Consider the following 287,763-nt stretch of genomic DNA (forward strand, 5'->3'; position numbering starts at 1 on the left):
CTTGAACACTGTAATGTGATGTGAGATGTGGTTGTCCGTGCAATTTGAGTTATTTGATTGACCCTGAAAAAGCAGCTTGAGAAGGCTTCGTATTGTGACATATTTTCCAAATTGATTAGTATGCCCAATTTATACATCTAATTTGATGCTTTTTTCTTTTTTAGGTGTGGTCATTGCAAGAGCCTTGCTCCTATAAGTGCAGTAATGCCTAGTTAATTGCACTATCATGACTCTAGAAGAGTTTATTAAGATATTGATACCTATATCTATTGGACGTGTAGATCTATGAAAAGGTTGCAACAGCATTTTATCTGGAGGAAGATGTGGTCATCGCTATTCTTGATGCTGATGCACACAAAGATCTTGCTGAAAAGTAAGAGCAGAAAGCACAGTAGTTTACTTCATTAAAAACCTAGTTGTTTCTTATAAATTCTGGCCTGGAGCCATCAGTGGTATCTAGAAGTCCGCATTAGATTTCTGAGAATCCTGCACTTCCCTTTGGATGGTAATGTGGCATCGGTTTTCTTATGAAGTATCTTCTGCCTAGCAGGTATGGTATTAGCAGTTTTCCTACATTGAAGTTCTTCCCTAAGAACAACAAGGCTGATGAAGATTATGATGATGGGAGAGATTTAGAAGATTTTGTTACTTTCATTAATGAGAAGTGCGGAACTGATGTGAATACAGGAAGCGCCAAACCAATAGAAGGAACGAAGGCATCCAATGAACCACACCGGAGCTGGGGTCCGTTTCAAACATCAATATACCTATCAATATCGTGTCCAAATGGTCTTCTAAGACCACCATTGTCTTCATCGTCAAAAGAGCTTCGTGTGAGTACCTTACACGCCTCAATCGGAGCCCGGATGAGGAAGTGTTGATCGTTTTACAAAAGCCGCGCAGTCCATCAAGAAAAACGCACGACCACAGACAATTTGCCCGACTTAGGCCAGGAAAACGCCTGACCCGGGCGTTTTGTGCGAGTTGCATTTTTTAACTCTTTTTTTTCTCTCTCTTTTAGCACTTTTATCCTCTTGTATAAATACCCATGTCTAGGGTTTTTTCCATTTAGCTTTGAACTCATTTGTAAACAAACAAAGTCTCCAAATTGAGCATCCTTCTTCATCTTTGAAGATTTACCTTGTTGTTGCACTTAATCTATTGCCGGACTTAGATTAAATGTTACAGTATGCAACTAGTTCTTGTGTTGCTAGTTTTGTGGAGCCATTAGATTTTTGCTTTGGTGAAAGTTGTCTTGGGTTGTCTTCATTGTTTTGTAGAAGGTCCATAGGTTCCAAGCATCTATCTAAATCATAACACCTTCATAACACCTGACCCGGGCCTTAATCCGCAAACCCGGTCGAGCAGGATTAGTCGGATTCCGCCGAAGGTGGGTTCGGTATACCTGTGGTCAAACCAAAAAAAAATAAAAAAATCATAACACCTTCATCCTCTTCCTTTTCTACCATTTTTATTGTTTCATTTTTTGTTGGGTTTGTTTGGATTGTTGAAATATTTACAAGAGCAAGTTCGGGGCAAACATATGTATCTTGAATCATTAAGATTCACATTATTTGGTATCAAGAGCCATTGGTTCTTGTTCTTATAAGCAAAAGAAAATAAAAAGAAAAAAAAAGAGTTCAAAAATGCAACTAGCACCGGGTCGGGCGTTTTCCTTGACCAAGTCGGGCAAACTTTATGTGGTCGGGCGTTTTTTTTGTTGGACTGCGCGGCTTTTGTAAAACGACCATAACTTCCTCATCTGCGCTCCGATTGAGGCGTTTAAGGTACTCACGCGAAGCTCTTTTGACGATAAAGACAATGGTGGTCTTAGAATAGCATTTGGACACGATATTGATAGGTATATTGATGTTTGAAATGGACCCCAGCTCCGGTGTGGTTCATTGGATGCCTTCGTTCCTTCTATTGGTTTGGCGCTTCCCGGATTCACATCAGGAACAAGCCGAGATGCTAAAGGAAAACTGAGCTCCAAAGTCTGTAACTAAGTTTCTGATTTTGATCACGTGTACTTCTGTTTGTGTTACTGATCTACTTTATCTCCTCTATACGCTGGTATCATTGAGGAGCTTGGAAGCTTAGTGAACGAATTTTTGAGTGCAAAAGATGAGGAAAAAAAAAATTGTATTCATACGGTTAGAGGAAGAAGCTGGGAAGCTTAAGGGTTCAACTGCAAGGTTATCAGAGTGTAGTGATGTTAAAACATGCTTTTGTTCTAGATTGTTCATATTAAAACTTGGATGATTACTTTCTTCCCTCTTATTATCATTGTGTAGATATGGGAAGATCTATGTGAAAGCCGCTAAGAGCGAAATCCTACGATTGGAGCGCATAGTTTCCAAGGTACATCTCTGCTACATGCTTTTTTGCGACTGATTTTTCTTCTAATTCTCCATGATATACAGTTGGATGCTACTAGCACAGTTTATACTTCAATAGAACGAGTCACATAAATTTTGCCCATGCAGCACAAGCGTAGATTACTAACACTATGATTGTCTATCCTAGATCCATAGCTCCTAAAAGCTCTTAAACCCTCGAAAAGTCCCCACTCTCAATTAACAGTGTTGTTTTAAGGGAAGCTAATTGTAGTGTCTACTAAGTGGATCTAACTTGTCAACCTCCTCTCACGATTATGTACCAAGTTATATTAAATCATCATCGAATGTGTCACTCAAACATGAAGTATTATAGAACAACGTAGGGAATAAACGAAGTAAAAACAAAACGGATATTAAATAGAAAACCAATTGTATTGTAACATCCCAAAAATTACCCTAGACGGAATGTACTGTTTCATGTAAGAAATCGACGATCAGGACTTTTGGTGAATAGAATCGATATTAAAAAGTGTAACGACCCGCCATTCTAGGGTACAATAATAATGGCGATCGCTAACTAGGAGACTTAAATGCAACGAAGATCATAGGCTAGGGTCTCATTTAAAGGCAATTTACCAGAGCATTTAATGAACAATTAAGTAGAAGAAGAATAATGCCTTAGCAAAGGAATCCAACAAAAAGGCTATTGCAATAAATGCTTATCAAAGTTTCCAAAATAATTCCAATTGTTCCATATCCAAAATATTCCCACGAAATAAAAGAATTTAAACCCGACCAATAGATCACAAGTTTTCATAATATAGCGGAAGCAACCAAGAGAGAAGTGAAGCTATGTATGGAGACACAACGACACTTAAAGTTCCAACAGATCATGTTATTATTTCCTACTCAACACCGCCGCCCGCTCGTCACCCTCAACCTGCACATAAGGAAAACACATGCAGGGCTGAGTACTATAAGCATACTCAGTGGTCTCGTTGCCGAAAACAGTTTTATCACAAATATAGTTATCATGCCATTTTCAAGTGTCCATCGGGGTTTTTATCTTTAGAAAGACCCGAGGCACCACAATATATTCTTTATCAAATATCACGGTCGCGCAACCATTTTTCACATCGACATTTACCATATCCTCATTCTACATGACAAGGAATGCGGCCGCAATACAGGTCACTAGACCGGCCAACCCGTACGCTGACACTCGGTCTAACATTGGTGTACACTAACCCAAGTAGAGTTTGCGGCTCTACAAGGATCCGAATTCGATTAAATCAATAGTAGCATAGCCACGAGGGATAGGCACGACAAAACAAATCAAGGCATGATAACACATATCTCATTCTCATCAATATCAGTTTAGGACAATATCCTTATTTTAAAAGAAAGCCCACCTCATCGGCTTAGCTCGAAAGTATTCTCTTCTCCTCGTTTATCACGCTGAGAGCGCGAAGTATCACCTTTAAATTAGGCGTATCATAAATCAGTTTCGAACATTGATTTCAAATCATGCATGTTCCCACGTTTCCCTTTTTCCCATCGATAAATCTTTAATATCATCATTCAAAAATCGAAGTACAATTATCATATCATTTTTATTCAAATAACAACTCCAAATTTATCCTCAAAATATGTCACGCATGAGTGTTTCACCACGCACATCACACGCACACACCGCACACATGCACGCACGCCGAGGCGTGCGCACACACACACACACGATCACGCGCACACACGTTTTCACACACACACTTATATGCATCCCATTCATCCATTAATTTCCCCTTTTCGCTCGATCTATATGCATGAAATCTCAAGAACACCGATTGATCGGTAGGAGAAGAAAAGATTAATAATAGAAGTACCTTTTCTTGCAAAAACAAACGGTAGAAACAAGTAGGATCTTGATTCTTCAACAAAATCTTGAATAACAGCTTCAATTCTTCTCCAAAAGATGAAGAATTAATGGAGAAAGTAGAAGAAAAAATTGAGAGAATGGGGAGATGGAGAGAGCGACGTGAAGTAGAGGGGGGGGGTTCTGATGCTAGGGTTTTGGGTTCTCACTCTTATTTATAGAGTGCAAGATATAATCCAATAATTAAATAAATAAAGATTTGGAAAGATATGGAGAGATTTGAATATATTAGTTGGCGTTAATTTGGTGGAGGAAAACAAGGAATTCGAAATTTAGGCTATTTAATTAGCCTATGATTTAAATTCAAATATTTCACGGAGTAGAATAATATATCATGGAGCAAAAAAATAATAAAATCCTCCCCAAATAATAGTAGTAGGCGATTTTTATGCCTCTCTCCCAAGGGATTTAATTTCACATCCTAATTTAATTAGGATATGGCAAGATCTTCTTAGATTTGGCAAGATATGGTAAGATATTCTAGCATATTTATATTTATTCATGGAAGAGAATAAATAAGGGATCAAATAATATAGTAAATAATTCCTTCTTCTCCAATATATGAGATTTTCGAAAATCTCAAGGGAATGGGGGTGGGTTTCGAAAATTCCCAAAGTGGAATTAAAGAATAATCGGACTTTGGATTTAATTTGGATAATTATCCCAAACAAATAATTAAATCCAAGAAAAATATGATTCCTTCTCCAAATAATAATAGGAGGGATCGAAAATTCCACATGATTAAATAATGCTCCTATTTAATTCTCACTCATCCCTTAGGAAAATAATTCACCACAATTATATTACTCCGCATCAATTATTCACCAAATCAATCATTTCTTCACTTTTACTTCATTTTCTCAACGCATTGACCCTTTCAACGGCCATGTCATATTTTCCACATCTTTGACTTTTCAATAGCCACGTCATATTTTCAACAAGTTGACTATTCAACTCAATCTCAACTCTCATACACAATTAGGTCACAAAGACATCATGTAATTAATCACTCGTCAATTAATCCACATGTCATAGCATTTAAGGCATTTAACGCAAAAATTTTATAACCCGAAAATTAGGGTTTGAAAAAGTGGGGCGTTACAAAAAGAGTAATAATTGAAAAATGTATTTGAAATAATTTTTATGAATCTAAAATATGATGTATTGTATGAATTTACGTTAGTATGTGAAATGGAGTAAATAGAAATTAGAATATCAATTATAGCTAATTAAAGAACTAAATATAGAAATAAACTAGTAGTAATTAGTTTAAACAAAACTAATCCTAGTTGCCTAAACCAAAAGTCCTGTTTATTTTCTATCAATTAGGCATGAGTTGGCTTCAATATTTAATTTAGTCTAGAAACTAAAGAAAATTCTAGAGAATGAGCTCTCAAGTGTATTACTCCCTCCGTCCCATAAAAGATGTCACACTTGTGGGATGACATGGGATTTTAGGAGGTTTTGTTTTGTGTGTTAAATGGAGAGAGAAAATATAATTTTTATATTCATGTGAGAGAGAACTTTTTTCAAAAAAGGAAATGTGACATCTTTTGTGGGACAAACTAAAAAGGAAAGTGTGACATCTTTTGTGGGACGGACGGACAAGTAAAAATTTAGTGGTCAATCCTCACCAAGGTGTCAATCCTATTTGGTATGCCCTACTAATAGAGATTTGACAAGTGGAAAATACATATAGTCATGTTTCCAACTAGATATATAAACAATGGAAACATTAAATTATATGGAAAGTTTATTCAGATTCCATGTATAATAAATACACTACATATTAAAAAAATATTCATTATTCTATTTATTTAAATAATTAATCATCATCACAATTATTTTAAAGTCATTTTATACGTAAATATACAAAAATGGTAGCTTTATATTATAACATTATTTGTTTTATTTTATTATGAAACCATGGTGAGATTTCATGAATTAACTATTATCAATTAACTTTGATAAGATTAAATTTTTTAATTGGGGATCACTATCACTTTTATTATAGTAGTTTTAGTTTTTTATAATTTTAAATGTAAGTGTTATTTATGGAATTTTTTGATTGCATATTGAAAAGGATAAAATGTAATAGTATTAATTTTTAGATCATCTTATTATTATTTAACTATTTTTATAATTTAACATCGCACTCGTATATAATATTCATACAATCAATGTGCAATGAAAATATTAAACAAAAATTACATTATATAATTAGTCATATAATTAATTTAATTTATACACTTCATAATTCTTTATATTTTAATTTAATTTATAAATATTTAACGCTAATAAACTTGCAGTTATAATTACATGTTTTATTTATCTAAACTTTTGTACGTATAAATAAAGAGAAAAAAAAGTAATCACCTAAAATCTAAAATGATAACGTTATCGTTTTATGTATTTATGTTAACACTACTATATATTTCAATATTTAATCAATTTTCATTAGTATTGTCTAGGTCATCTTAAACATAATAGTTAATACATAAAATATCTCCATGGTTTCATAATAAAATAAAATAAATAATGTTTTAATATAAAACTACCATTTTTGTATGTTTACGTATAAAATGACTTTACAATAATTGTGATGATGATTAATTATTTAAATAAATAAAATAATGAATATCTCTTTCATATATAGTGTATTTATTTTATATGAATCTAAAGAAACTTTCCATATAATTTAATATTTTCATTGTTTATATATCTAGTTGGAAGTATGACTATATGTATTTTCCACTTGTCAAATATCTATTAGTAGGGTATACCAAATAGGATTAACACCTTAGGGAGGATTGACCACTATCAGGACGGAGGGAGTACTAAAATATTGCCAAGTGTTTAATTAAGTACCACATATATATCGTGGAAGCTAGTTTACATATATAAAAGGAAAAGAAAATATCTTTGAGGTAGCTTGGCATTTTGGGAGAAGAAAGGAACCGACCACTTCAAGAAGAAGAGGAATAAGCTGTTATTTATTTTAAATTGCAAATTCTTGCCGAATAATCGAAGAAAAATGTGAAATCGGGGGTTTTGAGGTAACTCTCCCCATCTATGTTATTTTTGAAGCATATATATATTGGCATATCATAGAGTTTGGTTGAGCTTGGATTCGGTCCTCATGATTGGGTGTCTAAAGAGTGATGTAATCTTTGATTTATTGATTAATAGGTGATCATGAGATGTTAATAAGCATGACTTGAAGTTAAATATCCCAACTCTGTAAATTAGAGATGGCCGAATGATGAAGGGTGTGTTGGTTTTAGGGAGTTACAAGAGATAATCGGGCGTAATACAACCCAAGAAGGAATACAGAAAAGAACTGAACGAAAATTACAAATGGAAATTGAAACTACAAACTGTAGAACATGAAATAACCGAGTCGAGGAGGCCTCTTTCCGCAAGACGAGATACGCCCCGGTAGTGCTCTTCGGATTGACGTTTCATCCCCAAAGATAAAACGGCTGCGTCTCTGGTGAAGCAGCACCGCTATCAGCAAAGCTCCGGCGAACTGGATGGAGGAGAGGGCAGAGCTTCGACAGAAGAACAATGCAGAGAGAGAGAGCTTATGATGCAGAATGTTTTCTAGTGTTTGATGTGTGTAGAATGCATGGAATGGCTAGCCAATTTATAGGCTCGGTCCACTGCAGGGGGTCAACGGCCATAATGGCCGTCATTAATGCTAGACCGTAACGGTCGTCAGTTACGAGCTGTAACGTTCGGGCGTTACGAGCCATTACACGCTCTGAGCTAGAGAGGCTGAGTCTAGAAGCTTCTAGATTCATTCACGACGTGGACTATCACGTGTCAGCCACGTTGGCTTACTGCGTCATACTGACGAGGTGGCATCCCGCTTGGCTCGCTGACGTGGAAACGGTGGTGGTCTAAAAAGAACTAGACCCACTAGACTTGGGCCAAGCCCGCAACTAGGCCCAAGCACCAAGCCCAAAGACCAATTGCCAAGATCCAAGGACAAGGACACGGGCACGAGCACGGGCTCGGGGCGGGGCGGGCGGCGCGCGCGTGTGGGCTCTTACCGCCCATCTTAGTCCACTATAATTATTACATGTAATAATCCTTCTTATTAAATACTAGTTTAATAAGGTTGTAACTTCTAATGTGGGATAATTAACTCTCTTAATTATTCCCTAAGCTTCTCTCATAGCTCATTAAGTTTGCAATTTTGCACAACTTTAATCCATTATTTCTCACTCACCGGGAATCGGATTTGAGAAAATAAATATACCACGGTCATCTACTCCGAACGTAGATCGACACTATATTATTTAATTTCACAAAATTAAATATCTCGTTGAAATTATAATTGGTCAAAGTCCGTTGACCGGGCATAGATTCCAACAGGGTGGTGGTTACTGCTATGGGTTTTATTTGATGAATTCAAAGTTGGAAATTGATACTAGATTGGAAAATAAGTCAAAGTAATTTTAGTAGAATATACAACAGTTATTTGGTTTGGTTTGTAATATTAGGAGTAAATGCCAAAATTGGTCCTAAATATATGGTTATTTTATGTTTTTAGTCTTAAACATTATCTTTTGGATTTTTTGGTCCTGAACAAATGGAAATTTGATCATTTTTGTCCTGTACTAACTATTCCGTTAAAAACTAACGGTCAACGCCGATTTTGACCAAATTAAATTTTTAATTCTTTTTTTAATTCTGTTGCATAAAATTTCTCTCCCCTTCTTCCATCGGAAGCTCCATTTTCGTTCGTTAAAGATGATCCTGGACATTGCTGTAGCTTGGCCTTTTTTTATGTCACAAAACAAAATTCCGTTTTTTGTTCAAATATGGAGAGCTGTAGCTTTATATATGGCGTATCCAATTTCTACTCATCACTCTCCCCTTCCTCTCCAATGCCTTTTCTCTCCATCGCCCACAACAATGCCGCACCAGAAAACTGGGGCTTCACCTCCTATGATCATCTCATCGATCTCAGCGCCGCTGTTGAATCCGACGATCAGGACTCCTCCGACATGCATTCCCACGGCAGCGGCAAGGCCAAGCTCTGCGCCAGAGGCCATTGGCGCCCCGCGGAAGACACCAAACCGAAGGAGCTCGTCGCCCTCTACGGCCCCCAAAATTGGAATCTCATCGCCGAGAAATTGGACGGAAGATCCGGTAAATTAATCAATTCTTTTATAACAAGTATAGCATTAAAATTAAATTCAAAATTAATTGAATTTTTGTATTGTGATTTGGAAAAGGGAAAAGCTGCAGGCTGCGGTGGTTCAACCAGCTGGACCCGAGGATAAACCGGCGGGCGTTCACGGAGGAGGAGGAGGAGGGGCTGATGGCGGCGCACAGAATGTACGGAAACAAATGGTGATGATTGCACGCTTGTTTCCTCTAGAGAGAAACAATTTGGGGCTATTTTTTAATTCTTTTGGGGTTAGTTTCATTATTTGGAATTGGATCTGTTTTGAAATAAGACTAAAGGTCCTTTTTGGTCCTTAACATATGGAGATTTTTTTATTTTGGTCCAAAATCTTATCTTTTGAATTATTTGGTCCCTCACAAATAAAAACGGGTCACATTTAGTCCGAACTGGATGAAAATGGTTAAATTTAACGGTCAATGAATTTTAATTGAATTTTGACCGGATTAAGTTAATAATTAAGTTAATATTAAGTTAAGAATTACACCGGCCGGTCCCCTCTCCTCTGCCGTCGGAGCCGGTCCTCTCCTCTCCGCCGCCGGAGCCGGTCCCCTCACCTCCGCCACCATCTCCGCTGCCGCCATACAGTGTCAACCACCAGCTCAATCTCCCTCCTCTTCCAGCAAAATTAACAGAGTAACAAACAATAATTAGTAGTAGGAAATGGAGAGAGAAAGAGAGAGAGAGAGAGAGCCCATTTCCGCAAAAACACCAGCGAGCTCTTCATCTGCCTCTCCTCTTCCTCCTCCATGAAACTCTCCGAATCAATTCTCAGCCCCGGCCACCGCCTCCGCCCTAACAAGGCCTCCCCTTTCCTCCCCAAGAAACGCCTCGACAACCCCGAGCCCTCTCCCCCAAAGTAACCTACATCGGCCAAGTCAGAGTCAAATCCAAGAATAAGAAGAAGAAGAAGACCAACCGCAGCCTCTCCAGCCGAAGGGCCGAGGTCGTTTTCAGGAAAATCGAGGTGGCGCAGGGATGGGTCATTTGCCGGTGTCGATCTACGACGCGCTGCGGACGTGCTTCGCGGTGGAAGGGAAGAAGAGAGAGATGAGCTGGTGGTTGATACCGTATGGAGACGGCGGAGATGGTGGCGGAGGAGAGGGGACTGGCTCCGACGGTAGAGGGGAGAGGACCGGCTCCGGCGGCGGAGGAGAGGGGACCGTCCGGTGTAATACTTAACTTAATATAAATTTAATATTAACTTAATTCTTAACTTAATTATTAACTTAATCTGGTCAAAATTAAATTAATATTCGTTGAACGTTAAATTTAACCATTTCCATCCAGTTCGGACTAAACGTGGCCCGTTTTTATTTGTGAGGGACCAAATAATTCAAAAGATAAGGTTTTGGACCAAAATCAAAAAATCTCCATATGTTAAGGACCAAAAAGGACCTTTAGTCTTGAAATAATCCTCCTTTTCGCTTTCTAGAGAGAGTAGGTTTTTGGCGGCAATCGGTTTTATGAGAAAGAGTCGATCGCTCCATAGGGTTCGAGAGGAAGAGGAAGGAAGAAGATGAAAGATGAATCCTAAACATATTATTTAATTCTAATTTTAAAAGAATATTTATAAAAAAATTAGGAAATTAATATGGAGTAAAAAATTAGAATTAAAAGTTTAATTTCGTCAAAATCGGGATTAAATCCGTTGACCGTTAGTTTTTAACGGAAATGTTGACGGAGGACAAAAATGATCAAATTTCCATATGTTCAGGACCAAAAAATCCAAAAGTTAATTTTTAGGACTAAAAACGTAAAATGACCATATGTTCAGGACCAATTTTAGTCTTTACACTAATATTAATTAGAACAATGAAGTCTAAGGATTCTTGGTTGATGATTGAATATAATAGTGACTGATGAATAAACCTAGTGATTATATGGATGGATTAAGCATGGAAATGAGACTAAAATTGATGATTGAAGCATAATCTAGTATTTGATAAAATGATCGAGATTAAGGGGAAACTGAGTTGTGAGGTTAGTGAGTTTATTTAGATGACTTGATCATGAAAATATGATTTAGAATGAATATTGATGTTAATGTAAATTATTGAGAATTTACTAAATAAGATTGGTTTTGATAAAATGTTAATTAAATGATATGAAAAGGTATGGATTGATATATGTTATGGTATACAGAATATGTATAATTAATCTTAGAATTTATTATAGTCAAGTGGTATTAGACTGAATTTAAAATATACGTGGAAATAAGTTGTGAATGGTACTATGTGAATAGTACTAGTTTCTTCAAAGAGGGGAAAAAGATTGGATAAATAGGGTTAAAGTGTTAATGCATACTTAAGGATGGATGATAATGGGGTATAAAGAGAGTTATCTATTATTGATAATTAGAAAGGTAGAATCTGAAGTTGAAGATTATGAAAAAAATGAGACAAAGTAGAGAAATAAAGTTATAATAGAGTTTATAGAATTAATGAATGGTCATGAGATTAATATGAGTTGCATGTGATTAGTAAATAAAGGGAGAGGCTTCTCAGCGGTGGTCGGAAGGGAAGAAAAGGATCGAAAGAGAAAAAGGGTGTGAAATGACTGGAACGTAAATATGATAAAAGAGCTTATACTCGTAAGCATGCCAGGTAGCATGCTCAGCACTTAAGGCGTTATTCTCTTATGTGTTTTTATGTGATAATTAAATGTCCTTATGAGATTATATATGTGACTTGTGAACTCGATGAATTATGATTAATTATAGAATAAGAGACGTATGAGGTAAACTATGAGAATGAGATGAATTATAGAATGATTTGGAAATGAAATATGGAAAGGGAAGAATATGAGTTTATGTCATGTCCCTACTTGGTTGACTACTTTGGGTCATAAGGTGTCATATTCTCTAATAGGTCTTACTTCCTTAATTGAGTCTAAGTGATTGCATGCATAATGTTGTGTGCTAATCAATGATACGATCTCTTATCTGTATACGTCTTTTATGATGTGAATTTTGGATATATGAGGATATGGAGAGAGTTGGAATTTAATCTGTTCATTCGATACGATATGGCCTGACAAAGTTGCTGATGTGTTATGTTGAAATTATTGGGAATAAGTATAGGAAATGAGAAGAGTATATTTGACTGTGTTTATGCCCCGTGCTTGTGTATTCTGTGGGTACAATTGGCATGCCATAGGACAACATTGCTGCATTATCTGTGATCACTCGTCTTGTGGATAACCGAAGCGAGGATCGTCTGTTATCTGTCATCTGATCTGTCTGATCTCTGTCATCTCTGAAATACACCCTCATGGATGATCTGATTATCTGTGTATGCGGAGTCCTCTCGAGGACAAAATCCGCTTAGCATCTGATTCTGATTCTGATCTGGTTCGCGTACCCTAGTCTATCACTAAGCACTAAATGGGGCTATATATGTCTGGATATGTGAAAATATGATTGAACTGTATATGTGCTATATGTGCTAGTATGTGATGTGTGTTGGTATATGCTTATCATGTGGAATACTGGATACTATGTAAATGTAGATACCTATTGATATGTTCTGCGATTGATATCGTCTATTGCTGGATTTTGGGAACATGTTGGTTATAAGGGAGATGTTGCCTGCTAAAAAATGAATAAGACATTAATAATATGATAGTTGTGGTAATAATTGGTAAAAAAAAACAATAATAAGAATTTTTAGAATTTTAAGTTGTATGATTTTGCTTTAAGAGAATTCTTGGCTAAAGTGTTGAGTATTCTACAGGATAGTCGGCACTGGAGAGTACCAGTTGATGTTTCTTCATGTCTGTCTCGGCGTTGTATCCTTGGCGGGTCACTTAGCTATATAGTGATAGATCTTTCGAATTGTTAGTTGCGGCATGTTAATACTAAATTTTGTACTCCCTCCGTCCCATAAAAGTTGAGTCGTATTCCTTTTTAGTCCGTCTCATAAAAGTTGAGTCATTTCCTTTTTTAACAAAAGACAAAACATCCAATCATTCTTACTTTATTCCATCATTTACTTTACTCTCTCTTATCTTTCCTACTTTTTTCATCTCTCCTATTTATTTAATATAAATTCTTAATCTCCGTGCCCAAAAGTTTTGTCTCAACTTTTATGGGACGGAGGGAGTACTAAGTTATTTCCGCTATAATTGTAAATATTAAATAATGATCTAAATATTTGGTTTTGAATGGTTCAGAAAATGAAAATATTAAATTTTTCATACTTGACGGGTGGCATTACATATTCGGCCTGCAGACGCCTGGTAGGGGGTGTTACAAGTATAACCAAAGTCGTTACTAACACATCCCTAGCATCCTATGAATTTAGTTACACATAATTGAATAATCTAAAAACATAGAATGAAGAGAAAACAAAGTCAATATAAGAACTAAAGCTATAAAACTCAAAGGTAGAATCCTTGTAGCCTTGATCTTCTCTTGATTCTTTCTTCAACCTCTTGCACAATGAAGAACTCTCAAATTGTTGCTCTAGAATTATATGGCAAAAAGAAGATCCTTAATGAAGAGGTTTGAGGGGTATTTATAGAGGAAATTTCGAGTAGTAGAAAATAAGGTAAAAGATGACTAAGTTTGGTAAATCTTGGAGAGAAAGTAGGTCAATTCTGTGCGCCGCGTTTTCGCAGCGGGCCGCTGCACCTTGGCCAGTGGTCACTGCGCGTTGATACGTAGCCTCTGCCTTTTGGATAGCGGTTGCTACACTGTGTTGCAGCGGTCGCTGCGAATAATCCCGTAGTTTCGGAAACTCTTGGAGTGGTCGATGCGCACTCCCCAGTGGTCGTTGGGTGTCTTCTTTATTTCAACACAACTTTCCCTCGAGCGGACCACTACTTGTGCAGCGGTCATTGGGTTCCATCGGTCGTTGTATGTCTTGCAGCGGACCGTTGGGCGTCTCGAATGCTCTAGATTTTCAACTTCGATTTTTTGCTGGTTTTTTAGATTCAAATATGCACATTTCTCACAAAACACGTAAAAATACCAAATGGATAAAAAAAATGCAAAAAATGGACATGAATTGTGATTTTGACTTTAAAAATGGACCAAATAAAGGCCTTAAAATAGTGCAAAATCCGACAGTATCAGCGCACACACGACACACACGCAGCCCCCACACATAACACAATACCGTCACAGACACACACACAAACGCACACTTAGGGCTGGCAATTTTTGACACGACACGAACCAGCACAAAATTAATGAGTTTGGGTTAGAGCTTATTGGATTCGTATCCTTATTGGGTCGACCCGTTAAGGACACGAAAATATCGTGTCGTGTTCGTGTCGGATTCGTGTTATCCGTTAACAATGTTCGTGTCGGGTTCGTGTTATCCATTAATAAATAATATTTCAATATTATTAATTCTTATTATTTTTATTTTTTAATACTTATTAAATTGGTTCTCATAGTCTCATACGGTCATATCTCATTTAAATCATTTAAATATTTAATCACTTTCCAATATGTGTTGTTATCGTGTCGTGTTGACCCAAAGTGGTTCGTGTCGTTAATGGATTTGTGTTGTGTTCGTGTTTAAGGGTAGCGGGTCGTGTTCGTATTCGTGTTTGGGGTTTTCTTAACGGGCCGTGTTCGTGTTTGTTGTTATCGTGTTCGTGTCGTTATCGTGTCGACACGATAACGACCTGACACGCACGATTTGCCACCCTACGCACACTACATAATTTTTTTGAATCAATTTCTTATCAATTACTCCCTCTATCCCGCTTTAGGAGTCCCGGTTGGGATAAACTAATAAAAAATGTCTACAAAGTAAGTAAACAAGTGTTAAAAGTGGGTTCCAACATCCACTACAACATTTATTTTTTACACACTCAATTAAAAGTGGGTTCCAACATCCACTACCATATTTATTTGTTACACGCTCAAGCACTTTCTTAAAACATGTGCTCGACTCAACCGTGACTCCTAAAGCGGGACAGAGGGAGTATCATTTTACCGAACAAAGGATTTGTAAATTGAATTATAATTCAATTCTTTTCAAATTCAATTTCGTGGAATTCTAGTTCCAATTCAATTCCAATTCCGTGTACCGAATGGACCCTAAGATTGAAATATCCCAAAAAGAATAAGTCTCGGTGAAACAAGGACACATAAATAATAGTAATCGGATATTTTTTTCAATATATATTTTTAATTAATGAAAAAGGCTCGAGCCGGTAAAAAGCGAGCAAAGGTTCAAGACAATCGGTCAAAAGCTACACCACAAATGATCAAAACAGAAAAAATAGCAACCTAACACCATCCCAACCTAACGAAAGATAAAGAAGAGTCAACACCAGCCAACAACAAAGCCTAAGAAACATGTGCAACAACAAACACACAGACAAAATTCAAAATGCAAGGTTGAGAATCGGCGGCACAAACCAACTGTTACACATCTTCACCTCAAAAGTTGTTCACTTGATCGCTCAACAGTCCCATTGCAAAGGAAGTTTGGACACCCACTTCTATTTCACTTTGTAAATGCCAAGTATTCTCTTTTCGGTCTCCCAATTCGACTAAAATCTTTGAAAGTTATTTTATTTCATATATGTGGTGGTAAATAAGTTTGCATTTACTATAGAAAAACTAATGTCTTTTCCTTCGCCCCAAGTATTTCGTCTTGTGATTTTAATCAACTTTCTTAACCTTAATTTATTATATTATTCATATTTGTCCCATAAAAATAGATATTCTTTCTATAGTAACTTATTTTTTAGAATGAGACAACAATATTACAATCACTTTTTCTTTCTATATTTCTTATACTTTAACAAGTGTGCATGAAAATGTTATACCAAAAATGTTTATTTTTATGATATTGTAAAAATATCACTCCAGTAGACTACTACTTTTTTTAATGTATTTCCTTCGTCTACCAATAAACGTCATATTTTACCGTTTTTGTCCGTCCATCAATAAACTTCTCATTTGATGTTTACTACTCCCTCCGTCTCATAATAGATATCACATTTTCCTTTTTAGTTTGTCATGTAAAAGATGTCACATTTCCGTTTTTGGAAAAGTTTTTTCTCATATTAATATAAATATACTATTTTGTCTCTCCACTCAACACACAAAATAACATCTCCTAAAATCTCGTGTCATTACCCAAGTGTGCCATCTAATTATGGGACGAAGAGAGTCCTACTTTTGGTAATAGACCTTGCATTTCACTAACTTTAAATTACCTACATATAATTATAAAAACTAATATACTCCATAAAAGTAGGATCGATATTCCACTAACCGTTTCAACCAACTATGTAGTACTACATTTCTTAAAAATCGTGTCAGGTCAAAATCCTCATGTATTGGTGGACTAAGAAAGTACTTTTGCCCGCAGTGGCAGCGCAGTTCCGGAGGGATCGGTTCCCACTACTGTCGTGCAGTTGCAACATCTCTCAAGCAAAGTATAAGGCCTTAAGAGGTGGACTTCTAGCAGTGGATTAACAACCCGCCCTTTTAACAGGCCACTGCGTACCTGATTGAACACTCTTCATGGCCCTTCGGATTGGGTTTCAACCCTTTTTATGCAATGAGGTATAGAGTACTTCTTTTACATGTTTATAAACAGTACTCCCTCCATTCCAAAATGAAAAATATTTTTTTTTTATTGGAGGGAGGAAGTATTTGGGATGGAGGGAGTATTTCATTTTAAGACACGACGTAATAGTAGTTATAGTTGCTAGTACTTGTCATGACATAATAAAACTGTACCATTTAAATCAAAAAAATGTGGAAGGCGATATTATCGATCAAAATCCACAATAGTCTAGATTTTCTGTACTATTGGTCTTGGATCACGATTTAGAGATGGCAATGTATCACCTGTTCATTTTTATGAACATAATACCTCTTTAAAAGAAAAAAAACCAACATAACGAAAGATAGCAAAGTAGAATAAGTAGTATCCAAAGTTAAAAGGAGAGAATTAAGTTTATTACGCATCAGCCAAAAAGCTTTAGTCTTGAAAGTTGAGCAGCAGTTACCAAACTAACATGCAATCAATCTACCCTCCAAATAAAATCCTAACTCCCTCCCCCCCCCCCCCCACCTAACTTTACATAATGGCATGAATAGTATTACAACCAGAGGAAAAGGGAGGATGGTGGCACAACACCTTTGCTGAAACCACCTAGTCTTACGCACGGGCGGTGCGCTTGGCTACTCCTTTGTGTTGCTCCCGGTGCCGCAACCCATCTTGCTCACCGCCAGGATAGCTGCTCTCGTTTATCATATCCACCAGATCATCACCGAACAAGTCCACAAATGTCTTCTGCAAATCCTCTAAGCTCTCCTCCTTCTTCACACCATAATATAATTACCCATTCAAAATGTGTTCTTTTCAATGTTTGAATGACTGGTGTTTCAATGTTTTAGTGAATATACTAATACTCTAATGAAATGAAATGTTAATCTCATACCTCAGCCCCAACATTCTGCTCCATCATGTTCACCAGATCATGGAGGAAATCACCCATCCCCTGTTTTCAACAAAAGTTCAGATTGGCACCACATTATTCCCCAACTGCAATTATAATGTTTACAAAAAGAATAGTTTTACATTTGCATTAAAGACTAAGAATTTGATATCTGAAAAGATGATTCTGTAATCTAATTTAAGACCAAGTTTGAATTCTATAAATGAAAATAAAACAAAATTAATCATACAACTCTGGCATTCTTTTAGTAGTAATTTGTTTGAACTCAAATTCATCTACGCAAATTCAAAATAGAGCCAGGTATACCTTTACTTATGATTTCTTTTAATGATAACAAATCAAACAAACAGAAAAAAAAAATACCATGAGGCAAGCTTATGGAGTATGAGACATCATTCATATTCCTCGCAAAATTTCCTAGTCCACTTCTGCTAAGCTAACCATGTCATCAAACATTTGTGAAGAAGATACACAGGTACCCCACACATACAATTCACAACATGAAACCAGACAAAAAGAGAAATTTATACGAAAATCAATGATCAAATTAAAATCAACCACTCATTCAGTCATGATTCATCCACCAAAAATGAACAAAGGGAACAAATCTCTATCAAATCTCAAATAATATTAATTTTTTTTTAAGTGGAGGTGGTGTGTAAGGCATAGCGGAAAATGCGGACGCACCTCGTCTTCCTCGAGCAGATCGAGAAATCCCGCATCGTACATTGACCTCTTCCCCTTATCAGACAATACTGGACCCCCATATTCAATCATTTATTTCACACAAACAGAAAAATTCTTAGACAAATTCGGAAATACTGTGTGTGTAAACATAGCGCGATTCTAAAATTTACCAGCATAGGCTTCTTGTATTTTCTGGAAGCGGCGCTTTGCTTCTCCCGCGGCGGATGGATTCTTCGCCCACCGGTCCGGATGCCATTTCTGGATAGAGAAGAGAGAGAATCTGAATTATAAGAATTCCAAAATTGAAATAGAGAAAATTGGTAGAAGAAATTACGAGTGCGAGCTTGCGGTAGGCGGAGCGGATATCGGAGAAGGAGGCATCATTGCGAACGCCGAGAACGGTGTAGAAGCAATAAGCGCCGGCTGCGGATCCTCCTTCCCGATCCATACCAGAAATTGATTAGCTTCAACTTTCCGATTAATTTGATCTTCGTCAGAAGATTAGTGGGAGAGCATTTAGTGACGGCGGCGAACTCTAGAGCATCGACCGGAATAGGGGGAAACGACGCAGCGAATATTTCATTATAAAGAGGGGTGCAAGTACAACCGGAGATGAAAAATATCTTCTTCTGCGGAGATTAAAAAAAAAGGGTGAGAAGTCAAGCAAGTGCGAAGGTTCGAGAAGAGAAGATATTTTCTGGGAAGCGCTTGGATTTGGGTCTGGGATTTGGTGGAATTACTAGCGTTGCCACTGGATTATTAATGCTCCCTCCGTTCCGTGTAATTTGTCACTATTTAATCAGATTCAATTTTAAAAAATATAATAGAAAATGGATTTAAAAAGTTAGTGATACGAAAGTCTTATTTATATATATTAATTTTATAATAAAATATAAGTAAAATAAGTTAGTGAAATGTAGGAATTGAAGAAAATGAAAATAAGTGACAAATTTTCAAGTACATAAGGAGTACTACAATAAGGTTAATACTTACTCTCTCCGTCCCATAAAAGTTGAGACAAAACTTTTGGATATGGAGGTTAAGAATTTATATTAAATAAATAGAAAGATGAAAAAGGTAAGAAAGATAAGAGAGAGTAAAGTAAATGATGGAATAAAAAAAAATGATTAGATATTTTGTCTTTTGTTAAAAAAAGGAAATGACTCAACTTTGTTGGGACGGACTAAAAAAAAATACAACTCAATTTTTATGGGACGGAGGGAGTATAATTCTAAGGGGTGTTCGGTTGTCAAAATTAAATCTCATGATTAAAGATGTATCGTACATAAGATTAAACCATACAACTTAATCCTAGATAATTAGTCATGGCTAGAGATGTCAAGCGGGCTGGGCCGGGCCGGGCCCGGTATGGCCCTCCAGTGTTTGAGCCCAGCCCGGCCCAGGTCCATGTTTGTGTCGGTCCAGGCCGGGCCTGGGTTTTGAAATACAGAATGAGCCCAGCCCAAGCCCGGGCCCAGTTAGTAAGTGGGCCGGGCTGGGCTGGGCTGGGCCAAGCTCAAATTTTAATTGTACTAATTAAAAATTAATTGATCAGAAGGTGTCAAACCCAAGTGCTAATGGTTCCCAATCAGCTACACTAACCAACTGAGTAAAGATTGAAATGTATCATTGTGCATGCATATATTTAATATAGTAACACCTCAAAATGATGGGGGTTAGTGTAGTACTAATGATGTAAAAAATACATATTACCACAAAATAAGGAATCAAGATTTTGAGCATGAAGTTTTATATATTCCCACAAAATTTGGGTATTATATTTATAGATTATACACGCATAAATGTTATATATAATCCCCAAATTTAGGAATCATAATAGTATAATTATGAAACTATTTTTAATGGAGATAAATCTATAAAAAAACCTACTCCCTATGATTATGCAAAATAAATGTAATTATGAAAATAAATTTGTTATAAATTTTGATTTAGGTTGAGTGATTGAATTAATTGATTATTTTTGTATAATTTTATTAATAAAATCTATGATTATCATAAAAACATACAAATACATATATACATCCAATCAATCTTCATACTCATATACATATTATATATATATAAATAACTAATCAATCACTATATTTATGGAACTATATTTGATAGAGATAAATGATTGACAACTAATCTCTATAATTAAGCAAATCAAAATTATTATAACACAAACAATTATAGGATCCACTATTTTTTTTAAAAGTCAATAACTAATCTATGTAATTATAGAAAACAAATATGCAAATATAATACTCCATAATCATGCATCTAATAAATTAACTAGGAGATATGATTATTCAATATATTATTATATATGAATAATATTCCAACTTCACCCATATGCATAATACATATGTACAAGTAAGAAATATGCACAAATAACTTGAAAGAATTAATGTACCTAATAGTATAAAACTAAGTCCATAATTACATTCTGCCGGGCCTGGACTGGGCTTGGGCCGGGCCTGGGCTGGTCCTGGGCTGGGTCGGGCTTTGAGTGGGCCTGGGCCTGGGTTTGTAAAAAGGCCCAATTGGAGCCCGATTAATCTACTAAGCCCAGCCCAAGCCCGCACCATTTCATTGGTGGGTCGGGCCTGGGCCGGCCCATACCGGGCCGGGCTGGGTCGGCCCGGCCCACTTGACATCTCTAGTCATGGCCTTTCCCCTCCAACTAAAATAATCTCACAACTTAATCCTAGATAGATAGTCTCATAATACTTAGTCATGACAACCGAACACCACCTAAACTCTAACTTATTTTAACGTTGACTGTTGGACTGTCGGTTGTCACTTTGTAATTATTTTGCTACTTGCTAATACTTCCTCCGCCCATAATAAATGTCACTCTTATTATGGGTGCGGATTTTAAAAAATGTAAAAAACAGTGGATTAGAAAAGTTAGTGGAATAAGTGATCCAATTTTTTATATTGATTTTATAATAAAATGTGAGTAAAGTGAGTAAGTGGAATGTGAGACCTACTTACCACTTATGGTAAAAATTAAGTATGACTTTTATTGTGGAACGAACTAAAATAGCAAAGTGTGACTCTTATTACAGGATGGGGGAGTTCTTCATTTGTTCTATAGTAGTAGAAGTATTTCTTTTCTGCACGAAAACTAAGCAAAATGTGTGTAATGTATATTAAAGGATATTAATAAAGTAGGAGAGAAGAATATAAAGATAATAAAATAAGAGAGAAAAAAAGTAAAGATAATAAAATAAGAGAGGAGAAAATGTAAAAACAAAAAATATGTTACTTTTAATATAAAAAAAAAAAAAAAAAGAAAAAAAAGAAAGAGAGAGTTCAATGTAACGCCCAAAATCAAAAAATGACTATTACTTAGTATGGATTGGAAAATTACATGGCGGAAATGACATCTTTCCAAGTCAGTAAATTTCATCTCCGTCGCAGTGCATTCGTGATGAAGATGTTGAATGATGGTCGCTTCCAAATTGTTGGAGAATGAGGTACTCCCTCTGTGCGCGAATAAGAGACTCATTTTTAAGAAATATTAAGAAGAATTGATGGAATAAAGTTAGTGGAATAGAGGTCCCACTTATATATATTAATTTTAAATAATATGTGAGGGGAATGAGTTAGTGGAACGTAGGACCTCTTCACCATTTATGGTAATTATGAACAGGGACTCTTATTTGCGGACGGACCAAAATAGAAAAATGGAACTCTTATCCGCGGACAGAGGTAGTGATGTAGAGATCAACTTCCTTTTAATTTTGTGCCATCTTAATAAATACTACTACTCCGTTCGTTCCATAATAACAAAGTCATTTCATTTTCTGTAGTACTTATTTTAGAAAAATTAATAGCAATAAATAGTTTAAGTGAACGAAGATTAAAGTAAGAGAAAATAATTTAAATAAGCCTACTTCTACTATTACTAAAATTTAATTGAAAATAAAAATATTCCCAAGGGGAGAAAATAGATTTCAGATGAAACGAACATTTCATTCACTTGCACTATATACAAACAATCTGGAAAATGAGGAGAAATGAAAGAAGAGAAGATGACGGCACGACATAAGAAATAAAAGAAAAAAGAAATAAAAGAACGCAGGCAGCTCCCAGGAAGCTTTACAAAGGGCAGCTGCTATCAATCTTGAGCAGCTGAATCTTCACCGGGCGCTGCACATAATTATCACCTTAACTTACTCTAACCTTATAACTTACAACACCAACTATGCCTATACATACTTATAAGCTAAGCTCTTGCGCTCGCTTTACTAAATCTCACCTACATTACATATAGCTGTAGAACATCTTGCACTTCCTCGCCGCCACATTGCGCCTCACCAGTATCCGCCACTTCACCACTGCCAGCACCTTGCACCACCGCGTTTTTGGGCTCCCACTCCCACTCCTGGGGATGAGGAGGCTGGAGTCCGAGGATATCACCCCAATCCCATGATTCATGGGATCAAAATACTGCCCATTCCCCTGCCATGGTGACGACTCCACTTGAAACACTGGCAGGTCATCAGTTGGCAGGCCCATCCCCACGAAATCACCTTCCGAGCCCCACCTCTCATTCCCCTCAATGCAGAACCCATGAGTTAGAGGATCACTCATGGCAAAGCTGTTTCTGAATGTCGCATTGAACCCTTGTGCACACTGTGAACTCTCCCCGAACTCATACATTCCACCACTCATATCAATTCCATGGAGATCCAAGTTAGGATTTGTAAAACTCTCAGGTGCTGTGTTTCCCAGAAGCATCGGGAAGCCAGCAACAGACTCTGGGATCCACTTGTCTAAATTGTTATATGCTTGCTGTTTGAGATCTTCCACCAGCCTCTGCCAACACAAGCAAGCTACATAGTTTTCAGCCATGCATATCAAAATGTAGTAGGAAAATATATTTTTTCGTAAGATACCAACCATTTGGAAAGCATTGAGAGTATTGACAGGACGGTAGTTATCTCCATCAAGAATCACGCCAACAAATCTATCTATGGAGTCGAAAAACAGCACCCCCTGTGCAGTCCTGTACGTTCTCCTCTCTTCACCTAGGTTACACGTGTTGGCATGCCTCATGATCGTTTCCCATGTCTTGTTCGAGACCTTAAGTATCTACATGGAGAATATGTTTAGCAAAGAAACAGTATATGGTTTATATATCTCACGAATTGAGAGATCAAGAGACGTCACTTACCGAGCGTACTCTGGACTGGTCTCTGGCACAATGCTTCAAAAAATCTCGGACAGTTAATATCTGAGATTCCTCCAGCTTCCTATGTGACTTACCATCCTTAGCAATTTTCTCGAGACGCCATACTTCATCGCACAAAGCCGGGGGGTAAAGCTTCTGGTAAGCTGATAAAACAGATAATCTGTCAGTACAAAACTCTTTCTTTGTGTTATAAGATCTGCAAATAAAACAGCTTAATGCTAATATAATTCACAAGAACACTTACACTCTCCACGATGATCTTTAACTCTGAAGGCGTTGCTCACCGCTTCTCTGATGCTTGTATCATCACAGGTTGTCAGCACTTTTGCCCCCAACCGGAATTTCCCGGTTCTACTCCATTTTGAGTTATCCGTAAAGCTCAACTCGCCAATATACCCGACACCATCATTGAGAGTAACTGTCGCCTCCCCAGCCACCAATGGCCTTTTCCCTTCTCGGTTTTTAACTTGTTTGCTGTCAAACTCCTGCTTCATCCAATCCTCTCGGTCATCAGGCGTGAAGTCACCATCAAGAACGATGATTTTGACTTTTGCAGATGAGAGGGGGCTCCACGAAATTATCTGCCTTGAAGCAGAATCACACAGGACAACTTTGATGGGACTTCTATCCACAGACAGAAGCCTGTTGCCTGTAAAAAGGGTTTCAGGCAAGTTGCTATGAAATTGGAGCTGCAAACTCCTTGTTACGACCGGGCATTCTACTTGATTGTATGAGGGCCTATAGGAAATACTGTTGTAGAAAAGATTTAAAAATCAAAATAAGTCATAAAAATATATATATAGCATAGAGACAAGTCATTCATAATGTAATTACCAACAAAAAATAACAAAATCAAGCTCACCTCATAAACCGGTTGAGTGCTTGATCCACTGCTTCTTGAACCTATCAAGAGGAAAACATAGTAACATAAATATCAGGTCATGTTACAGATCTCTATGATGATACAAATCTATATTAAGAATCAAACAGGGCCATTATCACTTGGAAAATCAATCACAATATACCCACTGCTTGGAAAAGTTATACTCCTACTCCATATATCTATCATCCACAGTTGGGTAAACATGATTTAGACATCAAGTCAAATCAGATCCATGTTCACCCAAACAAATATAAAGAGGAATTTGCAACAAACTAGTAGAGCACAAAACAAGCCTTCACCAAATGCAAACCACATTTAACTGATAAACAGAGGAAAGGATAATTCATGAATACATTACATAAGCAGTAGCAAAATATACTAGTAATAAAATAGACAAATAGAAAGTTGAAAATCTGAAAACAGGCAAAATCGAAGTAAACATACCATTTTTCTGATAATAGGCTCCAAGCAGGACACATGTTCTTGAGCAGTCCGGCCATGATTCAGCCCTTTCAACAAACTGCACAAAACAAATCCAAGGACAAAAAAATGAAGAATCAGCTACCAAAAATGAAAAGCACGAAATAACATAGCAAAAGAATGAATGAATTACGCGGATGTGAAATGATGGCGTTTATTCGGAAGTCGAGAACCTTCCTCGTCGCCCTGCCTGTGCTGCCGTTTCTGAACCATCAAAAGGCTAGGATTCGATTCTAACTGGTCAGCTCACCAACTACAGTATACTGGGCGATAGAGAATGAAAATTGTTCGAGGCAGGTAGCAGCTCAAACCGTCAGCCTTGAGTTGGTTTAAATAGAAGTGCAAACCGCGATTGAATTCAGTGGAAACTCACACGAAGCTTCATCAACGCAAAAGTCAAGCACATTTACACCAAATTCAATAATTTAAAAAGGATTAGCCCACAATTCCGATGTAGAGGAGTGGCGTTGGTGATGCGATTTATATAGAATGCCAAATGTAGCGTGTAGAGAGTGATCACAACTATTCAAAACGAACTGAAATAACCGCGTGGAGTGAGAAAGTACAAATCAAAATCATTTATTATTGCGAAACGCGACGATAGGCTTACTTTAAAAGGGGCATACATTGGTAGAGAGAGAGAGGGAATGGAAAAATAAACACGGATGTGCTGACTAGGTGGGAGATTTTGATGTTGATGTTGATGTTGTTGATGTTGAGGTTGATGAGAGGAGCATGAGGAAGAAGGTGGGTGGAAGCTGCATTCAGTCCGCGGTAAAAAACTAAAGAGGAAATACGCGAATTAAATCGGCATCGCGGAGACTTTGAAGTCGTCGCCGACCGGTTTCCGGTTTTTCAAATCCGGTCTGGCTAGGTTGTTAGGCATTTTGCATTCAACTCGATTAAATTAAAGCTTCAATCCATGCTTCAAAAAATTCAAGCTTCAGTCATTACGTTATTTTGAACGAATCAAATTCCGAGACCAACTTTTTAATTTTGGACTGGTTTAGTAAGTTTGAACTCAGCTCCTTTTTAAGTCATTACAAAAGAATCAAATTCCATCACCAAATTGCCTATGTTGTAAACAAATTTATAGGCGAAATATAGGTGTAGAATTAAATTCGAGGCCAATATTTACCATTGAATTTTGTCTAATTTATAGTATAAAATAGTAAATAGTTTCACAAATCACAATAAAGACTATGTATATATAGATCAGTGCGTAAATAGAGCTAGGCTTTAATGGTAAAAATACTATGAGTATTATTTTTAATATATACACCTTTTAATTTCTAATGCTTTTCATTTCCTTACTAGGTTTTTATTTCTGTAGCTTAAAAATTTCTTTTTTTAGTTTCAACTCAACTATTCAAACACTTTCACGACTTATAAATGCTTCTAACATTATATTTATATATTCTTAGAACATATTATAAGCTTTAAGAACTTATAAGTTCGCTAAAATAAAGTTAAAGACAAATACTCCAATAACTTTTTTGTTTTGAAAAACACATTAAGAACTAAAGAAAGTGAATGCCATATTATTTGTGATTTATTGATAATTATACGTGTAGAAAGTAAATAGTAACATTTTAAAGCATCTGCAATAGATGCCCCAGTGGGCGGCGCCCTAGTGGTTGTCACATCAGCACTTCTTAGCCCGCCCCTTCTTTTTGTAATGGTTTCGCTCTAGTGTTCGCCCTATCTATTTAAACTCAATTTGCATTTAATTTTTAATATTATTATTTATTAATTTTGTTTTTAATTATAAAAATACTAAAATATATTATATTAAATGCCACAAATTTTAAAAAGCAACTACATTACTTAATTAAGAAAAACTACATCATACTTAACTAAAAAGACTAAATTACTTAAATTATTAGGGTTTTGGAATTAACTCGGATCCATTCTTGAAAGTGTGAAAGTGAGAAAAGAGAAGAGAAAGAGAGTAGAGTATAAGAGAGTATTGTGTGTAAAGTGAATGAGGGTTTAGGGTATTTATATTGGTTTAATAAAAGAATAAAATAAATAAATACTAAAAATAAAAAATTACAAATTCGTCGAGATCGGGCACGTCTCTGCAATGGATGCCCGAGTGGAACGACCGCGGTAGACTCACTCGGGGTCCCGATCCATCGGGCGCCTGCAATGGAAGCCCGAGCCCAATCTCGTGCGATCGGGCATTCATTGTGGATGCTCTTAGAGTTAATGGTGATAATGATAAATAGTCTGTTTAAGCAGGAAAAAAGTTTAAAACAAACTGATACCAAGTCATTTTCATGGTGAAAACAGTAATTATTTCCTTTAATTGGATTTTAAAGAATCTATTTAATTTATGAAATTTACTTTGATGTTAAGTCGTGAACTCCAATGGCAGGCACGCAGACTAAATGCACACACACGCAAATAGTAAGTTCGCATCTTAGAGTCCTCTTGAAATCTTTACGATTTAATTTTGTTAGAGTCATTTCATTTTTTCTAAGTAAAATAAAAGCTCAAATCTAAAGAAGCCGACCAAACATCAATAGTCAATACCTATGAAATAACATTCAAACGTATATTCCTAGACATTTCGATGTGCAATAACTTTGAAATCCATTTTAAACCATCGAATGACAATTTTGTTCAGTTACCGACAATAATGGGGGGCATGGGGCCTCGATGTTTTCCAGCTTCGACTCTGATTTTCTTCTACTATTTGTGGACACTAATTTCTTAATTTTATATTCCACATAGAGATGAATTTGTGTTTGCATTACACTCCGTATTACATCCATTATACGTAATTTATCTTTATTTCCAATTTGTATGGTACAATATTAAAATACTAAAAGTTCACAATTATAAGATTTAAAATGAAGGCGTGTTTAGAGCTAGACTTTTTCGGTCAATGAGAACATTGCATTTACTATATTTTTCTTTAACGCATACCCCTATCTTGTAGTAAACACAATTAACAACGCTCAAGTGCATTACAATTTTGGGTACGGATTAATGATTCAAGTTCCACGTTTTAGTATCAATATTTATGATTCAATTTAAGGTGAGATTGAGAATTTAATAAAATTAAAGAATTAGTGTGTCAAAACGATTTGTGTACACTTCAGACTAAGCCATCCATGACAAAAGTTTACTGGAAAAAATTTATTCGCGCGGGTTGAGTGGAAAATTAACACAGAGTATAAAGTTTGTCATTTTTAAGACCCCTTTTAAATTCATGAAAAATAGGAGAATATGATTGTTTAGACCAATAACCTTTATGGACTATTTGTTTCTAACTTTTATTTGCAAGTAACTTGTAGCTTGGATGAGGAGAGTACACAGTTCATTCATGTGAGTCCTACCTTCAGATTGGATTGATGGCATATTTTGTGTTTGTTGTTTTTCTATAGTTTCTGTTGTGGTTTTGTTTTGGTTCTTGCTTTAGTGTCTTTATGTAGATAATTTTTAGGCTTTATAGGAGGTGCCCATTAACTTTGTTAAAACTTTTAAGGAATTTTTGTCTTTGTTGTGGTCATTTTTGTGGCAGATCCTTGTTAGCTAACTTGTTAGACTCCTGCTTACCATCTTTGGTAGAATAAACCTTTTATTTATAGTTTCAGTTAATTCATGAATTGTAAAAAAAAATGGTTCGGCAATGTATAAAAATTTGTTGTGATTTTCTTAAGAAACTTAAATTCCTAAATTTGAGGAGGCTGTCCATTCAGGTATCCAGGGTACCGGACCCAAAATTTTTGGCTACCTATTCTCGAAAACCCAAAAAACCAAAGACACACACCCGATCTGGAAAAGCCGGTACCCGAAATACCCTAATTTACCTGTTTTCATCATTTTGTTTTCTGTTTAAACAATGAAATAATTTAGTTTGAATGTATGAATTATAATTGATAAATACTACTACTAGTATATATAAACAAAAAATGCAAAACCACGGAGATTGACATTATTAAAATTTATCCACATAAATTTAATTTTGATTAAAATTACAATCGAGTATAATCGATACCTGATAATTCCGATAAATGCCTACCCAATTCCAAACCCGACACCCAATAAATCGAACGTAGGGTACTCGATACTCGTAATTTTATGAATCAAGTCAAACAAGTAATGCGCGATATCTGGTTAGACACTCTTGTGAACGATAGGACACCGATCTAAGTGGTACTGTTTCTCAAACTATGAGACTATAGACTAATCTCAGCCTTCACGTTCACTTTAAATTTGAGAATTTTATTTTCGTGCTAAAATCAAATTATTGGAGTCAATAGCTACATTTATGAATCGACAAAAAAAATTTGGCCAATTTAAAAACGATTTTCACGCATAATTACACTACCAGGTTTTAAATTCTATAGTAGGACCATTTCACATTTGCTAAGGTATTCTGTGCTACAAAGCTTTGTATACGCTTCGTGCAAATTATTAGAGTCAATAGCTACATTTATGTGCGTAGTGTTGTATAATTATTAGCAGGTTATATAGTATAGGTAATTAGCAGGTTATATATTAGAGCAAACAGTGGTTGACATTAGAGTGTTTTGGATTACATATTAGAGCAAAATTCCAAGTAGTTGACAAAAGAGTGATGCCAAATAATCACGCGCTATGATTGTCCACAAGGTATTTAGATTAGTCTTTTTAGATTTTATATTATTCATGAATAATTAAATACATATTTCAGAATAAAATATAAATATTAATTTATACGTATATGGAGTATCTATTAGTCAAATAATCTTGTGTACCAGTGGTTGTATAATTTTATTGTGTAAATAAATAAGGAGTCAAGATGCTATTAAAATGGAATAATTTCAAAGTCCTTCTAGTGCAATATTTGTATTCAAGATTTGGTAGGTGCCATATAATTGCAACTGACGAAATAAGAAAACCTTTTGATTATATCGATTCGAACAAATTTAAAAATTGTCACAACTAAAAAAAAACAATTTAACAATTTGTCATGTATAAATATTGATAGTTCTATATAACTATAACAGTTGACCGAGATCATTTTTTGGCACTAAAAGAATAGGCGTGATGATTTAAAAGCAAGTAACTAAAAATGTTTCAATGCATCTTTTGTGATCATATATTAAACCAAAACCTTACTAGGATCTGACTGTGTCGGCATTACTATTCAAATTAGATCGTAACAGTCTAATATAAAAGAATATTGAGTTGGTGATTATTTTAGTAAAAAAAAATATTTTTGTCAACCTAGAACTAAAATACTTGAAGCGGGGTGAATTGCTAATGAAGTTCCTAACTTTTTTTTAAAGGGAGTTCTCTAGGAAATTTGAAATAGTCCTGTCTTGATATTCCTGGAAGTTTAATTTAAATTGACTAGTTGCACTCACTTGAAACCCAATTTAAATGCACAAATACGAAACAACGATCCGAATAGAATGAAATAAACATATGATTTCTATGACTAGTAACTGGCAGTATTATCTCTTATGCCATGCTTATATGAGAGATTGAAATAAGGAAATGGAATTATTCTACTATTTTCGTTTCATTCCTTTATTTAGTTCACGCTTATTTAAGAAAACTGATAATAAATAGTTAAAGTGGTGAGAAATTAAAATGAGAAAGCGAATAATGTAAAAGAGACTCTTATGTGTATTATTCTCTTACTTATTTTTCTCTGTCTCCATCTCATTTGTCACGCTTATATATTTTTCCTTATTATCTTTCTTTATGGAATTATATTCCCCATAAAAATATCAATACCCCCTAACAGTATCAATTAGGGGTGACGAAACGGGTTACCCGCGGGTACCCGCACCCGACATGTCGGGTACCCGTATCCGATTTTGCCAAATTTGTTGTCCCAATACCTGCCCCGCGACATACCGGGATTACCCGATACCCGTGTTGGGTATCCCGCACCCGATATTGCGGGTACCCGTACCCGACCGAAATCCTAATAAAATATTTGAAAACCATAATAACCGTCAATGTTCCCTAATTTATTTTATTAATATCGATGGTAAACTTTGAATAGATTGAGAAAAAAAGTGAATGAACACTCTGTAGCTAGTTCGAGTGAGTTTTCTATTGTATGTTCTTGGAATATAAAAATGTTTCAAAAGAACTCTTAGATTATAAAGTACTCCTACTGTTCCGTCTTAGTAGAGGCATTTCATTTTCTTCACTAATTTTAGAAAAATAATAATATAAATACCCTTCTCTACATTATTATCTGTCTTATTTTATTTTTTCTTCATTCTAACTATTTATTTTTAATTTTTCAAAATGAGTGCGTATATGACTATTATTATTTAACTATTTACTTTTTTTTCTCCACTTTAACTATTTGAAACGTCTCTATTAATATGGAATGGGGGGAGTATTAAAAAATGGTATATGACTAATACTAATAATAGCGGGTATTATTGGGACTAACGGGTATACCCGCTATCCGCAAAACTCTAAACACACTACCCGATCTCGCCCCGTTTCCCGTTATCGTCGGGTAGTGGGTACCCGATACCCGGCGGGTAGCGGGTCGAGATGGGAATTACCCATTACCCGCTACCCATTTTGCCACCCCTAGTATCAATTCATTCCATTTAGCCAAAAATATCATTCAATTTCTCTCTTATTCCTTCGTGCTCCATCCGTCTACGGAAAATAGATAAGTTTGGTCATTTTGGTCCGTCCACAAAAAATAGACTTAGTTCAAAAATGAAAGTTTTCAACCAATACTAACCCTACCCATCATTCTAAATGTGAACCAAACAATCCACTAATACTCATTTCACTACCTTTTCCTTCTCTCTCTCTTACTTTTCCTACTACCTTTTCCCTTCATCTCTCTTACTTTTCTTATCTCTCTTACTTTACTAATTATACATTAATACTCGTGTCATTCACAATTTTGTCTATTTTTCGTGGATGGATGGAGTATTTCTTATTCCACACACACTGCAATCAACACATAGTCACATACCAACAAACACTCCCACACACACTGCTGCACACACCCACACCCACACACACTGACACTGGAACACACATACCCACACCGACACTCACACACCAGCACACACATACATACACCAACAGACACACAGAGTATGCGCACAACATACCATAATATTATGATTCAAAATATTGAGCAAAAATATTTTTGAATGTCAGTTTTTTCAGTGGTATCAACATATAAATTATTCATAATTCAATTTCATTTCTATGTTATTTATAGTCACCGAGCATAAGAACGAAATCAACAAATAAATAACAATTTGATTTCTTTTTTACACTTATACTCCCTCCGTCCCGCCTAAAATGACACGTTTTCCTTTTTAGTTTGTCCCAACTAAGATGACACATTTCCTTTTTTTGGTAACTTTCTCTCTCCAATTAATACACTCAACCACTTTTTCTCACTCCTATTAAAATATTCATCTTTCTTTATCTCTCTACTTTAATACTTATACCCTTTTTAATACTTACACCTATTTTCTCTCTCTCCAATTAAACACTTTAACCAATAACTCCTAAAATCCCGTGCCGGCTAAGCAACGTGTCATCTTAGCCAGGACGGAAGGAGTAGCTATCAAGTAAGATAATTGAATGGAATTATTATGTTATTTCAATCCCCATTCCATTCACATCTCTGTTTCATTCCCTCTTTAATAATAATGGATTTACTATTTTTTCGCACAAATTTATTGGAGAATGTTAAATTGTGTGAAATAAATAAACATAAGATTAAGAATGAACTTATGAATCAACATTCCATTTTCTGATACGCTTTTCATTGAAGTTGAGTGATTATTGTATCGTTTTTCGTGGGAATTCTATCATTTATTTATGCAGTGGTAAATCAAGAAACAATGAAATTTACTATTGGAGACTAATTTTATATATTTGAATTGACCGATTCGAAGATTTTTTTTTTCCAGCAGAATTATCATATGCATCATCGATCAAGACTGGTCTAGATTAATTAATGCACGCCGAACACCTCTCACAATCTGATTTAATTCGTTTCAATCTTTTAACAAATAAAGAAACAACACATAGCAAAATGGGAAAGTGACGCAAGTTGTTACAAATTAATTGCACTGACAAAAAAAATTACAATACATGTATTATCAATAATAACACACAAAAAAAATGATAAATGTTGAACTTTTAGATGATCCGACTTTGGGTAGTTTTTAATCAATGGAGTGGTTACGACGAGACTAATTAATCCAGTGCTATTAGTTTCATGCACCGCCGCTCGAGCTTATTTAAGTAAGCTCGTCATAATAGCCCAGTCGATTTAAAACTACTCCTAATTAATAGTGACGACGGCTTTTACAAATAATTATACTCCGTAGTAGTTTAAAAAATCTATATATACATTAAAAATAGGTAAATAAAAAGGTTTTATTTATTTATGTAATAAGTGTGGAAATAAAAGATTTTACTATATTATTAGTCTCTTTAATTTCTATTTATTGAAATATTTCGGCCTGTAATTAATTGGGTTGAATGAAAAAAGTATCAAGTGTCCCTTGAGCTTTGGAGAAGGTGTAAGCATGTATGTTAGAAGGATCTTATTAGGCTTAGGAATTAGAGCATCTACTTTGGAGGAGGTGTAAAGCATGTAACTTAGAAGGATCTTAGCCTTAGGAATTAGAGCATCAACAACCTGCCAGGGTTGGTAATTTTTGATATGACAGGATAATCTGACATGAATCTGTACAAAATTATTCGGTTTGAGTCAAGCCTTAATAAGCTCATGTCCTTATCGGATTGACCCGTTAAGAACCCAATAATTTTGGAATGGGTTCAGATTGGATACGAATAATCCATTAAGAAAAAATGTGAAGTATTGTTTTTATTATTATTTCAAAAATATGTTTTATTTTAATTTATTGCAAATCAGGTTTAAATAGTATAAAACGGATTTTAATTGTTTAAATTAGGTTGAAAAATAAGGTTTAATCGTGTAATATCAGGTTCGGTCGATATCGTGTCGTTAACGGGTTTGTATCGGGTGTGGGTCGTGTTCATGTTTAGGTTAACAGTTTTCTTAACAGGTCGGATTCGGATTAGGTCTTATTAGATTAGATCGTTCTCAGATCAATCTGATAATGACTCATCCGCACAATTTACTGTGCTTAAAGGAGAATTTGGTCTGCCATTGTTCATGCATTCTCTATCTCGCATACTAGTAATGCAGGGATTCAGACTAAAATCATAGATTATTGAATCAAATTCAATCACTTCATTAGCGGCTCATTTTAGTGACAATCACTTTATATCAAGAAATATTTTATTTCATGTTCATTACTCTATTTTCCCATGCTGCCCTAATATTAGGAACCTGACTTCTATAGGACCCCAAATTCAGTTTTTCCTATATTCGAGTATCTATTTTGACTACAAATTCTTTCTAATACCTACCATTCAGCCTAATTCATTTACATATTTTAACCAATAGAAGTATATATGCTAAAAGATCTACTCCTTCTGTTCCGTAGTAGTGGAGTCATTTTTCTATTTGGTACGTTACATAATAGTGGAGTCATTTCCTATTTTAGCAAAAGTCAACACATTTCTTCTTTCTTATTTGACTATCTCTTACTGTATTATCTTTTCGTCTCTCTACCTTTTTTATTTCTTATTTTGTTCATCATTTACTTAACTCATTTCACATAATTTTTCTTAAATCACGTGCAAAAAAGAAACGCCTCCACTATTATGGAACAAGGGGAGCTGCAAAGAGGTATTGAAACAGTGATTAAGGTATTGTATCCGACAGAGGTCTTTTTTTTCTGTTCTTTTCTTGCTCCTCGGCCTTGATTTTGTTTTGCTGAAATGAGAAGAGTATTACCTGACGCTCATTTGCTTTTTTAGGCTTGACTTGGTGGCATGTTCCATTTTTTTTAGCCTGGGTGTGTGTTTTATAGGGATCTCTTTATTTTGGTAGCGTTTTTCCTTATGTGGTTTTTAGCTTCTGTTTTTGCTTGTCTTTGTTAGTTTGGTTTGCTGAGTGACTTTTCTAATGTACTCTTGGCTTGCGGGTTTCAATTGCATGAAGGACCTAAATTTTATTTTATTATTAGGTGTTGTTGAATTCATTATAAACACAGTGACTTTATATGCCCAATGTAGTGTTTTTAGTTTCGATAAAAGCAGTATTAAGGATAATCAAACCATGTAGGGTGTGAATGTGATAGAAATATTTTTTTAAATTGTTAGTATACTACTATACTGTATCGAATGTATAAGATTAATGAACTGGTGCATACAATGTAGATGTTAATATGTTATAAGAGTGCTAACAATAAGAAGGGTATTAATTTGACTCCTATTATAATAACAAAGTATAAAAGAATGTTCCATGCAATCAGCATCATTACTCCATCACTTCAGCATCTGATGTTTTTTAATTCTAAATTGATAATCTGTTGTATATTTGACGATTGATATGAACAATAACATTGTTATTATTGAATTTATGTTAAATTAAAGCCGAGAAATTAGGCAATAATATATAGACAAAATTAGTCAGGCTAATCAGCATTGGATGAACAGGATATGTAAATTCATTCTGCAGCCCACATATAAGCAATGTGTAGAAGTTATGCAAATTATTGCTGAGAATATTTCACAATTTGAGGTGCAGAATATATTACTCATTTTGTCCCATAAAAATATGTGCATTTTCTATTTTCACCCGTTCCACAAAAATATGTACTGTATATTCTATTTTTGGAAAGTTATATCAATTTAATAATGTCGGTCTCACTATCCACTAACACTATTTTAACAATTATTTTACCATACCATTCTTCTCTCTCTCTCTTATTTTACCAATTTTGTCTTAATTCTCGTATCATACTCATTGCTCATATTTTTATGGGACGGAAGGAGTACGTGATAATCTGAGGCCGGAGATGAGGAGAGTTTCCTCTCAATTTTATTATAATAATTGGGTTCAAATTGAGATTAAATCTCCCCACCAAAAGTTAAATTAAATTAATGTGTGGATATTATAAATTTAGGCGCCACAATATACAATGTTCCCGGAAAAGGGGCATGTGGAAAGGAAACTAGGGAATCATAATTATAGCATCCAGTTAATCAAGCCTCAAGGTAATTATAATAATTAATAAAATAAAATATAATGGTATATTTTATTTTTGTTTGGTTTGAAAAGGATTTGAGTATACAAGAAATCATAAAAAGAGTTTGCAAAAAATTAATGGAGTCCTCCTGCCTAATGATACTCGCATGTTGAGAGCCGAATTAACAGGCATTAATTTTTAATTCTTAATTATGACGCTAAATGCCGGATTCAACCTTTTTCGCTTGACCGTTTTGCCCCTTGCTAGTTATTTCACACCAGTAGGAGTATTTTAATAGTTTGATCATATTAAGTGTCATAAGCTCCATATTAAGTGTCATAAGCTTTAATACTTACTATATATGCATATAACACATAACATAAACTGTGCGGTGTGTACCAGTAAAATATAATCACCCTAAGTTATCATACAATCATAATAATTCTCCTAACATATAACAGTAACGTACATTTTAAAAGGAACGTGATCAAATGAAAACTCTAAATATTGTACGAACTCAAAATTATGATCTGGACCATTGAAAAATGTCAACAGATCACAAAAAAACATCAACAGAAAAATGTCAACAAAATTTCAACGGTAGTCAATGATTGATGTTGTGTTGATATTGTGTTGACACTAAAATCTTGAAATTTTACACCGTGTGATATTGTATTGAAACTATGTTAAAGAGTTATGAGTTTGTACAATATATAAGTTTGCATTTTATCACTGCCCAATTTTAAAATTCCCCCAAATATAATACTCCACTTACTAATTATTTAAGCTAAGTACTATTATGTAATTGTACTAATATATTCAAATTCACATAAGCTTATTTTTTTCTTTTTCCGTTAAATAACAATAATTTTGAAATTTATGGATTCATATTTCGTTTGCTCATTTATACAGTATTTTTTTTTGTCTTAAAACATGTACAACTATTTACATAACTTATATTCACCTGCGGCCTGCCTAACACGAGAATCCCATTAACAACGGACTAAAGCTCTAAACTTTTCATTACTCCTCCGTTCCTGCCTAAGTGAGAACGTATTCCTTTTTGGTACGGTCATAATCTAGGTGAGATGTTTTCTTTTCTTTAACAATAATTAACTCACTCATTCTCTTATACTTAATCTTCTTATCTCTCCTACTTTATTCTCTTTCGCTCTTACTTTATTCTCTCTTTTTCTCTTACATTACTATTAATAATTTAATTCACTAAATACCACTACCTAAATTATTGTGTTAAAATAAAAATGTCTCGCTTGGACCGGAGGGAATAGTACTTAATATTTTTATTAATAATGTAAAATATACTCATGTTGTTGTGTTGAAGAGCTTAACACGATCTATACGCCAAAATACTACTACTACTTTATGATACAAAAATATATTAATACTTTTCTCATTAATTAAAATAATGAGTTAAAAAATGCAATTGTAATGATAATATATAGAAAAGAATAAGAAGCTGAGGAAGGCGAGGCTTTCGGCAACGTGTAATAACTGAAGGAGAAAAAGGAGAGGAGTAGAAGAAGAATCCATGGATGGCCACTAATATTAATATTCTGCACTCATCATCATTTTCACTTCCATTTCTCATTTTTTTTCTTTAGGTTTTCTCCTTCAACTTTCTTCATATTCCAATACTATATAACTCACCCTGCATTCCCTATCTTTCTCTCCCTTTCTTCTTCTTAATTCCAAGAGAAAGAGAGAGAGAGAGAGAGATATACACACCAGACCAGACATTCATATCTCTCTCACCCATTCACCTAATATGTGCTCCACACTTTCCAAATCTTAACTACAGATTCAGATTGAGATACACTTAATTCAACAACGGTATATATCTACATTTATTTCCAATTTCCAAATGCTAAATGCATGCACACTAATAAAAAACCATGCAAATTTTGATTCTGATAATTTGCAGCAAATGGAATTCAATGTGGCGTCATTGGTGGAAGATGTCCTCCAGCAGCAAGGGAAGCGACTCTGCGAAGCCGATAATTTCACCTCAAGAAGAGCTCAGGAAGCTTGTATAATCCATCTTTCTTAACCTTGCTTGACTAAACTTGATCATTTATTGTTGAAAAATGCACTTTTCTTTCTTCTTTCAAAATTTCTTGAACCCTGCTTAAGCCATGTGTGATCTGGAAATATTGGTGGTCTTGTTTTGTATGTTAATGCAGCATTGAAAAGATACGAGGCCGCGGGATGGCTGAGGAAGATGGTAGGGATAGTTTTAGGGAAAGATTTGCCTGCAGAGCCTTCTGAGGAAGACTTTAGAATTGGATTGAGAAGTGGCATTATTCTTTGCACTGTTCTTAACAAGATCCAGCCAGCTTCTGTCCCTAAAGTATGCCTAATTTTTCTTTATACTATTACTTTAATTAAAAGAATTTTGCTTCTTATTTTAAAATTGTATGTTGATGTTGGTAATGGTTTAGGTAGTTGAAGCACCTGTTGATAGTGTCATGATTCCTGATGGTGCTGCCCTCACTGCTTTCCAATACTTTGAAAATGTGAGGAACTTCCTTTTAGCCATACAGGAGATGGGGATTCCCACTTTTGAAGTCTCGGATTTGGAACAAGTATGTACGTTCCAACGAATAAAATTACGACTGAATATATGATGCAACATAGTAGTTAACAAGTAGTGATGGATTGCTAGGGAGGGAAGTCATTCCGGATTGTGAACTGCATTATTGCCCTCAAATCATACCATGAGTGGAAGCAGTGCGGTGGCCATGGGGTCTGGAAGTTCAGTGGAAACGCGACGCCTTGCAATTCTGTATCCAAGCCTCATCAAGGCAGAAAAAATTCTGATATGTTCCTCAGCTTTCTGTCAAGGAACTCTTCTTCAGCTGGTGATAGTAGTAGTATCACAGATGACAATGTATCTCCTTCGTTGCAAAAGCTTGTGTGCGAGCTTCTCTCTGATAAGAGTGCAGAGGAAATCCCTATTGTGAGTGATGATGTGATAACATATCCAACCTCTGTCCTTTTTGCAGCTTGCTAATTCTCTTTTTGGTGTCTTGTTTCGTTGCGACGAACAGATTGTGGAGAGTATTATAAGTAGAGTTAAGAAAGAGTTCGAGCGCAGGCTGGAAAGACAAACTAAAGTGGTAAGCCTAATATCTGCTGAGTTTGGATTAATTGGATGTTTAGTCACAATACTTGTTGAAACAGGAGAGAGGAAACATACCTTTGTAATAATCAAAGACTAAAATGAGACATTTGGCAGGTTGGAGCAGCTCCACATGACGAGAGCGACTCAACCTCGTGCATGAGTTCGGAGATTGAGGTCTGATAGCTTTAGGTTTAAAGCTAATAATACTATATGTATCTCAACCCACATTTCAAATTGAGTTTTTAGATCTTCATTACATTGCAATGATTTGTGTTGTTTCTTGATGCAAGGCGACGTCAAATGTAAGAAAAGCAGACAGTGGAGCTGGGAAAGATTTCTGCAATGAGGCTTCTGAAAACCTTCCTTTGAAGCAACAAGATTTCATTGATCTCCAGCACAGGACTGTAGAGGTAGGTCATCTGTCAAAAACTAGTGTTCTTCATCTTTGGATTGACAGCTTATACGAAGCCGATCTCACAACCTTGTAGGAACTAAGGAAGATCCTCAACTCGACAAAACAAGGCATGAACGTGCTGCAGCTCAAGTATCAAGAAGATGTTGATAGTCTAGGTACAGACGCAGATCCCTCGTTATACAACAAAGATTGAGACATAACAAGACTCTCTATGACTTCAAGTTTGGTTTTCGGTTTTTGGTTTAGGTGAACAAGTCGTACGCCTAGCTAACCTAGCTTCTGGATACCAGAAGGTTCTTGAAGAGAATCGGAAGCTGTACAATCAAGTGCAAGACCTCAAAGGTGAAGGAGAGCTCTTTATGTACATCTGTATTTCTTCATTGAATTAAAGGTTTTGTTGAATGTTACTTGAATGCAACAGGAAACATCAGAGTGTACTGCCGCGTGCGCCCTTTCATACCAGGGCAGAGCAATGGCTTGAACATACTCGACAATGTAGTTGACAACTCACTCACTATCCAAACAAGCGGAAAGCATGGGAAAGGGAAGAAAACATTCAGTTTTAGCAAGGCCTTTGGTCCAAACTCAACTCAAGGTATGTAACGTCGATCCTATTCTGACATACGAGTCTAGTTCTTGAGAAGTGAACAAGTTTATGTTTCTGTTTGTGCAGAAGAAGTATTTGCAGATACTCAGCCACTTATCCGGTCAGTCCTTGACGGATACAATGTCTGCATATTTGCTTATGGCCAAACTGGATCGGGAAAGACCTACACAATGGTGAGAAACCCAAACGCGAGGGGCTAATGAAGGCGTGTGTGTTGTTGCTATATTTCACACACACTTTTTTTGTTATCTGCAGACGGGGCCGAAGGAGCTGACAAAAGAAAGCCTTGGTGTAAACTACAGAGCATTGAGCGATTTATTTGAAATCTCAGAGGAGAGGAAAGACGCGATTGCTTACAGCATCTCGGTTCAAATGATGGAAATCTACAACGAGCAGGTCCGAGATCTCCTTGTGACAGATGGTAGCAACAAGAGATTGGAGATCCGCAACAATTCCTCCAATGGCATCAACGTGCCCAATGCGAATCTGGTGAATGTCGCCTCAACATCCGACGTCATAGACCTCATGAACCTTGGCCACAAGAACCGCGCAGTGGGATCTACCTCCATGAACGAGCGCTCCAGCCGCTCCCACAGGTACATCCCATGCTATGTGTTATATATTTTTTGTTAATCCGGAACTGAAAGTGGAGGTAACGTTGTTGTTGTTGTCAGTTGCCTGACGGTTCACGTGCAAGGCAAGGACTTAACCTCGGGTGCAACCCTGCGCGGGTGCATGCATCTGGTGGACCTGGCTGGGAGCGAGAGATGCGACAAAACAGACGCAGTTGGAGATAGGTTGAAGGAGGCTCAGCACATAAACCGATCGCTATCTGCTCTAGGAGACGTGATTGCTGCTCTAGCTCAGAAGAACGGTCATGTTCCCTACCGCAACAGCAAGCTCACGCAGCTGCTACAGGATTCTCTCGGAGGGCAGGCCAAGACTCTCATGTTCGTCCACATCAGCCCCGAGTACGAAGCCCTCGGGGAGACACTCAGCACTCTCAAATTCGCAGAGCGCGTCTCCACTGTGGAGCTTGGCGCGGCTAAGTCCAACAAGGACACCTCCGCTCCTGATGTCAAGGAGCTCAAGGAACAGATAGCGATGCTGAGAGCCGCCCTGGCTCGAAAGGAAGGAGCTGCTGTCTACATGGGAAGCCCTACATCCAGTGTATCTGTATCTTCTCCCTCCCACTCTTACAAGACAGAGGTAACAAAACATCAATTCTACACCAACTTTGTTTGTTTTTTGAATAAAAAGTGGAAATGGTGTGCATGAACAGAGCAACTCTTCTTCAAGGAGGCAGAGTTTTGAGAGTCAGGACTCGTGGCCGACGATTCAGGAGGCGGTGAAGACCGTGTCGCGTAGCAGCAGCCAAAGGATGTCTCCGGAGGTGCTCTTCGACAACAAGCGAAGCCCCGTGGCATCCACCAAGATAGCAGCACAAAGCCTAGACGATTCTGATTTGGAAGCTGAGCAAGATTACCAGGTGAAAACCACTAGCCTTGCAGCATCAAAGCTGAAACGGCCGACAACGAAGGTGGTGAAGACGCAAGAGACAAGGAGCCAGATTCCTCAGCCAAGTGGAAGAGTTGGAGGGATGAACAAAGCTGCGAGGCCAGTGTCAACATCTTCTTCGTCTCTGGTGAGGCGAAAGACGGCTGGTGGGAAGTGAAGGCAACAGCAACATCAACATCAACATCAACATCAACATTCAACAATCAACAATGAAGCTGAGCTTATGAGTTAACTATATTCTTGCTGGCTGTTTTCAGATATATTATTCATACATAATGAGAGAAGCGAAGAAGATCAAGTTTTTTATTCCTTTTCACATTTTTGGAAAAGGGCATCATCAACAAAGTATTATACTTCTTCCATGTCCATTTTCAACTTGTAGAAGTTGCTTGGGAGATTTGCATAGTGAGAAATAGCTCTTCATTTCTATCACTCTTGTTGCACACAACTGAAGCATTCGCTTGTAACTACTCCTTTACTATAGACTCTGTATGTAATTATACACAAGAATTTTGAATGTTTCATTATTGTTAATGTGCGGACGATCATACCATGTGAATAGTCATTCCTTCAATCTACGTCATGTCACTGACCCAGATATTTCATCTTTATTCTATCTTATTTTATATTTTGATAAACTTGCATAGTGCGGCTATGATCAGTTAATAACTATCTTAAATTGACTTGACAGCTGTATTAACAACCTACATTATAAATGTCAACAGAAGACAACATATATCAACTTCATTCATAACATTTCAGTTTCTTTATGTCGCAGGTCCAAACCCACCAGATTTTCCAACATTTGAAAATTCATGGGCGATGCATTTGTTTAATCACTCCATATAAAGTGGAGTACATGACAAATTAACCTATATTACTTTGATATTTTTATCCATCCCACCAACGTAAGATCCAGGTAAACAATGGTAGTATTTTCCAACAAAACTCATGGAACTTAAAAGAGGATGTAATAAATATTGGTATACTTACAAGGCTGAAATTGTTAGCTTCTAAACTAAATGGATGCTTGTCATAAAATATGAAACGAACCTAGCTCTATCGTTCCTCGAGTCCAAAATGTAAATATCATAACTCACCTGAGCTTTCCTTTGCTTTGCTGGAAGAGTAATCTGGCAGCAAACTTAGGGAATTGATATGTGCTTCATCTCTCCCATCTTCAGCACAACAGAAACAATGCGGCTCTTTTACATGACAATTTTCACAAATATTAAATGATTAAATAGTTTAATTTCAGACTGCTCTGATCACACAGATATTGCACACAATATGATCATATCTAACCATGTCAATTCTGGAATTAATGAGGATACTAACAAGGGTGACTGAATACCTACAAACTACACTAATAAGATACACATGATGAATGTAGAATCAAAGGAAAAAGAAGAAAAATCATCTTTGGATCTGATCGGCTGCATGGTTGCTAGCTGTGGACGATGAACCAGTCCTGCCGTTTAGTACTCCATTGTCTGCAGGAGGTGATACACCCCACTTTCCATCGGATTCTGTCGGTTCTATCACTTTAACAGACCCATCTGTCAATCCAACAGCGAATTGGTTTGCTTCCTGAGGATGAGCTGCCACCACCACCGGAGATACAGCTTGGCTTCTGGAACATGAAATAAACACGGTCGGAGAGAGAGAGAGTTCAGTGCAACATATGAAATGTAATCCAGGAAATCCAACCCCAAAGTGTGCATCTTTATGTGAAAATACAAAACATGAGAAAAGACAAATGCAAAGAACAAAATGATGAGGACATAAGCATTTAAGGATATAGGCCATGTTCTTACCCATTTATTGCTGATTGGGACAAATATGCAGTGGGAGCAACTCGGCATCTTAATCTCAATGTATCGGCGTCAAATACTCCAACGTTCCCATCAATAAAGGAAGCAAAAACAAGCTGACTGTTACATGAGTATGCTGCACAGGATATAGGAGCAGAAAGGGCATCTTGTGGGACCCACTACAGCAGAAAGAAGCAATCAGCTACACACAAGAAGTGGTTGAAAAGACAAACGAGTTGACATGGTACTTACCTGGCGTACGCGTTCCATCTTGGAAGCATCATATATTGCTAACTGAGTTTCGTGGGCTACAAGCAAGCGAACTTGGTCCGAGTGGAACTGCACTCGGGTGTCACCAGTAGGTGCTTTACCCGCAGGAAGTTGTATTGGAACCGCCTTTCTCTTCTCCCACGTGTCAATGCTCCATGTGCAAAGCTGCACGCAATAGGCAATTTGTCAGGGAAGGAAGAAACCCAAACTTAATACCCTCAAATCCAGCAAAAGATGTTTTTATTTCTCTCCTGCAATAACAACAGAAATATCAAGCACTATAAATAAACAAAGAACATGACTTACTTGAGCATCAGCACCAGAAGACACCAATATGTTTAGGGTAGTAGAAAAAGCTAATCCAGTAATGCGCTTCTGATGGCCTTTCAGTTTTGATTTCACCTGTTATGTTTCCGGTCAATGTAATTAGTAGTAGCAGCTTAGGAGTGCAGATCCAAATATTTCACTGAAGAGGGTCAAATAATTACCTCATCAACTCTCACATTGTAGATGTGGATGGTTGAGTCCTCCATTCCAATTGCTATTATGTTGTTATCTTGTGGGTGGAACGCCAAGAAAGTGGAAGCAGGTGGTGGTGGCATAAATGTTGTCATCACCTGTGGAGAAATATTTATTGCTTACAAAAACTAGAGACCTACTCTAAGTAAACAGGTCCTGATGAACATTACTTACTTTGAATGTCATCATATTGAACAACGAAACTTTTCCACCAGCAGCTGACATTACATAGGAGTCATTCTTTGAGAGAGCAATGCATGGAACAGCTTCCTCAAGGTTAACGCCTGTGATGTCATTAGTCATAAGAAGACCACTGTTTGGTTGCCAATGTTGAGGAACAACACTGGCAGTGGCCTTACAAAAATAAAATAAAAATTCAGATATCATTCCATGAAACAATCCAAGAGGCATAAGTATAAGTACACAAAAATGACACTAAGCTAATATAATATCAATTCTGTTACCTTTCCACTTGGGTTTTGCTCATTGCGGACCCACTTCCAAAGCTTTTGGATGCCATTTGATCCAAGGGCCAATATACCAACACCAGAATTTGTATAAAGGAGCCGAGCAACCTACAACAAAATTACAGTTAATGCATCATGTGCTGGACAAATAAACAAGAAGTCCGGGTGTACTAGGTACCTTGTTGGTAGCATCGGCGCTATCCGGCATGGTGACCATGCGGCAATGAGCAGGATCCATGATTTCAGTTAACTGCACAGGTTTCATCTTATCATTAACATCATCCAAAGCTCTAGGCTTTTCCACACTTCTAGCCATGGAATCTACACCGTTCTGAAACAAAAGCCCATAAGTTGCAATATTAACCATAGAGTATGAACCATGTGGAGTAATGGATACATAATAATGTCGTTTAGAGTAAAGGGGTTGAAATTATTCTGCATTGACCTTAAGCAATCAATGGAATGGATGACTCTGACAAATAATAATGAATACATGGATTGACAGTATATGTTTGCTTAATCAAAAGGAAGAAATATATTTGAATTAGTGAATATATAGTTATGCCAAGTAAAATCTTAAACAACCCAAAAAAGAATTAAACAATGACATACAAGGATGAGAGATGGCCTAACAGGAGAGCTTCTTTCCACTTTAGGAGCGACACTTGGAACAGCAGATCCTGAAGCCTGCTCAATACAATAGAAGACTGTCACACAAAACTGTCAACAAGCTAAAGATCAGGAAGAATATGGACTCACGAAAGACACCTTAATAGCTGCAGCTTCCAGAGGAGATCTTAATGCCTCAAAAGGTGGGGCTTCAACTGTTCTCAAGGATCTCATACCAGTAGCATTCGCTAGTATCTTGATTCCATTGTCAGTAGTAGTAACAGCAAGCAGATTGCCTTCCTTATTAAATCTCAAGCGTGGAAGACTCTGCATGAACCAGCAATATTTCGACATTATATTACCGGGCTTATCAAATAAAATTACACAATTTCAGCATTCAGGTGGCCTGACAACACATAAAGACTCACCGGAATACCACCATCTGCATCCGTAGTTGTAAGTACGTTGATGTTATCCATGTCCCAGAACTTTATCTGGCTATCTTCACCTACAGCAAGAAAATGATTCTGTGTAGTATCAAATTGCAGAACACCACCACACTTCTTTCTAAATCCAGTATAAGTTCTTTTTATTGCCCCTTCACTTTCATTCCACTCGACCAGATGAGCGTCCCCATCTTTCCCGGCTCCACAGGAGAACAACCTGAAAAGGAGTAATGTTCCATTAAATTTACTGCAAAATATGAGAAACAAAAGAAGCAACAAGGGAATCTATAAACCCTCTCCTGGCATAACTTAACAGAGCATAGCTAAGCAGCAAGAGGTAAACATATCACCTGCCCCCATCTGCACTATATAGCATAGTGGTACACCAATGCCCAGGAGCATCATAGTCAACTCTGGATCCCATGTTATCATAAAGCCAAGCTTTGATTTTTCCATCAACAGCAGTTGAGAAAATAAACTGCGAGCATAGAGCAGAAATAGATGATAACTTTACACTGAAGAATGTTATCTCATAAGAATTGGTAAAATCAGAGAAGTCATGCTGTGATTCACAACTCGGAATTATAACAAAAATGGAGTAACTTTTAACTGACATAATTATGCTGCTCCACTAAAATATCTTGTTAGTTATACAAAAGAATGTCGTAATGGTTGAAAAGTGAACCAAACCCAGAAGGGTTCAAAACAATAGCAAGACTTTTTTTAATCCTTCTGATCCTCTAATAAGAGGGGAGCAAATCAGCAGGGACTGCTGCAAGGATCAACCTGATATAGAGTGAAAGACAACACAACTAAATGCACTTGCTAATATGTCCACATAAGAAGCATGCCACACAACAGCAATTAAAAGGGAAACACACAAATAGAAATATGACCAGAAATAAATATAGGAACTGAAAAGATGAAAAAAAAATGGGGTGAAGTGTGAACTTGGAAAAGAGATTCCTTAAAGGGAACCTCTTTTGTGGCATTTAATAATAGGGAAAAACGCCAATCTCATTGGGGCGTTTAAACACGCCAATCAGATTGGTGCCTACATTTTAAATAATAGTAGCTCGGTGGCTTCAAGCCAATGTGCAAAACTGTTGACCTGTGTTCGATTATTTTAAATGTTAGTAGTATTTTTTTTAAAACTTCTTTGTGTTTTTTATTATATCTCATTACTTTATTGATTTAATTTTTATATATGGACTATAATAAAATAAGTAATTATGTGTGAAAAATCGATAAATTTATCAATGTATTTAATATAAAATAATATTAGCTAATAAATAATGAATACACTCCACTATTTTCAAAAGTGGAAAAAATGAAAAAAACGCAAGAAATTGGCAAATGTTAATAGTAGGATTCGAACGTTGGTCTCAAGCTTTACACAAAGGCTCCTTACCACTGAGTTACACATTTCATTTGTTATAACTAAGACATTATAAATGTAATCAGAAAAACGCCAATGTGTGTTTAAACACGTCGTCGTGATTGGCGTTTTCAAACACGCCATTGGCATTTTTACCATTCTTAGAAAGCGAAAAAAAAAGTTCCACTTGGCATTTTTACCATTTTTAGAAAGCAAAAAAAAAAAAGTTCTAATTCACGGAACCGATATTCCAAACTCATCCCATATTCGAATTTTGCCGTGTAAAGACAATGGCAATCCTCTTACGAGGCCCTACAGTAAATAATTGTCCTTAAACTAAACTCAAGACTTCACAACCCTCTCAAACTCAAGGTACCTACACGTGAGGATTCGAAGATGCACATCCGAATTCAACATTAGTACTCCCTCTGTCCCATTCAAGATGCCCACATTCTTGAATGGCACGGGATTTTCGGTGGAGTAGTTAAGTATGATAAAGTTGAGTGAAAAAGGTAATTGAATATTTTAATGAGAGATGAGATGAATTTGTTTTCAAATATGGAAAGTGGACATCTTGAGTGGGACAAACTAAAAAGGAAATATGGACATCTTGAATGGGACGGAGGGAGTATGATATTGTCTACTTTTGATCAAACCCTCACGGGTTTATTCTTAGGTCATTCCCCAAAGGGCCCTATACTGTTGAAGTTGGGGTAGAACTTAAATATTGTTTGCAACTTTATTTATTCCATGATGTGGGATGATTTGCATGCCCCAACAATATATACCAACAAGGAAATAAATGCAAGAATTGCAATAACTAGAATAATAACTACTACCTGATATAATCACCAATTAACTCCCCATTAACTTCAAATAACTACCCAATAATTCAATCATCAAGCAATGATATCACAACCATTCTGGAACAGTAAGGGAAAAATTAGTGTAGTAAAGTACAAAGTTCCTACCAGCATCAGTCCTCAAGAAGTGTTTCTTTGGATGCTAACTTAAGAGCTTTAAGAACCACAGTAAATCTAAAATCTCTGCACGTATATTCCACCAAATAAAGCATCATCATGCACAATTTGCAACTGTACCTGAATATTCTCTTTCTGATGAGGGCAAATTGAATAAACAGGTGCTTCATGGCCCTCAAAGTTGAAAAGCTTTCTTCCTGTCAAATCCCACACCTGCAACATCACTCTCCGTCAGTTGTTCTGCAGCAAGAATCTAAAAATATATTTCAGAAGCAAAAAAAAAGTTACTTACCTTTATAAGCTTGTCATCCCCACAAGTCACCACACACAGTTGCTTATTTGGATGAGCAAAAGCAATGTCATTGACTCCTCCTGAGTGAGCATCGATCTACATAACAAATTAACTGTGAGAACCTTGTTTCTCGACTTTCACCACTAATTAACAAGTACAAAAGCAGATCATACCTCCAAATGCTGGCGTAAATCATTTGGCCCCGTATATGCATATAAATGGATTAAGTGCTTGGAAAATGCAGCTCCTGAAACATGAGATATATTACTTGATTTGGTAACAAAATCACAGACACCAACTCAAAGAGAGTAATACACAATTATACCACAGAAACTCCCATCTGGACTCCAAGTAACGCGGCTCACAGAAAATGGTGCATCCTTGGCAGCAGAAGCCTATTCAGAAGTTCGGTTTGTAAAGGAATGGTAACGGTTTCACAAAGCATACAGTGAATACCGACAAATTCTAGCAGAGTAGAACCTACTTTCAATTTTTGTATTTTTTTCTGTTTAGGGGTGATAAACAAATATAGATTCTTGAATGGGTAATATATATTTTTTGGACTTAGTATATGGCAAATACGCGTCTCCACAATGTGTTTTTCAATTTTGGAGTAACACATTCGTGACATGCGTGATTCAAAACACATGTAATGAATGCGTAACTAGCGCATAACAAATTCAGAACTTAATACCCAATATGCATCGTTCTGGATTTCTTAACCAACCATTTCTCAATTGGATAAAGTGATGTGCCTTATGTGTAATCTGATACATAGGTTCTAGGTGTCATCATGATTCTTAGATGTCATCATCCCCTTCATGTCATATACTTTATTTGTATTACATTTAATTTAATTTAATGAAATAGTGTGATATGATGTACCATCTCACTTATCCATTGTTATTCCAAAAATGTTTATTCTAACAAAATTTGACTCCTTATCCATCTTATTAGAATATAAAAGATAATTTAGAGATTTAATAATGTAGGGTCATGTTAAAGTGCAAATAACATTTTAGTGCATAACCAAGACCAATCAATGACTATTATATCTTAAAGTGAGTGGACAGGATTAAAACTCCTACTTGGATTCTGGGTTATTCGAATGTGGGATATTCAGGCTGAAATTTTATCAGGTTAGAAATTCGCAACCCTATCTCTAAACCTTCGGGGTTTCGGGCTAGCCCAACAGGCTGATCGAGTTTGAATAAAATAATTGAAATTGTATGCATATATTTTTTAATCTTAAAATTCTTATATACTATAATAAATCAATATATACAAAAAATTAAATCATAAAAGGACTGTACAGCTCTTAATCGCAGCGGACTAAAATGGCAAACCGGTACTCCTAATGCCGGAGGGAGGGAGTATATATATATGTGTCAAGAAATCCATTGTATCCAGTTTATTGAAATTTATGATACTTCATATAATTTGTTACAATTACACGTAGTTTATCTAATTTGCTTGCTAGAGACTGCATCTGCCAAAGGCCCGAAACCTATGTGGGGCAGGTCACTTTCTTCAAGAAAAGAAATGATTGCTTAAAAATTGAGATAACTACATGTATTCATTCATTTCGCAATTTGATGGCTTACTGTCTCTGTCTGTAAGAAATCTGGAATACAACATATATTTTCACTAGTACGCATTCATTGCATGCGTTTTTGAATCACGCATTTCACGAAGGCGTTACTCCAAAATTGAAAACGCATTGAGGAGATGTGTGTTTGCCATATATATATATAAGTCCCAAAAAATATTATCCATTGGGGAATCTATATTTTATTTTCACCCCAAAACAGAAAAAAACCTTCAATTTTTACCAAATAAACTGCTTGTATGATAAATATGGAGATTAACTACAAACAAGGTAAAAAACTAATACATGGACATGCTAAATGCAACTCTGGAAGAAAAAATATAAACCTGGAAAGTTAATGTGCAAGCTTGCATCTCCCAAATCTTGAATGGCTTTGAACATAACTTCTCTCTTATTCCGGCTTCCCAAAGAGTTATTTCACCACTATTGCAGCCCACTGTTAAGGGACATCCCACATTCAAGATTAAATTAAGAAAATGAACATGTGATAGTAAATAGGAAACTGATTATATCTAAAAGAAGATAATTATACCAAGAAGTAATGTTTGGTGTGATGGATGAAAGTCCATGCTTGTTACGGCAGATCCCTGATGCAGTGTAAAGGCCACAGTTCTTGGCAAATCATCCAGAGACCAAGATGCCTGCTGACGAATTGTAGGATATGTGACCTATAATAAAAGAACAGTCAGCATTGACAGAAAGAAAATGGCTTATTCTTGTCAAACATAATAGCAACATTAACATACAAGAATAATTAGCATGTGATGAAAACATGACTTAATTTTATGAAATCAGTTCCATTCAACAATGAGCAAAATTACCTCTTCAACTGACTGTGCAGGACGCAAACGCTTCATAAGTTGCTCGTGATCAGCATTTGGGTATTCAACCATCATACCAAGAGTTGCTGGGGGAGTAATTGGGCGCTTTAAAATTGAAACTACATAAAATTGCAAAAGACATCAACACTATTGCAGGAAAACCTACTCATAGTTAAGAAATAAAATCATATGAACAAAAATATATATTCTACCAGCATCTCAGAGAAAATGAGCTTCTTAACCATTACCTTGATTGGGTGGGACAGGCAAGGAAGAAGCTGTAACAACAGCTGCTTGAACAGATGAAGATGCAGCGGCATTTACCATCCAACCAGCTAAGGCATTAGCATTGGCTGCAGCTGCAGTAGGTGGGAATGGCTGCCAACATAAAACAGAGATGTTACAATTTACGTAACCCAATAGCAGACATACTCTAATACCAGACAAGGTCAGATAATGAATGTATAAAGAGGTAAGCACTTATACCCCATGAGCTCCAAGAGATGTGTATGCAGCAGGCTTTGCAACTGCAGGTGTGGGGAGATTAACAGGAGTAGGTGCAAGAGCCCCATTTGGGGGACTGCATGTATGGTCATTGAATAAAGTCTTAATATCTGGATTTGGCCTAGGATTCTTACAGAGTTGGTGCTGCCAATTCAAACTGCATGAATGACAATCAGAGTGCAAATTTGAGGCGATCAATAAAATGTCAACAGAACCAGTGGATTATACTAAGACCGATTTATGAATCAATATATTACGTTCTAAAGTAGCAAGCAATGAGAATTATACCTTTGGTTAATAAGTGTTCTCAATCTAGATGACTTCAAAGTAGGAAAACCAAGCTTTTCACGGAAAAGAGGATTAGCTTCAATTAGCTTTTTGAGTTCTATTAACATTATGCTGCGAGCAGTCTTAGTGTCACCGTATTTGGAAAGCTGCTCATTCTCCCTGTCAATAGTTCACATTAATATGATTTACCGAATACAATAAATCTACACTATAAATGCCAGGATAAAGTATGCAGTGAAGAAAACAGTCCTTTGTGATATGACCTTGGCTTGGAAGTATCCAAGAGATAAATCAAACCTTTTTGTGCACAACACAAGAAACACATCCTAACAATTTGACTTCCTAAAAAAGCAAAAATATAAAGGAAAAAAAAAACTCAAAAGGGTAGCCATTGTTCTTGAGACGAGATAGTAGTACAAAACTCGATGTCTTCTATAACAGAAATTCACCACATCATAGAAACTTTTCAATTTATAATATAGCATTGCATCATGGATTTTTCACAATTCACATCAATCAGAATGTAAGCAGATTTTAAAAGTTACTGAGTGACTGCTGATATAAGGCCACAAGCGAATCAAAAGCCCCAATTAATCTGATAAAATTTGAAACTAGACCTTCGTTCATAATTGCATAATAATATTAGTCGGTTAAGCAGTCTTATTTATCATCAAATAAAAACAGCTGTGCAATGACCAGATAAAATTAATGGAATACATAGTACCTGAAATTGCCAAGTGTCAATAACTGAGTAATTTCCTTGTATAGATCTTCATTAAATGTTGAGAAGACCTTCAAGTCATTCACCAGGATCTCAACAGCCTTCGCTTTGTCTTGCCTGATGATACCAGTCAAGACTAAGTAAGAAGCAGAAGTATGGGCAAAAGGAGCAAACACATGACGATGCAATTAAAGCATATGTAGAAATGAATTAATAATTTTCCGGAAAATGGTAAGTCAAAAGAATATACCGATCAAGAGCTTCAAGATATTTCTGCTTTCGGATTTCAAAAAATATCTTCATTGAGTATCTGTTGTCATCTACTTTAGTAAATCCAGACAAGTACTTCTCGACTTCATCCCATTCACCAGCGTGGACCTTCTCCTCAAAGTATTTCATGTTAAAGAAAAAGCCCGATTCTTGTTCAAGCCTAAAAAGGACAAGTTAATACGATGATCAAGGCCGAACTTCTCAACAAAAAGCAGTAAAAACTAATAATGTGGCCCCACTTCATTCAACCATAAGATAGCGTTCCTCCATACCATCTGAGATTGGACAGTGAGAGCCCTTAAAAGATGCCAATACGATAGTATTATGTAGTGATTAATTTTTTCTTTACCAAAGTCTGCAGCTGTTCATTTAATTTTCCAGTGAGAGATAAAGTAGCAGACCTTCTCAGATCCAGTAAAAACAGAGAATTTTGCAAAAATCTCAGTTTCCAATCCAAAACAGCAAATTCATCACTAAAATAAAACCTCGATTACTAAATTGTACTATCAACTAACCAATTGCAACCTTTATCTCCTCTACTTTCTCTAATTCAAGGCATAACCAAGACAAAGGTCAAAACTTTCATATCCATTTCACCATTAAAAAAGTTCTTAATCACGTTCAACCCAAATATACGACCAAACGCACATAACGACGGAAAACAATCCAACGAAATGCCAGAAATAACTCAAAACAGGAAACGAATACTAAATTAGAAAAGGGGAAAATATCAATAGAAACAAAAAGAAAAAGCTGCAGAAATATACTTGTGAACGGACTCCTTGAATTTCTCCTCCTCGAGGAACTGAAGAATTAAGAAAACCAACTCTCTGCTGAGCGACGACATTTCCGACCTCAGATTTCGCAGAATCTAAAGCTAAAATCCACAGATCGAACCCCTCAAAAACAAATTCTGATGGCTCCACACAACAACTCCTCCCAATGTTTTCTCCTCTCTAGGGTTTCTCTAAAAACACAGGCTGCGACGAGAAGGAAAGGCACAGAGAGAGAGATAGAACTTGTTATATACACAAACAAAGAGAGATGAGACTTGTATATATGGAAGGAGAGAGAGAAAGTAGAATTAGAGGTGGTGGGGAAAAAAAGACTTAGCCTCGCTATCTTCGATGCGTTTGGCAGGAGTCTATCTTCTTCCACTGACTTATCACTGATAAGCTAGTTCACTTATAATTACATCACTTACTTCTATATGATATGTTAGATTTCTTATCTATAAGCTTATCATTCGTGAGGTGGAGGGGAAAGTTGTAGGGGTTGGCGGATTTGAAACGGGGGTTAAACCTAGTTGAATATTCGGGCTGGGTTACAGAATTTACTGACGTCGCTATCCTACGTTATTAAATCGCCGCGGTTCTCGTGATACTTTCGGAACGATTTTCTCGTTTGATCTCTTTAGAACATGGACAATCTAGGGCAGAGATTATACGACCTAATTCAGAATTATTGCCTAAATTACATTTTTCTCTTGTCCACATTTTGGGAATTATTGCAGCACTATTTATTACTGTACTCCATACGTTTCTCTTTTATAATCCTATTTATTTTAATGAGATCTTAGATAGTCAACTAACAAACATATATACTCCTTCCTCCATCCCAATTTAATTTAGTAGTACTCCCTCCGTTCTAGAGAAGTTGGCATACTTTGAAAATGGCACGAGATTTTAGGAGGTTTTGTTTTGTGTGTTAAATGGAGAGAGCAAATATAATTTTTATATTCATGTGAGAGAACTTTTTCCAAAAAGGAAAATGTGACATCTTTTGTGGGACAAACTAAAAATGAAAGTGTGTCAACTTCTCTAGGACGGAGGGAGTACTTATTTAGAATATCCCAACTTAGTAACACTTTTTCTTTATTAAAAAAATAATAAAAAATCACTTTTACTTCATTCACTCTCCTAGCTTTCTCTATTCTATTTTAGGTTATCTTCGTTTATTTCATTTATTAATCTTTTTGTGCCCAAATAAAAAAAAGCCTAAACTAAATTGGCATAGAAGGAATAATATAACATGCGTCACATATAACGTATTGGTAAAACTCAAATTCAAGAATTGTTACCTCTAATATTTTCGTTCAATGCACATCATATTTAATAATCGATGGCACTTTAAAAATGGTTCTTTGACTTTTCCTTTTTTACGTTTGCAATCCATAATTTTGAACATATTATCTGTGGTCTTTAAAAACGTTTGCACGTTGTTTTTATCTTTTTGCACGTTTTTTTACCAAAATGCCCCAAGGAGCCTTAGATGACATTTTTATACTTCATCTGTCCCATAATAGATGGCATACTTCAGAAATGGTACGAGATTTTAGAAGATGTTTTGCGTGTTAGGTGAAAATAGAAATAGGTAGTATATTTATATTAATGTGAAAGAGAGTTTTTTTTAAAAAGTGAAATGTGACATCTTATGTAGGACAAACTAAAAAGAAAAGTGTGACATCAATTATGAGATTGATGGAGTACTACTTTTCTTTGCAGCAAAAAAAGGCGTTTCTGTCGCCTTGGCGGCCCCCACACTCCGACCCGACATCATGTGAGGAGGTTAAATCAAGGTACGCAATACCCTGTTAAGGGGGAGGCCTTAACCCACTAACTGCCAAAATCCATCTCCCAAGGCCTCACACTTATGTCTGAGAGATAGAAGCAATTACACAATAACAGTGCTTATGCCTGAGAGATGGAAGCAATTACACAATAACAATGCTATCAACTATTATGTTGGCACAATTTATTTTGTTTTCCTCACTCTCTATTTTACATTTAAATAGTTTTATTTGTATACCCTTGCATTAGTATATACACTGTACTGTAATGGACGCACTCGCAATTTATAACTCTTTATCAATCTTGACAGAATGGAATTGAAGTAGCAATACGAGCACTGAACTAATGCTTCCATAACTTTTTTTTTTCATCCATCATTACGGATGACATTCAAACAAAGATAAAGTCTATTTGGTGGGAGAAACCTTTTATTACCTTAAATATTCTCTTCGTCCCAAGATAAGCGAATCATATTTCTTTTTGGCATGTCTCATTATAAAAATATCTCCAAGGAAGAAAGACATATCATATTACCTTCTTAAAAAATTAAATATACCCTTCTAAAATATACTCATATTTCAAAGAAAAAAGATATATATAAAGATAAAATATTTATTTTAAATAAAATAATTAGAGTAAAGGTTAAAATTGGTCCTGAACATATGGTCATTTTACGTTTTTGGTCCTAAACATTATCTTTTGGATTATGTGGTCCTGAACATATGGAAATTAGATCATTTTAATCCTCTGTTAACATTTTCGTTAAAAACTAACTGTCAACTGCAACTGATTTAAATCTGATTTTGACCAAATTTAAGTTTTAATTCTGTTTTTTTATTTCTTAATTAAAAGCCCGAACTATTATTAAAAATATTCTTTTAAATATAATTAGAAATTACTATTAGGTTTCTTATTTTTCACATCGCGATACGATTGCTTAGAATTTTTATCTCGAATTCGGCAGCGGCGGAGCCTATTTATACAGACATGATCACGTGTGAAGAAGCCAAGATTGAAGATCATGATTGGATGGCAGCGTGGAAGAAGTCGGTGAAGATGCTTCATTTCGGGGGCGGAAAGAGAAGGAGGCGGCGGCGAGGGAGATGAAGAGGCTCACGGCGGAAGATGTGAGTCGGCGGAGGACCATGGTGGAGTTTGGTGTAATTCCGCCGCTGGTTGCTATGGTTGGATCGGAGGTGGCGGCAGCGCAGCAAAGATTGGCTGTGCAAATGCTTATTGAACTCTCCAATGCCTCTTTCACGTGAGTTTTTAATTTTAATTCATTTGTTTCAGTTTAATTTGAAATTGGAGTTTTAAGGTCTTGGTTGATTTGATTATAAAGATTATTCATTTTTAGTTGCATCACTTTGAAAATTATTGTTGTTTTTTTAGTTTGCCAAACTGGAGTAGACGAATTAAATGGGATTAAGCAAATAGTCCTCTAATCAATTAGTCCTCTTATTTCTAATTATATTTAAAAGAATATTTTTAATAATAGTTATGATTTTTAATTAAGAAATAAAAAAACAAATTAAAACTTATATTTGGTCAAAATTGGATTTAAATCCGTTGACCGTTCGTTTTTAACGGAAATGTTAACAGAGGACCAAAATGATCAAATTTCCATATGTTCAGGACCACAAAATCCAAAAGATAATATTTATGACAAAAAACGTAAAATGGTCATATGTTTAGGACCAATTTTGACCTTAACTCAAATAATTATACAAAATGCATTAAAAAACATAAAGTGTAATACCTTCTCAAATACCTTGGGAGCATGATTTTTCATGAAAAGAAAGTAAATAATGAGAGGTAAGATACTTCTTTAAAATGGGAAAAGGTACATACTCAAATACCTCTCCCATTGAAGAATGATTTTTCATGAGAAAAAGGTAAAATGTGATAGTTATATTAGTGTACCTCTCCATTTACCTCTCCCTTTAGAGATGATCTAAGTGAGCAATTTTTCTTTTTGGCAAAAAAGTCATCTTTTACTTCATTCACCACCTACTTTATTCTCTCTTGTCTCTTCATTTTTCTCATTTTCTCTCTCTTATACAGTACCTTATTTTCTCCATTTTAACTATTTAAATAACAATTCACCAAAATTCGTAAACTGAAAAATGGTATCTAGAAAATGTGCTTCGCACTTTTTGAGACCTAACATAGGAAAAATCACATTTAGGCATCTGGTCTGGATGACGGGGAATCATATTTTAGATGTCATTTTTTACCATTTTGCCCATGAGACCATTAAGAGCATATCAATATTTTTTTCCAGTTCAGATTTAAAATGTGTTTTTTCCTATTTCAAATACCAAAAAGGTGCAAATCTCATTTTTTATTTATCAATTTTGTAGTTTAAATAATACTTCTAGTTTTTTACAATAATTTAATCATTTGGATAGTTAATTGGGTCGAATTTTGGATTCATACCTTCCAATCTTCGAACCTATTAGAACTATTAAAACATGAATTATTAAAAAAAACTTTTGAATAAAATTTTGTCTCGATGAGGATTTTAGATTAAAATACACATATGCCCTATTAATATTATAATGTTACTTTTATTTTATAAATATTAGTCAATTATAAATATGTAAAGCAATGAAATTTTCTTAAGAAATGAATTTTGACTCAACTATAAGGGAATGGAAGTACTTTCACTCAGTGGCGGATTAGGGGGCAAGAGGGGGCGGTCGCTCCTTCCGTGCGACTATTTTCCCATTATCGGGAGGTAAAATTACCATATCCACCCCTTCTGTTTGCCTCCAGCGTCGCCCCAAACAACGAAAAAAATAGTCATGTCCGCACTAAATCAAGCTACTATTATATATTCCGTCCCCTCCATTTTCGGATCCTGGATCCGCCACTGCTTTCACTGATGCCATTTGCGATACTTATACATTCAAAATATCATTTTGTAAACTATACTTAATGCATGTTTCAAGGTTCTATTAACTTTTTTTCATTTTCTTTAGACGAAATCATTCTTAAATAGAGAGCAAATTTATACATTCAATCATTTAAAGCCTTTAGACAATATTTGATGCAAGGTGAATTTATTATACTTTTAACTTAGAGGAGTATGAAATTACAATTCGTATTTTAATTCATCAATATGGAGGCACAAGATATGTGAAACGCAAATATTTAGAAAATCTCAAATCCATAATTTAGAAATAATTTTATTAATTTACTATGTGTACTTAAGTAAATAATATTATTATAATATAAGGAGAGATAAATGTGTTTAATTTATTGACAATTAATCGTGAATTCTCAAACTAATAAAGTGTATGTCAGAATATGAGAAAGTCACTTCAATTATTCTTCAACTTTTCTCAACATAAATGGCTATTGAATTTGCTACAATACAGCTGTTAATATCTAGTTGGTAGTAATAGTAATTAGTACTCCTATCATCTAAGTGTTAAGAACTTAAGATTGACGTTAAATGGATTTAACGATATAGTGACATAAGACAACTAGGTAGTAGTAGTAATTCTTAGGGATTGGTGGGAAAAAGAAAATAAGTTATTTGTTATGTTTTTTTTTCAGAAACATTCAACGAATTTTACATATTCAGGAATCTAAGAAGTGTAGAATGTAGTTTTCAGAGATTAAATTTGAAATTCATTCTAAATATATAGTTAAATATTATAATACATATGCGATATAAAAATGGAGTATAAATCTTTCAAAATTTTCGCTAATCATTTTCTGTGTCTCAACTTTTTTTTTAGGAAATATTATCAAACCTATCACTAGATTAAATTTCGGCGGTCAAATGGTTGATTTGGCGTACCAATTCTGTGTGTATAAATTTTATTTTAAAAACTAAAGATTACGTGTCAAGTATAGTAAAAAGAAAATTAAAACAATTAGTTTGCTATTTAATTTATTTTATAAATACACATTAAAAATATGTAAGTTTTAATTTTTGAAGAATAAATTTTACACATTTGAAGAATAAATTTTACACATTTTTCTCCCTTCCGAGTCAACAATTTGCGGTGGCAAATTCAATTCGATGATATATTTGATAATATTATTATAGTCACGTATAAATGAATATTTTTAAATTATTGTGATAGATATGATATAATTTTTTTAAAAAAAAATCAGTTTAAAGCTCAAACACATGTCTAAATTAATTAGTATATTATTCATGATATATCCATTATTTAAAATACCTATCAAATACCCGGAAATATGATCTTTTTATTCTGTTTTTATCATATTGTGAGTACTCTATCTCAAAGCTCTGGTCAAATGCCAGATTTTAAATTGATTTGCAATTCAGCGTGATAGATTACAAGAATTATAGCAGAATAGCCTCACGCTCAGAAAAATTGGGCCAAAACAAATACTACTATGTGTCTTAGATAATTGGGCTTTCAAATAAATAAATGGATCTGGGCTATCCTTTTTTTACTATGCATAAAATTAATAGTGCCATGCATGGAAATTAAAAAAGCTGAAAGTTTAATTAACAATAATATTTTCAATTCTGAATAACATTTTTCATTGAAAATAATCTGATGCAGCCCGAGAATCAATGTTTTAAGATATAGTATTAGAACTTTTAGTTTTCTGAATTAATGGGTTCTAGCTAAAAGATGCAATATATATAGTGGCGTTGTCAAAAATTGAAGATAATGCAGGGTGATTCGGGAACACCATGTGGCGTAAAATTGTGGTTGAATAGTGCTAAAATTTGAGTGTATATTATGGTTTTGGTTGCAAGTGTCGTTTTATACAGTACTCCTTTTCTTTCCGTACTATTATAAGTGGTTAATTTTTTTTTCTAAATTTAAGAAAATGATATTTATTAAATTAATTAGAAAGAATAAAATATGAGGAGATAAAGAGAACATAAAATTTGAGAACAAATGTGATATTTTTTGCTTATTGTGTTTGATGGTTGTGCTGTTGTGAGGTTAGACCAAGGGCGATTGTTTGCTGTCACGCTATTCTTGGTGTGTGTAGCTTGTTCTTGGTGTTTTATTCTGCTTTCTTTAGCTTATTTTGTAACTCTCTGCTCACTTCTTGCTGATGGTACAGACAATTTTCTACATTTACCACAATTATCGAAAAAATGTGATGTATTTTACTAAAAATGTAAATCAATCATATGCAATGGGACCATCAAAAAGGAAAAATCAAGAGCTACTCCCTCCGTTCCATAGTAATAGAGTCATTTTACCATTTTGGTACGTTCCATAGTAATAGAGTCATTTCTCTTTTTAATAAAAGTCAACACATTTTTCCACACCTACTTTACTCTCTCTCACTTTTTTCTCTCTTCATCTCTCTACCTTTTTCATTTTTCACTTTATTCTCTTTTTACTTAACTTACCTAACACAATTTTTCTTAGAGGGAACATCTTTTTTAGTCCACGAACTTTGCCAAAGTATCATTTTAGGTCCGTGAACTTTGAAAATATCATTTCAGGTCCATCAACTATGGGTTAATATCATTTGAAGTACTTTTTTACTATTTCTAAGTTTTTCTGGACGAAAATACCCTCGATACCTTAAAGGGTATATATTTTTAATAAACTTATCATATACTCATATTTTTTATAAATATCTTTACACTATATTTTTGACGAATTTTCTAAATATAATTTGACCTTCAATATTATCACTTAATTATGTGACATGCAAGTAAAATTGCTTCTTCAATTTTTATATTAAAGAATTTTAAAATTGAATAAAGAACTTTTCTTTAATAATAAAAAATTTAATAAGGATCTTTTCTTGCATGTCACTTAATTACAAAATTAAGTGATAATATTGAAGGTCAAATTATATTTTGAAAATTCATCAAAAATATATAGTAAAGATATTTATAAAAAATATGAGTATAGGATAAGTTTATTAAAAATATATACCCTTTAAGGTATCAAGGGTATTTTTGTCCAAAAAAACTTGGAAATAGTTAAAAAGTACTCCAAATGATATTAACCCATAGTTGATGGACCTGAAATGATATTTTCACAATTCACAGACCTAAAATGATACTTTGGCAAAGTTCGTAGACCAAAAAAGATGTTCCCTCTTTTTCTTAATCCACGTGCCGAAAAGTTTCGCCTCCATTACTATGGAACGGAGGGAGTACTTGGTATGGTGGAATGGAATAGGGGAATGGAATGACATTCCTACCTCCATTCCATTCATTTGCTTGGTATTTTATTTCATTAGGAATGGTCATTCCTTTTGGAATCACCATTCCATTCCCCATGGGAATAGCCATTCCTTCAATTTAGCTAAGGAATGTCCATTCCATTCCAACTTCTATTCTCATTCTCTCTTTTTTCTTAATTTAAATTTTAACAAAATTCTACTACATATTATATTATATTTGATTTCAATATCATCTTAATTTATAATTTTAAATTTTATAATAATTTTGGGATTTTAAATGATTGAAAAAAAATTCCAAATATTACACACACTCACTACACACAATATTAAATATTTATTGATACGAGACATTTTTTAATTTGGATAAAGTAATTCAAAACATATCAATATTTATACAGTACATCAGAAAAATTAATCTGACTCATTAGAAATTTTGATTTGAAATTTAGGCAAAATATATTATTAAAGCTTAAAATATTACTCCTGCTAATACAAAAAAAAGAAGATATTGTCCAGTTACATTATTGAGCCAGACAGCCAGTCACTTCACATACAAACCCAATTCACAAACCTAAATCTATCAATCTGAACTCATTATTCTGGTTTGAGGGGCGTCGATTGAAGAGTGAACTTGAAATCCACAATCTCTACCGTTGTCTCTTTCCCTCCTCAGGTGAGTTCACATTATTGATTTCTTTTTAGTTGCAAACTCAGGATTGATGTAAGTTTTATTAAGGGTTATTAACCTATAAATACACAAACTTTCAATATTTTCTGGTTTTTTCCTTGAACTTTATTTTTTGAATGTAAATATACAAACTTTTTACTTTTCTGATTTTTCCTCAAAATTAAAAATCAAAACCTATGTGGCAAATTGAAACCTACGTGGCATTCAAATCTACATCGTTTTGATTTTAGTAATTTTAAAAAAAAAATCCACCTTGCTTCTCAATCCCTGTCTCTTTCTCTCTACTACTCTCTCTCTCTCTCTCTACTACTCTCTCTCTCTCTCTTTCTCTCTTTCTCTTTCTCTTTCTCTTTCTCTTTCTCTTTCTCTCTCTCTCTTTCTCTCTACCATTTTTATCTTCTTCAACTACTACTCCACTCGCAGCAGCAATTTGTCCCTTCCACTCAAACACCATCTGCAAATTTGTTCTACTCAAATAAAATCAAAATAACGTCGTTTTAAATGCCACGTAGGCTTCAATTTGCCACATAAGTTTTGATTTTTAATTTTGGGGAAAAATAAAAAAAAGTACAAAGTGCGTGTATATACATTCAAAAAATAAAGTTAGGGGAAAAAATTAAAAAATATTGAAAGTTTATGCATTTATAGGCTAATAACCCTTTTATTAAATATATAGCGTTTATTTTTATGTAATGGATACTAGTTTTCAATCCTATAATTATGAAATTCATTGATTTTGTAGTTTTTACTATATTATAATAAATTGTAATAAAATGATTAATGAATTGTAATAAATATTTTATAATAAATTCACTATTTACAACATCAATTCGTCTGAGATAATTAATTCCACTAATAATGATTAATTAAAAATTGAAATTAAATTTTAAAATAATTAATTGTTTGTATTTCATTCCTTTCCTATATTATTTGTGTTACCAAGCAAATGAATGTGACTAAGTAAGGAATAGCAATTTTATTCCATTTGTATTCCTTGCATTCACCAAGCACAAGAATGGAATGATCTCATCCTCATTCCATTCTCATCTTCATTGCATTCCTTCCTTATTCCATTCCATCATACCAAAAAGGGCCTTATAGTAGAAAAAATAAGAAAATACTAATTATGTTTACTAGTAGAATATGGGCTATGGTGTGGAAGATTAAACAAGCTGGAAGCAAGAGGAAGCAAGAGGTGAAGTGGTGCAGCTGCATATATAGAATCAAGAAGTGGCTTAAGTTAGCTCAACTCGACCGTTGGGAGAAAGTAGCCGTTAGAGAAGTTAGTTTGTAACTGTAGTTAAGTAGCTTGTAGTTTAGGTAGAGGTGCCTGATAAGTCGTATTCTAAACCTTGATTACTGGTCAGTATGTTGTGATTTGCATGTATTATCCGCAAAATAGTTGCTTAAGTGTGCAGGATAAAGGGGTCCAAGTCAGTAGGAGACGGTTCGGACGACGGAGGTGAAAAGAGCGCTAGAAGGGTGCAATACTGACCAGAATGCATGCCAGAGAAAAGGCTCGAGATGGAGAAGAAGGGTAGCTGGGATGTCAACCATAAACAAGGGCAGAAAAGTCAATTCGCGAAGGAAGTCTACCCTAAAAGTAAGGGCAAGCCTTCCTATAAAAGAAGCCACTTGGAGAGAGAAAAAGTTCTTAGTTCGCAACTCTCGGTTCTCAATCGCCACTACACTTAGTTAGAGTTCTCTCGAAGATCAGTTCCTTCAGCATTATCCACATTTCTTCTCGTTCCTCGCCACAGCCATGGTCACCTGAAGTCCAGACGTCCACCGGAGAATCATCATCCACCGTTCCAACCAGTTTGTTTCGTAGCAGTAGCAATTTCATCGCCCGGAGTGGCATAAACAATCTTTAATCTTTCCTAGTTTAATTTCTACTAGCTTTCTTGTTGGATGTGTTGCAAACTTAAATCTTGTTGCCTTTTGAAGTATTTCGTTAAGATCCAAACGTTTTAATTATGAAGTTTGTTTTTCGCATCTCTCTTTGGTTTGAATCTGCTTCATTCTGCCTAGGAAAGTTAGATCTAGTTATCGCTTTTATTTTCTAAGTGTTTACGCATGTTTTCGCTTGAGTAGGCTAAATCTGGAGTTGTTGATCGAAATTTCAAAGTTCATGTTTCAGTTTAAGTTTTCGTGCATGAGTTTCCTATTTTGCGTTGTCATCACCACCTCGCATGTTAGCCAGTAGAAGTAATCTGCAGTTATTAGTCGTTAATCTTCAAGTTTAAGCTTTTTAATTGATGGATCTTGTGTTTGAAGTTGAGAATCTGAGTTTATCCATGGAGTTTGTGTTCATATAATTTCTGTTGATACTTGTTGAGGAAGAAAACATCACAATCCACTTTTGCTTTGGACCACTTTTGCATTTTAGTTACTTTTTACTTTTATCTTTTACTTTAAGTTTGTACCCTCCAGACCTGTCAGAGTTGCCACCCAGCCACCAAATATACCATGTTGTCCTATATTTCCTCATTTAGTAACTGTCTACTTTCCACATGTCTCTGAGACACCTTTTCCCCTATTTTCACGCACACAACCACATGTCCGTCACTTTCACGCCCACTAGTCAGTAGAGTACCATCTTTAATTTTCGTCTAGGTAGAATCTCAACCCAAAGCGTGGTAGCTAACCAAAACCTCCCAGATTATCACCGCAATTATCCGAACGTGTCCATCTCTGTGGGATTTGACCCTTACCTCCACTATACTAGCCAGTAGAAGTGGGTTGAGGAATTTGTTTGATACCAGGTTCCGGTCGTTGTGCCAACGACTTGACTAGGTCGGGAAATTTCATCCTGATCAGTTGGGCGCATCTTTAAAGTAACAAAGCACCGAAAATCTGGGACTGTCAGTGCCCACGGTTCCGGAACCGCCGGTTCCGGTTTTGGAAATTGCCAAACCGGAACTGAACTGCGAGGGAGTTTCGCGGTTACGGTTACGGTTCCAAAACCGCTGGTTCAGTTTCGGTTTCGAACAGGTGGTTTTTTACGATTTTTTCACTGTTTTGAACCGCCAGTTTTTCGCAGTTCCGGCTTGGTTTCACGATTTTTCAGTGGTTTTTAGCGGTTTCGGTTTGAACCACCCGGAACCGGCTGTTACGGCACGGTTTTGTGGAAAATTTTAAACCTGAACCGAACCACGGTTCAAAAATCGACGGTTTCAGTTTTAACCGCCGGTTCGGTAAACCTGGGCAGGTCTAAGTTTAGGTAGTATCAAGTTTGTTCAAGTATATAACATTGACAATTGCGTTTCTTCTAATTAGTTTTTTTGGATCAAATTCAGTTTAATCATTTAATTCAAGTTCTTTACATTCTGCAAGAACTCTCTCAATCTCTCGTACTCTTTCTTGATTATTGTTCAATTAATTACTTCTATTCTCCAATAAAATGATAAGTACAAAATTCACACAATTTATTTTCTTATAGCTTTAGGATTTCCTTTTATCTAGAATTAGACTTTACGACTGAAAGGTGGAATTTATCAACCAGTCTACTAAGGAACCAAGAATGTGCTATTTTTCTTGATTGGCGGCTCAATATTGACGGTTTGATAAGAAACTGTGGATGTCAATGTTCTATGTTGTCTCGTGGTCTATTCGGAATATAAGAAACAAGGTGGTGTTTCATGATTTCAAGCCTAATTGGGAATTCGGAAAAAGAGGCTCTTATGGCAGCTTGGTCTGTGGATACGTGGATGGTGTTGACACTTTCCATTCTCTCCAGAACAAGTGATGGATAACCTACAAAACATCAGAGGATGGTCAGAACCAAAGAGTGCACGGAAAAGGAATCCTTTTTTTCTCAAAGAAAGTGGCATGGAGTGGAACGCGCACAGAGAGGTACGCGGCCACATGGGGTTAGCTTTCTTCCTTTACCATATTTACAGGAGGTACGCGGCCAGTGGCGGATCCAGAACTTTTGATTTGGGGGTGCGATAAATTTTTACATGAAGTAATATCGTTACTCAAAAATCATCTTTTACATTATTTTGGGAAAGTTTTGGTGAAAACGTAAACAATATTGGTCATCATTTAGATTACCTTAACATTCTATTTTACTCCCTCTGTCCCATTAGAAATGCAACGTTTTCCTTTTTGGTCTGTCCCATTAAAAATGAAACGTTTCTAAAAATGGAAATAATACTCTCTCTACTTTTTCTTCTCTCTTACTTTACTCTCTCTTCATCAACTCACAAAACAACACTGCATAAAATCCCGTGCCGAAAAGCAAATGTTGCATATTTAATGGGACGGAGGGAGTATTTTTCTAAACCTTACTAATATTTAATAAAAAAATCTCATTTTCATATAATAATTATTAAATATAATAAACAGTAGAAGTATATAATTATAAAATATTATTGAAAATATTTCTGATGGTTCTAATCAATGAGAAAGGAGTGCAATACCACTGGAACATTGTGACAACTTTGATATTGGTTACTCTCAAATAGTACTAATAATTACAGAATTTTGGGGTAACCACCGTACCCCTCTTGTCCTTAATTGGCTTTGCCAGCGTACGCGGGTGATGAGAGTATTCTGGCTATTTTAGCTTCTTGTGGTTGTGGTGTTTGTGCTCCAAGTGATTTTGGTCTGTTGTTTTATTTTTTTTGTTTTTGTTTTGTAACTCTTTGCTCACCTCTTGACGGGAGTTTGAGCATTTGGGTGCATCTAATGCACATATTGAAAAAAAATCTAGAATTAGATTTTACTCCTGTATAAAAGTTATCTAATTATGAACGAAATTGGAGATTAATTATCAATAAAAATATGAGTTTTAACATGCTTTGTCTTGTCTCCTTGAAGCATGACGTTTAGAGTTCGATTTACCGACTTATCAAACGCTTCATTATCTCCTTTGTGACATCATTCAACCCATCAACGACTTATCAAACAATTCACCATCCCGTATGTGGCATAGTTCAACCCATCCATGACTTATCAAATAATTCATCATTGTGGCATCATTCAACCCTTGATCCATGAACTATCAAACGGTTCACCATCTCCTTGCAGCGACATTCATCCATCCTATCAAGTTCTATAGGTGTCTTTTCGCTCATTTCTGCCGGGGGTGAAGCCAGAAATTCAATTCAAGAGGAACACATATATTTATATAAAGAAAGTTTAAGAGTTTGGAGTTTGAGATGAGCATGTATGAAGGAAATTGAAAAAATATTTAAATTGAAAAACAAAATGGGGTAAATAAAATATGTTGAGCGGGACAGTGGCCCCTTATACGCCTCAAGTGGCTCCCTCCGCCCTTGATTTATGCGGCATTATTGGATCGTGCATCTTCGTCGTCATATGTAACCGGCGAGGATCACATGACAATCCGTCTCTCTGTTAATCTCACCCTAGCCCTGTCTATTTATGTACTCCATGAGCAAATTATTAATCGGCCCTATTCTCATCCCTAGCTAGCTATCTATAAAAGTGAAGAGTAGCCTACACAACAATAGTTATACCGTTATTCTTTAGCTATTATGGTTATCGACAACTACACTTCCCATTTACCAATACTAAACATTGTTTTAGGTCTTTTATTTTTGAGCTATTATGGACTTACGGTTATGCACAACGACACTTACCAATACTAAACTTGTTTTAGGCCTTTTATTTTGGGAAATAGAAATCTCTGCAATATGATAGTTGTTGAACTTTCATGTTTGCCTAAATAGATGGACAGTTGCTTTTTTTTTTGGTTTGATTTCCCCTCTAAGCAAAGTGAAAATTTCCGTACATTTATAAGGACTTGCGGAGTATTCATAATTCAATTAATTTAGGCAACATACACATAGAAGTGAGAAGTCCATGTATTAATATATTTTATTTTATTAAATATTTCTATAAATATACTTGTATGTTTCTTTAGATCCTTGTATTAATGCATTTTGTAATTAATGCATTTCTATTTAATGGTTGGATTTTTATATAAAGAACTTTAGAATTAATTAAATTTTTTTGTGTTACTTAAATTTATTTTTATTTATTTTCTGATGACATATAATTTATGCATCTAAAACTACATAATTTAATAGTAGTATGATTTTTAATTATTTAAATAATCAAACTATATACTATTATTATTAATACGGACCATATCACCAATTATAAGACAGTCGATTTTGTAAGAAAATTATTTTTTTTTTTAAAAGAAAAGAAGTGAGTGCCTCATATCCAAAGTACATATATAGTGCTCGTGTTGAAAATGAATCAAATATTCCACTCTGATCCACCTTGAGCACGGCCCAGTAGATAGGAATATATTTTAGGTAACAAGATCTGATATAGCACAAATTCTCTGTATTATTTATATTTGAATACTTAGAGACAACTCATGTTTTCTAGCACATTTATCATATTCCCTGAGATGTTGACCTAGGTTCAAAAGTTATAGCAGAGTATAAACATTTGGTTTATTACATGTTTTAATGCATAATTAATAAAGTAAAGGAGATATAAAAGAATAAATAATTAGTGTATTTATTGCTAGTGGAAAACGGATCTCGTTTTATTAGAAGCAAAAGAGTTTCTATAATTAAAATATTCATACTTTTAAGGGATGAATTAAAAATAAAATAGTTTATATTTTTTTTTACAGAGAGAATACCGAAATTTACTCAAAGTTAATACAGTAACTTTGATATCAAAAAATCCCTACAATCTACATCACTGAAATTTTAGTTGAATGAATGTTGACTTGTAGAGAATGTTTGCAATAATTACTAGTCCATTCACTCCTCCTTGATTTCTTTATTTATTTGGAATTCAATAAACAAGAACAGAAGTTATAGAGACTATTCATAAGTTCAAATATTACATGAAAGTCATAAAATGGTTTTTATTTTATTTTGTTTCTTTCATTTCTAATGATCATGATTATGAACGTAAGTGAATACTAATAAAAATGAGTTGTAATCATAGAATTTGAAAAACAATGATTGAAAAGTTGAAAAAGCAAAGGAAAAATGTAGATTTAGTGGGATGGAGGAGAGTATCTAAGTAAGTATGATGAAAGAAAAAAAATGTGGTTTTATATTTGTAAATGGTAGGGTTGATTACCGCATTAGAAAAGCCAATAATTATATGTCGACGTAACCAAAGTGGCGTGCCGGTGCGTGCGTCGTTTTCTAACGCACCGCCCCACATGTGATTGCTGCTCTGTGCTACGTGTCCCATTATTATTGGGTGTTGCATACAATCTTGTTGATCGAAGATTCTAGTCTAATTAATCACACAACCTCACCACAATCTACTCAATTTTAGGCAAGGCAGTCCTCTGATTAATAGTAGTAACAGAGAGTTTCAAATACAGTGCATAATGTAAACACATAGTAGTACTACTATAAAACAATTGATGCTAATACAATATATCTACAATCGTACGTTTCAAAGCATAGGCTATTGAATAAATAAAATAAATACTGTAATGGAATTCATTATACATTTAGCTATATTATTTCTTCCACCTCAACTAGATAGGACATTCGTAGAATTAATTGGTGAGGTTAGTGTAAAATAGGTTGTTAGCAAGATATGAGCAACCTGTGGTGAAGTGACGCCTGTGGCTGTGGACGACAGAAGAAACTGGACAATTAGAATAATGGTTGTAATTCTTTGAATCCATTTCAAACCTAATCATGTATTACTTTATTTATGTAAATTGTGGACCCTAATTTATTTCGTCCATTACTTTCCATTTTTATGCTATTCAGCTTTTCCATTAATTTTCAGGTTGTTATTGGGTCGTTGGGCGTGATGCATATAATATGATTACCCGACTATCATCCAAATTTAATTCGGCTTAATTTTGAATTCCACCTTTTTCTACGTTAGTTGAGTCGTTTATTTACTACTATCTCCGTCCCCCAAAATTTACTACACTTTGACCCGACACGGGTTCTAAGAAATATAATGGAAAGTGAGTTGAAAAAGTTGGTGGGATGTGGGTCCTACTTTTAAAGTATTAGTTTTATAAATTAAATGTGAGTAGGAATGAGTTAGTGGAATATGGGGTCCACTACCAAAAATGGTAAAAGTGAAGTGTATCAAATTTTCAGGGACAGACCGAAATGGTAATATGTATCAAATTTTCAGGGACAGAGATAGTAGGTACTAACATAATAATTCTCTTTCTCAATAAAACCAAAGAAAACAAATAGTACTAAGAAAAAAAAGATTATATAACTTTCAATTAGCGTTTTCACTTTGGACATGAACTACTATTTTCAGCTTCCAATTTGTGTTCCATTGAACATAAGAGCATCCACAATGGATGCCCTAGTAGTTGTCACATCAGCATTTCTTAGTCCACCCCTTTTTCTGCAATGGTTTCACCTTAGTGTTCGTTCTATCAATTAAAATTAATTTGCATTTAATTTCTAATATTATTATTTTTAATTACAAAAATATCAAAATGTATTATATCAAACACCACAATATTTTAAAAAATAACTACATTACTTAAAAAACTACAATTTAAAAAAAAAATCGACTCACATCCACCTTTTTCTATGTTATTTGAACTACAATTTAAAAAAATTTTTGACTCACATCCACCTTTTTCTATGTTATTTGAACTACAATTTACTACGTACTAACACATAGTTTAAATTGAAAAATTGAAAAATCTCTAGTTTAAAATATAATAATAGGTGGGGCGGGTATATTAGATTAGAGTGCCAATGAAAAGGTAAAGATCACGGGAATCGGTGTAGATCTTAATTTCTAAGGTTGATCATTAAGCAAAATATACTAAACCAACTACTCAAATCAATGATTATAAAACAACTGTAGATATTTTTGCATGCTCGCTCGCGCCCACGGCCCACCACAATAATATGTTGTGTTGCACTTGTCTACAAACACCACTTTCGAAAATATAATTTCAGAATGGAATATTTTATGCTATATTTATACATCTATGTCATTCGAAGAGTCTAAATATCCCTTAAGGATCAAGTTGGATATAGCAAAATCACCCCTCCATACTTAGAAAATATGGATTTTCAATAAATGTTATTAATATTAAAGATAGTAGCCTGGCGTTGGATTATTGGTCTTTTAACTAAGAAGTCTATGGATTAAGCCTCGTTGAGAGTTAGTATAACTAATTGGTATTAGTAATGTTATTTTTTAGGTTATATGCCTTTTCTTTTGCTATTTGGTGTATATTTATTTGTTATATACTCATAAACAAATTAAATTATTCGATATCATATCAAGATCATATAATCTTTTTTGAATAAAAATTCTTAGAATTTCACTTAAATCACAATATTTTTTATACATTAATTATTTAATAAGTTTGACCCATGTTCCTTAGAAAAGTATTGTGATGAGTATGACTTCAAGATCTTATTGGTGAAACTAATGCTTGAATACAAAGTATGCCATTTGTGCTCATCGTCACCGTTTATTTTGTTTCCAAACTCGAAATAATCCATGTTTGCTAACATCATCTAATCTGATCTAATCTAATTAAATAAACTGAGAGTACCTATTAAATTGGACCTCGATTATTTTAATCATTGGTAGGTTTATTAGTAATTGCAAGAAATCTCTGATATTTCATCGTTTTTCACCATAACAATATCCTAACCTAATCTTCTTTGTGCCCGTTCGGTTGCCGCTACTCCACCGGACTCAATCTCAGTCACTGGATTATCCAGCGTTCGGTTACCATGACAGAGCCTATCACTCGGCCCGCCGGCCCGCGTCTCTTTTATCACGGCCCGCATTGACCGACTAATCTCGTGACTATCCATCTGGGCCTAACCCCTGCGACTAAAATTGTCGCATCTCTCTTCTCTCCCACCTCTGCTTCACCCCGCTGTGCACCGCCAACTATACAACAAATTATTTTGATCGATTTATTCTGTGGTCGGGTGTGAATTGTTATCGGCAGCCGATGTGCACTATTTCCTAATATGAAAAGAAGGGCTCTGCAAAATTTGGGAAAATGGGTAGTCATGTTAATTAAATTAAATTAAATATTTAAGTTTGGGGAATGGTGATGGAGGAGGTGGTGAAAATTAAATAATTAAATAAATACTAATGCTTGTGCTATAATTATGCTTTTATATTTTATATAGGCAGTAATCCTTTTTCACTATATGCAAATCTTATTCAATTGTCTTAAATTTATCAAATCAACCGAACAGTAATCTAAAATCTAATATTAAAATAATCCTAGATAAAGCCCGTCCTCCTCTTATCCTATATTGCATCCACTATTATTTTATACAATAAACCGAACAGGCACAAATGTTTACTTTTGATTGTAACCAATTCTTTTCGATTGAGAAACTATATATATTAAAATATAGTCGTTCAATTTTCCTATTAAAACACGCCAATTACTTATAGTGTCTCAAAGATTCCCATAATACTTAATTTTAAATACTATGACGTATTATAATTAGGTAGTCTTAAGACTACCCCAGAGTCAAATATTAAACAATAATTACAAAGTATTTTTCTCAATCAAGCACTCAAATAATGACGATTCTCACGCATAATATCCCTTTTTCTAAGGTATTAGTAATACACTGCATTATTATTGGTACTACTACTACTACTATTATTATTAGTACTATTATTTATGGATATTATTACAAGAAGGAATATGTACATGCGATTTGAAATAAATTGTGAGAATGTATTTTTGTACTGGGCTAAGATAACAATATTTAAAAACAGCTTCTTTTTGTATAGGATTTATAATTATGCAATTAATCCCAGATAAATTCAGAAGGCCATGTCACATCAATTTCAGATAAACCATAGTAATAAATCAAAAGCATAGCAATTCCGAGATAAAATTCTTTAATTCAGGTTATGTAGTAATTTTACACGATGTTGCATTAAATTATAAGTTGGTATAGATCAAAATTATAGTGAGAAATGGAGTTGGCAATGGCAGGGCATAATCGTGATTGACAATTACAAATACAAAAAAACACATGATCTAATCCATATTTTAAACGCGTACATATACATATACTTGGCTCTTCTCTTCTTCTACATATGTGTGCGTCCTTGTTTTCTTCTCACATTCAAATATACCATGGATTTCCACCCTTCTTCACTCTCTCCATTTCTCACTATTCTCCTTCTTTTCCGGCCACCCACCTCATCTTTCCGTCCACTTATCCTTATCTGAAGATTCAAGGTCTTTAATTTTTGTGGTTTGGATTTTTTTTAAGACTTTTTTTTTTTGGTCAGTTGAAGATTTGCTGTAAAGCTTAAGAATTTTGGAGAGACTTCCTTAAATTTGATGTCACATGTTTATGCTTGTCAAGATTGTTTCTTTTTTATTTTGTTATCTAAATCAGATTTGAGTTAATATAATCTGGCAATCTTGTTACAAAAGAGTAGAGAGGGTCCTTTGGTTTCACTTTCTTAAATTCATGTTGATTGTCTTTGTGTGTTAAGAATCTTTGGGATCTTCTGACATGTCATGATGTTGGAATTCCATTTATGATTTCAAATTATCTGTTTTTTCTCAGTATCCAATTCTAGCTAGTTTCCTACTACATCTTAGTGTTATTGCAACATGTGATTTGTATGCTCAAAGGCTTGTTCTTGTTTAGGTTGAGAGCAAAATCATCTGTGGAGAGGATATGGGGCATTTTTCTTCGATGTTCAATGGGCTGGCAAGGTCAATTTCTTCAATGAAGAAAACAAAAAATTTGAAGAACAATGGTGATGGGAAAGAGGCTGTTAAAGCTATGGCAAAGGAGGCCAAGAAAAATGAGTTGATATTGAGGTCATCAGGAACTGTTAATGTTGATGGCTCCAACAACTTGGCCTCAGTTTATTCTAAGAGGGGAGAGAAAGGTGTGAATCAAGATTGCTGCATTGTTTGGGAGGTATGCTTTCATTTTGAGTCATTTTATTGTGATGAGATTAGCATATTATGTGAATTTCAGTTACATAATTAACTTTGTGGTGTTCAGGAATTTGGGTGTCAAGAAGATATGATCTTCTGTGGGATATTTGATGGGCATGGTCAGTGGGGGCATTTTGTGGCAAAGAATGTTAGAGACTCGATGCCTTCGTCTCTTCTCTGCAACTGGCAAGAAACACTTGTTGAGGCTGCACTTGATCCTGATTTCGATTTGGGATCCCAGAAGAAGCTCCAGAGCTTCAACATATGGAAGCATTCCTATTTGAAGACGTGTGAGGCCGTTGATCAGGCGCTGGAGCACCACCGCAAGATTGATGCATTCAACAGCGGCACCACAGCCTTGACCATTGTTAGGCAGGTAAAAAGACAATCATCATCTTAACCAAGCATATGCATCTTTAATGATACATATTCAGTTTTGAAATTTCAACTTGGATAGCTAATGCATTTTTATGTGTCACAATCATCTGGAGACATCTTCAAAGTTATGGAAAAGTCTCTATTTGTGTAAGTGTGGTCCATTCAAAAGTAGTTGGCTAGGTTCATAAGGATTCTTAGCATGCAAGGGACCATTATATGAGGATGTTGAAAATCCTAGTGGTTAAAATTAATCGAACTTTGAATTCAGCTTATTCTTAATATTTTCAAGCATTTACATTCTAGCTTAGTATACTATTAACATGACTTAATTTGAGCATTGTTGTGTTTTTACCAGGGAGAAAATATGTTCTTAGCAAATGTAGGAGATTCGCGTGCTGTTCTGGGTACGCCTTCTGATAACGGGGATATGGTGGCAGTGCAACTCACCATGGATTTCAAGCCTAATCTACCTCGTGAGTCTCTCACACACTCTCTCTATTGCTTTGGCAGTTTGTGAAGGCTAATAATAAAGGTGTGTGTGTACAGAGGAGGCGGAGCGGATAACACAGTGCAATGGCAGAGTATACAGCCTGGACGATGAGCCAGGGGTTCACAGAGTGTGGCTGCCACATGAAGACTCCCCGGGGCTAGCAATGTCACGAGCTTTCGGGGACTACTGTGTGAAGGACTTCGGCCTCATTTCTGTGCCTCAAGTCATCCACAGACATATAACAAGTAAAGATCAGTTCGTGGTGCTGGCCACGGATGGGGTATGCATGAAACCTATAAGTCTTGTTTTCAAGATTTTGTTGCATTTGTTGATATACAAATATATATTGTTTTGTCTACAGGTTTGGGATGTTGTGTCAAATGAAGAAGCAGTGCAGATTGTGTGGGAGTGTCCGGAGCGGGGCAAAGCTGCAAAGCGGCTGGTGGAGCGGGCGGCTGATGGGTGGAGGAAGAAGAGAAGGGGAATAGCTATGGATGATATATCAGCAATTGTACTCTTTTTTCATTCATCTTCTTCCTCTTCTCACCAATTTGAACTTGTACCTACGCTTAAGTGAGACTGTGAGACTCCTCTTCAGTTATAACTGGATTCTTAATTTCAAGAATTCAATCCCAATTTAGATAGCAAATTTTGAATATATTCATGTATCTTTGAAATTGTTTTATAACTGGATGAATGAGATTGATTTTCTGAAGAAATATAACTAAATATAGCATAGTTAGTTACGAAGGAGTATGATATTGCCAACTGAAAGCTCACAAGATAGACTATAATTGAGTGAGTTCATATTTACAATGTTGAAAATACAATATATTGACATGATGTTTATACCTATAATGGACCAAATATGACCCTTGCTTCAGCAGTGAACACTTGATGTCCACTTTGAATTTGTACATAAATTGTGAAGTCTTCAACAAATTACAGAATATATTCATCTATACACTCAGTGGAATACCTGTGAAGAAGTGTAGAACTCACCCTCGTTAAACATTGGTCTCAGATCATCTTCTTGCTTCATGAACCCCAGTGGGAAGGAAACAAGTTGCCCTCTCACCGATTTTAGCTTTGTCTCTGGATCAATCGTGATGACTTCCCCATTCTCATGAAATTCAAGTTTCTCCGGTGCCACTCCCAAGTCGATCGTTGTGTGCCTAAGCTTCTGTTTCCAATGGTTCATACTTTGTCTAAGAGCGGATCTGAAATCAACAATCGATTACATTTGTGATTTTACAAGAACCAGGATGAACGATACATATAACTTTATAGTTTGGCACCTGGAGTGGATGGTGTCGTTGGGGATGCAGGAGAATACATCATGATAGATCTTTGTATTCGACTGTAAAATGAAACTCAATTAGAAAGAGAGATCTGAATACTTCTACTCCAAAAGATATGCAGCATGGTTTAGTAAATCTATGTCCTAAGTTTAAAACTAGCATTTCTATGATTTGGCAGCTATATAAGCATATATGCCTTGACACCTATATGCTTGTGCACACCTATACACATTATTGTATAACATTTTTGCTCACCTCGGCAATTTCTAGCCAGAAGTCTTTGTATGTTGAGTCAGCTATTGGGTCTTTTATTTTATCAACCTGCCTGGGACAAAAAAATTAGCACTGAAAAAGAATTATAACACTAAAAGTGATTAAAGCAAGACAACTGGTAAGATGTCAAAAGATATAGGGTTCGGAATATATGCAATTAAAATCAATAACAAGCCACGTAATCATACAAGTAAGCCCTTTGACTGTTTTAAATAAACAAAATTCCAAGTAAATGCTCTTAAAAACATTATCTTTAATAATATATATGAATATTACCTCTTCAGTGCTTAGACCAAGATGCTCAGTCCACAAGGAAAGTCTAAGGCTGAAAGAAAACTTTCCAGCCTTCCATGGGCTCCCATCCATGGATGAATCAACAAACTCTTTATCTTCTAACAGGATGGCTATCTGTATAACACACCATCACCACATTTTTAATACTATATAGAAAAAATCTAAGATAAGATATATTAACACTTTATAATTAACCAATCTGCGTTATTCTAACCATGATTTTGTAACACATACATGAATCTATGCATGTCAAACTCACATTACAATGAATATGTCATTGTCTAGTCAGTCATTCAAGATGAAGTAGGGCAGTGCATTTGAGAACCGTGTGTGAACCAAAAGATAAGCCCTACTAAAATCGCTACATGTTTACAGTATTAGGCTCCAGACAACATTATACTCCTAATCTTACAATATTGCTATCGCAGTTTAATTATCGAACCAACGGGGAACAAACTCACCTCTGAGTCCCTTGAACCCAGCAAACTCCGATCATTAATATTGCATGACCCAATCAAAGCACGACGGTCATCTACTATCATAACTTTGCTGTGGACATAAATCTGCAAATGCAAGATAGGTCTCAGAATATTTTGATCAAGAAGCATGGATGGCTAAAACTTCCCATGTCAAAACTGACTGAGCATGAGGGAATGGGATTACTAGGTTCATATATTGGCTTGGAAAGTCATATTGTACTGATGAAGGAAAAGTGCTAACTGTATTTGGAAGAATACGATTTAAAAAAAATTATCCAAAACGATATATACCTGACTCGTAACCAGAGGACCACCTTTGAAAAGTCTGCCATAATTTCTTAAACCAAAGAAAGATACAAAATTATGCATCATGGGACCAAGTTCTGAACTGAGTTTTTGCAATATTGAACTTTCTGTTCTGCAAATAGTGCGATACTGCCAATGCATTATTGCTCGAACAGTAGCTGCTCCTCCATCATCTACACCACCCTGTTTACTGAATAGTTACTCAGAGATATAGTAACAAGATTCAGATGGAATCTTTCTATTCAGCAGGAAAGTACCTGAAACCCAGGCAACAGAGGGATGATGATTATAACTCTGAAGCACTTTTTTTCTTTGTGAGCCCGCATTATGCGCTTATACAGAGATTCAAGCACACGGTTTTGTATAACTTCATCTTCTGCAAGGCCTGATATAAAAAACTGATTCTGGAAGACAAGGAAACAAATTTGGCATATCAATTTGGAAACAAATTAACACTAAAGAATAGGAACGTAAGATGAAAACATTTACAGAAGTACAAAGATGAGTCCTCATTCCATAACTTTAAGCCATGTACGACTAAAAACAGGAACACATTAGTCCAGAAGGGACAGGCTGGCCTATTTTAGTAGCATTTATTTTAACTTCAATTTAACTTATATTGTGATTTTTGCTGAAGGCTTAATTTATCCATCTTTACTCTCACCTTGTCATGCAGGACACTGGGGTAATTGTTACTCTCACCCCATGTGACAGGACGATGATCATACTTTGTATGTTAAAAAAATTGAGATAATTTCTTTCTAGTTAGATGTCTATTCAACCTAAGCTTCTAATATGCATTTTCCTGTTGATACTATTTAAAACTTTATAATGTTTGGATGGCATAGATTGATTGGTCCTGGGAAATGAAGAAATACCTCAACATATATGAAGTGTTCTGCCTCCTCAATGAGGGCACAGTAAGCTCTATGAATGCTGTCTTCAGATTGATTTGTCCCAGCAGACCACTGGCTCACACTTCTGACAACCTATACCAATGAAATATGCATCTCAGGTGAAACTTTTGAGGCTAATCAGTCCAACTTAGTTGGCTCATGGTCCAATTTATTTTGACGTGCCTGTTTAAAATATGCTTAGCTTCTATAGTTACTTTCATTTGCTTTTTATTTCCCACTCAAAGTAGAGTTTGTTCTAGGTGCTCAAAATAAGGTGATTGTGTTTGAGTTAAGCTACGATAAGCTGCTCATGCCTCAGTAGTCGCTACTTTTTCTTCTAGTGACAAGATATGTGATTCTAAATTATCTTCTTCATCTTACCTCCTATATTATTTTAATGCTTCCAGAATCATGGGGCAAAACATAACTTTTTTGTCTAAACTACTAATGAAAGCTTCATCTCTGAGGTCTACAAGTATTCAAAGCCCAATATTTAGAAATGCCACTGAGACCCTATTTATTTGCTTGAAAATTAATTAACTAACTTGGGAATCGGATCACCAAAATTTAAGTTTTTCTAATGATTTGAATGAATTTAAGGAAAGTAGAATTATTTTCCCAAACTGGGAGTCTCATCTCCTATAGTTGAAAAACAGATACCAATTTCAATAACACTAACCTGGCAGCGGCATAAACTACGTGGACCAACTTGTGTTACGTCATTGGCTGATTTGACCTGGCTTCGTAGCGGATCAGATTCTGAAGTTGTCTCCACTGATGTTGCATTTTTTATATTTGCAGTATCATGGTTATCGATGAAACTAAATCTCATGTCTTGGTGAGAAAGTGACCTGCTTCTACTATGACCAATCTTCTCATTTGGAGTGTATTTACTTGAGTTAAAGTCATTCCATCTATTGTCCATGACAGAGGACTCTGGACCATTCGCTTCATGCGGCAAAAGTAGTGGGATGTCGTCGGGTGGTACTTCTGAGGAAAAAGAATTTTTCCTACTTAATTCCTCTGGTTCAACTTGAGAGATTTTCCTGTTTATGCCGGTTTCACTGCCTTTTCCCATGTAGTGCGGTAAAACCATCTGATTTTGCGGTATAAGTAGCGGTATTTTCTCTTCATTTGGTGCTTTACTCCTCTGGTTTGATGGTCGAAATATATTAGCAGTTGAATATTTATTGGAATACACCAGAAGCCGGGAGGCTCACCTTTGCATGGTTCCAGCGCTGAACAAAATGTCTAGCAATATCCCTACAAGGGGGGCCCCATACAGCACAATGAACATCATGCCATGGCATCCGAGGGTACTTTTCTCTATCCAGTTCATCTTTTAGGGTATCCTCCCATGAATTGGGTTCTGATTCTCTGAATATTAATGGAGCAGTGAACATTGATAAGATCAAATTACTTTAACTAATCAACTATACCAAAGAATCTTCTGGTATTCAACCAAATTCCTTTAACCAATCTATGTCTTGTAACAATCAAATTCATGGACAGATATGAATATTTTCAAGAACTTGAATACTTAGCCAGTACTTACTTTCTAAATACATACATTATCTATGTTTCATACAAAAAGATCATTTACCTTGGATTATAGTAGTCTTTTCCAGGCCATAAGAAAGGAGGCAAATCACTTATTTTGTGTTCAGTTGTGTCATATCGCCCGAAGCATAAATCTAGCCCTCCAATATAACATATCTTGTTATCCACAATAACAAGCTTTTCATGGTGAGACCTGCACGAACCATTGCTAAGTTTTTGAAACGAGATCGCAAAGTTTCTTGAATGAATCTGAACAAACTTCTCAAAAACCACAAATAAATAAATAAAAAAAGTTCTTTTATTTCTCTAGTGTAGGATTTCTGAAGCAATAACCTACCATAAGTAGACGCCAGTTGACAAATGATCAGGATACCGTAGAACTTTGACATTTTCATGAATGCTAAGAAGCTTTCTCTTACTAAATAAGCTATTAATTTTTAAAGCAAGAGAAACTTCCTTGTAGAGAAGAATGTGTATCTGCACGGTGTTATATATAAAGAATTCAGAGAACAACTACAGTCAATGAAATAGAAATAAACAAACTCCAGTATAGCTTTGCTTCCATGGCTATGGACAAGAAAATGGAGAACCAGAACCTTGAGATGACATTCAGGAAGATAAAAGCTATTGCTTTCCAGGTATAATAGAACAATGTTTTTATACATTGCAGTCAGTCAAGATATTCAATTCGACACTGCAAGCAATCTTATAGGCTGTCAGCCAAGAGAAGTTGCATGCATCTTCATCATATCTTAGTAATAAAAAAAAAGCTGAATTCTGGTCTACATTTAAATGATAATTAAAAGTTCCACAGCACATATTTGTACAAAAAGCATTTAATCTTTACCACCATTGGACATTTGAGACAAAGATCAACAACAAAAGAAAAGATTGATAGCTAAGTAGTTGGCATGCTTAATGTGTACCTGGACCCCTTCCTTAGCTTTAGCCTCGAGTAAAATATCAAGCCTGGAGGAGCTGTTATTGTGATATGGCCTTCTTAAGTACAATTCTGGGCAAAGCCACCATCCGGTTATGTATATCTGCGAACATACTTTGGCTAGTTTAGATATTTGAACTGCCAAAAATGGCGAGACAATAAAATGACATGTCTGGAAACTTAACCTCGGATCTAGCTCGCTCTATGGACGAAGCAATTGATTCAAATGCTGCTTTTCCATCTATGAACCATTGGGCTAGGCTTCCATCTTCTTCTAGTCCTCTAGTAGGAGCAAATGAATTAAAACGATGAGGATGACACCAACTTTCAGAACGCTTTGCCTCGACCTCATTAATTGCAGATATCCACTCTAGAACTTTAGAGTTGCTTGTAGTCCTTATCTTTATGCTTCTATTCCCACTACAAACCTGTTCAGCATTTAATCCAAGGAGATCGACTTAGTCGCTTTCTAAATAGTAATATATTTCAAGTTTTATAAGACATATGACAACTGAATGCTGCAAGTTACAACTATGTTGACTCTGACTCGCAAAGTAATCAACCATATAGGCAGCTCAAGCTTTAAACATATCATTGGACATTGAAGAAAGAACACTGCATATGCCACCCATATAGGTAACTCAAGCTTTAAGGCATGTTAAACTTTGACCACAAAGAACCTCCAAATTATGCAGGCCATTTGATAACTATATGCTACATCCTTCCCACTTGATATGCTTAATATCACGTGTTCATTTCTCATTCCAGTTTCAAGCTGTTTTTTTAATAAAATCAAATTAGTAAACATTGTATAAACCGTAGACAAACTGAATACCCCAAAGCCTGGAAAATATTAACAAAACATGGGGTATCTACAGAGATACCAAGGTAAGTTGGGGAAGCATTATTTAGTGTTGATGCTTAGCCAAACAGGATGTGAGAATGAAGCTTACCTTAAATGCATGAAGCAAAGGATTCTGTTCCTTCGACAGTTCTGCCAAATGAACTTCATCATCTCCTTTCTTATTTGAGGTTGGTAGGACATCAAAGACAACTATGTCTAAGACTTTGGTACCAAAATGATTTCCAAGGAAAGCCAGGCATCCCGGTTTGAGCACAAGCCAAACCTAAATTCAGGTCATTTGGGATCAAACTATTCAGAATTGAGAGATCTCTTAGTAAGGTTGGCTATGAGCAAAGGGAAATTAATTTGGAGAAATCAAGTGTATTTTTCATTATTGAATGTGGTACTGTTTATGACAGCACATGAAACACTAGTTCAAGATCACTTACTTTTTGCCAATTTCTGCCACAACAACAAAAACATAGCCAAGATCCTGGGCATGTATCTTTCTCTGAAGACCTGTCTAAATGCTTAACCAACACATAACCTTCCTTTAGCTTTGGACCATACTCTTCTGAAAATGATAACCTAGACACCTCCAGGAACTTGCATACCTGGAACATAAAAGAAAAATCAGTCTAAGGTTATTCTTTTTCATTGCATGCAGGATAACATATCACATGGAAGTATCCAAAGATGTACTCAAAAAGGCAAGCAGAAAACCAAAGCAACGTCTTGACTGGCATTAGTTCAGAAACATGATCATGTGACATGCAAGATAACTACTCCCTCCATCCCCGAAAAGTATGAACTATTTCCTTTTTAGTTCGTCCCGGAAAAGTATGAACTTTCTAATTTTGGAAACTCCTTTCTCTCTAATGAGGTGGGACCCATTCTCCACTAACAATACTTTAAAAACATTTTCTTTCTATCTCTCTCTTACTTTTCCAATTATGCATTAAAACCCGTGCCGAACCAAATGTTCACTCTCTTCGGGGAGTACAAATGTACAATATAGTTCAAAAAAAAGATCTGCTCATGACCTTTACAATACAACTGATGATTTGGACACTGGTTAGCTATGTTTGTTAGAATGGCTTCTTAAGTATTAAATCTCAACCCCTCCCACAGTGTTTTAAATGATTGAGATTATTTTCATGTAGATACAGAAAAAAATCAGTAGGCACATGGCTATCCAAGCATCTAAAATTAGTGGGCCAAACATTACTAAAATTAAAAGTTACTTTCTGTATAAAACTTTAGGAAGTAAAATATGAAGGTAGCTTATGAAAAACACCACAGTCTTAGAGTGAACATATGTAGTAGAGGAAATTAACTTAGTTTTCACTTTTCACCTCTTGTGAATTAACAATGTCCAAGTTTCCCAGAAAATGGTTCAGGTAATCTTGCATTGCAACTTTTCCCTTGTCTGAGATCTGTTGCTTATCAATGACCGGCCGAATAACTGACAAAGCGGCTCTTGATGGAACATTTCTGCCCAATAAAATATCTTGAAGATGAATAAAGGAAGGTAGAATATTTCTAAGTCAAAAAGTTCAAAAATAACTTTTCACACCTGTTCCTAAGACTTTCATCGTGATATATTGGCAAAGATCCATTATCAGGGTCATCCTCATCATGCAAAACTGTTGCATGATCTCCTACTCCTATGTTATGTAGAAGTTCCTTAACCTTTTTCAGGAAACATAAGTGTTGACAAGGATCAGAAAGAACCATGGGAGTCGATATAACGGATGGTACTCAGAGAACATGAAATGGAAATGCAAAATTGTAAAACGGGACATGTCACCCATGAAGAGATATGGGAAAGAAAGAAAACCTGCTCCTGCTTCTCATGAAACTCTTCAAGTATTGCGCGTTTCTTTAGTGAAAGGTGTAAGTAAATAACTTGAGAAGCCTTTTTCCGCAGCTGCCACTTGAACTGTCACAAGGAAGTTTGAATTGAAATTAAGATCATATAGTCATATTATGCACATCCTATTATCCTAAGAAGAAAATTAAAACACAAGCATAAAGTTTTACATAATATTACGAGGGAATAAAGTAAAACGGATGAAAAGTACAAAGGATGATAATGCACAAACAAACCAATACTCGACGGATATATAGACGGAGAAATGAGTCAATGACCCAAAGAATCCAACCCAAAACAGTGTATATTTTGTTCTTGATTGTGCATAAGTTACCTTGGTAACAGAAAAACTAGCAAGAAGAAGAATCAAACTTAACCTGACTTTCTACTGTGTGCTTGGCATATTATGGAGTAGTTTTTTAATCCAATGCATGTAACGCTCAATTCTGATTTCTGACCTTTTTCTTTCAATCAGAGCTGAATCGCAAGTGGTATTTCACTAAAACATAGGAAACAATGAAGATGTCATTTTGTGCACATGTTGCACAGAATCAAATGCAATACATAATTGCAACTGAAGATCTACATTATTAACCCCTTAAAATCCCAACTCTCGTACGTTGAATAAACATATTACAACGCTAATCATCTCATGCATGTGAATATTCAACAATATTCACCCTATAGAAAGAGTAAAGTTGATCTTTCAAATAATCTTTCAACTGCTGGACCAAAATTTCATGAGAAAAGCTGTGATATGATCAGAATTCTCATTGTGCTAGTGAAATCATGTAACACAATGTGCCTAGTTCTACTGTATGGTAGGATTTGCAGAGATAATTAGTGATTTGTTCTGCATAAAGATGTGAACGTGGTTGGATGCAATGAAACAAAGCATGCCATGAGAAAATGCATGGTGTAATCAGATCAAATAGTGCAAATGTTAAAGAAAGCTCCAACAAATACATTACGCATAGCAAAATAGAATAATGCTTCTATTCATGGGCACGCCTCGAAATAGCCTGAATCAGCATACTAAGCCAAATCAGGCAAAGCATTTCTTGGCAGAATAACATTACTCATTTAAACACTGTTACAGAGTTACACAACCATCCGAGTTAGTGTCTGGAAAAATCAACTAGTCTTGTGCTCTACTAACATTTGAAGGAGAGCAACTTAAGTACTCACAGTATTTTCTATCAAATGTCCACCAGTCCATAGAAAATCCACGCAGATGAAAATTTCCGAAAAAAGGAAAATCCAATTGAAGTGGCTAACCAATTAATTCTTCCATATATTCAACTACGACATTAGAACAGCTATCTTCAGCTAAACAAACACTAGATATGAAATTAAAATCCGATCACATCCAAATCACCATACAATAAAGTCTGAAATTCAAATTGGGGATTAATACACCGACGCACTTACCGTGCATAAGCAAGTATACATCTATATCCGTCTAATTGGATCCGTATACATAGAGCGCCGATGCGCATGACGAGGATGAATTGAGGATACCTGTTTGTACTGGAGCTGAATGTTGTAGGACAAGAGCAATGGCGTGATGTCGCTGGCTTCCGGACGTGAGACCGATACTATAGTCGCCGTGGGCAACTCATCGAAAATCCTGGTGGATGCCGCGGCGTCCTCGCTAAATCGAAGCGAGCGAGACGACGATAACGCGGACCGATCGTGGCTGGAAATGAGCCTCTCCCTCGACATTGCGCTAGTCAATCAGGAACCACCAAACATTCCTCGGCGCATGCTCTTTTTTCACAAAATTATGTGAAAAACTTAACTGAAAATACCGTATTTTTGGCGACGAATGAGAGAGGTAGCAATTTTTCCTCCTTATTTTAGTTGCAGTGCTTTGGTGTAAGCTCTTGTACTATAATGCCACGTGGACGATTTCAGTGACGTGCCATGCTTGTGTAGAGATTTTTAGGGAATTAAATGGAGTTATATATTAGGAATTTAATATTTTTAGAACGCAATTACTACAATAGCCAATGTTTTAAAAATCGGATCGGCTGGCGAACCGGTGTCGTTACTGGTTTACTGGTTCAATCGGTTCACTAGTGGAACCATTGGTTGAACCGGAATACTATTTATATATATATATATATTTATTTATTTAGTAGTAAATAATAAAATTTAATTAAATAAATATTATAGCATTATACATTTAATAGTATTATTATATAAAACAAGTCTTGTGTATTAGTAGAATATTTATAGACATTAAGTTTAAATACAATAAAAATCCTATAAAATCCTACATCTACCTTAAATAAGAGAAAAAAAATGTTAACAACAAATAAAAGTGACGCTAAGTAACTTTCAAGTAATAAACTATTTTTTGCTATATAAACATATGGAAAGTAATAAACAAATACTTTGAAAATAGCTCCCCTACCTAATACCTACACCTAAAGTCTGAATCCCTATTGCTGCAAGCCTGCAATGAATCCCTATTTTGAAATGACCGAAATTTCTGGAAATGAAATACACCTCCCACTCCTTGCACATGTTCTCAAATCACAATCACCATTTTCCTTTTGACTCTCCATCTCTCTCTCTTTCTATATCTCATTCTTCTTAAAATTCTTCTCCATGTGTGCCAATCTCTCACACTCTTTCTTCTTCTAGTATGGCAACCACCACAAATCCGAAGATCTATGTTGCCATGACGCAGTGATGGACGGGAATGAGAAGGCTGCGGCACCGTGAAGCTGAAAGAGGGCGGCACTGAGGTCTGAAAATGGAGGGAGCGGCCAGATCTGGAGGGTGGGCATAAAAGATTTTTGAAAAAGTTTTTTTTAACTCTAAAACCGGTTTCCGGTTTAACCGACCGAACTTATTGGTTCATTGCGGCTCAACCTATAAACGATTTTTAGAGGTAAACCGGACCGGATAACCTGCCGGTTCACGGTTAAACCGGTCGAACCGGCCGGTCCGATCCGATTTTTAAAACACTGACAATAGCCAAAGAAACAATGCTATAGATTGAACAAGTTGAAATAGTTAATATTCCTACCTAATAAGTGAAGATTTACGACATTAGTCGTGCAGGTGTATTTACGAGAAATATTGAAGCATGGATATACGTGTAAGATGAATTTCTGTAGTTTACTTGCAAGTTATATTAATAATATTGAAACTATTAAATACTGTAATAGGTGTGAATATTTCTTAATAATATTCACGGTTCTTCCTTTTTCATTAGTACTTTTAATATAGGGCATAATACAATTTTTTTGGTAGAGAATAAATTATTGTTAGACTATATATAATCGTGTATCAATTACGTATCTTTACCATTTAAATTATTTACTACCATCTCCGGCGACTCAAGATGTTAACCTTTCTTTCTTAATTTGTCATTATTAAAATGTCCACTTTCTATATTTAAAATTAAATCTCTCTCTCTCTCTCTCTCCTTTCTCCTTATTAAAACATTCAACATCTTTTTATCTCTACTTACTACACCTAAAATCACGTGTCACTCAAGAATATGGACATCTTGAGTAGGACGGAGGGAGTACTTTATTTGGTATGATTTTCTATTTGGTATGTTTGACACTCTCCCTCAAGTTGAGCAACGACATTTCCGATACTCAATTTGCCCAAGGCTTCATTGAAGACCTTCAGTCTCGAGAGTATGTTTGCAAACTGATTTTCTGGCTGAAAAAATATAAGTTCTATAATCCCTCCTTCAATCTTCCCTTTGATGAAATGACGGTCGACTTCCACATGTTTAGTCCAATCATGTTGGACTGGATTTTCTGAAATGTTGTGGACTGAATCTTCTCCTTATGTTTTTATACCTCTTGAGAATTGTGCTTGTGTCTGCAAGCATAATGCATATGACTATTTCAGTCATGTGGGGGATTGTTAGAATCGTGACCGGTCAAAGGTTTTGACCGAATGTGGCGGAATATTTAATTTTGCAAAATTAAATGATATAGTGTCGATCTACATTCGGAGTAGATGATTGTGGCATATTCATTTTTCTCTAAATCGGTACACGGTGATTGAGAAATATCAGATTAAAGTTGGTCACAATAACAAGCTGTAAAAGAGCAATGAGATGAAACGAAGGGATTAATTAAGAGTGTTAATATTCTGACACTGGTTGTTAAAGACTTACTAAACATGTATATTTAATAAGCAAAGTTATTACTTGTAATAATTAAGTGGACTAAGATGGGTCGCAGAGCCCACACGCACGCACCGCTAGCATCTCGTCCACCATGCCTCGCGCCTCGTGTGTCGTGGCCATGGGCGGGTGGGGTGCGTGCGTTGACGTGGAAGTGGACGGGGACTGGGGCGAGGCCGTGTACGAGCCAACATGACGCGGCGAAGCAAATGTGGTTGGCACGTAACCTTGACACACGTCGTGACCTGATACATCCATCCAAGTTTGGCTTTAATTAGCTCTTGCACCCGTAACGGCTTGTAACCCCTGGTGGTTACGGTCAAGCCATGATGGCAAAATTAATTTACTCTTACCTCCCATATGCATAGGACTGCACCTATAAATAGGGTAATTATCTATGCATTCTAACACCATTTTCCAATTCGTGTCAAAGCTCTATTCATCGCTATTTTCTAATTTGTCAGAGCTATGCTGCTAAGGTGCTGTTACTTCAGTGATGAAACCATTTTATCTTTGGGGACAACACATCAATCCGAGAGCACTATCGGAACGTATGTTAAGACTCTTAAATCTTGTTTCACATCAACTTGGTGATGATTCTAGCTCGTTTATATAAATATGGATAACCCTCCCACTTATAAGGTCTTTTAAGGGGTGAGTGGCTCATTTCTAATATGGTATTAGAGCAGGCCCAAATCGATGATGAATTTTATCTCTTTATCTCTTCTCTCATCGCCGCTCTCGTTGCCATGTGCGGCAGCGTGTGGTTTGATTCCGTCCCGTTTCCGAATATTCTGGCGTTCAATATGTGTTGGTTATTTGATTAGATTGAATATGATTGTTAATCAAATGTTTAGTTCCAATGATATAAATCAGGAATTCCTTTTTAACGTGGAATTCTAAGTTTTTTCTTGTTTTATCTCTTTATAATGATATTTTCCACCTAAGATATTAGGTGGAATATATTTAAACAATTAATATATGATGTGTTATTTATAAGGAAAAATTAACAATTTCGTTAAATACGGATTAGAATATATCGAATAAAAATGTATAAGGACTTACTAAAATAGAAAAATTATATAAGAATCTATTGAAATAAACAATCAAAGTAGAAGGACTTAAAGATGTGTTTTGCCAAATATTAATTGTGTTGGTTGCAACTTAATAATTTCATCTTAGGGTATCTTTGGTATCTAGGTAGAATTTAATATGCATAGTTCAAAATTTATTAAACTATTTTTAGATAGGTTATGCTAATATGGACTCCTCCTTGGTATGTTAGATAAATGATCATACTATTAAACTATTTAGTTTTTAGATGGTTAAGCTAATGTACTAGTAGTAGTATTAAATTATTTGGTTTTAGATGGTTAAGCTAATATTGACTATTATTTGGTAGTATGTTAGATAAATAATGTGGATAACTTAATTTAACAATTAATATTATACTGTTTGTGTTAAAAATGTAAATAGACCAATTATCCTAATAAAACAATCACCATGATTTCAACCGGAGGACAATTAAGTAAGAAGTAAGCTACATGAATTAACTTGATTGTAGTTTTATAATAGGCGCCAAAAACTTGACTTAACTTATTTTTAACACAAGTATACCCGCAAGTATACGGGGCTAATGTAGCAAATAATAAGCAAAGAGTATCGTATCCAGAGACAATCAGTGTCAACCTAATTACCACGAATCAACCTCAACTACTATCTAGATGAATTGGAAAGTTTGAGTTTTCTAAATCTACTTAAAAGCAAGGTAAAAACAATTAAAAACAACTAGAGAACTAAAAGCAAATAAGAAAACGGATGTAGATCAAGGATGAGAAGGGTAGAATCCTACGGGATCGATAACAACTATCCTATGCTCAACTAATTTCCAAACTATGCCAACAAGGGTCTCAAGGGTTATTAAGCTATCACTAAGGTAAAACTATATCTTCTCCCGAAGCATACAATTTGTAGATTGCTACCTAGAACCGAAGTGTCCTTCCTAAAACTAAGGTAACTAACTCCTAAAAGCTCCTAAGATACTTAGCTTCATTCAAAGGCTCAAATCTGTCGATTATATTGGCAAAGACGTCAACTTCTCTTCTTTCAAATTAAACTACTCATCTCCCGAGTATTGTAGTAAAATCCACATGCATTTATAAGGTGATCAATCAAATAAATGTATAAGCACAAGAGAAGTCAAAATAACCACATGAGTCAAGGCATAGAGAAAGTAAATCAATTAAACATAAGAATCATTGTATCTCCCCCGTAGAACTCTACGAAGGATTTAGCTACTCATGTTCAACACAAAAGTCAAAGAAATATTCAAAGAAATATTCAAAAACATTGTTTGAACAAGAATAAAACTAAAAGTAGAAAATCTTAGAATTGGATTGGGCGGATTGGAGGCCTTGTCTTCAATCTTGCGATGAATACTCATCCTCTGCCCGTTCTTCTCTTCTTTCTAGGTGAAAAAGTGGTATTTTTGGGGTAGAAGGCGTGTAAGTTGTGTTTGAAGGCGTTTCCTATGCATATACATACCTAGGGTTGACTTTGGGCCCGAAATAAACTGTCGGACGAAGCTAGCGGGTCGCCAGGTTGGGTGTGCGTCGAAGCTGGCGAGTCGCCAGCCGCTTACGACATTTTTCTAGTCTTTTGCTGGCAGGTCGTCAGGTTCGTTTGCATGCGAACCTGGTGGGTCGCCAGCTATGTCACTGCTCTGCGCAGTCTTGATAAAACGGCCATAACTTCTTCTACCGAACTCCGATTGAGACGTTTAAGATATCCTCGCGAATTTCTTTTGAAGACAAAGAGAATGGTATGAATTACATGCGAATCGGACTTCAAAATCTCCAGAAAAGCTGTCTCGAACATTGAGCAGCTGCACATCCACATATTTTGTACATTTTTCTACACATTCTTCACAAAATGGTCAAAATAACAATATAATAGAGAATCAACTATAATCATGTCTCAAAGTACACAATATATGATCAAAACCAAGTAAAACTACCCTCTAAAATCATGTAAAATCTAAGTGAATCATAGGTCGAGTGTACCTAATTAGGTGGAGTCAATTTATGTTAGTCTTTAGTGACAGTAGTTATGCCTTATTGGAACTTCCTCATGTGTTTGAGGAAGATCTAATCTAATGGTTCCGACGGATAATTCTAATTCATGGAACTCTTCATCATTTCTTTTCTGTTCACGTTTTGCGTCTCTATCTTTTGAGTAATTAAATCTAGATCTTCAAAGTAAATCTTGTGAAATATAATTCACACAAAGGCTTGGAGATTAGCATTAATATTAGTACGAGTGAAAAAAGTGTTAATATTTTAAAACTATATAATATAGAATCGATCTACTCAGTAGAGTAGATGATCACGATATATTCATTTTTTTCCAAATTGATTAATAAGAAATAATATATTAAAATTTGTCTTTATAGAATGGAGTTGAGATTGTTAACGTATGTTACTTAATCCCATATTGAAAAAAAGTCTTCATTAATCTTTTATTTAAGAGGCTAAATTATTATTTGTAATAATTATGTGCACAATGTAAAACTCATACGCGCATGCACGCTACCGCTGGTCCACCTAGCCGTGTGCCAGTAGCCTTGGATTTTGTTAATTTTTTTTGGATAAATGAATTTAAATTTAAAGCCTACGCTACGAAGGATTCGAACCTAAGACTTTTGTCATCAGACATTAACCCTCTACTGCTTGGCCAAACCTCACACACTGCCTTGGTTAATTAGTCTTTGGATGGTCTTTGAACTGTTCTTTGGGCCGAGGCTTGGAATTTTTGGGCCCAACTTATGGGGTGTTTGGTTGCCAAGATTAAATCCCATGATTAAATATGTATCATGTTTTGGTTCATAAGATTAAATCCTACAACTTAATCCTAGATGGATAGTTTCATGATAATTAGCCATAGCCTCTCCCCTCCAACTAGAGATGTCAAGTGGGCCGGGCCGACCCAGCCCAGCCCAGCCCAGGCCCGATGTGGGCCAACCCAGGCCCGACCCGTTACTGAAATAGAGAGGGCCTGGGCTGGGCTTAGTACTTCAAACGGGCTCCAATTGGGCTGTTTTACAAACCCATGACCGGCCCGGGCCCAGGACCACTTGAAGCCCGGCCCAGGACCAGCCCAGGCCCGGCCCAATATATATCTCTTATAAAATTAGTAATATAGTAGTATATTTTATGAATAATTTATGCATAGTTTTTTCATATTAATTTAAATATTTCAAATTGCTGCATGTATCAAAATAATTAATTCATCCTCACCCAGTAGACTATTCGAAATTAATTCCTATATTAATGTAGTAATATTTTCTTCTCATTATTCTCTATATAAGTATATAACTATAATGTGATGTGATAGCTATAATAAAGGGGATTTTGAACTAATTGACTAATGTGATAGTTATAATAAAGGAGATAATTCCTAGAAATTGTGATTGTGTCATTAGTTTTTAATTAATGTTTCTTTATAAGATAATATTTCCATAATTTTAGTGATTGCCTAGTTGTTAATTAATTTTTCTTTATAAAATAATTTTTTCTTAATTTTAGTGATTGGTTGTTAACTAATTTTTTCTCAATAAAAATAGTAGATCGATCCATACTCCTAGAATTAATCAACATCTACATAATTATAGTGATTGATTGTTAATTAATTTATCTATTTACAAAATAGTGGATTCCAGAACTAAAAATATTTGCATTAATATAGAGATTCATTGTTCCATGATTATAGTGATAGTTAAAATATTTACATTAAACTAGAAATGCATATGTTTATGCGTATAAATTCTTCTCATATTCTGGTTCCATGATTATAGCGATAATTAAGTTAAATGTTCTATATATGTAATATATGAATAGTATATATACATATGTATATTATTAACATCATCTCTAATTATGGTCTTAGTTTCAATTAATCATTTAGTCGTTTCATATTTCCTTCTATCCTACCAATATTCCATTTTCAATTCAAATTTTCATGATTTTAATGCATTTTTAAAAAGTTCAAAATCTAGCCCATCCCAGCCCGGCCCGGCCCACTTGCTAACTGGGCTCGGCCTGGCTGGGTGAAGCAAGGGGAATAAGTGTGTGTGTAGTGAGTTCAAATAGGAAAATAGCAGGTTCCCTAGATCCAGCAAGTCCACTAGATCACTTGGTCTAGGAACTCGTGGGTCGTGCAGAATCCCGGTCGTCGGACACACAAGCACTTTCCCTTTTCAAAAACCCTCAACCACTTTACTAAACCTAGTATAGGGAAGTAGGGATCGATCCCACAGAGAAGGATGCGTAAGACTCATAATCAAGGATTTGGGAGTACATTTTTGGTGTTGGCTGCTGCCACGCATTTTCTTAGGTTGAGGAAAATTAAAATTAACTTGACTTGGGAACCTTAGAAAGAAACTTAACCTAACAGCTAGACCTAGGAAATAAATCTACGGTGGGGACCATGTCTAAAAAAAGCAAGGTACGACTGAAAAGTTGGCAGAATAACTAACTCTCGTACTAACTGACAGTGACATCGTCTTCTACAACCAAATTTGCGTAAAAAAAAACTTCTTAAGAGAAACAGCATGAGTAAAACAAAAAAAACAGAGCTACTGACTTGAAATCAAATTAATGCATAATAAACGAAGAACTTAGCAGATCTGTATACCCTAGACGAAGTGAAATAGAAACCAAGAAGAAATAAAACAAATCTATCGAACTACTGTCTTTCCACACGCCAAATCCAACCTCAGACGCTAAATCCACTCCGGATCCAAGCGTCCGACATGAACTCCAAACAGAAGAAACTCTCCATCACGTCAGATTTTACAAATAAGAACTCCGAATACTCAAACAACCACAGATCTGTCACCAAATTCCACATCAAACACCTTAACAACGAAATAAATAGAGATCGACATAGCAATTGAAGAATTAAGCTAACAGCAGAGAGATCTATGCAAAATGACTTGAAATTAAACAGCTAAACGTAGATCCATGAACGGTAAAACACTTAAACATCATCAACATCAAGGTCGACTCCCAAAAGTGAAGTTCGACGGCGGAAATTAGCAAAAAAAACAACTGAAATTGAAAGTAATTGTATCTTCGCCCTCACTAGGACGGTGTTGCCAAGCACGAAATCTTTAGAAAATACCCCCCATGTCACGATTACCCCAAAACCATTCCCAAGTGTGTGTAAAAATGTATGAGCTAAGAAGAGTGGAAGACTATCCTCTGTTGCGCTGCATGCTCTTCTCTATTTATAGGCGTTTTAGTGGGCCCAGCGAGGTATAGATAATGACTTTGTTGCCCTCAGCTGTAAACTTCCTTTATCACGCCAATTTCCTCGTAATTCCTGCTCATTTCGTTCCATTCTCCTGCTAGACCATCTCCTTCATAACTTCCTTGATCTAGCAATTTTCTTCACACACCTGGCTTAGGAAACGTGTTAGACCCAGCAAATTATAACATTTTTTTCACACATACCGATGCATGAAATTAGCCTTATCACTGGGCCCGCTCAGGTTAACTAAAACCCAGCTCCGGCCCAGCCCGTTTCAGACGTGGGCCTGGGCCAGGCCGGGCCCAAATGTCACCGGTCCTCGCTGGGGCCCACTTGACACCTCTACCTCCAACTAAAATAATTTCACAACTTAATCCTACATGCATAGTCTCATGATTTTAGTCATGGTAACCGACGCCACCTTAATCTTTTTGAACCACTGAAATGGACCAAATTAAATCTAATAGTCCAATTCTGCATTGAGAACACAACGGAACATAACGTGGCAAATATGTATATGTGTCCCGTCATGTGTAGTTGTCTAGATTCATATGTGCGCAAAAAGTCATCTAGGTACATGTTGCCTGTTGGGGTTATGTTGAACCATACACAACAGAATACTTGTATGGACAAATAAATCATGCACAAATCTATTTAATCGATTATAAGACAAATTAACTCACATGTTAAATAGCTAATTTCGTATTAGTAGAATGCAAATAATTCATGCATAAGGAATTTAACCATAACTCATGAATTCTACGTTTAAAAGTTACCAAACTGGTTCTCCAAAGAATTGAAGATTGCTTGAGACTTCTCCACGTGAAGTTCTTCGTACTCAACCACGAATTTTTGAATTTGTTTTCCGAAGGCAAGTTATGTTCTTTAGGTGGACAAAACTTATTAAAACCAAAAGAACTCTATTAGAACCAAATTAGAATCTCTCTTTTAGAATAAGAAGAGAGAATTTCAAAATTCCAAGATAGAATTTTCAAGAGTTATGAATAAATTATGTCTTCTGTCTAGTCTCCTTAATATAAAGTTATAATACATCAAATTAGGGATTCAGGGAGGTTCCGACTTGAATCAAACTTGATGGTCTATTACTAATTAAACTGAGCCAAAATTTAATTCAAGCTCAAATAGAGTTATAGTAAAAAATATTGATTGTCCGTCTAATTTCTTAATAATAAGATATTTTTCCAAACACTTCTTGAGAATATTATTAAACTAGACTTTTTCAGCACACGATTAATTGCAATAACAATGCTAGGATGGCTAGACATTAATTATCACCCCCCAATATATTATGATTATTAGATTACGGGCGGTTTAATTATATTATTTTATAACTCAATTTTGGAGTTCTATTTTCATATAGTACCTTTTCTTCGATTTCTTTTTGGATTGTATGATGTTGGATGTGTATATCTCTGTGTTCAGTTATTAGCAGATATACCGTACCTTTGAGCCCTAATTAGATATTGTTTCGTGAGGGAGTGATATACTAGTTTTAAATCAAGCTACTTCATTTTCTCCACGGTTGGATAAATTTGCACGTACTGTTTATTTTGTTACAAATTGAGAAAATTATTCAAAATACTAGTCTAATAAAACGGCAAATGCACGTTGCTTTAGACATATTTTTGGCTGGCGAACAATCATCTTAAATTCTTAATGTAGAGCAATCCTGAACCACATATACAAAATATTAGGTTGTGCCCAATATTTATCATCTAAGACTACTGCCCAGCCAAAAAGATATTTTCGATAATTAGATATTAGACTGGATAACCTATAGTGGTAGGGGGATTTTGATTGTGATCTAACACACGTTAACTCTAGTTTCTACTCCAAATATAGGAACTTAGGAAGACATTTGTAAATGACAAATGCTAAATAATATACTAACAATGGTTCTATTTCCTAAAATCTAGCGGAAGGTTGTCTGATGTATCAAATTCATCACAGGATAGTTATATATTTCATACTATATCAAAGATGATGAATGAAGAGATCAATATCATATTATGTATGTATAATGTTATGCAATATGCAGTCTTTGAGCTCATCTCAACCATATATACGTAGTAGTTTCTTAGTTTATTGATTGTACTAGTTTAGCATCAATTAGAGGGATTCTGGGGTCATTATTATTTTTCTTTAGCAATTGTCGATGGTGTCATGTCTATATGTTAAAACTAATACCCTACTTAGAAATTAGGATGCCCATTAATAGTGTAAATAATGTTGAAAGAACTAGTATAACAATTTTTAGACTTTTAGATCAACGGGACACAATTTTAAATACTCCATCCGTCTCACGAGAATATGCATTATTTCCTTTTTAATTCGTCTTACAAGAATATGCACTTTCCAATTTTGGAAACTCTTTTCTTTCTAATGAGGTGAGACCTATTCCTCACTAACATTACTTTAAATACTTTTTATCTCTACTTCTCTCTTACTTTACCAATGTTATATTAAAATCCGTGCCAAAGTGTATATTCTTTGGAGACTGAGGGAGTAATTATTAATCCTTTGGTAGTATCATTTATTAATCGTTCCATTCCATTTTTATTATTTTCGTAGTATATTTCACATTCCATTAATTCATTTTATACACAGTTTATTATAATATTAATGTATAAAATAAAACTCATGTTTCATTAACTTTTGTAACAACTTTTTTTACATTTTATTAAACTCGTGACGAGTCAAAATGAGACAAATGTTGACGTCGGAGGGAGTACTAGTGTAATTTAATAAACAAAAAAAGGGTAAAACGGGAATTTATCAAAGATGTATAGATGTCGTCATTTTGTTAAAGGAATATGAGAGATGACAACACTATGAAAATAAAATGACGATTTACAATCACATGTTATCGGTCACCGTCACCAACCCAACCTCTATAATTTATACTATGATTTCCAAACAAACAGGCAACTGCTTAATTCTGCTGCTGAATCTTCGTTTTTCCTGTTTGATGGAGGCGCTGCCGGAAGACTGCTTGTCCCTCGTAATCGCGCTAACTTCGCCATGCGACGCTTGCTCCGCGGCGGCCGTCTCCACCGCATTCCGCACCGCCGCCGCCTCTGACGCCGTCTGGGAGAGTTTTCTGCCGCCTGATTATCGCGACATCGTATCCAGATCGGTTTCGCCGGTGGATCTCTCCTCCAAGAAAGATGCGTTTCGCCGCCTCTCGTCCGCGCCGCTTCTCATCGACGCTGGCAAAAAGGTCATTATATGCTTGATGACGATTTATGCGTGTGGATATATATTTCATTACTTATTAATGATTTCTTTTAGCATAGGTAATATCTAAAACTATTTTATATACTCCATGTGATATAGTATGTGCCAATTTTCTCCCCTGTTTACGACGAAATTATCTACAATTTGATATACTCAGATGGGGCCATAGGAGAAGTATTAATTTTATTAAATTTATATTCTTATAGATAACTCGAATTTATATAGTACTATTACTATATCATAAAAAATCATAACGATATTATATTTAATAAGCATATTTCAAAACTATGGAGTAATATGTAAAGAGAGCATTATATTATGTTCGTGTTATACAGTTTTTAACTATTTTTTAGCTTCTACTACCTCTGTCCCTGAAAATTTGATACATATTACCATTTCGGTCCGTCCCTGAAAATTTGATACACTTCACTCTTATCATTTTTAGTAGTGGACCTCATATTCCACTAACTCATTCCTACTCACATTTTATTATAAAACTAATACTTTAAAAGTAGGACCCATATCTCACCAACTTTTTCAACTCACTTTCCATTACATTTCTTAAAACCCGTGTCGGGTCAAATTGTAGCAAATTTTGGGGGACGGAGGTAGTAATTCTTATTTTAACATTTTCTTCTTGAGCTTAAGCACCTACTCTATGGATATCATAAACTTTTATAGTTCAAGTTCGTAAATTTGTATAAGTAATAATGATATCATTCTCTCGAGTTAAGGAAGGACACACCTTATGATATCATAAGGGGACTTAAGCCTATAAAACTGTATTTTTTTTTTAATATAATATCATTAAATTTTTAGCATGTTATACTACATCCGTTTCTTCATAGTTGAGTCATTTTTTTATTTCAGGAAGTTCCCTAATAGTTGTGTCATTTTTCCATATTTAGTAACTTTTTTCTCTTTCTTACTTTAATTTCTCTCACACTACTTTATTCACTTTTTACTTTATTATCTCTACTTTTTTCTTTTTCTTACTTTTTTATTTATTTATATAACACACTCAACATTTCTATCTTAAACTATGTGCCGAAAAGTTTTGCCTCAACTATGAGGGAACCGAAGGAGTATTAATTAAATGTTGTGCAAAAAAATTCTATTATTACAAAAAACATGTACTAGTAAGTTATTTCAAAAGTTTAAATTCGAGATTTTGAATATATAGCATCTACAGAAATACATTTTTATATCTACTCCTGATTAAACGTAGACTTCAATATTTATAATATATGATATGATGCGATCATTAAATATAATGTTTCTAATTGTAACATTATTGATGAGACGAAGCAGAGGAATCGTGACCTAATAAGAGTTATTAATGTGTGACAAATGCAGACATTTTCAATAGATAAAAATACGACCAAGAAAATCTATATGTTGAGTGCAAGGGAACTCTCAATTGCTTGGTCGAAAAATTCTTTATATTGGTCGTGGAAACCGGTGGACAACTCGAGGTTAATTTCTTCAACTTACATCTAATTAACTAATTCATTTTATTTTCATTTTTGTAATAATTTAATCATTCAATTATATAATTTTTCTTTGATTGCACAAAATCAGATTCTCTGAGACTGCGGAGCTAGTAATGGTCTCTTGGCTAGAATTGCATGGAAAAGTAAATATCGGAATGTTGTCCCCAAACACGACTTATAGAGCATATCTCATTCTTCAATTGGTGAATCGCGCTTTTGGATTGGATGTTGTGCCATCTGAGGCTTCGATTGAAATCGGAAACTACAAAACGAATAGAACAATTCATCTCGACAAAAATCATAGGCATGGACCAAAGGGTTTATATGGAGAGGAAGATAACATGATTCATCCTCGTGGCGACAAATGGTTGGAGGTGGAACTAGGAGAGTTTCATAGTAATGGGAGGAAGGAAGAAGAAGTGGTGAACATTTGGTTTAGAGAAACAAATGGTGTGCATCTCAAGGGGGGCATAGTTGTTGAAGGGATTGAGCTTAGACCTAAAACTTGAGAATTCTTGGAAGCACTATAATTTTAAGCACCAAATAATTAAGTTTTCTACTTATGTCATAATTATTTTTATAGTTTGGATGTAGCTACCAGCCTACCACTCATTTGCGTTTATGATTCTTATAAAAGATTTTATTTAATCATCAACTTTTTTTTTGAGATACACTTATAACCATTGCACTGGGTGCATATACAGTTAGACATATAAGGGCAGGTAATTCGGTCGGTTCGGTTCTAACCGAACCGACAATACGGTTAACCGAGATGAACAGTAACCGAAATCGGAGCACCGGAACCGAAACCGAATTGGCATCGGTTCGGTTCGGTTCCTAACCGAATAGGGTCGGTTCGGTTCCGATTAACCGAACTGAAACCGAATTAAAAAAAATATTATGTAAAGTAACAAAATCAATGAAAACTAAATATGTTACTGCCAAATAATACATCGGCACCCCTGTTCTTCCTCATTTCATGATTTTTGCTGTGAGGAATGGTGCTGGAAAATCTAAATTCTGATAAACACTCTCTTTCAAAAGCAAGTAACATAAACACTTGACATTAACATAAACACTTGACATTAACAACAAACTGCTCTGTTCATTCATACATTTCTGGAATGTAAGAGCAAATAAGAATAATTTGAGAATTAATATTTGATTACTCAAATTTGAGACACTCACGAGAAAGAATAATTGCTTACTCAAAATGTGCTTATGTATTTGAGACAACTTGTGTATGAATGTGCTGTGTCACTGGTGGCTGCGTCGCTGGGAAGGAGGAGTCGGCGCAGTGGGCGGGCAGCTGGGAGTAGCCAAGCGGTGGAAATGAGGAGTCGGTTCTCATCGGTTCTAACCGATCGGTTCCGGAACCGAACCGATAATCGATAGACGCCTTGCTTTTGGAACCGAAACGAACTGATAACCGAAATTTTCGGTTATCGATTAACCGAGAAACACTGTAATCGGTTCGGTCATCGGTTAACCGACTAACCGATGACCGAATTACCTGCCCTAGACATATTATTCGCCTTAATTTGAGCTTTATCATAATATTAATTTCATATCGAAAATTCATTTATATATTCATATTTTCTAATTAAATTCTTAAAAAAATGTTATAAATATCCATACATGAATCTATAACGTAACAATAGTAGACATTTTGTATATTGATTGACACTTCTCAACATGACAACATTCCATATCCGAGTTACTAAAAGTGTCACTTATTGACATATCAAAGTATACTACATAACCAATATCCCAATATCGTATGTGCAATGTTATTTTTATATGAAGTAAATAATTATTGAGACATCATACTTAGTTTAACTAACATAGAAATGTTTATCTCATTGTGATCCAATCTGGTGTTATACCATCCCTAGCGTAATTAGTTAATAAGAGTACAAAAGTGACTTTAGAATCGACACTACAACTATTCTACTATTCATGGCAGATTGTCTGCAGTTACGTAGGTTGTGAATCATAACTTTTTTCTATAAGAAACTGATTAAAATATCTTATATAATTATGATCTACCATTTAGTGCACAACATATAAGAAGAACTTGTTTGTTCAATTTATATACTCATTCCTTTCTCTTCCCCTAAAAATATAGACTTTAGGAACGACACAAATTTTAATGTAAAATTCGTAAAATAGGTGAGTGAAACAAAGAAGTTCACATATTAACTAGTGATAGAGAATAATAAGACTCAGCATCATTAGAAGTGGAAGTATCATTAGAAGTGGAAGTGTATGTGTGGTGAGTCAATTTAAAAAAATCAAAGTGAGCTAATTTTGGTAAATTTAGACAAAAATGACAAATTTTATTTATGGAAGACCAATGAAGTATTCGTTTATTTGAATTTAAACAATATAATAATAAAAGATAAATCACATGATCAAATAATTGTTCTCATCTATACAATCTATAATGTAGAAGAAAAAATTGTTTGATCAATTTATATTACTCCATGAATTTAATCAATAAAATAATTTGTTAGTTATATTATATATTTGGAAAATAATTATTTCAAATAGAAAGCTGGTGAAGCTTTCTCATTTTCTTACCTACAGTTGGTGCCCTATAAAATGTAATGTAAATTGAGGTCTGACAATTTTTGATCCGACACGATAATTGGATATGAATCCGCACGAAGTTAACCCGATACGAACACGCACGTTTATGATTTGAGTCCTTATAGGGTCGACCCAATAAGAACCCGGAAATTTTAGGTTGGGTCAGGTCGGATTTGGGTCGGGTTGGGTTATCCGTTAAGAAAAAAAAAAAAATTATTTTTATTAATTAAAATAATATATTAAATTTTAATTTTAATTATTTTATTAATTAAAAAATATTATAATTTTAATTTTATTAGTAAGAATATGATTAATACTATTATTAATTATTTTTTATGATAAAAAAGTATTACTACATACTTAAATTTTATATAAAAATAATTATTTTAATTATTTTAACTTTATTAGTTAGATTTAATTTTAACATACTTTAATTTTATTATTTGGATTTAAAAAATATTTAAATTAATTATTTTAATTTTGTAATATCTTATTTTATCGTATAATATTAAATTTTAATTATATAATATCATATGTCGGTCGTTATCGTATAGCGTTTATATTGTTTAGTAACTTGTTATCATTAAAAGACGACCAATAATTTTTTGGATAACACGAAATACGCACGAATCCGACACGAATCTGTTTGGGTTGAACTCGATAAGAACACGAGATTTCGGGTTGGGTTGGGTTGAGACCCGATAAAGTTGGGTCGATATTGAGTTGACCCGATAGCGACTCAATCCTCAACCCGATAGCGACCCAATCCACGTAATTTATCAGCCTACTAATTTCGATACAGGAGAAGGTGATCGACGTGACAGCTTACAGCTATATAGTAGTACATCCTCACACACAATCATGGGCGGAGCCACGCTGGGGCATGGGGGGCCCTTGGGCCCCCAGCCATTCGAGTTTTTACTATATTATATATATTCAGAATCATTACTCATATAACTTATTAGCGTAGTTGGCAATTGATGCTGGCTATATATCATAGTTGAGGTGGAGGTGCTGAGTTTGATTCTCAGCCACGCGCCTTCACTTTTTTTGAATATTTGCCCAATGTGTTTAGTAAGCCATTTCTTGTCAAATAAATCGCAATATTCACCTAATCACTATGAAAGACTATTTTTATCTAATGATATATTCTCTCTTTTTTTGTCAAATTATAATTTAGAGATAGTGCTATATATATTCAATTACTATCAATTCATTTATTAGAGATTTGTTTGAAAGGATATTATTTGTTCAATAACTTGTCAATATTGTAATATACATTTTTAAACTACTTTTTTATTAGTATTGTAATATAATTAATAGTTTTATCAAAAAAAATTTATATATACACTTAAACAATTGCTTTACTTATGAAAATCTTAATTTTCTTAGTAGGTAATTTTTTTTTAAGATCCTCACTAAGTTATTATATCAATTATTCTCGATTAGGTTAAATTTTCTTGATATCCATTTATTTCTTGTGTACTAAATATCTGAAAACATTCATTTATTTTTAAGATATTCTAATTCTAAACGATGAAAAAAGACAAAACATAAAAGGGTCTTCCTACGACTAATTTCGATAACAAAATCATCGAGATACCTATATTTATTAACAGTGAGCGCTAAAATTTTTCTTCTTCTTAGACCCCCCACCGCAAAATTCCTGGCTCCGCCACTGCACACAATACTTTTTTTATTCACATTGCGCAATAATTTTTTCCCTACCAGTGTTTGAATAGTATTTTACTATTTATGTAGCATTATATTATAACTTATAAAAATCGATTAGAGCATGTCCAAGAGGAGAGGTAAATGAAGAGGTAAACTCATATAACTAACATATTTACCTTTTTTCTTGAAAAATCTTTCTCCAAAGGAAGAGGTATTTGAGAAGGTATTATACTTTTTTCTATTTTGAAGAGGTATCTTTACATCTTCATCAATGGAGAGGTAAAATCTCATAATTACCATATTTACCTTCTTTTCATGAAAAATCATTCTCCAAGAGGGAAGATATTTGAGAAGGTATTACACTTTATATTTTTTAATGCATTTGAACTATTATTTTATTTTTAAAAAAATGATATACATTCCTATATACCTTTTTCCTTTAGAGTGTATTATTTTTTGGAAGGATATATTTTACTTTATGAGAAGGTAAATGGATAATATACCTCTTTCATTTACCTCTCCTTGTTGGAGATGGTATTATAAAAGTTACTATCTCTGTCCCTGAAAATTTGGTACATATTACCATTTCGGTCCGTCCCTGAAAATTTAATACACTTCACTTTTACCATTTTTGGTAGTGAAGCCCATATTTCACTAACTCATTCCTACTCACATTTTATTATAAAACTAATACTTTAAAAATAGGACCCACATCCCACCAATTTATTCAACTCATTTTCCATTACATTTCTTAAAACCGGGGTAGTGTAGCAAATTTTGGGGGAATGAGGTAGTAGTAATTAAACTAATTCCCCGCTTGGACTTGAGGAGACATATTCCAGCTGTGTATAAATCGGGCCAGCCCATTCCAGCCCAAATCCCATTTCACATAACCTAGGGTTTATTCTCAGTTCAATTTTGTTGAAAGGGTTTCTATAAAACCCTCGCTCTCAATTCCCTTCATTCACCCCACAGAGCGCAGCCTTCCTCTTCTCCACCTTCCGCATGTTTGGAATCGGTATTCTCATACACTGAAATAGATTATTTTTATGTCATTAGCATCTTGTTTTTTGTTTTATATTCAAAGGAAATGGTGTTTGGCAGTGATGATTAGATTACTAATCCCAGCTCTATGAGATCTTTATTTTGTATGAAGGTCAGGGACAATACTTTTTTCACGTCTCGTCTGAGCCACTCCATTTTTCTTTCTCATTTCTTTCATAAATTATTTGTGAACTTTTTACCTAATCGCGAGTTTAGGTTTGAATCTGATCTAATCAGTTGGTTGTTTCATCGTTAAAAACTTTCCCTTTTTCCAAATGCGTTAATTGATGGAATATGGATTAATTTATTCAATCGAATTGTACGCACTATCGATCCCTTCAATTTAGAAACAGAGGTTCTACATAACTCAATTTTTACGACACATTGGGGAAAAGGGTTAAAAACAACTATCACGGTCTTAATTATACGTGTGATAGAGTACCCCTCATTCCCAGACATTAAGAAAGCAGATATTTAATGCTTGTTTGCCATGTTGAATGACACGCGAGTTTGGCTATTCTGTTACATGTATATCAGTTTTCACCATTGCTTGGGTGTAATTATAAGGGAAGTGAAAAAGGTTAGTATTAAATATTTAGAGTAAAGGTCAATTGATCCTGAACATATTAGTACCATTTTATCATTTTATGATTTTTTGGACTTAAATTTTATCTTTTGAAGTTTTTGGTCATGCATATTTTAAATTAGATTACAATTGGTCTTCCGGCAATAATTTTGTTAAGTGTATAACAGTCAACGAATTTTACTCAATTTTGACCAAATTATACTGTCTGATTTTTAATTAGTTACTTAAAAGAATCAAGGTTTTAATTAAGGTTTCAATTTCTGCCAAATAATTAAGGTTTTAAACTTTTAATTAAGGTTTTCAATTTCCGCCAAATCTTCTCCCTACCACCGCCGCCCTCTGCCTCTTCTTCCACGACTGCTCTCGTGCAAGTTCTTCTATGCTATGCTGAAATCTGAAACAGCAATGCAAAAAGCAAACATATACATATCAGTATCAAATAAGTATATGAAGTTGCATCACAAAACAAAATAAGAGAATCCCTGTATATCAGTATCAAATTAGTATATGAAGTTGCATCACAAAACAAAATAAGAGAATTCGTGAGAGCATCTCTAACCATTCTACTAAACTCAAACCTATTTTAGTGTAAATCTAATACTAAATATTGATTTTTACTCAAATTATTTACACTAAACATAAACTTAAAAGAATATTCTCTATATTATACTCCCTATCTTCCAAGGAAGATGGTCCTTTCCTTGGGCGGCGCGGGATTTTATGTAACTTTATTTTGTGTGTAGAGAAGAGAGAATAAAGTTGAGATAAAAGTGTTTCTATTTTTTAAGTAATGGGTTTTAGTTGGAACAAACTAAAAAGGAAAGTGAGTCAACTTCAATGAGACGGAGGGAATACTTTTTTTACTCATAAAATTTGAGAATTTTTTAGGTTTTATTTTTTAGGTTTTGGTTTAGTGTAAACCTAAAGATAGATATTTTTTTTCTCAAAAATCAGAAATAAGATTGGTTTTTGAGTACTATTATTGGAGCTAAATACCTATTTCATTTTAAATTTTAGTGTACCTTGGAGATGGTTTAAGAGGAAAAGTTTTTGTGCATTTGTAGATTTTTTTTGCAAGGAGCTTGAAGTTTTGATGGATGTTGGAGCAATATTTTTTTGGATACAGATTCATTTTCATTTCTATGAATTTTTCACACACACTAATCATTTTAGAATTTGCAGATATCACAGTTGAAGGAACTACTGGAGCTATTTTCTAAACACAGTTGAGAAATTGAATGTGAAAGAAGATTAAAACAGAGGGGTGGAGAATAGATGAAGAGTAAGAACTGTTAGAACTTCAATGCTGCCGACGAAGCAGTCGTGGAAGAAGAGGCGGAGGGCGGCAGCGGTGGTAGGGGAGGAGATTTGGCAGAAATTGAAAACCTTCATTATTTGGCAGAAATTGAAAACCTTAATAAAACCTTAATTTTTAAGTCACTGATTAAAAATCAGAATTAACAGTATAGTTTGGTCAAAATTGAGTTAAATCCGTTGACTTTTATAAAATTAACGGAATTATTGACGGAGGACCAATTGTGATCCAATTTAAAATGTGCAGGATCAAAAAATTCAAAAGACAAAGTTTAGGACTTAAATCGTAAAATGACCATATATTTAGGATCAGTTTTGACCTTTACTCAAATATTTACTACGGAGAGAATTTATTTTCAAATATAAAAAAATGGATGTTTTTTTGAGTGGGATTAAAAGTGAGAATGTCTCAAATTATTTGATTGTCATGTTAGTTCAATTTTTCTTCTATATAATTTGAATAATGCAGTTCTAAAAGAACAAATAAAACCAGATTAATAAAACTATAAATATGGGATTTAAGTAAAAAGTAACAAGGATTTAGCAACAATTGGGCCAAATATCGGATTTGTGGGCCGAAATATCTTCACTTTTATTAATTTGCGGAGATAATTTAAGTTTTGCTTTTAAAACATTTGTCTTCCTTTTATTCATCAAAATGAGAACTTTTATTCGAATTTTTATTTGTCTTCCTTTTATTCATAAAATGAATCATATTTATTACAAGTTCTAGTTTTCACTTGCTTGAAACCAAAAGACTATTAGAGTGCATTTAATTAACCATTTTGTGTTTGATTTGTTGGTTAAATTTTTCTATGTGGCTAGTACAATAGGCAAGGTCCCGTAATTCAGTGATAATAATTTATGCAAATACTATTTCAATCTTAAATTATTGGTACTACTAAAATAGCCTTTTCAGTCTTGGCAATATAGAGAAAATCAGAGGTTAGTTTTGAAATTTTTTACTATAACGTGGCTTTAAATTACAAACCAAACATGTGTTATTAAGGACTAAAGATAACACACCATCAATTCAAACACCACAAATAGTAATGGAAAATCAAGAAAATATTGTTGCAAAATGGTTGTGTTTTATTCTAAATGAAAGATAAATTCCAATAGTAAATAGTACTCCCTTTGTCTTAGCTAAGATGACCCACTTTTTTTTAGTTTGTGCCAAATAGAAGTGGATCGATATGGTATACCGTACCGATAATGTCATACCGCTTACCGTACCGAAAACTGCGGTATGACAAAATATCATACCGATACCATACTGAATTTCTGGTATACCGAAAATTCGGTATGGTTAATTTTTAATACCATTATCTTATCGTTATTGTGGTATATCGAAGTACGGGACGGTATACCTTAATATTGTTATGCAAAAAAAATCTATTTTGCACACAAAATATTTAAAAATATGATTTTTCGAAGATTTTGTCTTTTGGTTCTATTTCAATATAAATATATTAAATATAATATAAAAATTATGTAATATTTCAACATATATCAATTTTTCGGTATGTACCAAGGATTCGGTATATCACGGTATACCGAATCTACGGTACATACCGAACATTCGATATACCGCGGTATAAGAAAACTGATACTGTTACCGTACCGAAAGATTTCGATATGGTATGATACCGTACCGAAAACTGCGGCATACCCAAAAACCGGTATTTTCTGTATGGTAAGTGCGGTATTTCAGTATTTTTCCCCAGCCCTAGTCCCAAATAAGATGACACATTTCTATTTTTGGTAATTTTTTTATTCAATTAATATACTCAACCACTTTTCTCATTCCAATTAAAATATTCAATTGTCTTTCTTTTTCCATTTAATACTTACGTTGACATTTTTCTCTCCAATTAAATACATTAACCAACAACTACTAAAATCTCATGTTGACTAAGAAATGTGACATCTTAGCCAGGATATGCCACATTTGATCAACAGATCACAAAATAACATTAAACAAAAATTTTAACATGGTGTCAACGGTTGACGCTGTGTTGACGTAAATTTTTTTGAAATTTTACAATGTGTTGACACTGTGTTGAGGAGTTCAGAGTTTGAAGTTTGCATTTTATCACTATCCTTAGATCTAATAAAAAAAATTGAACAGGTGGCCTAAGTTGAACACCAAAACTAGTCTCATTTTTGGACGACGCAAGTTTCAGTTAGAAATTTGGTAAAGTAAGAGAGTAGGAGAAAAAGTAGGTAAAGTAATAGAAATGTAGAAAAAAAGTAGGTAAAGTAAGAGAGATATGAAGAAAAAGTAGGTAAAGTATAAGATAAGAGAAAACGTGGGTAAAGTATGAGTGAAAGAGTTTCCATTTATAGAAATGAGACTATTTTTTGTGGATATCCCAAAATGATAAAATGAGACTATTTTTCTTGAAGGGAAGGAGTAGTAAATAATGATGTGATTTTTTCCACATGAGGTTATGATGGAGATTGTCTGTCATTGGAATTATTTTAGAGAAAGAGGTGTGAGGAATTGGTTGTTCGGTAAGGATATTAACTTGAATTTGTAGAGAGAGAAGAGAACAACCCTAGTTAAAATACTAGGGAGCTTTTAATGGCCAAGGAGGGAATGAGACTAAAATATTTTAATTTTTCATTCTTCTTTATGATAATAAGAAACTACACACATATTCATAATATGCGTGGTAAAAAAATATTCTATAGACTAGAAAATAAATCAAATTCTAACCATAACAAATAAAATCCTAACCATTATCGAAAATAAATCAAATCGTAACAACTAAACAATTAATAATAAATAAACCAAATAATTATATGGAGATATTTCCAACTAACTTCAGGAATAAAAGTGAGTCTATGTCTACATCAGGTTAAGAAGAAAAGCACAAGAAAAGTGTCGTTTTGCTTCCATGCAAGGCAGATGGAGAATGCAAGAGAAGAAAACACAAGGGGAATACATAGGAATGAAGAAAACTTGGAGAATAGTGAATGAGCTAGATATTGGCACAACAGTCGAAAACGTGAAGGGCAACTCGTCCTTGTCCCATGCAGCCTATGCAGGTCTCCTAACCTAGAGAATATTAAAGGCTAGATATGCCACATCAATCGAACTGGAGAGCCCAAGTCGACTCTATAAGAAAGAAGAAATCACATTCCAACACGCTGAGAGGGTTCCGCAGTTTGTTCGTTCCTCTATTTAGTTTCAGTCCCACTTTGTTCCATGAGACAATTCCTAGGTTCTTCCCCTCCACTTTTGCTTCCAGATCCTTGAGTCCTTGGTTACCTTTCCTTCTCATAGTTTTGAATGTTTGTTACAAAAGTTATCGACCATCATTCCATTATATCACGTGTTGGAACATGTTCTAGATGGTAGTCACCAGCCCAATTCAAAGATCCACTGTTGCAAGCTTCATCATGCACACCAACTCTATGCGCACATGATCTTGACATTGCGTGCGCAGGCATGGTACGCATGGTATGTCTTTCAAGTTATTATATCATGCATACCATACTTGCACACGCAGTGTCGAGGCAGCGCGCACACATGTTTGATATGCCTAATACTCCTTCCGTCCCATAAAAATATGTGCATTTTTCATTTTCGTCTGTCCCACAAAAATACGTGCATTTCACTTTTGGAAAGTTATACTCTCTCCTTGTCAAGTTACTTGAGTCGTGTTCCATTTTTGGGTTGTCCCAGTTTACTTGAGCCATTTCTTTTTTTGGCTAAAAACAAAGCATCTAATCTCACCTGCTATATTCTTTCTTCTACTTTAATCTCAATTCTTTCTCTTATTTTATTCTCTCATCTACTTTATTTAACTTACTAAGCACAACTTTCTTAAATCTTGTGCCGAAAAGAAATGCCTCAAGTACCGTAGGATAGAGGGAGTATCAATTTAATAATGTAGGTCTCACTATCCATTAACACTAATTTAACTAACATTCTTCTTCTCTTTGATTGTATTAACTCTCTCTATTTTATATTATGTTTTGTTTACATCGTAGTATTCAGTTTCTCATCTATTATTAATTTTATTTTCGTTAGCAAAACAGTTTTCATATTAAAAATTTACCAAAATATACGACATTATCATGCCAATAAAAAACAAAGCTTTTGAATTTGTAGTGTGCGACGGAGGAATTAGAAAAGAAGGATTTTCCCACTTTGCAGCAATGGCTGGATGAGGAACAACCGGATTTTTCGTGTCATATCTCTTGGTTGGCAAAGACCTATCTGTGGCGACAACTCGAAAATGCTGAGATGAATAAGGGTTGTTGTAAGTAGATTTCTAGATACAGCAGAAAATGATAAATTGGCTAAGTTAGATCATGCTTATTGTGTTGATTCAGATTAACAGCAATGACATAAAGACAATTCAAGAACTAGGATTTTTACGTGGTTCGTCACGGGAAAGCATACACTCAAATCTTTTATTCACCAATGTCAGAGATCTCGATTACAATACAGAGCTCAAAAAATAAAACTGGAAAGAGGAAAACAATTGTGATTCAGAACCGCAAGTTGAACTCACACACTGATTCTTGGAACTCTCGAGGATCACACAATCAGCTGAAGAAAAACCCTTTCTCTTTTTTCCCCAAATTCTCCTCTTGAACTGAACTCTGCTCTCAACGGCCCAGATTGCATGATGCACTCCATTAAATCTCAGCCGTTCAATCAATTAGTCAAATAAATCTGACTGTTGTGAGATTGTTCTATGAGCTGAAGCTTCGCTTGTGCAGCCACCGTTTACAGCTCGAGTCATTTCACTTGGCCACATTCCCAACATATTGGATCTCCGCAAATGCAAAATGTGATAACACATGGTATGAATTGATCAAAATTTATGACATGCCTATGAAACCTGGCCATGTTGTATGAATTCTCAAAATTTATGCTATGCATAATCGTCGATTCAAATTTATACCCTTTCTATAAGTTGCTATATCACAATTTCTTATTTTAAATAACCTGTTATATAAGTATGAAAATTTACCATTTCTTATTATGTAAATTATATTTGGTAGGAGTTGGGACAAAAAGCATAATGGAAAAAGATAAGTGCAAAACTTTGCAATATCATAATATACGTATTGTCATGTCATAATAATGGGTTCACCTAATTTGGCGTTTGGCTTATAGTATGTATCTGGCCGCATAGTTGTTGTCCACATGGAATCATTACACATCATTAGTCGCAACGATACCTTAAATTATTCCTAATTCAAAAAGAGATTATTTCTTATTTAAAAGAGAAAGGACCCTCATCATATAATACTCTAACGACATACAATTAGTGCACAGTGCACAAATTTTTTTGATTGAATGATTAACTTTATTACTCTTAGAGTTGCAATAAGACCATGATAAAATGATAAGCGGTGTTGAACAAACTACAAATTTTAACGAATGAATATATCTAAAATAAATGCATGAAAATGAAACCAGATTTATATTTGAAATTTTAATAATGTCGTAATGCATATGTGCTCGCCCCATAGAAAGTGTGAAAATTAAAACCTAGTAAGTTGTTTCTATATAACACCTAATTTTATTTTATTTTTACCACAGATGTACAAACCTGGCTTTGGTGGATTCCTACTAATTATGTTCCTGTATAACCTTATTACAAAGTTCATGTCCCAATTAGGCAATTACTACTTCAATTCTTATTTTCAACAAATATTTATTAATCACCCTAAATTAATAAATTATACGTGTAATTTAATTTATAAACCATATTATAAGTTCGCACATATTAATCTGAAGATAAAGGAAAAATTTAAACGTACATCAAACTCAGGAAGTAAAATCCTCATTTATATCTATACAAATATAAATTAAGGAGAGTTTTGAGAAAAATAATAAGATTGCCCTTATAAATTTTATAATAAAATTAGGAAATTGAAAAGATATGAATTATCTGTGTACTATGTTTCTGCTCGGCATGAAATATTAATGTAGTTTTATTTTGTAAATTGAGTGAAGAGATCAAACTTTAAAATGATGATATCAATTTTAAATTTTGCCAATAAAAATGAGAGATCCTAAAAAGAAAACATACATATATATCACTTTGAATGAATGGATAAGAATTTTCATCATAGAGACAATAAATAAAACGAAGTCAGGTTTTGGGGGCTATATGTTCTTCTATCAAATCTATAACATGTGTTTGCAAGCAATTGCTGAAAAAATATTGCAATTATAGTACTCCTTGTTTTTATCATTATAAATAGGAGGAATAAAATAGTAGTACTATTTTTACAATTCATAATGTTTATAATTAGTTATGATTACAATACATTACTATTAGTTGATAACATAATACTACTAATAATAAATATTATTACTACTACAATTATAGTTATTTCTTAGTTATTATTAATGAATATGATTCGTTAATTTAAAACTATATTAATATTTTTAGTTATTGAGTTAGTACTAATTTGTTAATATAAATATAATTATATTTCTAACAACTACGGAGTACATGAAATACATAGATAAGAATTTTAGGAATGGTGAAGAAGAATACTCCCTCCGTCCCATTCTAAGTGGAACATTTTTATTTAGTATACAATTTTATCTGTGTTAAATAAAAAGAATAAAGTAAGAGAGTAAAAAAATATTCCCTCTGTCCCACTAAAAATGAAACGTTTTCCTTTTAGGTTGTCCCATTAAAAATGAAACGTTTTCTAAAATGGAAATAACTACTACCTCCGTCTCCCAAATTTTGACACAGTTTACTATTTCGGTCCCGTCCCTGAAAATTTGACACACTTCACTTTTTACCATTTTTGGTAGTGGACTTCATGTTCCACTAACTCATTCTTACTCACATTTTATTATAAAACTAATACTTTAAAAGTAGGACCCACATCCCACCAACTTTTTCAACTAACTTTCCATTACATTTCTTAAAACCCGTGCCGGGTCGAAGTGTGTCAAAATTTGGGAACGGAGGTAGTATATCTCAACTTTTTCATCTCTCTTACTTTACTCTCTCTTCATTAATTCATAAAACAACACTATATAAAATCTTATACCAATTTCTAAATATTTTATTTTAAATAGAACAAAAAAAATATTATTTTTTAAAATATCATTTGCAAAATTGAAAATGATACACTGATAATAAAGGGAGTATATATAAGGAAAGTTGGGGTGTAGAAATCTTAAAAAATTAGGAGGACTAACTTTTTTGTTTTATTACTTTCCTCATTAATAGTATATTGAATTTACTTTCCCAACATAATTCTGACAAATAAATATCGTAATTTTTTAAAATCCATTACACAAATTTTGATGATATAGAAATCCATTGGATTATTAGAGGAAACCATTGGATTTAAAGAAAAGCATTATAATTCTCCACGTATCAACTACTTTAATCCTGGCGTCGACATCACCCACTCCGACGGCTACCCATGCCACTATTAATAGCATTATAAAAAATGTTCCTTCACGAATCACAACTTAAATAATAACCTCGGACTCCATTAATTCAACTCCTGTCTCAAGCTCGTGACTAAAGAAATGTCAGCTGCTTCGATGAGAACTCTTAGTGAGATATCAGAGGGGGAAACTGTTCACTTCAGCGTCGATCTTGTCGCTGCTGCTAGAAGAAATATCCGCCTTTTTAGATCGGTCTCCGATTCTCATTTCCATAATCACAAACCCACCATTTTGGAAGCTCTTAGAAGGCCAGTTTTCCAATAGGATTATTCATCATTTTTCTTGATGTTTCTCTGCATTTTTCCTGGATTTTAGGTGTTAATTATGTTACTTTAATATAAAAAATCTGAGTAATATTTTTGGAAGCTATTGGAAGGCCAGTTTTGTGAAAAAGATTGAGTTTTTATCATTCTTGATATTCTCTTCATTTATTGTGGACTTTTAGAAGTTGAAGTTAATGCGATTCTCTTGTTTAATTTTGCAGGTACAATGAGATATGGATGCCATTAATTGCTGATCTCACAACGGGCTCTAAGCCTCCAATGATTCTTCCACCTCTTGATGTTGAATGGGTTTGGTTCTGCCACACTCTTAATTGGGTAATTAATGTTGATTCACTTGCTACAATTTTTTTCCCTTTTGCGAAAGAGATTATTTTTTTAATGGGTACTTGATGTAAAACTGTGTTAGGCCAACTACAGAGATTACTGCCAGTCGAGATTCTCAAAACTCATAGGAAAACCAAATATTTTTGATGAGGAAAATGAAGATTATGCACTGGAGAGATGCAGGAAAGTCTGGGAGCACAAGTTCCTATCCGAGCCCTTCGAAAACGAGGCCGATGGCGATGTCGAAAATTACCGCTCTTCTATCAGTGAGGATTTGTTGGATCAAGTGTCAAGATGTAGTAGTCTTTGTAGAATGTATGCCGAGCCCTACTATTGTGAGATGGTGTATTTAGTGGCAGCCAGGCAGAGATACAGAGGTTTTATCTACATGGTTAATAGGTTCGGTGATGAATGTTCTTGCATTGTGCCCACCTCAGATGTCTACCTAATGTGGCTTACTCATCAGGTGACTTTCTTCACCTTGAATATTTCATCATTTTGGAGCGAAGTAGAAAAGAAAGCCATTATTTTGTGTAGTTGCTATGGATATAGAAATGCTTTTTTGAATGTGACATCGATGGCATGGATTCACTGCTGCAAAGTTGTGTCTTTTTATTGTTAATAAGGGAGAAGCACATGGAGCTTATTCAGGGAGTAGCTTTTTGCCCATGTTGCCTCTCTGTTTTGTTGTCTTTCCACATATGCGTGATTCACGCTGTGTTTTAGGTATAATAGTGGAACTTTGTAGACTACATGGCTTTTATTTTGTTGTTATTTGTTACAATCAGTTAAGTAAATTATGCATTTGCCTTGTGACTAGAAAGTGAAATTGCATCCAAACTCTCATCTTGTGTTTATGAGAAGTAATTGTTTTTCGTTCCCTAATTGTCCTGTTTTCCTTTCTATACATTGCGCAATGTATATGGATATATATGAGTTATGGTTATTCTTGAGAAATATAATGATGGAAGATATATTTTACTTGGATTTACTAGAGCTATCCAACGGTATATGCAGTAGACTTCAAGGAGTTGGAGGGAGATGTGTGGAAGATAGTCGGGGTAGGGGGCGCTATGAAAGAAGAAGACATGGAAGAAACAAAGATGTTGTGGGAAAAAACATTTGATCAGCCATATGAAAAAGCAGGTGGTGCAGCCATCACAAGGCCTATTGTTCAACCCCCTTTTTACTGGGATGTAACAAATACTGATGTCAACACAAAATACAAGTCTTTGGTGCCGAGGTTCTTGTTTGAGGTTTGTTCATTATTAGTTCTATCCATTTCAATTTGCCAACGTTGCTTATTAGGAAGCGAAAGTTGCTTTAAACTAATCATCTTTGCCAAAGCTAGCTTGAATATAGCAGATTTTAAACTAATTTATGAGATTAGTGAATGAATAAAGATGCTTAAACAAATCATCTGTGATTGCAGGTATGTATAGCAGTAAAACTAATCTCAAACACCAAGCAAGTGAAAAGAAACCCTTCTCGGGATTTCCTTCGTCTGCGAACTGCAAAGTGTCACAGGGAGCTGAAAATGGACAAACCAATATCACATTTCATGCCAGAAACCTGGCAGAAGGCGTGGCATATCTACTGTGAATTTGGGACCAAAGGACTAATACTTGATCTGCGTCACCATGGAGGCTTCTGTTCTAGAGGCAGCACTCTGCTAGATAGCAAATTGTTTTCTTGGAATGATTTGCTACGTGCACCCTCTCTCGCATCAGAGAAAGGAATCGATGACAGAGCAAGGGTCGTTACTTCAATAACTCCACCTGTGCAAGCACCTTACTTCCTGAAATGCGTGCCAGACCGGGTGACAGATGATTCAGGCGCGATGATATCGGATGTTATTCTGAAGATGAATCAGTACCGACCCCAGGAGGGGAGATGGTTGTCTCGTACTGTTCTGGATCATGGAGGTAGAGAGTGTTTTGTTATTCGAATGAGGTAGGATATGCATGCATATTCGTTGAAAAACTTGTACGTTACAATGAATTGGATATTGATATCGCACATTATCTCACAACAGAGTCGGAGGGGGGTTTTATCGAAGAGGTGGAGAAGCTCCTAAGGCTGTGAAATGGGAAGATCGCATTATACAAATATTCGAGGGCTCGTGGTCTTATGTTATCGGCTCTGGTTCAATCGGTAGATCTCCTGGTATGCACTCGTTCTTCAAGGCTTCAATAACAGTTCAAACATTCTTTGAGAAAATGACCGTTGCCTATCTGGATTGCTCGTGTTTATCAATTTTTATGTGTCTGTTTTCGTGTTGCCTGTTGTGTGGTACCATCTAGAGCAGAGAAATTGGTTGGTACGGCTACACCAAAAGCTCCGAGAGAAGAGCTCCAAGCTTCATGGAAACTCTCATCCGGAATTGATTTCGTGATACAATGGGATTCATCAAAATCTATCTCGGGATTGAGATTTGATCTGCAAAGCGAGACGTCTTCTGAACCAATGGTAAGATCAGAACCCCACACTACTAGAAAAACGCATAGCTACAACGTAATCGAACGATAAAAATTGCAGGTAAAGCTGTTGCAAGGTAGACATATGCAATACAAGGTCAAGAAGTCCAGCCTAGAAACACAAGAGGCGAAGGCAGCCATGAAGAACGAACAAATGGAACAAGATGTTAGGTCAGAGGAAGATGAGTACGTGACCATGGTTAGGTACTCGGAGGAGATCCCATCCGGGAAAGCCACTGCTCTTCTCAACTGGAAACTTCTCGTGGTGGAGGTGCTGCCTGAGGAAGATGTGGTCCTCGTGCTTCTCTTAGGCATGGCTATACTCCGGAGCGTATCAGAGATGAAGAGGGAAGATGTCGGGAGGCTGCTGGTGCGGAGAAGGATAGGCGAAGCTAAGGTTGGAGAGAGGGATTGGGGGTCGGTGATGCTACATCCGTCTTCGTATGCACCGTTGGTTTCGTGTTCGAAACTTCATCCTTGGTATTGGAATGCTAAGGTGGTTATGGCATCTCAAGCAAGGGATCATCAAGGGGTTGCTCCATCATCTTCAAACTATTCACAGGCAGAAGGTGGAGATAATTTGTATAGGAGTGGAATAGTTCCTTGAGATGTTGAAATAACTCTCTTGTAGAGAAGTTGATCTGCCAAATGATGAACATTATCAGATTTATGGCCAAACTGATAGCAGGTCATTCATCATGGCTTCCAATCATACCGAAGTAGAAGTTGTATTTTTATTTGTTGGGATATTTGGATTATTTATACTAGCTTGATTAACTAATTAAGAGTGTTGGGCTAATAGGCTTCAATATTACTTGTTGGAATCAGCCTAGTCAACACAGTTTGAACAAAACAAAAGATACTTCTTTTGTTCCACTCTAAATGAAGTATTTTTAATTCCGCACAAAATTTTGTAGTGTTACTTTATGACTAAAATAGAGAGAATAAAGTAAAAGACAGGAAAAAAAGTAGAGAATGATGTTTTTATATTTTAAAATATGTCATTTAGGGTGGAACAATCCAAAATAGAACATATGTCACTTAAAATGGAATGGACAAGGTTAAAAGGGGCAACATTATCTTGATGCCAAATAACTGATGAAACACAACATCATCTCCTCAAACAACAAATCTTGCAATCATAGAGATTATTAATTACCAGTAAACCTACTCATAAAGGTGATGATGCGATAATCTTGGCAAAGGAACAACAACAAGAGGAACCTTCTTTTTCAACACTATCCCAAACTTTTCTGAAAGATCCAGAGTCTCCCCCTCACACACTTCCCACCTAAAACTATGCACAAGTGAAGCTAGAGCATACATAACAACCCTCTCCGCCATTGCCACTCCAGCACAACTTCTCCGACCTGACCCGAAAGGCAAGTAACTGAAGTCATTACTAAAACGATCACCCTCGCCATTCATGAACCTCTCGGGGATGAATTCATTTGGATTAGTCCAATTCTCGGGGTCCCTATGTATCGCCCACACGTTCACAAAAGTGCGGGTCCCTTTTGGGACATTGTACCCTGCAACGATGCAGGGCTTACTCGGGCAATGTGGCACCATGAGTGGAAGCACCGGATGCAACCGTAGAACCTCCTTCATCACCGCGTTTAGGTATGGCAATTTGTTGGTGTCGGACTCCTCCACCGCCCGATTCTTGCCTACCACGGCATCCACCTCCTGTTGAGCCTTGTGCATCACTTCAGGCTTCTTCATCATCTCTGCCATCGCAAACTCCACCGTGCTGGAGGTCGTGTCTGTGCCTCCCACAACCATATCCTATTATATATATAGGGATCTGATCAGTAGATAACTTTTTTAAAAATTGATAACTAGGAACTATGTCAACAACCATGTCTTTTGTTAACATCTATATTTACATATATATCAATACAAGACATACATATGTCAACTACATTTATAGTTGACATACAAATGTCTTTGTGTTAAAATCCATAACATAGGTTGTTGACATAGTTATCAGTTATCAAATTTAAGATAGTTGTCCACCTAACAGGACCATATATATATACATATATAGTCATTCAAAATATAGCTTTAGAAAAGAAATTAATCAAACTTACAATAAGCAATGCTCTGATATGCATCATGGTGAGAGGAATTCCAGTATGACCATCTTCTTTGAGGCGCAGCAGCACTTGCAAAAAGTTGGTTGCTTTACCAAGATCACCTCCATTGATTGTCATAATTTGGTCTTGAATAATCTTGTCAAACAAAACCTCAAGCTTCATACTTACCTTCTTATATTGCTTACTCAAACCCTGCAAATCCATCCAAGCAAGGCTAGGGAAGAAATCAGACACATTAGGCTTCCCAAGAAGCTCCGTGATCTCCCCAACAACCTCCCTGAACTCCCCCTTTACCTTCACCTCTACCGTCCCTCCCCACAGCATACTCGTGATCACATTAAGCACCCCGGAAAACATCATCTCGCCAACGTTCACAGGAGCACCCTTGAGACCGTACAAGTGGGCGACGATGCTCCTGACCTCGTGCCTCCGGTAGCCGTAGAACGCATCCAGCGTGGCGTGGCCGAGCATGTCGCGCACGCAGGCCTTCCTCAGCATCCTCCACTCGGGGCCGTGCGGCGTGAACACGATGTCGCGGCCGCCGTACTCGGCCGACATCACCACAGCGGGGACGGGGCGGTTGGCGAAAGCGACGTCGTGCTGCTTCAGCACCTCGCGGGCCGCGGCCGGGGAGGTGATCACCACGCTCAGAGTTCTGCCGAGTTTCAGGGAGAAGATGGGGCCGTAGGATGCGGCCAGATGGGCGAAGTGAGAGTGCAGCTCGGGGTCGAGGAAGGGGAGGCTTCCGACGAGGGGCAGCCCCCGTGGGCCCGGGGGTAGAGGGTGTTTTCGTTTTCGTGAGAGGAGCCATGAATACCAGATCAGTGTCACGATGATGGGGATTGCATACAATGCAACTTTGCCGTTGAAGATTTGATCGGAAAAGGTGAGATTAGTTACTATCTGCATAGCAATAGTGGTGTTTGTTTTGGATAATGTTGGATGGATCCAAACTCGTTAGTTGACTTGTGGTGGAGCTGTCGATGGTCATGGGCTCTATTTAATTTGTCTTCGGTGATTACTATATTGTGTGAGATGATACCATAATTGGATGGGAATCTTGATTTTGAGTATGGACAAAGTATCCATTGGTTTTATTCATGGAGTTTTCCGTTACAACATCGGGAGCAGCATTTCCTTGTTGCTTTATTCATTTTAAGCTTAATAAATAATAATTCATCAATTTCAACAAAAATTTCATTTATAGCCAACAATAATAATTCTGTAAGTTTGCGCCCAATTTTCAATACAAATGATTGATGCATGGCTTTGTCGAGAAAGAGTGAAAATTTTTACTGTAATTGAATAGTGAGGTAAAATTTTAACGAGAAAGAGTGAAAAATAATCATTGTTCGGCTCAATCTTGACATTGTTATCGTAATTGATGCGGAATATAAATAAACAATTTATTAAAATTCAAAATATATTAACTTTATTTTTATCAAAATTTGATCTATATAAAAAAAACTAAATAAGAAATAAATTAACTCTAGTTTTTCTTGTGAGATACTTGGTCATCACAAGGAACAAGGTATACCTATACCCCAAGGAGATTTTGTCCAAATCAAATAAACCAGTTCTTTAGTTCAGTCACTGCCATAAAAAATTAAATAAAGACACTTTTTAACGCTATTAAGGATGCTAATTTGTGTGTCTAATTATATCACCAATGCTTCAAAGTGTTCTTATTGTTAATGTTCCAACTAAAATTATCGGATACAAATAGAAGCGTTCTAATAAGCAAAAGATCAAGATAATTTGCCATCAACTTAGGGACGTTTTCTTTTATGTGTTAAATTATGGATAATTTTAAAAATTTCCAAACGCTAGTAATTGCGTCTCAATTTTTATGCCCCTAAAAGATACTCTCTCCGTTCACAAAAATTTAGTCTTATTTGTCGACAGACACAAATTTTAATTAGAAATTGGTGAAGTAAGAGAGAATATAAGAAAAAGTATGTAAAGTAAGAGAGAAGACGATAAAAAGTAAGTAAAATTTGTTATGCTACTAATTTGCACTCTTGCATTAAATAAGCAGCAAATATCTTAACTGTCTAATAAGCGTTTGATGTGTATTTTAGTGTTTAGAATATCCAATTAAATTCACGTAATATATCAAGTTTATTAATAAGCTCTAATAATATCACGATACTGCAAGATTACAGTGTTGTGAGAAGAATTTCAAGTGTCGATCCACATGAAAGGTGAAAGATTGTTTAAACTTTCTAGCAAATAAAAGTATATAGCATAAAGGTTTGATTTTTAGTTTTCAAAGATAATGACAAATTAAACAATCATTTAACAACTAAAAGATTTTACAAATGTATAGACATGTCACTTCAAGTTGCTCATTAGACTTGAATCATTCTACACCAACATCAAAAGTAAATATATTGGGATTAATTCAACAACCTAATCACTTACACTGAATGTGCATATAATGTGTAGTTCATAATTAGCTGAACACTTAATCTATGAATCAATCTTCAATGCATACGAATTCCTATAGAAGCGGGATTAAGATTCACCTACTATAACTTCTTGCAGAATCCACTATCATATTATCTTCTAATAAAGTCAAATTAAACAACACACGGACAATTGAACACTCACCGCCTATGTTAAAGAGACAACAGAAAGGGAATTAAAACACTACATTAATGGCAAAAAACATAGTGTATAAACAATAAGCACATTGAAGATGAGATAACATATGGACCATGTGTCCATGGCGGACGACATGTGTTTGTGCTCGCCGCCGACTGGAGTAGCCGAGACGACGACCCAGTTCGTGATGGCGATGGCGATCCTTGGTCAGCCTCTGTTGGGTCCGTATCAACTACCTTGGGTTAATAACAGCCTTATCCTTAAGGCAGACATTTAGAAATGACTTCGTATGCTCTTAGTTGTCTTCCATGTGCCTTCTTCCTCGGCTCTATCGGACCTGGATACCATCCAGTGCTCCTGGGGTCTCTGGTTGACTTGGACTGTGTGGACTAACGTCAACCGAACTGGCTTATTTACCACATCCAACAATCACCTCTTGCGGCAGACCCCTCAACCACGCTGTTATTGAGTGCCAACTCCGCCCACGACAGAAACTTCGCCCATTGATCCGGACGTTCAAATGTAAAGGCACGCAAATATTGTTCCAACGTACAGTTTGTGACCTCAGTCTAAGGGAGCCAGAAAATTATAACACGAGGGCAAAAATATTAACATGTAAATAAATAAATATTAAAATAAAACAAAATATATTATATTATTAAATGTAAAGGTATAAGGTGGTGTGTTTTTAGGGGAAGGGCAACTAAATTATTATTTTCTTAAATGTAAGGGGCCAAATAGTGTGAATTTACATATATTAAGGTAATATAATATAAATGCCTACATACTTATGAAAAATTGAGGTAGAGTATTTCCCCCTTTTCATTCTATTCTAGATCCGCCCCTGCCTCGGTCTACCCGTCTGTTGGTGGGTGGTATGATGTGCATTAATTCTAGACGGAGAAATTTCAGAAAAGGGACTTAATTTGCAGACCGAAATGCGAATTTGTCGGAATAAGAGATTTTTGAATTTTTATCTATTTTCTCTTCTTTTTTCTTATTATTTCTCTCATAATATTTATGAATTGACCAAATTATCCCTTAATATTTTCAACACAAATTTCGATAATTTTTACTCGAATTATATTTTCAATCAATTGTACTCCCTCCGTCCCGCTTAAGATGACACGTTTTCCTTTTTAGTTTGTCCCAACTAAGATGACACATTTCCTTTTCTGGTAATTTTCTCTTTTCAATTAATACACTCAACCACTTTTTCTCACTCCTATTAAAATATCCATCTTTCTTTATCTCTCTACTTTAATACTTACACTCACCTTCTCGCTCTCCAATTAAACACTTTAACCAATAACTCATAAAATCCCGTGCCGACTAAGCAATGTGTCATATTAGCCGGGACGGAGGGAGTACAAATCACTGCAATTTAGGAGTGCAGTCGTGCAGATCCAAATTAAGGAGTCATGTGACCGTCGTTTCTACCTCAGTAATTTCCACATTAAGCACTCGTCTTTAGAGCATCCGCAATGGTACATAGGCCAGCAATAGGCTAGCCATAGGCTAGCCATTCTCTCCCCTGCCACGTCAGCAATACTAAAAAATCCACCTGCCACATCAGATTTAGGCCAGCCATAGGCCAGCCGTAATAAAAATAATTCAAAATATACTACATTTACGGAATTAAAATCACGATTAAATTACCGAATTAAATTTACGAGACATATACGGGAAAATTCATTAATTTTATTTTTAAAAAAAAGTACATTAACTAAAAATAAAAAAAATTGCAAGATAAAAAAAAATCCGGGCTTCCACACACGAGCCACCGCCCCACTCTACTCCTCACTAATTTATTAAAAAATACATAAAAAAATGTTAGTATGCCTTGAATCCGTTATAGTTTGCCGCTAGCCGAACGGGGGCCACCGCCCCACTCTACTCCTCACTATATGTTGCTATTGTACAGAAATTTAGACATAGAGAAAATCGCATTTATATAGTTTTTCAAAAATAAAAAAAAGAATAAAAAAAAATTAAAAAAAAAGAATTAAAAAAAAATTAAAAAAAGAATTAAAAAAAGAATTAAAAAAAAATTAAAAAATAGCGCTGGCCGATCGGGCCGCCACAATGGCGGCTAGCCGATCGGCCAGCGACGAGCGATCGGCCAGCCCACGCCGATCCGCTCGCCGATTTCGTCCTCGCCGATTGCAATGATTCGGCTAGCCGATCGGCTAGCGCGACGAATCGGCTAGCCGGTCGCTAGCCGACCATTGCGGATGCTCTTAGCCTGATCTTCTCTCACTTTTACCTTTGGGTGGGAAAAGAAACTATGTTAGCAGCAGCCAGCAGACTACAACCACTATTTCAACCGTTAATACATTTTTTAGTACTAGAAAAAACAATATGGTAGTACATTTTGTTAGGATTGATTTTCCATTTAGTGGCAACTATTTTTCTTAATGAATTGATCGGAAAAAACAAATGGAGAATAACAAGTGGCAACTACTATTTGTTAGGAGATAATTTGGTCAATTAGTAAATACTCCCTCTGTCCGAGAAATGTTATTCAATTTTTTTCATTTCGGTTCGTCAAGGAAATATTGTTCACTTCACTTTACTTTACTTTTTTTTTTTTTTTTTTTTTCATTTTTAGTAAATGAACCTCACTTTCCAAACCTACCTTACACTAATATCCCACTCATTTTTTTCTTTACATTTTTTAAAATTCATATTGAGTGAACCATGAACAACATTTTGTGAACGCATGGAGTATAATATAGCAATCTCAAGGAGTAAAAAGTAAAGTCAAAGGAGTTAAATTAGGAGATAATTTGGTAAAATAGTGAATATTGTGAGAGACATAATAAAAATTGAAAAAAGAAACATAAATAAAAATTCAAAAAAATTATAAAAATTCATATGTCATGATCCTATTATTTCAGAAAATTCATTCTCTATTCTAAAAAATTCGCCTCGAGTTTAATTTCAAATTGAGTCCGTTTTCTGAAAATCTCTCCCATATCATATACAAGATCAATGGCGCCATCTTCTTTCTCAACGACATCGTCTTCCTCCTCCGACGGGTCTCGTCGCCGACAAAAATCAGACGAAGACCAACTCAAAGCAAGCAAAAGGAGCCGCTCTCGTACGGAACGTCGCCGTAGGCGTCAGTCGTTCTCTTCTTCTGAAAGCTACACCTCTTCCTCTGAAGACTACAGGTTATACATAAATAAAAAGTTTGTTACAAAATTCCGTGCTGAATCTGTTTTTCTATGAATCTTAATTTAGGTTTTTCCGTATTCCTTCATTTTCCCGATGTAAAGCTAAATTCCTGCTTCATAGGATTGGCTTCTATTTGCAGAGTATGTTGATGATACGATTTTTCAACTCCAGTCTTATTTGAAATTCAGTTGATTAATTTGTTGGATATTTTAGTGTAATTGGATTAACTTGATCGATCGGTATTGTCATAACGATACATCATATAAGTATGAAGGGTGTGGAGTGCACACTTATTTGAATTCGTTATAATGTTAGGGGCGAAGCCCCTGAACAGATGAACGGGGGTTCGGGGGCAGCGCCCCCGGATAGCGGGGTCCAAGGGGCGGCAGCCCCTTGCTGGGGTCGAGAAAATGTAATTTCGGAAATTCATCCGAAAATGTAATTTCGGAAAAGTAAAAGGACCAATTTGCAATTTCAAAAACCTTTAAAATTCTGTTATTTTCGGTTAGAAAATGAACAGACGCGTCTGTTCATGTTTATAAACCGATCCGATCATTACTTATGGTTTTGATTATGTTCAACAATGAGCATTCGAAAAAGTTCAAACAATCTTCTGAATTTTATCCGATCGAATAGTTTGGTAGAACCGCCAAATTGATTTGATCTGAAAGTGTTTATCACGACTTTCAGATATCCGTTTTCTGTTCTATATATTGAATCTCCCCAACATAATTTCTCTCGGAATTAACTTAAATTTGTAGTCATGTTATATGTTGATTCCAAATTTTATAGGTTGAACATTGGAGCAATTTATTGAATAAGATAACTTTGGGCTGAAACCAATTTACTGTTTGTTTGTTGTGAAAAAAGAAAAATAAAAATCTGACCGTCCGTGAAACTACAATTTGTTCTTGGGAACCAAATGTATGAAATTTTGATTCCTGCATTGAATGCTGATATTTAGTTGGGGTGTTTCAGAAGAAGCTTATTGTGTTTCTTAAAAATATTCCTGAAGTTGATTTATTTGAAGGAAACGTAGGGGGAAAAAGATGTAAAAGAACAGATGAGATTACAAATATGTATGGAATATGAAATTATGAATTCCAAGTTACTTACTTATTTACCTTAGAAAATCAAAGATGTATACTAGCTATTTTAGAGCTTAGAAAGAAAATGGGAATTTAAAATATATAGTTTTTTTGTGGAAGTATTAATTAGTTTGCGTGAGTTCTATGAAATTTATATAATTTCAAGTAAAGATATATCCCATGTTTTTAAAATTTAATCATACAGTATATTACCAATCCAGTGGAGATTCCATATTTCCATGATTGGGAAATTAACTTAAGCGTAGAATAATGTAATGTTGCTTGTTGTGCTGCTGGTCATGGTGAGTCCGTATTAATCGCACCATTTTCTTTCTATTGATTTTCAGTCCTTCAATTTGTTATAAATGTCCACCATTCCTTTTATTTTCATGCTTGGTCAATATAAGTAATTGTAGCCTAATGACAGAGAGCATGGAGTGTCTTGCAAGTTGCAAGATAAAGTTATTGGACGCATGAGATAGGTGTGTATATCGATTGCAATGCACTCATATATTTTAAGATGAAAATGTGGCAGTGTTTTTTATGTGTTTATAAAATGTGGCAGTGTTGTTTATAGTATGTTTTCAATATATAGCCCCCACTTTGATTTATTTTCTATCTAGCTTGAACTTTGAGAAATTGTCTGATTATAGCCACAATCACGTTGAAACTGTGGCAGACGAGACGATATTCTTTGTCAAAATTACGTCTGAAACCATAGTCAATTACCATGGGGCTAGTGCCTAATGTGATCTACATGGTCGAAATCACACTTTAAAGTTAGCCCTCAATGGTGCCAATTTTCAAGTGCAATTCTGATCACACCACAGATCTGATGATGATCGGCTACGAGCTACCTACCATTAGCAATACCTTTTACTGTAGAATACATTAGGTTCTGGTTTCATGGTGATTGGTCGTTTGTTTTAGGTCTAATTTTGGAAAAGAATAGATACTATCATAGTTTTGGCATAATTGTAATGTGACGTTTTCTCAAAGTTAAGGGCTTAGGGATCGCGACCATTTGTCCCGGCCATTGTAGCACGTGTGTCGCCCAGGGCATGATGACTTGACGTCATCCTCACCTTCCTCCGGCTTATCACCGGCAGTCTGATCAGGGTTCAAAATTCAACGATGTCAACTACACATGAGGGTTGTGCTCGTTGCGGGTTAAGGGTTGCGCTCGTTGCGGGACTTAACCCCACACCTTACGGCACGAGCTGACGACAGCCATGCACCACCTCTGTCCGCGTTCCCGAAGGCACCCCTCTCTTTCAAGAGGATTCGAAGTCTATATAAAAACTAAATCAAAGTTGAGGCTATATAAACCTTTGCCGAAAGTTCAGGCTATAAACTATAATACCTTACAAAGTAAAAGTTTTAATCTTTTCATACTATCTTTTTCGCTTTTATTACTGAAAAATGCTTTGCTGTTGTGGATTCCAGTTCTTCCGACAGTGAACAACATGCATCCCATAATTCAAAGCGGCATAAAAAGATTGAAAAATCAAAGAAGGTGTCTCGTTGAGTAACTCTTTTCTTGTCACACATTATTGCTCGTTTACTGGTTGGTTGCATTACAGAAAAAAGATAGAGAAAAAGAAAGGTCATAGCCATGGACGCCATAAACTAAAAGATAAAGTGGTAGAAAATGATTTCTTTTGCTCAATAGATCTTCATTTTATTACTCCACTTTATTTCGAAAATCAAAAAGTTTTTGTTGAAGTGGCCCTTGATATGTTCTTAAGGCGGAATCATGGTTGTGTTTTTTTCCATTGGCTATGAGATTCTTATGTTACTTTCTGCCTTTCATTTATGGCTCTTTGAAATTGGAGCTGGTTTCTGTGACATGGTGATCCTGGATGTTTCTGGCTTGGTTTCGTCATGCCAATGTGAGCTATATACAGAAGAAGCAGGAGACTAGTGGTCCCGTGCAGCTTTCCAAGGTTTTTATTTCAATTGTCTAAAATCTGTTATGCGCTGCTTGCATCCTCGCCTTTATAGATATGTCATGGCAATAGACTTCTATGTTTTCTGATGTGTTTATTCAGTTCTTGGGAAAGGACAAAGATGACAGTGCTCGTCGTAGTGTGGTGGTCTCTGGGAAAAAGGTATGACTCATTCCTTCATCTGCATATGCAGCATACGTGCAATGCACGCAAACGCTCATGTGTTACAATGGTGATGAACCTCTATCAGTTTAATACCCCTTCTCAGCATTACTACATTATTATGCTGCTATTAAACTAATGAATATGAGCATAAATTTATGTCACACTTCCTTTATATAGATATTACTGAAGCTGGATAAAACAAAGGAAGACAAGTTGGCCGAGAACAATAGGAATGAGCTATTGAAGTTCTTGAATGCTAGTTATGATTGATGATGATTTTTCTTGGATGAATCTCATTTGTTTCTTTTATTGACAGCTTTGGAAAAGCGTGCTTATTGAAATGTTTTGTGGCCTTCCTGTTAGATATTTTAGTGTAATTGGATTAACTTGAATGATCGGTTATTGTTATAATGATACATCATTTAAGTATGGAGGTGCGGAGTGCACGTTTATTTGAATTCGTTATAATATTAGGAGCGAAGCTCCAAGATAGATGAACGGGGGTCCGGGGGCAGCGCCCCCGGGTAGCGGGGTCCAAGGGGCGGCAGCCCCTGGCTGGGGTCGAGCTGTTTCCCGACAGTATCGGAAAGTTACTGTATCGGAAATTCATCCGAAAATATAATTTCCGAAATTCGAAGGACTAAATTGCAATTTAGGAAACATTTGAAATTCGGTTATTTTCGGTTTCATTTCCCAACAGTTGCAATGTTTCATTGCACTGTTTCATCTTCTTCTTCTACTGATCATCTTTTCTGGTTCATGATCATCAAAAATACAGACATATGATCTTCGACTACTCTGAATTTTATCCGATCAAATATTTGGTTGAACCCCGAAATTGATTTGATCTGAAAGTGATAAACACGACTTTCAGATATCCGGTTTTTTGTTTCTCTGTTTTATATCTCCCTAACAAAGATCAAATCAATATGTCGAACAAAGAAACGATGAAGGAAGGAGCGAAAGGTTTCGCAAAGTTAGATAAGTTTGCTGGCCAGGACTTTAGACGATGGCAAAAGAAGATGCATTTCATGCTGACAAATCTCAAGGTGGTGTACGTTCTGAGTACTCCCATGCCCGAGGCTGTTGATAATGAAACTCTGGAACAGACGAGGAGGCGGATGAAGTGGGAGAACGATGACTACATATGTCGTGGCCACATCTTAAACGTTATGTCTGATTCCCTCTTTGATGTGTATCAAAATGTAGAGTCTGCTAAGGAATTGTGGGATTCTCTCGAAGCCAAGTATATGGCAGAAGATGCCTCTAGCAAGAAATTTCTTGTTGGTAACTTTATCAACTATAAAATGGTTGATTCGAGGCCTGTCATGGAACAATACAATGAATTGTTGAGGATATTGGGACAGTTTTCCCAATATGATATGAAAATGGATGAATCTATTTCTGTTTCTAGTAATAAATTGCCACCTTCTTGGAAGGATTTTAAAAATAATCTGAAACACAAGAAGGAGGAACTGAACTTGGTCGAACTTGGAAGTGATTTCCAAATTGAACAGTCCATACGTGATATGGAAAAGAGTTCTGGTGGTAATACTAAAAACGTGGTCGGTTCTTCTGTGAACATGGTGGAAGAGGGTGAATCCTCAAAGGCTGGTAAAGAGAAACGTAAGTTTCAAGGGAAACGGAAGTTTCAAGCTTATAACAGTAAGGATGGGAATAAGAAGCCCAAACTGACTTGCTGGAAGTGTGGCAAATCCGAGCACTTCAAGAAGGATTGTAAGTCTGGAAAGGGTGGAGGAAAAAGGAAAAACGAGGCTGGTCAAAATGGATCCAAGGATCCGGAAAAGCAATCAGGTTCGTCTTTTGTACCTAATGATCATTCGGTTGAGAATTATTATGCATCAATAATCTCTGAAGCATTTTATGTGCAGGATGATGATATCTCATGGTGGATTGATTCGGGTGCAACATGTCATGTATGCAAGGATCGTCAATGGTTCAAGGACTTTAAATCAATTGAAGATGGATCTTCCTTGAAGATGGGCAATGTTGCAACTGAACCAATCAAAGGAATAGGATCTGTTAGCCTAGTATTTACCTCTGGAAATTCGTTGTTGTTAGAAAATGTTATGTATGTACCTGGAATTCGTAAAAACTTAGTTTCTGGTATTGTATTGAATAGTTGTGGCTATAAACAAGTATTAGAAAGTGATAAATACATTCTGTCAACGCATGGTAATTTTATTGGCTTTGGTTATCTTTGTGGCATGTTTAGGTTGAATCTAGATGTCTCTTTTATGAATAATTCTGTTTGCATGACTTCTTCAAGTATTGGTAATCATGTTAGTAAATCAGAATTGTGGCATGCTAGACTTGGTCATGTTCATTATAAGAGATTAAAAGATATGTCGAAAATGAGTTTGATACCTGCTTTCGAGTTGAATAATGAAAGGTGTAAAACTTGCATGTTAACTAAAATAACTAGACAACCTTTCAATAAGAATGTAAATAAAGAAACTAAGGTATTAGAACTTATACATAGTGACTTGTGTGATTTTCATTAGACTCCATCACTTGGTAATAAAAAGTATGTAGTTACTTTTATTGATGATGCGACTAGATTTTGCCATGTCTATCTATGTTATTCAAAAGATGAAGCTCTTGATAAATTTAAAATCTTTAAGGAAAGTGTAAAGCTTTATCATGGTGTGAAGATTAAAACTCTTCGCACTGATAGGGGAGGTGAGTATTATGATCCAGCGTATTTTGAATCGACTGGTATAGTACATCAAACGACTGCTCCATATACACCACAACAAAATGGTGTAGCTGAAAGAAAGAATAGAACGTTGAAAGAAATGATTAATTCAATGTTGTGTTATTCTGGCCTAAGTGAAGGATTTTGGGGTGAGGCTATGTTAACAGCCTGTTATTTGTTGAATAGAGTTCCTAACAAAAGGAACAAGATTACCCCTTATGAACTTTGGCATAAGAAACCTCCAAAATTGAGTTATCTTAGAGTTTGGGGTTGTCGAGCAGTGGTAAGACTAACTGACCCTAAAATGAAAACCATAGGTTAAAGAGGCATAGATTGTGTGTTTCTGGGGTATTCAGAAAATTCTGTTTGTTATAGGTTCTATGTCTTAGAACCTAATGACTATGTATCTGTGCACTTTATTATTGAGTCAAGGGATGCTGATTTTGGCAATGAGGATAGATTCACGTCTATACCTAAACCTGGAGGCATGATTGCAAGATCTAGTAACTCTGATGATGTTACTGGAAAGGTGATAGATACACCTCCTGAGGCTAGGAGAAGTAGTAGAGCAAGAAAAGCTAAGTCATTTGGAAATGATTTCCAATTGTACTTACTTGAAGGATCAAGAAATGAAATTAATTTTCAATATCAGTATTGCTTTACTATTGGTGATGATCCAAGGACTTACAAAGAAGTTATGGCTTCAAGAGATTCCGCTTTTTGGAAAGAGGCAATCCAAGAGGAGATGGATTCTATAATCCAAAATGGTACTTGGATACTGACTGATTTACCACCTGGTTGTGAAGCTTTAAATAGCAAATGGATCTTCAAAACGAAGATGAAGGTGGATGGAAGCATAGACAAATATAAAGCCAGATTGGTTATCCAAGGCTTTAGGCAAAGAGAAGGAATTGATTATTTTGACACCTATGCTCCTGTTGCTAGGATTTCCACAATTAGATTATTATTAGCACTTGATGCTATACATAATCTTGTAATTCACCAAATGGATGTCAAAACTGCCTTTTTGAATGGTGAATTAAATGAAGAGATTTATATCAAACAACCAGAAGGCTTTGTCATGCCTGGTAATGAACATAAGGTTTGTAAATTGGTAAAATCTCTTTATGGACTAAAGCAAGCCCCCAAACAATGGCATCAGAAGTTTGATGACGTAGTATTGTCTAATGGTTTTGTATTAAACCAAGCAGACAAGTGTGTATATAGCAAATTTGATGCTACCGGTAAAGGGGTTATCATTTGCCTATATGTGGATGACATGTTGATCTTCGGTACTGACCAAGATCAAGTTGATAAAACAAAGGCATTTTTGTCATCTAAGTTTGAGATGAAAGACATGGGGAAGGCTGATGTGATTCTTGGAATTAAGATCACACATGGAGAACAAGGAATTTCCATTTCTCAATCACATTATATTGAGAAGATTTTGGAAAAATTTAACTTCAAAGATTGTTCTCCAGTTAAGACTCCTTTTGATCCTAGTGCAAAACTCGTACCTAATAAAGGAGTTGCTGTGAATCAGCTTGAATATTCAAAGGCTATTGGATCACTAATGTATGCTATGATTAGTACCTGACCCGATATAGCCTTTGCAGTTGGAAAGTTGAGTCGATATACTCATAATCCAAGTTTAATCCATTGGCAAGCCATGAATCGAGTATTTAAGTACTTAAAAGGAACAATGGATTATAGGTTGTCTTATTCTGGATTTCCTTCTGTTCTTGAAGGTTATTCGGATGCAAGTTGGATCACCAATATGGAAGATCATTCTTCCACAAGTGGTTGGGTATTCCGTCTTGGAGGTGGTGCTATATGTTGGGCATCAAAAAAACAAACTTGTATAACAAATTCAACAATGGAATCGGAGTTTGTGGCATTAGCAGTAGCTGGTAAAGAGGCTGAATGGCTAAGAATGATCTTCAGATGTGATTCCATTGTGGCCTAAACCGATATCACCTATATCTATCAGATGTGATAGTGCTGCTACCTTGACTAAGGCATATAGTCAAGTGTATAATGGAAAGTCAAGACACTTAGGTGTTAGACATAGCATGATTCGTGAACTTATTTTGGATGGTGTGATATCTGTGGAGTTTGTAAGAACTCATGACAACTTAGCCGATCATTTAACCAAAGGGTTAAGTAGAGATCTTGTGTATAAATCGGCTATAGGGATGGGATTAAAGTCCACTACAAATCTCTGATATTAAGATACCCAATTCCCATTTAGTATGACACTAGATGCAGAATTCAATGTGGAAAACTTAATGTTGGAGATTGTAACACATTTGAAAATCGTCCCAAGGTATGTGTTCGGACCTACAAGTTAAGGAGGTTGAATATATAGATTCTTAATAGTTCTTTTGAAAAATTGCAAATGTAGGTGCAAGAATAAATGAGCTACCTATATAAGCATGAAGTTTAGCCGCTTCAAGAAGCTGGGACTTGGTTTCGATATGTTTATGAAGGATAAGGACACAGGCTAGTAAAATATAGTGTCAAGATAGAACTATTCATATGTAAACTTTTGTGTACATTATCTTTATGTATTCAATGTGAGTTCCCAGGGTTCAATCCTTAGAGACACCCGGGGTATTCGAATATTTGGAATGTGTAATGTACTAATATGTAATTCAATCGTTACGATATTTCATTTATGCAAAAGTTTGAATGTTTGAGATGACTTGTTTTAGTTAATCAAGGATTGCACTAAAATAGGGGAGGATTGTTAGATATTTTAGTGTAATTGGATTAACTTGAATGATCGGTTATTGTTATAATGATACATCATTTAACTATGGAGGTGCGGAGTGCACGCTTATTTGAATTCGTTATAATATTAGGAGCGAAGCTCCAAGATAGATGAACGGGGGTCCGGGGGCAGCGTCCCCGGGTAGCGGGGTGCAAGGGGCGGCAGCCCCTGGCGGGTCCAAGGGGCAGAGCCCCTGGCTGGGGTCGAGCTGTTTCCCGACAGTATCGGAAAGTTACTGTATTGGAAATTCATCCGAAAATATAATTTCCGAAATTCGAAGGACTAAATTGCAATTTAGGAAACATTTGAAATTCGGTTATTTTCGGTTTCATTTCCCAACAGTTGCAATGTTTCATTGCACTGTTTCATCTTCTTCTTCTACTGATCATTTTTTCTGGTTCATGATCATAAAAAATACAGACATATGATCTTCGACTATTCTGAATTTTATCCGATCAAACATTTTGGTTGAACCCCGAAATTGATTTGATCTGAAAGTGATAAACACGACTTTTAGATATCCGATTTTTTGTTTCTCTGTTTTATATCTCCCTAACATTTCCATGGTGAAAATTTTTCAGTATCTGCTTGATTTTATGTTTTCAACCTCTCTTCATGTTTTGCCAGAGCTAATCTATGATGGAATTAGATATGCATTATGACAAAAAGAGAAAAACTGCTTACGTTTTCCTTCAAAATTTGAAAAAGAGAACTACAAGAGCAGAGCGTAAAAATCATTTTTTCTTATGAACTTTGGTGCCATAGCCTAGCCACAGCCTAGCCTCACCCTTCCAACACCCTTTTCAAAAGCCCTCCAATTTAATTCATTTTAATTGTTGGTGTTTATCAAATATTTTTTAAAAAATTAGTGCAATAAGTTGTATATATAGAGCAGAAATAAAAAATTTAAAAAATAATGAAAAGATATAAATTGGCTCGGCTAGGTGGTCGGCGCACAATAGCACCCTAGCTAGCCCGGCACGCCCTAGCCGAGCGCCTAGCCGCATGCTGGCTAGGACGGTATCATGTATGCTCTTACAATAATAAAAAGAAAAAGTTACACGAGAACTCTATAGCTCATGTATTGCTTTAAATAAATTTACTTACACTTTTAAAAAAAAAAAATTTATTTACTCAAAAAGGGATGCATTGTTGCAACTGCACAGCACACTAATTAATTATGGGTGCTGTTGTAGATTAGGGTTTGAGGGAAAGGGCCCAGCCCACAACCCACACTGTCTGTCCCTATAAAGAAGCGAAAATGGTTTGGAGTTAGCCATAACTATCGGCGCCTGCCTCCCTTTTATTTCAACTGTTTCCAAACTTTAGTTAATGCTTTTTTTTTTCCACAATTTCTTTTTGATTGCAAAGCTGCACTGCACATAGTTCTTCTCTGGAGTGTTTATTACTCTCATTCCCGAGATTTTATTTGTGCGCATAGAAAATGTTTGGTCCAATCTGCTTGAGCTCTCTCCATTCTATATCCATGGAGTTTAGCTTCAATGATATTGGACCACATTCCTTTTTTTATTTCTTCAATTCCATTATTTTTATTCAGCTTTTGTTACATCCAGTTTTGCCGATTTTGCTGACCCTGATACAAATATATTTTGCCTTTTTACGTTTTTAATAGTACTAATAATCAACGCTTGATATAAATGCACCTTGAATTTATTATTTAAATCTAACATCCGTTTATTTACGATATACTGTAGGAGTCAATTCCATATCATTTCTTTTGACTGGAAACAGTGAGAAGTTAAACCGCTCACACGTTTTTATTTTTAAGGAGAATATTAATGTAGTCATTCGCTCTTATTTGTTGGTGGTTGTCACCTGCCAAATTTAAAATAATCGCCCCTAATTTATTCGCTCTAGTTCACGGATAAAGATTCTTTAAATTTACTTATTTTAGGGGTATTGATTCCGAAAGTTAAACATTGGCCCATATTTGGTTATTTTCAATGAAGTTGTAAAAACAAGAATTTAATTTTCGTGTTAAATTGATTAAAAGATCGTGTGTGTTTAATGAAAAAGTAAAATTGTTAAGGAAAATAATTTTTTAGATAAATGAACCTTGGTAATTTTAATTAAAGTTAATTTGTGTGGGTATATTTTATTTTTATGAATACTCTGTTTATGAATAATAGTCTTATTTTACCATTTTGTGACATACATAAAAAAAAAGTCTCATTTTCAATGGCTGGAGATGCACATAGTACACTTATACAAATGTATTTAGCCTTTTTACATTTTTAATAGTACTACTAATAATCAACGTTTTCACTAAAGATATAGTATCATACTATGGCTATATATCATTAATATAAATCCACCACTAATTTATTAATCAAATTTAACATCCGTTTATGTTTGTCACCAATTTAGTAAGCTTCAAATCCATATCGGTTCTGTTGACCGGAAACAGTGAGAAGTTACACCGCAGCACACGTTTGTTATTTTAAAGAATATTAATAGAGTCGTTCACTATTATTTGTTGGTAGTTGTCACCTGATCACAAATTTAATTCACGGATAAAGATTCTTTAAATTTATTTATTTTAGGGGTATTGATACTAATATTAAACATTGGTCGACATTTGGTTACTTTCCATGAAATTGGAAAAAACAAATTCATTATAGATTATGTTTGTTTAATGAAAATAGAAAATTGGTAAAGAAAATAATTTAATACTGATACTTTCCGTGTTTCAAATCAGTGAGACGCTTCAAATCAGACGTTGTTTTGCAAAAATGATACTCTCTCCGTCTGCCATTAAGAGTCACATTTTTTCATTTCGGTCCATCCCTAATTAAGAGTCACACTTCATTTTTACCATAAATGGTAAGTAGGTCCCACATTCCACTAACTCACTTTATACATTTTATTATAAAACTAATATAAAAAAGTGGATCCCACGTTCCACTAACTTTTTCAACAAACTTTTCTTTACATTTCTTAAAACCCGTGTCCGGTCAAACTGTGACTCCTAATCGGGGATGGAGGGAGTAATAAATAGTTAGAGTAGAGATAAAGTAAAGTAAGTAAGATAAAAATGTGTATAATCTTTACTCTCTTTGTCTGTCATTTGAATAGCTATTTTGTTTGATACAAATTGTTTGATTTTGTGAAATATTTAAATTTGTAAAGTTAAATTATGTTCCGTGTTTTTTCTACTATTCTTTCCGTCTCACTTAAGATGATACACTGTCCTTTTTAGTTTGTATAACCAATATGACACATTTCTATTTTTAGTAATTTTTTTCTCTCCAATTAATTCAGCCAACTACTTTTTTCTCATTTCAATTAAATATTCATTTCTCTTTCTCTCTCCATTTAATACTTCCACACACTCTTCTCGAATTAACTATATTAACTAACAACTCCTAAAATCCCGTGGACTAAGAAATGTGTCATCTTAGCTGGGTCGGAGGGAGTACAATATTTTTAATTTTTTTTCGAAAATCGTCTTCAAGCCTTCACCAAAATATTACTCCTTCCGTCCTACAAAGATGGTCCTATTTTTTCATTTTCGTCCGTCCCATAAAATTTATCTCATTTTACTTTTTACAATTTTTGATAGTGGACCCCTAACTCATCCTGCTCACATTTTATTATAAAATTAATATATAAAAGTAGGATCCAGATTCCACTAATTTTTTCTAACTCACTTTTCATTACATTTCTTAAAACCTGTGCTCAATCATAGTGAGACAATCTTTGTGGCGGAGGGAGTACTACTAAAGAGAAAATCATTAGAATTACAATGGTAAAATGGGTTGCATTGGATTTAGGAATAAAAATTACAAAGGTGATTGTCTACAATTTTTTTTAATTTTTTTCAAAAATTGTCTTCAACCCTTCACCAAAATATTACTACTAAGAGAAAATCATTAGAATTACAATGGTAAAATGGGTTGTATTGAATTTAGGAATAAAAATTGCAAAGGTGATTGCAGTCTTCAGAGGTAAAAATGGTGTTCTCGTTGTTAAAGGAAGAAGAAGACTGTGTCCATGTTTTAAAAATTGATAATTTAACTTTCATTGATTAACCTTAATAACCCTATGTTCGTGCACGGGGGAAGAGACTTCACTTGGAGGAAAAATGGGTGAAGCTGCAAAATGGTGTTCTTTTGTAACATAGATGCTGCTGCTGTGTTTGAGAGCCAAAGAAAAGTTGGTTGTGGGGTAGTTGTTCGAGATTTTGAAGGGACGGTGGTAGCGGTGATGGGTGAACAAGTGGGAAGGATGGCCGACGCATCTATGGCCGAGCTCCTTAGCTTGAGAGAGGTGCTGAGTTGGATCAAAAGAGAGGGATAGAAGGAGATAGAGTTTGACATGTAAAATGTTATTCTTAAAGCAATGTGTTGATATTCTAAAAGCATTGTATTAATAATTTTAAAATAATATATTGACATTTTTATCCAAAACCCTAATTTTGTAGTTTTTTTTTTTATCTTTTTCAATTTAATTAATAAAAACAAAAATTACACCTGTTAGACTACTTAAATTTCAAAAATCTTATGATTTTAAATTAATTATAGCTAATAATTAAAAAGTGAATTAGCAATTGATCACACCCCTATTTATACATTATTCAAACTTTTTATACCAATATTTTAAATGAGTAATAAACCCACCCCTATTTATACATTATTCAAACTTTTTATACCAATATTTTAAATGAGTAATAAAGCCGATATCGTGTCATTCACTTTAAATAAACCCATCCTCGCCTACAGGGGGTACACTTAAATCGCATTTCCAAGAAAACGGGGCAGATAGATAAATGGAAGGCATTGAGCACAGAAGCGTTCAAGTAAACGGCATAAACATGCACGTCGCCGAGAAAGGCAAAGGCCCCGTCGTGCTCCTCCTCCACGGCTTCCCCGAGCTCTGGTACACGTGGCGCCACCAGATCGTGGCGCTCGCCGCTCTCGGATACCGCGCCGTGGCTCCCGACCTCCGCGGCTTCGGCGACTCCGACGCCCCGGCCGACGCCGCCAGCTACTCGTGCCTCCACGTGGCCGGCGACATTGTGGCGCTCATAGAGTCCCTCGCCGCCGGCCAGCCGGTTTTCCTTGTGGCTCACGACTGGGGCGCCATGGTCGGCTGGTACCTCTGCCTCTTCCGCCCCGATTTGATCAAGGCCTTCGTCTCCCTCACCGTGCCGTTTCGCCCCCGCCATCCCACCGTCAAGCCCATCGCCGGCATGCGTGCTTTCTTTGGAGACGATTACTACATGTGCAGATTGCAGGTTTTTTCAAATTTATCTTATATCATTTCTTATATATACTCCGTCACTCCTACAATAACAATCCTATTTAGTTTGGGGCGAATTTTAAAATATATATATAAACAACATTGAGTTGAATAAGTTAGTGTATGTGTGTATCACTTACATATATAATAAGTTGGTGGAATTTAAAACCTACTTATCATTTATGGTATTAGTAAAATTGAACTCTTATTGTGGAATACACGAAAATGGTAAAAATATGATTCTTATTGTGAGACCGAGGGAGTATTAGTTGTATTTATGTGTCCAGTTTTATTAATACGAGGTTTTATTTTGTGTGTTGGTGAAAAAAAAATTTAACATTTATATTATTGTGAAAGAGATTTTTTTCTAAGAATAAAAATGTGTCACTTATAGTGGAGAACTTTGAAAACATCCATAGAAGTCTTTTAATTTCAATTGCATATGAAGTAGCTCATTTTTTTAAATATTTAGCCATTTCATGATATTTTTCAACTTTTACATGTTTTTGCAAGTGCTTTTAACATTTGAAACTAGATGGTTCGGGACCATTTATTTCATTTTTGTGAGAAAGAAATCAAATGAAATAGATGGTTGGGTGCCGCTGACATTAATGCATGCGTGACTATTGGAGATTGAGAAATTTAATTTCAAAAGGTTTAATTAATGAATTAGGAGGGAGGGGTTGAACTTCCACCATTAAAGCTACAGCTGTCAATGCATTGCTCTCCTGCATGTTGTCTGTCTCTGTCGCTCTGTTTTGGAATCGCCAAATAAATGACTTTCTCATAACTCCAATCTATAATTAGTTGGTTTTTATTTTATTGCTATTATAATTTCCCATATCTCACTAATAAAACATTTAGTAATAACCATCCTGATCATAATTGTCACTCTCACCTCTATTCGGAAAAAAAAATTAGTCTTAACTTTCTAAAATTAGAATGTTCATACTTTTTAGAAACGGACTAAAAAAAATTGAATTAGAATATTCATATTTTTTATGGACCGTACTAAAAAAGAAATTGTTCATATTTTTTTAGAGACATAAGGAGTAGTTTTTTGAATTTTTTTTGTTGTGTTTCAATCTTAAATGTAGTTGCACTCATCGTAGTTGATATGTAAAATTAAAACTTAAATGCCTACTTCTAGTTATCATAATGTGTTTGGATTCAAATATTGATCAATACTAGTATAACAAATTTTGAGCCTAAAAATGATCTTAATGATAAAGTTAAAAATAATGAAAATGTTACTCCTATAAAACAGGAAGTCGGAAAAATAGAATCAGAAATAGCAGAATACGGAGCGGAAGCAGTGATAAAGAAGATCCTAACGGAGCGAAGGCCGGGGCCGCCCCTTCTCCCGAAAGAAAAGCCATTCGGAGAGGACCCGAAGAGCATCAAGCTGCCGCATTGGTTCACTGAACAAGACCTCAAATACTACGCTCGTAAATACGAGCAGAAGGGCTTCACTGGCGGCCTCAATTACTATCGCGCCCTCGATTTGTACGTGTCTAAGCCAATAAATCAATTACTACTACTCCGTCCCCATTAACTGTCTACTTTTACCTCACTCATTAATTGTTCAATTTCACTTTTTTAACGTAAATGGTAAGTAAGTCTCACTTTCTGTTAATTCATTCTTTTCACATTTTATACCATAATGGATAATTATTAGGGAACAGAACGAGTTTTTTATAAGAAATGGTAAATGAAAAAAAGGAGTAATGGGATTGTTTGTACACGTAGGAACTGGGAGCTGACGGCGGCGTGGACGGGGGCAAAGGTGAGAGTTCCGGTGAAGTACATAGTAGGGGATCTGGACATGGTGTATACAACGCCGGGGGTGAAGGAGTACGTGTCGGAAGGAGTGTTCAAACAGGACGTGCCGTTGCTGGAGGAATGCGTGGTGGTGGAAGATACCGGCCACTTCATCAATCAAGAGAGGCCTAATGAGGTTAATGCTGCTCTTCATCAATTTTTCACCAAGTTTTATTAGCAGTATGCCAGTATCTTTCATTTTCGAATTTGGATTTCCTCGCCATATATATCCAAATCATTAAATTATGTAGTATGAGCTACTACAATCTAGATTCAAAACTAAATTGAGTTGAAAATTGAGTTAGCATAGGCCCTTTTTATGTAATTTTGTTTAAGAGACCATAATGAGTTGTTCATGCCTCTTGGTGGCCAAATAAATGTATAAATGTTTGTCACTATGAATCTACCGTATTGTTATATGCTAGTATCTTTGATACGTCTACAAGATATCAATAGACAAATCTTTTGTAACTATGAGCTTATCGATCAGTTTATAATATCATATTAGCAATTTAAATAGTTAGCAATATAACATACATCTATTGATATATAATGTAAAAGTAGGATTTATTTGTTCGATTATTTACTTCTATTATTTCTGTAAATAATATCTTCTCATTAAAATAAGACAAATAAGGATTACAAAAACAAGCATCATCAAACATATATGGGTAGTGTTATATTGTCAACTCAATACTTAATTGCTAACTACTAAATATAGTCATTATATTGTCAACTCAATACTCGTATGTTGATCGTCGAAGCCCAAGATGACATGATATTGGGTTGCAAAAAATTCTCATATCGACAAGTCAAAGTAGCGTATGACCAACGTCGTAGACTCAATGTGAAACCCTAAAAAATAAATAATCACCGAGACCTAGTACCTGTTTTAATCAAACAATAAATTTTTATCTCTTCGTAATCATCAATAAAAGATAGGAAATGACTTAAGATCAACACCAAGAACCATTAGGCCATCCGCAACGCTGTCTCTTATCCGTCTCTTAACCGTCTCATCTCTTCACTATTCACGGGCCCCACTGTACTTTTCAGTTCATCTTTTAACTAAGAGACTTCACCTGCATCCCTCCATCTCTTAACCATCTCTTAACTATTCATTCAATTTCATTTTTTATTTTTAATTCCAACAAATTCAATTAATAAAAAACACACTTCATTATAAATAAAATAAAATTACAATTTAAATACCTAAAAAAATAAAAAATACATAATTAAAAAACTAGAAATTACAAATTGCACACTTAAACTCAAATAAAAAAAAATGGAGGCAAAGAAGCAGAAGAAGGAGTTCTCTAGTGACGATCATCTAACGGTTGCCAAATTTTGCCCAAATGTGCTCCATTAGATCCTCCTGGAGTTGGGCGTGGGCGGTAGAATCACGTGTCCTTGCCCGAATAGACAACCGTCTTGCAAAGACGGATGCATTCCCGTTCGAGGCGGACTACTTGCGGTTGAGCTTCCTGGGGTTTCATGGTCGAACCAATTTCCCGCCTCAGGTCCTTCGTCGGCGACAATCATGTTGTGCAAGATTATGCACGTATACATGATGTCGACCATATTCTCCATAAACCACTGTCGAGCCGGGGCTTTGATAATGTTCCATCGAGCTTGGAAAACCCCGAACGCTCTTTCCACATCCTTGCGAGCAGACTCTTGCTTCTGCGCAAAAAGAGACTGCTTTTCGTCCGCAGGCCTGTTGAACGTCTTCACGAAGGTTGGCCACTTCGGATAGATGTCGTCGGCTAGATAGTACCCCATTTTATACTGGCGATTGTTAGCGACGAAGTTGATGGCCAGCGCTTTACCATTCAGAACTTCAACGAAGAGGTCGGAGTTGTTGAGCCCGTTGACGTCGTTGTTCGAGCTGGGGACCCCGAAATACGCATGCCAAATCCATAGCCAGTAGTCGGCGACGGCCTCGAATATAACGGTGGGGTGGGTGCCTTTGTGGCCGCTCGTGTATGACCCCCTCAACGCCACAGGGCAATTCTTCCATTGCCAATGCATGCAATCGACACTCCCGAGCATCCCGGGGAATCCGTGCACTTGTTCGTGAAGACGGAGCAGAAACTGACAATCTGCGGTGGTTGGCTTCTTCAGAAATTAGGCGGTGAAGGCTGCCCGGACGCCTTTGCAGAAGTTCAACAAACAAAGTCTCCCAGTGGATTCTCCGACGTGCTGGTATTCGTCGAATGCATCCTCCGTCTGTCCAGTAGCAAGCTGACGGATCGCCGCAGTACATTTCTGGAGCGTCGTGTGGCTAGGACGGCCAACAGCGTCGAACCATTCTCTGAAGAGCTCTTCCCGTGCCGCCAATGTACTCGCGATATGCAAAAATAGCGCGCGTGACATACGGAAACGGCGACGGAAGTAGATATCTCCCCACACCGGGTTCGGACTGAAGTAATCACGTTCCAACCTTGCGGCGGCTTCCTCCCGGTTACGATGGATGTATGTCCGGCTTCGCCTAGGAGGCGCGGCGGCTTCCTCCTCCCTACGTCGATCTTCTTCTAGCGATTCTTCCATTATTCGACGCATTTGCTCAAATGGATCCATAATTGATTAAATTTGGGAGAAGAAAAAAATAAAGGAATGATTTTATAGAAGTGATTGGAGAGGAAAGAAAGAGAGATAAGAGAATAGATGTGTGTTTGTGTGTAAAATGGAGAATGGAGAAGAGTATATATAGAATATAAAAATAAAAAAAATAAAAAAAAATATGACCGTTGAACGGTCATATTACCATTTTTTTTCTGAATTTTTTTTTTTCGAATAATCTGATTTTTTTTAAAAAAAAGTTTGAATTATGACGTCATAAATCCGACGCCCACTCGCGGGTCGGCGAGTGAGCGTCACGCCAGCCGCCCGCGCGCGCCACGTTGCGCCGGGCGCGTGTCTCGCCAGCTCGAGGCCGGCCTCGCCGGGACGCGTCGGGCGTCGAGACATCTCGTCTCGTCGAGACGAGACGGGAGCCGCAACGCTGTCTCGATGCCGTCTCGTCTCGTCGAGACGAGACCGAGACCGCATCGCGCAGCGTTGCAGATGCTCTTAGTGATGGTTTTCCACGTCTACCTAGGCTGCCAATCTCAATTAGTTCCTATATTTCCTAAAAGTATAAACAACACAAGTTTTAGTACAAAATTTGATAAAGGAAAGGAGAGAAAAAAAAAGTGTGTTAGTAAAAAACATATAGGTCTCACTTCAAAGAGTGAAAAAAGTTTCCTAAAATAGAAAGTTTTTCATTTTAGGAAACAAAGTGAGTATTTACTTATACAAGGTACCAACGAATTATTCTTTGTAACGATGAGTCCACCGATCAGTCTGCAATATAAAACAAATCATTTTTTTGTTCCATTATCTATTATTTTCTATGAATTTAATCAGCAATTAATAATAAATGGCAAACCATGTAGTAATAAATAATATTTTTTCTAGTAAATTGGAAAAATTAAGAAATTAAAATTGCAAGGAGCTAGAAGCATGCTTTTAAATTTTATATATGCACCTTACATGTATCTTAGAAAATATAACTTGTCGTTAAATTTAATTTCTATAATAATGACATATAAATATTTGCGTGTACGTTCTTGAGTAGCATTAACATCAGTTTGGAGCTTAACAAAATTCATAGTATGTTTTTTTATGAAATATAATAAGTCAACAGATATAGCGCCTAAACCGGCAAAAACACTTGACTTTTACTTTTAATCAACCGTAAACGTTACGATTGTCACTCAATATCTAGAAGAGTAGTGATTTAGAGACATAATGTCTCCATGACATAATACTCTTATGTCACTTTGACATAGCTATATTTTATATCATGACTAATTTACCCTAATGTTATATTAAGTAAATTTAAACCACTAGATTATGATTCTTTCAGATAATATAAAATTCTTAATACACATTAATACACTTCTTTGGATATATACATGCGACAAGATATATAATTATAGTGTATTTGCACCGTAATATTGTTTGCAACGGAGGAGATATAATTTTAGTGTACCATACCTACACATAACATAGGGAATAAAATATTTAATATTCAAACCATTAGATTCTGATTGCAAAAAATATTTAGTTATCTAATATTAATAATTTTAACTTGTATATAAAATAAATGCATTATCAATTTTTGAAAGCAAAACGTTTTCTTTCAATAAAAAGTTTTCTATCAAAAAATTTAATATTAAATTTAAATTTTATTTATCAATACCAAATTTATAACATAAGTTTTAATAAACAAATATGAAATAGTTTTAATACTCCATAGAGTTTCTTTTTATAATTTTCTTATTAATCATAATCTATAATATATTATTACAACTTTTCTTCCTATTAAATTCGAACAAACTTAATAATTCTATCTTTTTGGCATTTTCAAACTTTTTATATTCATTTTAATTCAACGATGATAAAACTTGTAAATTTTTTACAATTCTTTATATTTTAGTTATTATTATGAGAAATTGAAATTATGAATGTGAAAAAACACATTATGCATTGGAGTTATAGTCTGATTTATATAGAGTTTTTTGATTTATTCTAAAATGATTGTAGTTTTTCTTTTAAATTTGAGTTTAAGATATTGGAGTTAGATTTAAGAATGTAAAAAACCACGGTATGCATTGGAAATTGATTGTAACTTTAAAATTAAAAATTGTTAAAAATTTTAAAAAGTGAAATTATTCTTGTGATATTCTTAAAATAAAACAGTAAACTCAATTAGTATTAATATGTCATATATCAAATATAGTATATTCCATGAAATAGTGAATCAAGCATTAGAATTCTAATATTTTAGAAAAAAGGAGAAAATATTAATTATATGACTTTAAAATGCTAAATAGATTAGTTAAGAATATGTAACTGAAATAGATTAGTTAAGAATATGTAACTTTTTGTCAGAGGTTTGATGCAACGTTCCAATACCAAAGGATTTAGTTATATCACAATTTTGAAAAGTAATGAATTAAAATCAAAATCAAAATCATAAACTTAATTAGTATAAATTTTTAATTTTGCAAAGTTTATCTAATATCATAAAAAGAAAAACATAAAATATTAAATAACTGAGTTAAAAACACGAGATAAATTTTAAATAACTGATTTAAAAAATTTAAATAACTGTTATTGGAGTAATTTTTATTGAGATTCAACATAACATTCCAAAAATTAATGAAAAAATTAGTGAGATAAGGAGAGAATAAATTGTGAATAAATTTCTTAAAGAATACGTTAATTTAGTTGACGGATATGGTGAACATAGTTTTAAATTTAATACTACTAGTTTATAAAATTACATAACCCTTCAAAAATTTAATAAATTTTAAATTTCAGTTTTATTAGTTTTTCATTATAATTAACGAAAAAAAAGATGGTCAAAGTGATAAATTTTTCCTTATCCTTCTTTTATTTCATTTTTCATATTTTCAAGTGTACAAGTGAATTTTTTAAAAAAGGGTTAATACTCAAGAGTGGTAAAATTGAAAGTGGGTCCCAACTACTTCCATTTATATCTTGTGTAATTAAGCATTGAGATCTTAATGAATACTCCTATATATAGATAATCATAAATGTAGGGCATTTCTTAATTTATGAAATTATGAATTTATAGTTCATTAAAGCAAAAAGAAGGCTCATTTCTTCCTAGATCATTTATTTCTATTGATTCTCTCTTTTTAAACTTATGTCCTTGATCTATCAAGGAATACATTTCAACTCACTGGAAGTTTTACGTTTCTTTTTCAGTTTATTATTAGTTTATAAATTAATAAAACGACTAACTAACCAAAAATGGGTCGAATATATATTTTTCGGAAGTATTATCCAAAAGAATTGAAAGATAATGATGTATCCATTAGGAAAACATCAAATGTTTGGCGAAAGATGCTCCACTCCGAATCCACAGTGACTACTGCACCACTCCCCACCGCAAATCTTCCATATTTCTAATTATAGAAAAAATTCAATTCCCTTAAAAGCTAAGACTATAACCACCACTACTCCATTTTATAATTTTTCCTTAAAGACGGTGATGTGTCCCAAACGTATCAATAAAAGATGTCGGTCATTGGCTTATCTCTCTCTCTCTCGTGTAGTTTGTGTAGTTCAATAATTTTACGATCTCACAATGTACATTGGTCGAATGAATATTGGTCTTCCTTTAGTAAGGTAGATAATACATAAAGAGATTCATCGTCCACTTGGATCCATTCTGTATTCACCTAAGATAAAATATAATGTTTTCATTAACTTAAATATAAATTTTTCATTAAGTTATACTGTCCCTGAAAATTTGATACAGTTTACTATTTCGGTCCGTCCCTAAAAATTTGATACACTTCACTTTTACCATTTTTGGTAGTGGACCTCATATTCCACTAACTCATTCCTACTCACATTTTATTATAAAACTAATACATTAAAAGTAGGACCCACATCCCACCAACTTTTTCAACTCACTTTCCATTACATTTCTCAAAACCCGTGTCGGGTCAAAGTGTAGCAAATTTTGGGGGACGGAGGTAGTATTAAATAAACACATACAATCACGAATATAAAGAAGAACAAATACAAGAAATTGTTTATCCAGTTCGATCCAATGTGTATCTACATCTGGGGGCGATGTCAAGCCAGAGATTTCACTATATAATTTTTGGATGATTTTACAATGAGGGAACACCTCTATTTATAAGCACAATAGAGAGCCCTAATTCTAGTCAAACTAGGAAACATATTCTATAAGAAAATATCTTCAATGGAATAAATCTATAACAAGGAAATATACTTCAAGGAAAAAGATCCTAAATATGGTAGAAGATATTTTAGGCTCCATAATTAACAATCTCCACTTGGAGACTAACAACTCCTAAACAACCATATCCTCGTGATCTCAATCCCTGCATCCGCTTAGCATCGCTTAACCTTCTCTTCAAGTTCCAAGGCCAATTGAAGCTATGTATAACTTCAATTTCTCTAAGGTCACCACCTTAGTAAACATGTCTGCTGGATTCTCACTTCCAAGTATCTTCTCAAGTTGCAGGATTTTCATCTCCAATAAGTGTGGAATGTAATGATACTTCAACTCAACATGCTTTGTCCTAGAATGAAACGCTGGATTCTTTGACAAGAAAATAACACTCTGACTGTCACTGTAGAGTATGCTACTCTTGTTCTCCTTCCCAAGTTCATCTAAGAAACTCTGCAACCACACCATCTCCTTGCTTGCCTCCGTCGTAGCTACATATTCAGCCTTCGTAGTAGACAAAGCAACGGTCTTCTACAACTTAGAATTCCATGAAATAGCGGTACCACCATAAGTAAATACATATCCGGTTGTGCTTCTCCAATCAAGATCATTGGACGCCAAGTCTGCATCCACATAACCTGCCAGCTCGACATTCTTACCATTGAAACATAAGACTCTTTCTGTAGTACCTCTCAAGTATTGAAGGATCCATTTAACTGCTTCCCAATGTTGCTTGCCCGGATCACCCATGAACCGACTCACTACTCCCACTGCTTGTGCAATATCAGGCCTCGTACACACCATTGCATACATAATACTGCCAATTGCTGAAGCATAAGGAACTTTCTTCATTTCAACACGTTCTTCTTTTGTACTCGGCAACTCCTTCTTCGACAGCTTGAAGTGACTGCCCAAAGGCACACTTACTGACTTCGAATTATCCATGTTGAATCTTTTCAAAACCTTATCAATGTAAGCAGCTTGCGAAAGATACAATTTTCCTACCGTCTTGTCACACTCGATTCTCATGCCCAAAATTTGATTAGCCTCTCCAAGATCTTTCATGGAAAATCGTTTAGACAATTGTCTTTTCAACTTATCCATTTCCTTTGGATCACCTCCTGCGATCAACATATCATCAACATATAATAACAGAATAAAATAGCTCTTGTCAAACCTCTTGTAGTAACAACAATGGTCAGCGTAGCATCTTTTATATCCAATCTCCATCATGAATCCATCAAACTTCTTGTACCACTGCTTTGGAGCTTGCTTTAAACCATACAAGCTCTTCTTCAACTTGCACACAACATTTTCTTTTCCTTTTACTATGAATCCATCAGGTTGTGTCATGTACAACTCATCCTCCAAATCACCATGAAGGAATGTCGTCTTTACAGGAGTGAAAACATCTGTATAATCAATATCGTATCGTTGCTCAAATCCCTTGACAACCAGCCTAGCCTTGTAGCGCTTGCTACCATCATCTTCACCTTTGATTCGATATACCCACTTGCAATGCAATGCCTTTTTCCCTTTTGGAAGTTCCACAAGCTCCTATGTGCCATTCAGGAGAAGAGAGGCAAACTCGTCATGCATGACAATTTTCCACCTTCGTTTATTAAGGCCATCTCCTGCCTCTGCATAACACTCAAGTTCACCATCATCGGTAAGTAACAAATAGAAATTAGAGGGCGAGTATATATCAGGTGCACGTCGCTCTCCAGTCTGTTTAGGCAGCGGAATAATCGATGGTGGAGTGTTTGGTTCTTCTTCAAGCACCTCTTCAGCATTCTGACTCTCCTTGCTCCCACTCGAGTTTGTGATGTCTAACTCGACCACTTAGGGCTCAGAACTGCTGGAAATCGACGCCTCCAATCTATCCTTGTACAATACCTGTTCATTGAAAACGACATCTCTACTGCGAATAACCTTACGGTTCTGCTCATCCCAGAGTCTATAACCGAACTCATCGCCTCCATAACCAATAAACGTACACTTAACAGATTTGGCATCCAACTTACTTCTCTCAACAAAACTAACATGAGCATAAGCCACACAACCAAAGATACGTAAAAAAAATAGATCCACCTCTTTTCCCATCCAAACCTCCTCGGGTATCTGAATCTCCAACGGAACTGATGGACCTCTGTTGATTAGGAATGCAGTTGTGTTGACTGCATCTGCCTAAAAATTATTTGGCAATCCACTTTTCAACCTCATGCATCTTAATCGCCCATTCAACGTTCTGTTCATGCGCTCTACGATTCCATTATGCTGTGGAGTTCCTTTCACAGTCTTCTCCATGCGAATTCCTCTCTCGGCGCAAAACTCCTTGAACTTTGCAAGTTCATATTCTCCTCCATTATCGGATCTTAGACACTTCACTTTTAGCCCGGTTCCAATTTCAACAAGGGCTTTCCACTTCCTGAAAGCATCAAATGCATCAGATTTACTCTTCTATAAAATAAACCCATACCTTTCGAGTGGAGTCGTCGATGAATGTCATATAATATGCAGAGCCTCCTAGGGACTTCACAGGTGCTGGTCCCTATAGATCACTATGGACAAACTCTAACTTCTGTGTCTTCAATTTTTTGCCTTCTCTTGAGAAACTCACTCTTTTCTGTTTTCCAAACACGCAATCCTCGCATAGGCCAACTTCAACAGTTTTCAGGCCCAGCAGTAAACCTTTTGAGCACATTATTTTCATCTATTTCTCGCTCATGTGGCCAAGACGACAGTGCCACAAATCTGCATTATTTGCTTCACTTGCAAGATCAATGCAATCTTTTGAGTTAGTTGTGATATATAATGTACCCTCCTTCTTACCTCGAGCTTCTATCATAGTTCCCTTGGTAATCTTCCAATTTTTGCAACCAAATGTCACCGTGTACCCTTCTGCATCAAGCTGCCCAATCGAAATCAAATTTCTCTGTAATCCAGGAATGTGTCTGACTCTATCCAGTCTTATCACGGATCCATTGGATGTCACTACCATCATGTTTCCCTTTCCCACGATATCTAAGGGCTCGTCATCAGCCATATGTATTTTCCCAAAATCGGCAGAAACTTAGTTTTCCATTATCTCCACATTGCTGCATGAATGGAACGACGCTCCAGAATCTAATACCAACGATTCCATCGGACTGCTCACACTTAGGACCAACGCCTCGCCATCGTCATATGACATGGTAGCGTTTGCTATATTCTTCTCTTTCTGATCCTTATTCTTATATTTCTTCGGTGCCTCACCCTGATTCCTAAAGTGCCCAAACTCATCACAATTCCAGCATTTAACTTGATCCAAATCCTTCTTGGATTGGCTCCAGAAGTAGAAGATCCTAGTTCTCTTCGGCGACTTCCTCATTAATCATCAGATCTCTTACTCTGTCAACCGTCAGGTTTGTCTCTGCAGCAGTAACTACTGTCACTGTGCCAGCCCTACTCTGAGGCAGGGACAATAGCAAAATTAGGGCACGAATTTCATTAGCGAATTTTATATCAACCGAATTCAGTTGCGGAGTAATCATATTGAACTCGTTGAGATGTTGTTGCTCCTGCCTTCCCTCTTGCATTCTAAAATTAAACAATGTCTAATCAGATGTTTCTTGTTTGCCATTGATGGCTTCTGATACATATCCTCCAAGATCTTCATCATCTCCTTCGTCGACTTTGTTGCAGTCGTGTGATAAGCCACATCCTTGGACAACGATAGCCTAATCGTGCTCATCTCTTTTTAGTCCAGTAGTTCCCACTCCTCTAGTTCCATCTTCTCGGGTTTGGTTTTTAAAGGTTTCCACAGATCTTTACCGTACAAGTAATCCTCAATCTGCATCTTCTAAAATCCGAAATCAGATCCATCGAACTTCTCTACAGCAATCTTCCCGTCGATCCCCATCGTGATTTCTGCCTCTTAAACCTTAGGCTCTAGATACCAGTTGTTGGGAAATAAACACAGGCAATCACGAATATAAAGGAGAATGAACACAAGGAATTGTTTACCCATTTCGATACGATGTGTATCTACGTCTGGAGGCGATGCCAAGCCAGAGATTTCACCATATAATTTCAGGATGATTTTACAATGAGGGAGCACCTCTATTTATAAGCACAATAGAGAGCCATAATTCTAGTCAAACTAGGAAACATATTCTATAAGGAAATATCTTCTATGGAATAAATCTATCACAAGAAAATATACTTCAAGAAAACAAATCCTAAATATGATAGGAGATATTTTAAGCTCCATAATTAACAACCTGAACCTAATGATTTTATAGTGCATTCTTACTTGTAAGATAAAATATAATTTTCCATTCACCTAAACCTAATCTTATGAGTATATTAATTGAAATACACAAATAATTTTATTAATGCGTCTGTAAATGATAGTAATATTATGTTTGAGCCATATGCCGTCCCGCCCATATGTCAAAACTATCTCTATATATGAATTCGATATAGTGAATAGAAATTTACTTGCATGAAAACTAAAATATAAACTTCTATCAAACTAAGAATTTTAGATTCACTCTGAAATACAAACAAATTGCATGAAAACTAAAATATAAACTTCTATCAAACTAAGAATTTTAGATTCACTCTGAAATACAAACAAAATAAAAAGATTTTCGTGTAATTGCGTATTAATATTAATACTCCATCCGTCTTATTATAACATATGCACTTTTCATTTTCGTTCGTCCCACAAAAATTTGTGTATTCTATTGTTGGAAAGTTATCCCAATTTATTATTCCTATAATAATGTGGGTCTCACTATCCACTAACACTACTATAACTACTCTTCTCCTCATCTTTCTTATTTTACCATTTGTTTCTTAATTCCCGTGCCATATCAATTGCACATATTTTTATGGGACGGATGGAGTATTAATATTGTCTGAGCATCATCTTTAATCTCATTGAGTATCTTTAGTTTATATTAGGGTAGTTTATCGTTCCGTTCTATCCGGGGCAAGATGCATGATGGGTTGAGTTGCATTAGAGAGTGGGCGAGATATATGAAGACACAAAGAGTCAGAAAGTCTAAACTTTGAGAGACCGGAGATATAAGTTGGGACCAGGTATCTAGCTTTGCGGTTGTTTTTTTGTTGTCTCTTCTCTCAGCTTGTTGTGTTTTTTGTCTGTGTTGTTGTTTGTGGACGCTTTTGGTCGTGAGTTCTTTTTTTAGTTTTTCGATTGATTGGGTGGGTGTGTTGGTTTTTTGGCCGTTGACGTGTTTTGTTGGTGGTCTATTGAGTGGTTCTGACTGATGTTGTTTGATGCTCTTTTCGTTTGGGAGTTTTGTACTCTGGGCTTGCTTGCTCGCCGTTTTTGGCTTTGAGCTTTTTTGATATATAAAAAAAATTGGATAGTTTACTGTGAAATGTACTTCTACTCCTTTTACTACCTCCGTCTACCAAAATTTATTCCAATTTGATCCGGCACAGGTTTTAAAAAATGTAATGGAAAGGGGATGGGAGTGGATCCCCTGCTGTGGTGGGGAACACAGCAGGGGATGCTGTGGTATTTAACGGCGTCGTATTGATGCAAATATTGCATTCCTTTTCCTTTTCTTTTTCCTATTCCTATTAAGCTTATATATATTACATGCTGCGGTAAAATAGGTATTCTATGTTATCAATTACCATTATTCATATCAAGGTGCACGAGCATGTTCGTGTTTTATAATATTATTTTTAGTTATTAAACTTTTATCATTTTATATTATAAAGTAATGTAATATTGATAGATTATAATTTAAATCATAATTAGAGCTTATTGATTTAGGGACTTATTAATTAGAATTTTTTGTTGAATTTTAGCTCATTCCAGAATTTTGAAACTCAATTATAACATTTTAATATTCTCAATTGTCCTATGCAGGTTAAGTAAAACTAATACCCCTCCGTCCGTCATTACTTGTTACTAGTTTCCTTTTCGGTCTGTTCGTTAATACCTGTGATATCTATTATTTTTCGTTATATACCCCATATTTCACTAATTGATTCTCTTCACACTACTGAAAATCAAAATATGATGAGGAAACACAATGGCGTCATTTTTAGGCATTGTGAGATGATTAGAAAAAAATAAAAGTTATAATTTTATATTTTAATATTAAAAATTATGAGATCAACTAGAAGTTAAAAAAAATAATTTGAACGACAGTTATTCCTTACATAATTAACTCTCAATTATTATAATATAGTATCCCTCCGTCTCATGCCATTTTGACAGCGTAAATTTAAACATGAGTAATATTGTAATTAAATTAGAATTTTATTTTTAAGTATAATAAAACAACACTTAATGTGGAAACACTTAATTGACTCTAATATCTTAACTAAATATCATAATATTTACTTAATAGAAATTGTGTAAATAGTTTGACACATTAAGTACAATTGATAACTCCCAATTGCAATCGATAAGATTTAGCTATGATTTTAAATAATAATTTATTGATATTAGACTAATTTGTCATAATATTAATACTTAAATAAAATTGAAAAGAGAATACAAATAAATATAAAATTTTGAAATTTTAATTAGTGAACTAAGTAAGCTATAAGTTTTAATGAGTACCTAGTTCAATATACTAATTAATCGTTAGTTTATAGAATTATTGTACAGCATGAATCACTAAAATAAAGCATACTACTATTAAAATATATTACTCTCGAATGGTAAATGCATCATAAGTTAAAAGCTATTGGATTAAACTACAGTATGTTAAAGTTGACCCAATACGCTGGAAAAGGAATGCAATATTTGTATCAATACTATGCCGTTAAATACCACAGCATCCCCTGCTGTGTTCCCATCACAGCAGGGGATCCACCCCCAATGGAAAGTGAGTTGAAAAAGTTAGTAGATTGTGGGTCTTACTTTTATATATTAGATAGTTTTATAATAAAATGTGAGTAGAAATGAGTTAGTGGAATATGAGGGTCCACTACCAAAAATGGTAAAAGTGAAATGAGACAAATTTTAGGGGACAGCCGGAAATGGAAAAATAGGACAAATTTTGGTGGATGGAGGTGGTATTTATCAATTTTCTGAAAGGTTGGCTTGGACTAGCTAATTGAGATATATTACTAATCTTCACGTGTAATGTAATTTTATTGATAAATACATCACGGAAAAGAAGATATCAATTCACATAATGGTAGTTTTGAAATTTTTGTGAGCTACTCTGGTCTGATCATGATCCAATTGAAGGTGGTTATATTGGTAACAGTTTCCTCCTAACACGTGGTCAAACATTTTTCCTAAAAAGCTTGCAAAGATAATGCGCGTAGAATCTTTTAATTCAAAGTAGTAATTTCAGTGTACTCTATTTTCAATCGTTTTGCTATTATAAGTATTTTAATTAATTCATCAAAACTTACACCATGTGGACATTGATTATACATCCTATCAACCTGTATTATGTATACAAATGTGGGTGTGAGCCTAAAAAAATTAACGAGCACATTAATTAACTTCACAAATAAAGTCCAAGATTACAAGCAAGCCGACAAAGAAATGAAATAAATATGAAAATTTCTGAATGTATTCTAAATATAGAGAAGCTTGCTTTGAATGTTTTCAACATTTAGAGACGCATGATTCTTTACGTTTTGAGTTGATATTCCAGTTTGCAGTTTGCAAAAGTTTGAGAGCAACTTCTCCCCTACATTGAAATGACACTTTTCTACTTAGAAGAATCAAAGCACATAAAATTCGTACCAACATTTACCTAATGATGATTATCATATCACGAGGCTCCAACACAAACATATCAACAAATTGGTTTCAGATTTTGATGCAAAAATCTGATTTGGACAATATCATACTGCATATGATAAACTAACTAGCTAGTAATAATAGTCTCCACTGAATTAAAGTTTACAATATAATTGGGCCACCCTATATGGTGGTGATGGTTGGAATGTATGTCTTGGTAGTCAAAAGTGTAATACACCACCACTTTATATTAACAATTTGATTTTCATGATTACTTGTTATTAACAAATTGATTTTCATGATTACTTGTGATTAAAGATTATGATTAAATTTGAAGTCTTGTATATATTTTAAAAAGTTTAATGTAGTGACAATATATCTTGATCTGCCTTCATAAATATCAAGATTAGATTGTAACTTACTCTTAATCATCTTATCTTTACCCCTATACAAATCTTATTGTGACTTATCTCATAGTATATCGTGTTATTATTTTTCCTAACAAATCAAACACTAATTTATAAAATTTAGTTTCAGAGCATGTAATGGTTTTTACATGGTTTGTCATCATCAATTTTGATTCTAAAGCCACCATTGAGTATGGGTCATATCTCATATAGGTGGTGGAAAAAAAAAAGATGCCACTGAAACCATATGTTATAATAATATTTCATTTAGAGATACGTGTGTAGAAATTAGAATCCAATGTAACAGTATAAGACGAGGCGAAAGTAAAATTGAGCAAGTAGGCCACACATAAATTAAAACCTTCTCGTCATGATTTTGAGTTTCCCCATGTGCAACATTAAATTCTTTTATTTATTGCGTGATCGAATTAAATTAACAATTTCTCCGAAACCTAATTAACATTAAGATCATAATTATGCAAACGAAACAGAAAATAATTTCTTACATGAAAAAGGGAGGGCAAATGGAAAGTGGTTTATGCGACATGCATGAATGAGATAGAAAAGAACATGTGATGCCTCCAAAATGCGACACGTGTATCGTGGCCACAAAATCTGTTTGATTGAAACAGAAATTGATGTACAGTGAAATAAAGTTAGGCGTGGCAACATTCTATTGCACAATATATATGATCTTCTAAACCCTACTACACATTCATTTATATAAAAACCCTTCTTTTTATATATACATATATTCTAGCCTTACCCCTCCATCAACATAACACACTCTACCTCTCACAATATCAGAATATATATACATACAAGGAAAAAGAAACATTTGCTTGTTTTTTCTTGTGTTCCTTCAAACTCTGCAAGTTTTGTTCTTATCATTACAATATAGTTGATTGGGCATGGCTAGCTTAAGCTTCATTATTGGGATCATTGGTAATTACTATATATTGTTTGCAATATACTAATTTCCTTTTTGTACCAACATGACATGTTACTCAACTAGAATTTGCATGATTATATCAAAATTTTGGTTTCAGTTATAAACTAACCATTTTTTTTTTCTGATGGGGCAGGAAATGTGATTTCTATACTTATGTTTACGTCTCCAATGTAAGTTTCTTTCTTCCTTTAATTAAGATTAATATTTAAATTCTTAGTATAGAACACACATACTGACACACATATTTATGAAGTTTAGAAGGCATATTTTTAATTAATAGGTACTCCATATATGTGGGGTATATATATAGAGAGAGAGAGAGAAATAAATTGCACAGTACTGTATTTGTATTGTAGCCACACATTTCTTAGCCAAAATCCAACAACTGAAAGGTGTCACTTTTTGTTATGATCATTAGTGCTAGCACTTTTTGATGACATATAATATATATATGATTAGGGTTTTGTTATTGTATTAGAAAAACATTCAAGCAGGTAGTGAAGAACAAATCAACAGAGGATTACAAAGGACTCCCTTACATAACCACCTTACTGAGTACAAGTTTATGGACATTTTACGGACTCCTTAAGACCGGAGGTTTGCTCGTCGTGACCGTGAATGGAGCAGGAGCTGCTTTGCACGTCGTCTACGTCATCATCTTCCTCATATACGCTCCCCACAACATCAAGGTCATATATAGTTTTTTTTTTTTTTTTGTAATCTGAATGATCTTAATTGGTGATCGTATACATATACATATATAGTAATTGATGTTGTTGTTTTTAAATGACAGATAAAATCGGTGAAGTTGGTAGCGGCAGTGAATGTTGCGTTTCTTGGAATTGTGATAATTATAACCCTATTAGCTTTGAAAGGAGCAACTCGGATCACATTGGTTGGACTATTATGTGCTGGACTTACTATTGGGATGTATGCTGCACCTCTCTCCGCCATGGTACCCACCTATCTTCATTCTCATTTTCTCTCATCTATCAATTGGGACATTTTTTGTCTTTCTTCTCGACAATAATAATACTCCCTCCCTCCGTCCCTTTGTACTAGTTTAGTAGAGGCATTTTTTTCGTCACGAGATTTAAGAAAAATTGTGTCAAGTGAGTTAAGTATGAAAAGAAAAACATAAAGAAACAAAGAGAGAAGAAATGTGTTGCTTTTTGTTTAAAAAGAAAATAACTCAGCTCTAATTAGACAATCTAAAAAGGAATACTCCATTTGTCCCATAAAAGATGTCTCACTTTCCTTTTTAATTTGTCCCACTAAAGATATCACATTTCAATTTTCAGAAAAAGTTTCCCTCACAATAATATAAATATTATATTTTCTCTTTCCATCCACCTAACACACAAAACAAAACCTCCTAAAATATCGTGTTGTTCCACAAGTGTGATATCTTTTGTGGGACGTAGGGAGTACTAAAACTCAGCTACATAGGGATGGGATGGATTACTTTTTTTTTAATGGTTTGGGTTTATAAGTATAGATTTGGGTGTTCAAACTCAAGGATTGTGAAGTCCAATAACCGAATTGGGCCGAGTTGGGGGTTTTTAATAATACTCCCTCCGTCCCGGCTAAGATGACACATTCCTTAGTTGGTATGAGATTTTAGGAGTCATTGGTTAAAATATTTAATTGAAGAGAGAAAAGGTGGGTGTAAGTATTAAAATAGAGAGAGAAAGAAAGATGAATATTTTAATATGAGTGAAAAAAAGTTGTTTGATATATTAATTGGAGAGAGAAGGTTTCCAAAATAGGAAATGTGTCATTTTAGTTGAGACAAACTAAAAAGGAAAACATGTCATCTTAAGCGGGACGAAGGGAGTAGTAGTAGTAATATGTAAGGTTGTTGAGCTAAAATTAATAGGGCTATGATTAGAGGACAAAACTTGGTCTGAAAATAATTAACTCATGAATTAACGAGTTAGTTTTATTTATGTTGCAGAGGACAGTGATTAAGACGAAGAGTGTGAAGTATATGCCTTTCTTCCTTTCCTTCTTCCAATTTCTCAACGGAGGCGTTTGGTCCACATACGCCCTACTCGTTAAAGATTACTACATTGGAGTAAGCTTTTCAATACCCAGCTTTTTGTTTGTCATCATTCGGAAATCTATTTTTACTAATTTAATTTTGAAAATGATGCTAATTAAAGGTGCCAAATGGAATTGGATTCGTATTGGGCTCGCTCCAATTAATCCTATACATGATGTACAAGAATAAATCGAGGCCCGTAGAATCGGATGATGAAAGGAAAGAAAAGGAAGGATCGGCCCATCTCGTAAAAGATGGGCTTCAATTGCAAGATTTGGACGAGAAGACGAAAAATGGGAGTACTCTACACAAAGCCAATAGCCTTCCCAACACCTCAATCATCACCCAACATGATATGAAAACACCTTCTTTGGGCCCATTGGAATTGGAGAATTTCACTCAGAGAGACATTGAAACAGGTTCACAATCAAATATTGGGCTTTAAATCCACTCGTATTCAAAGCCCAACTCATTGGTTAGATAAGCATATTACTATAATAATGGTATGGTTTTTGGTAATAACGCTTGCTTTATTTATTTGGGATGCATGCATCACCTCCATTTCTATATCCCTTGTGTTATTTTGTTATGGAAAATCCTTAATTACATACATGAGGAGGATGCACAATGTATTATTTATCCATTCCCCAATTAGTAATTGCTCATTTATTCTCCAATTAAAATTTATTACTAATAAGTACTTATGATTTAATTTGGATGATGCATCGAAATGGATCTCTTTTCTTATGCTTGTGGAAACTTTAAAATAGCATAGATTTTTTGGTTTTGAGAATGAATCAAAAAAATAAAAATAAAATAAATAAGAAAGGGCCAACTGAAAACTAGAAACCAGCTAGTCGCAGCTAAGCTAACACAAATATTAGACCCACTCTTAATAAACATTGTCGCATCTAGTTGAAAATACTAACCCTACATATTATTGTATTTTGTCAATAGGTGCAAACTCTATCACCTAATATTGTTTTATATAATTATTTATGAAATTTGAAAGGAAGTGCGCATATATGATAATTTTTTAGTACTACTAAATGAGATTAAGATGGGGACACATAGATTGCCATATCTTTTGTATTCAATAAAAATATAGATAGAGTCTTTCCTTCCTATCCAACTATCCATAATTTTTTTCTAACAACTTATATATGTGGACCGAACTATGTATAAACTATAAACCATGAGACCTGGCAAGCTCATATTTTAATACTCTATCATATGAGGAGGAAACGTGCTCACTTTAACACCAAGATATTAGAATTTAGAGCATCAGCGCACTAATCGCTATAAGAATTTTTTTTCCTAAGAAAATTACAGATCGAAATTGGTAACTACTAACATTTTGACAAGATATATAGATCTCCTTGAGATGTACGACATTAATTATATTAATAAAAAGTTAAGAACAGACATTATCACCAATTTTTTTAAGTGAATTCAAATTGCAATCAATTGACTAATAGTAACTTTTAATTTTGGTTTTGTCTTTTTCTTTGTTCTTAACAAAAATGAGATCATTAAATATTGTCATAGTTAATTTATAAATAGTAGAGTAGTTAATATATTCTCCACGTGAATCACAGCACAGGCGTTTGTGATGAAAAAGTCTACATATGGAACGTGAACATCATCATCTTTCATCCAATTATATAAAAAAAAATTAGAAAAATCACATTTTTCTAGACTTAGCTCCCTTTATATTTTGCTTCTCTGTTGTGCAAAGATCAAAATCTTTCAGGCAATTAACATGGATGCTCTAATCTTCTTCGTTGGTATTATAGGTATACACAACCACAACCCAATTTTTTTTTATACAATAGTATTTTTTTGTGAAGAAAACACAGAGATGATTAATTTGTTAAACGCGTTTGCAATTGCAGGGAACATAATCTCAGTTCTTGTGTTTCTATCTCCAGTGTAAGTATGCATAAGTATAAGAAAGTTATACACTGATGAGTGGTGATTTAATTAAATAATTTTAAAATAATTACGCAGGAAAACGTTTGCTCGGATTGTGAAACATAAGACGACAGAGGAGTTCGAGAGCCTTCCGTACATTTGTACGCTGCTGAATTCGTCTCTGTGGACATACTATGGGATCATTAAACCCGACGCGTACTTGGTAGCTACGGTCAATGGCTTCGGAGTGGTTGTGGAGCTCATATACGTTGCTTTGTTCTTTTATTTTGCTTCTCTTCCATCCATAAAGGTACTATATTACTAACCTCATTTTCAATTTTTCATTCATTATTGATGCATTCAATAATTAATTGCCCAAGTATGATATATGCAGGCTAAGACAGCAATACTATTTGGAGTGATAGATGTGGGATTTTTTGTTGTAGCTGTATTAGCCACATATTTGGCTTTGCAAGGGGATGCCAGGATTGATGCAATTGGCTTCATCTCATCAGCCCTCAATGTTGTTATGTATGCTTCACCTCTTGCAGCCATGGTAATTACCATTTTTCTTTCTTTCTTAATGTTGGAAACTTTACTAATTTGATTACTACACTAACAAAATGTTGAGTTATAATTTCTTGAGTAATTAAACAGCTATATACATATATTATTTTATAGTTTTGTGTTAAAAAAATGAATGAATGAATAATGAAAAGTGTTTGCGTGCAGAAAAGGGTGATGCAAACAAAGAGTGTGGAGTATATGCCTTTCCTTCTAACATTTTTCCTATTCTTGAATGGAGGGGTTTGGACTTTCTATGCAGTGCTAGCGCAGGACTGGTTCCTTGGGGTAACTACTAAATATCTCTTTATTAAATATATCTGCACTTGTAATATAAATCAACTAATTAAATCCCACTAAACTTTTATATTCTCTCTTCGGTTAGGTGAAGTGGAGCACATATTTAACAATATTTTAGTTATCATAAGTGTCCATTATTATTTAAATCAACAAACCTTACCTTAATAGTACTTAATTGTACTAGTGGGACAGTTTAGAAAAAAGTACAACTACCATGTATGTGATCCTTTCTATTGTTAATTAGATTATACGTATGTATAAATGTACACATACCTAATCTATTGAATTTAATCGAAAATAAGCTTTAAAAGTGAAATCCCCCTAAACATTGACATGTAGGTTTAGTGATAATAATTAAAATTACATTAAAAATAAAGAGATGATATTATGATTATTTTTGCATAGTTGAATAACATTGGAAGTGACAGGTGCCAAATGCGATTGGATTATTGCTGGGAATAATTCAGTTGGCGCTCTACGCTATTTATAACACTCAACCATCAAAGCATTCTCACCACACAGATCCATTGCTACCTGTTTCTGATGAGTAAAATTATTAATTCAAATTTTCTGCGGCTTTTTTTTTTTTTTTATTGTAATGTTATTGAAAGAAATTGATGTATCGTGTGAAATGTAAGTAGATGTCCTTTGCATTCTTTTTTTTTTTTTTTGCATATTCTTTTTGGATTAAAGAAGTAAGATTTTAATGAGAAAAATCAGACACCGTCTTATCTTTTCTTATGTATCTTACTAATATACATCTCTTACTTCAGTTGAATCTACTACTAAAACTTCACTTCTCACCAAGGAGAACTCACACAATACATATAATCTGCATTTCAATCAGTTTATTAAAGAAAGCATCTACAAAAGCAAGAATGTTGTGAGAGAGAGAGAAGTGTGACCTTTTGAAGGCCAAATTAACCCTTGCAAAAGGTATCATATAATCATCGAAGATGAAATAATTCCTGCAGTTACATTCTAAGTGATGCATGGATGAGTGGGATGCAATGAGTGAGAAAGGGATAATAAACAAAACACAATTCACTGCGTTTCAAGTTTCTCAACACCAAATATATATTAGCTTTACTCAAATGCAACTGTGCTGAGATATATAATAAGCTTCTCTTCAACCAACTGAAATCAGCACCTTCCATCTATCCCAATTTACATATAGTTTTCTTAATGCTGACGCTATAGATGTATGAAACAGAGAAAGAAAAGCAGCCTTCTCCTCGTCCTACTCCCTGTTACAGATGTTCATCTACCATTTCTGGTCTACATGCTGCCTCCAGTTTTGGGAGGCTGTCAAAACACAAAGTAAAGAAAAGGGAAATGTGATAAGTCAGAGATGCCACAAGGCCATCAAATTTTCAGCTTACGAATGGAAGAACGACCATACCTTCTTTAGAGGAACTTTTGAATTGCTTGGTGCAGGTTTTAGTATCTCAAACGAACATATTAGCGATTCATCCACGTTTAAAAGGGCACCAGCATTGTCAAACTCTCCACCATAGTTTGGGGCGGAAAATATAGTCACAAGTCTTCTTTGGGCAAAGAATTCATATCCATCCTCCACCACCTTCAAAATATCAAATCATTACGACATAAAACGCCAAAATTGTGATTTGTCTAGGAATCAGAAAGCAGAAGAAGGATAAACAAGATGAAACATGGCAACGAGAAGCATATATACCTGATGACCCCTGCAAATGAGATCCAACTCATTGTTATCCAAAAACTCCGCAACTGCACCAGCCCCAAAAGTACAAGAAATGCCCCTATCGCTATCAGCCCAGCCATCAATCTTGCCATCAGGATCGGACCAAAGCAAATCACATAGTAGACCACTATCGGGAATCTCAGTTGGCCTCGAAAGCTCTCTAATCTGGTCCAAGTTTTTGAGCTCTGGAGAGAGTCCACCGTGCATGCAGAGTATCTTTTCATCTATGAGTGCAGCAACGGGCAAACAATTAAAGCAGTCGGTGAATATCTTCCAAAGCCGGACATTGAACCTCCTCTTGCATTCATCATAAAATCCATAAACACGGTTGATCTTCGCATCTTCATGGTTTCCCCTCAAGAGGAAAACTTTAGTGGGATACCTTACTTTGTAAGCCAATAATAAGCATATTGTTTCCAAACTCTGCTTGCCTCTATCAACATAATCTCCGAGAAAGAGGTAAGTTACAGATGGGGGATATCCACCATATTCCAAGAGCCTCAAAAGGTCTTGGTACTGACCGTGTATGTCACCTGTAAATATAGTGTCACCACTAAGGCCACAAAAGATATAAAAATGACACCAGATAGACAGAAACAAAAAACTGAAGTTCAATGTTTTGAGCCTACTATTCTACTTGGTGACTTGAAATTAGTTTCAATCTACACATTCTGTTTCACAGTATCAGTTCCCTGTTGTACCTCAAAAAATAAATGCTCACATTGAATGAAATATGAAGTAATTTATGGTGATGAAATGACACTCTTAAACAGATAAGATAACCTAACTTTACATACTTTGTACACATTCTTCATGCCCTCATCTTCTCAATCGCATCTTTACTTTCATTTGATGCATAAATAGATACAACTAAATGTAGAGCTGGAAGAATATATCAAAATGTATAAACACATCAAATAGACGGTAAAATAGGACAGTAAACGAATGCAACTGGATTATTTTGGATGTAAAGATGTTCTTTATGGAAAGATTGTACGATTGTGCGAGAACTGAGGAGCTCAGCAATGATGAGTAAGGTTACAATGAATGCATCAACATATTAGGAAGCTTCAGAAGCATAGATACATATATATAAATATGTATATCCAACATTACAAGGCAGTATTAAGTGGTGGAAAGATGAACCATTTTCCCTCATTTGAAATCTAATCTCAGTAACACCAAAAGATTTGAACTTCTAGAGACAATGTAACCAGACAAACACTACAAAGATGAGAACTTGTGATCACAAATGCAACTATCTGATATAACCTCATTTTATTCCGTTGCCAATTGAGCATATTGTTTTTGGGAAGAAGCGATCACATTATACCCAACACATTGATTAAACCTGATCAGATTGACACCACACAACCACAATTCAACAAACAATTATACTCTTGTGTTTTTTTGTGCATGATTCTGGCCACATATATCAAAATTTCTTCAAGTACAATCCAAAATTATCAAATCTCAACACCAAATAGATAATAACAAGCATATCCAAAATTGAGAGGGGGAGAGACCGCAGATCCTGAGAGGGGCATGGACAGGGACGAGATTGGGGTGAGAGAGGAAGATTTGGCGGGCGTTGACGCAGAGCTGGCGAATTTCAACCTCGGAGAGCTTCACCTGTTTCCCTCCTTTCCCTTCCAATAGACGCCTGATTATATCATCCAGCACCGCCGTATCCATCATGCCCTCCATCGTCATCATTTCTTTTCTACAATTCAATCAAATTGCTAACAATATTGGATTGGATTCGAGTCTTTGGATAAAACAAAGGCAAATCATAAATGAAGAAAAGTAATGGCTACCTTTCTCTGTTTTTGTTTTATTTCAAGATTCAATTCAATATTTGATGTTTTCGTTTCGGATTACTTTGGCTCTAATTTTAATTAGTTACTACTTATTTTATTTTATTGGTCGACCTTAATTTCATATCACATTATTTATATAAACCGTAATTTGATCGGATCACAATCAACATTTATAGTATTAGTGAAGATTTCGTAATGTTTTTATTTACCAGAACTACCCTTCAAAGAGCTGGTATTTAATTATGGATATATGGATCACAAAACTTCCTATATTTCATATAGCATGGGTTTTATAAAATGAAGCAAAAAGGGAGTGGAAAAAATTAGTAGAAGGTAGTTTTATGATAAAATATAAGGTCCATTACTAAAAGTGGTATGAGTAGTAAAATGTAAATGGCTACTTTTCTAGTGGATGGAAAAAAATGGCAAATAAAATATTTATTAATGAAAGATTCAAGTTCAAAGGTTGATCCAGAATGTTTACCTATTTATTACTCCTAATTTCAGTTGCTAATTCATAGGTATAACCGTATAAGAATATTTTTTATAAATATGAAAATATTTGAAATCGTATCATAGTCAACTCGCACATAGTACTATTTAATTTGGAATCTTTGATATAATCAAAATGTCACTTATGCAGAAAATTGTTTACTCCCTCCGTCTCGGATAATTCGTCTCGATATTCCATTTCGATCCGTTCTACATAATTTGTCCTATTTCACTTTTACCATTTTTTGTAGTGGATCCTATATTCCACTAACTTATTTTTACTTACATTTTATTTTTTTACTAATACTTTAAAAGTAGGACTCACATCCATCAACTTTTTCAACTCACTTTCCATTAGATTTCTTAAAACCCGTGCAGGGTCAAAGTGTCCCAAATTATTCGGGACGGAGGGAGTACTTATTTTCAAAGAAATTATGTTCTGTATAACAAAGCAATAGAACATTTCATGCTCTTTCAGTCTTTCTTTTGTTCTAATTAAGTTGAATCATAGTACGCCATCCGTCCCATTCAAGATGGCCACATTTTTTAGTGGCATGAGATTTTAGGAAGTGTTGTTAGGTAGAATAAAGTAGAGAGGAAAAAAATAGTTGAATATTTTAATGATGATAGATGAGAGAGGAGGATTGAAAAGTAGTCATCTTGATTGAGACAAACAAAAAAGAAAAGATAGACATCTTGAATGGGACGGAATGAGTATATTTTTTTTGGACTATCTCAATTAAATTGAGTTATTTTCTCTTTTAACTAATAGCAAAATATATTTATTCCATCACATCTTTATTCTCTCTAAATTAATAAAAGAGAGAAATAAAAGAAAATACAGATAAAAAGAAATAGAAATAGTCAAATTTTTTTCTTTGATGAGAAAAAGAAAGTCATAAAAATTGAAAAACTATCTCCTCTTCACTTTTTTATTTACTAGTGTCATCCCGTGTGATGCACGGATCGATTTAATTTTATTATAGTTAATTCATATTTTGAATTAATTACTTAAAAGTCAAATATAACTCTATTATCAAAAAGTAAAAAATCACAAATGTGTAAAACAATTTAAATGTGCTATTAAATACATGTGTGATGCAAACATTTTAATTTACTTAAAATTAATAAACAATTATAAAAATAAAATAATATCTACACACAAAACAAAAGTAAACATATATGTAGAAAAAATAAATATTGTTAATATATTATTGAAATAAAAACAATTCCCCTATTAAAAAATAATCGAGAGAATGAATTGAGGGTGAAAACAAACATTTTTAGTACATAAATGAAAAAATCTATCTTATAGAATACAAATATCATCTTAAAAAATGAATCTATCATACAAAAAAAGGGCAACTCAGTAGAATCATTCATCTTGCTTTCCTTGAATATCATTTTCACCCTTTCATTCCTTTTTAATGGACTTTCCTTGGGGGAGGTGAAGTCGTTAATTTTGTTCCTGAAATAGAAAAGTGTGTAAAATTTAAAGATCATTCAAATCATAGTAGTTGTGCAACTATTAAGGAAAATGGAAGTAAAGAACCATTGACTATATTAAAAATAATAGTAGTATATAAAATATATATTGCTAAAGACATCAAAATTCAGAAAATGGATTAAAACAAACAACAACAATAGATACATTGACAGGGTAATGATGTATTGTAAACCATATATCTATACAAACTCAAAACTTTAATCCTAATTACTATTAATACAGATCAACGCTTATTATGTTTTCATATTTAAATTTCAATAACTTCTATAAATCTATCAACGAAGGATATATTAGACACTTTCATAATACGATGAATAATTTAATTATAGAATAATTATATAATCCCGATTTCGTCGTTCTCTCCCCTTCCACTATTCACATTAATTAAACTGTTTCAATTACTCCCCTTAATTCCAATTTTTTCGCCTTTTCGCCGTTCTCTCTCCTTTTCATCGAAAAATTGCTTGAATTTTGCAGTGAAATTGCGTTGATTCTTTGTTGATGTTGAATTTTGTGTTGAAATCGTGTTGATTCTAAAATCTGTGTTAATTTTATGAAGTTCTTTTTTTTTTTTGTATTGAATCGATCGTGTTACTTTTTTGTTGAATTCTGAAATCCGTGTTTATTTTTTACGCTGAAATTTCGTTGATTCTTTTGTTCTGCTATTGATGATTTTTTATTTTGAAATTGCGTTGATTCTTTTGTTCTGCTGATGTTGAACATTTGTTGAAATCATATTGATTCTAAAATATGTGTTTATTTTTTGTAGATTTTTTGTTGAATTTGTGTTTAATTGATCGTGTTGCTTTTTTGTTGAATTTTGAAATTTGTGATGATTTTTGCGCTGAAATTTCATTGATTCTTTTGTTCTGTTGTTGGTGAATTTTTGCGTTGAATCATTTGTTTTGCTGATGTTGAATATTTTGTTCAAATCGTATTGTATCTATGTTGATTCTAAAACTTGTGTTGTTTTTTTTTTTTTTTGTAGATTTTTTGTTGAATTTCGAAGATGTGAATATTTTGAGTTTTGGAAGGTGGGAGAGAAATTAGGAATACAAGAACCGTTCACCTTATAAAAATACCCTCTGTTGACAAAATACATGCTCTTGTTGAGATGGAAATTCTATGCAATATTAACCAAAGATCTATTTTAATTAATGTCTAGGATTAAAGTTTTGAGTTTGTATTAGGTATATGGTTTGCATTTGATCACATCCCTACCTAGATTATCATTAACATTAAAAAAAAAAAAATACATAATCATGGAAAATCATATAAATAGATCGCTTGAAAAAAAAACAATTCCCCAATCACAAAATAATTTAGAGAATGAATTGAGAGTTCCAAGCAAACATTATTAATACACAAGTGAAACAAAAATCTAATGTAGAAAATCAATTTCATGTTAAAACAATATTGATGTAGAATTAGAATGTTACCTAAAACCGGATTAGATTTCTGTAGAAAGTGTAGCGAAGAATATAGTGGAAAAAAGGTAGGAACATGTGGATTACAGACTACAAAATGTCATATATTTATAGTGAAAAAATGAAGCTTCTTCCAAAACCTTTTGTATAAGAAAAAAAAAAAAAAAAAATTTAACTTCCCAAATTCAAAACCTATAAATTTACACCTTAAATATAAGAAAATTATTTGGTGGGGTTAAGGCTTTATAAAGACACATAAATCATTTCCCCAATATCCCGTAACGGTAAAAAACGTACATAAAGTTAAGTCAATAATAATTTGATAATTAAAGTATTCAATTTGTATAATAAGTGGCATCGTATTGCTTTGGTGCTAATAATAATTGATAATTATATATAGTAATTAACTATGAGTGATGAGCATTAACTCGATCACCAATGTAAATTGTAATGTAACATTGAAAACCGTACGAAAATTTAAATTAACAATAATTTGAGAGTCAAAATATTCAATTTCTATAATAAATAGCATCATAATAATTGATAATTATATACTACTCCTCCGTCCCCAAAATTTGTTCTACTTTGACCCGCCACGAGTTTTAAAAAATGCAATGAAAAGTGAATTAAAAAAGTTAGTGGATTATGAGTCCTATTTTTATATATTAATTTTATAATAAAATGTGAGTAGGAATGAGTTAGTGGAATATGACGTCCACTACCAAACATAGTGAAAAGTGAAATGGGATAAATTTTAGGGAAGGGACGGAAGTGAAAAAATTAGACAAATTTTCAGAGACGGAGGTAGTACTGATTAATTTGATTTTAATGGTCTCATGATTACATTTATATGTATATAAAGAAAAATTGCTGCGGTAGTTTTTTTTCACTAATATTGATGTCATTTACTATTTGATAGAAACTAAGTTCCTGATATTAAATATATTGCCCAAAAATTATAAATATTAGAAATTTTGCCCAAAATTCACAGATATTCAAAAGAAGGTCAAAACTCGCCCTTTATATATACTAATATCACGCTTGTGCTATTGCACAGATTAATATATTTTTAAAATATTAATTTTTAATTTTAAATTAATAAACAAAATTAGAATCAATATTAGCAATAAACAATATGAGTAACAATTTTAGTTATATGAGAATAAAAAATGTATACAAATCAATATTGAAACATAATAAATTTGAAACAAATTACATAATATAATGTTTAAATATTAAATTATGGAATAAGAATATAAAAATCTATCACAATAAAGAATTAAACACAATGGATATTTACTCATTATTTTTAAAACTTCTTTATACACTACATTAACTTTAAAATTCAAATAAATCTCATCATTATAAACTAAAATTTTCAATTCTTCACAATTCGTCATTCTTCAACAATACTCATATGTAAAATAACTTGTTTGTCATATTTAAAGCCGTCCGCCTCACCTAAAACTACAATAAAATAAAGAACAAAATCAAGCGGCAATGCATAAAATCAACAATCAATATGTATTAAAACGATAATCTGTAGGGCAAAGCATAAGATGAGACCCATGAAAGTATACAATAGAACAATTTACACCACATGCATTCGATGAAAGAACAAAAAAATATTTCTATTTGGAATATTGTATTAACTACTCCAAGTAATAATAAAGTGATAGAAAGTTATTATTACATCAGCATACAAGAGGGACAGAAAGAAAAATAATTAGTAGGTAAGAAAGTTAATACTATAAGAGAAAACAAAACCTTAATAACTTCTCTCCGGAGCCCTTTGTCTGCAGAGCTGTAGTAGCCATATCTGCTTGTGGCCAAGGTGGAATTCTCATGTTCTGTACATTCTCCAAAGGGAACCCATTCATCCAAAGCGGCTGAAAATTGTTTGGAAAAGTAATACAAAATCAACTGGCTGGTGTTCTGCCCCTCTCCATATTCATCAAAATAAATACAAAATCAAAGAGAACATATAAAAGGGATTCTTCCTCTTACTGTCAAGAAGTTCGTCTAAATCGTCGGAGTGGTCAGCCATTTCTCGTTTTCTCCAACTTTAATGTCGCCCCTTTTAAAACGGAAAATATCTACTATGGAGTTGGGCATAAAGTAATGAGTTTATAGGTAAAAGAATGACGAAATGAATTAAAGGGTTTAGTGCAAAATTAACGTCGCTAACTATACCACTAATCCACTAAATGTGGAAACTAAATAGCTAACTCTTATCGAATTAAATAGCTGACTCTAAACCAAAATACGTTGTATTCAATATTTATGTTAATATTTAAATAATAATATCTATTTTAAAAAGTCATTTCCCTAAATACCCCTAAAACTCTCTTTATTTCCCTAAATACTCTCAAAACTCCCCTTTTATATATTGTATAGATATACTAGGGTCCATGATCAATTGAGATTTTTTAGGCTAATTGAGAAATGAGATGCAATATCAGTCACTCATTTTTATAAAATGAGTGGTCCAGATTTAGCCACACAAAAAATATTTTTAGATTAATTTATTATGAAAGGGTATGATGGTCATTTCGTGTTTTAATTTAGGGTTCTTTGAATTTGGGCGATTTCTGTGACAGTAGCTAAATCCACCGCCCTTCGCCACCTCTCCCGCCTAATCCTCCGCCGCCCTCCACCACGACTCACCGTCTAGACCCCCACTCCGCTCCTCAAAATCTCCTCCGCCGCCGAATCGCTGTTCCTCGTCACCGTCGACGTATCGAGATCCCTGATAAACTCATGTTTTAGTTGGTTTAATTGGTCTGTTGAGGTACTTAATGATGAGTTTTGATGCTTGAATTGTCTATTTGCAGCCAATGATCCTATCTTTTGGAGTTTCATGTGTTTGTTGAGTGTTCTAGGATGAATAGATGAAAAAGAGGCAAAAATCCGGCCGATTGTGCAAAGGAGGCAGCAGAGCCTTCAAAGGCTACACCCGGCCGGGTAGGACGGAATCAGCATATGAGATCAGAAATGGGTCGAAAAACGACACCCGGCCGGGTGAATTTCCAGCACAAATATTCCACCCGGCTGGGTACAATGAAAACAGCGTGATGAGTCCAGAAAGGGGTCTGAAATGGCCACTCGGCCGGGTAGATTTCCAGCACAAATATTCCACCCGGCCGGGTACTGCAGTTTGACGCGTCTGAAAGCTGAAAACACGATTTTTGAAGTGAAAAAAAAGATAAGAAAAAAGCTAGGGTTGGATCCAACGAGATTCATTCAACACTTACCGCCTCCAACACTCACACACACCCCCAAAAACACCTTTGAGAGAGGGAATTGAAGATTGAAGACTTCCAATCGGAAGATTGAAGTTGTCATTCCATAGATTCATTCTCACAGGAGTATCTTAATCTTTTCTCCATGTATTTCATAGAATCTTTTGTTTTGAACATGGTTTTTATGAAGAACATGAGTAGCTAAACATTCTTTGTAGAATTCTTGGTGATGATGCATTAATTTCATAGTTTTTATCTAATTGATTTTGCTCTTACCTTGGTCTTGTAGTTATTTGATTATTCTTGAGTTTATTCCTTTCAATTGTTTGATCACCACTTGTTTATGTAGGATTAATTAGATTAGTCGGAGATGAAATAATTAATCTGGAAATAAGAATAATTCACACCTTAATGCAGTAAAACTCGGGAGAGTTGAGGTTTTGAGTGAGGTCTTTGACCTAATAGAGCTTTTAGGAGTTAGGGGTTTTAGGATTATAAGGAGACTTCAATCCTAGCACCTAATCTGCAGGTTTCTCACCTCGGGAGGGGGTTTAATCTATAATTGTGGTTGACTTAGTAATTCTAGAGACACCAAAAGGTAAGGCAATTTGATTGGATAAGAGCTTGGAATTGTGCATCGGATCCTTGAGTTCTACAATTTTCTCCATATTATCTTTTCACTCCGTGTTTACTTGTTTTTATTTATTTATTTGTTCATTATATGCTTTTCGTAGTGTTAGAACAAAACCAAACATTTCCCGATTCTCTAGATAGTAGTCAACATTTGTTCGTGGTAGTTAAGTTGATACAAATTAGTCTCTGTGGGATACGATACTCTTGCTTGCTAGTTGCTACACTATCCCCGTACACTTGCGGGTATCACTTATGTTAAAATAAGTCGAGTCAATCCCCGAGCTCGCCCGTCCTACAACCAGCCCCGGCCAGTACCTGCATCTCCGCCTCCGCGACTGCCGCACGGTCCTCGCCATCTCCTCTCCTCCATCGATCGCCGCCTCCAGCGGCGTGTTCGAATCTCTGTGAGTTTGTTTCCCTTCTCAACTCTTCAACTGATTTTAATTTACATCAAATTAGATAGATGCTCTGCATTTCTTTTTTTGGTGTGATTTGTAAGTACCTAAAAACTTCAATCACATTAAAAAAAGAAATGCAGAGCATTTATCTAATTTGATGTAAATTAAAATCAATTGAAGAGTTGAGAAGGAAAACAAACTCACAAAGATTCGAACACGCCGCTGGAGGCGGCGATCGACGGAGGAGAGGAGATGGTGAGGACCGTGCGGCGATCGCGGAGGCGGAGATGCAGGTACTGGCCGGGGCTGGTGTAGGACGCGGCGAGCTCCGGGGGATCTCGATACGTCGACGGTGACGAGGAACAGCGATTCGGCGGTGAAGGAGACTTTGATGAGCGGAATGGGGGTCTAGACGGTGAGTCGTGGCGAAGGGCGGCGGCGGAGACGTCGAGGCCGCGGCGGAGGATTAGGCGGGAGAGGTGGCGAAGGGCGGTGGATTTAGCTACTGTCACATAAATTGCCCAAATTGGAAGAACCCTAAATTAAAACACAAAATGACCATTATACCCTTTCATAATAAATTAATCTAAAAATATTTTTTGTGTGGCTAAATCTGGACCGCTCATTTTATATAAATGAGTTGCTGATATTGCATCTCATTTCTCAATTAGCCTAAAAAATCTCCATTGATCATGGACATATATACTAGTGTTTAACCCACATGCGGTGCATGACGAAATAGTTTTTCATCCAGTTTTAAAATTTTAATGGATTAATTAAAATAAGAAATAATACAACTATATAATATTTAAAAATAGAAAAATATACTATATAATAATAATTTAAATAAATATATGCTCCTCAATTATTTTTTCACCTAGAGACATAACATTAAACATAATTGAAATGTAATTAAGACAAACATAATTATTTGGACAATGATAAGGAGACTATATCAAGTGTTGACACTTTTAACAAAATAATAAATCGATAACTCATAATATTCAAAACGTCAAAAATTATGACCATAAAAAAATTCAAATGATAAACTACACAAAAAACATGACATTAATTGGTTGAATTGACACTATTATATCTATACATATATAAAAGACGAGTTTTGGCCATGTTTTGACGTATTTAAAAATTATGGGGTGAATTTAAATTATTATAAATATGTAACTCATGAATATTTATTTTAATAATTTAATGTGCACTTTGACTAATCTTTAAATAGGATAATGAGTATTTAACAAATTTTGTAACTTCTACTCTTTTAATTTTATAATTTATGATGTTTTAATTTCATGATCTCTCATATCCTAACTTTGTGCCTATAAAAAGCATAGAGTTGTATATATTAATTACACACCAACAAAAGCATTCCCCATTCTCTCTCAAGCTCTTAACATTTTATTGTATATTTTAGAAACATTGTATTGCTCAATTTTTGGAACTCCATCAAGTTCATCGGTGCCTGCGGGTTTGAGATGTTATATATGTTAGGAGGAAGTTGTTTCATCTTTGGGGATAATACGTCAATTCGAGAGTACTAACCATAATGTACTTTGTCTTGCGGAAAGAGGGTTTTTCTCGACTAGACTTATACTTCGGTTTTTTTATAATTTCATTGTAATTTCCATTTCATTTATTGTTGTTTTTTTTATTGCAATAGTTAGAGTACCGCGTGTATATGGTTCGGAAATTCTATGCTAATATTTTTCACAACTCTTAGAGATGGAAGAATTGTAACATCCTTAACTCAAACAAACATAATATTTATCTTCATCTTTACACAATTTATTATTTTTATATATTTGTATTCTCACTTGTGTTTGTGTTGTAATTATATTATGTGGTGTCAAAAAAAAAAATATTTTATAACTTATAATGAATTAATAAGTGGTGCGTATATTTGCAATGAAATAATTAAATCTTTTAAAATATAGTTGATCAAACAATTAGTTGTTCAAATAAAATAAATAGTTTGCTATCAAATTTTGGTTTACTAATAATACTATTGTTGAAATTAGGATTTGACACTTAATTGTTCCGGGATACAACTGATTTTATATAGATAATCTAATTATTTTATATATAGGTGATCATACTAAGTAAAATATATACTTATATTAAATATATTTTACAAAAAGAAAATTTGCAGTATTGAGAATTGTAAAGTAGCATAAAAAAAAGTATAGATGTTTCATATTCCAACAAGCCACGTTTTTAAAAATACAATAAATAAAGACAAACGTTCCAACATTCAAAGGGGCTATCATTATTCATTAATATAATAGTGTTAATTCAACCAATTAATGTGATATTTTTTGTGTAGTTTAGCATGTGTATTTTTTTATGATCATACTTTTGACGTTTCGAATATTATGAGTTATCGATTTACTATATTGTTAAAAGTGTGATTTACATTATTTTTAGTAGAGAAATATGAAGGATTGTTTTAAACATATTTTTTAAATGTGTCTAACACTTGATATATCTCTTCATCATTGTCCAAATGATTGTGTTTGCCTTAATTCCATTTCAAATATGTTTAATTTTTATGTCTTCGTGCATCGCACGTGGGTTAACACTAGTTAATGAATAATGATAGCCCTTCTGAACATTGGAACATTTATATATATTTATTACACTTTCAAACGTGGCTTGTTGGAACATGAAACATCTATACTATTTTTTATAATTCTCAATACTGCAAATTTTCTTTTTGTAAAAATATACTCCCTCCATTCCGCAGTAGTTGAGTCATTTCATTTTCTACCCTCGTTTTGGAAAAATGATAATAAATAGTTAAAATAGAAAGAGAGTAAAGTAGGTAACAATAAAGTAGATACGAGTCTTATCTATATTATTCTCCCTCTTACTTTACTTTAAATCCACTTTAACTATTTATTAACATTTTTCAAAAACGAGTGCAGAAAATGAAATGACTCAACTAGTGCGGAATGAAGGGAGTACTTAATATAATATATATTTTACTCATCATGATCACCTATAGATAAGATAATTAAATTCTCTATATAAAATTAGTTGTATCCCAGAACAATTAAGTGCTAAATCCTAACTACAATAATTGTATTATTAGTAAACCAAAATTTGGTGGCTGACTATTCTATTTTGTTTGAACAACTAATTGTTTGATCAACTCGATTTTTATAGGTTTAATTATCTCACTGCAAATATACATATTATGCACCACTTATTAATTTATCATAAGTGATAAAATATTACTCCATCCGTCCCGTTTAAGATGTCACGTTTTCCTTTTTAGTTTGTCCCAACTAAGATGAAATATTTCCTTTTTTGGAAACTTTCTCTCTCTAATTAATACACCCAACCACTATTTCTCACACCTTTTCTCTCTCCAATTAAAACATTCATCTTTCTTTCTCTCTCTATTTTAATACTTATACCCACATTTTCTCTCTCCAATTAAATACTTAAACCAACAACTCCTAAAATCCTGTGCCGACTAAGAAATGTGTCATCTTAGCCGGGACGGAGGGAGTATTTTTTATGTGACACCACTTAATATAATTATAGTGCTAGTGACAATATAAATATACAAAAATCATAAATTGTGTAAAGATGAAGATAAACATTATTCATGTTTCAAGTTCAGGATGTTACAATTCTTCCATCTCTAAGAATTGTAAAAAATATTAGGATAAAATTCTTGAACCATATACACTCAGTACTCTAACTATTGTAATCAAATAAAAAATAACAACAACAAATGAAATGGAAATTGCAATCAAAATTATAAAATAAACCGAACTATAAATCTAGTCGAGAAAAACCATATTTCCGCAAGACAAATTACATCACGGTTAGTGCTTTCGAATTGACGTATTATCCCCAAAGATGAAACGACTTCCTCCTAACGTATATAATATCTCAAACCCGCTATTTTTTTATGGAGCTCCAAAAATTGAGCAATATGATAAAATGTTCAGAGCTTGAGAGAGAATGGAGAATGCTTTTGTTGGTGTGTAATTCATCCACAACTCTATGCCTTTTATAGGCACAAAATTAGGATATGGGAGATCATGGAATTAAAACATAATAAAATATAAAATTAAGAGAATAGAGGTTACAAATTAGTTACTTTTAATTAATTATAATATTGTAATTTATTAGTAGTTAAATTTTTGAATTCAAAATTGACCATCACATGTATGTTGGACGACTAATAGTGTAATCATATAATAATATTGTAATTGATTAAGTGTGAAGCTTGAATGCAACGGTTTCTCATAATGCAGCGTTTAATTTTCTGAATTCATTGGGTTTCTCCTTTGAATGCAAATATTCCAACTTCACACCTTATATTTATTAATATTCAAATTTGTACCTAGAATTTATAAAAATTGAAAATAAGGCTAAAATTCTTTTTTATATATGTATAGATTTGGTCATGTGGCTTAAGCATTGCACCAAATGAATATATGCTTATAAACTCCGATTTTATTTCACTTCAGATCAATTACCACGTCATGTTTTTTTTATCTGGGATGACTTCTATTGAGATTAATGCATTTTCCAACATTTAAATAACCAATAGTTAAATTGGTAAAACGTCATCTCCTTTTATATGAACTGTGTAGGTTTAGTCAACTAGTTGATTATATACTAATATCCCTAATTCTCTATGGATTGTTCGGTATGCAATATTATATTTTGTGATTAAATATGTATTGTGTTTTGTTTATGAGATTGAATCTCACAACTTTATTCCATCCTAGATGTATAATCATATACTAATAATTAGTCATAGTCATCAGCTATAACTAAAATAATCTCATAACTCAATCATAGACAAACTATCCCATAATAATTAGTTTTGGCTATCGAAATGGCACCATAGGTGATTTCTTCTACTCTTTATTCAACCAAGTCTACAACATTAATAATTTTCTATACAAAGTATTTTATTATATAAAATATTTTCATACGTATAAGTTTCCAAAGTATCCCCATCTGGATATGGTATTGTCAGCACGATCCTAAGTAGGCTGTACTTCATGATCTCTGCGTAAGTGAAATTTCATTAATTACGTAGATGCACTTAAAAGGACTAAAGTAAAGAGAAGATATGAAAAAAATGCCGGCCCAATCAATTTTAGAAAAAAAATATGCAAAAAGACTTTAGAGACTTTTCATAGAGGTGTGATCAATTGCTAACTTTAGTTGTTAACTAATTAGCGCAGTGTATAAAAAATGTCAACACGATGACATTAAAATGTCAACACATAATTTTGTTGAACTTCAATATAATGTGTTGATATTATGTGTTGACATTTTAATGTCACCGTGTTGACATTTTTAATACACAACATTGATGAGTTAACAGAGTTAGCAATTAATATAGTTAGCAATATAACGCACCCCTAAATTGGGGTTATTAAAATAATATCGTAAATATACGAGCCAATCCATTTACTCCCTCCGTCCCCCATTAGGAGTCACACTTCCATTTATGCACTCGTTTTATAAAAATGATAATAAATAGTTAAAGTGGAGAAATGATAAAGTAAGAGAGAGAATAATTCAATGAAAAGTTTTCTCTACATTATTCTCTCTATTACTTTACCATTTCTCCATTTTAACTATTTATTATCATTTTTATAAAACGAGTGCAGAAATGGAAGTGTGACTCCTAATGGGGGACGGAGGGAGTATATAGTTTAAATATGAATACACTTATTGTGTAGATTTGCATTCAAGTAGTAATATTGAATACACTAGTTTGGAGTTGGGTAATTGATGTGTAGCAGCATTACAGCTTGTTCGCGGATGGCATGTCGTTCAATATATGACGCATGGCCGTTTTCTCCTCCGGCGGTTATGCTTCCTTACAGCATCACATTATTTCCTCATTGTAATCTCACCTCAATAAATACCCATACTAAATTACTAATACAATTAATTCTTTAAAAAAAACTAAAAAATGAACACTACTACTACATCAGTAGAAAGCAGCAGCATTTGGGAAACACAGCCACAGGCACATTCGCTGAGCTATGTAGTAGTGTTAGCCGTGTTGATCTACTGTTTCCACAGACCCCGAAAGGTCTACCTGATGGACTTCAAATGCTACCAACCCCCGGCCCACCACCGCGTCACCGCCACCACCTTAGCCGAGCACATGGAGCTCATCGGCACCTGGTCTCAACAATCCATGGATTTCCAAAACAAAATGATCCAGCGCTCGGGCATCGGCAACCACACGTGCCTCCCGGAGGGCATGCACAAGTTCCCGATGGACCACTCCCTCTCCGCCACCATCCACGAGATCCACACCGTCTTCTTCCAAATCGTCCACAACCTCCTCACCGAAAACAACGTCCATCCCCGCGCCATCGACGTCATCGTCACCAACTGCAGCCTCACCTCGCCCACCCCCTCCCTCGCCTCCATGGTCGTCAACAGGTTCGGCTTCCGAAGCAACGTCAAGGCCTACAATCTCTCGGGCATGGGGTGCAGCGCTGGCATTCTCGCTCTCCATCTCGCTAGGGATGTTTTGAACGTGCACGGAAACTCCTTGGTTTTGATTCTGAGCATGGAGTCCGTGGCCGCTAACTTCTACAAAGGGGACACCAAATCCATGCTCCTTTCCAACTGCTTGTTCCGCATGGGAGGCGCCGGGGCCCTCCTCTCCAACCGCCCCCGCGACCGGCCCCGCGCCAAGTATGAGCTCGCCCACATCGTCAGGACCCACCTCGGGGCCAACAACGACGCCTATGACTGCGTAATGCAGCAGCACGACGCCAAGGGCCACACCGGCGTCGCACTCTCCAGGCTCATTACACAGGTACAATAATAACTGGACCACTGGACCACTCATCCACCAGTTTAATAAAGTGAAATTACTTAAGTATTGTTAGTAGAGAATGAGTCTTACATAAAAAAAAAGGTTACTTCCTCCGTCCCAGATAATTCGTCTCACTTTGACTGGGTACAAGTTTTAAGAAATGTAATGAAATGTGAGTTGAAAAAGTTAGTAGAATGTGGGTCCTACTTTTGTATATTAGTTTTATAATAAAATGTGAGTAGGAATGAGTTAGTGGAATATGAGATCCAGTACCAAAAATGGTAAAAAATGAAATGGGAAAAACTATGTGGGACGGACCGAAATAGAAAGATGAGACAAACTATATGGGACGGAGGGAGTAGTAGTTTATAATTTAAGGAACAAATAATAAAATGAAATAATTAATTCTCCATTCATTTCATAAAAATATGTTCAGTTTCCATTTCTGTCGTCCCATAAAAATATGAGTATTTAAATTTTAGGTGGCAGGGGAGGCGCTGAAGGAGAACATGACGGCGGTGGGGAAGGTGGTGCTGCCGTATTGGGACCAGGCGGCGTACGTGTGGGGCGGGAGCGTGCCGGAGTTGAGGAAGGGGATAGAGCATTTCTGCATCCATGCGGGAGGGAAGGCGGTGATCGAAGCGATGAGGGAGAGGCTGAGGCTGAGGGAGAGGGACGTGGAGGCGTCGAAGATGACGCTGTGGAAGTTCGGGAACACGTCGTCGTCGTCCACGTGGTACGCGCTGGCATGCTTGGAGGCGAAGGGGAGGGTGGAGAGAGGGGACAAGGTGTGCCAGCTGACGTTTGGGAGTGGATTCAAGTGCAACACCGCCGTTTGGAAGTGTGTCTCTCCACCTAGGATTCAAGCTTCCAATGTCTGGTCTACTGATATCCATATGTATCCTCTTCATCTTCCGCCATCACCATGACTTCATTCATTGTTATTTACTCTACAATAAATTAATTATTCAAAATTAATTAGAATGGAGATGGACAATGTATCTGAGAATGTGTGCATTGCGTGTCTCAAGTACTACAGACAGTAATGCTATTCCATGCTGCTTTCTCAGTATTCACTTTCAAAACAAGACTTTTGTCATTGATTGTTTTTCTTCAATTTCCAACATCAAACCCAAATCTATGTAATGATGAACATCAAATAAAGCCGACATATCGAATCCAAACAATGTAGGACTATTAAATTTTGATTTGCATCAACTATAGTTGTGGTATGAGGATAGATCAACCGAATTGTGGATGGTCAAAGCTGCATCAATAAAAGTTGATGAGTCACAATTTATATCATACAGCATGGTACTTGCATTTTGTAGTCGTGGTTCGGTTATTCACAATTTGTCTCTAGCAAATTGGTGGAGGTATACGAAGGAACGACTTCTCTACTCCCAGTCGGGTTTCCTTTCCAGGTCTCGCCGGTGTTGCATGTAGGTCGTGATGCACTTGAATTGACTTTATAATAAAATGTGAGTGAAGTGAGTTAGTGGAACGTGTAATCCACTTGCCAAAAATAGGAAAAATGAAATCAGAGTCAGTTGAGACAGGACAAAATGATAAAATGGAACTTCATTGAGGACCGGAGGGAGTACTATTGGCTTAGAGCATCCACTATGGGGCGGATTATATCAATTTATAGTCCTTCACGTCAGCATTCTATAGTCCTACCTTTTCACTTGCCGTGGGTGGATAATTATAGCCATCTCTATAACTCGCCTTATCTTTTAACAACCACTTTGTGTTTATTTTTATTTTTTTTAATTTTTGAATATAATAAAATAACAAAAATATAGTACTCCCTCCGTCCCACAAAAGATGTCACACTTTCCTTTTTAGTTTATCCCACAAAAGAAAAGATGTCACATTTCTATTTTTGGAAAAAGTTCTCTCTCACATTAATATAAAAATTATATTTTCTCTCTCTATCTAACACACAAAACAAAACCTCCTAAAATCACGTGTCATCCCACAAGTGTGACATCTTTTGTGGGACGAAGGGAGTACATAAATTTAAAACCACAATATGAAAATCTTCGTTTTGTTAAAAAACAGAAAAAGTACAACGCGAAATACTAAAAAAAACTACAATTTCAATGTGTACATGACCAAATTTTTTCAATGGGAATTGAGCTGGGAAAATAGATTGTAAGACGTGGGAAATGAAAATAAAATGTGGTGTATTTATAGAGTGGAAAATAGGAAAACAAATTAGAAAACTATAGTCTGGACTTTAGTCCGGGTGCCCAAAGTGGCCGGACTATACATATGACGGGTGTATGGGGCGAGGCTTAGGGCGACCATCTGCAATGGCGGACTATAGCCGGACTATGCAATGGTTCGAGCTATAATCTGCCCACTGCGGATGCTCTTACCTATGAGACTAAATATCACAAGAAACCTGCTCTGTTTTTACAAGTGTTACCTCATCATAATCTAGGGATAGATCATTCGAGAGCTCCAACATACAAATGAGGGAAAGGCAGATAATGAAAACTTGCTAAATAAGTCACCACCTTTTCACCATGGTGTCGGATAAAGAGTGGGGAACCCACGTTGGAGAAGAAGGTCACGTGCAAATCCGAAAGAACAAATCTCATGTGTTATGCACGTGCCCTGCTTCTCCAACGAGGGCTACTCACCCATAGTTATTGAATTAAGAACCCGCAAGAAACAATGGAAGGCACAGCTCCTGTATTTGTTTATATACAGGACGATCGAGTTATATCAATGGAGTGGCCATTCTTTAAATTCTCTTCATATTATCACGCAAGAAAAGTGATCTACATTACTTTTCTGTCAAACAAGCATATTATTGATTGTTTTGGTTTTTGGGAAAAGGAAAATTAAAGGCATGTATTTTCGGGCATGAAAAGTCATAATTGTTTTCTACTTACCTTGGTTGCATGATGAGAAACAGAGTGAAAATTCAAAATGAGCAATGAAATTATGAGAAACCCTCTAGTCTTTTTTTCACCCCTAGAGAATTTGACCTATTTCACACGTTCAAGTAAATCTTTTTCATCCTCCTTTTGACACTTTGCATCGATCTTTGCCATTGTATTTGCGTCGAATTTATGCGGTGGGTAAAATTTCTCGGGCATGTACAACAATGATAAAAACTTTGACAATATTAATGGATGGGAAAATAAATGCAGAAGAAAAATACTCCTATGTAGGAGGTCTAGGCTGTCGTGTTCTGCGCGAGTTTCCCCGAGAATATCTTTGCTTATATAATTTTCTTTTCCATGCAGCATTCAGTTTTCGATCCAAAATATTTTTAAAAAAATAAATTTAAAATTAAAATCAAACCAAATAGAATTACTTGAAACAATCAAACACCAAAAACTGAAATTTGAACGACAAAATTCAATTTGAACCCTAAAACCAAAATCTCAACTAAAAAAATAAAAACCGAAAAATTGAAATTGCACAAATATATCTAAAAAATGAAGGGAAAAAAATCAAAATTTTCAAAAATTAATTTTCTGTAATTAACATAAAAATATAGTACGTCGCATTAGCCAATTAATAAATTCTGACACTTATAAACTATAATATTTAATTATCATAACATTTGTAAAACTACATTTGGATTCCATTCAGTCTTTCTATGTTTGTTATGTTAAAATTGTTCAATATCCCTATCAAGTAACAGGGTCCTTATACTTAACTTTGCCTAATATTTATGTACAGTTTTGTAAACTTACGACCTTAATTACGATATAAATCTAATTGGTCTTCTGATCTGCCATAAAGAAATTCAACGATCCTTGTTAACATTCTCTTTTATGAAATGTATGTCAACTTTTATATGTTTTGTTCGGTCGTGTTAAATTGAATTTTCTAAGATGTTGATGATCACGTTGTTGTTGAAGAATAACTTGCACAGTTTTAAAGTTCAATTTTGTCATCAGTTTTCTGTAGTCATAGGATATCGGTCAATCTACTTTAGATTACTCAAAACTTTTTCTCGATGCTTGACGAAGAGCAACCACCTTTCATCTTTTACTTCTCCATGTCTCAAGGTTGTCTCCGGTGAAAGTAAAGTGCCTAGCAGTGGATTTCCTATCAATAGGATTTCCAGTCTAATCTGTATCGATTTACCCAATCTAATTTGTATTATCGGTTTACCCATCTATTTTCAAGTGACATGTGTTTGCCAAAAAAAAGTCTTTGTCTTGTTGTCCATTTGGAAATGTTACACAAGATGGGGTTGTTCAAACCCATCTTGCCTATTTGGAAATGCATAACTCAATCATTTCCAAAATTCATGTAACTTTACATGTGCCTATTTCGAGAATCCAGGTTCTACATAAGCCCATTTCAAAAATCAAGTTCCTACATGAGCCTATTTTACATGGGCCTATTTCAAGAATCTAGTTTCTACATAAGCCCATTTCTAAAAGCAAGTTCCTACATGAGCCTATTTCGAGAATTTGCTATTGAAAGTGACCTCATTTAAATCCAAATATCATAAAGTTCAATTATAAGTAAAAGACACGATATTGATGTAGTGCTAAGTGAAATCATTTTGTTTCCACGAAGACAAAATTAACAATAAATTTTCAAAACGTATAGATGAGTTAAGTGGGACCTCGAGAGGATATTGAAAGGGGCTTTAACCCATTGGACAAGTCTCGTATAGCCCATTTTGGCGTCTACTGGCGGCTGATTCATTCAGCTGAGACCACTTTTTTCAGAGATTAAGAACTTAATTAATTACTTTTTTAATACAGTATTTCATTAATTTTTCTGTTTTTCATATCAATAATATTCTTCCAAACCTATTATACCTCTGTTTTGCGATTATTAGTGACCATCCATCAGTACCAGAACATATATTAATGATAATATAATTGCGTATAATAAAGATAATTAAAACATTACTATTTTCTGTTTTCCATATCATTAATATTCTTCTAAACAAATTTTACCTTTTTATTATTATTATTATTAATGATCATCCATCGACACCATTATATATATAATAATGATAATATAATTATCTATAATAAAGATAATTAAAAATTATATTACTATAGAATTCCTAAAAAATACAAAAATGGCAAATACATAATAAAAAATAATCAAATAAAAAAAATTAATTACATCCGCTGAAATGCAATATATAAAATACACAACTGGTGTTTATTACATTTCATAAATATTTTAGCATGAATTGAAATTATGGGAATTAAAGAACATATTATTGTCAGCAATCATAGTAAACGAAAATAGACACTGAGCAAGAAAGAGATTATAGCAAAGATGAAATATTACAAAGACATCAAAGAAAAGATTTTTTGTTGTAAAACTATAACAAATTTGGTTTTTATCTTTAGTGAATGAAAAATCATAAATTTGGTATAAATTTTATTTTTCTAATATAATATGGAGTATAATTATATATATACTCTCTCTTTCCTACTATAGTCCGAGACATTTCTTTTACACAAGAAATTTATGAAAATAATGTTTAGTGAGTTAACTAGAGAGATAATAATATAAAGGTTAGGTGAAAAGAGACAAAAATAAGAGGAAAAAAATATATTAACGGTATTGGTACTGGGTGAAGGAAAAAGTGTCACAATGCGAGGAGGCCCGTGTTGCTAGAGGGGGAGATAGGTGGGACACCGACTGGGGCACCTCTCCATTGGTAGGATTCCGAGTAATGGTGGCGGTCCGAGCTAGGGAGCGGTGCCCATTGTGGAGGCTGGGGGGGTAGATTGGATTTTTTTTTAAACCCAAGTTTCAAACTCTAAAAATACAACCATGTTTTCACATTCATTTCATGGAAGAAATTTGGATACAAACACTAGCAGATTCTAGCATATGATTTTTAAGAATATTAAGGGAGTCATTTTGTTATTTATATTGTTATTTATTTAAATATATAATGTGATTGATAACTAAAAAATTCAAATTCAGATTGTTGGAATAGAGGTATGGAGAGAGGTATGAAGTTGTAGGAGCTGACATATAAATTGAGGAGAATGATGATGTGTTACTCAGGAATACTTAATTATAATGAGACAATTAAAAAATAAAAACGATTTAATTATAGTGGTATAGAGGGTATATTAATTTTATCTTACTATTTAAAATATTTATAAATTAATAAAATTGTAACAAATGATACCATGAACAAATTCAATTATAGTAATTTGTATATTAATATTAAAGAAAACTTTTTGAACTAATGAAATTGCGACATATGATACCACTTCATTGGGTAATAAATAGAGGATGGAGGGAGAGTTTGCAATCTTATTTATTCGATAGTCACCATGGATTAAGGAAAGATTGGCATGTAGTAATATTCTTTTATATTAGTAGGATGGAAACAGAGACATGTTCATGGTGTATGCTTGTAAATTTGTAACCCGATAAGATTTACAATTCTTACCTGAAACCAAAAATTTAGGGTTAGGGTTGTAAATTTTTAACTTGATAAGATTTCAATGAATTATATGATTAACCCGAAACTCACTGGGTTGTCTCGATTGAACTCCCTGCATAGAGATAATACATAATGTTTGGTTGAATAATTCACTTTCCTACAAAACTTTTAATCAACACGAGGGAGATCAAGGTGGACAAAATTTGGACATAAGTAGTTTTTCTTTCTCTCGTCAGGGACACTGAAACATTTTACTATGCCTTAATTGCTAGTAAAAGATAAAATTAAATTCTTTTTCTTTAGGTAATTTAAAATTTTAAATACGAATTGAAACGTCAGTTATAGAACATACCATAAAATTTATATTTTACATCTTCGTTTTATGTAGAAGTGGCCATTCAATTTCGTGAGATGCACATTGGATTAAAACCATAGCTAGAGCTCTTTCTAGAGCTCGTTTATTCCAGTATGAGTAGCATATAGCAGTAGTAGTATGTATAGTTCACTAATTAAGAAGACCACGGAGAATCATTGGAACAACTTAATGCTAAAGCCTAAAAGTGATTGAATTTTCTAAGCCAAATGTTTGTTAAAAGTGATTGTATTTTCTAAGCCAAATGTTTGTTAAAAGTGATTGTATTTTCTAAGCCAAAATGTTTCATATTCGAATTTCACTAACACGTAATGTGAAATTCGTTCATTACAATAGAGAGTATATGTTTTAATATAAATTGGTAAAATAAGAAATACGAGAGAAAGAGCAAAAGCAGTGGATCATATTTAAAAATGGGAAGAGACTAATTTTTGTGCTGGAAATGAAAATAATAGACCTTGTTATCATGGATTAAAACTACACATTTTCTTATAAAGATGAAATCCTTTTAAATATGACATTTTTGAAACCTCGTGTTGTGTTTCCATATTTCACTAATAAGGAGTACACTAGTTTGACAAGATTTAAGACTGCACGTTTTATTTTAAAATGATTTTCCAAGTAAGGAAAATAAATCATTAATATAGTGAAATTGGAGAGTGGAGAATTAACAATGGAGGTAGTCGATTTCACCATAAAATAGACAGGTGAAATTTTTCAAAGCAGTCTATTTATGGATTTGGATTAATGCCACGGAGCCGTTTCGATCTTATCCAGTCGTCACGTGTTATCGCCATCACAATTCCCACAGATCTCATCCAACGGCCCACATTCCATCACAATCCCTAAAGTTGCTCGATCTTTAACGCCCACTCCGTGCATAAATATCTCCACTCAAACCAACACCTCTCTCAACTTAAGCATGGGATTACTCGATCACCTCTGGGACGATACCGTCGCCGGCCCCCCGCCCGACACCGGCCTCGGAAAACTCACGAAACACGCCACTTTTAGCTTCCGATCCAATTCCGGCAAGGGTACGTCGAAAGCGCTGAAAACAGATCTAGCCTAATCTATTGCATTAAACTAATCGGATTTCGGTGTAAATGGATGCAATTTGAGATGTAAAATTGATGAACTGTGTAATTGCAGAATCGGAAGAGAATCGAAGATCGTTTGGAGAAGATGAAGTGAGAGTGACTAGAAGCATAATGATCGTAAAGCCGCCGCAAGGGAGTCAGAAGGACTCGCCGCCGGTTTCCCCCGCCGGCTCCACTCCCCCGGTGTCACCTTTCGCCGGTAAGGTTTGGAAATCCAAATTGAAGCTCGTTTAATCAGTTTTTAGATATTGATCAATTTATTGAATGAGCTAAGTCTTTGCCTGCATAATGTGTTAGGTAAATGGTGGGGCATTAGATAATGAGATTGTATATATGATTTGGATAATAGATAGAGTACAAGATATTTATTAATTCTAGCTAGTGAACTAAAGAGAAAATATATATTTATGGAAAAGGTCACTCTCTTTGAGGTAGTTGGTTACACTTAATATGTGAAGCATGGTCATCTTTTAGAGGTTTGTAAAAATGCTAAGATTAATACTCCTTTTTTTATTTATTAGGGTTTTGTTTAGGGTTCAGTGACTGTTATACCGGTTTTAATGAGAAATTGGTAAATTAATTATAACAAAATTAGATTAGGTATGTAGGTAATTAGTTGTGGATATTGATGCACATATTGCTCCATGTAATTAGGCGGAGGAGGGAAGGAAGCATTCCGTTTCCGGCGGAGGTCAGCGTCATTTGCTTACGAGAAGGCAAGAGTTGGCGGAGGAGCCGGTGGCTCTCCTCCTACTTACGACGTGTGATATTTACTGAAGCGGCGACTGGAAACGAGAGACTGTTTTTGTAATTAGCTATGTACATGTATATATGCGTATTATATATATGTATGTCGAGCCTTTTTCTCGTTTCTCTTTGCTAGATTCCACGAGATATAACGTGAGGCTTCATATTATTCACATGATAATAAAATTTATGATAATGCTAATACTCGTTTACAAGTGAACAGCTTCTCGATGAAAATACTAATACTCTTTTATAAGTGAACTGCTTCTCACTTGAAGTATAACGCTCTGGATATGCAACTCCTCACAATTTTATAAGGGAACGGCGTTTGGCTACGATGTTATATTCACTAATCTGGATCAGATATATGAACTCCATTTTTTATGTCTATTGAAATAAATCCTACATACGTGGACATGCTCCTTTTACTTTTATACTATATTATTGGCATATTACGTATCCAAGGTAATTTTTTGAAAGACATTTATTCAATAATACTATATTGTAAATTAATCTGTATATATAATACAATATGTTTCTTCCGGTGTCTTATCCAGTTAGAAAAATCACTACTTGAAAAAGAAAACACCAAAATTAGTATTGTCTCAAATCAATCCTTATTAATTGTTTTAAGGTTATTATTCATACCAATATTGTTGCATGCATCTAATAGTTTATCGTTTGAATAATGCTATGTGGCCATAATGTGGCCAGCCACACAATGGCATTTTCGTAAATAATTATAAAAGTCAACGCAATAAATTAGTAGTAATAGTTAGTGCTAAGATAATTTTAGTTAAGTACCCTTTTCTCAATTTTTTGCTTAAAATTTAAATTTACAACATTCTCTCTCCATAACAATTTATGCACAATTTATGAAATAATTTATGCACAATTTATGAAATAATTTATGCACAATTTACGTCAAATTATATGTATGTTGTATTGGAAATAATCATATCATACCTATTAACTAAGAGAAATCACAATTTATCATAAATAAATTGTGGTAATAACTAATAAGTATGTATGCTTGCATATAGTAGTTAATATATTTTATGATCATGTTTAATAAGATCATGTCACACTTAGTAATATTTATAAATATAATGTCTCACACTTATGAAATTATTAATCATATTATTTCATACTCCTACAATTTATTTATTTTCAAATATATTTTATAATTTGTTCATATATCAATTTATATACTTGAAAATTGATCACTGAAAATAGAATTGAAATATCAGGAGTATATTTTATAAATAATTAATTGAAATTTTGAAATAATTTGAATAATTTTTAGTACTTCATTCATAAATTTTCACTTGAAAATTGATCACTGAAAATAGAACTGAAAATAGAACTGAAATATGATGAGTATATTTTATTATGACTTCAAAATTAATTATACAGCCGTACATATTAAATAATTTGAATAATTTTTGGTACCTCATTTTGAATTATTAAAATACGTGTTTGATTACAAATAAGTGCATGTTTGATTACTAAATAATTTATAATAACTAAAGATTAGTATAATTTAAATTGATCAAAATAATTAAATTACATAACTAAAGTGTATGGTTCAATGTTTTTCAAATGCTGGCATTGGGAAATAACTAAGAGATTTTTTTTTTTCATCATGACTTAGAGTTGGTTCTATTAATTTTCGCATCAAATAAAAAATGGAGAATGGAATTTGAAGTTCTAATTGTACGTATTAATGGTTGGATACAAATAGATACTACTACTACTAAATAGATATTCAACATAACTATTTTATATTTGAGGGTATATTAGTCTTTAAAAAATTGTTACTCTCTAGATGCATTAATTTCAGCGATTTGGTATTAACAACAAAATTTTAATAATTTTTTAATATTATGGCTGGCCATAATGTGGCCATTTAGCACCACTCTTATCGTTTACTCTCAAAATTCAAATCGTAGAAACTTGAATGATATAAATTTTATAACCACGATTTCATCCTCCATAATTAGAATTTCAACACATCCTCCATAACAACTTCTTTAGAGGCGGCAACGACGTGCAATTAAGATTTTTGTGTATGGTTGTTAGAAATATTGAGGTCTCCGTGAAATAATAGCTCGTTCCCATGATAAATTACGACTATATTCCGAGCACAACATATAAATTAGGTTCGATAGAAAGTTATTAGTTAATTTTATACAGTTTTTATGATTATTTTTGAAGTTACAAACTTTTTATTGATTTGCCAACTCTTTACAAAGTCCACAAGCTAAATTTTGAGGAGAAGCGAAATTGTATGCACAAATATAGGCGCTAGCTTCGCCTCTAAAGTGCACCACCAACGTACAATTTTAGTTAGGGATCACAAGGATTTTGAGGATTAGTGATAGACTTAGAGCACTCCCAATGGTGCCGGCTAAAAGTCGGCGTTTTTTCGCCGTCTATCGCCGAGTTATCGCCGACCAATGGGAGAGGTCGGCGATAATTCGGCGTTTTTTTCTCCCGTTTTATCGCCAACCGGCGAAAAATCGTCGGATTATCGCCGAATTATCGCCGACCACTGTGGGCGATAATTCGGCGATAAATATATTTTTTGTTTTTTTTTTTAATTTCCCCCTATAAATACACACCTTCTCTTCATTCTCTCCCCATCCTCATCCCTTTTTTTAATGTTTACCCGTGTTTAATACAACGAACTTTATTACTATTATTTGTTTTGTTTTATAAATTAAATTAGCTAACTTTATTATATACAAAAATAAAACAATTAAATTAGTGATGATGTAAAAATGAAATGTTGAGTTAGGGAGAAATAAAGGAGAAACCATTGGAGCAGTTGGCTAAAAGTTGGCTAAAAACTGGGGATAAATTATGGTGCTGATGTGGCACTGATGTGGCAGGAGTTAGGGAGAAATAAGGGAGGTATTAGGGAAACTGTTGTGAATGCTCTTATAACCTCTAAAGTTTTGTCGTCCTTCGTCATAGATAGTATACCAAACCAAATCTGGAACAAAATCATCGTAATTTACATCGCGAATAAAACTTTCGCACCTTTTAAATTTAATGTCTTTACAATTTTTTGGCAAAAATGAGCAATTCATAATAGAGCAACGAACATAATGTTTGTACCAAAATCATAAAATGCTCATATATTTACAAAATAAACCTTAGTATAATATTTAAGTGTTTAATTTGCTAGCCAGGGCAAAATATATTTGACCAAAATCATAAAATGCTCATTCTTTTAAGGCTTTGATGTAGTAATATTTTAGACCAATCATAAATGATCCTATATTCAAGACAAAAAATGAATTTCTGTCTTGATTCAATTGCCCAAACTTCAAATCACATCTATGGGAGAGAGGAAAGGGGTAAATAGAACTTGAGGCATGGCTCTGTTCTTTGTTTTTTTTTGGTAACTCAGTGGTGTGGCTCTGAAAATTTTTTGGGAGAGCTTGTGGGGACGGAAATGGTCAACGGACTTTCACATGATAAACAAAAAATTTGATCATCAACTTGAATCTGTTTTGATATCATGTAAAAATGGCTAGTTCAAAAGATTATGCTTTTAAGAGAGAGAATTATCCATGCTATAACAGAAGAAACATGATATTTTTTTACCAAATCCACGTGGAATAAGAATTAGAAGTGTAAAAAAATAGAGATAAGAGATGGACCAAAGGAGATGTACAGATATGATTGCTTCTGCATCGTACTAAAACCATGCTAATACAAAGTATGCAATTAATATATTTTTTATATTTCTATATGTATATATGCAATGAAGGAGATGCCCCACGTCCAACTCCATTTGTTTCTTTATTACCTGCATTCATTTAATAATCCTGGTGATTACTTAAATTTGTGACTACTTTCAAATTAAAATAAGAAAGCAAAGAAAAGAGACCATACCTTTTTTCCTGATTTCCAGTTCTGTAAATCTCAAACTTATCACTGTCACCATAAAAAAGAAAAAAAATCAAGCTGGGAAGTATGATAAGAATTTACTTGCCGGAAATCATATTTCCGGCATGAACTTGTTCCAAGCTTCCTGACGGGGGGCACCTAAATTCACCTCTCCTCTGAATTAAACTTGTTCCAAGCTTCCTGAGACACAAGGAATGCATGTTAAGTGAAAATCCATGGGGTCACATCTTGCTCTTTGTAACTATAGTAGCCCAGAAATAGTCAGTGTCTGTCTAAACAAATGAGAATTCAGAAAGAAAAAAAAAACACCTATTACATACAAACCTTTAGTAGATCAAAAACTTTCTCGCATATGTACTTTTGCTGAATTGTTGCACCGCGTTGTTGTAATTTATCAGGGTGAACACAGAGAGTGGCCCTCCTGTAAGCCTTTTTAACAGCCGCAGAAGTTATCACTTCTGTTAATGAAACTGGATGCCAGCCACTATCAGGCCCAAGGATCTGCCAAAGGCATTTATTCATTACCCATCCAACAATCATTTATTGATAACAGATTTACATACCATATTAATAACAGTAAAAACTAGAAAAATATGCAAACGTATTCTGGGTATAAAACGAACACTGAGATGATGGATCGAGATATAAGAGAAATGGAAAGAAAAGCATACATATTGTAAAGTAGATAGCAGGGCTCGAAGGTTTCCCTGTTTTCCACTTGACCATCTCTTGACTTCAGCATCCAGAGTTTCTGCAACTTTCTGCAGAAATACTTCCTCTAAGATAATAGACAACATCAGATAATAGAAACGAATCTCAACGAAAGTATAGCGTTCTTACATTCCTCTCTTCTCTTTCTTTTTGTGCAAGAAAGTCTCGCCTATTTTTCTCTGCCAAGGCATTTGCCTGAAATTGTAGCAAAATGAATATTAAAGGATAATGCTACAGAATGAGAAAGAAAAGAACCGGATGACAAAGAATGCACTCACTGCACGCTCTGCAGTTCTTCTATATCTTTCCAACCGAGCTTTACACCTCTGAGGTGATTCACTTTCAGCCCCTACAAAGTTTTAAATTGTGTAAGAAAACCACCTCCAAGGAAATCATGTAAAATACTACGTGTAGTTAGGGCTTAAAAACAGAAACAATAACTTGAAAAATAATATTCTAATGGAATCCATGAATATCCCTTTCACTAAATGCATACCATCATGTGTTGAAGAATATGCATATCGCACACGATTCGAGACTCCAGTACCTTGGAAGTAAATGTCCTGACAATCAGATAAAACAAATCACATGAATATTCAATCAACCAGAATTTAGAACTAAATGCCAGGAAGCCCACTCACAGATGGCAAAAAGCTCTGTCTTGCATCAGTAAATCTAGAAGACGCTGAAAACCTATCAGGTACAGATTTTTCTATTCGATCAAGGGGTTCATGTGCAGGCTTTTGAGCCATTAACTTTTCAGCAGCTCGCTGTCGAGCCTCTGCAGTTGCTCTCTCTACAGCAGCTCGATCAGTCCTAAGTCTTGCCTCCGCTGATGCCTTCTCCAGTCTTTCTTGAGCCTCTGCCAGAGCTCTTTGTCTTACTTCAGCAGTGGCTCTCTCAACTGCAGCTCTCTCGCGAGCTTCAAAATATGATCTTTCTTGAGCTTCAAGAGCCGCCTTATCAACTGCCATCCTGTCCTTTTCTCTTTCCCTTTCCCGCTCTCTTTCTTCCTCTAGTTTTCTCATATGTTCATTTTCAGGCGCAGTTTCCTGTCTTATTCTTTCCCCTACTTTTAGGTCTTTTCCTGCAAAGTTGCCTCTCATATTTGAGTTTTTTACTTCAATTGGATGGCTTGTAGCATCTTTCTTAGATGATAGTCTGTCACTATATTGTTTCAAGAATGATGGGATTTCTTCCATCTTCCCTCCACTAGCATTAGACTCTGGTATCACTTGACGCAGATTGCAGTTATCACTGATATCCACCCTTTTAACAGTAAACTGAGAACTATTCATCTTTTGGCCCTCACCACGAGAGTGTCCCAGTTCTGACGATATTGTACCTGATGTAACACGTGAGACCCCCATGTCAGAGCCACAAGTCTTCGAATGTAACATCTGCTTGGGTTCGCAAGGAGACTTGATATCATTGTTTGCAGCACTGGGAGTGTTTATTTCTAGTGAGCCATCTTGATTCTTGCTGAATTCATGAAATCCACCTAGAACCCATATGTCACCCCCAGTCTCAGTTTTATATGTACTACTCTTAGGTTTATCTTTCATGTCCCCATTTTCTTCAGGTGAAAATGCTCTTTGAGAGGATCTCAGCATTTGCATATTATCATGCTTCCCCAAGTCTTTAGTTGCAGTCACTTCATCAACTTTATATCCTCCCTCTGATACTTCCAATTTATCCCCATCTATGAGGATAAGACTATCGAGATCCCATTCTACTTCACTCTCATCATGTCCATTAGGCTGAATTTCTTCAGCATGCTCACTCATGTCTTCATGCAAACTAGCATCCGAACTCGATTTCATATTTTCTGTTTTTTCAAAGTCCTCTTCCTCACTAACTGCTTCTGTCTCAGACATTCTGAACCTCAAAACAGTATCTTCATTGTTGGGCACATCTTGATTTCTCTCTTTATTTACATCCAACTCATATCTGGCTTGGCCAAAAGCCTTCCTAGAGGCTGACTCATTCACTGTCAGTTTACCTGTTTCCATATCTTTCTCACAGTCAAGCCATCTATTCGAACTGTTACCATGGCCAGCAGCTATATACGAGTTGTCACCACTCTCTCTATGCTTCTTAGAATCTCGAAGGATCTCACCATTCTCTTTCAGGTCATAATTTTCTTCCAGAATGCTTTCAGATTGTTTTACAGAATCCCCACTTTGTTGTATGCCGCCAGTTCTGTCGTGCATAATTTCCCTTGTTTCTGCTTGCATGACATCTTCAAAACAACTTTGAAATTCTTCCACGAGAATATTTTTTCCATCCATAATACGAGTCTGTTTTGTTATTTGAGAATCAACAGACTTTTTCTCAGTATCCATTCTATTAGGAGAATCCTTGCTCTTTAATTTAGCCTCCACTTCATTCTCATTTCCCCTAGCTTCTGTCTGCAACTCAAAATATGCAGTTGCTTCCCTCCAAACAACATCACGGGCAGAATTATCAGCACTGTTGTTAGAGCATTGGACTCCATGAGGCACTAGTATTTCTTCAGTGCTCTCTATTGATCCCATCCTTCCTTCAACAATAGGCATGGAGACTGGGGTTTTATCCCCGCATGAGTGAAGGAACTTCTCATCCTCAGTGTCCATGGAGGCCCTGGCAGTCTCATTTGTTTTCTCCGCCACGTTAGCAGCACTGTGGCTGCGGATATACTTCCCCTCCACTTTAACATTCCTATTTTCACTTTCCTTACACTCATCAGATAAGGTAGCATTTATTTTCGCATCAAAGAAAGGCGGTGCAATGTCATCAGCCAGTCCGTCAGAGGTATAACGCTGAAAAGGATTTCGTTCTGCATTTGGTTTGTCATGCTGACTTTTTTTAACAGCTAAGACAGGTGGAGGCCTAGACGGGGGTGGTAATCGCGAAGGCTTAGTTCGCAGACTGATATCACATACTGTAACAAATGGTTTTATTTGGGAAGTAGAATTCCCAAGTATCTCCGAAGGTTTAGAATCATTTGTATGTGTATCAGAGCCACTGAGTGAGGAATTTGGTGAACCTTTGCATTGCTTTTCTCCAGCAACTCTTGCACCATATTCTCCACCGTGGTTGGTGTTACTTAGCATGCCCTCGGAGCAATCTTCATCATCCCCACCCCATGAAACAGGACTTTCATAAAGAGAGAAAGTATATCCAGGAACAGCACTAAAATTAGTCACATGACTGGTCGTGGTGAGCACTGTACCGGCACTGATATGACAAGATTTATTATAAGATGCAGTATGCTTGTTAATGTTTTCCAATGTCTGCTGAAAATCACCATCTGATAACCTTTGGCTCTTATCCGATCCAGCCAGCGGATCTAATTCTTCTGACAGAGACCCACTTTGTGCTGGACTCCTACAAGAAAATATTCCAAACACAGGTCGCAGTTACAACAAAGCATGACCAAGCTTTTCTCTCAAAGAGAAGGAGAGATGTTTAGCTTCTCTAATTACAAACAACTACAGTCAAACTCCTAAATACATCGACGATACATACCTCCCAGTCATAAAGATGGCAACCCAAAAATAATAGCCTTAGTAAGCAATTTATTCTAACTAATTGTTCATTAAGATGCTTGAAATTTGAAATCTCATATTGAATTAGCTCCTCCGACAAATGAATTTCGGAATGCACGTTTATTATTACGTTATATGTAGAAAAGAAAATACAACAAGAAGGAAAATGTTCAAATGCATTTGAATTCACAACACTCTCTGAAGGAAATAAACACCCTCTCCAGGTGACCTTGGAGCAACTCTCTTTAAGCTAAAGGGTTCCAAAGTTCTCTGTAACTCCTTTGTTTGTCAAGAAGTTCCTATGCAGAGCTAGTGAGTTTAGTTGTAAGAATTGAAGCCATCACCAGGACAAGCACCAGCCCCTTTCAAGACGAAGTGATTAACTCCTGGGATATAATGCACTCAAAGTCTCAAATATTACTCCCTCCGTCCCGGATAATTCGACTCACTTTCACCAGGCACGGGTTTTAATAAATGTAATGAAAAGTGAGTTGAAAAAGTTAGTGGGATGTGGGTCCTACTTTTATATATTAGTTTTATAATAAAATGTGATTAGGAATGAGTTCGTAGAATATGGGGTCCACTACCAAAAATGGTAAAAGTGAAATGGGTCAAATTATCTGGGACGGAGGGAGTACCTAAATCTGAAATTAAATTCCATATGAAATACTAGACCTAAGCAGTAATGCTTGTATTCTACACTTGACAAAAATTAAGATAATAAAATTCATGACAGATAATGTTACTTAGATTACTGGAGGCATATAAATGAATACCAGGGGTCATCAGAGGAGTCTGAGTCATATCTGCCACTGGAGTGTCCAACTAAATCCTCAACTGATGCTGTACAGTCAAAGCCTTCACAGCCCCCAAAAACCTCATTGTAGTCAACATCAGAGTGGAGGCTGGAGTCCTCACTGGCCATGAGTGGGAGATGGAGCATGGGTATTGACGAAGATTGTGAGGTGTGAAAGCCGCCAAAAATCTCCAAGTAATCCTCAAAGCGTGGGGCCAGAGTTGGCAGGCCCAACTTTGGAGGGCCGCCAAAAACATCATTGTAAATGGACTTGTGAGAAGTGAAGGCATTGTTGGAAGAGAAGCTCCTCTTTGGGAGTGACAGAGAAATGTTCTCCATTTCCTTTACTTTGTCTCTGAAAGGAAGGTGTATATTGTGCTGTATATTGACTGCTCAACCAATGAAAATGAATATATCATGCAAAAACAGAAAAGAATGAGAAACAAAATGCAGCGACCTAATGAGAGAGACTCGAAGACATTTGCATAAAAATAATACTGAGTACAGCACAATGTCAACAGAAACAGGCCTAAAAGAAGTAGGTATTTGAAGAATTGTGTGATCAAACAATCCATTATAATATGTGGTGGATTGGTCTAAACTATTTTTATCTAAGCTATGCCCAAAATAAACAACCACAGGCTGCAACACTAAAAGTTATAGAAATATCTGAGTAAGCATTGACTACAGAGACAGTTAAAACAAAGAGAACATATTAAAAATCCCTTCAAAGTATTTATCCTAACATGAACAAAATATCAGGCATATGGGGCTGACCACTTATCAGTTATCACAGTTTTAATCTTTCAACTTCACATCATCAATAACCCCTGTAAAACTTCTTTTGAGATTTATGTTAGCCAGGGGTAAAACTCCGAATACAGCACACTTTTTTCCTTCATCCAATTCCAAAATTTGTCTTCTCAGTCCCATCACTTACAAAATGCTAGTTATAGGCCGAGTCATCAATTATTACGAAGTTATCACAAGTCAACAAAAATGCAAATAGAGCAAGAGCGATCCCCATACACATACAAGTAGAATCATTTTCCCTATTGTCTCAGTAAGAATACGGTACGAAAATGGAAAAAGTGCATTTATTAATAATCATCCACTCCTACAGGATACATCTCATTCCTAATTTTACTTTACATGCACACAATTCACATAGCCGTTTTACACAATTACACATAAACAAAGTTTCCAGTGCATTCAAAAATCCAGCATTGGAGTAGACGACCAAAAGATAATTAAAACGACGATCGCCAAATTACAGTTTCAGCAACTACAAAACATTATCCGGTAACCTATTATCCCCCCGAGGATTCACTCGCACAGTTTAAATCAGCTAAAATATACTGATTTGAGAAGCAAACAAACACAATCCTAAGTAAATAGAGAAGCTGCGACAAAAAAAAGGAATTTCAGAGCAGATTATGACTCACCTAGGCGGGAGCGGGTAGAGAAGTGGAGGCGGCGTAGGTAGGTGAGAGGGAAATGTGCTTCTCCAAATCCGTTACTTTTTCAGTGAGAGGAAGGAGCATGGCGTGAGTATGGTGGTGGGATGAATGATGAAGGCTCGGGTTTACAAATCACTCATTTTGGGGCCGTTTACCACTCTTTTCCAATTCAAAATTATTTTTTTATATATAAATATACTGTGCCGAGTCCTATTAATTAATACGGAAATTCTTTAGATATTAAAATTTCAAACATACTTGATTTAGTGGGTGGGCTTACTATTTATTAACAATAACGTAAAAAAATGCTCAACGAATATTACGAAAACATGCCAGCTGTACCGTACGGACGAACTAGAAGTTGTTCGCAAAACTATAACCAGAATATTTTACCAAACGCTTTTCTAAATTAAACATTTTATTATTTTATGTTTATGTAAAAAGAATACATGTAACGCAATTGCATGGCTTATAATAAGTACATAATTAAAACGTTAGTAGTAATGACTAATGCGATATTTAGAGCTGTGAATTTCGTCAGAATTTAAAGTGGATAAAGTAAGCGGGGACAAAAGATTTGAGTCGTATTCTCGAATTTAAGCCTTTAAGCTAGGGCGCTAATCATGGGATTTGACAAGTTATTGTTAGGGTATCAAGCTTTTTGTATTTACAGAAAAAAGAAGATATATATGGGGCCATGGCTCCAATTTTGTTATACTAATAATTAATTACAAGCATCATTTCTCTATAGTATAAAACAATTCCCTCATTTGTGTCCATCGTGCTGCGCACTTTACATAAAGATAAATTAATTGTAAGATTGTATATATAATATTCAAAGTTGAAGGCGTGTATTAATAATTAATAATAATACATGATGCATTGTTTTTCTCCCTTGGAAAAAAGGATGGTGCAGTGTGTAGTTGAATAAATTAAAAGAATCAATGGTTATGATCATTATTATTTAATACTACTATATATTACTAGTAATAATAAAGACAAAGTAGCATGCTTGCCTCTCTGTCTATATATGTTTGCCTCATATTCAAGCTTTCATTATGGGTTTAGGAACTCAATCATTCTTTTTTCCAGATTATATTATCCTATCTATCCACCAAATTCGGTTATGTTTTCCTCAAACTTTCAATTTCTCCATTGAGAGGTTGAGGAATTTGATGAATATGATTTCGAAATCGCAACTTAATTTGTTAATATATTCGCACAGTTTCTTAGTCGGTATCAAAAATAAAAAATAAAAAAAAACATTCAGGTACGAAACTAACACAAACACATATTTTAATTATATGATGCATATCGTATTATAGTATATGAACAATTGTGTGTACAGTTAGAGAGTTCGATTAAATCTGTTAAACTTGTGTCTTAATTTTGCCACTTAAAACACAATTGTTATCTGCTGAACTATTGGATTCATTACACTAAAACTGTTGCTAAGATAATTTATTTGAATTGAAGCAATGAGAATGATTGCTGTCGCGGACTCAAATGGATATAGAGAAAAAGGCCTTTTGTCGTAATCAGGGCTTCATTTATTATAGATTTATAGTTCTATTGATTTATTTGTGTGAGTTGTCAATCAAAATAGATTGAACTGACATATGTTTATATTTCACACAGAACCTGTTACCTGCCATATTAATATGCTTCAAATCAAATCTCTAATACCATCCACAACGCGGATGTCCCGACGGACGTCAGACCGGCGTGCCCGACGTCTGCGCGAGACGTCCGCCATTAGGCAAACGTCCGACAGACACGGACGTGCATTGAGGACACCAGAGTTCTGCAGATTTGCGACGACGCCCGCCATTGCGAGTTCCCGACGGACGTCCCAATTTTTAAATTATTTTTGTAAACTCTATATATACAGCTCGTTGAAAACTCTATATATACGATTTCTTTAAAAACTCTAACGCATGTATTATCGTCGAAAATGAAGGTCTAAAACAAAAACATATCATACCGCGAGACCCCCGTTCGGTTAGCAGCAACTATATAGATTCAAGGCATAACATGTAACTTTGTTTGAATCATTTTTTAATTTGGGATGGTTTTTTTTTTTTTTTTTTTTTGAACTATGTATTTTTTTAAAATTTAAATATATATGTATGTTTTTTAAAAAAAAATAAAATCGTTGCATTTTCTCCGTATTCGTATCGAAATTTTAATTCGCATATTTGTGAATTTGTTAATTTCTATTATTGTGGATGTTCGCCAGAATGTCCTTGGGGATGTTCGTCATTGTGCAGTGGGATGTCCTTATAACGTGGCAGTGCAGTTGGAGATCCTTATGACGGCAGAAGGTGTTTTTGGGATGTCCGCCGGGACATCCGCACCACTGTGGATGCTCTAAATAAAAAATAAATTCATTATATGGATTTATTTCTATATATGGCAGAATAATTTGAAATGTACATCATCCATTTTGTTCCCGTCCAACGTTCAATTTCGTATCAAGTTCGGATGGTTTCATATCAAGTTCTACAATCCTTTCGACCAAACGCTCTTCACCAGTCTATAAAACTCTATTGCAGGAGAATAGTATGATTATCAAAGGCTGTTAAATGCGTAAGACACATTTCTTACCCACCCTAGAAGTAAATGCAAGCCTGCAATTGTGTGACATCGATTTTTCAGACCAAGAACTGCATGGAAGATTACGGTTATACTCCCATCAATTTCAGTTCCCCAATTTCACATGTTCGTCGACATAAATAAAGGTACTCTCTCTATCTACCATCCTCCGTGTGAGCTGAAATTACTTTGTTGGATATTGAGAGTGTTATACTGGAACTAGAGCCTTCGATTCTAAATCTAATGTTTGGTTTCACAAAATTACTTGGATTTAAAATTGAATTACAATTTCAAAATTAATAATTAGAATTCCGAATAATTATAAAATTACATACCTTCGTTTTGAGCACCAAATCCAGTTACATTTCCATTTTTTAAATGAAGCACCAAATCCGGTTACAATTCCATTTTATTGTTGTCACATTAGTATTTCATATTATAGTCACAACACCCATAACGCATCTCCATTTTCAATTCCAAATCTAGCTACAATTCAATTTCTTCATTTCATCACTTTTTATATTATTCAATTTTATATATTTATATGAATTATGATATTTATAAAACATAACAATAAAATAATATAAATTTGAAACTATTTAAATAAAAATTCCTAAAATAATAGTACAAATTAAAAAATGCATAATCTAAAGTCCTGAATTAAAAAATGGATTACAAATCCAAATGTCTTAATTTGTCGCAACTTACAAGTAATTACTAAAATAGAGTTTACAAGTAATTTGTCTTAATCATTCTCAATATATCACGAAAAAACTTCATAAAAAAAATAAGACAAATGATTGTTGCAATTTAAAGCAATTAAATAAAAATTTTATAAACTAAAACTACTATTCAAAACAAAATTGCTCGTCATTTCAATTACTATATATTATGTGGGTATATATTAGTGTTTACATATAGTGTGTCTATTATATAGTATAGAATAGGGGTGGCAAAATGGGTAGCGGGTAATGGGTAATTCCATCTCGACCCGCTACCCGCCGGGTATCGGGTACCCGATACCCGACGATAACGGGAAATGGGGCGGGATCGGGTAGTGTATTTTAGAGTTTTGCGGGTAGCGGGTATACCCACTATCCGTACGGGTATACCCTTTAGTCCCGTTAATACCCGTTATTATTAGTATTAGAGCCATATATCATTTTTAATACTCCCTCCATTCCATATTAATAGAGACGTTTCAAATAGTTAAATTAGAGAAAAAAATAAATAGTTAAATAATAATAGCCATATACACATTCATTTTGAAAAATTAAAAATAAATAGTTAGAATGGAGAAAAAAATAAAGTAAGAGAGATAATAATATAGTGAGAGTTCTTATATTATTACTTTTCCAAAATGAGTGAAGAAAATGAAATGTCTCTAAGAGTTCTTTTGAAATATTTTTATATTCCGACGAACATACAATTGAAAACTCATCGGAACTAGCTATAGAGTCCCCTCACTTTTATTCTTAATCTATTTTACCATCAATATTAATTAAGTAAATTAGGGAACATTGACGATTATTATGGTTTTCAAATTTTTTATTCGAATTTCGGGTCGGGTACGGGTACCCGCAATGCCGGGTACGGGATACCCGACACGGGTATCGGGTAATCCCGGTATATCACGGGGCGGGTATTGGGACAACCAATTTAGCTAAAATCGGGTATGGGTACCCGACTTGTCGGGTGCGGATACCCGCGGGTAACCCGTTTCGCCACCCCTAGTATAGAATATGCATAAATTTTCCATATAAAAGGGTGTGCATTTATGTTTTGATTGTTTCCATAATTTATATATCTAGTTGGAATTGAGGTTAAATATATCTCTATTTGTCAAAAATTTAAGGGTGTGATATACCAAATAGGATTGCCACCTTGGTATTCCTTGACTCGGGAATTTTTTCTCCTAACTTTTGTCGTTCACGTTGAACAAAGTTTCATTGCGTATTTGGGCCAAGCCTAAAATTGTGAAGTCAGATTTTTTGGATCCATTGACGTAGGAGAATGGATTTAAGCGTTACTCCATCCATCCGCTATTACGAGTCTCATTTCTTGGCAGTACGAGTTTTTAAAAAATGTTAAGAAAAATGACTGGAAAAAAACTAGTGGAATAGGAATCCCACTTGTATATACTATTAGTTTTAGATGAAATGTGAGTGGAATGAGTTAGTGGAAGGTGAGACCCTATTAGCATTTATGGTAAAAATGAACTGGAACTCCTATTTTTGGACGGACTAAAATGAAAAACGGGACTCTTATTCGCGGACGGAGGGAGTATTTGGGATGAAGTGAAGAGTGAGGCCATCCGCAACGTTGTCTCTTATCCGTCTCTTAACCGTCTCATCTCTTCACTATTCATGGGCCCCACTGTACTTTTCAGCTCATCTCTTAACTAAGAGACAACACTTGCATCCCTCCATCTCTTAACTATTCATTCAATTTCATTTGTTATTTTTAATTCCAATAAATTTAATTAATAAAAACACACTTCATTAAAATAAAATAAATATTACAATTTAAAAGCCTAAAAAATAAAAAAAATACATAATTTAAAATCCTAAAAAATAAAAAAATACATAATTAAAATACTCTAAATTAAACTATAAAAACTACTCCGCCGGCGAATCATCATCCCCCGAAGTCGGCGGTGCACCTATACCAAGTTGAGCTCTCATCTATACTAATCTAAAGTGACAGTTTGATGAAATGATAATTTTATCCTTTTTGGAGGGAAAATGTGAAGCTATTTTGTTTACCCTTTTGGTCATTTTGAAAAGTGACAACTATTGGATAGAAAATTGGTCCAATCAAATGATAGCTTCCCAATCAAGATTTGGAACAATTATAATGCAACATTGAATCTGCAAAATGAAACATAGGGAGATAAAGGGGAGAAGAAGAAAGAATGCATCGTGGAAGACCCCCAATCATCGCCGGAGCGGCGGCGGATGGCAGCAGCGGTTGTGGTGTGATAATGAGAGAGAAAGGTGAGAAGGAGAAAGAGAGAATGGCGGAGACGCGGCACAGTCGGGAGAGCACAGTGGTGCGCTGGGTGAGACGGCGAGAGAGATGCCGGAGATGAGGAGTAGGAGGCGGCGATGCAGGAGGGGTGACGACGGGCGTGAAGAGAGATGAGCGAGGGAGGTGGACGTGAGAGAGTACAGTGCTGGGGATAAAAAAGAAGATAGGAGAGAGGGAGGCAGACGAGCAGTGCAGCCTCGCAGCCATCCCACGAGGAGAAGACGGGAGGAGGGGGAGGCGGACGAGCAGATCAGCCTCGCAGGCCATCGCATTTGGCGACGGTAGCAGCGCCGAGATGGTGCTGGCCGGAGTAAAGGAAAATTCAAAACCATACCGTTTGAGGAAAAAGAAATATCATTTGAGCTTTGACAATTTTAACCAGAGGACCAGGAGCTTGAGCATGTCGGTCGGTCGGGTGGAGCCGTGATGTGTGTTTCGAGGGTTGCCAGCGACAAGCGCTACACAACGGCATCAAAAGGGAGACGCCGATGGTTGGAACCAGAGAGTTATGCGAGGGAGAATGAGAAAGAAGATGTGAGAACTCATTGTAGTCAATGGATCGGGTCAATTAGTTTCAAATGGGCGAGACATGTTTGCATTTGTACTTTTTAAAGAATTGGGTCAAGCCCATTTTGCAAAACCTAATTCAGGCCCTATGAATGTAATATTAATTTTATTTAGTAACTAATTATTGAAAAAATTATAAATTTTTCTTTTATAAGAAATTTTTTAAAATTCTGAATTCGTTAGCTTAATGACAAAATTGTTTTGTTTTATCATGTTATTCCCCGTATAAATATTTTTCTTTTGGTTTGAATATTTTCTATAAAAAAAACATGATAATTGTTTTTATTTTCTAAATAAATATGAATAATTATTTAGAGTTACGTATTATTAATATATGTTTTGAAAAAGGGAAAATCATTGAATAATATTCATATCAGTTTTTCTAAAATTTTAGATGTTAGGATTTAGAATATTAAGAAAACAGTAGTAAATGAAAACCTAAAAGTCAACTTTGACATTTTTACCATAGTAATATATATAGTTATACTATTACTTAAATAATATTTGTATATCTTATTCTAATTAAGTCATATTTTTTTAATATAGTTATATAGTTACACATCTTCTTTTTGTTATTAATTTTTATTATTTTTACTTCACTTAGATTATAAATTAAAATTGTATAGATATTTCATTCATTAGGAAGTAGTAAATTCTTCATTTAGAGTTACACAAGATAATTACATTTCTATTTTTTTAAATCTTCATATTGATTTGAATTTATATTTTCTATAAATTTATTATACTCTTATATTATATTCATAATTTGAAACTCTTATGTCATGTGCATAGCACAGGTGTTAATACTAGTATACTCAATTCCGGCCATATGGGCTGAAACTTGGCCAGGAGTCATTTTTGAAAGGTCTGTCATCGTGGCGACTAGGTACATGGACATTAGGGTGTGCGAGCCCATGCCCGTGCCGGAGCCCGAGCCCGAGCCCGCCTGGCTTGATTCACCGCGGCCCCTCCCTCTCCCCCTTGCTCTAGCCGCCTTCACCGCCTTGTTCCCTTGCGGCCGACGTCGTGTACCGGAAGAAGACCCCCCTGCATCATCGGTTGGCGTGCCCTCACGTGAGGTGTTGCCTTCACCGCCATCACTAGACGAGTAGTGGCCACGCGCCGTGCGCTTCGTGCGTTTCAAGGTGGTGGACTTGCGACCAAACATCGACAAGCTTGAAATCTTTGCCGACGTCGTCTTTGAAGACCCGCAACGCCGCTCTCAGAATGTCGGCTCCACTGGCTCCGCTCTGATAATTCGCCTCTTCTCCCCTGTATATCGCGCAAAATTATTTGACATCTCTGTCGCATCGGTCCCAATGACTGCGGAGCATCTTCACGTTGCGGGCAACGGTATTCTTCGGCCTTCGTGCGTTGTAAACTTCGGTGACTTTTAGCCAAAAACACTTGTGGGTTTGTTGATTCCCGACGACAGGATCGTACGAGACGCTGATCCAAGCGTCGTACAGAGCCAACGTCTCGGCTTGGCTGTATGGATGACGGGTGCCGTCTCCCACAACCTCTGCCTCCGCTTCCTCCTCTTCCTCCTCGGCATTGACGCCGAGCCTGAGGCTGATCCTGCCGGAGCCGGAGCCGGAGCCTCCACCAATTGGCCAGTCGGGCAAACTGCGTTCAAGCGCCAAAAAATTCTCCGAAATTTGGGATAATCCCGGCGATTGCCCGTACCTCTGGGGGGAGGGACAATAGTATGCATCCACATCAAAATGTGGTGTTTGGTACGCCGGCGGGGTGGTCGAGCCTTGGGTGCCCGGCGACGAACCGGGAGTACCCAAACAGTTGTACATGCTCGCCCAATCGTCGAACGAATTCAAGTCGAACCCGCCGGAGCGCCGCCTGCTGGAGCCGCCGCTGGAGTTTCCATCGCCGGACATATTTTCAACAATTTGAGAGTAGTGTTTGTGTGTAAAATGGTGAATGGAGTATGGAGTATATTTATAGAATAATAAAAGAAAAAAAAATTTAAAAATTCGACCGTTTGTTCCCAACCGTCATTTGACCGTTTGAATTTTTTATTTATTATTAAATTCGAATTTTTCAAATTTATAAAAAAAATAAAAATTTATTACGTCATAATTCCGACGCCCACTCGCGGGCCGACGAGTGGGCATCACGCAATGCTCCAGCGCGCGCCACATGGGCGCGCGCGTCGTCTTGCCAGCTCGAGGCCGGCCTCGCCGGCACGCGTTGCGCGACGCAATGTCTCGTCTCGTCGAGACGAGCCTAGCCTCGCAACGCTGTCTCGATGCTGGCTCGTCTCGTCGAGACGAGACCGAGCCCGCATCGAGTCAGCGATGCGGATGCTCTGAGGGTTTCGGGCCGAAAAATTTAAATTCTAGGATTATACTGTATTTAGAATTTCATTATGAGTTGAATTTTGCTGTTAAAAATTTAATTCTGTAGTATGTTGTTAAAAGTTTAATTCTAAAAAAAAAATTGGTAGGATATTCAACTGCAATTAGATAACACATTACACACTTAGAAAACTATAATTAATACTTTCGACATGTCACATGTTATGAATTTAACAAAAAATAAAAAAGAACAATTTCCAGGTAAATCTTTGATAAAATGTGGATAACTAGTGTTTAACTTAAATAGGGGAGTAGTACATAAATTATGGAGTAATGATCCTAATCGTTGCGAGGAAGAAACTTGGGGTAACGGTGAGATTTAGTGTGATCTTGGACCTTGGTACTCCACTATTGCAGCTCCGGCCAACGCAGCTAATGTCAATGCTTGTGCGTGCAAAATTAATGTTGTGTTGCACTTACCTGGCGTGGATGATCTTGACGCTTGGCTTGCCAGGCTGAGACCAGTTGTACGCCAATGATCCAATTACTCCACTTGCCCACAATCCCCCTTTACCAATTTCATTGACCACAAATCAGAATAACCCATAGATACCTACCAACAACCAGAAACAATAAATAGATGAGGAGGAAGAGTTACCAACGGCGCGAAGCTTGTTGTCAACGATCCATTCTCTGATTGATTCCAACTTAGACTTGAACAAGCTGTTAGATTCCGCCATCACTTTTAGGTTTTTTGTTTTAGATCGCTGCAGCCTGCAGGGCAGGTTGAAAGTAAATTCAGGACGGAAGAAAAAAGGTTGAGAGATTGATGAATGCTTGAGAATATATATTTGTAGATACGATGATGCTTTGATGAAACCGCGTTGTGAAGAGGAACAAGGAAAACAGAAATTGGCATTTCAAAGTTGAAATTAGGGGCTCCGGCGCCACCATACTTATTCGAATTGCCACACTTATCTTTAATATCTCCTTTTATCTTAACTAGTATCATCATCACCCTTACTATGCACGGTCATATAATTTTATAATTCTAAATAATAATAATAAAAAAGAACTAATATCATTATGCACACTTTAAAAAAATGTAATTCAATAAAAGTCATAATCACATTTTGCTATAAAAATCCATCTCATATTTATAGTCACATTTAGAATTTTTCATAATTGGATATAAAATTTTACTCCATTATTCACTAAAATTACACTTAATTGTCATTATCAACACAAAAATAAACCAAAACAAAAATAAAAAACCAAAAAGTAAAAAAGGGACTCACCTTCAACCAACTCACTTCATTTATTACACACTCTATCATCTCACTTCATTAATTACACACTCCATCATCTTACTCCACCATCTCACTTCATTAATTACACACTCCACCATCTCACTTCATTAATTACACACTCCTCCAATTTCTTAAAACCCGTGCCATAACTAAATGTGTCTATAAATTTGGGACGGGGGAGTATTATAAAACTCCAACAATTTTTAATTTTTTCCTACTTTATTCCTTTTTCAACACAATTTCTTAATCTCCGTGCCGAGAAGTTTTGACTCAACTAAATTGGGATTGAGGGAGTATATAAAGATGGGGTTCATATTCCACTATTTTTTTTTACTTAGTTTCTTTTATAAGTCAAACAATTTCTTTAAATCCGCAAATCTGAGACATTTAATGAATGAATGGAAACAGGAGGAGATAGTTAAAATTGAATGGGGATTTGACGGTAGGGAATTTGGTTGTGAAATTTCCTTATTGGAGTAATAATTTTTGTATTTCCTAATATTTTCTATTTTTCTACACTCATTTAAGAATATAATAATTTTCTCACATCTTTTCAAAGCTATATTGATTAGAGATAGAATGTCCATTAATATTTGTGTGTATATTTTTTATTCGTTTTTTTAGCTTAATTTAAGAATGTATTTATGTTTACATCCTTTGCATATTGATATATAGGAAAAAAATAATTTAGAGGATATTTATTGGACAATCTCATATTTTACTCGGCTTTAATTTCAACAAACTTTATAAATTATACTCTCTCCACTCTAAGATAGTCGAATCGTATTTCATTTTGAGTTGTTTCAAGATAATTGAGTCTATTCTTTTGTGGCAAATCTTCTTTTATACTTTACTCTATTTTCCTTTCTCATACTTTTACTCTTCCTATTTTAAAATTTAATATACAATTTTTTAAATTTCATGCCTTAAAAAAATTGTCCTAATCAACTTTTAAAGAAAAGGAAGTACTATAAAACAAATATGATAAGATTGATTTCGACAAATGATTCTTGGGTTAATATGTTGGCAACAATTGCACTCAAGCTTGACAACTTTAATCAATTAGAATAACCCCAAAATAAAAATAAAAAGAACTAAAAACCGTCTCTCAAGATGACGGAATTCTGCAACCTAAAACAAATTGCAAGTTGGCGTAACCTCTCCCAGAGGGGATTTTTTGATAAAATAAACTTTAGTAATCAAAATGCTATTGACTGTTGGTTTTAAAGATGGCCAAATTAACCAAGATTAAAATCAGCTTTTTAGTAGCTATACATTTCCATCTTTCCACAGGCTCTTTAGTAGCTATACATTTCCATCTTTCCACAGGCTTTTCAGCCGTCAGTCAAACTTTTGAGGCTTGTCAATCACAGATTTATTACCACAAAGCTTGGCAATAATATTGGCTTGACTTGGTTCTTTATATTTTAACATATGATTTGGTGAAAAATATCATCAACATGGGCGGGAAAAATGAATTGGCCAAACTGTGGCTTTATATATTTATAGATTATAGACTAGTATATTTCCCGCACGTGAAATATGAATAATTTATTACGTATTCATTTAGTTACAATTGTACTACCTCTGTCCCTGAAAATTTGATATATATTACCATTTCGGTCCGTCCCTGAAAATTTGATACACTTCACTTTTACCATTTTTGGTAGTGGACCCCATATTCCACTAACTCATTCCTACTCACATTTTATTATAAAATAATACTTTAAAAGTAGGACCCACATCCCACCAACTTTTTCAACTCACTTTCCATTACATTTCTTAAAACCCGCGTCGAGTCAAAGTATAGCAAATTTTGGGGGACGGAGTTAGTAATTTATTACTGAGTTGTCAATGGAGAATACATATATATATATATATAAAATATGGAATAAAATTTTAAATATCTGTGTATCCCTATAATTTATGAATACAAATATTCTTATAAATTTATGAATACATACTATCAGATAAATAATTTGGAGAATCAAATATCAAAATCGATAATAATGACAACTGCGGTGCATCCATTGTAAAAAAACATGGATTTAATTTATCGTAGAACTAACACAATGAAGTACTCCATATTTATGCTTTTCTATTTATTACTATCATACACTATTATTTTTTTATTTACTTTAGTAGATATTATTATTATACATCTTACCTTATTTGAGTATTATGATATTACTTTCTTGAATCAGTTACTATTTCTATATATTTAAGAATAAATATGATGTTGTATGTACAATATGAAAGATAATACAATATTAATTCTTTGAAATTACTTCAGAATAGTTGTAAATAAATTATCAACTTATAGTTCTACTACATATAAAAGCACATGACAACATTCTTCAAATTTACTACTCCATAACTTCAAATATATGAGTCACACTTTAAACTTTAATAATAAAAAATTGATAAACAATTTGAAGACAACATTTGTAACACCATAATTCATGGAAAATATGTATAAAATTAAGGAAATTGTTTAACATACTCTGTGCACAAAATTTGTTCTACCAATTCAATTGAAACAAAAAAGTACAATATCTAAGAATACAATATTTATGAATACATATTTTCTTATAAATTTATAAGAAAAAATAAAAATCCCTCTACATTAACTAAAGGAGATTTAATTAAAATAGTACTACTATTACTTTTTATAATAACAAAAGTGATTAAATAAATTTCTTTTTATAATAACAAAAGTGATTAAATAAATTTTAAACTTTACAACATAGAAAAATCACTATTAATATACAAAGTACAGTTAAATGTATACGAGTAATTAATCATTACTACTTTGATGAATCACGATAAAATATGTAACGTAAACATTAGCAATAGAAACACAACCGACATTCATATAATTTTGTAAACAATGTAACTTCTAGCTATTCTAATTTTTATTTATCCATACTATAGATTATATTAATATCATCGGTAATAGTATTAAAAATACAAAATCATATTATTACATAATTTGCGTACACAATATACAACTATTTCCATGTTGAATAATAAAACTAATCTTTCCAACAAACCCTCAAATATTATTGGGAAAAAATATAAAACAACATGAGCATTAATAGATAAATTCGGCAAAACATAAAAACAAAAATCACAACAACATCAAATGCAAAATTATACTCGAACGATGAACGAGGGATTATTCAAATATATAAATATTCTTTTTTGATATTTGTACATATTCATCGAATTATAATAATATTAATTATTTTTCATCTAATTAATATATTAGTTAGTTACACATTCATCTAATTATAATATTAGTTAGTTACGTATTCATCTAATTAAAATATAATATTATTTAATTCCTCAATTGTAAATGAAAAGTGAATACGCATCTTGAGTAGTACAAAATATTAAAATCCTTCTCACCTAACATTCAATAAAGGCAACAACCATTTCCACACCTGCCAGTCAACCACAATTACTCCTGTAAATTTTATCTCATATCTAAAACCATTTTCATCTTCCATCTTTCTCTCTGTAAATCTCAAAGGTCCAATTTGTTAAAAAAATGGCTATGCAACCAGATGAGAGAAACCCTGGAGAAAATGTTACAAAGTTCTGCACAATGATTTTATCCGGTCAACAATCACACATGGTACGTATTCAAATTTATCTATTACTTTTAGTTTTTTTTTTTTTTTTTTGGAATACATTCTTTGTATCATCTAGATTAAAAAAACTATAACATTCATATTAATTAATACAACAGATCTTTCCAGAAAGATTTCAAACACATTTTCAAGGTGAGCTAGGCCCAACATGTCAACTTGAAAACAGGCAAAAATTCTGGACAGTAGAAGTCTAACTACTTCCATACGGAAAAATGTGCTTGGATGATGGATGGCAGAAATTCCACAAGGATAACGATTTGAAAGCTGGAGATGTCTTGACTTTTCATCTGAATTCACCCAATTCTTTCTACGTAGATATATATGATGGTGCTACGCAATGTTGTAAACGCCAAAAACCACAATGAGGTAACGTAAATTATAATAGTCCATAATTCATGCTCTAACTCAATACACGATATTGCATTGATAGATAAATAAATAAAACAATCTTGCAATATATCTTTTGCAGTGATGACAGATGACAAATGGAATGTTTTGAAGAATTGCTGATCAGGTAATTAAATTTTAAAAACTATAATTTGTGGAACAAACAATATGTATTTTTAATTGATTATGTTTTAAGTACTCTACCGTAGTGACAATATCAAGTATGTACTCATCAATTAACATCTATTTTAAATTATATTTATGATGCAATTATCGATAACATGATATTTATTACAAATATAAACATCTAAAAATAAATATATCAAAAACTATGTTAAACTAAATAAATAATAGCTGAAAAAATGGGTTAAATTCTTAACTCGTAAAAATGTATCACTTTTATCTCATAATAGTACAAAAAGATTAACTTGCACATACACATGAATTATTATCTGTTTTGTATTATGTTTATGATAGTATTATAGATAACATCATATTCATTACAAATATTAACATCTATTAATTTAAATTTTGATTAATTAAAAATTTATGATAGAATGTTGAGATTCATGTATGTATGTAATAATTTACATGTATAGATTAATATCGTATTTTGGTTACTGATATCGTACTATTTGTATGAATTGATTCATAGTAGTACTTTTTTAGATTTTATTACTTTAGAATTTATGATATAGTAATATTTAGATTTGTGTGTGTATGTAATTGTTAAATTTGTATATTGCAAGTAGATCTATGCTTTTATATTCACTACTACCAAAACACTATTATTTTCATATTTTCGTTAGTAAGTACTATTATTAAACAACATACCTTATTTGACTATTATGATATTACTCTCTTGTGTTAGTTACTATATTTATATGATTAAAAATAAATATCTTGTTGTAAGTACAATATGAAAGCTATTACAACAATAACTCCGGTGAAATTGCTTCAAAATTGTTATAAGTAAAATATCGACTTATAGTACTACTACTACTACTACTACTTGAATCCAATTGTTCAAAATATAAAAATTAAATATAAATATAAATAACATTCAATGCATACAAAATATACAAACATACACAAAATAAAACAACTGGACCATATTGAAAACATACAAAACCTAAAATGAATCGACAAAATATTAATGACAAATACTTTTCAAATTCATCATTACACTACCACTGACTGACAATTCTCCTTTCACATTAAAAATGCTAAAATCCAAAATATATCTCATACGTACATCATCCGATTAAATATAACATATATTCAATATATCATCAAATGTGTTACTACAATAAATACTGGAGTATAAATGTCTAACATCAATATAGAATATCATGGAATTTGTTATGACTTTTTATAAATACTTTTCGATTAATATAAATTTGTTAATCAATGTTTAACGTCCACTATAATCCTACTATACAATACGCAATAAATGTATTTCTTCTTACAATTCAGTATACATGCATCTTTATATATCTCTATAATTAACAATACTAACAAAACATACAAAATCTTGAAAACAACAACCAAATAATGAACCAAGTTGCATAAATATTTATATCTCAAAAACCACTATAAAAGCAATACAATCAATTATTAAATCTATAAATCTAAAACCCTATTATATCACTAGTTATATCTCTATGATCCTCTCTTTAATTCAATAATACGTAAAATCCCATGCATATTGTATGGACTTCTGGCAGTACAAATTAAATTACTTCAAACAACATAAAGTACTACTAAAGCATTAAATTAAAATTATAAATAAAAACTTATTGTATGCAAATTGAAATTAAAAAAAAATGACATTAGTATTAAATTAAGAGTAAACCTCATTAAATCATTAACTTTGATCAAAATATGATTTATCCCACAAAGATTAAAAACATTTACTTAATAGCAGTTTAAGTATTTATATAACTTTTATATGTCAATTGTATATAACAGGCATTTCCAAGAGAGTTTCAAAAATGATACGTAATGAAATATCATAAAAATACATCCTAAAAATTTCTACAAATTAAAAGTGGAAAATACACTCAAAATGAAAATTTTATCCCATCTATTTTAGGTAAAATATGAATTATACATATCTTGTTTTTTACAATATGAACCTCAATCTAAATTATATGTAATCTCAATCCAACTTTAAGTTATTTTAACTCAAATTTGAATTTTACACAATCTAATTCATGATTTAATTCTCAATATATATATTGAAAACAATCGAAATAACAAAATAAGAATGCCAACTATTGTAAAAGATATTGAAGAGACAAAATGTTTAAATTGATAGCACAAACTAACCACGTGTCACTTCAGAGCTCATTGTATTAAAAAACTCCTACTACTATTTATTAGTAGTAATATACTACCAATACTTCATATTGCCACCAAAATATTATTTGTTCAACAAGCAATGTCTTATTCTACACAACCAAACACTTCGAGAGTTCATCGTCCATCCTATGGTTGGATTGAAGATGGAGCAACATACAATGCTGAAAACTTCATTACTCTAACACCACAACCAAGCAAATTAGTACAAAAGTCAAATCAAATATCACAAGAAAAAAATAAAATGAAGCACTATATGAATATGAAGATGAACACTCTGATGAGATAACACGGTAAGAGTTTCAATTTTTAAGCAATTTTTTTTTTACTATATTACTTCATCTTTAACAACATCTATTTAAATAAATTCGAAACTTTCTATCAGCATATAAAAAGTAACATTTGTTATATTACAGCAAAACCAAAGTTTTATCTGAAACGGTAGCAATATTATGCGAATGGAGACCAACTTTCCATAAAGTGTACAATCCTGCCAAACATGCAAAAATGATGGTAAAAATTGTTTACTTTACAAACTATATACTCCATTTCATATGCAAAAAATATTTTATTTAATGTCATGATTATAGCGAGTAGAAATTCCATATTTATTCTTCTTACATAGATAAAAAGAGATGATATCTACATTTGCAAATAGCAGTTAAAGTATTTATATAACTTTTATACCTCAATTATATATAAAAGTGCTTATTAATAAGGCTCGTTTCATGTAATGGTAGTTGGGTGAACTCATATGCTTTTTGGTGAAATAATGCACAAATTTGAGTTAAGTGTGCAGGTGCTGCTGAACCAAGTAGATCAGGCAAACTGACAAAGTAGATGCAGATGGAGCAAGAAATGGAGTAAAAATTTCTGAAAGCCGCCAGATTGACCAAGGAGAATTATCAACAGAAACAGGCAGTGCAAGGAGTGGGACAGAGGAGAGAGAACTCTAATACACCCTTACTTTAAGGGCAAAAATGTCAAATCATGGGAAACATACCCTAGGAAGCGGGTTGCCCACCCGCCGCCACCTCCTACGCTGACCTCCCCAACGAGGCCTGCCTCGCGGCCGGTTCCCACATGCTCCCCCTCGGGAACACCCCACGGATCGGGTCCGAGATCTATGCCTCGGTCGGGGGAGGGTGCCTAAACCACAAGACCTAGCAAAGTACATGTCGTACGAAGTCGGAGGGGTATGCCCCTCCGATGACGTATTCGCTCAAATACTAATGCTAAAAGGTTGCGAGCCCCTCCCCCGGCACCGGTACCACCCCACGCAGCCTAAAAACTACGCCGAGCCCCAGCCCCTATCGGGGTCGATGTGGACCACCCCACCCGACACAAGCATCGTGTGGGACCCATACACGTGTAAAAACTACACATGCTTCAAAGAAAGAAAAAGATTCCCTGGCTCCTACGACTGCAAAGACTGCTTCGATTTACAAGGCAGGGAGAAATCAAGATGGCATGCGACAACGGCGGGCTAGACTTCAGGATGGAGCAAGTCCTCGCAACGAAGGCACCGGGAGCGTGATGATCTGGCTGCACATCGGGGGAGGGTCGGGGACCTTCGCTGCGAGGATGAGGGAGAGGGAGAGGAACGTGGCGATCATCACGACCTCGATGAACTTCGATGGGACATTCAACAGCTTCATTGCGTCGAGGGGGCTGATCCTGACGCACGTGAGCATCTCACAGTGGTTGCCATTTTTCGAGAACACGTTGGATATTGCCCATTCGATGCACGTGCTGAGCAACTGGATCCCAGATTCGATGCTGGAGTTTGCTCTGTATGACATATACAGAGTGCTGAGGCCGGGCGGGTTCTTCTGGCTCGACCGGTTCTTCTGCGTCAGGTGGCAGCTTGACGAGATGTACATGGCTATGTTCGACCGGGTCGGGTTTAAGAGATTGAGGTGGAACACTGGGATGAAGCTTGATCGAGGCATTCAGAAGAATGACCAATACTTCTATGCTCTCTTGGAGAAGCATATCATCCCCTGAGAAGGCCTATTTCTTTAGTTTTTTTTTTTTTTTAATATAAGATTAAGATTTGTATTTTGATAAATAGAAATTTGTGTTGCGTTGAATCTCAAGTTATTATATGGGTGAATTTTGTGAGAAGTTCAGTGTAGGATTGTTTGCACTTATCTGTTTAATATGATCACCATATCACATAAACCTTTCACTAATAGAGATTTTGAGAATGACATGAGTTTTAATATGAGATTGGTAAAGTAGGAGAGATGTAGAAAAGAAAAGTGTTTGAAGCATTGTTAGTGGAAAACGGGCCTACCTCATCAGAGAGGAAAGACTTGGCAAAAATAGAAATGAGCTATTTTTGTAGGACGCATAAGATTATTTTTATGGGACGTGGAAGTAGTTAAGAAGGAGATTGAATTATAATTTTAATATACTTACACCATAAATAAAATTTAGGATGGTTGATTATGTGTACTAAAAAAAAGGATATTGACATCTAATATCATGGAACTTTCAAAAATTGGGTTTTTCCCACAAACTTTGAAATTGGCAAATAATATCACGAACTTTACCCAGCGTTTGTTATTTCCCACCAATGAAAATATTTCGGCTATATTAATAGATTGAAGAACAATTATGGAGGGTGCGTTTCAAGAAAAACTATCCTCAAAAATTGAAAATTTGGAGCTCTCGAAGTTTTTGTCGAAAAATTACGAAAAAATTCGTATCATGATATTTTTTGCCGGAATTTTTTCATTGGTGGGAAATAACAAACTCGGGGTAAAGTTCGTGATATTATTTGTCAATTTCAATATTCGTGGAAAAAACTAAACTGAAATTCCATAATATTAGGTGCCATTGCCAATATCCAAATTTTTTTTATAAAATATGTTTTAGAAATATTCACGAATTACAAAAACTTTTACATTGGATTGTTGGTTTCTTCCGTCTATTTGTCTAAAGTAAAGTTTATAAACATATAAAGTTTACAAGCATATACTCCCTCCGTCCCACAAGAATATGCACTCTTTCTTTTTTAGTCCGTCTCACAAGAATATGCACTTTCTAGTTTTGGAAACTCTTTTCTCTCCATGAGGTAGGACACATTCTCCACTAACAATACTTTAATCACTTTTTCTCTCTACCTCTCTCTTTCCCAATTTTGCATTACAACCGGTACCGAATCCAAAATGCATATTCTTCTGGGACGGAGGGAGTATGTAGGATATTGTTAATGGGGATTGATAAATCTCATTCTAGACCTTGGTTAATGGTCAGGATAACGTGCTTATCTGGATAATATGTGCAAAATTAGTTGCTGAAGTGTGCAGGATAGGATACAAATCAGGAGGAAAAGGGTAGGAAGGATTTCAAGTTAAAAGGACGCAGGAAAGGAGCAACACAGTCAGGGTGCATGTTGTGAAGCTTGAGCAAGAGAATGAAGGGATTGCTACAAATGATCAACTATTAATAAAGGGCAGAATTGTCAATTAAGGAGGAGAAGCAGCCCTAGAGATTAGGGCAGGCTGCCCTATAAATAGAAGATCAACATGAAGAAGGAAGAGACGCACTTGGAGGCTAGCTCCACTCTGCTGGCTCACTAGTCTAATCATCACTTGAAGTCTCCGACCATCTGCCGGAGGGAAGTTTCAAGCCAGCCAGTTCACCATCGTTGTAGTTAAAAGTTCAACAGTAACAACGCTCTTAGGAGCCAAAAATAATCTTTATTTCATTTTGTTTTATTATTTTCTAGTTCAAGCATTTACTACCTTGCATTCGTTGTTTAGTCTAGTTAACTGCTTTTGTTGGAAACATATTTGTTTTTGATGATTACGAATACAATGGAGTTATTTTAGTTTCGTTTTGATTTTAGCTTATTTGTGTTTCATTTCTGTCTAGTTACAAAAATATAGTGTTTCTATAGCGTGTTTGATCGTTTACGTGCTTGATTCCGCTTACTTAGTTAGATCTTGATTTCCCCAAAGTTCGCTCAAGTTTTAATCGGTTTATTTTAAAAAATACATGGATTTACGAGTTTTTATATTCTTCTCTCTCCAAATACTCATATAACGTGTTTGCGTTAGGAGGGATTGCAGGGGTGCAGGCACGAAAACGGGAGCCGTTGGTTGGGCTTGGCACTGTGTGATGGCGGGCAGCCATAGTCGCCTTCGTCCCTTGCAGACGACATGCTCGCACCAGCATTGGCGTCGGAGCTATCCAAGTGAGCTCCGACAAGTTGGCTTGCAACCTCGTCCAAAGATTGCGACATCGACCGTTTGCTGTTGGAGTTCGTGGAGGATTGGGTGCCTCCCAACCACTTGTCCATATGCCGCACCTTCTTCCAAGTGTTGAGATGCCTCAAAGCTTTGTCAGTCGTCTGAAAGGCCATCATAGCGATCGTGATGACGTCAGCTTCGCTGGAGCCGCTCTCGGCCGACCGTAATTCCTCAATAGAAAACCCTTGGAACTTCTGTATATCCTCGCCTGCTCTTGCAATTGCATTGCGCAACATACTCTGGTTGCACTCCACAATTCCTTCCGTACGGATGGCATTGTAGGTGAAGCAGACACGCTCCCTAAACTGTTCCCAGTTTGGATTGTACCAGCGGGCGGCTACATCTTCGGATACCAAAACGTAGATTGTGAACATCTTCTCAACCTCAGCTGAAGAGTACAGAGTGCGGACACTGAGACCGACATCGGGGGGATTGCCCTCCAGAAGTTGAGACAACGTCTGCGTTGAGCCGGAGCTGGGTTCGGGCATCCACTCGTATTGCCCTTTGTCAGCATTTTACATATCCACTGGGTAGAGACGGTAGCCACCCAGAATTTCTGAGCCTTGGGTAGGAGGAGGGGCCGATAAACCCGTGTCCGGCAAGGCGGATGATGGACTCCCAAACCAATTGTGGTTCCAACTTGCAATAGAGAGTCTTTGAGAATTTGAGAGAGAAAATGAGATTGAGAGAGAGATGTATGGTGTGATTATTTTTGGGTGAAAATGGGGATATTTATAGATGAAAATTGTGCATTATAAGGTGAAAAAATGAAAAAAAATAACTTAACTGGGAGGAAAATGGATATATTTTTTTGGGAAGTAGACAAAAAATATATATATTTTTAAATTTCCCGATTTTATAAAAAATAAATAATATTTCAACGGCTATAACGAAGCCACGTCGCCCAGGCGCTTGTGTCCGTCATAATGGACCGCGCTCTTTGTGACGTGCGGTGTCGTGCCGTCGTCACGAGCACAAGGACGATCAACTCCTTTGTTGTGCCCTCGGCACGGAGCGAGCTCTCCCCAATGGTAGCGTTGGGGTTACTCTAACATTCCTGTTGTATTTATTATAAGGGACAACATCTCATTGAAAAGAAATAAATGGATTAGTTACAACTCTCTCATTTCATAAATAAATACATTTTGTAATAGAATAAGTAGATTTTGTACTTGCTCTGTTTCATACAGTAGTTGAGTCATTTGCTTGCAGGGGCAGCGCAGTTGGAACGGAGGGTCAGATCTTGCTGCAATGAGCATGGGTTTGAATCTCACTACTGTCGTGTAGTTGCTTCCATCTCTCAAGCACAAGTGTGAGGCACTGGGAGATGAGCTTCTGGAAGCCAGTGGGTTAAGGCATCCCCCTTAACGGGCTACTGTGTACCCTGATTGAACCCCCTCACAAAATGCGACGGAATCGCATTTTGCTGCAATGAGTCATTTTGTCATTTTAGTACTTTCCATAGTAGTGGAGTCATTTTCCTTTTTAGTAAAAGTAACACATTTCTTCTCATTTACTTACTCTCTCTTATTTTATTCTCTCATCATCTCTCTACCTTTTTCATTTCCTACTTATTCTTCATTTACATAACACAATTTTTTTTCAAATAGCGTGTCGAAAAGAAACCTCCACTACCTCGGAACGGAGGGAGTAATTGATATTAATGAAATACTACTCTGGACAACCTATACAGACCTACAACACATAGGTCTGCTTGCCCTACACATCACCCAACTGCAAAATGAAATATGGATTTTACAATAAGTTTCCCGCTAAATTTTAACCCAAGAAGCAGCCAAAATATGTAACGTTTCCCGCCAAAAAGTGGGCCCAGTTGCATTTTTGTAATGACTTCCACAACTCTCCTATTATATTAGTATAGATTATAGATTTCTTATTTTGTAGTCTCCGTTGTTATTTATCATGGATGCTGATGAGAATAACATATTCTTTTATTTTTAAAAATAATTTAAATTGCATCCCGATTATATGTTTGTTTTGGCCCAATTATGATTTAATTTAACAAATTAAATCAATCCTAAAAGTTATTTGATTTATTTGGACTCATTTAGCTGTTAAAGACTAAATTTGTAGAACAAATTATTTAATTCTTTCTTGGACTTTCATTTCACGCGGTCCAAAGCCAAATTGTATAAGTACATATTATTCATTTATCTGGGAAGATCCAAATGAATTTCTTCGTTTATTAACTAAAAATGAGCAGGCAATTTTGAAGATGCAAGGATCTCAATTGGCTGATATGAAGGCACTTTACAAGGAAAAACAAATAATGAGAAAAAAATATATTTCAACACGATTGAAGGTCCCATTGATGCTAGATGTTCTCTCTCTCTATCTCTCTTACTTTTCTCCTAACTATTAAAACTCATGCCGAACCCATTGTTCATACTCTTTGGGGATGGAGAGAGTAACATAAAATTGCATAGTTTTTAGTGTCATTACTCTTCTACCTATAAAGTCTCATATTTGAGAAATAGATGGTTTCATACATTAGTTTAAAACATAAGCCCCTCCTCACTCCTTAGGCCACACAAATGCGGGCTTAAGCAGCGGGTCCGCGGGGACAACCACTATCCCCGATATGATATGCCCTATAGCCTACGTCTTAGGCCTCTGGGTTGCGTCCGGGTGCGAGCACGCTAGCCCAGCAGCAGCAATCTCTCCGCCTCCGGAGCCACATAGTTTTGCCCTAGCCTTGGGTCCACGGCCTCCAACAGCAGCCCATCACGATGCAGAGACCAGACCCAATCGACCAGCAGCTAGTACTTGCCGATCATGGCCCCGGGCAGTCCCGCACACTAGCCCTAGCACCACGGCGCCAAATGCGTAAACGTCTAACTGCTGCGTAGCCCTGCCCATGAGGGAGTACTCGGGCGTGATGTACCCCATGGTGCCTATTACTCCCTCAGCTTCCGCATAGGATGCCTACCCATTGTCGAGCGCCCGGGCTAGGCCGAAGTCTTCGAGGAGGACGTCGAAGTTGGAGTCGAGCATAATGTTGCTCGCCTTGATGTCGCAGTGCACCACCCTCTGTTCATACTTGTTGTGGAGGTATTGCAGAGCGGAGGCTACGCCGAATATGATATTGTAGCGGAAGTGCCACCCCAACGGCTCCACGTCCGGCCCTACAAATAGGTGCTTGTCTAGGCTGCCGTTAGGCATGTACTCATACACCAACAGCAGCGTCCTAGACTTGTGGCACCACCATAGATAAATAGACGACAACATGGGCTTTTTAATACTAACGTATAAAATATTAAAGTTGGAAGAAAATGTTTTTTGGATGCATAGTTGTAATTAATTAATATGCTATGCTAAAAATGATGATGAAAGGCCTACGGGCTGCAAGCTATTACCTTGTTTAGTAACAGTCCATACATACACAAGCGATGACACACATGTGGAGATTTGGACACGTGGATGCATTTATGGCATTCAATAAACATAATTGGATTTCTAGAATTTGAATTTTGAACAAACAAACATGATACGTACCGAGTAACTTAACAAGAAGGCGGTGGCGGAGACGATTGATGATGGTGAGCTCCGCCAAGAAATCGTCCTACCCTTGAAGGCTCTCTCTGGAAAATATCTTGGCGGTGATATCGAGATTCTCCTTGGGCAAGTTTCCCTTGAAAACCTGGCCAAGTAGGTTCCTCTGGTCGAAGCCGTTGGAAGCCTTGTTCAACTAGTTGAACTTAAACTCCACCGGCGTTCCAAGAAGGCTCCTCACCACTGCCACCAGCGTCGGATTCGAAATAGCCCCCCGCTTCCGCCAGTAGTATACCGACCCCATTGTGCCTAGCACCAGCAACACTGCCGCCCCAATCCCCGTCCCTAGCCTGATCACCAGCAAGTTCGTGTCTTCATCCAAGTGGTAGACGGTCAGGTTCCACCTTAAAACACAGTTCACCTGCGTGCCGCGAACCCGAAATACGAGTCCTGACCCACGTGTTCCGTCAGACTTAGATCATATGATATTACCATCTTCCCGCTCCACCTGCTCCGCAATGTAGACATGGATGCGCCCACCACCGTAGTCGTTCCAAACATTGTGGAATTTTGGCATGGGTGAAGAAGCAAGGCTATGTTGTACAGCGTCAGAGGCTTAACCGCCACAGATCTAATGCTGTCGAGATTCAAACCGATGTGGTTATCGTCCGGATTGAAGCTTTGCTTAGAGGTGTCAAGCTCCACGGCAACTAATCTATTCATGGAGTTATCGTTGGTGAAGGCGTTGGTGAGTCCAAGGTACCCGCCGGTGCTTCGGGGTGGGGGCCAGCGAGGTCGGGGACAATGACGAAGGTCAGGCCTCCACCTTGAGTTCCGTTATCTATGGGGAAAATGTTGACCACAAAGGATGTGTTGAGGAGGGTTGGCGAACTAGATCTTCCCAGAGGCGAAAGCGCCTATTGATTCATAAATTCAATTGGAAAGCGCATATTGATAGTAACTTACTATCATTAAAAGATGACCAATAATTTTTTGGATGACACGAAATCTGCACGAATCCGACACAAAATTTGCACGAATCCAACATGAAATCTGCACGAATCCGGCACGAATCTGTTGGGTTGGAACCCGATGATTTCGGGTTGGATTGGGTAGGGTCGATATTGGGTTGACCCGATAGCGACCCAATCCGCATGATTTGCGAGCCCTATTACTGATGGCATATAGGTTGAAGCCACGTTTGATTATAAAAATAAAGTCACAGTGAAAGAGAACTAATTTAATTAATTGTTGGAAAATAATAGTTAATCTGCATTATAAATCATTATAATCAGATCTAAAACGAATCCTATTTCGACTAGTAACAAAATTTCTAAAAGAGTCATACTTTGTCAAATTATTAAAAGATTAATTGCAAATAAAACCACTGAGTTATGATCTAACTTGCAACTACAATACCATTTATAAATCATTATATAAAAATACTCCCTCTGTTTCTTATAAATCATCAATTCATAAATTCAATTGGAAATATTTGCTCGATATGTATGTAAAGTTTTATATTTATCACTTTATTGTTGGTTGTATACTTATAAACGAGGATTTGAAGAGTTAGAAAATTATAAACCAAGCAATTGGTAATGTACTAATATCGTTAAGTCATAAATTCAATTGGAAATATTTGCTTTATATGTACTGTTTTATTTTTATCACTTTATTGTTGGTATTGTATACTTATAAATCAAAGGAATTTATTTTCTGTTAAGCTCACACGGTATTACTATATTTAACACTATATTAAATTCTTGCAAATCTGAATCACTTACCAACATCACCCATTCCTCTTCATCGTCCAAATACTTGAGTTAGAACTGACCTACCTGGAGTTTGAATCTCCTTGTTATTTCCTCATAGAATGCACCCGGAAGTAGTGTCGGATTTGAACCGGACTGTGTCGTCTTTGTAAGTAGCCTTCACTACTGTTTTTGACCCACTATCTATATGACCGGTCTCACTTTTATGATTCTGCCTCTTGTTGGAGCTTGATGAATTGTTATTCATCAGTGATCCAAATCCAGACCCGTCAGATGAGCATGTCATGCCCGAGGTACTAGGTTGGTTGTGTTCACGGGAAGTGACAATTTCATCTTTTGATCTGGTATCCACCTTATTACTAACTGTCACCGAGTTTGAGTTTTGAGGAATGAAATGAGATTTATTATTGAATGCCCACCTATCGAGTGTTTTTGAAGGAAGGAAAGAACTCGGTAAGACATTTGGAGAAGTTGTCCAATGCGCACTGTTTAGGCTGATAGGTCGAGATACCCCAGCATCTAGTGCAGCTAACCTAGATTGCTCTAAACTCGGCAGATGAGGAGGACGTGGCTCGCAAATTCCTACCATTTGGCTTCCATCTAAGAGACACTCATCTTCCATTTTTACAATGAAAGTTTGAACGTCCATGAAAGATGATGCTGGTGCAGATTATACGGTAGTGTGAACATGATAACTGTGAATGAAGATGTTACTATACCTGGCCGATGTAGTTATCGTCCGGATCGAAGCTTTGCTTGGAGGTGTCGAGCTCCACGGCGACTAATCTATTCGTGGAGTTGCTGTTGGTGGAGGCGTTGGTGAGTCCCAGGTACCCGCCGGTGCTTCGAGGTGGGGGGCAGCCAGAACGGGGACAATGACGAAGGCCAGGCCTCCGCCTTGAGTTTCGTTATCTATGGGGAAAATTTTGACGACGAAGGATGTGTTGAGGAGGGTTGGCGAACTAGATCTTCCCAGAGGCGAAAGCGCCTATTGATTCATAAATTCAATTGGAAATATTTGCTTAATGATAGTAACTTACTATCATTAAAAGAGTATCGATAATTTTTTGGATGACATGAAATCTGCACGAATCCGACATGAAATCTGCACGAATCCGACATGAATCTGTTGGGTTGGATTTCGGGTTGGATTGATTTCAGGTTGGATTGGGTTTGACCTTATTGGGTTGGGTCGATATTGGGTTGACCCGATAGCGACCCAATCCGCATGATTTGCGAGCCCTATTACTGATGGCATATAGGTTGAAGCCACGTTTGATTATAAAAATAAAGTCACAGTGAAAGATAACTAATTTAATTAATTGTTGGAAAATAATAGTTAATCTGCATTATAAATCATTATAATCAATCTAAAACGAATCCTATTTCGACTAGAAACAAAATTTCTAAAAGAGTCATACTTTGTCAAATTATTAAAAGACTGCAAATAAAATCACTGACTTATCTAACTTGCAACTACAATGCCATTTCTAAATCATTATATAAAAATACTCCCTCCGTTTCGTATAAATCATGAATTCATAAATTCAATTGGAAATATTTGCTCGATATATATGTAAAGTTTTATATTTATAACTTTATTGTTGGTATTGTATACTTATAAACGAGGATTTGAAGAGTTGAAAATTATAAACCAAGCAATTGGTAATGTACTAATATCGTTAATTCATAAATTCAATTGGAAATATTTGCTTTATATGTATTGTTTTATTTTATCACTTTATTGTTGGTATTGTATACTTATAAACCAAAGGAATTTCTTTTCTGTTAAGCTCACACGGTATTACTATATTTAACACTATATTAGTTGACATATAGGTTGAAGCCACATTTGATTCTAAAAAAAGTCAGCGAAAGATAACTAATTTTATTGTTGGAAAGTAATAGCTAATCCGCATTATAAATCATTATAATAAGGTCTAAAACGAATCATATTTCGAGTAGTAATAAAATTACTAAAAGAGTGATGCACTATTTATTAGCACTAAAAATTCTTGCAAGTATACAAGGTAGATCTAGTATAGCTAAAGGTCAGTACTGCGATATCGAACTCAGGGAAAAAGATTGCAACTGTCTATCATATACTAAGCGTCATGTACTATTTAGAGACATATGGTTTTTGGGTTTGAATTTATAAACTAGACATAAAGAAATAAATAAATAACAGAAAATATAAAAATAAATAAAATACAAAACAGGCTAAGGAATGCAGAATTTTAGGAACCACAATCAAAAGCTAAAATCCAAAAGACTTCCTTGAATTACGGTCTCTAGAGTTACTAAGCTATCACGTATATAAAACTATATCTTCTCTCGAAGCATATAATTTGTAGATTGCTACCTAGAACCGAAGTGTCCTTCCTAGAACTAAGGCAACAACTCCTAAAAGCTCCTAAGATAATTTTGCTTCATTCAAAGGCTCAAATCTCTCGATTTTATTGGCAAAGACGTCAATTTCTCCTCTTTCAAATTAGACTACTCACTTCTCAGTTCTTGTAGTAAAATCCACATGCATTCATAAGATGGCCAGTCAAACAAATGTATAAGCACAAGAGAAATCGAAGTAACTACAAGAGCTAACAAGGAAAAACAATTGAATTAATAACTCAAAATCATAGCATATTACCAAAAATTCTACAAAAGATGTTTAATACTCATAGACAAGTAAAACAACAAAAAGTACTAGACATGAAGAAAAACAAAACAAAATCCAAGGTTGAATTATGCAGTCTTCAGTCTTCTCTTGCCTGAATGTGCAGAGCTCCGCTCCAATGAAAGATAGGAGAATAATATGTGGAATATGGTATGGAAGAAGTCTAGGGATGGAGAGGATTGGAGACTCTGAGATGAATATTATGAATTAGGTTATGGGGTATATATAGGCTTGAAAATGATTTATAATTGGTAAAAAAGTATCCTCCAAGTAATAGAAAAGATGGTAATTTCGAATCCTACAATTAATATGTAATACCCGCTCGTTTTCTTTTGAAGTTGAGTTGTAAAGATTCACCAACTTGGAAATTTTCGGCACTCTCTTCTTATGATGAAATAAATAAGAACTCGATAATTTGTGTTACTAAGTGCCGATTAGATGCAAAATAAAAATATGTTCGATACACATCTAACGGAGAAGAATGTGAAGAATTTACTTTCTAGCTAAGAAAGTGCAACTACTTTCCAAATTACACTTTAGCTTACTTAATTAAGTACACGTGAGTTTAAGAAAAAGGAAATGAGAATGCTAGTACACAAATTTACAAGTATGGGCTAAAAGGCTAAGAACTAAGGCCGACTCTTTTACTACACGTTGGGCCTCTTCTTTTCCGAGCCCGAGCCGCACACCACCGCGACCCCACCCGGTCAGCCGGTGAGCCAAGGCAGCGAGCCTACCTCCCGGGACAGTTGGGTGGCAGCAAGTTGTCTCTTTCTCCTACAAAAGACAAACAAGTATATTAGATGCAAGGGGAGCAAGAGGGAAATTTAGGAGTACTAAAGCAGCCAACAGATTTCACTTAAGGAAGATGACAATGATACCTTTGTTAGAGTAGACCAAAACACTTGCCAAAAGAGGCAAGAACAGCTGCAACTTTTGACCCCTCAATAAGCCCCTGCAAAAAGGAGAAGAAAGACAACAAATGGCATGAAAGCATAGTCCTTATGTCCTTAGAATACCACCAATTCTCAGTTAAAGAGTGCTGCATGAGGATCACTAAAGTTGAGATTTTCTGCCACATAGCAACAAATGGTACAACAGCCATTTAAAGCCTCTCGAGTACACACTCTTGCCTATAAATCCCCCTCCACACCACACACCAACTCCTTTCACCCACACTTCAAATTTTCAGCAAGATAGAGAGTAAAGAGTGGCACATAGCCGAGAGTAACAACAAAGACAGCCACTCCTTCGACTTTTCCAGAGGTAATACACCTCCACCCTTCCTCCCAATCTTTTTTCATGCCATCATATAGAGTCACCACAACTTAGGAATCACAATCAATATAACATAAGCACGATAGGCTGCCCTTATGCTATAGTTCAGTAGCAAGTTTCTTTTTTTTAAAAAGAGTTAAGCTCTTTCCAGTGAGCAACCAAATAAATCCCAACAAGTTCAAGGAATCCCCATTAATCACATAACAATCTAACATAGTTACTACTCCAAGAACTCAACATAAAAGCCACTAAGAGGTAGGGACTAGAGAAGGCTTAGCTTAATCGTAGAGTTGACCGGCAACGGCGGGACTCCGAGGAGCTCTGCGGAACAGCTGCAAGCCACGGCCGAGAGAGGGAGAAGGAGGCGATGCCTCCTCTCTGCTGCCGGAATCGCCGAGGATGGAGCGCTGGGCAGAAGGGGTGAAACGGAGAGAAGCGAGGTCTTCTCCTCTCCGATGGCGGCTCGACAGCTCCGACAGAGGCTCGCTCACGAGCCCAGAGGTCGGCGATGGGTAGGTAGCAGCGGCGAGGGTTCAATTGGTGTCGAGGCGGCGGCTATGGCGCTCCGGCGACAGGTGAGCGGCGATTTCCGCCGAGGAAGAAAGGAAGAGAGGGAGATGGAGCAGAGGCGGCGGCTATGGCGCTCCGGCGACAGGGTGAAACGGCGATTTCGCCGAGAGGAAGGAGGGAGAAGAGTTAGGGTTTTTGTTTTCAATTTGGGAATTTTATTTTAGGGAGTAGACGATGGAGGTGAGAATAAGAAGACGAGAGACAGAAGAGGGGGAGGCGATCGAATTCCCGGCGGCGCAAGGGAGGCGCCGATCGGAGCAGCGAACGGCGAGGGGGAGGCGTCGCGCCACCGTCTCCTTTCTAAGCTAGGGATAGAAGTTGGGATTGGATTGTGTTGATTTGTGAAAATGAGAGAGAGAAGTCGATGGTTGAGGATGGGGAGTATTTGGGCTTCCCCTCTTTTTCCTTGTTTTGGGCCATGTTCAATTAATCAATGTTTTGGGCCTCCCTTATTTTTTTTATAGGTTGGGCCACCAAATTAAATAAAGCATGGACTAAGAATTTAATTAAATCATGGACTCTCCTATGTTATGGATTAAATAATAGCCCGCATTTTATCTCCACGAGGATAAGTCGTTTTTTCTTCCGGAATTTTAGTACGAGTGCTCAAATAATTAATTTTAAGAGACTACAATACGCTAACGATGAATAGACCTCGAGCTTATTTTAGTATGCTTAAATAAATGGCATGGGAGGTAGCACCCTCTAGTTAAGTGAACAATTTCTCTAATTTAATTAAATCTACTGATTTAATTAATATTCAAGAATTTTAGAACTCTTCTAGAAAATTTAGAGAAAGAATAAAATGATCACGCACTTAGGATGCATTCATGTCTAAGCTTAATGGATATCTCAAAATCTAATTAAGTATCTTTTTATTTCCTAAAGGGACGTCTTCGAACGTCATCTAAAACCAAGTTAAGGAAATTTCGGAAGGAGCTTTAGCTTTTGAGGTGGACATTCTTTTAAAACGTGTTTTTAGTATGAAAATGTGATTCTTTGCTCAAGTATGTTGTCATGCCATGTTTTGTTTTATGATTACCTATCTGCTTGGCTATGCCAATTCAAGTTAAATCGAATTCGGGTCCCAGTAGGGCCGCAAACCCTACTCGGACTAGTGTACACATAAGGGGACTGTGAGCTAACAAAAGGGGTTGGCCGGTCCAGTGACTGTCGTGGAATGTGGCCACATTCCCGGTTCACACAAGGTTCAGATATGGTATATCTATGTTACGTGATTGCGCAATCAAAATCTTTACTAAAGGAAAAGTATTTTAGTGACTCGGGTCTTTTAAAGTAAAACCCCGTGATCACTCAACTGTGGCATTGACAATTAAAGATAGAACCATTTTTGGCAATGTGCCCACTGAGTATATCAAATACTCAGCCCTGCATGTTATTTTCAAATGTGCAGGTTGAACGTGGACGAGCAGGCGAAGGTGTTGGGACAGGCTTTTTTTTTTTTTAATAAGAAGTTAGGTAGCCCAAAGTAGCATGTCTTCATACGTGCTATTTTGTCTTGGACTCTTCCGCTGCAAAACTAGAATTATGTGCTAGAAAGCTATGAACTTAGTCTTGATACTCTGATCACGTTTTGACTATGTACCCATATGCCTTTGATACTTTTGATTTGAGTGATTTCACCCTTTTTACGTTGTCCCTTGATTTTTGAGAATTGTTTAGTCGCGAAATAGCTACGCTCACTAGCACTAGGGAGTTGTGGTCGTGACAGAGTGGTATCAGAGCACCGTTCTTTCGCTCTGGACCCAAGAACCTTCTTTCAAGCCTTAGTCTAGAATGATAGCACTAGGCTAGAACATGACTTAAATGGAAAGTTAAAGGACCCAACACCTCGACTCGTCACGTTCAACCGCAGCAAAAGAGGTAAATACCTTTTGTTTCTTGAAAAAGTCTTTTTCAAAAAGGGGATAATAATGTTTTAAGTCATGGAAAAACTATGCAATCTCTTTGAAGAAAATGTGTCTTTCATGAAACATTGTGAGTGCTTTTGAACACTAAGTGTAATGTGCTATGCATGACCAGCTATGTGATCTTGGACTTATGGTGATAGTGTTGATAACTCACATCTGGGACTATGCATGCAAACCTAGAGCGCCTAAGGAGGTACATTAGGCTAGAGTATCTTTGAACGAATAGTCGTGAATGACAACTCTTTCACCGCTTCCAAGAGCGATGAAATCAACGGAAAGATGCAAGGTAGGGCGAACCCCTAACTTGTCTTGAAAATAGAACGTTAAATGCGAACTACGGCGTACTGTATTACGACCTTTACGTTTAAAAAGAGAAAGAACGTCCAAAATTATGAGGGCCCACGTGTCACTCAAAACGAATACTAATACGATCTACCCCTATCAGGGAACACCCTAACGGTTTATCGATACGACGGCTAGTACTATATATTTCACTATACATATTACTTCTATACGTTATTTTCTCTTTTCGTGTTTTTGAGAGCCATTCTTTCGTACAGATGGCACGACAGCGCTACACCCATCGTAGGCCGCTCCGAGCTGGCGCGGATTCCGAAGCAGTGATTCGCTATTACCGGTCCTACCGCCGCTGCCATGGGGATACGCTGGCAGAGTTTGTAGCTCACTACGCGAAGTTATGGGACGAGGCCAACTGTCACGGGGTAAAGCCCTACGAGGGTATCATGAGGCTCGTCGGTTTGTTTCCTGAGGAGTGGCAGAGCTGGATGACGGCCACTGCCGAGTTGTACACGTCGTCCCCACCTCCCACGTATGAGCCTATTGGGGATATGCCCGGTTTCCTGAGCGCGGTCTCAGCAGGGTGCTTCCACTTCGGTGATGGGCCCCCACCAGAGACGCAGGCGCCCGGGAGCGAGAGATTCCGCAGGTTGCCACCCTTGGCCCTCATGCGGGGTGCAGGCGGAGTATTCGAGGAGGGACAGTCGTCTCGAGCTCCCGCCCGCGAGAGGGGCCGAGTAGAGGTTACGCCCGACTCGAGTGATGAGACCGGGTCTATGGGGAGCAGCGCGGCGGATGAGGATGACGACAAGAACTCAGAGGAGGGGGGCGTAAACGACGATGAGGTCAGTGAGGAGGACTCCGAGGGAGAGGACATGGATGAGGAGCCCGAGGAGGTTTTGGAGTGGAGCGAGATGAGGGAGGATGGTTCCGCTGAGGAGGAGCCACAGATTGGCGGCCTCGCTGATTTGGGGTTGGAGTTCGTTCCCCCACCACCGGCCGGACCACCACCAGAGATACCTCCACCTCCAGTGGAGCCCCACCCGGAGGTACTACAGTTGTTCCTCCACCCGGTGGATTTGGCTTCCTTCAATGAGCTGTACAACCGTACATGGCGGATGCGCAGGGAGTTGGCCGCCGGGACCGACATTCCCTTTTCACCAGTAGCAGCCCCAGGGCCACTAGAGCCTGTGGCAGTGCTGGAGCACCCCGAGGAGCCGGTGCCTCCGATCGAGACGTCCCATCAGGGGACTAGTCATGGCGACCCGATGTGGATCAGCAGCGACTCTGAGCAGGACTGATTGGGCAGGCCTCAGGCGTGTTTATCGTAGTAGCTTAGCATCATGTTTTCTCTTTCCATGTATCGAACCTTTTAGGAGTTTTCTTATTTTCCTTATTGCCCTCACATGTATCAGATTTTAAGTCCTCGCTAGAGGCAATTTTCTTTGATTATGACATGTGATGTTTCTTAGCTATGTTATTCGATATTTGTTATTTTTACTCCTTATGTTCAAAAGAAAATGGTGCATTTAATGAATCCAATGCATAAGATTGTGACATTCGACGAGTATAAATCCATGTTAACCTTGTTATCCTTAGATCAGAATGCCACCAAGGAGACGTGCCGGACGGCCAAGAAGGAATGGCGAGGTGCCACAAAATGTACCACGAGGAAATGGAGCGGGAAGAGGGATGACCCCACCACCTCCTCCGCCGCCTCCACCTCCACAGGAGCGGCAAGTAGAGGAACTTTTTCTGAGACAAAACCCTCCGGTTTTCAATGGTTTAGGGGACCCAGTTGTAGCTGAAAACTGGATACGCGCCATGGAACGTATCTTCAACTTCCTGCACTGCAACGATCAGGAACGCTTGACTTGTGTGACCTTCCAACTGACAGGATCATCTGATTTCTGGTGGGAGGCACGAAAGAAAATTTTGACCCCGGAACAACTGGCTCAGATGACTTGGGATGAGTTCAAAACTGGAATGTATGACAAGTACATCCCGAAGAGTTACCGTAAGGCTAAGGAAGTGGAATTCTATAATCTGAAACAAGGGCGGATGTCCGTTACTGAGTATGACAGAATGTTCTGCGACATGTCTCGCTATGCGCCTGGCCAAGTCGATACCGATGAGAAGATGGCTGAGAAGTTTTGTGCCGGTCTGAGGTACGAAATAAGGATGGCCTTGGCAAGCCTTGGAGGGTTGTCGTACCCCGAATCACTGAGTCGAGCCTTGGACATCGAGGCAGCCATGCCCAAAGAGAAGTCAACTGTACTTGTTGCCGCAGCACCACCTCAACAACAGCAAAACTTCCGAGAGAAAAGGAGGTGGGATGGAGATCGAGCTCCAAATGAAATTAAGAGACCACAACTTGCTCTGAAGCCACCGCAGAATGGTGGAAGGCAAACTACTCCAAATCAGATGATGGAGTACCGACCTAGAGCCCTTCCCTGTGCTAAGTGCTCGAAGAATCATAATGGGGAGTGCAAAGCTGGGACTGATAGGTGCTTCTACTGTGGCAAGGGTGGACATTTCTCCAGAGAATGCCCGGATAGGAACGCTGGAGTCAGAGGGAGACAGAACTATCAGGGGCAGCGTCCACAACTGCGGGCACTTCAAGCTGAGCCGAAAGGAAAAGCGGCCCTACCCCAAGCTCCACAACACCAGCGGCAGTTACGGCAGAGGCTTCCCTCTCAGGCCAGAGCTTTTGCACTGAGACAGAGGCAGCCTAAGACGGAGCCAGGGAACCAGGAACAGGGCAATCTGGCAGGTATGAGAACTCTCCTCAACATACCTATTGCCATTTTGTTTGATACTGGTGCATCACACTCGTTCATATCAGCACCTTGTGTGGATACCTTAGAACTGCCTACTGATGAAGTAAAACATAAGATGAGGGTGTCCTCACCCGTAGGAGGCCTTATAGACATCACACGAACTTGCTCAAACGTAGAATTCACTATGGGAAACCTTAAGTTAGTGGCTCACAATTTGCATGTGATGTTGATGTGGAGCGTCGACATCATATTGGGAATGGATTGGCTAGCTGCAAACTACGCTACCATCCTCTGTAAGGAAAGGCAGATATCCCTGCAATACCCAGGAAAGGAACCCACAATCTTCCACGGAATCTCCATGAGGCGACGAAAGTCCATAATTTCTGCACTACAAGCAACCACTATGATAAGGAAAGGATACCCTGCATACCTCGTTTACCTGAATGGAGAAGAGAAAGAGGACCGTAAGATTGAAGATGTAGCAGTGGTACGAGAATTCCCAGATGTCTTCCCAGACGCACTACCTGGATTGCCGCCAGACAGGCAATTAGAATTCACAATTGATCTCGAACCAGGATCGGCCCCGGTATCGAAGGCACCATACAGAATGGCGCCTAAAGAGTTAGAAGAACTCAAAATACAGCTACATGAATTATTAGACCTTGGTTTCATCCGACCTAGTGTGTCACCATGGGGCGCACCAGTGCTCTTCGTGAAGAAGAAGGACGGAACATTGAGAATGTGTATCGACTACCGAGAGTTGAACAAACTAACACTCAAGAACAAGTACCCTCTACCGAGGATTGACGACCTGTTTGACCAACTTCGAGGGGCTGGTGTATTCTCGAAAATGGACTTGAGATCAGGTTATCACTAACTGAAAGTCCGACATGACGATGTACCCAAGACAGCATTCCGCACCAGATACGGCCATTACGAATTCACTGTGATGCCTTTCGGGCTCACAAATGCCCCGGCAGTGTTCATGGACTTAATGAACCGCGTGTTCCACCCATACTTGGACAAGTTCGTCCTAGTCTTTATAGATGATGTACTCATCTACTCGAAGAACGAGAAGGAACACGAGGAACATCTGAGAACCACCTTAGAGACGTTGAGAGCCGAAAAACTCTATGCTAAGTTTAGCAAATGCGAGTTCTGGCTCAACGAGGTGAACTTCCTAGGACACATAGTAACGGCAGAAGGGATCCGAGTGGACCCTGCAAAGGTGGAAGCAGTACAACGTTGGCAGTCACCGACAACACCTAGTGAAATTCGAAGTTTCTTAGGTTTGGCTGGATATTATCGGAGGTTCATTGAAGGATTTTCTAAAATAGCCAGACCATTGACTCAGCAGCTCAAGAAAGGGGCTAAGGTCAATTGGACGCCGGAGTGCGAAGCAAGCTTCCAACTATTAAAAGAAAAGTTGACCACCGCACCAGTCCTAGCCGTGCCAGCACCAGAAGCAGGCTATGTAGTGTACACCGATGCTTCAAAAGTCGGACTTGGATGCGTATTGATGCAGAATGGCAAGGTGATCGCATACGCGTCACGCCAACTTAGGCCACACGAGCTGAATTACCCCACTCATGATCTGGAATTAGCAGCAGTGGTACATGCCTTGAAGATTTGGAGACATCACCTCTACGGAGTTCGATGTGAGATCTTCACGGACCACAAGAGCCTTAAGTACTTTTTCGAGCAGAAGGATTTAAATATGCGACAACGTAGATGGCTCGAATTAGTCAAGGATTATGACTGTGGTATAAATTACCACCCAGGCAAGGCGAATGTAGTGGCAGATGCCTTGAGCAGGAAAACTACACCCCAAGTGGCCACCTTCCTTACACAAAATGAGGAACTTATACGGGAATTCGCTAAGATGCGATTGGAGGTAGTGAGAGCACTAGAGACGGTGGAAAGTAGGATCGCCACTCTAAAGATTGAACCAGACTTAAGGGCCAGAATTGTTGAAGCTCAAAGGAGTGATGAAGCATTAGAGAAAATTCGACTTAAAGTGAGGACGGGAAAAGAGGGGAGTTATCGCGAAGAGGCGGATAACGCTCTCACGTTTGAAGGGAGATTATGTGTGCCCAATGACGAGGCTCTCAGAGATGAGATCATGAGCGAAGCGCATGAGACACCCTACACCGCCCACCCAGGAGGTACGAAAATGTATCAAGATATGAAGAAGCATTTTTGGTGGGATGGCATGAAGAGGAGCATAGCGTCGTTTGTAGAAAGGTGCCTAGCATGTCAACAAGTGAAGGCTCTACATCAACGACCCTATGGGAAATTGCAACCCCTGGAAATTCCCGAGTGGAAATGGGAGCACATTGCAATGGATTTCGTGACAGGATTGCCAAAGTCACAACGAGGGAATACTGCTATTTGGGTGATTATAGATCGCCTCACCAAGAGCGCCCACTTTGTACCAGTTCGTATCACTTACGGATCGGACAAGTTAGCTCAGATCTATGTGCAAGAGATCATACGGTTACATGGAATACCGGTGACGATCACATCAGACAGGGATCCAAAATTTACTTCCAGATTTTGGATAAGCCTGCAGCAAGAGCTGGGCACTAGATTGAATTTCAGTACTGCATTCCATCCACAGACAGATGGGCAGTCTGAGAGGACAATCCAAACCTTAGAAGATATGTTGAGGGCCGTAGTGCTCGACCGCGGAGGAAAATGGGAGCCAGTATTGCCACTTATAGAGTTTGCTTACAATAACAGTTATCAGGCGACTATAAACATGGCCCCATATGAAGCACTGTATGGGAGGAAATGTAGATCACCACTTTATTGGGATGAGGTCGGTGAGAGAAAGACGCTCGGACCGGACTCTGTAGAGGAAATGATAGAGATCGTCCGCCAGATCCGGGAGAGAATCTAGGAAGCTCAAGATAGGCAAAGGTCTTACGCAGATGCTCGCCGAACCGATCTGCAGTTCAAGGCGGGAGACAAAGTTTTTCTGAAGGTATCTCCATCTAAAGGAATTACGAGATTTGGCGTCAAGGGCAAGCTAAGACCACGTTTCATCGGACCCTACGAGATTCTAGAAGAAGTCGGCCCTGTGGCGTATAGATTGGCACTCCCACCGAGTTTCGGGAACGTGCACAATGTTTTTCACGTGTCACAATTGAGAAAATATGTGTTCGACCCAAAACACATAGTCCACCAAGAGGAAATGGTTTTGGAACCAGACTTAAGCTATGAAGAGAAGCCAGAGGCAATCTTGGATAGGAAGGTCAAGGAATTGAGGAATAAATCTATTGTAACAGTGAAAGTTTTATGGAAGCATCATGGTCACGAGGAAGCTACGTGGGAATTGGAAGATCAGATGAAAGAAAAGTACCCAGAGCTCTTTGAGTAACTTAAGCGAAATTTCGGGACGAAATTTTCGTTAAGGAGGGTAGAATGTAATACCCGCTCGTTTTCTTTTGAAGTTGAGTTGTAAAGGTTCACCAACTTGGAAATTTTCGGCACTCTCTTCTTATGATGAAATAAATAAGAACTCGATAATTTGTGTTACTAAGTGCCGATTAGATGCAAAATAAAAATATGTTCGATACACATCTAACGGAGAAGAATGTGAAGAATTTACTTTCTAGCTAAGAAAGTGCAACTACTTTCCAAATTACACTTTAGCTTACTTAATTAAGTACACGTGAGTTTAAGAAAAAGGAAATGAGAATGCTAGTACACAAATTTACAAGTATGGCCTAAAAGGCTAAGAACTAAGGCCGACTCTTTTACTACACGTTGGGCCTCTTCTTTTCCCAGCCCGAGCCGCACACCACCGCGACCCCACCCGGTCAGCCGGTGAGCCAAGGCAGCGAGCCTACCTCCCGGGACAGTTGGGTGGCAGCAAGTTGTCTCTTTCTCCTACAAAAGACAAACAAGTATATTAGATGCAAGGGGAACAAGAGGGAAATTTAGGAGTACTAAAGCAGCCAACAGATTTCACTTAAGGAAGATGACAATGATACCTTTGTTAGAGTAGACCAAAACACTTGCCAAAAGAGGCAAGAACAGCTGCAACTTTTGACCCCTCAACAAGCCCCTGCAAAAAGGAGAAGAAAGACAACAAATGGCATGAAAGCATAGTCCTTATGTCCTTAGAATACCACCAATTCTCAGTTAAAGAGTGCTGCATGAGGATCACTAAAGTTGAGATTTTCTGCCACATAGCAACAAATGGTACAACAGCCATTTAAAGCCTCTCGAGTACACACTCTTGCCTATAAATCCCCCTCCACACCACACACCAACTCCTTTCACCCACACTTCAAATTTTCAGCAAGATAGAGAGTAAAGAGTGGCACATAGCCGAGAGTAACAACAAAGACAGCCACTCCTTCGACTTTTCCAGAGGTAATACACCTCCACCCTTCCTCCCAATCTTTTTTCATGCCATCATATAGAGTCACCACAACTTAGGAATCACAATCAATATAACATAAGCACGATAGGCTGCCCTTATGCTATAGTTCAGTAGCAAGTTTCTTTTTTTTAAAAAGAGTTAAGCTCTTTCCAGTGAGCAACCAAATAAATCCCAACAAGTTCAAGGAATCCCCATTAATCACATAACAATCTAACATAGTTACTACTCCAAGAACTCAACATAAAAGCCACTAAGAGGTAGGGACTAGAGAAGGCTTAGCTTAATCGTAGAGTTGACCGGCAACGGCGGGACTCCGAGGAGCTCTGCGGAACAGCTGCAAGCCACGGCCGAGAGAGGGAGAAGGAGGCGATGCCTCCTCTCTGCTGCCGGAATCGCCGAGGATGGAGCGCTGGGCAGAAGGGGTGAAATGGAGAGAAGCGAGGTCTTCTCCTCTCCGATGGCGGCTCGACAGCTCCGACAGAGGCTCGCTCACGAGCCCAGAGGTCGGCGATGGGTAGGTAGCAGCGGCGAGGGTTCAATTGGTGTCGAGGCGGCGGCTATGGCGCTCCGGCGACAGGTGAGCGGCGATTTCCGCCGAGGAAGAAAGGAAGAGAGGGAGATGGAGCAGAGGCGGCGGCTATGGCGCTCCGGCGAAAGGGTGAAACGGCGATTTCGCCGAGAGGAAGGAGGGAGAAGAGTTAGGGTTTTTGTTTTCAATTTGGGAATTTTATTTTAGGGAGTAGACGATGGAGGTGAGAATAAGAAGACGAGAGACAGAAGAGGGGGAGGCGATCGAATTCCCGGCGGCGCAAGGGAGGCGCCGATCGGAGCAGCGAACGGCGAGGGGGAGGCGTCGCGCCACCGTCTCCTTTCTAAGCTAGGGATAGAAGTTGGGATTGGATTGTGTTGATTTGTGAAAATGAGAGAGAGAAGTCGATGGTTGAGGATGGGGAGTATTTGGGCTTCCCCTCTTTTTCCTTGTTTTGGGCCATGTTCAATTAATTAATGTTTTGGGCCTCCCTTATTTTTTTTATAGGTTGGGCCACCAAATTAAATAAAGCATGGACTAAGAATTTAATTAAATCATGGACTCTCCTATGTTATGGATTAAATAATAGCCCGCATTTTATCTCAACGAGGATAAGTCGTTTTTTCTTCCGGAATTTTAGTACGAGTGCTCAAATAATTAATTTTAAGAGACTACAATACGCTAACGATGAATAGACCTCGAGCTTATTTTAGTATGCTTAAATAAATGGCATGGGAGGTAGCACCCTCTAGTTAAGTGAACAATTTCTCTAATTTAATTAAATCTACTGATTTAATTAATATTCAAGAATTTTAGAACTCTTCTAGAAAATTTAGAGAAAGAATAAAATGATCACACACTTAGGATGCATTCATGTCTAAGCTTAATGGATATCTCAAAATCTAATTAAGTATCTTTTTATTTCCTAAAGGGACGTCTTCGAACGTCATCTAAAACCAAGTTAAGGAAATTTCGGAAGGAGCTTTAGCTTTTGAGGTGGGCATTCTTTTAAAACGTGTTTTTAGTATGAAAATGTGATTCTTTGCTCAAGTATGTTGTCATGTTTTGTTTTATGATTACCTATCTGCTTGGCTATGCCAATTCAAGTTAAATCGAATTCGGGTCCCAGTAAAGCCGCAAACCCTACTCGGACTAGTGTACACATAAGGGGACTGTGAGCTAACAAAAGGGGTTGGCCGGTCCAGTGACCGTCGTGGAATGTGGCCACATTCCCGGTTCACACAAGGTTCAGATATGGTATATCTATGTTACGTGATTGCGCAATCAAAATCTTTACTAAAGGAAAAGTATTTTAGTGACTCGGGTCTTTTAAAGTAAAACCCCGTGATCACTCAACTGTGGCATTGACAATTAAAGATAGAACCATTTTTGGCAATGTGCCCACTGAGTATATCAAATACTCAGCCCTGCATGTTATTTTCAAATGTGCAGGTTGAACGTGGACGAGCAGGCGAAGGTGTTGGGACAGGCTTTTTTTTTTTTTAATAAGAAGTTAGGTAGCCCAAAGTAGCATGTCTTCATACGTGCTATTTTGTCTTGGACTCTTCCGCTGCAAAACTAGAATTATGTGCTAGAAAGCTATGAACTTAGTCTTGATACTCTGATCACGTTTTGACTATGTACCCATATGCCTTTGATACTTTTGATTTGAGTGATTTCACCCTTTTTACGTTGTCCCTTGATTTTTGAGAATTGTTTAGTCGCGAAATAGCTACGCTCACTAGCACTAGGGAGTTGTGGTCGTGACATAATAGGAGAGATTTGATATCACAAGGCAACAATTTCTTTCCTTTCTTCAATTTCCGCCAATTTCCGCCTAATTTTGACTGCACTGCGCAATGTTCGTAAAATGACCATAACTTTCTCCACAGAACTCCGATTTAGATGTTCAAGGTACCCACGCGAAGCTATTTCGAAGACGAAGAGAATGGTATGTATTAAGCACTGATTGGACTTCAAACTCATTGGCATATGGGCTCGAACAGAGGCTGCTGAACCTTGACACCTTTTTGCACCATTTTTTCTATCTTTTTCTATCATTTATCAACAAACACATCAAAATACCAAAATATATAATATATGCAATTTAAGAACATAATTTGCAAAATTGACATTTAAAACGAGCCAAATCTAGGCCTTAAAAACATGCAAATCCCGTGTTTATCAAAGAGTCATACTTTGTCAAATTATTAACATATCAATTGCAAATAAAATCATTGACTTAGCCTTAGGATGGAACCGATTAAGCTAAATAAAATGGTTGTATCATAATTAAACTAAAAATGATGTTATTTATACATGTATACATAACAATTTTGACTATTGGATTAATCCATGACTTTAATATAAGTAATCTCACTTCTTGGAAGGGGGAGTTTAGTAGACTAGTAGTGGTTCTGGAGTTAGCTAAACCCAAATTATGTGGATGATCTTGGAGATAAACTATTTGGATTACTTTAAGATTGATTAAGGTGTAACACCCATCTTTCTTACTTGCTGAGGCCGGGCGGGCTCTTCTGGCTCGACCGGTTCTTCTGCGTCGGGTGGCAGCTTAACGAGACGTACATGCCTATGATCGACCGGGTCGGGTTTAAGAGATTGAGGTGGAACACCGGGATGAAGCTGGATTGAGGCATTCAGAAGAATGAGTGGTACTTCTCTGCTCTCCTGGAGAAGCCTATCATCATCTGAGATGGCCTATTTCTTTAGGTTTTTTCAAATACGGAGGAGTATAAGATTAAGATTTGTATTTTGATGAATAGAATTTTGTGTTGCATTGAATCTCAAGTTATTATATGGGTGAATTTTGTGAGAATTTCAGTGTAGGATTGTTTGCACTTATCTGTTTACTTTCTTGTGCTGTCATATTGATCAGACTATTTTCCTAGTAACTCTTACCAATACAATAAACAGTGAACTACAAAAATGTCCCTGACTTTGCATTTGCACGTATGTGGTCCATGGACTCTAAAATTATCATTTGTGGTCCCTCAAAAAATATCATTTGTGGTCCAAGGACTGCATACGTGCAAACGGCAAAGTTCATGAACCATTTTTGTAGTTAACTCAACAATAAAATATTATATTGCTTCAAAATTGCAATCTCTTATCAGTTATCAAACCAAAAAAATGTGCACAACAATTTGAACAATTCTTTCAAACAAACAACGCTGCTAGAAAATGACAAGCTAAGTAGAAAGCCTTGTATTTTGCCTCAAATTTACAGAAAATCAATGGATTTTGATCATAAAGCAATCCTACTTAGGCTCCAGCATTGAAGGGGGGTAGTATCCACTGTAAGCAAAGAGGCTTTGGTTACTATAAGGATGGTTAGAGCCTTTGCTGTGTCCTTCATAACTTGCTGAGGTTGAGGCTGATTCAGCATTAGGATTATACCCTGCAGTTTCCATGATGTTCTCAATCTCTTTAACAACCTCACTCATATGTGGCCTGCTCTCGCCCGACTCATGTACACACCTCTGAGCTACGTCCACAAATCTTTCCACGCTTCTGGGAGACGGGCTTGAGGCTACTATCAGGTCAAGAATGCCCTCAAGGTTGTACATTTCCTTGTTTGTATCCATAAGTTGCTTTACTTCCCTCACTATGTATTTCCCCTTCTCAATGGGATTTCTTGCAGTTAGAAGCTCCAAGAGCAGCACCCCGAAGCTGTACACATCGCTCTTCTCTGTCAGCTGTTGCGTCATGTAGTATTTGGGATCCAGATATCCCTGAGTTTAGAAAGGAAGGATAATATTTATCGATGATTTTCAACTTGAGTATTCACATGAAAAATGAGAGTAAGAGTGCTGCAGTATACTTACCATTGTGCCTTTAACTTGAGTTGTGACATGACCTCTTTCGGGTTCATTCATAGGCTTAGAGAGACCGAAATCTGCTACTTTTGCGTTCAGTCTCTCGTCCAATAAGATGTTGTTTGATTTTATGTCTCTGTGTATGATTGGAGGGTTGGCTAAGTCATGCAGATATTGAATCCCTCTGGCTGCTCCAAGGGCTATTTTCAGTCTTCTCATCCAATCTAATCTGATTCCTAACTTTCCTGTAAAGAAATATACTATTATTCAATAGTTTTCCTTCTTACATAAGGTGATCACAAACACCAAACACCAGACCTATAAGCTGAATATAAGAGGCAGTTTTACTGTGCATCTATTTCAAGATTTAGCTATGTTGAAAAAGAGGAAAAACCTGAGAGACTATCTTTCAATGTGCCATTTGCAATGAACTCGTAAACCATCATTTGTTCACCCTGCTCGAAACAAAAACCTACTAGAGCCACAACATTCTTGTGATGGCAAATTTAATTCTTTGCAATCCATTTTAGGAATGGCAAATTTAATTCTTTGCAAGTAAAGATTCTAGAACTCAAGTTAGTCACCTTTCCATATCCTCCACTTCCAACGTCATTGAGTTCTGAGAAGTTATTTGTGATTCTCTTAAGTTCTTCAAATGAGAAGCTCTTTGCTCCTTTCAGCTGTGGAACTCCACCGCTGTTCTCATTTGAATCCCACGAAGCTGCACGTATACATGAAATATATCTTACAACTGCTGAGCATAAAGAAGAACAAAAATCATATGTTGAATCTCAAACATACCAAAAGGATCATTCTTTTTGTCAGCTGTATCAGCTCTTTTCCTCTGCCGGTAAGCATAAACTCCCGCCATGAGTAACAACAGCACTAGGACGCTGCCACCAGCCGCAGCTCCTATGATGATGCCGGTGCTTGACTTCTTCGATGAAGCTTGCTACACAAATTTTGCAGAAATCAGGAAAAAAAAAAAAAAAAAAGGTGGCAACAATAGATTGATCTCTTGAAATATTTGCATTTTGGAAACTTTACCTGCAAAATAAGGATAGCTGTTGCCAATGAAGTAAAAGGGACCATATTCCTTTGGTGGTTTGAAGGTTTGGTTGCTTAGCATAAATCCAATAGCGGAGATCCCTGTTCGATTGAAATAGTCTTGGCCGGATGGGAAAACTTGCAGGCTGAGCAGTAGGTAGTTATCCATATTCTTAGTTGGATTGCTGAGAGAAACAACATCTATAGGAAGGCCATGTGACTTAAATGGGGCCTTCATGTTTTGCTGAAGAGATGCGAAAATGCTTGAGTTCCCGTAGTTGGAGAAGGAAGGAGCGCGGAAGAAGAGTGTTCCTGTGTATGGATATGCACATGTGCAACTGGGGTTGAAGACTCTATCTTCAGTGCAAGGCTGAGGATTACAATTCTCTAATGGCGTTGTATACGTAGGGGGAGAAGGCTTGGGAATCTTGCAGTAGCTCTCTGTGACGCCTTCATCACAAATCAGGTTTCCCACAAGCCTGCAACATGGGAAGGAAAATCTCAGCAGCAGAATCATCATCAAGATATGGGTGATAGTATCAGAGTAATGGAAAAGTTACACGATTTGGATATTAAGGCCGGCTCGTTGTGTGTAGCCATCAATGAGATTGTCCTGCAAATCAATCTGTGCAGTTGGCTGCTGGGGTTGGAACCAAAGCTCAAGGTGCCATTGATCCGATTGTTCTTAAATGCGCTGAATTGGGAAACGGAGGTATATATGACTATGATGATGATGGCTTGAAATGATTATCAAACATACTGATTGAAAAGGTTACTTACACAGTCTGCAGCTGGGGGAGGCTAAACATGGAGGGTGGAAGTGGGCCTTGAAGTTGTGTCTTCTCCATTATCCTATGCATCAACGACGTATAAGATAATGTAGAGAAAGGCCAAATACACACTTAGTTAGGAGAAACATACAGTGAAGTTAAAGATTGCAGAGATGAAAACCACGGAGGCACATCAGTTGCATCGAATGAGTTATTGCTTAGGTCGCTGCAATGAATTCAAGACTTATCCATTAGTACTATACTACAATACATCATTGTCTGTTACTACTAAATATATGTGACTTACACATAGTTGAGTGAGTCCATGCCAGTTAAGTTTGGCAAAACACCAGTCAGCTTATTATTTGCCAAGAACCTGAAAATGTGCAATTTGTTTTCACCTTTAAGATGGGAACGAATATGAAGTCGAAAGCTAACTGTTTTTTTTTTCTACTTACAGCTCCTGCACATGTGTGAGATTGTTGAGGTTTTCAGGAACTGACCCACTTAAAGAATTTCTAGCAAGCCGGTGTGCAAACAAAAGATCTCATTATGCAAACAAAAGGTTATGTTTATGTTACTTACACAACCTCCAGAGCCTTCACAAGGCCCAGCGTGGAGGGGATTTCTCCGGTAAGCAGATTGTTCTAAAGAAGCCTAATCGAATAAACATTATTAGGACAAAGCAAAACAATGCTTGCATTATATGTACAATAACCACAAACAATGTTTCATTTTTGTGACATTGTGATGTACTTACAAATGTATAAGGGTCATATTTGAGTTGAAGAGCCCAGAAGACAACTGATTCTCTCCAAAATGGCTGCGTAAGATTGGCATATGCATATTCAATACGTTGAAACATAGCAATTTACAGACATATAAAGAGCAGAGGAACTTACAACATATAAATTGCAGAGAAATTACAAGTGTTTTGTTTTGAGAAGCATGTCTGGGTGAAGTTCCATCAGAAACGGGGATCGTTCCAGTAAGTTTATTATCAGCTAAGTCCAGTCAATAGAGATTTGATCCTTGCCAATTGTAGGAGGTATCCCGCCAATGAAACAGTTTGAGTTAAGTGACCTTCGGTTCAAGGAAAAAGCATAAGATGGGAAATGCTAAAAGAAGTAGCAAAAATTTATTTAACACATAGTCGGTTCTTACAGGTATACCAGCTGCTGCAGAGATCCGATTGAGGATGGGATTGGACCAGAAAATCCACAACCTACGAGTATCCTGCGATTCATGTAGTCATAGTTTCTTAGGAACAAGTCGTCGACGTGTCATAAAATGTTATGTAATTATTCTTATAAGCTTGACAACTTCTTCATATCTCCTATGGCTTGTACGACAAATCCCTACACGAACCAACATATCCGTATTGATATCAACAATGCATTGTACTAACACACATGAGGAAATAGAAGTTATGGAAATGAAACACATACAGTGTCTGCAACTTTGATATTTTCACAATGTCTGATGATAACTGGCCACTTAAGTTGATGGGGGCTAGTGTACTGAAATTTGCAGATGAAGGGGTTAGAACATACAGTATCTATGCGGTTAACGCACGAGAGGAAAACTTACATAGAGATGACGCGATTGTTAGCGCAGCTGATTCCTTCCCAACCAGAACCACACAAGGATCAGACCCTAGCTACCCAATTTGGTGGGAAGTTTTTCTGATATTATATTCCTGTATGATTCTTCAAACTCTTGTGGAAATGCCTATTATATATAATTGAGGTATAAAAGTTGTATAAATACTTTAACTGCTATTTGCAAATGTAGATATCATCTCTTTTTATTTATGTAAGAAGAATAAATATTGAATTTCTACTCGCTATAATCATGACATTAAATAAAATATTTTTTGCATATGAAATGGAGTATATAGTTTATAAAGTAAACAATTTTTACCATCATTTTTGCATGTTTGGCAGCAGTGGCGGACCTAAAGAGGGTCGTGGGGGACCCATGGAACCCCCAACCATTTTACTAATGACTATGTATTATCTATATTAACAGCTATCTTAAATAATTCAGTAGCCCAGTTGGCTTTTTCACCAGCCCTGGCAAGTGATTGCCCAGAGATCAATTCCCATCAGAACCAAACCCCCTGATTTAAGGTTTTAGCCTTTTTTACTGATTCTTCCTATTACTTTTATTTTCCCTTATTTTTTTTATTTACTTTTCCTTATGTTTCTTATTTACAATAGATCTTATAAAAATTATACTTTAATATATGCCTTTTAGAATCTTATTCTCACTATAAGAGCAATTACTAAAAAAATTTCATACATTTTATATTGATTCTCTATTATTTATTTTATGTGTTCTTATTTGTAGTATCACTTTTTTGTTTTACATTTTTATATAGCTATAATTAGAATACAATTCAAGTCTTTTCTTACAATAATTTATGTTTTATTTTTTGACAAAGTTATTTTTTTACGTTGGCGTTGCATCTATCAACAATCACCTTACCCATATCTCTATCTTTTGTAATTGATTCTCTAAATTATCGACACAAAAAAATACCCTAGTACTAGGAATACGTTTGGACCCCCCACCTTCAAAATCCTGCGTCCGCCACTGTTTGGCAGGATTGTACACTTTATGGAAAGTTGGTCTCCATTCGCATAATATTGCTACCGTTTCAAATGAAACTTTGGTTTTGTTGTAATATTCTAAATAACAAATGTTACGTTTTATATGTTGATAGAAAATTTCGAATTTATTTATACAGATGTTGTTAAAGATGAAGTAATATAGTAAAAAAAATTGCTTAAAAATTGAAACTCTTACCGTGTTATCTTATCAAAGTATTCATCTTCATATTCATATAGTGCCTTCATTTTATTTTTTTCTTGTGATATTTGATTTGACTTTTGTTCTAATTTGCTTGGTTGTGGTGTTAGAGTAATGAAGTTTTCAGCATTGTATGCTGCTCCATCTTCAATCCAACCATAGGATGGACGATGAACTCTCGAAGTGTTTGGTTGTGTAGAATAAGACATTGTTTGTTGAACAAATAATATTTTGGTGGCAATATGAAGTATTGGTAGTATATTACTACTAATAAATAGTACTAGTAGGAGTTTTTTAATACAATGAGCTCTGAAGTGACATGTGGTTAGTTTGTGCTATCAATTTAAACATTTTGTCTCTTCAATATCTTTTACAATAGTTGGCATTCTTATTTTGTTATTTCGATTGTTTTCAATATATATATTGAGAATTAAATCATGAATTAGATTGTGTAAAATTCAAATTTGAGTTAAAATGTGTTTGAACTTAAAGTTGGATTGAGATTACATATAATTTAGATTGAGGTTCATATTGTAAAAAAACAAGATATGTATAATTCATATTTTACCTAAAATAGATGGGATAAAATTTTCATTTTGAGTGTATTTTCCACTTTTAATTTATAGAAATTTTTAGGATGTATTTTTATGATATTTCATTACGTATCATTTTTGAAACTCTCTTGGAAATGCCTGTTATATACAATTGACGTATAAAAGTTATATAAATACTTAAACTGCTATTAAGTAAATGTTTTTAATCTTTGTGGGATAAGTCATATTTTGATCAAAGTTAATAATTTAACGAGGTAAGTAAATAATTCATGTTTTTAATACTTAAACTGTTTATATAACCTTTATATAAAACTTAGAATGTATGTTTCCACAAGGATCAGAACCACAAGAAAACTTACATAGTTGAATCATACAGGAATATAATATCAGGGGCGCCCGCGCCACCGTACTTATTCGAATTGTCACACTTATCTTTAATTTCTCCTTTTATCTTAATTATGTTAGTTATGAGTATTTAAATCATAACTAGTAGTGGACTATTATTTTACAGTTAATTTTAATAGTATAACTTTACTATAATTCACAATTATCCTAAAAATTTTCCCTAGGAAATAATAAAAATACAAATAACCAAATTTATAAGTGTCCAAAATATTATATACTTCATCCGTTTCATGTTAATTTAGTCATTTTTTTATTTTAGAAAGGTCTAAGATAATAAGTCATTCTACTATTGGTAAAAAGTAATCATTTTTCTTACTTCATTCAACACAATGTTCTTAATTTCAATGTCGAAAATAAGCACTTTTATTAACAAGAAACCTCGAGAGTAAAACCAAATATAGAACACCAATAATTCAGATGTCAATGTGGTAATTAAGAACAAAAGTTTTAAAATTGATTAGAAAGATAAAATGACATTGTTTCAAGTCAATTGAAATAAAAATATTTGTTCCATATTGAAAAAATCCGGCTTCCACGCTATTGCCGATTATCTAATTAGTCTCATGTGATACTTATGATTATAATAAAATTATGATTTAATTTACAGAATTTGAAAGTTATGAAATTGACCCAACTTCAATTAAAAGTAATGATTTAAATGATATTGTCCCTTTTTTTAAAAAAAATTGATTGAATATGTTGAAAATTTTTATCGTAGTACTTCTTTCGTCCCATAAAAGATGTCATGCTTGTGGGACGACACAAGATTTTAGGAGGTATTGTTTTGTGTCTTAGGTGAAAAGAGAAAATATTATATTTATATTATTGTGAAAGAGAACTTTTGCTAAAAATGAAAATATAATATTTTTTATGGGATAAATTAAAAAGAAAAGTGATAAATCTTTTATGGGACGGAGGGAGTTGTGCAATTTATTTCACTTTTCCCTAAATTAATTATTTTATTATAGTATTTTTTTTATAGAGAAATACTAGTCATCCACGTGGTGGTGTTGCGTATCGCGTTCAATTCATAAGGGAAAAAAATCCAATGTTTTGAATTTCAATTGCAGCAGCACAATTGAATTCAATCCTTTTTTATTGTGTTGCGAAAAGTACTCGGCCAGGTGTACGAATGATGTTTACATCACATGTAGCATAGTACTCTCTCCGTTCCATAAAAGTTGAGTCGTATTCATTTTTAGTCTGTCCCAACAAAGTTGAGTCATTTCATTTTTTAACTAAAGACAAAACATCTAATCACTCTTATTTTATTCCATCATTTACTTTACTCTCTCTTATCTTTCCTACTTTTTTCATCTCTCCTATTTATTTAATATAAATTCTTAATCTTCGTGTCCAAAAGTTTTGTCTTAACTTTTATAGGACGGAGGGAGTAATTAAATGTACTACTAAGACATAATTAATGTTATTTTATTGATATGTACGAGATTATTATTTTATTCAGATATACGAGGTTATTGTGAACATGATAAACTGATGCAGATGTGCCCGAGTAAAGTTAGGAGAAAAAGATGATCATGAAATAGAAAGATGGTGAAAAATTAATGAAATAAATATCAAAACTTTTTAATTGTTGTCCACAAAAATGCGTTATTAGAATTATAATTGTTGTCAACTAGGCTGGCACGGCCCAGGCCCGGCCCACCAGTGAAACGAAGCAGGCCTAGGCTGGGCTCATTAGTTGAGATGGGCTCTAATTGGGCCATTTTGTAAATCCAGACCCTGGACCATCTGAAGCCCAGCCCAGGCCCAGGCCCGGCCCCCTTAGAGGCCCACCTTCTATAATTAGTATTTTTTAATATAATTAAGTGATTAATTACTAACAATAGTATATTTCTCTATTTATGCATGTCATCTTGTGCACGAGACATGTTAATTTTGTCTATTATTCTCAGTTTTTTTGGTGTCTCCGAATGGATTCAAACAGTAATAGTTTAATATCAACAAAGTTTCCTACTAAATCATGATTGCGACATTCAATTTTGATTATATCTAATTTTTTTCTTAAATATTTTTTTTATCTAAGAGGTAAAAAAAATGGTTTTGAAGTTTAACTTTAAGAATACTACGTATTCAAACCTTGATATTTGATGAATAATTATAAATTTTTTAAAATTTGTTAGGTTCATATACTTGTAATTATAAAATGCAACACCAACTCATGTGTCATTATCTACTAACAAAACTAACAATATTGGTTATTCCTTTAGTTATACACTTTTTTTTAAATAGAATAAAGAATATGAAAAATATTGTTAATACAAAGTCAATAAAATGAACTTAAACACATTATTTAAATTCAGATTTAGTTAATGAAATATAAATACAAGTTATATATTTTATTTTTGCATATAATACATTTACGATATTTTAAAAATACATAAACACAACATTGAAATAAAGCCCAGCCCAGCCCGGACCCACATAGCAAGTGGGCCTAAGCCGGTCTGGGCTAAGGAAAATTTAAAAAAGCCCAGCTCAGCCCAGCCCGCCTCAGACATGGGCCTGGGCCTGGCTGGGCCTCAATATAGGCAGGCCTCAGCAAGCCCGGGCCGGGCCCGGGCTGGCCCGGCCCACTTGACATCTCTAGGCACAAGTAGCTAACTGTTAAATCGAGACATCTTTTAATTTTGCTTTTTTGTCTTTATCAAATGATTCTTTACGCTTGTAGTATAAATTTTGTACCCTGCATAGGCCACATCATCATTTTGTAAAAAAAAAAAAACAAACTTTAAAACACATAAACTTTAATTCACTGGTAAATGCAATCGTGACAAATGTATTTTTTTCACCCCTTAAAGTTCATAAGAAAAACCTGAATTGACAAAAAATTAGTGTATTTATTGACTATTAGCCTTTAATATTTTGAATAAAATTATGTTCTTTTTCATAAAGGACATTGAACTTGACAAAACGAAAATTAACTAAAAAAGTTCAAAAAATTAATTAAAGTTCCTTTCAATAAATAAAATTAATTTTGGATGAGTGTAAATATATTCTAATACCATGGGAGTAGATAAAGTGGCTGATCACATTTTACCAATAAAACAAGCATTCGATTGTTAAGGCAACAATGCCCATTCCAATTTCCAATATATTTCCCATTTTCTTTTGCCATGTGTTCAGTTGTGATGTTTTGTGAATGTGATTGATTAAGTAAGAAAATTAGAATGTAAATATTAGAGTATTTACTAAAAAAACATATTCAAATTAAAATGAAAAGGCGTGGATGATAATTAGTTCTTATTTTCTTGTCACAAATCAAGAATCATTATACTATCACTCAAATAAGAACACCATATCTTTTGTCATGCATTCTAATCTTGTTTGAAACAATACTTAAATGGACCAAATACGGAATAGAAGAAAGAAAGTGGAGTAAAATGCAAATCAGAGCGAGAGAACTAGAAGCTTCGAAGGAGGGTATTATGGGAAACAAGCTAAATGAAACTTTGTTGATGATGAGACAAGTGTCAGTTTATTTCACCGTCCCTGTTTTCTATTCTTCATATAAAAACAGAAAATCCCACTTCACAAATCACAACTACTCCAATTCTCCAACTCGCCAACTTCTACCCAAATCTCTAATCAGGTAATTAACCTTTGTATGAAAATTTCATCGTAAATTTTCTGATTTCGCCTCTAATATAGGGAATTCGTAGTGAACTTGCTGTGTTTTCTTTCTCTACTCTTTTTGCGTATCCGCGATCGTGATCGTTTGTATGATTGTATATTTGTATCCAACTAAACTAAATCATGATTTCTTCTGCACATGTTTCTTCTTATTTGATAACTGAAACAAAATTCTCGCAGAAGTATTCCTTTTTTTTCACTTAAAATTAGACGCGTGAATATTGATAATTTATTATTTCAGGACGATCCTGTGGGTTTTATTGTGATAAGCTCGGAATTTTGTTTTCCATTTTGTCGTATGAAATTTGTTGGCACCCTTGGCATGTTTTTGACAGTGCAATTTCTGTGATCATTTCAAGGAAAATGGGCCGTTCTAGTCGAACAATTTACGTTGGTAACCTTCCTGGGGATATTCGCGAGACTGAAATTGAAGACTTATTTTACAAGGTTTGATATTCTAATCGTTAATTATTCACTCAGATTGTAGTTATAATTGCTTTATGCTTGCAATGAAGAAGTTACGTAGCTCATATTGCTATACTTCATGCTTGGATGTTCAAGTTATTTAAATATTATCTGAATTATAATTTGTGACTTTGTGGTTCTATATTGACAGTATGGGCGTGTCGTTGATATTGATTTGAAAACGCCTTCAAAAGCACCTGCGTATGCTTTTGTGGAGGTGAGAAGCCTTTATCTGATTGATTTTTATTAGTGTGATTATGGCAATGCAATGCGCACATGGGGATGTTTGTGATGCTTTGACTGCATTTTGTTTTAGTTTGAAGATTCGCGTGATGCTGAAGATGCCATTCATGGCCGAGATGGATATAATTTTGATGGCTATAGGTTAAGGGTGAGTGGGATGCTGTGCTAGCTTGGTTATTATGATAATTTATTCTCGTAGCTCGGCATATTTGACTATCTTCTGTCTCAATGTAGGTCGAACCAGCATATGAAGAGAGAGGATCCTCATCCTATAGTGGAAGTGGCCGCCGTGCTTCAAGTCGTTCTGATCACAAGGGTAATAAGTTGTTTGTATGAATCTTATATTCTTCTGAACTGCAATGCTGCTTAGAAAAGTGGATTCTTGCCTAGCAAGTATTGAGAAACAGTGTTTGGCAACTTCACTCTTGACTTTCTGCGTTATGAAATAAACATAACTTTTGATAATGTGCATGATTATGGATACAAGTTTTCAAACGTTCTCGGATTTATGTTTAATATATTATGTCATAAAGGGTTGATAGGTCGATCAAGTAGCACTATTTATGTGGGTAATCTTCCTGGAGATGTTCGGGAGAGTGAAGTTGAAGATTTATTTCACAAGGTTAGTAATTTCATTCAAACAATTCACAGACCAAAGTCCTGTTAAGTTGTTAGGGAACATTCATGTCAGACTTTTCGAATAACTAGTGTTTTCACTTAAAGCTGGCAGTTTGAATATGTGCTTCTTTTTTTGTATTTTGCTTTATTTTTACTATATGAGCCTTGCTAGGTCATTTTCAATTTTTAGAGGTCGAGGTATGGAGTTTGCAGTCACTAATATATGGAACAGTTTGCTGATTGTCATCACTTTTTTCTCATTGCAGTATGGACCTATAGTTGATATTGATCTGAAGACCCCTCCAAGACCGCCTATTTTTGCTTTTGTTGAGGTGAGCACTGAGCAGTCTTTGAGGTAGTGAATTATTATTTAATTCAATTAAGTGGAGAACAAAAATTCCAATGCGGTAGGAAGATTGCTCCAATTCAATATGCAACAGGGTGGAAAAGATTAATTTATTACTATAATAATTCAGCTTGCACCTTATCTCATGAAATTTCACATCACTATTTTTTTCAGTTTGAAGATCCTCGTGATGCTGATGATGCCATCCGTGGACGGGATGGCTACAATTTTGATGGCCATCGATTACGGGTATGCTTTGTGCTGTTTACTCATCTTTGCTGTAAGCTAGTCACGCTGGTGTATTGAGATCATTGTTTTTCTTAATATAGGTTGAACTTGCTCATGGTGGCCGAGGAACATCATCCAAGGATCGTATCAGCAGTTACAGCAATGGAAGTAGTCGCGGTGGACTATCAAAGCATTCTGACTACAGGGGTGTGTTTTCATGAGTCTTAGTTTGTCTTGTTACAATATTTTGTCCTTTTATCTTGTTGAAATTTTTTGACGATGTCTTGAGATTTAAATTTTGCAGTCTCGGTAACTGGACTCCCTTATTCTGCTTCGTGGCAAGACTTAAAGGTGAAGGTTTTTATTTGGCATCTCTGTGTGAGCTTGAGAGAGAGAAATAATGGAAGGAGAGATCTTTCTTGTTTCTATTTTATTAATATTAGTGTGTCTGCTAGTGCAGGATCATATGCGTCGGGCTGGGGATGTATGCTTTTCTGAAGTTTATCGTGACCGTGATGGTAAGCATATCACTGTTGACTTAAAGAAGTTAGAATTGAAGGTTTCTAGAATTCTGCAATGTACTTGTTTTGTGTGAGATAAGCTAAAAGATTGTGAAGGATGCTGATTGTTAAAATTTCTTTTGTTTCAGGCATGCGGGGGATTGTTGACTACACAAATTATGATGACATGAAATATGCAGTAAGCTCACTTAATTGACTTAAAGCAAATTAGCTATTACCTATCAGCCATCATAGTTATTCTTCTGAATATTTAGTAACTTGGTGTTGGGTGTATGGGTGCAGATAAAAAAGCTTGATGATTCTCTTTTCAAGAATCAGTTTTCTCGGTCTTATATAAGGGTATGTAGGATTTGATTATAAATCCAAAAATATTAATGTCTGAAGTTACTAAAGCATCAGCAATCTCTAGGTGGAGGAATTTGATGCTAGACGTAGTTATTCAAGGAGCCCTAGCAAAAGTGTTTACACAAGAAGTAGAAGTCCCAGCCGCAGCTACAGTGACATGAGTAGAAGGTATAGTGTACTCATTTTTTGTTGTACACATAATGGTGAAATTTTAAATAGCCATCTTGGATTAACAACATTTGTTTTTTTTGGTCACTTTTGGAGGTGAATCCAAGATATCCCTAACTTCAAAAGTAATATTTTTTTACTTCTCTTTTTAAGAAGTTAGCAATTATACCTTTTGCATTCGTTTTTGTGGCAGTGGATGGGGTTGAGATGGGGTTGAAGGGGGGTATGGGAGGTATGACTATGAATTTGGGTTTTTATGGAGGTGGCTTATCCATAATGCCTACTGTAAATTAACACAAACATCTTTGCTTTTCATTTTGGTAAACCTATCACCAAGTGTATTTTGCTGTGTTTCTTCTAAACCAAACAACTAACTACATCTAGGTCCCTTTCTAGGTCTTCTGCTTCTGTTTCGAGATCTGCGTCCCCACCTCCCTCAGCGTCAAGGTATGTTTGTTTTGGTCCTTGCTTACTTTGATGTCACTGTCACTTGATAAACTATAGAGAATTTGTTTTTACAAAAAGCATGCTGTTTATTTTGCGTGAACGTTTTATATTTACATGCTATCAAAAGATTCCAGTTTGTAGTTAGACTTTCATGAACGTTTAATCATCTTTATTGTAATTACACTAGTGAATCTCCATAGGATTTAGATAATCAGCTTTAGAAGTATATTGGAAATTATAGTAAGGTTGTGTATGTCCCGGTGCAGTAGGCTGATATCATCTTTTTAGAGTTTATCATGTGTTTCTTGTTTATCCATCTCTCTTCCGTCCCTCTTTTTTCCTTTCTGAAACAAAAAGGCCTTACAAAGCGATGTTTAAAATCTTGAGTTTTGCTTTGACCTCCTTGTCCTAATTTTGTTGTTATTTTTTTAGCTTCATTACACTTATTTTGCGCCTAGAGCAGGACACCTTTTGGTGCTTTGATCCTTTTGGAAACCCAGTTGTTTCGTACCACTACTACTACTCTCTACTGGAGCTTCTTTTATGCCTAAAGCAGGATCCCCTTAGTGTTTCAATCTTTTTATGGAAGCCCAGTTACCAATAAAATGGGCTAAAGGATTCTTTCATGTTGAGAAGCTAATGATAGCGACAATGTGGTTGTCTATTGGAAACTAACTGAAATAAGAGTAAGGAAAAAAACAGATCCCAGAAATTAAATGATAGAACAAGAAGGATAAATAAATACTAGATAAAAAACTAAATACGATAAATAAACCTCAACTTGAGGCCACACGGCTAGCCTAAACTACTGTCCTACGATAAACTATTGTCCTATTCTAATTTTCCCCATAGGCAAATAGCACTTCTAACAAAGATGAAGGAAAGAAAGCAGTGAATGATCAGGCTGTCGGCCTGGGTTTTTCCTCAAGTTGCTTTCAAAGTATTGTTTGTAGACCAGACAATTTCTTTTTGATTTGTTCGATCTCTGAAAAACTTATAATTGTCCTCCAATAATGTTATATGAGGATTTGGAGGATGGGCCTGTTGAAAGGGAAGCTTTGAGGTTACAATACACCATCATGAGTTTTTTCCGTTTATTTTCTCTCTAGATGTGGATTTGCGTTGTGGTCTGGGGATTGCATGTTAGGATCTTGATGCTATGCAATGCTCAAATTCACGCGCTCAAATCTTTCTGGCGGTCAGTAAGCATCTGCAGCGAAATGAGATGGTAAATTTCATTCTAGTATGCTATGTGTGGCCAAAGTCGTAAATAACATTATACAAGTCCTAGTTACAACGCAGTTAATATTATTCTATCCATAAAATAGAGGTTGAAATATTAGTCAAGGCCTGTTGTGGAGTTGTGCAAAATGCTACAGATTATAGGAGGGAGTAATTTCCAGCTTCCTTGCAAGTATAAATATTTTGTAATATTATTGTAGACTTGTAGTACAATATTGCATATAGCTGACATGAAAATGTGATGCCTTATCGAACGAATATGAATTGACATGCAACCTCACTCATATGCACACACTATAAATACTTATTGATTCTTTTACGTGAATATGTACAGATACCGATCAAGATCTAGGACTCCAACGTTGTCTGTAAGTGAAAAATATGTGTGCGTGTGTGTTAATATATTTTATTATAATCATGCAAAACTTTGTTTACAATCTTCTATATGGTATTGTACAGCCAGCTGAATTCAGGCGTGACAGTGAGAGTCCATGGAGGAGGAGGAGCAGGAGCAGATCCATATCGCATTCACACTCTGTATGTCTGCAACACAATTGTCAATTTCGACATGTCCTATAATTTATATTGTCACTCTAAATTTTGCGGTGATTGGCAGGAGCTATCTGAGTGAGCAAATATCAAGATGAAAGCCGCTTGCAAACGTAGTTTGTGTTTATGATAATTCAAGTACAAGGAGTTGTAGATCCATGGGGGACTCCTTACTATTAAACTTATGTTGAAAATGAAATCTTAAACCAGTATTATGAGGTGACATGTAGTAGATATGTACTTGGTGATTTGATATGAGGTGACATGGTAGTAGATATGTACTCCCCCTGTCTCCGAATAAGAGTCAAACTTTTTTATTTCGGTACGTTCATAATTAAGAGTCATACTTTATTTTTTACCATAAATGTTAAGTAGGTCTTATATTTCACTAATTCAATTCACTCATATTTTATTATAAAATTAATATAAAAAAGTGGATCGCATGTTCCACTAATTTTTTTAACTAAATTTCTTTATATTTCTTGAAATCCGTGTCCGGTCAAAGTGTGACTCTTAATCGGGGACGGACGAAGTATTTGGTGAAGGAAGTGTCATGATGCGCCTTTTGCTTTGCTTTGCTTTTCTTTTAGAAAGTCTTTGCAATCTGGTACTGATATCATGTTACGAAACTAAGCCCCCACCAAGCAATTAATAAGTAGAGTACGATCCAACATCAGCCAACCTCTACTCCTAGGGTTTTCATATTTCATCGCTTTGTATATATAATTAGTGTAATCTCTCTGTTTACTCATAGTTGAGACGAAGAGTTTAAGAAATGAATATTTAGTGTGTTAAGTAAATAGATATTAAAAAAAAAGTAAATAGATATAAAAGGTAAGAGAAAGAAATAAGTATAGAGAATAGAGTGTATAGTGAATTAAGTAGATAATAAAGTAAGAGAGTAAGGTAAAAGAGAAATAGTAGAATAAACTTTTTAAAATAGAAAAATGATTCAGCTCTAAGAAGTATTGCGTATCCGATCTCAATTTTAGGCATCCTCGCCGAAAACTCAGATTATTTCAATAGTAAAAACCTTGTGTATTTCGCAAAGCTATTGTCTAGGACAAAGATTTCACTGATGAAAACAGTCCAACAATGTATACTTAGAATCCCTTGAAATGAAGGGACCACAAGCGAACTTCTTTACTTTAAACAAGTGGTCTTATTCCCCCAGGGGGAGCATAAAACCAATAGGAACCCGAAGTCCATCACACAATGCCGGTGGCGAGTGAAACCGATAGTTTCAATGCCACGGTAGTTTCAGTGCTCGGAATATTCCAACCATTATAGATCATTGCACAAACATACATCATCTGGTACCAGTCATGGTAGTCACAGTTTTTCACCAGAACACAACTAAAATACCTATGACCGATTATGAGATGGCAGCCTATCAGATCCATGCCTCTGGCGGAAACCGTTGGGTCTGGTTCTGGTCTCAGCTGCAGGAGCTGGTGGCTGAAAAGGGCCCCATATTGAATCTCTATCGACCTGGCTTGAGGGAAAGGAGGGTTGTTCTCGCTCCCATCCATGGAAATGATCATGGTGGGAATTTTCCATTTCATGGACGTTTCTCCCTGAAGAACCTGAGAAGAAGTAAAACCCACCAGACTGGTCAGATGCCGAGGCAACTGGGGCAGCATGAGCTGAACTCCTATGACTGCTGGATCTTCGTCCGGTGGGTAAAACAGGATTGCGTGCTGATGGGTTACTGCTAGACTGCTGGAAGTATGCTTGACGAGATGGACGGTCACGAGTTCGGGCAACAGTTCCAGGGTATGGTGTTGGGACAGAGGTTCCCGAGCTGGGAGCTCTGCTGGCAGAACTGTAATGCAAAAGTGCCAAAATCATATATTGACTCCAGATTAAAAGCTCCCCAAAATCCCATGTTTAAACAATGAATTAAATATCAGTTAAACCCCATTTTTGTGGCCATTAATCAATATTTTATTCATTCTAGTCTACTGTAGAGATCTATTCTTTAGGCAATAGAGAATAAACCATCTTGAATGTTCTCACAAGAGCCTAAAACTGATGCTGAAAATATTCTCAGAATTTTCAGGTAAAACAACAACTGACCTGTGACCAAGCATGAAGGATGGATGCATTCCAGCCCATGGGATATCAGAACTATTCCTCGTTGTTCTCTGAGTCATGGGTGTAATCAGGGGTTGGTCTGCTCCAACAATCCGGTTATTTGGAGCAAATTGAGATGAATGGTCCCAATTTTGATAGTGCATGTCCATCGAAGGAAACGCATATGAATTAGGAACTTCACTAGGAACTGTCGGCCCAGTCCAGTGGTTACTATAATTGGATCCGTCTGAAACACTAGTACTTGATGCTGTAGAAGATGGATGTACTGGCCCAAAATAAGCAATATATGGGCAAGGATGAGTCGTGGATGATACAGGCGTATGTTCAGCAAAGACGGCATGATGTCCAACAAGATCGTGATCTATGAGATATCAAATAGTCCAATTATTACAAACTTGGTCTAAGCCTTAGCAAGAAGGTGTCAAAAATGAAATCTTACATGTGCTTGATGAAAACTCTCCTTCACTGAAAAAAAAAAGGAAGGTATCATTAACTCAACAGCTCGAAAAAGGTTAGCATATACTCCCTCCGTTTTTTAAAAATAGGGAGGTTTGAAACAGCACGGGTTTTAATGCACAATTTGGTAAAGTAAGAGAGAGGGGGAGAAAAATTGGTAAAGTAAGAGAGGGAGAAAATTTGATAAAGTAAGAGAGATGGAGAGAAAAAAGTAATGGAATTAATGTTAGTGGATCATGGGGTCCACTTTAAGTTGTTAATTGTAGTGGTATAAGTGGTAAATAAATTGATGTATTGGGGTGTAAAGATTTCCTAAAATAGAAAGTTTGAAAGTTGCTATTTTTAAAGAACGGACTAAAATGGAAAGAGTTGCTATTTTTAAAAAACGGAGGGAGTAGTATTATAAAAAATATAAATGAGTATACGAATATCAAATAAGTAAATAAATAATAGTAAGTCTATGCTATGATAAAATCTTCACTCTCTCGGTGTCTCACATGTTAAGCAAGTCAAACAATACACAATGCCAAGCACCTGAGAGAAGAGAAGGTCTGTCCAAATTATAGAAAATAACAACGATAAAAGATAAACTAATTTAGTCATCCAGATTACAACTTTGCATATGCAGCATCTTATGAAGCAACATCTGGAAAGCTCATATAAATAAGGTGATTAAACATTGCTATAAGTCAATTTTTTCAGTCTTACAAACCAAAGGACTCCTACTGTTTTGATGTATTAAATGCATACACTAGTTAATTTAGTTTTTTTTTTATGTATGGATCATGTAAGTGAAATATCTTTGAACAACTATATGATTCTCACAATTTAAGATTGTTTCTAGAATAGCCCACCGAACAATTTTAGAACAATTTTATAAAATATGACTTGCATGAATTTTACACATGAGGTAAGATAGGAGCTTACTCAAAGGATGATTGGAGCCTTGTTAACCCATTGAACGGACACCAATGAACTCCAAATGACTGCAATAATAATTTGAAAAAATGTATTCAAGAGTTTATGGACATACAAATAAAGCTTATGCACACATATGATCAGCATGAGTCACTTGAAGTAACCATCAATGTCTCGCAAAATCAACTAAGAATTTAAGATCCCCAAAATTCATGCAAGTCATATTTTATACACTGGTATATCATACAATCTGAAAAAATACAGCCACTTTGAGGGAAAAAAACAGTTTCCCATCTGAAACCATTCCCCGACTTCATGAACTGTTGGTCTTAGAAAGATCGCTCCAGAACATTACTGTTAAGTACATGTTAGATTGAGAAAAGGAGAGTAGAGGACACTGGGAAAATAATAGGCCATTCTGTTCATCAATAGCAAAAACGACAATGACCAAACTTCACAGAAGTTTTTGGGATGTCAATTAATTAATGTCTAGAAGGAGAGGATGTTACTAACTAATAGAAGGTAGGTCAAACATGATCGAATTCTTCTTACAGCTTCCATGTAAAGCCATATCATGGTTCACAATGAGAACTTAGGCTTGTTTACAAAGAGCGGACAATATATCCTACTTCCACACTTCGATGGAACTTATAACCCCCTCCCCGCACAAATTAAATACCGATAAAATATTCAAGCAAAGGAATCTCAATTCTGAAGCCTGGAAGAGAATGTGGTGGATACAGATGTTCGGATAAATGCTAGATAAGACAAACGGTCAAAAGAACACCAAATAAGAATACCTATGATACTTCATCAACATCAATGTTAAAGCACAGTAGGTATGATCACCCTTATTCAAAATGAATATCATATAAGATGAGATCCAAAACAGGGCCAGGTACAAAAAGTAACATAACATGGAATGCTTCAAACATGCTCTTTAGAAACATATACCCACTGTCCCTTAATTCATTGCTCATTTCTTTATTCAAAATTAATAACATATAAGATGAGATCCAAAAGAGGATCAGGTGCAAAAAACAACATAACACGGAATGCTTCAAACGTGCTCTTTGGAATCATATACCCCCCTGTCCCTTAATTCATTGTTCATTTCTTTATTCAAAATGAATAACATACAAGATGAGATCCAAAAGAGGATCAGGTGCAAAAAACAACATAGGATGAAATGTTTCAAACATGCTCTTTAGAAACATATACCCCCCTGTCCCTTTATTAAATGTTAGGTAAGTGTGTAGAGCAGTGAAAAAAGGGCCCACATTTATTGTAGGGGTATCATATTACATTGTAAATGTTAGCTAAGTGGCGGCCATGCTTAGTTTTTATGTAAATACGTTGATGAAGTGAGAATAAATATAAGGGATAGTGGTGGCGTAATTACCAAAAACGGAATGGGCAATGTGTTGGGAGACGGACAAAATGGTCAAATAAGCACTGTTTTAAGGGATGGAGAGAAAATTATACAGGTAATGTTGAAGAAATGGACGAATAAATATTATACAAGTACTGTTGAAGAAAAAAAGTTAGATGACAGTGAGATAATATTATTAAATAACAGATAAATCAAGAGAATTACCATTTCAGAATAATTATCATAGAGATCCTCGTCATGGGCCCAATCATCCATACTAAACTCAGGTAGTGGACGACTACCATTTGCATATAGCCATTGTCCTTTCTCAATTTTCCGACAGTTGGGGCACTGCATAGATCCCTTTATATTGAATGCCGAACCAATGCAATCTGTATATTTTGCATGCAACAGTAAGAAACATAATGTGGAATTGTGGTCTGTGGATCATCAATCCTCTAACTTACAAAACAAATGTTGGGATATTAGTGTAAAAGCAGAACATGATAAGAGGAATGTGTCAGGCCTAAACATCTCCATAAGGGAAATTCTTCAGAATTAGATGAGTTAATTTAATGATTATAGCTAACTTTAAAATAGAAGCCAAGACAGATGACAAAAAAGATTACCATGAGGCAACATCAAAGGTTGGCAAAACATCGGTTTAGAAGAAATAATTATGTAGATAGCATATGATAGCAAAACAAAAAAAAGGCATGCATGTGTGTACTAGCTAAAGTCATCCATTACCAGACACCTACCACAAGTTGAGCTAGTACACAGTTTGGGTTTCAGAAACAATCTCCCTGCATTACTTATACCTATTGCCCCATAAAATGTGGTGTAATTATGTATCCACTGCTAATCTGTTCCCAAATTTTACTTGCATATTATAAAGAAGGGCAAATAGCCAAAAAAACCACAAAGTTTGGTCAAATTATGGTCTATCCATAAACTTACAAAAATTGCCAATTAAATCATAACTTTGACGATTTTCTGAATTGTCCTATGAGGTCAAATTTAGGGAGAATTGAGCATGACATGGACGTCGGGAACCGAAGACGTGGACGCCAGAATTGAGCATGCTTTTTGGGCTTTTGGAAAATTGATGTATTAGGTTCACGTCATGTTCAATTTCGGCATCCACGCCATACATTCCCGGCTTCCACAACATGCTCGATTCTCCCCAAATTCAACTCCATGGGACAACTAAGAAAATCGTCAAAGTTGTTGTTTAATTGGCCATTTTTGAAAGCTACGGGACAGACCAGAATTTGACCAAACTTTGTAATTCTTTTGGCAATTTGCCTACAAAGAATTTGTCTGCTAGTCCTACATCATTTGCACCTGGAAAATTACATGACCAATAATTACGGAAGAGACAATTTTATAACATTCAGAACCCAGCGATGGACTAAGTATCCAAAAAGAACTATATTGCATGTGCATTACATCCAAACAAAATTCAGACCATCTCCGCAACCAATTTAAGAACCAAGTCAATAATTTTTTAAAACTTGCCCAACCAACAACTTATTCCCAAATCCTGAAATTCAATCAACAGCATGGTCTAATTCTAATTGGGGCAAAAAGATCTACCAAATATATTGATCAGGTAAACAACCCAACAACAACCCATTAGCTTTAAGCTCTTCTCCACTTGAAGCTGAAATTGACCAATTGCAAAACATTGGACAGGTACAATCAGCTAGATCATGAGACTTCCCCGATTCAATTTTGCAAAACTAAGACTCACCTAGGTGAAATTGATGGCCACATTGAAGCTTAGCCCAAGATCTGTCTCCGTTATCGGTGACAGCCTCCAAGCAAATAGAGCACGATACCGCCGCCGCTTTGTACACTCCGCTATCGCCGTCGTCGAGAAGATCCGCTTCTTCTCCCAATCCCATAATTTAAAACGACTTCTAAACACCCTAAACTTCTACAATCTGGTCCCCAAATAATTTTGAAGGTCTGGTAAATTGAAATTAAAACGATTGAAGGACTACGAGGCACATATCGTAGGAGCTCATCAGACTAGAGTTGGAGAATTAGGGAGAAACACTGTTTGTGTCAACGTTCTTTCTTTCAATTTTCCTAATCTTGGGCACTTGGAAATAAAAGTTTTTTTTGTGTGTGTTTGAAGTGGCTAATGATAATAATTTGTACTCGATCTTACAATCTCGAATATATTGAGACGAGATGTTTAAATTTAAATTTATTTATTTATAAAATAAAGTAGCAATTTCGGGAAAATTAGGTTGCCAATATCGGATGCAAGGAATAATCGTGATCTTTAATTTAAATTTAGTTGTCTATAAAAGAAAGTAGCAATTTCAGGAAAATTAGTTTGCCAATGTCGGTTGCAAGAGATGATCAGGATCTTTAAATTTAAATTTATTTTTTTCTATAAAAGAAAGTAGCAATTTCAAGAAAATTTGTTTGTCAATGTTGGAAACAAGGGATAATCGTGATCTTTAAATTTAAATTTATTTGTCTATAAAAGAAAGTAGCAATTTCGGGAAAGTTAGTTAGCCAACGCCGGATGCAAGGGATAATATACTACTCCCTCCGTCTCATGTTAGTTGCACTTTTTATTTTAGGTCGTAAATTTGAGATTAATTTTTTAATCCAATTAAATTATTATACTTCATCCGTCCCATCATAAGCGAGTCACTTTCCTTTTTGGGATGTACCATCATGAGTGAGTCATTTCTATTTTAAGCAAACAATCTTCTCTCTTACTTTATTTTCCCAGATACTTTATTCTTTTCACTATTCTACTTTTTCCTCTCTCATACTTTCATCTCTCCACTTTAACACTTTATACATCAATTTCCTTAAATTTTGTGCAAAAAGAAGTGGCTCGCTTATGTCGAGACGGAAGGAATATTAAGTGTAATGAGAAATCACTTTATAAGGAAACACTTAATTACTTATGTATCATAATTCTAACTTAAAATATAAATAGTGTAAGTAGTTTGGGACGAGGCGAAACAGAAAAGTGCGACTAACATAGGACGGACTGAGCGAGTATATCATACGAATGCTTTAAAATTAGTTATGTAATGTCTTACGCAAGTGATTATACAAGTCATACCAATGTTTTAAAATTCGGATAGATAACGAAATCGACAAAACTATCAATTTATGGTTCAACTAGTATAATTGGTTAGACCACCGGTTAAATTGGAAAATTATATCATATATTAGTATATAAATATTATTTCTTCTATCCCATAAATTTTGCCACACTTTCACTGGGCACGTGTTTTAAGAAATGTAATAAAAAGTGAGTTAAAAAAGTTAGTGGAATGTGAGTTCTACTTTTATATGGAGTATTAGTTTTATGGAGTAATAAATTGTGAATGAGAATGAGTTAGTGGATAGGGGGTCTATTATAAAAAGAATGGTAAAAAGTAAAATATGACATTTTATGGGAAGAACGAAAATGAAAAAATTTGAGAAGCTTTATGAGATGGAGGAAATAAATTATAATGATAGTTTGGTACAGCAAGTGTAGGGTCTCCGTAATTTGGTGGTATGTCCTAGGTTCAAATAAGTACAACTGTATACAAAATACATTTATATTTGAATAACATATTAAAAAAATTGACAAAACATTTTGAAGCAGTCAACGGTTCTCGATCCATCTGGCCGATTTATCCAGTTCAGAATAGTCTAATTATCTACTGCAAATAACAATTCACATATAAACCAAGCACCGATTTGCAATCGAACCGATCGATCTATTCCGATTTTTAAAACACTAGGTCATACCATTGTTTTCTAATGGAATCATTAAGCAAATTCATGGCCCAATTGTTACATGGTTCAATAGTTCAATGAATCTAGTCATTGATTGAATTAAAAAACAGTACCAAATATTCCATCCATCACCTAAAGTTAAAATTTTGGGAAATACGTGAGTTTCAATGTAAAATTGATAAAGTATAAATAATAAAAGTAATTGAAATAGTGTTAGCGATAGTGGATAGTGGAACCCAATTATTTGTAACGTAGGTATTATGGTGAAAATATTTTCAAAAATTGAAGTTGACTAATTTTGTGGAACAAACTAAAATGATAAATTAAGACTATATTTTTTAGGACAGATAAGAGTATATGCAATCATCGTCATTACACACCACACTCTCTAGCTTTTCCCTATTCTTTGCGCCACCGCCTTCTTTTGTCTTCCCTCTCTGGTATGAACTGTGATTGCCCATCAATAGATTTGAGAACCTAATTTGTAAGAACATATGATCTCAAGGTTGTATTAGATTGTACCATTGGTTATTAATTTGATAGAGATCTTGTGATTACTATGATTTTCATTCTACACATACAAATCATGATTAGTTCGTGTCAAAACTTATGCATATATGATTAATCATTCTACTAATAATGAAGTAACTAGGTATTGAATTAATAGTTAATGAAATATTGATTCTAGAACTCTTTACTTTAGTGTTTCATCTCCATTATTCTTTATAATTTTGTTACTTCGTTAAGTAAAACATTTTTCTTGCCACTTATATAGTACTTTCTTCGTCTCATCATAAGCGAGCCACTTTTCTTTCAGGAGTGTCATCCCATAAGCGAGTCATTTCTCTTTTTAGCAAAAATAATACATTTCCTTCTCTCACATACTTTATTCTCTTCACTACTTTACTTTTCTCTCTCTCATACTTTACTCTCCACCTAACTATTTAAATAGTATCTATTAAATCTCATGTCCAAGAAGATAAGATCATACTTTACTCTCCACCTAACTATTTAAATAGTATCTATTAAATCTCATGTCCAAGAAGGTAAGACCAAGGGAGTACCTATTCTATCTGGTTTGTTCACATGCGGTAATTTTTAAAAACTACCACATTTGTCCCACAAGAATATGCATTTATGGTCGGGCACGAATTTTTGGTAAACTAAAAGAGAATGGGTTCAACCTCATTAGAGAAAGAAGAGTTTCTAAATTTAAAAAATGCATATTCTTGTGATATAAACTAAAAAGAAAATAGTGCTGGGATGGAGGAAGTATTAACATATCCGATATTTATACTAGCAGAATCACATTTGACGCAAATTTTTACCATCTGGCCTGGACGAAAATGTCTTGGAAACCTTGGAGCTAATTTAGACATTTCTTTTTTCCTCTTTCACAAAAGACACTCCTCTCTTCTTTCCCCTGAAAATCTCGTTGCACTTAGAATGATACTAGGAATTTCTAGAGATACAATTTAGTCTAGATTGTATTAGTAGTGTTGGCCATTCTGAATCCCCTGAAAAAGTTAGCTAAGCTAATCTGTTTTGTTTTGACCCTAAAAATCAGATGTCCATTGGATTATATGGAGTCAATTAAGAAGCTTAGGAGAAGTGAGCCATCAACCAGAAAAATCAAATGTCTAAATTAGCACCGGAGGTCTCCAAAGCATTTTCGTCCTAAAAATAGGTCAAGAAGTGAAAAACCAAGACATAATTGATTCTACCAATAGCATAAAGACTACAAATGTCAATATTTAAAAATGAAAAAAATACTGCAGATGGGCGGAACTCAATAGAACAAATACCTTTTTTCGTAGTTCACTCAATCCAAAAATATGGTTGCATTTGATTTCAATAGTTTGAAACCCATATCAACCTTTCAACTGAAACTCGATTACGATCAACAGGAAACAAGTGAGTTGGTTCAACATATGAATACTTTACATCCCTAAGGTATACACAAATCATATTTTTCAGAGAATTTCTTCCAATTGGCATATAAACCAAGGCCATCCTAAGGTGCCCAAAAAATTGAGATAGAGGAAGAGTGGGGAAGCACAGGATACAATACAGAAACAGGAAACAAAATCACCAATATGAAGGCTGAATTTAGAAATACTACAGTATACAACACTCAACCTTGACGATGAACCATTTACTTCTTTTTTTCCAGTCCCAAGCTCTTTTGGATATCTTTTCTGAGACTGAACTGTGAGGTGTTATGCCATGGGAATAAGGTCCGAGTAACAGGGAGCTTCCTCCGAAGGTCCTACGATGCACAAAAGCAACAGAAGAGTATCTCAACTTTCTTAGGCCCCACAGATCTTTCCCAGAAATAATAATGAATTGGGCTGGGATTCAAATAGTTTGACGCTAAAAATCCACACATCTATTTGACTGTCCATTTGCAGAAAAAAACGGTGTAGCTGGGACAGCTAGTAAGTAGTAACCAGAGGCAGAGCACAACAACAATGAAAAGCAGGCTAAACATTGCAATGATGGGAGCGGGCATGAGTTGGTCACAAACTGTAAGTTGACTTCAGGAAGCATGCTTACATACAGAAAAATTGGTTCATGGAACTACAAATTATAAACCATCATTTACATTTGTCAATAATAAGGGATTTCTCAGAGATCAACTATGAGGAAGATATCCAAGAGAGTACCTTGAAGGTGGCGTCAGGCAATTTTGAATAGGATGTCTGCCAGCCAATACAATGGATTTAGTAAAAAGAAATTTTAGATACTAGACACAATAAAGAGTGAGAACCTGAAGGGAATTTAGATACTCCGTCTCGTGGTGGCGTATAATGGTGGTCACAGAATGTGCAGAGTCTTCGGGTGACTGTAGAAATCAACACATATCATCAACATTCTGTTATATTCTGCAAACTTTACCAAATGATATCTCCTTAACATCATGGATATTCCTCCTAATCTGCAACTAACAAATTTAGTATAGACATTCTCAAAACCCTCTCCTGCAATGGAGTTATAAAGAGACTGAAAATAGACAGCCACAACAATACCCTCAGTAAATTTTGTATCTCTTTCATGAAAATCTCATTAATGTTCTGTAAAAAATTCCAAGTAATATCAATAAATATCGATATCCTTGAACTGAATCAGCAAAAAGCTTAATGTGCCCTCATGGTTAGGTGGACAGAATGAAACAACACAAAAAAAGAAAGAAACAATTTCAAATCCAAATTCTTGATTAATGAGGTGCACTAATTCTGAAACTAGAAGACGTGTCTAGCTACAGTAAATATGTGTTATTAATTAATTAAATGTTAGATAGACCAGACTTGCCTATAAACCATTGTCACAGCTAACATAACCAACATCCCAAAGATGGGACCAAAATGTTTAAGCCACTGTGTCCAATCTAATCCGCCAGTAACATGACATTAATAGGTAAATTAACCACCCATGAACAGAGAATATCACTGAACATTACATTTCAAGTATTACCATAAATACAGTGGAATCTTTGCACTCATGCTTTGCATCTAACTGGACATTTCCCTCCTCGAAGTAGTGGGCGCCAACCTACACAAAATACAAAATTCATGTTTCTCTACATTTCTTTATTTTCACCATTGATGAAAAGAGTACTACAGCAATTGGAGATAGTATCCTACAAAATCTCATTACAAAGAGAAATGGAAGACTACCTGAAGTGTACCTCTAACTTCCACCAATTGTGCCTCATCCTTGAATTCCACATTCCATATTGACCGCCAACTTCCATTGCTAGACATATCAATGGAAGTGTAAGCAGAAAGACAGACAAGAATAAGATCTTATAACGATTGTGTCTCAAGTAGGCTGACTTTTTCCAGGGACGAATCTTCTGTCACATACAGCATAGTCTACACTATGAATATTATATCGAACAAGGAAACAGGCAGACATAACAAATATCGACTCAGTTAATAAGTTTATCTCTTCCCATTGTGCATGTACAACTGGTAATCCTTTTTTACTTGAACATCTTTTTACTTCTGAATTACAAGTCTGTTAAAATTTTGTGCAGTTATTTTGTGAATTAATTCCAGTGGATAAATCAAGCTTTTCGTCATCCTTCAAAATTTGTCACAGTTGTCCAGATAAGATTAGAGCTTAATATATATCACCACAACATGATTCAGAAGATATATCTCCAAATATCTTCCTTTGACTCAGATATATATAGCATATGGAATTACGCAGACTATCTCTGCTAATCAAATGACTTAAGAAATCAATCATTTTTCAATTGATCTCCATTATAAAGCATGGAATGTTCAGTAAGTCTCTGTGCATGATCGAAGTACGTCTGGTATTGAAAGCTTACTGAGGCAGAAACAACATAGCTCACAAAGATTTGATTTTTGAGTTGCCTGCTATAAATATATCCCTAAGCTCTCTATACCTACTTCACTAATTATGAATTATGTTTGTCTCAGCAAAAAAAGAAAGCAGCAAAATTACATCCTCAATTGAAAGTTCTCAATGTGTCCAACATCAAGAAAGTTCCACTAAATCAAAAAACAAAATGCTCCCTCCGTCCCTCAATAACTGGCACCAATTTCCTTTTTCGTCCGTCCCCAGTTAATTGGCACCGTTACTTTTTACTACTTTTGGTAATGGACCCCACATTCCACTAACTCATTCCACTCACATTTTATTATAAAATTGATACATAAAAATAGGGCCCACATTCCATTAACTTTTTCCACCCACTTTCCACTACATTTCTTAAAACCCGTGACAAGTCAACCGGTGCCAATTAATGGGGAACGGAGGGAGTAAGTTCAGATAGTGGTTTCTTTTGCAGTGAGACAGCAAAGAGAAGAGTCAAACAGCCTGAAGTAGATTTTACAGAGTTGCATCAAATGTTATTGGGCAGTTAGAATTTGAAAATTTGGCATGAAAGCGCATAGCAAAGCAGCCCGCAACACGCCAGCAATGCTTAGTAGATTCCTGAACCCCATCTAGAAACTTGTGGCGTGTCTATCAGTTTGCTACTTTGTAACTTTCAATACAAAGTGAATGAAGAACTACTTTCAATTATAGTTAAAATAAAAAATACAACAAATTACAAGAAGCTGCAAGAACACGATGATTAACAAAGGTAGATAGGAATGTATCATATGTGAGTACATTGAGTAGTGATAACTGAACTTACCAGAAATTCTGGGGGCTGAGTCTAGCAGCAGAAATTACCACAACAAGCTCAAAATCCATGCCTGGTTCTTCCACATCTTTCCCATTAACGCAATGAACTGAACAGATTCCTTTTGGGTACACTTCACTAACATACTTAGTAACTTCTATATCCAATGCATAGCTGCATAAAGAACATCAGTAAAACAAGGCTCTTATAAATGATGCCATAAAGATCATTCTGAATCCTACTTCTAGCTATTTAAGTAGGTTCAGATTTAGGTTTCACCAGCTGATAGTTCACGGAGCAACACAACAGCCTTTTCATTTCTGAACCAGAAGACTAAATATATCAAGAGGAAAAACACCAAAGCTTACCGGTATTCCTCAATATATGGTGTCGGAAGCTCTTCATCATTTGCAGGTCGAGCACGCCTACAGACCTGAATTAACACAGAATACTATAGCATGAAAACAGAAAAAGTAATGTGTGACTCATTTACACCAAACAAACTAGTAGTATGAATAAACAAAAGGGTCGCTGCATACTTTATGCTTTGCTGAGTTAAGTTCAGTTATAGAAACACTATACCTTCCAGCTCCAGTCCCCAAAACAAAGGCTCAATATAGGAAGAAGAATCACAGTGACTATTAGTCATGCAAATTAGAATATACTAGTATGGGGTAAAGATGGCTGACAATGCATTCTTAGCATCAATCCATAAAATCTATGTTACCTAGATGCATTATCAAGTATTGTCTTCAATGACTGTAATGCAATCAAAATAGGAATCTGTTCTCTGCCAAATTGTACATGTGGTAGATATCAATGAAATACATTCATTATGAGCTTCAATTGATTAGCGGGTGTTAGCAATTTAGCATTTAGAGTTCCTTTTGATCAACTTTACAACAACAAAACAAATCATCCATTTGAGGGTAAACAGATCATCCACTTGAGAAAACTTAAGGAATTGAGCATAAGAACTTCCATTAAACAGTTTAAGTTCCACTTTGCTGCTGTAAGGCAATCTAGCAATTGCATTGAACAGTTTTTGGTTCCACTGCTTGCGGGGTTAATATTTGTTTATCTAGAAATAGACCCGCTAAACTAAATTTAAAGTTGAATGCACCAAGTTCTTAGATCATCTTATGAACACATTCAACATGATAGGAGTGTTTAGCAATTTTAACTTTCATTACAGTTACTCTCCAGTTTGATATGTTAAATAGAACTGCAACATTTAAAAAGTAGTAAAATCAAAACATTAATCATCAAATAAAGTCCATAATCAAGTTACAGAAAGACCTAACCATGTTGACAAAAAGATGTGATAACTTGACAGATTTAAAGATGAGTTAGAAGGACACTGTGCTGTAAGTCCTGCAATATATGGCCTCAGAACTCCTAGAAACACTGAAAATACCTGGTTCACATGGTCAACAATCGCAACTTGAGCAGTCCTAGGATCAAGATACTCATTCTCGCCAATCTCGCTAAAAGGTGTAACCATAACCTGATAACATAAAGATAGTACAAACATGTGAATATGAAAACCTCTACCTGAATCAATAACCTTGAGAGCCTACTAAGAAAAGGACAAATGAGTATCCACTAATTGTTCAATCCTTGTTTCAAGTGTAGTTAGAATGAACTCCTATTAATTACTATTACTATATAGATGAAGTTACAGGATGAGTTTCGTCATAGAGCTGTATAAAAGCTAGAATAGCTTGTCTGTGCAAACCACCCCTGTTTCCAAACATTGAACACCGCAAACCACACAGGCTAGAGTAATATTAAGAATACAAATTTAGCATTGTGTACTACCAAATCACAAATGTAAAAGTTTATTAAAATCACAAGTCCATCTAGTTCTGTGCAATACAGCTGAAAGCCACAAATCTTGCAGCAATAAGATGGAAAATAACCATTGTTCATTCTTAAAAGTGTCAGCATCTTCCATGTTATCTGGTGGGAGATCTAGCTAATACAGTATGTCTTAAATTTTCCAGAACTCATTATGGGTTAACTGAAGTCAATTTTCAGCCAATTTATAGAGTCTCCGATTAACTCAATTAATGTGTGGCCATATGAAGCGCATATACCAAGTTTGAACAATTTCTGGGCACATATATGCCAAGTGAGCATAATGAGAGAAGTAAAAGAACTAGGCCATTTTCCCTCTTGAGAAAAATCGTGTAATCTTACACGGAGAAGATAATTAGGGCAAATTCATTGCACAATGGGCGTTACCTCACCGCTTCTATCAGGAAAATCCAGGCAAATCATGTGGGATTTGTTGTAAAGAGGATATGCCTCTGCCGCCGCCGTGGTATACAGCGCTTCATCCTGCAAAACCGCCTTCATATCTGCGCAGCATTATAAGTAGTAATTAAATATGGAATTCGTCGAATCATTCGTATATAATATATACATGCATGAGAATTAATGAGAGATTACCTTTGGCGATGTATTGGATTTCGCCGGCGGGAGCGTTGAGGAGAAACCATTTGGCGATCTCGATTTTTTGCTCATCAGAGGGCTGCGTCTCTTCCTCGTCTGACATTTCTGAGATCCAAAAAGGGTTTTGGAATTTTGTACTGACTCAAATTTCTCCCTGTAAATCAATATGACACACACCAACATATATATACTATTGCTAAATTACAGGGCAATGGACTAATCTATGCATAAATTAGGTGTTAAGGTTTCATGCTCTCAACTCTCTGTTCAGTTTTTTAATAATCAATCTTCTACACCTTTGATAAATGATGGACTAAGATTTCATTGCTCCTTGGAATTCTCTCTGGATCTCAGCATTAACTTTATCTATTTCGTTAAAAAAAATACTCACTACAGAATTAGAATTATAATTATTATTATCATTATCATTATCATTATCATTATCATTATCATTATCATCGTTTTATTTATTACGTACTTTATGATGAATTCAACAAATTCGTGTAATTAAATCATAATAGAAATTATTTCGTCAAATTTGTGTTAAAAACGTCTAAACATAGCATATAGTTCCACCTATATTCAAACAAATTAAAAATTGTGAATTGGCTACCAGCAGATTCTGCGCCATACAATAATAGGAATTAAATGAAGTAAGGTTTTCCAATAGCATGGAATGTTAATTGGGTTAAACTAGTCTCCGGTCAACGTTTTAACTGACTACATTCATATTTTATTAAAAAGTATAAAATTAATATTTCATCCATTCCAAGACCATCTCCAATCATATTTCAAAAATGAGTTATGATGTAAAAATTTTCTTCAACTATATACCAAACTCAAACTCATTTTTGGTGTTTTTGGTGAAACAACACCAAATATAGTGATACTGCAAAAATTTTGAGACAAAAACTCAAAAATAGTATAAATTTTGAATTTGGTGTAAATGGTTGAAGTAAAACTACTTTTTGGTGTGACGTATACTAAAAAATGAGTTTCAGTTTGGTGTAAATGGTTAGAGATGGTCTAAGGTAGTTGAGTAATTTTTTTTTACTTTTCTTGAACTTCTTCTCTCTTCACTTTAACTATTTGATACTCCCTCCGTCCATAAAAAGATTGAGTAATTTGTGTATGACACGAGTTTTAATGTAGAATTAGTAAAGTAAGAGAGAAGGGAAAAAAGTAAGAGAGAAGGGAAAAAAGTAAGAGAGAAGAAGAAAAGATAAGTGAGAAGTAGTGTTAGTGAAATGATGTGTAGTGTTATTATTTATTGAAAACTTTCCATAAACAAATGTGCTCTATTTTTTGTGGACGACCAAAAATGGTAATTTTGCTCTATTTTATGTGGACGGAGGGAGTATTATTTTCCTAAAATCTGTACAAAAAAGAAATTATTCAACTACCTTGAAAATTGGAATGAAGAGAGTAAATAAAAATGAGTCTAACATTCCATTATCTTTTCCGAATTCAAATAGGACTCCTAATGGCTGACGGATGGAGTAATTTTTTTAACTACTTCCTCTGTCCGCCAGTAGGAGTCCCGAATTAACATTTTAGCCTGTTCTTCGTTAAGAGTCTCGGTTCACTTTTACTACTATAAATGATAGGGAGATGATATAACCTTGTTCTATCGAATTAGAGTACGAACCTTTGAAGAACGAGATAAAGGAAAAGATAAACCCTAGTTGAGGTGCTAGGGGGCGATTTCTGCCAGATACGGGAATGAGAACTAGTAATTAACTTTATTTCTCAATGATGAAAATACTATCGAATTCTATTATTGATAGAATTCTATACCCTAAAACTTATCTTGCTACTTATCACATAAATAAAAATAACTAAAAGATATGCTAAATAGGAAAAGACATGCCATGTTGATTATTGAGGAGATATGGCTGATGATATTTGGTGATGAATAAGGCAACGTGAGATCTTTATCAACTCTCCGCCGGTTGATATCCACCTTGTCCTCAAGGTGGGAAAAAAAGTAAGCACTGCAAATGTGACACCAGATCTTGGCTTCAACGGCAACGCCCGTAGTTCCAGTTCTGTCTTCTCCTTCATTGTTGACGCCAATGGAAAGAGCAACATTTAAGTCTTCCAACGTGCCGCAGCGGATCAGTTTGGACACATCAAAAGGTCCCAGATCAAATATGTGAACCCCAATTCCATCACCAAATTGACGAGTTGAATGGCACCACATAGCCTCTTTGAGCACAAAACTGTAGTCCAAAATACAAGAACCTGCAAAAATCAATTCATCCTTCGAGAATCCTAGATGGGTCTGTTGGGGTTTGTATACTAAAAGATGCTTCGAGCGTACATGCCTTTGTACAGTCAGTTTGTGCATGTATACGAGAAACGCCACATCCACTTGTTTACCTATTTATGAGAATAAATAATATAATATAAATGGTTTATTATTAAAATATAACAAACAAGTCTAAGGCTTCTTACTAAGAAGGTCAAGTAGGGAAATTCGATGAACCTCCTCATGAGTTTTCCAGTAGGGGACTTGGCCAGATCTAGTAAGAAGAAAAACGTATTCACAACCTAGATAGGCTTTGGCTACCTATTGGTACGGTTGCGGTGTTTGTGATAATTCTCTCTTACCTAAGAAGAGATTAGTAACATCGGTGTGGCAAAGCACTGAAAGGATCTAATCCGAAATGTATTCTTTATTGCTATCTACTGAAAGAATATATTTCAAGAAAGTTTAGTATTTTCTAGTCTATGATATTAATATCAATATTGTTTATTCAATCAAACGCCACTTTGACTTATCAATATGTGAGAGTTTGTACGTAACTCAAGTTCATGATATCTTGGGTAGTAGTAATTGAATAACATGAAGGTATTGGAATATTATTTCATAGAATTCGCGTGCCCAGTGTGGTATGATTAAATCCCTAAGGGGTGATCCCCAAGAGGTGTTTGAAAGAGGAATTTATTATTCAGAAAACTGCGCAGTTGGAATTTATTCCACGAATAATAAATAAAGTTTCAAACTAGAAAAACTCTTTGGAGAATTAATTTAATTCTAGTCACATAGCAGACAAAAGAATTAAATTGATGGATCAAGATAATCTTAAACGCGAGAAATATTATAAAATAAAATGGACCCAAGTTATTTGTAATTTGGTGATTTAAGTGGGAGTGCAATATTATTCTTTAGTGGAATAAAATAATATTCCATTGATAATATATTAAATCAGGTTCATGATCAATTGAGATTTTTTAGGCTAATTGAGAAATGAGATGCAATATTAGCCACTCATTTTCATTAAATGAGTGGTCCAGATTTTGCCACATGAAAAATATTTTAGATTAATTAATTATGAAAGGGCAGAATGGTAATTTAAGTTTAAAACAAATGAAACGTGGTTTCCAGCACTCCAATTCAATTCCATTCCCAATTTTCCTCCAATTCCATTCTCAATTTTCCTCCATTAAAGCAACACCTTCACCAAATATTTAACCAATTAGCCAATGGAAGGTGTTTCCGCCACTGTCTACTGACGCCGCAAGGGCTACCAGCGCATCGCCGGCGCCGGTCACAAGCAGAAGATGCGAGTTGTAGAGCTAGGCGATTCCGGCGGGGTGACGTGGCGGAGGTCATGGCGCATCAAGCTGACGCCGCGGCTGAAGCTTGTCGTGAATCTCCTTCGATTTCGCTATCGTCAGATCGATCACGCCGCAGGCGATGTCTCTGTCGCCGTCGGAATCGAAGCGGTGCACCTCCGATCTGAGGATGTTCCAGCACACGTCCGATCTATCAGTTTCAGAGCAAAGATCTCTTAGGTATTTTTCAGCGTTGTCGCCGGAATCGGAGCTGTGTGATTTTCTTGATCTTTTCCGGTGGCCTCAAAACTAATTCAAAACTAATTTGATTAGAAGAGCGAATTAAGTATGCTGCTTCATCTAATTTTGTGTTTTCGCATAGCGTTGGGAGATTGAAATGCTAATTTGATTAGAAGCGCGAATTGTGATTTTTTTCAATTTTTTCAATTTGAAACTTCAACTGTTTGATTGGCTTTCACTGAGTTTTGAAGAAACAGAAACTTCAACTGTTTGATTGAATTTTTGATGCAGTTGTTCGGATTTTGAGAAATCTCGTTGCGTTTGGCTATGAGTGAAGGTTCAATTCGTAGGAGAAATCATTAGATTATTGTTTTTCTCTAGAAATTTTGTTTCTCCGGTGTGAATCGCGAGCGTAAGCGAGGTCAGATCTGTGATCATAATGGAGTTGCTGATTCTTTACTATATGAAAATAAGTTCAGAATTTTGTAGCGGATTGCTGTAACCGACTTCGTCCGTTTCTGATTTTTCAGATTTTTTTTTTTATGGTGGTGTTAGGATATAAATCAATTCTCAATTTCTGTTATGCTTTGTGTTTCTGGAAAGTGTATTTGGTGTTAATTGTGATAAATGCAGTATATATTGCATCAAATTGTGTTTGCTTATTCAATTATTTGCTTGTTTGAGGTTGGATTTGTTCCTATTTCTGCAAACTTGAACTTAGGTAGTTGAATCTCCAAAAAAACTTCAAATTCTGCTTTGTGTTTCTGGAAAGTGAATATGGTGTTAATCAATTGTGATTAGATAAAAATAATTTTTATTTTTCAATTATCAATTGTGTTGGATGTAGCTAGATTGGAGAATCAAGCTTAATCATAATGCACTCTAGATGTTTGGTGATATTCCTTTGTTAATGTCAACTACGCACATATAATGTCAACTACATATATAATGTATGTCTAACTACATATACAATTCATGTCAACTACACACGTATAATGTCAACTACATACATATAATGTCAACTATGTGTACAATCATGTCAACTACATACATATAATGTCAACTATATGTACAATCATGTCAACTACATATACAATTCATGTCAACTATATGTACAATCATGCCAACTACATATACAATTCATGTCAACTACATATACAATTCATATCAACTATACACATAATGTCAACTATAAGTTGATGACATTCGATATTCTCGGTATTAATATGTGAATTGTAAGTGTTATTTTTTAGTTGTTGACATTTTAATACGAGTTGTTGACATTCGATATTCTCGGTATTGATATGTGAATTGTAAGTATTATTTGTTAGTTGTTGACATTTTAATACGAGTAGTTGTTGACATTCGATATTCTCGGTATTGATATGTGAATTATAAATATTATTTGTTAGTTGTTGACATTTTAATACGAGTTGTTGACATTCGATATTCTCGGTATTGATATGTGAATTATAAGTGTTATTTGTTAGTTGTTGACATTTTAATACGAGTTGTTGACATTCGATATTCTCGGTATTGATATGTGAATTATAAGTGTTATTTGTTAGTTGTTGACATTTTAATACGAGTTGTTGACATTCGATATTCTCGGTATTGATATGTGAATTATAAGTGTTATTTGTTAGTTGTTGACATTTTAATACGAGTTGTTGACATTCGATATTCTCGGTATTGATATGTGAATTATTAAGTGTTATTTTTTAGTTGTTGACATTTTAATAGGTGTTATTTTATTGAATGTTGAAGATTTGAAGATTTGAATATTTGAATGTTGAAGATTTGAAGATTTGAAGATTTGAATGTTGAAGATTTGAAGATTTGAATGTTGAAGAGATTTGAAAATTTGAATGTTGAAGAGATTTGAAGATTTGAATGTTGAAGATTTGAAGATTTGAATGTTGAAGAGATTTGAAGATTTGAATGTTGAAGATTTGAAGATTTGAATGTTGAAGAGATTTGAAGATTTGAATGTTGAAGATTTGAAGATTTGAATGTTGAAGATTTGAATGTTGAAGAGATTTGAATGTTGAAGATTTGAAGACTTTGCAGCTAGAGTTTTAGAAAGGATTTTAGAAAATGATTTCAAATACAATTTAATGAAAAGACAATTATACCCCCGTGTTAACATAATGTGATAGTTGTTGACATTAAGTTAATCTTGTAAATTAGTGGCTGAGATTGCATCTCATTTCTCAATTATGCCTAAAAATCTCATCCTAACAAGACCCTATTAAATCATGGGTCATTTGATTTAATTAGTAATTTATCTAATGGGTGAGCCCAACACTTAAGTCATTCCATGGATCCCCTTACTAGTCCAATAAGGTCCACTATAAATAATGAATGAAAGGAAAACCCTAGTACACAATCCAAGACACCTCAAACCCTAACCCTAGGAGGCAAAGTCGGCGCCTCCCTCTTCTCTCTCACTTGTCTCGATTTTCGTGCCTAGCACGTGGGAGAATTAGGGTTTTGATTGTTGTTCTTGATCTATCCTAATTCATAGGATTAGATCTAGACAATTTGGTTGGTATTGGGTTTCCCTAGATCCATCAAAGTTATTTAATTGGTTTTCTAAGATCCGCCCACACGGATGGAGAATCAAGGACGAGGGAATAGTACGGAAGATTCGTGGTCGATAAACCAAGGATCTCCGGGTGGTGCAGCTAGTAACGTCAATCCAATGATGGATTATGAGGTAACAATCGAATCTACATCGAATATGCATGATTATGTGTCTATTTGATGTTATATCTATAGATCTATGAATATGAAATTAGAGTTGAATGCATAATCACCTAAATAGATCCGTTCTAGGACCTGTTTGGTTTCCGTATCTACCGCTGCGGTAGTCCCAACAGGGTCACATCCATGCGTGGAGGGATCACGCGGCCACTCGAAGCCTGTGACACACAGAACAAGTCCTTCTCGACCCACTTGACATCATTGGGCATAGCTTTGCCTCCACATGCCATTTCAACAACTTCAGTTTGTGGCTTTGCCTCAACCTCTACCAACTCTTCAGCTACCACAATTTTTGCCTCATTATCAGCTGTTATAGTCGGTTCCTGTAATGGATATTCATTAACGGGTGTAGATGTGATAAGGCTAATTTCATGCATTGGTTATGAGGTTAAATTCACTGAAATTCTAAGTCTAACAAAGCTTTTAAGCTAGGTGTGTAGAGGAAATCGCCAGATCCAGGAAGAAGAAAGAAATCACCTGGTGAAGGAGTTTGGCGAGAAAATGAGCAGAAAAGGGAGAATTTCCCAGACGGAGGAGATTACTGGATGGAGGGCAAAGAAAGAAATTCAAGAAGATTCTAGAAGATCACATCCACGCTTATAAATAAAGAGCACGAAACACACATGAGGAGGCTCCATCATCTCAGTTTTTTGCTCTTAGCTCATTTTCACACTTCTACACACACTTGGAGGGATATCAGAAGTTCATGGGGTCGGGGTTCGTAGTTTGAGTTACTTTTGTGCACCACCGTCTCTACGTGAGGCGAAGAAACAATTACTGCTTTAGTTTAATTTCTGTCTGAATTTCCCCGAGTCTTCACTGTTCGAAGCTCGGGGTTTGTTTTGTTGAATCCTTGTCGAATTCTTAACCGTTTAGCTATGAAATTTTATTTTCTGTTTTCGTTTTATGTTTACGTTGATTGTTGCTTTACCTTGGATGCTTTTCGCACTTGATTTTGCTTTGTTGAAGTTGGACCGTGTTGGAATTGTAGTTGATCGGTTAAATTTGGTTAGATCGGAGTGATTGGAGATGGAATTTGCTGTGGTTTGTTGTGGATGGCTTGGATCCGGAGCGGATGAAGCATTCGGCGTGAGATCTGTTGAATTCTGCATGGTTATGAGTTTTTAATTACTGCTTCTTGGTTACTTCGTCTAGCTATCGTAGATCTGAGCATTTTCTGGTGATTTGTGTTTTTCCGACGTTCGGCTTGTCATGTTCTGTTTTAATCTGGGTTGCTGCTCTGTTCTGCTTATGTTTATGCTTGAATCAGTTGAAGATATGAAGATGGATGTTAGTTAAATTCATAGTTAGTTATTTGCAGCTTTTCATTCGTACCTTTGCTGTTTTTGGAAATGGTCCCCACGGTCTATTCTTCATCTGTCTAGTCAGTTTAGGAAAGTTCTTCACTAGGTCTGGTAAATTTCGTTGTTAAAGTGTGACTCTGCTTAAATCTCTGTTTTCGTCATGCATGCTTTCGTTATGTTTTCCTTTTCCTAGGTCTAGTTGTTAGAATAGATCATTTGCATTTCCCGTGTCTAGTAGTTAAGTTCTCAACCCAAATTTGCGTGGCAGCAGCCAAACCAGTCCAAGGTCCTCCTAATTCTCACTCGTGTCTTATCTGTCTCTGTGGGTTCGACCCTTACTTCTCTATGCTAGTTACAGTGTAGCGGGTTGAGGTATTATTTTCTTTGATAGCGGGCTGAAGGTGAGTCCAACGACCGTGATTTTCCGGTTATTGAGTTTCTAGATCTTGCAGTCTAGTAAATCATCTCCTTGGCCTGAGAATTATGCATTAATTGATACGAACTGTGCTCTCAGCCCTTAAACCTATCAAGATGCAACCAACAATTGATCATACTCATTTGTGACGGCCATGGTGGGCAGGATAATAGGAGCAGCATCATGTCGATCAAGGAGCCCCGTCGCATCGCCGGGATGCCCTTGAATAGGCCATGTCTCAACCTGCAATACGTCCTTAAAATACAATTTTATCGATATGTGCACTTTTAGTTAATGGTCAAACTTCTCAGATCTAGAGAATCCGCTAGATCACAAGGTCTGGGAAATCCTCGGTCATTGGGCACACAATCTTTTTCTGTTTCAAGACCCTCAACCCACGATACTAAATGCTATTATAAGGAAATAGGGATCGAATCCCACAGAGATGGAATTGTAAGGAGGCATAAAGAGACTTTGGAAAAGGTTTTTGGCTGCTGCCACACAACTTTGGGTTGAGAACTTAACTATTAGACTTGGAAAAGGTAAACGATCTATTCTACCAGCTAGACCTAGGAAAACTGAAACATAACGGAAGCATGCATAACGAAAACAGAGATGTAAACAAATCAACACTCCAGCAGCGAAATTTTTCAGACCTAGTGAATAATTTCCCTGAACTGCCTAGACAGATGAAGAACAGACCGTGGGGACCATTTCCAGAAATAGCAAAGGTACGAATGAAAAGCTGCAATTAACTAACTATGGATTTAAGTAACAACTAGCTTCATCTTCACCAACGATTCACGAACACAAAATGGAGAAAACAGAGCAAACATCAAATCGAAACAGAGCATGTCGAATTAAACTATCAAATTACGATTAACTAAGAAAAGAGAACATATCTACTACCACTAGACGAGGTAAATAAGAAAACAGAAACTAAACTTCAGAACCCATGCAGAAATTAACAGATCTAAGCATCGGACGCTTCATCCGCTCCGGATCCAAGCCATTCCAACAAACCACAACAATTCCCATCTCCGATCACTCCGATCCAGTCAAATTCAATCGATCAACTACAATTCCACCACAGTTCAACTCAAACAACACAGATCAAGTGCGAAAAGCATCCAAGGTAAAGCAACATGCAACGTAAACATAAAACGAAAACATAACATAAACTTCCATAGCTAAACGAGTACGAATTCAACAACGATTCAACAAAATAAGGCCGAGCTTTGAACAACGAAGACTCGGGGAATTCAAAAGCAGAAATTAAAACAGAAAGCAATAAATTGTTTCTTCGCCTCACGTAGAGATGGTGTTACACGACGATGATCGAAGTACAAACCCAACCCCATGAATTTCCGATAACCCCTAAGTGTGTGTGTAGAAGTGTGAAAAGTGAGCTAAGAGCAAAAGTGAGATGATCCCTCCTCAGGTTTGTTGCGTGCTCTTATTTATAAGCGTGGAGTTGATCTTCTAGAATCTTTTCTTGAATTTTCCCTTTTGCCCTCTATCTAGAAATCTCCTCCGTCTAGTAACTTTTTTTTCTTCTTCTGCTCACTTTCCCACCAGATTTCTTCATCAGGTGGCTTCCTCCCTTTCTTCCTGGATCTGGCTGTTTCATCTACACACCTGACTTAAAAGCTCTGTTAGACCCAGGAAACTGATGAATTTAACCCCATAACCAATGCATGAAATTAGCCTTATCATTCCTCGCCCATCTCGGAATTTGGAAGTTGGAACTCGATGTCCACATCCATCAAAAAGGCAATATCTGGTTGCTCCGATTTAAATCCCGTATTAACTATAACATCTCCGGCATTAGCTACCTTCGTGCTAGTTGTTTCCAAATTCCCAGAACAATTCATTGTATCAAAACCAAGTACCTTAGAAACACTATTGTGGGTCGATTCCATATTCATGCTCATACTCCCATCGGCCACAAATGTCATAGGACCACACCCCTTAGCAAAATTTTGGCTAGAATCGATATGCAAAGGATCAACACCAAATTGATTAACATCACTTACTTGTGTGTTCTCCTGATTTTTTCGCGGTGGCTGGCGATCGGGCTCCCGGTTCGTGACGTGTACGGTGTTGCACAGTTGGGTTGCCGCTGGTAAGCTTGTAATCGTCGTGCGCTGGTAAGCTTGTAATCGCAGTCATCACATAAATCGGGATCGAATCGCTGCTTTACGGCCAACAAGAAGTCATCCCAGCTCTTGCCGGGATTAGTATCCGTCCAGTAAGCCATCCAGTCAGACGCCGGGTGATCGAACAAGTATTTAGCCAGGTATAAACGATCATGGAGCGGCATGTACTGACTATTGTAGTAGTTTTGGATTTTATGAATCCAATCCTGAGCATTGTCACCGTCAAAGTGAGGGGGATCGAAGCAAAGGCGCGGTAAGGGATCGGCCTTGACGGCCAACGACGGTTGTGTGATTGACGGCGGAATTGTCCAACATTGCAGAGGTGCTGCGACTGGCTGCTGGTTCGGCGGCCGAGTATGCTGCGGCGGATGTGGAGGTGAGCACTCGTGATCCTCTCAATGGAAGCACCAATTGATAGAACCTTGTTCTATCGAATTAGAGCACGAACCGTTGAAGAACGAGATAAAGGAACAGATAAACCCTAGTTGAGGTGCTAGGGGGCGATTTCCGCCAGATACTGGAATGAGAACAGGTAATTAACTTTATTTCTCAATGATGAAAATACTATCGAATTGTATTATTTGTAGAGTTCTAAACCCTAAAACTTATCTTGCTAATGAAGGTAGATAATTTAATAAAAGCTTATCAAATAAATAAAATTAACTAAAAGATATGCTAAATAGGAAAAGATATGCTAAGTAGGAAAAGATATGCCATGTTGATAATTGAGGAGATATGGCTGAAGATATTTGGTGATGAATAAGGCAACGTGAGATCCTTATCAGAAGACCTCACATTCTACACAGTAATTCATTTTACTTATATTTTTATAAAACTATATAAAAATGGTCTCACATTTCACTATCTTTTTCCACACACTTTCCTTCATATTTGTTAAAATCCGTGTTGAACTCAAATGAAAATCGTAATAGCGAACAAATGAGTAATATATTTTTATAGGAAATAAATACACAAACAAATAAGTGTTATTTTCAACTTGAAACTAATATAGTAACTCATAGAGTAACAATAATCAATTTGTTTTCTTAATTATTATGTTTAATTTTTAAATAGGTATATTTTTTTATGATAAATAAGATATAAAATAAAAATAGTATATATAATTTTCAAATAATAAAATTAAATCCATGTTCAGGTACATTTAAAAAATAATTTCTTATCGTCTAGGCTACTTGCTCCATATTCTTTGTTTTTTTCTCACTTACCTTTTTTTCTCTATTCTATTTTATTATCTCTTTACTTAGCTTTTGAACAATCAATTTCTTAAGTCTCGTACCCAAAAGAAATACTCTCTCTGGACTCTGCCCCAAGGAAGATGAACTCTTCCTTGGTCGGAACGAGATTTTATGCAAATTAATTTTGTGTGTTGAGTAAAGAGTATAAAGTACGAGAGAGGGAATAAAGTATGAAAAATGTATTTCTAATTTAGTAATGAGTCAATATTGATTGTGACAAATCAAAAGGAAAAGTGATTCATCTTCGATGGAACGAAGAGAGTAGTACATCAGCTAGCTCGGAACCAAAATGGAGTATAATACTTTAGTAATATTCAATTTTAAAAAAATAATAAACTCTAAATAAAATGATTCATTTCGGAACAACTTTATAAGGTTACTTTCTAATCAATAGGTTGCTATCTGATTTGGATCATTCATTGAGTTCAAATTTTAAAAATTTTCAATCTTAAATCTTACTCCATCCGTCCCAACTAAGTTAATCGTATTCATTTTTGGGATATCCCAACTAAGTTGAATCATTTTTTTTAGCAAAAAACAAAGCATACATTCATCCATACTTTATTTCATCATCTACTTTACTCTCTCTTTATCTTTCGTATTTTATTCATCTCTCCTACTTTTCAACACAATTTATTAATAACCGTACCCCAAAGTTTTATCAAATTATCAGACGACGTGGAGCAATCCATTCTTGTTAAATTTACATCCATGAACAAGATGTTCTGGCAATTGCAAATTGCAATACACATCAATTATTTTCCATCAACATGTTAGTATTATTCATGTCCTAAGCAGAGGAAGTCGTATGTCAAAATAATTAGTCCCAAATTGGAAGAGTTGAAATTGGTCAGGATTGTGGATATTCACTTAACCAAACAAACATTAGATTGGCCCCGTGTTAGGATGAAAGTAAGCATGTCCATACAACGACCTCCAAATCTTCAAAGGAGTAACATCACGCAAACTACCAAAATACTCATTGCTTCTATGATTTCTATATAAACCTCTAGCACCGAATAGTGTCAACTCCGTTGAGTCCATATAGCCTCGTATTCTTGAAACGAACCCCCCTCCAACAGAGTAGCCTGCTCCTCCAAAGCTCCGCTCCTCGCGGCTGTTTTCTTTTGGGTATAGCTGGGTTATACTGGGTTCAACCGACGGATCCTTCTTCTCATCAAGACCCATGTAGTTCCCAATCCCGAGTGATTCCCAGTCAATTTTTTGCAAGAGCCTAGCTGCTCGCTCAGTCACCCGTGATGGATATTTTTCCAATTCTAGCGCTTGCTCAACCGCTAATGCTTCTACTTGTAGCTTCAGCTTTTGGAGACGTTCACCAATTCTACTAGCGACAGCATCATACAGTTTTCCTCTTGACATATTCTTGTCTTCTCCGCCACTGATTAAATCATCAAAACTAATGGGATCGCCAACTAGTACAGTCACCTGCCCGTTCGCCAACCCACCAACTTAATGTCTTGGAAAGATGATGGCCCCAAAAACAAGAATCGTGCAGGTATACATAGTTTTGATAAAAGCCAAGAACAAAGAGAACTTACAGTTTTCCCAACCCTAGGAAACACGGCTCCAACGGGCATGACTTCTTGCATTCCAGTATGAACGAAAGGGACAACTATAGGTGTATTATCAGCATCCAAAACCAACCTGCAAAATTTATAAGCAAATGCAATTATTTTGTGAACCCACAAGAGCCGCGGGGACTGCATCCCTAGAATGTCATAGAGACTTGAGTAACTCATAAATAAACACTTGTTTATATAAAATCATGATGAGAAGAAATGTCCTATACCTAAGATTCGGATTTCTATGGAAAGACAAATAGATCAACAAAATACACCAATTACAGTGTGATAACGATCTATTCAGCGTGACATCTCAATACAGTAGCTTAAATAGCTCATGGACTTCATCTAAAGACAGTGATCCCAACATAATAATAATGTGTAGAATGTCCACTACAGTCTACACTAGTATTTTTCACTAGACGGTACTGACATTAGTTTTCTGCAGCATGAGAAGTTTGCATAATACTGGAAAAATGACAGCAATTAAAGAACATTTCTCCCTTCATATTACTGAAATACTATTAGCAGCTGAGTTCATCATATATGGCCAAATATGCATTAACTAGTAGGGAACAGCAGGAAAAGCATTCAAGAGAAGAATACTTTCAGAAAAATGCAAATGATACTAAGATTTCAAGTAATCCAGTCAAAGAAGGTCACTAAACAAAACGTTCCAAAGTGCTTATACAATTAAATGAAGTACCTTCCAATGCCTCTTTTGGCTGAACCCATAGTTTTCCCACCATTTCGAGAGCGACTACCTTCAGGAAATATGTGAACCCACCCTCCCCGATTGAGTTTTGATATAGCCAAGTCCATTCCCTTAAGGAAAAAAAACTGAAATGAGTAGAAAAACCAAAAATAGCTGCCTAAAGGTTTACAACAATAAAAAGATACCTAAGAACAAACACCTAAATAGGCTATAATTTGCAATGAGAGGAAGAGATGAATACGAGGAGTCAACAAATTGGAAATCCTATAAGCCTTCGTTGATCTACATTATGTAAATGCCCAAGAAATAAGAATTATGTCCTCCTCCCAAGACTTTACTAGCCATACCATTTGGCATTAAAACCTGAATATGTTTTAAGAACTAGGCAACTAGCTTACTCGCCCTTTCTGAAAAACTACACCTATGTCTATATTTATGAGACTATATCTATTATCTTCAGAAGTAATAGAGCCACAATGAACTGTCAGACCCATCAATCACACTACAAATTTAGTAACTGGAACAATAATGGTGGGGCTATCCCTTATGGAGTCACAAATGTAGACAGTCCTGAGTGTAATTTATCTTGAACACAGTCACAATGGGACCTTTACTTCAACAATCTTGAGTGTAATTATTACAACAAATTACAAATACATCGTTTAATCATTTAAACAAGGAACGTATGTAATAATACTAGAACAAATTATTAAATTTATTAATGCA

At 35.6% G+C, this 287,763-nt stretch overlaps 22 protein-coding genes, 5 long non-coding RNA genes, 1 other non-coding gene and 4 pseudogenes across 45 annotated transcripts in view; 17 read left to right on the top strand and 15 right to left on the bottom strand.

The window, feature by feature from the left end:
* Positions 1-2,594, top strand: part of LOC125206228 (putative protein disulfide-isomerase A6) — a 3,912-nt pseudogene extending 1,318 nt beyond the window's left edge.
* Positions 2,595-7,179: 4,585 nt separating this feature from the next.
* LOC125205016 (transcription factor CSA-like) lies at positions 7,180-9,799 on the top strand. 2 transcript variants are annotated; one of them, XM_048103806.2, is made up of 3 exons: positions 7,193-7,328; positions 9,010-9,432; positions 9,519-9,799. In XM_048103806.2, exons 2-3 carry the CDS (start codon positions 9,102-9,104, stop codon positions 9,638-9,640), a joined length of 453 nt encoding a protein of 150 aa, XP_047959763.1. In that variant the 5' UTR covers positions 7,193-7,328; positions 9,010-9,101; the 3' UTR covers positions 9,641-9,799. The 2 variants fall into 2 exon arrangements, 1 of the variants encoding a protein (XP_047959763.1); XR_016132507.1 differs by lacking the exons at positions 9,010-9,432; positions 9,519-9,799 and adding an exon at positions 7,462-8,459 and having other exon boundaries at positions 7,180-7,328.
* A 7,584-nt stretch (positions 9,800-17,383) lies between these two features.
* LOC125203141 (Chaperone DnaJ-domain superfamily protein) lies at positions 17,384-19,226 on the bottom strand. 2 transcript variants are annotated; one of them, XM_048101433.2, is made up of 5 exons: positions 18,930-19,226; positions 18,766-18,853; positions 18,596-18,663; positions 17,891-17,950; positions 17,384-17,766 (listed from the first exon to the last, which is right to left on the bottom strand). In XM_048101433.2, exons 1-5 carry the CDS (start codon positions 19,041-19,043, stop codon positions 17,608-17,610), a joined length of 489 nt encoding a protein of 162 aa, XP_047957390.1. In that variant the 5' UTR covers positions 19,044-19,226; the 3' UTR covers positions 17,384-17,607. The 2 variants fall into 2 exon arrangements, with proteins under 2 accessions (XP_047957390.1, XP_047957389.1); XM_048101432.2 differs by having other exon boundaries at positions 17,384-17,769; positions 18,930-19,222.
* A 3,332-nt stretch (positions 19,227-22,558) lies between these two features.
* On the bottom strand, positions 22,559-25,811 carry LOC125203469 (calmodulin-binding protein 60 B-like). Of its 2 annotated transcripts, XM_048101816.2 has the most exons (7): positions 25,298-25,802; positions 25,129-25,204; positions 24,664-24,704; positions 24,046-24,551; positions 23,784-23,944; positions 23,510-23,701; positions 22,559-23,425 (listed from the first exon to the last, which is right to left on the bottom strand). In XM_048101816.2, the coding sequence occupies exons 1-7, from the start codon at positions 25,375-25,377 to the stop codon at positions 22,871-22,873; spliced, it is 1,611 nt and encodes a 536-aa protein (XP_047957773.1). In that variant the 5' UTR covers positions 25,378-25,802; the 3' UTR covers positions 22,559-22,870. The 2 variants fall into 2 exon arrangements, with proteins under 2 accessions (XP_047957773.1, XP_088918154.1); XM_089062028.1 differs by having other exon boundaries at positions 22,559-23,701; positions 25,298-25,811.
* Positions 25,812-37,961: 12,150 nt separating this feature from the next.
* On the top strand, positions 37,962-42,501 carry LOC125203639 (kinesin-like protein KIN-14I). The gene is made up of 15 exons (XM_048102029.2): positions 37,962-38,096; positions 38,188-38,293; positions 38,447-38,613; positions 38,705-38,848; positions 38,929-39,222; positions 39,314-39,382; positions 39,502-39,561; positions 39,678-39,797; positions 39,876-39,957; positions 40,049-40,144; positions 40,224-40,397; positions 40,476-40,582; positions 40,665-41,005; positions 41,084-41,618; positions 41,692-42,501. Exons 2-15 carry the CDS (start codon positions 38,191-38,193, stop codon positions 42,082-42,084), a joined length of 2,685 nt encoding a protein of 894 aa, XP_047957986.1. The 5' UTR covers positions 37,962-38,096; positions 38,188-38,190; the 3' UTR covers positions 42,085-42,501.
* Positions 42,502-42,881: 380 nt separating this feature from the next.
* Positions 42,882-54,023, bottom strand: LOC125203637 (topless-related protein 3-like). The gene is made up of 25 exons (XM_048102028.2): positions 53,683-54,023; positions 52,896-53,075; positions 52,649-52,762; positions 51,925-52,083; positions 51,619-51,793; positions 51,381-51,510; positions 51,133-51,251; positions 50,844-50,979; positions 50,638-50,747; positions 49,028-49,097; positions 48,876-48,949; positions 48,703-48,798; positions 48,531-48,623; positions 46,403-46,530; positions 46,035-46,269; positions 45,766-45,933; positions 45,610-45,684; positions 45,176-45,328; positions 44,995-45,105; positions 44,705-44,884; positions 44,500-44,628; positions 44,318-44,413; positions 43,994-44,176; positions 43,745-43,920; positions 42,882-43,560 (listed from the first exon to the last, which is right to left on the bottom strand). Exons 1-25 carry the CDS (start codon positions 53,760-53,762, stop codon positions 43,344-43,346), a joined length of 3,387 nt encoding a protein of 1,128 aa, XP_047957985.1. The 5' UTR covers positions 53,763-54,023; the 3' UTR covers positions 42,882-43,343.
* A 19,321-nt stretch (positions 54,024-73,344) lies between these two features.
* Positions 73,345-75,769, top strand: LOC125205601 (putative protein phosphatase 2C 34). Its single transcript, XM_048104646.2, has 6 exons — positions 73,345-73,523; positions 73,945-74,223; positions 74,311-74,619; positions 74,977-75,094; positions 75,168-75,391; positions 75,473-75,769. The coding sequence occupies exons 2-6, from the start codon at positions 73,975-73,977 to the stop codon at positions 75,686-75,688; spliced, it is 1,116 nt and encodes a 371-aa protein (XP_047960603.1). The 5' UTR covers positions 73,345-73,523; positions 73,945-73,974; the 3' UTR covers positions 75,689-75,769.
* Positions 75,770-75,872: 103 nt separating this feature from the next.
* On the bottom strand, positions 75,873-85,737 carry LOC125205600 (phospholipase D zeta 1-like). 3 transcript variants are annotated; one of them, XM_048104645.2, is made up of 20 exons: positions 85,399-85,736; positions 83,845-83,946; positions 83,581-83,696; positions 83,360-83,498; positions 82,454-82,618; positions 82,114-82,287; positions 81,346-81,588; positions 81,147-81,263; positions 80,558-80,697; positions 80,264-80,413; positions 79,881-80,037; positions 79,340-79,810; positions 78,643-78,753; positions 78,022-78,168; positions 77,750-77,947; positions 77,441-77,542; positions 76,962-77,093; positions 76,668-76,733; positions 76,410-76,471; positions 75,873-76,331 (listed from the first exon to the last, which is right to left on the bottom strand). In XM_048104645.2, the coding sequence occupies exons 1-20, from the start codon at positions 85,600-85,602 to the stop codon at positions 76,079-76,081; spliced, it is 3,249 nt and encodes a 1,082-aa protein (XP_047960602.1). In that variant the 5' UTR covers positions 85,603-85,736; the 3' UTR covers positions 75,873-76,078. The 3 variants fall into 3 exon arrangements, 1 of the variants encoding a protein (XP_047960602.1); XR_016132413.1 differs by lacking the exon at positions 75,873-76,331 and having other exon boundaries at positions 76,668-76,737; positions 85,399-85,737; XR_016132414.1 differs by lacking the exon at positions 75,873-76,331 and having other exon boundaries at positions 76,451-76,471; positions 76,668-76,757; positions 85,399-85,737.
* An 11,478-nt stretch (positions 85,738-97,215) lies between these two features.
* LOC125204836 (F-box protein PP2-B15-like) lies at positions 97,216-99,750 on the top strand. Its single transcript, XM_048103579.2, has 3 exons — positions 97,216-97,589; positions 98,963-99,081; positions 99,188-99,750. The coding sequence occupies exons 1-3, from the start codon at positions 97,230-97,232 to the stop codon at positions 99,606-99,608; spliced, it is 900 nt and encodes a 299-aa protein (XP_047959536.1). The 5' UTR covers positions 97,216-97,229; the 3' UTR covers positions 99,609-99,750.
* A 4,711-nt stretch (positions 99,751-104,461) lies between these two features.
* On the top strand, positions 104,462-104,566 carry LOC125208694 (small nucleolar RNA snoR69Y). Its single transcript, XR_007174176.1, has one exon. It is a non-coding gene; the product is annotated as a small nucleolar RNA snoR69Y (small nucleolar RNA).
* A 9,201-nt stretch (positions 104,567-113,767) lies between these two features.
* LOC125203322 (enolase (DUF1399)) lies at positions 113,768-117,631 on the top strand. Of its 2 annotated transcripts, none has more exons than XM_048101641.2 (8): positions 113,768-114,013; positions 114,250-114,364; positions 114,456-114,839; positions 115,369-115,629; positions 115,806-116,326; positions 116,409-116,539; positions 116,682-116,842; positions 116,912-117,631. In XM_048101641.2, exons 1-8 carry the CDS (start codon positions 113,847-113,849, stop codon positions 117,455-117,457), a joined length of 2,286 nt encoding a protein of 761 aa, XP_047957598.1. In that variant the 5' UTR covers positions 113,768-113,846; the 3' UTR covers positions 117,458-117,631. The 2 variants fall into 2 exon arrangements, with proteins under 2 accessions (XP_047957598.1, XP_047957599.1); XM_048101642.2 differs by having other exon boundaries at positions 113,874-114,013; positions 114,467-114,839.
* A 277-nt stretch (positions 117,632-117,908) lies between these two features.
* LOC125204782 (flavonoid 3'-monooxygenase CYP75B137-like) lies at positions 117,909-119,978 on the bottom strand. The gene is made up of 2 exons (XM_048103512.2): positions 118,944-119,978; positions 117,909-118,638 (listed from the first exon to the last, which is right to left on the bottom strand). The coding sequence occupies exons 1-2, from the start codon at positions 119,856-119,858 to the stop codon at positions 118,018-118,020; spliced, it is 1,536 nt and encodes a 511-aa protein (XP_047959469.2). The 5' UTR covers positions 119,859-119,978; the 3' UTR covers positions 117,909-118,017.
* Positions 119,979-125,925: 5,947 nt separating this feature from the next.
* On the top strand, positions 125,926-128,428 carry LOC148923247 (uncharacterized). The gene is made up of 3 exons (XR_016133068.1): positions 125,926-127,770; positions 127,876-127,935; positions 128,116-128,428. It is a non-coding gene; the product is annotated as an uncharacterized LOC148923247 (long non-coding RNA).
* Positions 128,429-138,153: 9,725 nt separating this feature from the next.
* Positions 138,154-140,937, top strand: LOC125204807 (epoxide hydrolase 3-like). Its single transcript, XM_048103543.2, has 3 exons — positions 138,154-138,687; positions 139,960-140,198; positions 140,442-140,937. The coding sequence occupies exons 1-3, from the start codon at positions 138,220-138,222 to the stop codon at positions 140,689-140,691; spliced, it is 957 nt and encodes a 318-aa protein (XP_047959500.1). The 5' UTR covers positions 138,154-138,219; the 3' UTR covers positions 140,692-140,937.
* A 15,250-nt stretch (positions 140,938-156,187) lies between these two features.
* LOC125198146 (bidirectional sugar transporter SWEET16-like) lies at positions 156,188-159,097 on the top strand. Its single transcript, XM_048096580.2, has 6 exons — positions 156,188-156,381; positions 156,522-156,558; positions 156,867-157,077; positions 157,182-157,343; positions 158,346-158,465; positions 158,554-159,097. The coding sequence occupies exons 1-6, from the start codon at positions 156,348-156,350 to the stop codon at positions 158,875-158,877; spliced, it is 888 nt and encodes a 295-aa protein (XP_047952537.2). The 5' UTR covers positions 156,188-156,347; the 3' UTR covers positions 158,878-159,097.
* A 481-nt stretch (positions 159,098-159,578) lies between these two features.
* Positions 159,579-161,953, top strand: LOC125198145 (bidirectional sugar transporter SWEET17-like). The gene is made up of 6 exons (XM_048096579.2): positions 159,579-160,228; positions 160,328-160,364; positions 160,443-160,656; positions 160,741-160,902; positions 161,079-161,198; positions 161,639-161,953. The coding sequence occupies exons 1-6, from the start codon at positions 160,195-160,197 to the stop codon at positions 161,759-161,761; spliced, it is 690 nt and encodes a 229-aa protein (XP_047952536.2). The 5' UTR covers positions 159,579-160,194; the 3' UTR covers positions 161,762-161,953.
* Positions 161,954-162,221: 268 nt separating this feature from the next.
* On the bottom strand, positions 162,222-164,865 carry LOC125207358 (serine/threonine-protein phosphatase PP1 isozyme 9-like). 2 transcript variants are annotated; one of them, XM_048106659.2, is made up of 5 exons: positions 164,751-164,865; positions 164,460-164,656; positions 162,907-163,466; positions 162,613-162,792; positions 162,222-162,515 (listed from the first exon to the last, which is right to left on the bottom strand). In XM_048106659.2, exons 2-5 carry the CDS (start codon positions 164,647-164,649, stop codon positions 162,489-162,491), a joined length of 957 nt encoding a protein of 318 aa, XP_047962616.1. In that variant the 5' UTR covers positions 164,650-164,656; positions 164,751-164,865; the 3' UTR covers positions 162,222-162,488. The 2 variants fall into 2 exon arrangements, with proteins under 2 accessions (XP_047962616.1, XP_047962615.1); XM_048106658.2 differs by lacking the exon at positions 164,751-164,865 and having other exon boundaries at positions 164,460-164,712.
* A 4,734-nt stretch (positions 164,866-169,599) lies between these two features.
* LOC148923248 (uncharacterized) lies at positions 169,600-170,351 on the bottom strand. Its single transcript, XR_016132335.1, has 2 exons — positions 170,187-170,351; positions 169,600-170,068 (listed from the first exon to the last, which is right to left on the bottom strand). It is a non-coding gene; the product is annotated as an uncharacterized LOC148923248 (long non-coding RNA).
* An 8,088-nt stretch (positions 170,352-178,439) lies between these two features.
* Positions 178,440-180,296, top strand: LOC125203529 (3-ketoacyl-CoA synthase 7-like). Its single transcript, XM_048101895.2, has 2 exons — positions 178,440-179,287; positions 179,770-180,296. Exons 1-2 carry the CDS (start codon positions 178,556-178,558, stop codon positions 180,214-180,216), a joined length of 1,179 nt encoding a protein of 392 aa, XP_047957852.1. The 5' UTR covers positions 178,440-178,555; the 3' UTR covers positions 180,217-180,296.
* Positions 180,297-186,949: 6,653 nt separating this feature from the next.
* Positions 186,950-188,043, top strand: LOC125204468 (Dormancy/auxin associated family protein). Of its 2 annotated transcripts, none has more exons than XM_048103131.2 (3): positions 186,950-187,109; positions 187,225-187,376; positions 187,827-188,043. In XM_048103131.2, exons 1-3 carry the CDS (start codon positions 186,995-186,997, stop codon positions 187,947-187,949), a joined length of 390 nt encoding a protein of 129 aa, XP_047959088.1. In that variant the 5' UTR covers positions 186,950-186,994; the 3' UTR covers positions 187,950-188,043. The 2 variants fall into 2 exon arrangements, with proteins under 2 accessions (XP_047959088.1, XP_047959089.1); XM_048103132.2 differs by having other exon boundaries at positions 187,225-187,371.
* A 3,558-nt stretch (positions 188,044-191,601) lies between these two features.
* LOC125203809 (uncharacterized) lies at positions 191,602-198,472 on the bottom strand. 2 transcript variants are annotated; one of them, XM_048102266.2, is made up of 10 exons: positions 198,323-198,472; positions 196,858-197,232; positions 193,193-195,920; positions 193,048-193,114; positions 192,830-192,900; positions 192,681-192,746; positions 192,512-192,601; positions 192,165-192,341; positions 191,826-192,020; positions 191,602-191,739 (listed from the first exon to the last, which is right to left on the bottom strand). In XM_048102266.2, the coding sequence occupies exons 2-9, from the start codon at positions 197,214-197,216 to the stop codon at positions 191,985-191,987; spliced, it is 3,594 nt and encodes a 1,197-aa protein (XP_047958223.2). In that variant the 5' UTR covers positions 197,217-197,232; positions 198,323-198,472; the 3' UTR covers positions 191,602-191,739; positions 191,826-191,984. The 2 variants fall into 2 exon arrangements, with proteins under 2 accessions (XP_047958223.2, XP_047958222.2); XM_048102265.2 differs by having other exon boundaries at positions 196,858-197,266.
* Positions 198,473-211,668: 13,196 nt separating this feature from the next.
* On the top strand, positions 211,669-212,413 carry LOC125204139 (uncharacterized). Its single transcript, XR_007173498.2, has 3 exons — positions 211,669-211,791; positions 211,906-212,173; positions 212,277-212,413. It is a non-coding gene; the product is annotated as an uncharacterized LOC125204139 (long non-coding RNA).
* Positions 212,414-215,730: 3,317 nt separating this feature from the next.
* On the top strand, positions 215,731-241,403 carry LOC148923249 (putative methyltransferase At1g29790; annotated as a pseudogene).
* On the bottom strand, positions 221,353-223,486 carry LOC125206230 (putative L-type lectin-domain containing receptor kinase S.5; annotated as a pseudogene).
* Positions 227,194-228,972, bottom strand: LOC148923250 (uncharacterized). The gene is made up of 2 exons (XR_016133012.1): positions 227,661-228,972; positions 227,194-227,556 (listed from the first exon to the last, which is right to left on the bottom strand). It is a non-coding gene; the product is annotated as an uncharacterized LOC148923250 (long non-coding RNA).
* Positions 232,548-236,410, top strand: LOC148923251 (uncharacterized). Its single transcript, XM_089060768.1, has 2 exons — positions 232,548-233,738; positions 236,378-236,410. The coding sequence occupies exons 1-2, from the start codon at positions 232,548-232,550 to the stop codon at positions 236,408-236,410; spliced, it is 1,224 nt and encodes a 407-aa protein (XP_088916894.1).
* Positions 237,167-238,945, bottom strand: LOC125203769 (uncharacterized). Its single transcript, XR_007173435.2, has 2 exons — positions 237,634-238,945; positions 237,167-237,529 (listed from the first exon to the last, which is right to left on the bottom strand). It is a non-coding gene; the product is annotated as an uncharacterized LOC125203769 (long non-coding RNA).
* Positions 241,404-241,835: 432 nt separating the features above from the next.
* On the bottom strand, positions 241,836-245,853 carry LOC125206231 (leucine-rich repeat receptor protein kinase HPCA1-like; annotated as a pseudogene).
* A 5,634-nt stretch (positions 245,854-251,487) lies between these two features.
* On the top strand, positions 251,488-257,126 carry LOC125207429 (serine/arginine-rich splicing factor SR30-like). Of its 9 annotated transcripts, none has more exons than XR_007173970.2 (20): positions 251,488-251,596; positions 251,997-252,084; positions 252,254-252,319; positions 252,419-252,493; positions 252,580-252,661; positions 252,879-252,967; positions 253,230-253,295; positions 253,484-253,558; positions 253,639-253,744; positions 253,842-253,888; positions 253,998-254,055; positions 254,187-254,236; positions 254,341-254,397; positions 254,468-254,571; positions 254,668-254,696; positions 254,968-255,018; positions 256,128-256,246; positions 256,595-256,628; positions 256,720-256,797; positions 256,877-257,126. XR_007173970.2 is itself a non-coding variant. In XM_048106765.2 (18 exons), exons 2-18 carry the CDS (start codon positions 252,001-252,003, stop codon positions 256,889-256,891), a joined length of 1,137 nt encoding a protein of 378 aa, XP_047962722.2. In that variant the 5' UTR covers positions 251,488-251,596; positions 251,997-252,000; the 3' UTR covers positions 256,892-257,126. The 9 variants fall into 9 exon arrangements, 4 of the variants coding, with proteins under 4 accessions (XP_047962722.2, XP_088918094.1, XP_088918095.1 ...); XR_016133018.1 differs by lacking the exon at positions 254,668-254,696 and adding an exon at positions 254,765-254,803; XR_007173967.2 differs by lacking the exon at positions 254,668-254,696.
* A 786-nt stretch (positions 257,127-257,912) lies between these two features.
* Positions 257,913-263,798, bottom strand: LOC125207427 (E3 ubiquitin-protein ligase IPI1-like). Its single transcript, XM_048106761.2, has 6 exons — positions 263,409-263,798; positions 261,878-262,044; positions 260,290-260,348; positions 259,346-259,371; positions 258,889-259,267; positions 257,913-258,634 (listed from the first exon to the last, which is right to left on the bottom strand). The coding sequence occupies exons 1-6, from the start codon at positions 263,560-263,562 to the stop codon at positions 258,175-258,177; spliced, it is 1,245 nt and encodes a 414-aa protein (XP_047962718.1). The 5' UTR covers positions 263,563-263,798; the 3' UTR covers positions 257,913-258,174.
* Positions 263,799-267,291: 3,493 nt separating this feature from the next.
* Positions 267,292-273,372, bottom strand: LOC125203274 (F-actin-capping protein subunit alpha-like). The gene is made up of 10 exons (XM_048101585.2): positions 273,036-273,372; positions 272,829-272,944; positions 271,999-272,088; positions 270,950-271,014; positions 270,594-270,755; positions 269,098-269,176; positions 268,895-268,972; positions 268,191-268,265; positions 268,087-268,122; positions 267,292-267,689 (listed from the first exon to the last, which is right to left on the bottom strand). The coding sequence occupies exons 1-10, from the start codon at positions 273,139-273,141 to the stop codon at positions 267,576-267,578; spliced, it is 921 nt and encodes a 306-aa protein (XP_047957542.1). The 5' UTR covers positions 273,142-273,372; the 3' UTR covers positions 267,292-267,575.
* Positions 273,373-285,609: 12,237 nt separating this feature from the next.
* Positions 285,610-287,763, bottom strand: part of LOC125207103 (Phospholipid/glycerol acyltransferase family protein) — a 5,078-nt gene continuing 2,924 nt past the window's right edge. Inside the window, exons 5-7 of the mRNA XM_048106317.2 lie at positions 287,029-287,147; positions 286,299-286,404; positions 285,610-286,185 (exon numbers count right to left, since the gene is read on the bottom strand). Coding sequence (XP_047962274.1) covers positions 285,625-286,185; positions 286,299-286,404; positions 287,029-287,147 — 786 coding nt within the window. The 3' untranslated portion in view covers positions 285,610-285,624. The remainder of the gene's footprint in view (positions 286,186-286,298; positions 286,405-287,028; positions 287,148-287,763) is intronic.

Source organism: Salvia hispanica, chromosome 6 (assembly GCF_029641045.1).
Source record: "Salvia hispanica isolate PSC_SH4W2 chromosome 6, Shi_PSC_v1, whole genome shotgun sequence".
Taxonomy (NCBI): domain Eukaryota; kingdom Viridiplantae; phylum Streptophyta; class Magnoliopsida; order Lamiales; family Lamiaceae; genus Salvia; species Salvia hispanica.

Bases quoted from the DNA above. Each gene is read 5' to 3' on its own strand.
- LOC125205016 (XM_048103806.2), top strand. From the start codon at position 9,102: ATGGAGAGCTGTAGCTTTATATATGGCGTATCCAATTTCTACTCATCA. The intron at 9,433-9,518 runs GTAAATTAATCA...GATTTGGAAAAG, and splicing joins GAAATTGGACGGAAGATCCG to GGAAAAGCTGCAGGCTGCGG.
- LOC125203639 (XM_048102029.2), top strand. From the start codon at position 38,191: ATGGAATTCAATGTGGCGTCATTGGTGGAAGATGTCCTCCAGCAGCAA. The intron at 39,383-39,501 runs GTAAGCCTAATA...GACATTTGGCAG, and splicing joins TGGAAAGACAAACTAAAGTG to GTTGGAGCAGCTCCACATGA. The intron at 39,798-39,875 runs GTAGGTCATCTG...ACAACCTTGTAG, and splicing joins TCCAGCACAGGACTGTAGAG to GAACTAAGGAAGATCCTCAA.
- LOC125204468 (XM_048103131.2), top strand. From the start codon at position 186,995: ATGGGATTACTCGATCACCTCTGGGACGATACCGTCGCCGGCCCCCCG. The intron at 187,110-187,224 runs GTACGTCGAAAG...GTGTAATTGCAG, and splicing joins CCGATCCAATTCCGGCAAGG to AATCGGAAGAGAATCGAAGA. The intron at 187,377-187,826 runs GTTTGGAAATCC...CCATGTAATTAG, and splicing joins TGTCACCTTTCGCCGGTAAG to GCGGAGGAGGGAAGGAAGCA.
- LOC125203809 (XM_048102266.2), bottom strand. From the start codon at position 197,216: ATGGAGAACATTTCTCTGTCACTCCCAAAGAGGAGCTTCTCTTCCAAC. The intron at 195,921-196,857 runs GTATTCATTTAT...ATTTTCTTGTAG, and splicing joins GACTCCTCTGATGACCCCTG to GAGTCCAGCACAAAGTGGGT. The intron at 193,115-193,192 runs GTGAGTGGGCTT...TCTGATTGTCAG, and splicing joins GACAGAGCTTTTTGCCATCT to GACATTTACTTCCAAGGTAC.
- LOC125205600 (XM_048104645.2), bottom strand. From the start codon at position 85,602: ATGTCGAGGGAGAGGCTCATTTCCAGCCACGATCGGTCCGCGTTATCG. The intron at 80,414-80,557 runs GTAGGTTATTGC...TGGTTCGTGCAG, and splicing joins TCAACTGGCGTCTACTTATG to GTCTCACCATGAAAAGCTTG. The intron at 78,169-78,642 runs GTATTTCTTCAT...CTTGTCTTCCAG, and splicing joins AACACTTCATATATGTTGAG to AATCAGTTTTTTATATCAGG.
- LOC125203469 (XM_089062028.1), bottom strand. From the start codon at position 25,377: ATGGTTCAGAAACGGCAGCACAGGCAGGGCGACGAGGAAGGTTCTCGA. The intron at 24,705-25,128 runs GTATGTTTACTT...TCCTCTTGATAG, and splicing joins AGCCTATTATCAGAAAAATG to GTTCAAGAAGCAGTGGATCA. The intron at 23,702-23,783 runs GTAAGTGACGTC...TTCTCCATGTAG, and splicing joins ACCAGTCCAGAGTACGCTCG to ATACTTAAGGTCTCGAACAA.
- LOC125204836 (XM_048103579.2), top strand. From the start codon at position 97,230: ATGTTATCGGTCACCGTCACCAACCCAACCTCTATAATTTATACTATG. The intron at 97,590-98,962 runs GTCATTATATGC...TGACAAATGCAG, and splicing joins TCATCGACGCTGGCAAAAAG to ACATTTTCAATAGATAAAAA. The intron at 99,082-99,187 runs GTTAATTTCTTC...GCACAAAATCAG, and splicing joins AAACCGGTGGACAACTCGAG to ATTCTCTGAGACTGCGGAGC.
- LOC125203529 (XM_048101895.2), top strand. From the start codon at position 178,556: ATGGACTTCAAATGCTACCAACCCCCGGCCCACCACCGCGTCACCGCC. The intron at 179,288-179,769 runs GTACAATAATAA...TTTAAATTTTAG, and splicing joins TCTCCAGGCTCATTACACAG to GTGGCAGGGGAGGCGCTGAA.
- LOC125203274 (XM_048101585.2), bottom strand. From the start codon at position 273,141: ATGTCAGACGAGGAAGAGACGCAGCCCTCTGATGAGCAAAAAATCGAG. The intron at 271,015-271,998 runs GTATTTTCAGTG...GTGTTAATTCAG, and splicing joins TTGTTGACCATGTGAACCAG to GTCTGTAGGCGTGCTCGACC. The intron at 270,756-270,949 runs GTAAGCTTTGGT...TTCTTTATGCAG, and splicing joins CCATATATTGAGGAATACCG to CTATGCATTGGATATAGAAG.
- LOC125203637 (XM_048102028.2), bottom strand. From the start codon at position 53,762: ATGTCGTCGCTCAGCAGAGAGTTGGTTTTCTTAATTCTTCAGTTCCTC. The intron at 50,748-50,843 runs GTATAATTATCT...GTCCCTTAACAG, and splicing joins ACACCAAACATTACTTCTTG to TGGGCTGCAATAGTGGTGAA. The intron at 45,106-45,175 runs GTACCTAGTACA...ATTTTGTTGTAG, and splicing joins GCGCCGATGCTACCAACAAG to GTTGCTCGGCTCCTTTATAC.
- LOC148923251 (XM_089060768.1), top strand. From the start codon at position 232,548: ATGACCCCACCACCTCCTCCGCCGCCTCCACCTCCACAGGAGCGGCAA. The intron at 233,739-236,377 runs GTAAAACATAAG...TTACAATAACAG, and splicing joins TAGAACTGCCTACTGATGAA to TTATCAGGCGACTATAAACA.
- LOC125198145 (XM_048096579.2), top strand. From the start codon at position 160,195: ATGGATGCTCTAATCTTCTTCGTTGGTATTATAG. The intron at 160,657-160,740 runs GTACTATATTAC...TGATATATGCAG, and splicing joins CTTCTCTTCCATCCATAAAG to GCTAAGACAGCAATACTATT. The intron at 161,199-161,638 runs GTAACTACTAAA...TGGAAGTGACAG, and splicing joins CGCAGGACTGGTTCCTTGGG to GTGCCAAATGCGATTGGATT.
- LOC125204807 (XM_048103543.2), top strand. From the start codon at position 138,220: ATGGAAGGCATTGAGCACAGAAGCGTTCAAGTAAACGGCATAAACATG. The intron at 138,688-139,959 runs GTTTTTTCAAAT...CCTATAAAACAG, and splicing joins ACTACATGTGCAGATTGCAG to GAAGTCGGAAAAATAGAATC. The intron at 140,199-140,441 runs GTACGTGTCTAA...TTGTACACGTAG, and splicing joins TACTATCGCGCCCTCGATTT to GAACTGGGAGCTGACGGCGG.
- LOC125203322 (XM_048101641.2), top strand. From the start codon at position 113,847: ATGTCAGCTGCTTCGATGAGAACTCTTAGTGAGATATCAGAGGGGGAA. The intron at 114,840-115,368 runs GTGACTTTCTTC...TGGATTTACTAG, and splicing joins TAATGTGGCTTACTCATCAG to AGCTATCCAACGGTATATGC. The intron at 115,630-115,805 runs GTTTGTTCATTA...CTGTGATTGCAG, and splicing joins TGCCGAGGTTCTTGTTTGAG to GTATGTATAGCAGTAAAACT.
- LOC125203141 (XM_048101432.2), bottom strand. From the start codon at position 19,043: ATGGATCGGGAAGGAGGATCCGCAGCCGGCGCTTATTGCTTCTACACC. The intron at 18,854-18,929 runs GTAATTTCTTCT...TTCTCTATCCAG, and splicing joins CCTACCGCAAGCTCGCACTC to AAATGGCATCCGGACCGGTG. The intron at 17,951-18,595 runs GTGCGTCCGCAT...TGTTGAAAACAG, and splicing joins ATCTGCTCGAGGAAGACGAG to GGGATGGGTGATTTCCTCCA.
- LOC125207427 (XM_048106761.2), bottom strand. From the start codon at position 263,562: ATGGGATTGGGAGAAGAAGCGGATCTTCTCGACGACGGCGATAGCGGA. The intron at 260,349-261,877 runs GTAATTCTCTTG...TTATTATTGCAG, and splicing joins ATGATAATTATTCTGAAATG to TCATTTGGAGTTCATTGGTG. The intron at 259,268-259,345 runs GTAAGATTTCAT...GATATCTCATAG, and splicing joins AGAGTTTTCATCAAGCACAT to ATCACGATCTTGTTGGACAT.
- LOC125207358 (XM_048106659.2), bottom strand. From the start codon at position 164,649: ATGATGACGATGGAGGGCATGATGGATACGGCGGTGCTGGATGATATA. The intron at 163,467-164,459 runs GTCTCTCCCCCT...CTATATTTACAG, and splicing joins TGCCCCTCTCAGGATCTGCG to GTGACATACACGGTCAGTAC. The intron at 162,793-162,906 runs GTATATATGCTT...GATATTTTGAAG, and splicing joins TCATTTGCAGGGGTCATCAG to GTGGTGGAGGATGGATATGA.
- LOC125205601 (XM_048104646.2), top strand. From the start codon at position 73,975: ATGGGGCATTTTTCTTCGATGTTCAATGGGCTGGCAAGGTCAATTTCT. The intron at 74,620-74,976 runs GTAAAAAGACAA...TGTTTTTACCAG, and splicing joins CCTTGACCATTGTTAGGCAG to GGAGAAAATATGTTCTTAGC. The intron at 75,095-75,167 runs GTGAGTCTCTCA...GTGTGTGTACAG, and splicing joins TTTCAAGCCTAATCTACCTC to AGGAGGCGGAGCGGATAACA.
- LOC125198146 (XM_048096580.2), top strand. From the start codon at position 156,348: ATGGCTAGCTTAAGCTTCATTATTGGGATCATTG. The intron at 156,559-156,866 runs GTAAGTTTCTTT...TTATTGTATTAG, and splicing joins CTTATGTTTACGTCTCCAAT to AAAAACATTCAAGCAGGTAG. The intron at 157,344-158,345 runs GTACCCACCTAT...TTTATGTTGCAG, and splicing joins CTGCACCTCTCTCCGCCATG to AGGACAGTGATTAAGACGAA.
- LOC125207429 (XM_048106765.2), top strand. From the start codon at position 252,001: ATGGGCCGTTCTAGTCGAACAATTTACGTTGGTAACCTTCCTGGGGAT. The intron at 253,559-253,638 runs GTATGCTTTGTG...TTCTTAATATAG, and splicing joins TTGATGGCCATCGATTACGG to GTTGAACTTGCTCATGGTGG. The intron at 254,572-254,967 runs GTATAGTGTACT...GTCCCTTTCTAG, and splicing joins TACAGTGACATGAGTAGAAG to GTCTTCTGCTTCTGTTTCGA.
- LOC125204782 (XM_048103512.2), bottom strand. From the start codon at position 119,858: ATGCAGATAGTAACTAATCTCACCTTTTCCGATCAAATCTTCAACGGC. The intron at 118,639-118,943 runs GTAAGTTTGATT...TATATATAATAG, and splicing joins ATATCAGAGCATTGCTTATT to GATATGGTTGTGGGAGGCAC.